Raw genomic sequence first — 206,576 nt, 5'->3', positions numbered from 1 at the left:
TATTTCTCAAAACCTTCCTTCTTTTGCTCTGATTTCATGTTCCTCAAATACCTCCACTTTTCAGTATTCCTGAAACACAAGCATATTGGTTTCTTTAAAAAAGAACCAGCTTGGGGGCTTTACCAAGATATAATTTACATACCATCAATTTATCCATGCATATTACTTCCTTGAAGTAAATATCACCATAAATTCTTCAACTTTAGTCTGTGTGAGATTAGGTAGAGGGGTGAGCATTGTTGATTTTGGTTAACTCCTAAGGACTAATCTGGCTGAAGATCCTGGATGGGAATACATTCGTTACAGTGGAATTCCTAAAATGTGTTCCTCAGATCCTGAGCAACTCAGGTTATTAATAGGTGTTTGGCCACCAAAGGATTCATGGTCAAAGAAGTTTGAAAAACAGGGTGTGAAACAAAGGTAAATTGTCTTCCATCTCCTTGACTGTTCAGAGCCCTTAATATGGTAATGTGCAATAAGATTGAGAAGAGTATATATATTGTGTTTAATTTTTTTTTTCCTGAGTGGTGGGATTCTGGTTGTTTTCATCTTCCTTGGACTTTTTGGTCTAAAAATTTTGGTTCAGAATCATCTATCATGTACATAGAATATTTAGAAATGCAACAAAAATTGAAATAAAATTCTGTATGCAGTTAGTATTTTAACTTGTGGAAAGGAGAGTGATAAAAAGACAACTCGGCAGTTACTAAACTAGATATGACCCAGTCTTCACCCAGAAAGAAGGTAGGAGGAAGATTGTCCTATATGCGTTTGCATTATAACAATGAGAAGCTTGGCAGAAAAAAAAGAAAAAAACTTCTTGAAAAAAGCAAGGTTTCCAACCTTCGTTCTAAATTACTCATATATGATATTTGTGGAACATAATTGAGCAGGATTTCTTTAAAACGTGTTATCTGAGGGAAATTCTCAGTAATGTCTCTTCCTTCCTCTCAGAGCTTTTCAACAAATCCAACAAGAATATTTCTCTGCTAGGATAGCATTAGAGGCTACTATCTGCATGAACCGGTTCTTCCTCAGTCAGTCACATTTGCTCAGTGAGTTCCATTCCTGTTAAAACAACACCTTGTAAGTCATATGGAAAGAAGCTGCGGACTGAACAAACATGCTGAGTAGTTTTACTAATGAAAATCAACATGGGAAAGTTAGCAAGTCTTTGTTTTTCTCATCCTTATCCTTTATCAATAAATAAACATGAGTTCTTGATATTCTTTCGCTAAGTGGAGAGTCCTTGATTTGGACCACATTCTGATCTAATGTTTAAGCGTAAAATTCAGTGCAAGGTTAGAGGATTAGAACATGGAGTAATGCCATTCGCACTAGAAATAAAAGACCAGTTAGTAGAAGCTCCTGGGATTCTTGCTGTCTCCTTACCAGTAAATTAGAACATTTAGACTTAAAGTAAGAAGAAATCAAGATGGATCACTAGAGAATAGTCATCTATTTTACTATTGATGTAATCTTTCATTTTCATACACTTTTCTACATAAAAGTAGGTTATGTCTTTGAATTGCAGATTCATGGTTTGAGAACTGATACTGAAAATCTTTTTTTTAATGTTTATTTTTGAGAGAGTGTGAGTGTGCGTGAGTGGGGGAGGGGCACAGAGAGGGGGCAACAGATTCTGAAGCAGGCTCCAGACTCTGAGCTTCAGCACAGAGTCAGATGCAGGACCTGAATTTACAAACAGTGAGATCATGACCTGAGCCAAAGTCTAACACTTAACCGACTAAGCCACCCAGACACCCCTGAAAATCCTTAAAAAGATAATTTTTTTTTAAGTAAGCTCTGTGCTCGACAAGGGGCTCAAACTCATGACCCCAAGATCAAGAGTCACATGTTTCACTGACTAAGCCAGGCCAGGAGCCTTAAAAGACAATTTTTAATGTAAAGTTTTCATGTAACGTCAGATTGTTCTTAAACGTTTGCTATTTATAATTTTGTAAACATTTGTCCATGTCATTATATATTTTTTGCAACATGTTAAGTTTGATGCATATTATTCTGTTATACAAGTATTTTCTAAAAACAAATCCCATATTATTGAATGAGGTTTGTGGTGTAGGAGTTAAGCATAAGTTTTGGATCGGGTAACTGAATTGGAATCACAACTCTCCTACTAACTTGTTATATGACCTTGGGAAGTTACTTAGTCTCTGAATTTTAGTTTCTTCACCCGTAAAATGAATAGTGCTTAACTCCTAAGATTGGGTCGAAGAGTAGGTGGAATCCAAGGCTTTTGACAAAACTAGCTTTTAGAAGGTGGCATCTATTAGCAGTGTGCAAGAGTGCTTGTTTCCCTGCACTGTCACCAACACAGGTGTTATCCAGGTTGACAATGCACTACCTCATTTGATTTAGTTTTTTAAAATAGACTAAACTGCCTCCATTACTATAATTAGAAACTTTATTGTGTTTTAATTAATATGCAGAATATTTTTAATATTAAAAAACTGATTTTTAAAATTCTATTTTAAAAGTATTTAACTTTATAATAAAAAAGTTTAATGCTTGATGCTTCTTTTTAGAAGATACTAGATTATACTTTGCTGCCTCAGTGTCTTCTTTCATAATATATCATCATGAATTGCTGCTCTGAAAACCTGACTGTATAACCTTAAGGGGAATCGGAACAATCTGTGTAGAAATAACCTACTCGATAATAATCGGAGGTGTTCTGTTGGGTCGTTTTCTGTGTCTTCCTACAAGTCCGAGCGATTGCACATAAGGACAAGCTGAGTTAGAGGAGGAATAATAACATCCATTGAAGAGTCCAGTGTACAAGAGAGTTTGGAGGAAGCATGATCCTGAAGAATTCTGTGGTCTGCTACCTAAAAGAGGTTTAGACACACTAGGTAAGTCACAAGAGAACTATAAAAACTAAATGATATTTTTCAAAATTAACTTTTGTTTTATTTCCACATCTTTCTGTAAAATAGTATTCTTACTGTGATGACAACATGGTAATACCGTGGAAGAAAGACCAACTTAAATCTATTAAAACTATACTTGACACAAGGTCAAGAAAGAACTACTACTAACCAACTGAAATATTATCTCCTTTTCTGTGTTTTCATTCTCAACAGATAAGTTCACCCTAGTAGAGGAAGTCCAGACTGACATGAGAGTGAAAATATTTGATAAAACCGTAAGTTCAACCTGAATTTTTTTTTGTCAAAGGAAACTATAGTTCATTTTTAAAAGTCTCTTTCTATCTTTAATTTGCTTCTTGTTAAAGTGAACTTTCCCTTAGTTTACTGGAGATGGGGAGGGCTGCCTTAGAGATTGACCAGCCACACCCCATCCCCTCTGCCAAGGACAAAGCAGGGACCTGTGTCTCAGGATTAGGGGAAATGGTTAAGAAGGAGAGGAAAAGAAAATTGCTTTTCCAGCTTCTCTAACTTCCCATGTAGCCTACAGAGAAAAGCAAGTATCCCTTGGGAGGAAATAACAAAAGTGCTAAACAGTAGATGGATGGATGAAGCCTGCATCCCTGTAATGTACTGGAACCCTTGCCTTTATAATGTCCCTTGCTCATGGTTCTCAGAAGGCCAAATGGATGTTTACTGCCCATTGGCCCTACCCTCCTGGGCTCCTCTACCTTTGAAGCTGTTCCTGGCTCAGTTCCTTTTCCTGCCAGAAATATCAGTCAGAAAAGAGGGTCTGGTAACACTGTAACAGTCCAGTTGCCTTGTTTCCTTTCCCAAGAGCACACTTGAGGTAGCTGCTTAGACCATAAGAGGTATTCATAAGAGGCCCTAAGAGTCACTTAATTGCCTGGGTGGCTCTGTGGGTTAAGTGTCTGATGCTTGATTTCGGCTCCAGTCATGATCTCACAGATCATAGGTTTGAGTCCCACAACAGGCTCTGTGCTGACAGTGTGGAGCCAGCTTAGCATTCTCTCTGTCCCTCTCTCTGCCCCTCCCCCACTCATGCACAAACACACCTACCCGCACTTTCTCTCAAAATAAATAAACTTAAAAAAAAGGTGAGAACATAGCACAGAAACCAAAATAATGAGTGCAGAAATCTTCTTGGAAAAAAAAAAAAAAGGTGAGAACTAATTGGAAGAAGTGTCAGGTAATAAGAGATAAGCAAACCTCTTCTTACAAGACCAGTCATCATTATATTATCTTTAAGGTGCCCCCACCTCAGCCAAAAAAAAAAAAAAAAAGGGTCCCATGAAATAAACATTCTAAGATTCTATCTTTTCATTAAGCATAGATTGGATTTCCTTACCAAATACAGTACTATGATTTGTCAGACTTTTGATTCTTAAAATACTTCATGACTGCCCTGTGTACTGCTTTCCCCTCTCTCAACAATAACCTCAACAAACATGGTAGGTATTGATGCCATATTTGCTTAATTATCTTCTCAGGAATCAGAGTATGATCTGATGAAAAGAACTTTTAAGAGTTTATATCAGTTTGATTGTCTGAAATTCCATACCAAGTTACTGCTTTCACATTGTGTGATCACGATTCTAATGTAAACAAAAAGGACATTGATGGTGAGCTGAAACTTAACACTAACACATTATATGCTTATAAGGAAAAGTCCTTGGGATTTCAACTGCCACATGAATTAGACCCTTTGGCATGTCTTATAATAATCTGACTTTATTTTTATTTCATTCATTGTGATAAAAGCACCCACCACACAAATGTGGTTAGACATTTCTTTAACTTTTCTTCATTGAAGGAGTTATGTAAATCTATTCACTGCAAAGATTTCCCTCACATACTGGAAGAGATACATCTCTTCATCATACCCAAGCTAGTCACATACTTCCCATGGATCATCCCTTCACCACCTCCTCTGCTTGGACATAATTATTGAAACATACCTGAAAGGGCATGGGACCTTTGATTTTGAAAAAGTTCTTCCTATGCAGCACACCAGCTGAAGGCCTTTGGGCAGCTCAGTCAGTTTTCCTGAGCCTATTCGCAGGGTTATTGTAAGATTCCTATGCATATGAGGCATGGGAAATTGTTTTAATGTATAAGGTGCCAGATAAATAAAGCAGTAGTTACTACATTTCTTTAACTTGTTACCATCCCCACTGCCTGCATACAAACATTTTCATTAGTACCCATTCTTCCCTCTCAGAAGCGTTAAATGTCCCATCTCAGAAGAAAATGTCTTAGAAGCCTAGTTTCTACATCCTTCTAAAAGAAGGTCCCTTTCTGTCTAATGCTAATTCCTCCCCTGGTGCTTACATATCCACTGCAGATTCCTTATGAATCTTTCTTAATTCTCTACCATCCCCTTTCTCCTGTGGCTTTAGCCTTTCCTCCTTTGATTTTCATCCTCTCAATTTAGAAGCACATTCATCTTCTTCCCATTACTTTCACATTAAATGTCTGTAAAAGACTGGTCTACTTCACACCCCAATCTCTTCTAAACACTGCTCTGTCAACTGCACCGAAGCTGCTTTGTTAACATAACCAGTGATATTTTAAATACCAAATTAATGGATTCCTTTGGGTTGTATTCCAGTAAAATTTCTATATCGGTTTTAAAATTGTTAACCACTCTTTCCTTCAAACTTTTTCTTCATTTACATTTTATGACCTCACTTTCACTTAATTCTTATACCTTTTTGTCCCCTGTTCAGTCTTTTTCCTAGGCATCTCATCTTTTCTGCTTCTAGAAGAGGCTTAGAGATATCTAGCTTCCCAAATTAAATAAATTCTTCCCCCATGGCTATTGGAATCATCTCAAAGATCCCTTGTGTTAGGCAAATTTGATGCTGTGGTAGTGATTTTGTGGTTAGGATAAATATATAATGAAAACTGGATCATGACTACTTATTTTCCATAGACTTCTAAAGTGTCTAAAGATGTAGATAATTTTTAGTAACAGCTTATATGAATTCAGTTTAAGCCTCATCTAAAGGTATGAAAAGCCACAATAGCAGAAATATAAATAACAAAAACTCCATTATTAAACATTTCCTGAATGCTAATTGTGTAATTGTCAAGTACCAGGGTCACTTGAACATCTTGTCCTCATCTGGTACTACTAGACCACAAGAATTTTCTCCCTCTCTCTCTAAGGCAGGTACCAGGTAGTAAGAACCACTCCTTATTTCTACTAAACTATGAGATTTTTCATCACACTGTGGGCTCCCTGCAGATAGAGATGATGTCTTAGTCATCTGTGTCCTCTCTGCCAAGCAGACCACTTGACATGTAAGTTCACAGTGAATGCTTATTGAGTTGATTTAGTTTGGGTGGGATAGACTGAACCAAATTAAAATGGCATGGAAGATGCTTCGGAAAGCAGTTCGGAAGTTCCTTAAAAAGTTAAACATAAATTACCATATGCCTTAACAATTCCACTTGTAAGTAGGTACCCAAGAAATGAAACATATTGATACCAAATGAAACATATCAATATGAACATGAATGTTCATAGCAGCATTATTCATAATAGTCTAAAAGTAGAAACATCCAAATGTCCATCAGTTGATAAAAAGAATGTGGTATGTGTATACACACACACACACACACACACACACACACACACACACACTGGAACATTATTCAGCCACAAAAGGAGTGAAGTACAAATATATGCTACAATATGGATGAACCTTGAACATGCTGAAAGAAGCCAGTCATAAAAGGCTACAAAACACTGTGTGATTCTATTTATTTTTAAAAAAAATTTTTTTTTCCAACGTTTTTATTTATTTTTGGGACAGAGAGAGACAGAGCATGAATGGGGGAGGGGCAGAAAGAGAGGGAGACACAGAATTGGAAACAGGCTCCAGGCTCCGAGCCATCAGCCCAGAGCCTGATGCGGGGCTCGAACTCACGGACCGCGAGATCGTGACCTGGCTGAAGTCAGACGCTTAACCGACTGCGCCACCCAGGCGCCCCAGTGTGTGATTCTATTTATAAGAAATACCCAGAATAGACAAATTAATAGAGACAGATTAGTGGTTGCCTAAAGATGAGAAGAGAGAGTTGAAGGGGGTGATAATAAAGGTGCATTGTTTATTTGGGTGTGATGAAAATGTTCTAAAATTGATTGAAGTGATATTTGTACAACTCTGAATATTTAAAAAATTTAATTATACACTTTAAATGGATTTTATGATATGTACATTACATCTCATTAAAAAAAGAACACTGAGGAAAGTTAAGGGAACCACAAATAAATCATAAATCTAGACTTTGGTTAATGTGGAAGAGACTTTTCATAAAATTACTCATTTTTTTGTTTTTTTTAAAAAAGGAAGGGGCATAGAAGTTGTGGGATACAGTTAGTCAAGAGCACTTTGAACATTCTCTCGCATTCTGCTGAGAAACAGAAATGTCTAAAACTCCATTTTTCTTCCCTAGCACCACTAGTGTAATTCAAAGGGAACTTTTTGAAACTTACTGAAAGATAGGCCAGGTTTCTGTTCCTCTGGGAATGTTTAGATAGATGATAGATGATAGAAAGATAGGTAGGTACATAGGTAGATAGATAGAGTGGTGATTGCACTTGCTGGGGGAAAAAACAAGTATAAAATAACTTGCCTTCTATAAATACAATTCAGAAAGAGTTATTTTTTGTGGATTATTGGACTGGGTGAGAACTTTGATAGCTCTTCTATTATAATACTTTCAACAACTGCAGCAGTTGATTCCGTTTTCCCTTGTCTCTTACTGTGTTTGAGGCAACATCTGTTGAAGTTCATCATTTAAGCTCCCATTTGCTCCCTAGCCATTTTTCAAGGGTCAATGATTTGGTTATTTCTAGGCAGGATTTTTTTTTTTTTTTTTTTTTTTTTTTTTTATGGCCAGATTGTTTCTTCTCTAAGAATGTATGCAAAGAAAAGTAAATGTGAAGGCACTGTAACTTACAGTCTGGGTACAGACTTACAGCCCCTGAAAACCTTGTACACTTTAATGTCATGTCAGTCATTTTAATGTCTGTGGAATTGCATTTGGAAAATGGGGGACATAACTGTCTACTTCTTGAGAGAGAGCTAATGATTAAATTCATGCTTTAAAGATATTTTGAATTAAAATATTGAAGATATTTGAATTAAAATATACTATAACTCATTCACACATTCAGAAATGAAGCTCTTTGAGCTTGTAGGAGGAAATACTGCGCTACTGATTTAGAACAGCACTGTCCAATAGAAATATAATGTGAGGTACAAATGTAAGCCAGATACGTAAAATTTTAATTTTTTTGTTCCTACATTTAAAAAGGAAAAAAACAGATGAAATTCATTTAAATAATATATTTATCTCAAAATATTTACCTCAGTATATTCAAAATACAATGTCAACATGTAGTTAACAAAACAATTATTGATATACATTATGTTCTTTTTTTTGTTCTAAATCTTTGAGATTTTATGGTGTGGTTTACACTTACAGTTGGTCTCAATTCAGATTGGCCATGTTTCAAGTGCTTAATAGCGACATTCATAGTGGCTACAAATTGGACAGATTTAATAAAATCTATAAATAATTTAATAGTAATTATTTTAAAATAATTTTAAAAAATTAAAATTAAATAAAAATTTAAAAAGTATTAAAAAATAATTTAATAATAAAAATTTAATAAAATCTATAAATCTATAAATATATTTAGAATTTAGAACTTTGATTCTGATTGTAGCAAGAGGATGAGTCATGGGAGAAAGTCAAATAGCAGTTTTGCTAAATAAAGGAAAATGGTTTCATAAGGAAAAAACAAAACCCTTTCCTATGTGAGATTATAATCTAAAGTAGGACTTTCTGTGTTCTTTTTGATTAGTCTTAAATTACTTTTACAAACCTATTTTCTTTGAAAAGTAATCTTAATTGGTAGAAGAAAGAAATGTATGTGGTAGTTAGGAATATTTTAGAGACTTTGTTCTGAATGGGACCTCTAAAAGAATCTGATTGGCTGGATCTTCTTAACTTCAGGAATTGAAAATATAAGAGGGTTTGTGAATTGTGCTTACATTTAATAACACCAATATTCAAAAACATAGTATAGCCTGTATCGTATATATTACTAATTAATATATATTATTAATATTTATATATAATTATAGAATATATCATTTTATATGATGCCATTATTGATTATAGTTTCATTTATCTATGTATCTAAATAGTAAATTTTAATTGCCTGCATTGAAAAGCTTTGAATTATAGAGCTATTCTAAAAAAGCCTGTAAACTGAGACCTCCTTGGGAAGAAAATCAGTATAGGAAAGAGTTTTCTTCTAGTCTCCCCTCCTGTGCTCCCACGTCCCTTGTCAAACAAAAGGATATTGAAAAGTCTATTTGGCCAAGTATTCCTTTTAATTTAAAATAATACTTACATTGGGAACTAATAGAAGTTTAGATGAAGCTACAGACATTTCTCAACAGGGATGTATTTTAACAGCATGAATTTTGACCCAGTGGATTATCAAATATTGTTATTTAGCAATGTTTAAAACAGGCTGGGTCACACAAATAAACTTAAATTGCAGTTTGCTACCTCTCAAGCTCTGTATGAAACTCTCCCTGCCCCCTTTTCAGCCACACTCCCTCTCCCCAGGCCTTCCTCTCAACCTCACAGATCTCTGGCACTAGTATCTGCAGAGGAAGGAGTGGGGATGAAGGCAAGTAGAGTAAAACAATGGGGAAGGGAAGAAGACAGAGTAGGCAGAGTACCTTGTGACCTTAAAATAACGAGCCGTGTTTTCCTGTGTGTCTGGTAAACTGTCTCTAAAGACAATTCCAAAAAAGAAGCTATAAAAATGTTTAGAATAAAGACAACATCCTTGGGCTAAAAGCCTGCCCTACCAAGTTTGCTACCATGAAGCTCATTACACTTTTGACTGTAACTGAAAAGCCGATTTTGGTGTTTGGAAGGTGAGGAATGGAAGTGAGGTGAGGTCAGTCTTACTACTTGAAAGCCATTGTTTATAATGCATTACAATTTTTTGAAAGAATTGACACAAGAAGTAGTGCTCCCCCTGCTCCCGTCTGTTATAAAAAATGATGAGGGCTTCTTTTTTGAGATAAAAAGAGGTTTGCAATTTTGTCGATTCAGGGTAAAACTCTGCTGTGTGCCTCAAAATTTTTCAATTTTTTTTTTTACATTGAAGTAACAACATAGTGAATGAGCAGAGTAAAAATTTCAATGCAAGTAAGATTTCTAAATAGCTGTGGTACACCAAATATTGCCTCCCAAAGATGTTCACATCCTACTACTCCCCACAACCTGTGAATATGTTACCTTATATGGCAAAAGAGACGTTGCAATTGTGATTAAGGATCTTGAGATGGGAAGATTATTCTGGATTATCTGGGTGTGCCCAATGTAACCACAAACATCCCTTTGAAAAGGAAGCTAGAAGGTCAAAATCAGAGAAAATGTGAGGAATAGAAGCAAATGTTGGAATGATGTAATTTGAAGATGGAAGAAGGGCTATGAGCCAAGAAATGCAGGGAGCTTCTAAAAACTGGGTAAGGAAAGGAAACAGAATCTCCTCTAGAGCCTTCACAAAGATTTTAGCCTCACACCTCTCAGACTTGTGACTTACAGAACTGTAAAAAGAATATATTTGTGTTGCTTTAAGCCACAAAGTTTGTGGTAATTTATTATAGCAGCAATACATGCAACATTTGCCTTTAATTTTGATCAGCTACAGTTTCTGTCCTCCCATTTATTTATCATAATTTCATTGCCAACAACAGGAACCTACTAATGATGTGAAGTCCATCATGGGGACAGCAAACCATACCTGCACATATAAAGGCATCTATACCAGCAAGTAAGGCTACCTATTTCCATTTATCAAATTGATTCATCTAATACATACTGAATAAAAGAGGGGCCAACATCAACAAAATTCTTGCCCAGTTGGAGCCTACATTCTAATGGAGGATACAGACAATAAATAAACAATGCAGTTTCATACAATGGTAACTTTTCTTGGTAAAAGCAAATACTGGCTGATTTTGGAAAAGTTTTTGGAAAGGTTAACCAACTGTCTCTGTGTAAACCCAACTGCCAAGTTCATGTATCCTTTACTACTGTAAGATGTTTTTCCTGAGGTATTCCAAGTAAAACCTGCAGGGGTTTCTTAAGACCTGGCATTTCATCTGTTCCATACCAGTTTTCTCAAATTTTGTGGGATAATCACTTTACAGCCTCTGTGCCTATGATCCACCTCTAGCCTTAATGCCATGTTCTGGCCAACATCCCAGAATAACCCACGACTATTGAGTCTCGAGTTGACTCCAGAATCTTTGTATGAGAGTATTTTAGGGATGGTAGTTTCATTAAAGTGTGGTTAGGAGACTTGTCTTAAAGCTCTGTTTGAATAGCAAGAACACTGCCTAGAGTAATGCTTGGGAGGTAAGTACCTGGTAGGTACTCAACAGGTATTTTTAAATAAATTAATGATTATTTTTATCATTGCCATAAAATCGTGATTGAGAAACTTAAGCCTACTGTTGGATGTTCAAAAAAAAAGGTTGGATAGTCAGCAAAACTAGATGAGCAGCACTCATCATAGCATTTTTCTTGATGTACTTTTCTTCTTTCTAGATATACCACATATCAAAGAAGCCCCACAACCAAACTTACTTTGGCTAAGAAGATTGGGATCTCACTGTGACAACATTTCCAGGAGAAGAAAGGGTTATGATACAGAGGAAATCTGGTTTCAGAACAATGGGGGAACTAATAATATAGAATACTGGTTAAAAGTATGGGTTCTGGAGTCAGACAAGTCTGAGTTTTAATCCTGCCTGCCACTTGTTAGCTGGGTAACCCTGGACTACCAGCCAGTTGCTCTAATTTGCAATTTCAGCAACTACAAAATAAGGAATGTAATGTCTTCCTCATAGCATATAGATGAAATGAACTAATAAGGTAAAGCATCTGCACAGTGCCTGCTGCCAAAGTGTTCAATAAATGCTAACAGTTAATATTATCAAACAGATGTTATTATATATTCCCAGATATTCTATAATGGAAATACAGAGATTTTAAGTTTTAATGGCATTTAAGATTACAGTATGGTTATAGTGTACTAAAGAATACTTTTTACGATGAGAACAAATTGCCACATGATTTACTTCCTATTTTTACTTTTGGTTTCCACTGATGAATTATTATACATTTCTGCAAATTTCAAGTATTACTGCCTAAGCCTTTTATTTATAAAAAGTATTAATTTATTTATTAATACATATATATATAATTTTGGATAATGCATAAATATGAACACCTACATCTTTAGTAGTGACTATTTTTAAAAATCTCATATCTCTTCTCCCACTTTGGTTTCTTTTATACCCCATTTCCTTGATAACCCATGTTAACAGCCTAATATGTATCCATCCATTTTCTAATTTATTTTGTTGGTTTGTTTTTTACTTTAGAGAGATAGAAAGAGAGAGAGAGAGCATCAGTGGGGGACAGGGGCAGAGGGAGAGAGAGAGAGAATCTTCAACAGGCTCCACAAACTGCAATGCCCAACACGGGGCTCAGTCCCACAACCCTTGGATGATAACCTGAGATGAAATCAAGAGTTGGACGCTCGACCAAGAGAACCAGCCAGGTGCTCCACTCTTCTTTTATAATTCTATGGAGACTTATTCGTAATATATTTATATACATATAAAAATACGGGGTTATTTTGATCATCAACTTTAAAAATGGGACCATATTCTCAAGCGTGTTACTTTTCTCACCCAACAATATCCAGAGGAAAGATCTTCAATTCATTTGAGTTTAATAGTACAATATTCCATAATTTAGATGTAACATTATCTATGTAGCATTTCCACAATTATTGAGCGTTCCTTTTGTTTCCATTTTTTGGCACTACAAATTAGGCTACAATAAACATCCTTATATGTCTTTATCTACTGATTTGTTTATTTCTTTGTGATAGATTCACAGGAGTAGGGAATGTACACTTTTAATTTTAATAGATGTTTGATACATCTTTTCCACTAGAAGCAAGAAATGTAAGAAAATTTTATGTCACTTTCACCAAAAATGTCACTTGTACATAACAGTTATGTAGCGATAAATAGGAAATCTTGAAAAAAAAAAAAAAAGAATAAACTTCTGGTAAGGAAGTTTCAAACAAAGATGCATTCCATTGGGATATGTCCTCCTTTTTAATTACTGTAATTGGGAAGTGAAGTTGAGTAGGAGCTGGGGGGAAGGGCAGGAGACTTTAAAAAGAAAGGATACTGAAATAGAAACCTCTCCCAAGTTTACTTTCATCAATAGGTGACTTTCCCCTCTATAAGTGTGCTGTTCTAAAACAGGATGTCTGAGAACCTGGTAATACACAATCATATGGCTGTTACACACTTTTTCTTGCAAGTTCATTGGCTTCTTACTCTTTTGGCTAAAAGTTTTATAGTGTGCAGCATACTGATTTTTACCACTTAAACATTTTTCACTAATTTGCTGTAGTAAGGAGTGGAGGAAGGGGAGAGAATTCCATGAACAAAGGCTGTCTTATGAAAGTACAGACATGTTATCAAGTCCTTCAGCAAGTGCAAGTGAAGTCTTAGCAGAGTTAATTGCTCAATTCACTAAGTTTACAGTGCATCTTTGTAGGGAGCAGAATAAAATACATGATTTACAAGTTGGAATGAAAAAAATCTTCATAAAACAAAGTTATCAGGCTTTTTCTGTTAATAGGAAGAATACTAAACAGAGACGAGCATGCATTTTAAATATTTTTTCATTAGTAATTTCTGTTAAGAAATAGGAGTTTTGTGCAAGGTAGATATAAAATCAGTAAGAAAGATTGACATACTTAATTTGTACATTTACTTCAAAAATATGATAGAAAGATGAAAATTGGCTAAAAAGAAACTGTTCGTAATGGTAAAAAGCTTATAACTGTATGACCTTTCTCCTGCAGAAGAACCAGAAAAGAGTCTGATTAATTCATGGCCAAGTGAGCTAATTTAAAAAAAACCAAAAAACACAAAGATGACATTTGAGACAAAGTAGATATAAAATTTTACATTATTTCTAGAATAAATCAAATTCCCCTACAAATATGTTTCATTAAACAAGAGAATATTGAGAAACTTAGGTAATGGGAATACCGTATTAAAGTTTCATTTTCTTCTTGAATCACAATTATTGTGCTTCAGATAACAGCATTCTGAAAAAAAAAATGTATATTTTTTTTACTGAGAAATTTGTCATTTTTAAAAAGCTGAAACAGTCTCAATTTTATTGTTTTTTTTTTAAATATAATTTTAACTCAAATTAAGTGGGTAATATGTTCCAAAAAGTTAATTTCTTCCTCAATTCCTAGAAAAAGTCAGGTAGGATATATAACATTCTTTTACAGGAACAGCTCTAGGTTTGGACAAGCTCTAGGCCTGGTCTTTATCAGGTTTTCACAGAACTGAAGAGAAGGGGGTGAAGGTACAGACCAGGCATATCTCCAGTGTGGGAGTGACCAAGAAGTACTGTATCTTTTCTTTTAAGTCTAAATCTTCAAAGAGAGCGATGATAGAGGGCAATTTAAGCTATTAAGCCAAAGAAATGCACACACCTCATACCTAACTGTCAAAGGGATGATTTCACAACTTGGTGGCATAACTGGAAGAAAAAAAGAAGCTTTGGAATTAGAATAAATGAACATATACTCAAACATTTGTACAAGATCTGCTGAAACTCCCAAGTGGTTCTTACCATAATTTGGAGAATTTTTTGACAAGGGTGCCCTGGAAATCCAAAGCTTATCTAGCAGCAACTCAAATTCAACACAAACCAGACAAAACCATCTTTCTCCCTAGTCTCCCTTCTGCTATTGACTCCTTTTCTAAATGACTGAGCTTGTTAGCTGTGTTCTATTTATATTTTGTATTCTATTCTATATTCATTTTTAGAGAAATCACAACAGGAAAACCCCACTGAATTTACTCTTTAAAAAAATTTTTTTTTAACGTTTATTTATTTTTGAGACAGAGACAGAGCATGAACGGGGGAGGGCCAGAGAGAGAGGGAGACACAGAATCTGAATCGGGCTCCAGGCTCTGAGCTGTCAGCACAGAGCCCGACACGGGGCTGGAACTCACAGAGCATGAGATCATGACCTGAGCCAAAGTCGGACGCTTAACCGACTGAGCCACCCAGGCGCCCCAAATTTACTCTTTAATAAATACTATGTAATATGACTTCTCCAGACCAGGGTTCCTTGTTTGTAAATGAGGAATCAAACCATATAGGTAGAAAGATGATAGACTCAGAAACCAGAGATGTCTGTTCATATCCCAACTCTGCCACTTACCATGTATGTTGTCCTGGGAAATTTTAACAACTCATCTGCATCAAAGACTCCTCATTCTTACATTCTTTGACTTAGTGATTTGATGATGTTTCCATATTTCCATCTCCTATTGAAGAAAATGAACTATTAGCTTTAAGAGAGCCATAGAATTAGTAGATATAGACTTCAGATTGCAGTTCTATTGCAGTTAAAAAATTACAGTTGGAGACTCCCAGAAAAGTGCTTCAATCCAGTTGACTCTACACAACCATGTTCTTGCCTGCCTGAGTGACCGCCTCTAGCCACCTGAGATGTCCTTCTCCCTTCATTCATTTGCACCCTAACCACACTTCAAAGCCCAACTCAATTCTCATTCTCTTACTGAAGCATCCATTTCCTTTTTTTAAAAAATTTTTAAATTTATATCCAAGTTAGTTAGCATATAGTGCAATAATGATTTCAGGAGTAGATAACAGTGATCCACCCCCTATGTATAACACCCAGTACTCATCCTAACAAGTGTCTTCTTTAATTTGGCATCCCTTTCTGAAACATCTTTTTTTCTGAAAATTTCAGTAAATATTGAATAATAATTGAACTTTCTAATTAAACAGTACTTAAGCCCATTATGTGTTTCCACCCTTAACAATGTATAATAATACACTATTTGTTTTACATACACAATATGCTTGAATTATTCATCCTCTTATTTACCTTCTTTAAATACTCATCAAAAATCTACCACATACTCTGTGATCTAGGACTTTATGTAATTTTTTTTGTTTGTTTTTTTTGTTGTTGTTGCTTTCTTTTTTTGTAAAATGGAAATGAAAATTCCTATCTTTCAAGGTTTTGGAAAATTAAATAAGTTAATGTTTATGTAAAGTGCCTGGCCTGTGTTATGGCATAAATATCTGTTTTTCTTTCTTTTGTAAACAGATATTTTCTGAAAATTAAAAAGGACAGCTTTACTTATTCTCAAAAATTAATGATACCCTATCAAGAAAGCAGGTTTTGGAGCACGTGGGTGGCTCAGTCGGTTAAGCATCCAACTTCAGCTCAGGTCATGATCACACAGCTCATGGGTTTGAGCCACACGTCAGGCTCTGTGCTGACAGCTCAGAGCCTGGAGCCTGCTTCGGATTCTGTGTCTCCCTCTCTCTCTGCTCCTCCCCTGCTCGCTCTCTCTCTCTCTCTCTCTCCCTCTCTCTCTCTCTCTCTCAAAATAAACATTAAAAAAAAAAAAAGAAAGAAAAGAAAAGAAAGAAAGTAGGTTTATTTCTTTGTCACAAGAAACATTGTAACTAGACCTGTCCTCTTTATTAGAGTATTTCAGTATCCACTTGGAGTTGTCACTTGAAAAAGTTTTCTATCTTTGCTAACATAATAGAATTCTATAATCAAATGCTTAGGATACTGGGATAAAAAACGTAAGGCAATTTCTTCTTTTTCCTCACCCCTGAAGGGTTGTTTCATACATTTGTAAGGCAGATAGACCCTTTTGTCACATTTTGTACTACATCCTGAGATCCCTTAGCCTTCTAAATATTTTTTTTTAATTGCATGCATTAAATTCTCTGATGGCTAATATTCCATTGTGTGCGTGTGTGTGTGTGTGTGTGTATACACACCCCACATCTTTATCGATTCATCAGTTGATGAACACTTGGGCTCTTTCCATGATTTGGTTATTGTTGATAGTGCTGCTATAAACACTGGGGTACATGAGCCCCTTCCAATAAGTATTTTTGTATAGTTTGGATAAAGACCTAGTAGAACAATTGCTGGGTCCTAGGGTAGTTTTATTTTTAACTTTTTGAGAAACCTCTACACTGTTTTCCAGAATGGCTGCACCAGTTTGCATTCCCACCAGCATTGCAAGAGGGTTCCCCTTTCTGTGCATCCTCACAAACATCTGTTGTTTCCCGAGTTGTTAATTTTTGGGCTGTTTGTTTAAGAACAGAGGATCAAAAAGCTGACTGGAAGCTCTGAGCATGAGGTCAGTTTATTGAGTATGAGCTTCTCTGTAGCAAAACTAATGGGTTGGTTTTGTTGGAGGTGCCCCACTGACCTATCTGTTGGAGAAATATGAACATTTTCAGGCTTATTCACTAGCCTAGTCAGAACACCCAGAGATCTGCTGATCCTTTGGCCAGCTTTCTGCAAGTGAAAGTGGGGAGAAAGCCCAAGGCTTAAATTCAGTTCAGAACTTCAACCTATTCTTACTGCCTATAACTGTATGGTGCAAAGAACCTCTATCTTCTACTTCCTTCAGGGAAAAGGACTCCCCGCCTCCACACCAGTGTTCTATCTGGTAGAAAACGTATGGTTGCTCCACTATGTGCAGCGCAAGAAAAATGCCTTGAGGGTCTTCCTGTTGTATTTTTATTGGAATAGTTTTACTGGGATATAATCCACATGTCATACAATTCACCCTCTAAAGTACATAATTCAATGTTTTCAATATATTCACAGAGTTGTGCAACTCACACCACATCAATTTTAGAACATTGTGATCACCTCATGAAGAAGCCCTGAGTCCCTAGCTGTCACCTGCCCACCCTTCCTATCATCCTCCACTGCCCCTGACCCTAGTCCTGAGCAACCACTAATCTACTTTATGTGTCTATGGATTTGCCAACTTGGGACATTTCATGTAAATGAATTCTTAGAATATGTGGTCTTTTCTGACTGGATTCTTTCACTTCCTGTAATGTTTTCAAGATTCATCCATGTTGTAGCATGTATCATACCCCCCCTTTTTTTTTTTGACCAAATAATATCTCATCATGTGGGTATACCATATTTTATTTATTCATTTGTCAATTGATGGTTTGGGGTTGTTTCTACTTTGGGGCTATTATAAATAATACTTCTATGAACAATTGTGTACAGGCTTTTGTATGGCCATGTTTTTATTTCTCTTGGGTATATGCCTAGGAGTAGAATTGCTGGTAACTCTGTGTTTAACCTTTTGAAGAACTGTTGGTCTGTTTTCCAAAGTAGCTGCACCATTTATATTACCACCAACAATGTATGAGTGCGTCAATTCTCCACAACCTAGACAACACTTGTTATTATCTGACTTATTATACCACTCTTGGAAGTGGTATCTCATTTTGTCTGATTTTAAAACATACTTTCAACTACTCCTCTTAATTTTTTTAATGTTTATTTATTTTTTAGAGAGAGTGTGAGTGAAGGAGGGGCAGAGAGAGGGAAACACAGAATCTGAAGCAGGCTCCAGGCTCTGAGCTGTCAGCACAGAATCTGCGGTGGGGCTTGAACCCGCGAACTACAAGATCATGACCTGAGCTGAAGTCGGTTGCTTAACTGACTGAGTCACCCAACTGCCCTTCCCACTCCTCCTGATTTTAATTCCACTTTATCCTCACTTCCAGAAGTACAAGTGGCCACTAATATATCATCTTTTAGAGGTTCTATAGTGTATATTGTTTTACCCTCTACCAATCACTTAGCAGTAGCATTTTGGTGTCTTTTATATCTAATAACTCTGGCCCATCAGTTTTCTAGCTTCTAAAATTTTGTGGTTTAAACATCTTCTTTCCCATTTTTTGGTTGCCTTAATATCCGCAAACAGTAATTCGCTTTATTTTAATGTCTTTGAGAGGGAAGAGTAGTTAATGCATATGATAAACTGGAAGTTTATTCAGTTCTATTTGCATTTTGGAGTTTTTTGTTTGTTTGCTTATTTTAAGGAGAACAAGGTTTATCAAAATGTTTCTTGTTTCTAAAAGACCTAATCAAGGCATAACCCACTTTTGAGAATAGATGAAAACCCAAGCATACTTGGATTATTTATAATGGTTCTTTTTTCTTGTGATCATTAAAAAGTTAAATGAGTTATACAAATACAAATAATTACTTGTATTAATTTTTTCACCTTTTAAATTAATCACTGATATACATTATTTTAAGCTTCGAACAAATGATGGCTATTAACTTCCTTTTTAAACCTTTAACAATAGTAATATTTATATTGTACGTAGTATATCCCAGACACTGTGCTAATAAGCATTGTTCACACATTATCTCACATAATTTTTCTAACAATTTTGTGAGGTAAGTACTTTCAAACTGCTATTACAGTGAAGGAAGCTGTGGCTTTCATATCTAGTGTAACATGCTAGGAGATGATGGGTGTAGGCATTTTTCTTTGCTTTTCTGATTCTGAGGCCTGGTGTCTTTATAATATGCTGTATTGTACTGGGGGAGACCTTTGCTTGTTCAATTTATAGACAGACCAGGTTGGTTAAGTCTGCCTTAACAAGAATTGTGGATCTGTGTGTTTAAACATTGTATTTGGGTCTGTGGGTATTACTAGTATGTATCTACATTTTAAATTAAACATATATAATTGATTAAGTTTTTCTTGCTTATAGGTTTTTGACTTTTAATCCAGGTCAAAGTACAGATAATTATAATCAACTAACATTAATTTAATGTGTGATGCTAAAATGCCAATTTCAGAAGTCAACTTAAATATGGCTTTCTGGTGTCAAAAAATTGTAGCACTAAGAGACTCCATGTTCCCGCCTTAATTTTGCCTGTATTTTGCCAAATGCAGGAGGAAAACAAAACAAAACAAAACCTTCTTACTTAAAAAAAATTAGTTTCTATTTTGAGTTGTTTTGTTCAATTCCTCATTACAATTTTGTTTGTTGGTTTGTTTGTTTTTGTGTCTGATAAGGATTGCAGATTGCTTTCTCAGGGTGGGTGTGACTGAAGAGATGATACACAATCTAACATTCTTTCCAGGTTAACTTGCTCTCTTTCTCCATCTCTCTTGCCTAGAGTGACTAACAGAGTTTACAAGATAATGGGAAACCTTATTACGAAGGCCTTGACGGGGGAATGGATTATGGGGCTATGAGCTTAGAAGTTCCAGGAATAGTGAGGAGGCCATTGTGCCTAATTGCAGAGGGCAAGGGGAAGGCAGCTCCTGGTAAAGCTGGAGAGGTTGGCAGGATGGCAGTGCAGGCCACGCCAAGAGTTCACAATACAGAGCTGATGAGTAGCCATGAGTCACCAAGGGCAGGGCCTTTCATGTGGCCAATGCTAGGCGCTACAGTGTACCTCACGGCCCCTACTGTTTTACCCTCAAGAAATCAAAACGGGGAGGTTTGGGTTTGAGTGTCTAGAAGTTTTGCAGGCTGTTTTAGAAGTCAAAGAATTACTGTTGAGTTATTTTACAGTGAGATGCCTATACCCCTGCCTGGACTGGCAGGGGTAGCTTCAACTTCATCTATGGACATGTGCATGGACATTATAAATCTCATGTGCCAAAAGCAGCCCCTATTCAGAGAGCTGTTCCTGAACATTTAATCCATCAGCACTAATGGCACTGAACTGGACAAACTCCTGCTCATGTGAGAACTAGTTCAACTGCTTTTCTTTGGTTTTCCAAGATATTAAAGTTCTCCAAACTGAAATGTCTCCTAGATAGCGTTTAAAGGCTCCGTATTTCATGTTTCAACTCTATGCACCTTTATAGGAATAGCTGCTGGAGATACATATGACACGATTCCTCCTCCAAGGAGCCTATGATCTAGTATGAAAGAAAGATGGAGACATCATTTTTCTGCCATTAAGCATGGTAGATTCCCCAGTGGAGACCTGATTCCATTTTTTTCTATGGTTGTCACGGGTGGATGTTGATGCTTTTTACCTGTGAAATGTTTGGATTGTGTTTGATGATGATGATGATGATGATGATGATAGTTATCATCATTATCAGGCATTATGCCAGATGCTTGACCCAAATTACATGTTATTTCAAAGTAGATGTCCTCCTCCCCCTTCCTTCATTTAGCAGCTGAGGAAACTAAGCTTTAGAGACTGAGTAAGCCCAAGGGAAAAGAGCTAGTGAGCGGAGTACCTATGATTTGCCCATCAGTGATTCTGGAGCCCTGCACTTTTTGTTTTTCTACACACCAACTCCTTGAAAACTGATTTCTATGATGTATATGTGGATTGATAACCACTTTACCACCAACTCTTTAAAGACATTTGCACTGGTTTTGTTTCCAGTGGTCAAATTAATCTCTAAAAGGTGGGCCCTTCAGAATGCCTAAGTGGCTCAGTCGGTTAAGCGTCCGACTTCAGCTCAGGTTATGATCTCACGATTTGTGAGTTTGAGCCCCGCCTCAGGCTCTGTACTGACAGCTCAGAGCCTGGAGCCTGCTGCGGATTCTGTGTCTCCCTCTCTCTCTGCCCCTCCCCCACTCACGCTGCCCCTCTCTCTCTCTCTCTCTCTCTAAAAAGTAAATAAACATTAAAAAATAAAATAAAACATGGACCCTTCTGTATTCATTTACCAAAACTTCACTGAGTATCTGCGAGTGAAGCACTGTGCTAATGGATCTACACAGATGACTATGACATTGCCCTTGACTGAAGAACTCAAAGTCCAGAAGGGAAACAAGGAATGCAGAGTGACAAATACTGTTAGTCATTTCAAAAAGCTCTCTTCCTGCTTCTCAGAGTCATGTCTCTCACAGTCCTCCACTAACTCTTCCCCTGTATCTGCTCCTTATGGTTCAGGCTTCTCTGGGGTCCCTCCCTTTGCAGGCCATCTGAGTGATCTCACTCATCCCCACAGCAATGCTCAGATTTCTTTCTTGAGCTTCATACCGATGTATCCACTTTAAACTAAGTATCTATCCATACTTGACTAGCCAATATCTAACCTAAACCTATGTATCCATAATAGAATTTTATGAATTTTTAATATTTCCCCACAAATGAGCTTCATGTCCTATGGCCTTTTCACAGTGAGTATTACCACGTCCATATTGTTAAACAAAATAGCAACCTTGGATTTACCTTAATCTCCTTCCTCCATGTCAACCCCCAAGAGTCATTATATTAATACTTCTACCACTTTAACACTTGTCCTTCTATCTCTGATGCTACTATATATAGCCTTAGTTCAGACTTTCATGGTCTCTAAATGCCACATTGCAATATTCATCTATTATTAGTTTTCCTAGCTTTAATCTCTACAAATGTAACATATCCATTGCTTCCAGGGTAATCTTCCTAAGATGAAAGTTTGGTCATGACATTCCTTGATTTAAACTTTTTATTTCCCATTGTTATAGACCTCAGTAGGGTATACCAAATCTGAAAACAGTTTGATTAAAGCACCTTCTCTCTTGCCAAGCCCTTTGTCACCCTTATTTCATCTTGCTCAAACACTTACATTTCCCCTAACATGGAATATTATTTCACACCACCATATTTAGGCTCAGGCTACTGGTCCATTTGTTGAAATGCCTGTCTGACCTCCCTCCTGTCCTTGTCATGGTTCACCTGGTAAACAGCTCAGCTTTCAGTACCTGGATCAAGATTCCTTTGAGCGGCATGGCCCTTTCTAGGGTGGAGGGATGAATAAATACATAATTCTAAAGAAGAGAAGGTAAGTCTGCTATGACAGATTTCAAAAATATCAAAGTTGAATTCAGAACAAGAAGTATTATCAGAAGTGAAGATTCATATTAATTAAATAAAGACAAGTGAGTCAATTTATGAAGACATAACAATCCTAAATATAACAAACCTAACAATTAACCTTCAAAATACATGAAGAAAAATGGATAGAATTGAAAGGATAAATACAAATCCATAATTCTAGTTGGAACATTTATCACTCTGCTTTCAGAAACTGATACAACAGGGAGAAAGTAGGACCAAGTAGGGATATAGAAGACCTAAATAACATTATACTCCAGCTGGACCTGACTCTGATTTTTGGAACGCTCCAGCCACTAACAGCAGAATACATATTCTTTTCAAGTGCACATGGAACATTCACCAGCATACACCTTATTCTGGACCATAAAATAAACCTAAACAAATTTAAAAGAACTGAAATCATACAAAGCATGTTTTCTGATCATAACAGAATTAAACTATAAATCATTTAAAGAAAGATACCTGGAAAATCCCCTAAATATTTGGGAGTAAGCAGCTCATGAGTTAAATAGAAACTAGAAAATATTTTGAACAAAATGAAAATGAAAATTCAACTTACCAAAATTTGTAGGACACAACTAAAGCAGTGCTTAAAGGGAAACTTATAGCATAACATGATTATATCAAAATAGAAAGGTCTCAATTTAGTGATATAAATTTCTACCTTAAAAAACTATAAAGGGCAAATTAAGCTCACAGTAAGTAGAAGGATACAGAGGAACTAGAACAAGTAAAATAATTCTGAAATAGAACAAAGTTTGAGGACTCACACTACTTGATATCAAGATTTACTATAAAGCTCTAGAAACAAAATAGTATAGTATTCACAAAAGAATAGAGTCATAGATTAATGGCATAGAATGGAGAGTCTAGAAATACACTCAGACATTTGTGGTTAATTGATTTTCGGCAAAGGTACAAAGCAAATTCAACGGAGAAAGGATGGTCTTTTCATCAAATGGTGCTGGAACGGTTGAGCATCCACATGCAAGAAAATAGCTCTCAACTTTCACATGACATGTTATACAAAACTTAAAATGGATTATTGAACTAAATAAAAAATCACAAGACTTTTAGAAGAAAACATAGAAAATAATCTTTGTGACCTTGTGTTAGGCACAGAAGTAATATTTATAAAAGAAGATACAACACAAAAGCAATATTTATAAAAGAAAGATATAAATGGCATCTTTTTTTCAAAATGAAAAGGTTTCCTCTGAAAAATACAATGTTAAGATAATGAAAGACAATCCACAGATTGGGAGAAGATATTTGCAAATCACATATTTGACAGGAGTATATAAAAGACTCCCAAGACTTAACAAAAAGAAACAACTCAATTAAAAAATGGGCAATTTTAACACTTTACCAAAGAAGAAAAGTGAATAGCAAAGAAACACATGAAAAGATTCTCAGCATTGTTAGTTATTAAGGAAATAAGTATTAAAATCACAACTATATATATATATAATATTTAAATATTTAAATAAATAGCATATATATATATATATATATATATATATATCTTAATGTTTATTTTGGGGGGGGAGAGAGAGAGCACACGCACAAGCAGGGAAGGGGTAGAGAGGGGAATAGAGGATCTGAAGCGGGCTCTGTGCTGACAGCAGCGAACCCAATGCAGGGCTCAAACTCATGAATCATGAGATCATAACCTGAGCCAAAGTCCAATGCTTAACCTACTGAGCCACCCAGGAGCCCCAGAAAACAAATTTTTTAAAACCTAATAATACTAAGTGCTAGGATATAGGGTAACAAGAACTCATGTATGTTGGTAATGGGAATGCAAAATGTCACAACCACAACAGGAAAAGCTTAGAAGTTCCCTATAAAATTAAGCATAGAATCCATAGAATCCACTAATCCCAGTCTCTAGTATTTACCTGAGAAATGAAAAACATGTTCACACAAAATATATGCATGCAAATAATAAATAGTTTAAGCTACACAGATGAACAACGTTATAGGGACTTTATCAGTTAAAACTGGAAACATTCCAAATAGTGAATAAACAAACTTTGGTATGTCCATACAGTGTCATACTATTCAGAAACAAAAAGGAACAGACTACTCATAAATGCAAATACATGCATGAATTAAATAAATCATGCCAAATGAAGCAAGATTCAAAAAACTATATACTGTGATTCCTTTACATGATGTTCTGGAAACATCAAAATAATAGAGACAGAAAACAGATCTGTGATTGCCTGGGGCTGTGGGGTAGGCGAAAGGACTTATTGCATTGGAGCCCAAAGGAACTTCTCGGGTACTGGAAATTAGGGTGTTTGGCGTGGTGATTATACGAAGGTATGCATGCATTTGTCAAAACTCCTAGGACTGTGCACTTAAAAAGGAATAACTTTTCCCTTCACACATTAAAATAGCCATTAAAAAACCAGAAAATATTAAGAGTTGACAAGGATATGGATAAATTAAAGCCCTCGTGCACTACTGGTGGGAACAGAAGATGCTGCAGCTGCTGTGGAAAATAATATAGAGGTTCCTCAAAACATTGAAAATAGAACTCTCATATCATCCAGTAATCCCACTTCTGGGTATATATATCCAAAAGAATTGAAAGCAGAATCTCAAGAAGATATTTGCATACCCATATTCATTGGAGCATTTCTCACAATAGCCAAGAGGTGGAAGCCACCCAAGTGCCCAACTACTGATGAATGTATAAAGAAAATACGGTATATTCATACAGTGAAATATTATTCAGCCTTTAAAAAGAAGGAAATCCTGTCATCTGACACAACATGGACAAACATTGGACGTTATGCTAAGTGAAATAAGCCGGTCATAAAAAGACAAATAATGAGTGATTCCATTTTTATGAGAAATCTCAAGTAGTTAAACTCCTAGAAACAGAAAGTAGAATTATGGTTGCCAGAGGCTGAGGAGAGGGGTAGATGTGGAGTTGTTCAGTGAGTATAGAATTTCAGTTTTGCAAGATGAAAAAAATTCTAGAGATCTGTTGCATGACAATGTGAATAAAGTCTACTGGAATGTATAGTTAATGGTTAAAATTAAAATTTTATGTTATATTGGGGTGCCTAGGTGACTCAGTCAGTTGAGTGTTCGACTTTGGCTCAGGTCATGATCTCTCTCTCCATGAGTTCGAGCCCCGCGTCGAGCTCTGTGCTGACAGCTCAGAGCCTGGAGCCTGCTTCGGATTCTGTGTGTGTGTGTCTTTCTCTCTGCACCTCCCCCGCTCACTCTCTCTCTCTCTCTCTCTCTCTCTCTCTCTCTCAAACATAAATAAACATCAAAAAAATTTAAATTTTTTTGTTATATTTTTATAACATAATTTTTTAAAATGGGGGTGAATCTTACTGTATATACATTATATCCTAACAAACCTAAAGAATTACCAAAAATGCTCATTTTAAAAATTCTTGTCCTTTGCATTGTAACTCTCTAACTCTTCATACCAAAAGATGAAGTCTGTGTTTCTACCTCTTGGATCTAGTCTTAGTTATGTGCTTTTGCTTGGTAATAAAATGTGGCATAAGTAATGATGTGTCTAGACCTCGTTAAAGGATAAATTGAGGCAAATTAAAAATTTTGAGTTTATTTGAGCAAAAATTTTTTTGAATCAGGCAGCACCAAATCAGAAGTGGTTAGGAATAACCTAGTGTCAGGAGTACTGGGGAGCCAGTTAGGCAGAAGCTTTTACAGAGAAGAGGAGGAAGCAAAGTAAGAACATTGTTGATTGGCTGTAGCTTAAGGCCTGCTTGGCTACGATTGGTTGTCCTTAGTGTTTTGATTTCATAATCTTCAGGCATTTACAGGCTTAGATTTTGGTTTACTTACATAGACCTACAGAGCTTTAGAACCACCTCAGTCTAACAGCTTCCTTGTTTAATTAATTTAACAGCCTCAAGAAAACTTGTATCCCTGACTACAGACAAATGAAGGAGGCCAGGTAGGATCAGAACTGTCTAGGTGAGCCTGAACTATTGACCTACAAAATCTTGAGCTATGTAAATATTTGTTGTTTTAAGCCACTAAGTCATGGGATGATTTATAAGACATCGTTAGCTACATATTCAAAGAGGTTTTCACAGTTGAAGTGATATTTGAATTGTTTTTTGAAGGATAAATAGGAATTTCTTTTTCTTTTTTCTTACTATTTTTATCTTTTATGAAGGTTTTTTTTTGGGGGGGGGTGGAAGGGGTGTCATGAAAAATACTCCCAGTCTATTCTGTCTGTGGCAAATTGGTCTCATAGTGGTTGTGAGGCATTCTGGTTAGTCTTTCCCCTAAGCCATTGAGAAAATAGCATAGGATCATCTGAAATGAAGTACAGAGTCCCTGCCTTAATGGAAAGATGCTTTGTGTACCAAGGAAAGAGCAGGAGAAACAAAAAGAGGCAGGAGAATTGGTGCCTCATGGGCTAAAGCAGTATTTTACTGCCAGTACCACCCTTTGGTATTTAGCCACACAATGCCTGATTTTGTTACTTTACTCTTCCTGTTTTGATGCATTGTTGTCCTGCTAGGATTGTGTAATTGTGAGGTTCAAAAGTAGAAACTACATCTTCTATATCTGTGTCTCTTCCTACAGTAATAAGCATAGTCCTTGTCATTTAGATGATAAAAGAAAAAAAAGATTTAGAGTAAATGGGGTTCGTGGAGGGTCAGGTATTTTCCATATTTTCCATAGCCATCAGCTCCCAGAATGGGTGTTGCCACTTTCATTGTGGTGTCCTGGCCTTCAGCCAGGACTTAATTGTTGATGACCCTTCCTTTTCTGCTAGCCACCGTTAAGTATAGCGGGTTCACAAAGAAGTTCATGAAAGCCCTTAAGAAGCCAGATGTGATGGGGCTGGAGGTTCAGTGCTTATACCCCTGCACAAGGCAGGATGGTAAGGCTACCTTGCAGGAAGCCAACACCAAAATCTGTTTGCTCACCTCCTGGACACTGAGCTACACTTGAATTCTGTTTCATCTTTGCCAATGGGAGTTTTAATGTTCATCTTATTGCCCTGGGTCAACTATCTCAAGGATTTCCCCCAATCTTCTTCATTTGTACATATATTCTCATTATTAAAAAAATATATTTTTCTTTTCCTTTTATTTTGGACAGAGAGAGAGAGAGAGAGCGTGCACAAGTGGAGGAGAGGGACAGAGAGAGGGAGAGAGAATCCCAAGCAGGCTCCACACTTAGTGCTGAGACAGACACAGGGCTCAACCCATGACCTTGGGAACATGACCTGAGCTGAAATCAAGAGTAAGAGGCTCAACTGAGCCACCCAGGTGTCCCTTTTAAAATGTTGAAATTATAGAAAATTATAAAGAGTAAAATAAAAATTATCAGTGTTTCAACAACCTAGAAAAAATAACATTTGTTCAGTGAGTATAACATTTTGGCATATATTTGTCATATACACTATAGCATATGGTTATATGGGTGCATGTGTGCCTATGTTCAATGAGTATAACGTTTTGGCATTTATTTGTCATATATATTGTATCGTGTAGGTATATGTGTGCACGTGTGCATATGTGTATACATTTCATATTGTTCAAACTTTGATTCCCAATCAACAAAAAACTACAACATCAAATTTTGTATACATCAAATATAATATACAACATCAAATGTTGATTCCCCATAAACAATATACTATATATATCTTTATACTATATACTATATATATCTTTATACTATATACTTTATACTATATATATATATACTACATATATATATAGTATATATTTACTATATATATATACTATATACTATATACTGTATATATCTTTATACTATATACTATATACTTTATACTATATATATCTTTTATTGTCAATAAGCTTCCACTATATTTTGACATTTGTCTATTTCATTGTGTACCATGACTTATATAAATAATCCATTTTTGTTGGCCGTTTATATTGTTTCCATGTTTTGATTATTATCAGCAGTGCTTCTATAATGCCTTTATAAGGGCACATGGATGGCTCAATCTGTTAAGTGTTCGACTTCAGCTCAGGTCATGATCTCATGGTTTGTGAGTTCAAGCCCCACATTGGATCCTCTGTCCTCTACCTCTCTGCCTCTACCCTGCTTGCACTTGGTCTCCCTCTCTCTCTCAAAAATAAATAAACTCTAGAAAAAATTTACAATGCCTTTAGACCTACATTTTGGGTAACGTCTTTGACTTTGGCTTGGGGTATATCATAAAAGTGGATTTTCTCAGCTAAAGGATATGCATATTTGTGATATTGACCTCTAGATGTGGGATACCAGTATATTAGTAACATTGTATGCTTTCCATACCTCTTCACATTTTTTGATTGTCAATTGATATTTTTATTAATCTGTTTCAAAGATTTTTAATGTTTTCTAAAGATGTTTTTCATATAGTAAGTGCAAAAACCAGAGAATAGAAAACAACAAACCAGCCAAATGCCTCGTTTGCTTATTTTGTTTCCTCGTTGCTGGTTTGCTTTTCTTTTTTGTTCTGCTTTAAGTAATGTCTGGAAAAATAAAATTAAACTGAGTGTGCTTGACTCATGAGGAAGCCCCTTTTCATTTCCCTGGAGCAAGGCTATGGAGTGCACAGAGGTCCTGATATTAGCTATTACTATTTTGGAAGCACAATGAGAAGTGACTACATCTCTCAGTGTTATCAGACTTTTCCCATTATCTGTCCAAGTTTCATTTCACATACTTTCCTAAGGTCTGAGTATACCATGTTGGTGTTTATGATATTTCCTATATTTCTATTTATCTACTTTTTTGCACGTTGTGGTCTAAAGATGAACTATGCAAAAAAAGAGTCATATATTAAACTTGCAAAAATTGGAAGCCAAGACCAGGATTCTAATACTCTCTGGGCTACCCACAGCTGAGCACATTACTTAGACTTTGTGGGAGGAAAGAGACATTAAAGAGACAACGACACGAATGTATGATTACCAGTTGTGATCACTACCATGGACAAAAAGACACAGTGTTATGAGAGAAGAATGGGGAAGACCTAATGTGGATTGAGCAGTTAAAGAACACTTTTCGGAGACTAAGGGGATAGCTAGGAGCTTGTCAGGCAAGGGTGGGAAGATGATTTCAACCTGTCCAGCTAAGCTGCTACGGGTGGAGAGCTGATCCAGCTGGCCCCCAACATCTTCAGGGAATGGAGATGCCATTATGATGGCCATAGCCAGCTTTCTAGAGAAGGGTTGTGGCTTGTCCAAATATGTGGTATTTCCTTAATACGTTATGTACTGGGGAGAGTCCTGTCCAGACGTGGAAGTGGCCTCTCCCTTCCCTTGGAAATTCTGGCATGCCATCCAGTTTTGCAACTTCCCAAAGTGTTGCCAGTCAGCTCTGCTGACCTATCGGCCCCACAGTGTGTGGTGAACCTTGTATTATTGTTCCTTGATTGGTTCTTCATGTTCTAATATCCACAGGGCAGAAAGTTGGAGCAGAGAATGTTTGGCCAGGTTTGTCCACAGTAATCTTCACTTTACACCTGGAATTTACATGCTAATGATTCAGATATCCCAGAGAGAAGTTGCTCAGCCTTTTGCCTAGCTATACAATCATAGGCTAGGGAAATTTAGCAGTTATTTATTAAATGGACTCAATACTCTGGATAGCACGAGAAAGGACTGCATGCAAGATGAGATTAAACTACATAGCTCTTTTTGCATAATGGAGCAACACTGCCTTTTCTAACATGAACAACATTTCTGGGTTACAGAGCACAGGATGAAACCGAGTCACCCATTCTGAAGAAAGGAAGGACAGAGAACTTGATTAACAATTCACGGGAAGAGTAGATCTTTCTGGAGAATGGGGGACGAATGAAAGTGAGGTGCTTTTCTGCATAACAGAGGGAAGCAGCTCAGAAAAGGAAGGTAGAAGCATCTTTGTCCCACACGAAGTAGCCAACAGGAGGGAATGTGAGCAATGACTTCCTTGTGTGGCCATCAAGCACAAACAAAGGAAGCTGTGGCTGAGGAGACAGGTGCCCTGGAATTTGTTTATTTCCAAGGCTTTCCAAGTCTGCTCCGTATGGCCCGGGGCCATAGGACCTCACAAAGTTTCAGCCACCACGTTCTCAAAATAGAGCACGTTTGTGACCCTCTCAGGTTCTGCAGTGACACAGACACAAAGCTAGCATCTGCTCTGAACAGCCCAGAGGAGAGGACCTGGGAACCTAGGAGGACATGCTGTCAGGGACAGCTTAGTCATTTGGACTTGCAAGCTGTTACAATTGGAGGGAAGTTAGTCACATCCAGTATAAACCCTTTATTTTACAGTTGAGGAAACTGAGGCCTACAGATGGGAAATGACTAGTCCAAGGCCTCACAGGAAGAACAGAGCTGGGAGTAGAGCTCAGAATCCCCCACTCCCAGCCTGGTTCCTTGCAAAACCAAACTCAAAGCCATTTCATAAGATGAGAGAATGGCTTTTGGGAGGAATCCCTTGGGACCAAAATCAGAGCCTGAAGGGAAAGACTAAGGAAATGAATATATTAACATTTAATGAAAGCCTTCGGTGAATAGGCATCATGCCAGCCTCATTTAATCCTCTCTAAAATCCCCAGGTTGGAGATATTAGTGCTGTTGTAACAGCTGTTGAAACTGACAATCAAAGAGATGAAGTAAACATGCGGTGGAGTAAGTATCTGAACCCAGGTCTGCTTGAAAACTGCCTGTGCAGTGTGCATGGGTGGCTCCGTTGATTAGGCTTCTGGCTCTTGATTTTGGCTCAGGTCGTGATGTCACGGTTTGTGGGTTCGAGCTTCACATCGGGCTCTGAGTTGAGAGCGTGGGGCCTGCTTAGAATTCTCTCTCTCTCTCTCTCTCTCTCTCTCTCTCTCTCTCTCTCTCTTTCTGTGCTCCTCCCCTGCTCTGTCAAAATAAATAAACCTAAAAAAAAAAAAAAAAAAAGCCTGCACTTTACTGCCCCAGCTGGAAACATCCATTGGTCCTGGAGTTGTCACTGATGTGGTAAAACCTGGGAGAGAAATGCGGCAAAGCCAGCAGCATCTCTGTTTTCCTATGGTGAGCAGTGAAAGCAGGAGCGGACGGGTCTTTCCTAGGGCATGAAGGCAGGGTGAACAAAAACAATGACACCCGGTTCTGAAGTCATAGTTTGTGTTATGGAGAAACTATCTTCTGGATAAATTTAGGATCTCTGATCTCATTTTAGATAGGGTTACTCCAAAAGCTCTTTTTCTTTTGGCCTATGTATTCTCTCTGCTCTTAGGAATGCTCTTTTGATCCCAAATCAAATCCCTTACATTTGGTTTTGACACCAGTTATTTTTAAGGTTTTGTATATAATTTGCTTCTGAAACACTGTTGGCCAAGAACCATGAAATCCGTTTCATTACCAAAATCCTTCTAGGCCAAGTTCTTTAAGAAATGAGATCACCTTCAGATGAATTGTTAGCAAAAATTAAAGCTATAGCCAGTAGCATGGATATGTTTGGGCTCTTGGCCAAGAAATAAACCATGTGTGTGAAAGAAAACAGGCTAACAATTCTGGACTCTGGTCTCCGTGGCTGCATTGCACATTGACCTCACCGGTAATTATCCAAATTAATTGCCTTTCGGGTTGTGTTCTCTCATCACGGAAACCTTCCTTTCCCAATTCAACCCATGTGGGTTAAAATGAGAAAACAAAAGCAAAAATTCCGCCCCACACCCAGAAGCCCCTTCTGTCAGGGATCCCAGGTGGACCCGGGAGAGCTGTTGGAGGCTGAGAAGGGCTGGTGATCATCGCATACCACACATAGGTGGAGGGCTGTTATTCTGTTTCCCGCCTAAGAGAGGATACCCCTATTGTTTCTGAAAACGCTGACCAGGACCCACACTTCCAACAAAAATTCCTCTATCCCCACAACAGCAGCAAAAGCAGCGGCAGAAGCAACAGCAATAGAGAAGTGTTTTGATGAATTGCAAGATGGATAGGGCTTTCAGTGCCCCCAGCCCTGCTGATACCAAACGCCTTTAAGATACAGACTTTCCCATCCTAATCTACAAAGGAAACAGGAAAAAGGAACTTAAAACTCCCTGTGCTCAGACAGAAATGAGACTGTTACAGCCTGCTTCTGTGCTGTTCCTTCTTGCCTCTGACTTGTAAACAGGACCCAGTAGAACATGCGAATGGAAAGTCACAAACCTCTTGGTGTCTGAAAGGATCCTTGGGACCTCATGCACATCTGCGGAAACTGGATGGAGAGATTTGGGGAAGCATGGACTCTTTAGCTGGCTTAGTTCTCTATGGAGTCAGCTTGCTCCTTTCTGGTAAGGTTTGGCTTTGTTGCCTTTTTTTAATTTAATTTTTAAGGTTTTTTTCTTTTTTCTTTCTTTAACAGTTAATGATTCTGGGCTTTCTCACCAGTATTTAGTTCTGGTTAACAAAGGGCAGCTGTGTTATAGGCACTGTTTCTCTAGGACTTTCCATTTAATAGATGTGAGGATTAAAATGCAATGTCTTTGTGGCTTGGAACTGAGTTTTTCGAGAGTTTCCCTTCCGCTTATTTGCCCCCTATGTTGCCACAGACCCTATGAGAACTGATCAGGTCACTTTATTTGTGGAGAATCACTTACTATGGCACATTATTTTACTCTTCCTCATTTGGGATTGTTACCTTATTAAAAAAAAAACAAACCCAGTTTTACCTGCTTCAAAAAAAATCTTGCATAATTTTTAAAAAATGAAATTCATGCAGACAATTATGGGGACCCACTTAAGGCAATGTACAGATTGTCATTTTTAAAGGAGAACAAAGATGCTTTTCTATAAAGATGTCATATCCACATCCTATTACAAATTTTTAAAAAATATTTATTTATTTTTGAGAGAGAGAGAGAGAGAGCACGCACGAGAGCATGCACTAGTAGGGGAGGGACAGAGGAGAGGGAGTCACAGAATCCGAATCAGGCTCCAGGGTCTGAGCTGTCAGTACAGAGCCCTATGTGGGCGCAAACCCTTGAACTACCAGATCATGACCTGAGCCAAAGCCAGATGCTTAACTGACTGAGCCACCCAGGGGCCCTAGCCACATCCTATTTTAGTTAAAGCAATCAAATTCTAGGCTTTTTGGGTTTTTATTAGACCTTGGGACATGGCTATATAATTATTTTCTGTTTCTTTAAAAAAAATACTTGGCATGTAGTAATTTATAAAGTCTTTATTGGCCCAGTGAAATGAAAGTTGGGGCACTTATCCAGATTACCGGGCACAGGAGAAGACCAAAGCCTGTTGGAGGGCTAAGGAATGGTTGGCTTGCATGTTTTTAGATCTGGTGTGTGTGTTGCCCAGATTCTCCACACAGTGGCATGCCTCTGATGCTTACCCACCCTGAGGGACGCTGTCTGAAAGTGGTATCCAAACATGAAGTACAAATCACAACTCTAATTGCCTTAGGTTTCTCCCTTTTAGTTTGAAAACATTCTAATTATTGTAATGAAGATAGAAATGATACTGGAAATGGAATTGGACAAACATACTGAATTGAATGTTGCAGACTATATTATATTATTAGAATTTGATCTGAACATACACATAAGTTTGTGCTACATTATTTTCATACTTTTCTATATGTTTGGAAATTATTAAATATTCAAAAAATTAATCCAACAAGAGAAAAGAATTGCATGTAACTTGTTTATAGCATTTCAGATCACTTTCAACATCCAGTTATATTGAGGATTTAATCATATTTTGAGACTAAGAACGTGTAATGTCAGTTGCTGAGATGCTTTCACTATTTATGTAGAAATTATATTAACATAGAAGTGTTAATTTCTCCTGTTATATGCACCTTTAAATGAAAGAATTATCATGATTCCATTTTTGTTTGGCTTTTTTTCTGTGTGACATACTTATGAGTAACATGAAATCTGGAACTAATTCTACACCAGGGATTCTAGTAACGCAAAGCCCAGGGTCTATCATTGGTCTGAGCTATTTTATAAGTTAAATCACCTACGTGTGCACACATGCCAACACACACACAGTTTTAATTCACTTTTTGCCCCTCAAAGTGACTGTGTCATGGCACTTTGTAGTCTAGGCTTAGAAGAGCTGTCATAAAATCAGACCAAAAAATTATGTGGTTGAAACAGTTGCTCCCTGTCTAGACCTTAGTTACCTGGAAACATAGCCCTGACTTCAACAGGGAGAGGCCCAAGGAGAGGGATTTCATCCTCCTATTGAAAAGGAAAGGTGACACTAGCAAGGTTGATTTCTGGGGTAGGTCTGTTGTATTGGAATCCTAAGTTCCCTTCCCAGTATAACTCTCCATGGACATGAACACACAAAGCTTGGTAATTGCGACAAGAATCCAGCATGATTATATCTACAAGCATAGGAGCCCATTCTTTGCACCAAACTCCCCTGGTAGACCATAGTAATGGAACAAGGGACTTATGGTTTATGGTTTTTTCTCTCTATTCCAATGGGTTGTTTCTGATTTTTTTTTTTTTTTGTAACAAATAAGACTGAAAAAATATGTCACATTTGCCTCAGTGAAGGTGGCTCTGGGTGGCAGATATCCATAAGAGGTTTGGAAGAGGTATATAATTTTCAGAAGACTTCCCCAACCTACCTAGATTCTGGTACATTCCCCTCCCCATTGAGAATCATGGCCAATTTCAGCTTACAAACAAGTTATAATAAACATACTAGCTTTTCCCCACTCTCCCGTCCTCACCAAACTAGGCTGTTCTCTCTAAAGAGTTGTGTATATAGCAATACAAAATACAACAAATTACTCTTTCTGCTTTATCATAGTATGTCCTATATGATCAACGCCGACCCACTGGGAAGTCTCTAGTAGTATGCCTTCATATCTCTTTGTTGTTTCCTTTGACATTTTAAGTAACAACCTGGGTTCACAGATAGTAGATGTCTTATCTGGAATGACAGTGGAAATTCGGTTATAAGGTCAGGGAAGTGGTCCCAGAGGGAACCTTCTCATTAGGGCTGGTCTTGGAAGGCTATATTAAGTGTGAGTAATCAAGGGTGGAGGTCTAGTAGCTGGGACCAGAGACACACCTGGGAATTATTCGCACAGGGAGGAGTTTTGCGCTCTTCACAGATGCTCCCTCCTAAGCATTGTCTCTGTTGGAAATGTCAGCATTTCCCTTTCAGCTCTATGCTGGGAGAGCTTCCTGCAAGAGCTCCAACTCTTCTAAGACATCCCTCCAGGAGGGAAGAACGCTTCCAAGGCCATTTCAGAGGACTATGCTATGTCCTCTGGGAGATTCATATGGGTGGGCTCCAAATTTTTCTGACGTTATCTATTTGACTACTCCTAAAAAGATAGGTATGTAATTGTGTAACCTGCTTATTCCCTGTAGATGGCTTATCAGTCAGAGCATAGAACCTGGATTCAAATGATTTCTCTAGGCTGTCAAGAGACAGCCCTTTAAAATAGACGAATGTGAAGTCTTGAGTTTGGTTTCAATAAATGGATGTATGTATGTTCAGTGTGAGAGAGACTTGGTTTGTTGAGTTTTCTTTTTTTTTAATTAAAAAAAATTTTTAAGTTAATTATTTTGAGACAGAGAAAGCGAGTGGGGGAGGGGCAGAGAGAGAGAGAGAGAGAGAGAGAGAGAGAGAGAGGCAGAGAGAGAATTCCAAGCAGGCTCTGCCCTGTCAGCACGGAGTCTGGTGTGGGGCTCAGACTCAAGTACCTTGATATCATCACTTAAGCTGATACTGAGTCAGATGCTTAACCAGCTGAGCCACCTAAGCGCCCCTGTTTATTCAAATTCCTAGTGAATAACACGTTTTGGTGATACGCAAAATTCATAGATGCCAACATGTGCTCTGCTTGCTGAAAAGGTAATTTATAAGCTGCAACAGTTCACTTTAGTAGATATATAAGGTCCAAATTAGAAATGGTAATCACTGTACTGCTCAAAGAATACCCATTAAACACTGAAGACATTGAGAAATTTGGCAGTAAACATAGTGGACAAGCAGGAAGGTAAGTGCTTTAGAAACCATTTTATATGGGACTATTTAGCCAGGGAAAAGAGACTAAGATCAGCATTTTTAAGGGTTTCCATGTACAAGACCCCATAGGTAGTGTATTTTGCCAGATCTAGGATAGAGGGGTGAAGAGAGTTAGGCTTTATTGATGGAAACCTTCTAAAAATTGGATCACCATCCCCATGAAGAGTGAACTCCCACACTGGAGAGTGTTCAGGCATAGGTTGGGTGGTATCTATCAGGAACATCAGAAGGATGTGGAGTCTGATGGTTACTATACTTGTCTTTCACATTTCTTCCATTTTACTATTTCTCTGTGAGTTCAGAAAAGCCACCAACACCTTTGAAACCAAACAGTGTGTTTCCCGAATTTCAACTCAATCCACATGACTTGTGAGAGAAAAAAGTGTACCTGCACATGTGCTATCTTGGCTCTTCCAAAGACACTCCTTTATGGGACTGAGGTGGATCTAATCAAGAAGGCAGGAGAAAGAGTTGAGTATGAATTGTGAAGCCACAGACCTGGGCTTAAGCTCAAATTGGATGACAGTGGGAAAGTTACTTGATTTCTCAAAGACACCATTTTCTCATCTCTTATGGATGAGAATACGTATTTCCCAGAGTAGTTATGAGGATCAAGTGTGATAATGCAAGAAGAGAGCTTAGCCGGTAAGAACTTTCTAAATAAATGAAGCTAGTGTAATAAAAAAGGGGAGTATTTCTCTGAGGACCTCTGTGCTAGTTCCAGACTGGTTTAATCTTTTCTAGCATGTAAGGGAGTCACTGCTCATGTAAGCAGTCTCTTTCTGAAATAACTCAACATAGGGTCACCTGGGTGGCTCAGTCGGTTAAGTGCCGACTTCAGCTCAGGTCATGATCTCGCAATTCTTGAGTTTGAGCCCCATGTTGGGCTCTGTGTTGACAGCTCAGAGCCTGGAACCTGCTTAGGATTCTGCGTCTCTCTCTCTCTCTCTCTCTCTCTCTGCCCCTTTCCTACTTGCTCTCTGTCTCTCTTTCTCTCTGTCTCTCTCAAAAATGAGTAAACATTAAAAAGTTTCTTTTTTAAAATAACTTAATTCCTCAAATTTTATGCTTGTCTCTCCCCACTTGGGCTACTATCTCAGTGCTTCCCTTCACCTACCCCTTCATCCCTGCTCTTGGCCCTTTTCCTTCCATCAGGCCCATATTTACAGTCTACACATTTTTTTCCCTCATGGCTCTTGTTCATGCTGTTCCATCCATTTGGGAATGACATCCTCCATGCCTTCTCTGCAAACAAAATTGAACTCAACTTGCCTGGGTCAGCTCTTCCTCATGATCTCCTTCCCTTAATTCTGAGTTCCCTTCTCATAGAGGCTGTGTCTTGAGCTTTGGGCACATAGATTTAGCTCCATTAGCCTTTAACATCTTTAACAACAGATAATACTTCTTTTTTATTCTTTATAGTGTGTTGCATTTAATGTTCACACATTTAATGTGTGTGAAACATAAAAATACACTCATGAAAGTGGCTTTAACTAGGCCTTTACCTTATACAAGGTATTGTTTGATTGTTGAATATTACCCAAAAGGTATGTATACTTTTTTCAATAGACATTTGAATTGTTGGCTGCCTTTTGTTTATTCATTTTTTCATTCCTTTACTCAGCTATCATTTCAGTCAATGAAGACCTATTGAGGATTTACTCACAAAGCCAAGTCCTGTACTGGATTCCAGGAATGCAAAAAAGGATGAGTCATTTTTCCCCCTTGCTAAATTCACAGTTTAGAAGGAAAGAAGAATATAGGCACATGAATTATATGATGATGTGATAAATGTTATCATAGGGATATATATAAAATCTAGCTTTTCAAGAGCTATAAAAACTGTTTTTGGCTCCACTAATAAAAAATGAAACTTTAAAATCTAAGTTATGCATAAATGTCTAAAAACATAGAATATCGACTTCATTAGTTGCTAAATTTAGTATAAATAAACTTAATAATATTTGAAATGAGTCTGTAGCTTAGATGTTCCTCACTTTGCAAGAACTCCCTAAATAGTTGTGACTATTGCCAATTATTGCCACTTGTAGTTAGGAATTGCTCGTTATCAAATGATTGGAAAACTAAGAAGATAAAAAAGAAAAGGGAAGAAAGAACTTCCCATTAGAGAGAGCAGGGGGTCTGAAATAGCAGGTAAAGGTCAAGAAAGTTGAGTAAGGCTGGAATGTAGGGTGGAAATGGAGAATTAAGTTTGGGGTCAGATCAGGAAGGGCCTTGTAGGGCATTTTAAGTAACTTGTACCTCATTCTGTACATGTTGAAATTTAGTATGGTGTTTGTTCTATCATAGTTGATGTCTATCTTGGAAAAATTACTGTGATAATAGTATGGAAGATGGGTTGACCTGGCAGAGCCTGTAGGCCTGAACTAGTGTGGCTTTTCAACACTCCAGGAAGAAAGGCCTGGATGGACAGGGGGGTTGAGAGTATTGAGGAGATGAAACTGTAAGGCTTGGTGATTGATTGCATTTGGGAGATTGAGAGAAATGGGGGAGAATAAGTATAGTTCCACTGTTCTGGTTTGGGTAGTGGTGCTGCCATTCACTGTGCTGGGAAACATGGCAGGAGGAACTGGTTGGAGATGGGCTGAGATGGAGCAAATAATGATTTTGTATGTGTTGATTTTGAAGTTCCATGTAAAGGGAAAATATTTAGCAAAATTTGGGTCTCTGAGTGTGAAGTTCAGATGAAGGAGACTGGGCAAGGGCTTGAGACAAACGCCCTTGATTCATGGGAAGTGAAGCCATGGGCATGGACGTATATGAAGATAAAGTGAAGGGACAAAAAGGAGAAAGTAGCAAGTGGGGGCAGCAATCAGGGAATTGGTAGGAAAAGCAAATCCAATTAGATTTCTTTCCTGGAATTTTAGAGAATTGGTGTTGTGGTAGCTAAGGAAGAAGAAAGTTTTAAAAAGAGGAGAGGAAGGGCGACTAGGTGGCTCAGTTAAGCATCTGATTTCAGCTCAGGTCATGATCTCATGGTTTGGGGGTTCAAGCCCCGCTTCAAGTGAGCCCTGCTTCTCTCTCTTGCTCTCTTTTTCTACTCCTTGCTCACTTGCGCTCTCTCTCAAAAAAAAAAGAGGGGCGCCTGGGTGGCTCAGTCGGTTAAGCGTCCGACTTCGGCTCAGGTCACGATCTCACAGTCCGTGAGTTCGAGCCCCGTGTCGGGCTCTGTGCTGACAGCTCAGAGCCTGGAGCCTTCTTCGGATTCTGTGTCTCCCCCTCTCTCTGAACCTCCCCCATTCATGCTCTGTCTCTCTCTGTCTCAAAAATAAATAAAAACATTAAAAAAAAAAGAGAGAGAGAGAGATAATAAAACAGTTGCTATTAAAAAAATAAAAAGAGGGGAGAAGGATTGGGGCAGCAGACTGACAGCGTCTGGGTTTGGCGTGGTGGCACCAGGTTACAGGTGTGTGGTTTCACAGGGAGCCAGCCGCACTCCTAACAGTGTGGACCAGGACTGGAAGGGATGTCAGAGGATCATTTGGCATCACTCCCAGCCTTCAGGAAAGGGAATGTCTAAAGTTGCCTCCCTTATTTCTGGAATTTCAAACTGATAACCCAATTCCCACCGGTCTGGCCAGACCATTCCTTAACTCACAGCACACGTGGGGAATGTTTTTTAGATTGAGCCATGCCTGCTTTCCTCTGCACCCTGCCCCCCACTCTTCTTGTCCCTTCGGGAATCAGACCGTCCTTCTCTTCATGTTCGTTTCCCCCGGCTGCAGGGGCAGGTGTGGGGATGTGGGTCTGCCAGATGGAAAGAGTCCTGACTCTTTTCAATACATCCGATGATGGGAGGGAGCGCATTCCTTCTGCCTGGTTGGTTCCCTGTCTAACATGGTATGGATGTGACAGGGAGCCTGTCAGGCAGCCAGATGAGGGACATTGTGGGCGGCTGCTGTTCACTTTCTGCTTGCCACAGCCCTTGCTCGGGGCTTGACCAGTGAGGTGTATGTGGTGGTCACACCCATCTGAGCAGATCTGTCAGCTTTCCCGCTTTTGTTAGAGGGTGATATCATGCTTCCTGGGGGGAGTGCTGGAAGACAATGCTCGGCCACTTTTCTCCAGATACAATAGGCGGAGTCAGGAAGGCAGTATTGACATTGCTGGGGCTGGGGAGGCACTCACTGCTCTGCGGCCGTCAGATGGTGAACCAGCTTAACCTTGGCACACAGGGCCTGGGTTGTGCAAGGCGTCTGGCTGCAGAGCCAAAGGGGACTCCGCCCTGGGGACAGGGCTGCTTTAGACATCTGGGAATCTGGGATGGGCTTCAAATTCTGATCCCTGTGTCAAAAACAACCACAAAACAATAATAGTACCAGATAACAAAAATGACTACCGTAGCTTGAATGTTTCTATGTGCCAAGTGTTTCATATGATTTTTAATAACTCATGACAACTGTGCACAATAGATATTATTCGTTTTTTTTTAAATAGATGGTGGAACTGAGGCTCCAAAAGTGACTTGCCCAAGGTTAAAACGTAGTAGACATCCATTAGTTTGGAATGCCTAGCATCCCTATGTGTTAAGAGCTGCTATGATTTCCCTCCATGTGACCCTGATGGGACTGCCAGTGACGGCAGAGTGCGCCATTCATCTGACCACAACCATTGGTTCAGATGGAGGATGCATGACCCAACAGGGCCAGGTAGACTCTGGCTTGGGGAATCGATGAGAAAACATTTTCTCTCTTTGGTGAGGACACTGGGCACCCAGAGCTACCAGCTGCCCTGGGTACTTGAAGGAAGCTAGTCTTTGGAAGGAGAGAATGAGGACAGTAGCACAGAGAACCTGGAACCATGACAGGCTCTCCATATTATCGGAGCGCTGAGTGCAGTGGTTTTTAGAAATCCACTCCTGTACCTTCCAAGTATGGGATCCAGTTACGTTTATTTGCTTCCACAATTTTGAGTTGGTTTCTGTCTTTTGAAAGTGAATCGTCCTGAGTGATGCCATGGTTTCAGTAGGAAGTGATAGAGGCAAGAGTTAAACTGAGAATGACCTGAAGCCCAGTTATGAGTTCTTTTAAACTCTTCACTGTGTGGTCTTCTAACTAGTGTTTCATGGTCACCGCAGGCTGGTTCCTGGAAAAGGAGGCTGATGACAGTACTTAGTCGTGTGGTTTTAGGAAAGATTTTAAAAGAAACATTACTTCAAAGTACTTAGTACAGTGTTGGTACATGACAAGCACTCAAAAAAATCAAACGCTGTTAATTGTTTGCTTATAAACAAAGCTGGAGACTCTTAGGTTGCTTTATGCTGGTCTTTGCAAGGCACATCTTCACCCTTGAGGGCAGGCAACCCGTATTCTATGCCAGATGGAGGTCTCTGCTTCACTTGGTGAAAGTCAGCATTAGTACCCTTCGTAGCTTGGCCTTGTCTCAGAGAAAGGAGTGAAAGGAGTGGTTTCTTGATTTTTTTTTTTTTTTTTTTGCTAAATATCTGGAGTGTCAGGTAGGAGAACTCCTTCCAGTGGATCTCCTAGGTAGCAAGACAGTTCTTCCAGCTTTTCTCCTGCCAGCTCCCGATTCCTTCTTTTCTCTTGTCTTGACTGAACAGAGGCTCTAGGATGATTTGTCATTTATAGGTCCCCACTGCACTGATCCCAAGCCTAATTCCTAGTTCTTGACAATTTACTGTGGAATTGTTAGTTCCAAATGGAAGTTGTCTCATTTTTGACTAAGCTCATTATCGGATTTTTGGACCCATCCTGGAGCGAGAGAGAGAGAGTATGTGTGTGTGGCAGCAGCTCTCCTCCCGTTTCACCACCATCTTTGCCCCAATTACTCCTGTTCTTACTCTGAATTCCTCTTTATGTCCAGTACCTCTCACATCCGGAAAGCACTTTCTTTTTTTTTTTTTTTTTTAATTTTTTTTTTCAACGTTTATTTATTTTTGGGACAGAGAGACAGAGCATGAACAGGGGAGGGGCAGAGAGAGAGGGAGACACAGAATCAGAAACAGGCTCCAGGCTCTGAGCCATCAGCCCAGAGCCTGACGCGGGGCTCGAACTCACGGACCGCGAGATCGTGACCTGGCTGAAGTCGGACGCTTAACCGACTGCGCCACCCAGGTGCCCCCGGAAAGCACTTTCTAATCAGTGGGGGTTGATTCAAACACCCACCTGCGTTACTACTCATTGCTACCACTTCAGATCCAAAGGGCACGGTGTCGTAGCCGTTGGTTGTGGTCGGCACTGTTTCAGAAACCAGTCTTTACCTGCTTCGCAAGGCTCTTGCGATTCTCAGTCCCTTGTGTCACATTAGAGGGGTATTTCAGCCATACCAGGCTCTGCAGTTTCTAAACATACACTCTTGAAGCCTCCGTGTGCCTTTGTGTATGTTGTGTCTTCTGCCCGGAATGCTCTCTTCCCATCCCCTTTTTCATGTGACTTATTCATGCTTCAAGGTTTATCTCAGGTCCCAGCTCTTCCGAGAAGTCTTCCTTAAACTTCTTGCGTGGGTTTGGGCCCTGCCTTCACCTGGGCTTCTACTAAAAACGTGGCCTGAAGTAAAGGCATATGCGTAGGTAGATTATTCGGGAAGTGATCTTGGGAGCAGGAGTGAGGGACTAGGGAAGCAGAACAGTACTAGGAAGTGTTATATGCTGGTCACTGCTATGGATGCCTGGTACCCCAGATATCCTGAGGAGCCTTATACAATGAGACTCAGAACTGTTTACCCACAAAGAAAAAGAGAGGCATTCATCCATTGCTATCCTCCTTCCTCTGTTCAGGGTTATGTAGATAAAAGAAACTAGTGGGTTACTGCTGGTATCTTGTACTGTTGTGCTGGAGAAAGTCCCAGGAAAGGAAAAGACATGTACTTGCCTGGGCACTGGGTGAGCTACTTTGACACCTGCCTAAAGTGGCTGCTGCAGGTGGAGTGGGGTGGATTTGCATTGGTGCCCAAGAAGTGTCACATACGGGCACCCCTATGCTTGCCTCTGTCCTCATACTTAGAACAGTAGATGACAATGAACAGTTCGTTTGTTGGTGTCACCCACTAGTGAGCTGTGGTTGGCATTTCAATATTCCCAGCACCAGACGTAGTATTGTGGCTGGCAGAGAAAGGCTTTATTTATTTGTATGTTTATTTTTGAGAGAGCACAAGTTGGGGAGGGGCAGAGAGAGGGGAACAGAGGATCCAAAGTGGGCTTTGTGCTGACAGCAGCAAGCTCAGTGTGGGACTTCGACTCATGAACTGTGATGTCATGACATAAGCCGAAGTCAGATGTTCAACCAACTGAGCCACCCAGGTGCCCCAAGAAATGCTTTAATAAATGGGTTTGCGTTGGATTAAATGTTCCAACCTAGTGCTTCCCTACGTGTGCTCTATATATTACTGCTGGCCTGAAAAAGATGATTGTATGTGCTTCCTGGAAGCATATTTTAAATTATCTATTTTTGTATCTAAGTGTAAATATATGTGTGTATATATCTATCATATCAATCAGGTGATTTAATGAATATTCTTAATATGAGGCTTAGAAAAAAATGAGCTAAAGAGAATGGTTAATAGAATAATTGTACAAGCAGCATGTATATTCAGCAAAGATCATGCCTGTGGTACATAAATTAATGCACTTTGGGAGATACTGCTCTAACTGAATTAGTTAGCTAATCCTCTTTAGAACTCTGTGTCCAAAAAGAAAATAGAAAAGTAATTTGGCATGTAATGAATACTATCCCAGTGAGATGAACCAAGTGAAAGAGTCTTACAGTGATCAGCCTGTGTCAAAGGATTATCTAAGACTCTAATCTTGCTTTTTCCAGTAAACCTGGAAAATGGGCATTTGTTATTAAATCATAGACAAGATCTAATTTACCCCTTGGACATAACTGGGGCATCCCTCAAAATAGGCCCACAAGTCAGCCGGCAGACCAGCAGGCATAGTGAGCCAGTAGAAGAACGGGTAAGTCCGTTATACTCACTCATTCAAGCTAACATTTACGGAGCCCTTTCTGTGTCCTGGGAATCTGCTAGGCATTGCAGTTAGAAAGATGACTAAGAGAGGCACATGACGTCAACTGGCTTGTGATATGCTCGGTGAAAAGTTCTGCTTTATGGGAGGCAGATGTTGGGAGCATGGAAAATGGAGGGAGTAATCCTGGAAGAGAACAGGGGTCTCATCATGCGGGTGACATCTGAGATGGATGGATAGGATTACACTTTGTGGAAAATCAGGAGTGGAAGTGAGAAGTAGAGCATTCCAGGCAGAGGAAAAAGCATGAAAATGGGGAATATGTTGTGTGGCAGTTTTATGTGGCTATGCTCCAGGGCCCACTGAAGGAGGTAGCAGGGGATAGAGCCAGGAAGATGAGTTGGGAAGACGGTAATTTGGTTTGAGTTAGGCTGAGTGGGCAGGGACAGACCAGAGAGACCCTTCCTGGAGTCATTAGGATGTAGAGTGAAGCTGTGTGAGGGAATGAGATTGTCCAAGAAGAGGACAGAAGACTGGTTCTGGGAACACCTGTATCAACGGGGTAAGTGGGTGGAGGAAAAGGAAACTGGAGGCATTCAATGAGAGAAGCCAAGGGAGGAGGGAGTTTTAGCTGCATCAAAAAGTGCAGAGGCAGGAATAGGGTGAAGGGAGGGACTAGAGATGTGGCACTTAGGTGCTGTGTGTTGCAAAGCATTCTTGGTGAATGGCGCTGGGCTGGGGTTGAGGAGTAAGTGGGAGGTGTAGAAGTGGGGTTGGTAAGCATAAATTCCTTTCTGGGAGATGTCCCTTATTCTGGAAGATTCCTTTTACCACGTGCCTTTCTGTAAGCTTGATGCGGCATGATCTGGTAGGAGGAGGCGTAAGGTCCTCTCTGCTAACACTGGCAGAGGATACACAGAGGTCTGGAGATAGGGAAAGAACTCTTACATGACAGATACTCTCTCTTGCCCCTGGATGTGGTCCCCAATTACCTGAATTAGGGAATTATTTTAGTTTCAAGAACATGATAACAGAGGTAGAAGTCTTTATGGCAGGCCACACACTAACTGTTACATAGAGTAACAGAATAGTGGAACTGTCAAAGTCTTAGAAGATTATCTGGTCCAGTATTTCTGAAGACGAACTCCTCAGAGAATTGTAGAATCCTTTATTTTTTGTCTTTTGAGTATCGTATGGAGCTAATGTTTGTTACCGTAAGAAATACCGGTTTGCTTCAACTTTCTCATTATACAGATGCCAGCACTGTGGTTCAGTACTTTGTTTAAACTCACTCAGTGCATTAGAGGCTAAGTTTCTTCACTTCAGTGGAGAATGTGGAAGGCAATCTATAAATTCGGGCAGAATCCATGTACCGTCAAATTGCCTATTCTGTTTAGGTTTGAGCCTCCAGATCATTCACTTATAAATTCCTTTCCTTCTCTTTTAAGTGCTTAATGGATACAGCTGCAAGGCCCCTGGCAGTGCTGGCTTGCTTTGTGCCTCCCAGCCCCCTTCCCCCTGTGTATCTCACACCCAGATTCAGCAGGGCTTTTCACACAAATAGTCTGCCAAGAGGTGTTGAACTGGAGCCAGAAACACACAACAGCTGCAGAAGGGTCAGCCACATGTAGAGGCCTGGGGTAATCTGCAGGCCTGGACACAGCCCTGACCACTGACGACTCCGGAGTCCATAAGCCATCAGCAAAGTGAGTAATACACTCATTCTGCCAGCTGCTTCTGGAATCAAACAAAAACTAGTGCTGTTGCCAGCCAGCAGGGAAAGAATCACCTTTGATTGCATCACTGTCTTCCCATTAAGGCTGGGGAGAGCCTGTGGTTCAGACTGACTTCTGTTAGAGAACCTCTCTTCCTCTCCTAGAGATCACTCTCTGATGGAACTCATGGTTTATCACCCCTGCCAAGCCCACATTTTCACCTTCCCCAGGTGGTTATGAGCACAGGCTCTGGGGCCAGATGGATCTTGGTTGGAGCCCTACCCAGGGTGAAAATGGTGTGACATTGAACAATTTATTTCACCTTCCTGTAGAATGGGGATCGTGTCACCCACACTGCAGAGTGGTAAGGATTCCATGATAAGTTGGTCAAATGCCTGGCAAGTGCAGGCTCATAAAAAAAAGCTCAATAAATATTAACTGTCATTATTATTTCTTATGTTTCCCTATGTTCCTAAGAGCACCCTGTTGCTAAGAACCTGTATAAATGTTATTCTATTCCATTCCATCCCATTTCAACATCTCCTTCCTTCCCAGCCTATTCTATTCTATGAATATTTCTTGACCTTCTACTCTGTGCCCCACCCTGGGTCAGCAGATGTAAAGATGAATAAAATAAAGTCCGTGCTGCTAAGGAGGTTGCTGTTGGGGTGTGAGTTGCCCGTGGACATTCAGTACATTCTCATCATTCCTAATAGTTCCGTTCTATAAATCATGGACACAGTGTTAGATCCCTGCAAGTCGCAACTTTTTTTGTCAACGAATCGATACATACCTAGTTTTGTGTGTGTTTCCATTTAAAGGAAAATCATTTAATGCATAGGACTGACTCATTAGCATGGGACTCGTGGTCAACAGCATGAACTGCAGCCCAAAAGGAGCTTATCTAACATGTGTTTTCTCCTGAGGTATATCGTAGCTTTCTCATGCTTAAGAACACTAAACAGCACTTCAACACTATGCCTGGGAGCTATCTTATTCTTTTTATCTTTTGGATTTGTCTTAAAAAAAATTTTTTTTTAATGTGAGTATAGTTGACACACCGTGTAACATTAGTTTTAGGCATACAACGTAGTGATTTATGTATGTTCACCACAAGTGTAGCAACCACCTGTCCTGTTATATTATGGTAACAATTGACTGTATTCCTTATGATGTGCCTTTTAGTTGTTTGGAGGCAATTTAAATGGTGAAACTGCCAACTAAAAGCACAAAAACGTGAAAAAATAGCACTACCTATACTGTGGAGAGGATACTGGTTTACAGTTGGGAACACGTGCATCTGAGGACTCGGGGTTTTTCTTGCTCTAATGTGCGTTCTAATGGCTGGGAAGGCATCATGAGTGCTGATTTTGAGGCAATAAATAAATTGTAGGCAAATTCAAGTATACGGAATCAACCAATAATGAGGATAGACCGTTGGTACAAATGACTCTACTCGGGCGGTAATGAGGTTTCCACAGATGTACAGGCAGGCACAGGAAAGAGAGAAGTGAGTTCATTCTGGGACACTCAGCTCCACTGATGGAAATCAGGCTTTCCGAGAGGCATTTCTGACCGAGCAGACAGTGGACATGGATGCCTGAAGAGATGACGGTATGGCTGCCAGATTGGGGCTCAGGGTGGAGGGGGTTCTGCCTCCAGTGCCGTACCACGTGGCCTGGATTTGACTGGATGCCCTTAAGCAGACTTCTTCTCACCCACATTCATGTCAAAGTGAGACCCAGCCCTCTGAGACACCAAACACATGAGGAAGGACCCACCTCTGTAGTGTTGGTGAATAATAGAGTTCCCAGTAGGTCGAAGGGGAGGATGATTTGTGTTGTACAGTGTGCAAAATGAATGAATTTCCCAAGTAGACATCTCTCTGTTTCTCTGGCAAAGTTCATCTCCAGTTCCCAGCTTCCTGATTTCTCCACCTCCCTCCCTTCCACCTGTCCTGTTCCAGGCTATTGCACTTCACCCCTGCGTGCACATAGCACTCAGCACACCAAAGGTCAGCTCCCTCTCCTGGCTCCCTCTCCTGTGGACTCTTTGCAGGAGGCCTGTATTACTGGGATGGCTTTGGGGAGTTTTTACTCCATGCTTCACTCCCCACTTATCCAAATAGTCACTCAGTAAAATATTTTTTCCATATTTTGGAATAGGCAAGAAAGAAGTACAAGGTCCTGGATGAGTTACCACTCCCTCGTGCTGCCAGTTTTTCCCAACAGAATATTTTTTCATCTTGGACACATGATCCGTGGTTTCTACAGTTAATTTGTTTTTATTATTTTTTATTTTAGAGAGAGGAAGCAAGTAAGGGAGGGGGGCAGTAGGAGAGAGAGAGATTGAAAATCTTAAGCAGGCTCCACATTTAGTGTAGAGCCCAACACGGGGCTCAATCCCAAGACCCTGGGATCATGACCTGAGCCAAAACCAAGAGTCAGACACTTAACCGATTGAGCCACCCAGGTGCCCCAGTTTCTACAGTTTTTAAAGAGCCTAGTCCAGGCCCTAGCCACACTAGATATTTGATAAGTGAATAGATTTCCATTAAACAGATGATTTGGGGAAAGGAGACACTTTTGTAATGTTTTCCTCCACAAAACTGATTGGTACTTTTAATTACTGTAATTTCCTTACATATTTCGCAGCAAGGTTTTATAACCCTCATCACAAGTGCTAAACACTTCTAATAATTTTCATCAAAATTGCCAATGATCCTATTTTTGAAACTTAAAACAATTGTGAATTTTATCTTAAAGAATAAGCAGAAGGAGCTGCTGAGAAAATTCTGGGGAGAAAAATGTAATTCTTGGCAGTAGCTCTATTATCTTTTTATTATTATTTTATTTTACTTTTTATTTTTTTATTATTATTTTAAATGTTTATATTAGAGAGAGCGAGCGAGCAAGCAAGCATGTGAGCAGAGGAGGGACAGAGAGAGAGAGAGAATTGCAAACAGGTTCCATGCTCAGTACTGAACCTGACATGGGCTCTATCCCACGACCATGAGATCGTGACCTGAGCCGAAATCAAGAATTGGATGCTCAACCGACTGAGCCACCCAGGTGCCCAGATAATGGCTCTGATAGCTCTCAAGGCAGCGTATAATACTCTAGCAACAGTGGAGTACCCTATAAGAGTATGGGGACACAGATTAACAGACTTAGAAAAGTCGGAACCAGACCTGAGTTTACATAAAATTTTATTATCTATAAAGGATATAAATCAGTGGAGAAAAGAATAACAGTTATGGGAAAATTAGTTTTCTGTTTTGAAAAAAGAACTGTTTAAAAAACCCATCTGTTACCACACACTGAAGTAAATGCCAAAGGGATTAAAGAGTAAATGTAAAAAATCAAGCCACCAAAAAAACATGGAAGCGAATATTTATTGATTTTTCATAGGGAGAAAGACTTCTTAGGCTTAAAAACAGTGAAAGAAACCACAAAAATAAAATTCAGTATATATAGCTACATAAATATTTAAACTGTTAATTTAATAAGCAAAATAAAAAGGCAAAGGAAAAATGAGAAAAATACTTGCAACAAATATGGCATATAGGAGACTAAAGTATTTGCATAAAAGATGCTCATTTGAAGCTGATAGAAAAAGGAAAACAACAGAAAAAGAAGAAATAATTCACAGAGGAGGAAATACAAATGGCTAATAGTCTTGTGAAAAAATTCACCCTCTGAATTAAAATCAAATCAAAATAAGAGACTATTTTTCTATATCAAACTGGCAAAGATTAAAAAGCAAGTGAGAATATTCAATAATACACATGAGATAAGTGTATATGAATATACACTGCACCTTTTTATTTTTTAAATTATTTTTTAAAGTTTATTTATTTATTTTGAGAGAGACAGAGACAGTGTGAGTGGAGGAGGGGGCGTAGACAGGATCCCAAGCAGACCCCATGCTGCCCTTGCAGAGCCTGATGCAGGGCTTGAACTCACGAAACTGGGAGATCATGACCAGAGCCAAAGTCAAGAGTCAGATGCTTAACTGACTGAGTCACCCAGGTGCCGCAACACTGTAGCTTTTTAGATAGAAATTTAGCACTGTAAACAAAATGTTACTGTAAGATTTTAAATGTAACAAGATTAAGTAAAAATTCAGGATATGAAACTGTTCTGTTTTAACCTAAGAAAAAGAAGTATGTATGTTGGTTTCTGCAGTTTCTCTTTGTATACCCTGGGCAAAAAACAAAGAATATACATCAAAATGTTAGCGAGAGTAAAAGCGTTTCTTTCTAATCATTTTGTCTTACTGTGTTTGGATAGGTGTTGAAAGACAGAGATTTCATAATAAGACATATCTTTTAAAAATGTATATGCTGACTGTTCTAAAAAGAACATCAAATGTAATACTTTCATAGTTGTAGAGATACTTTGTGATGATCAGTTTCATGCTTAAATTGCTATTTCCTAAAAGATAAATATAAAAGGACCCACATTTATCAGTACTGCCATCTATTCTGCATATAATGTTTATGACTATCAAGATATTTATTAATATGGGGCGCCTGGGTGGCTCAGTCGATTAAGCCTCCAACTTCAGCTCAGGTCACGATCTCGCGGTTCATGAGTACGAGCCCCGCGTCAGGCTCTGGGCTGATGGCTCAGAGCCTAGAGCCTGTTTCCGATTCTGTGTCTCCCTCTCTCTCTGCCACTCCCCCGTTCATGCTCTGTCTCTCTCTGTCTCAAAAATAAATAATAAAAAACGTTAAAAAATTAAAAAAAAAGATATTTATTAATATGGTGTAATTACAGAAAAAAAAAGATTCTAGGAACACTCTCTTCCTTGGATAATTTTATTGGGACATTCAGATGACCTATTGAAATAAGACCAGGAGAGATGCTGAGAAATGTTTCTCTCACAGAATTCAGTTGATTTTTGATGTTTGGGAATGAAAATACTATGCAAATTGGAACTCTGGGTAGTTACTTCAAAATACAGCATTTGTATACTTTAGCTTCCTTAAAATGTGTATTTTTCTACCGAAATAATTTGATTACAAAAACGATAACAAAAAGGGGCCCCTGGGTGGCTCAGTCGGTTGAGCATCCCACCTTTTATTTCTGCTTGGATCATGATCCCAGGGCTGTGGGATGGAGCCCCACATCAGGTTCCATGCTGAGCATACAGCCGGCTTAGAATTCTCTCTCTCTGTGTCTCTCTCTCTTTCCCTCTGCTCCTTTGCCCAGCTCATGCACGCTATCTCTCTAAAATAATAAAAATAGGGGCGCCTGGGTGGCGCAGTCGGTTAAGCGTCCGACTGCAGCCAGGTCACGATCTCGCGGTCCGTGAGTTCGAGCCCCGCGTCAGGCTCTGGGCTGATGGCTCAGAGCCTGGAGCCTGTTTCCGATTCTGTGTCTCCCTCTCTCTGCCCCTCCCCCGTTCATGCTCTGTCTCTCTCTGTCCCAAAAATAAATAAACGTTGAAAAAAAATTAATAAAATAATAAAAATAAATTTTAAAGATGGCAAAAATAGGAGGGCCTGGGTGGCTCAGTTGGTTAAGCATCCAACTTTGCTCAGGTCATGATCCCATGGTTCATGGGTTTAAGCCCCACATAGGGCTCTGTGCTGTCAGCTCAGAGCCTGGAGCCTGCTTTGGATTCTGTGTCTCCCCCTCTCTGCCCCTCCCCTGCTCACAGTCTGTCTCTCTCTGTCTCTTTCAAAAATAAATAAACATTAAAAATTTTTTTTAAAAAGTTAAAAAAAGACAAAAATAATACATGTTCCTGTTGAAAAATTTGGACACGCAGAGAAACATTTTAATACAAAAATTAGTTATATACTCTTTTAATGTGTAAGTATATTAAATACATTTTAATACATGAGTAACATAAAATAATAATAAAATATATAAATTATACAGAGGGAGCTCAAGAGAGAAAGAAAGATTAAGAGATAGATTGAGAAGCAGAGAAATAGCTAGGTTTGATTGTTTGGCTTTAAACATCTGTTAACTATTGTCTTGAAGCATAAACCCAGTTGTACAGGCTCCCTTTTAGGATGGGAACTGCAAGAGGGGAAAAAAACGGTCTCAACCACAGGATCATTGACCATAAGCCAGAAGGGCCATAGGAAGTGAAGTCACAGCACTAAGCCAGGTCTTCTGATGCTGCCATATAATAATCAAGTAAGACCTGAAACAAATCCTTTCCTCTTTTCCCTGGACCTCCTCTCATCACTTAGAACTTAACCCTGAGGGATGAAGTGAAGATTCAGAGAAGTGTGCTGGATGAGAGTAAATACCAGAAATGGGGTGAGAATGTCATATATGCATTATTTGTTAATTTAAAAAAGGTGTTGTTATTAATGAAGAAGAGAGTCTTGGCTTGTTTTCGGGTGATGAAACAGTTGAGAATGCCCGAGAACCCCTGGTGTCAAAGGGCATCTTTCAAAATGCCGTGTCCTTCTGGCTGTGTCTTTTGCCCTCCATCTCACCATCTTCATTGTAAACCTTAGGAGCCACAGTCAGCGGAGTTTGAGAAAGGTGAGGACGACAGCCCACCAGCGCCCTCTGCAGTCTTGCACCATGGCCTCCTTTGTGATTACAGTGGCCGTGTGACACATCCAAACCTGAAAGCCAGAGTCCTCAGTTTACTGCTGCCCTTTAGTATTTGTATCCATACTAATTACCTGAACGTGTTTGATCTGTCTACAAATCTCCCATTAGACTGTAAGCCAGTGGCTCTCATATTTGCTTCATGGAGCTCTGGGGTTCCAAAGGGACACCTGTGTGGCTTGCACAGCGGGTGAAGGTGAGGCCTGGGCTTGCTGGTCTTGGGCCCCATGCCCCTACTTTACCAACTTCAATCAGGGTAACCTTAATTTGGTTAACATATTACCTTCTATAAAATATTCCACTTGGTAGAAGGATGCCTTTGCTTCAACAAAACTCATCGAGGAACTGCTAACATAGTTATAAGATACGCTTTGGCAAAGACAGCCCTGAGCTGGGTGTGATAGACTTGTATCCCGTATGAGGAATTATTGGCTAAGCCAATACTGGTTAGAAGTACAGGTTTTGAAACTGAAATATGAAAGCTGATCTGTTTCTTCCATTTACTGTAGACCGGAAACCGGGTAATCACACCTGTATATAAAGGCTGATAAAGTGTTGATTGAAGGTTTGAAAGACTCTTCCAGAATAAAGGGGATATATATATATATTTTTTTTCTTAATGTTTATTTTTGAGAGAGAGACAGAACACGAGTCGGGGAGGGGCAGAGAGAGAGGGAGACACAGAATCCGAAGTAGGCTCCAGGCTCTGACCTGTCGGCACAGAGCCTGACATGGGGCTTGAACCCACAAACCACGAGATCATGACCTGAGCTGAAGTCAGACGCCGAACCAACTGAGCCATCCAGGTGCCTTGAGGGGGTATGTTTTAAGTCATGAGGTTGATAATGCTGACTTTTTTGTCAGTGCTATGGGAAGGATTGTTCACAAAAAAGCAGAGTTTGAGGTGAATGAACTGTTACTATATTGATACTAATATTTTGTATACTTGATTTAGAAGTGAACATCATCTCATTTATTCTGTGAGATTTACTGCCAACAAACCTGAAATTGCATAGGTCCTTGGGGGAATCTATTGCATATGTGCAAGTATTTCCTTCTAAGTTGACATTTGAGTGTTGATTCCTTTCAGACATTAAAAATTTGAAATTAGCCGCACAGACCTCAGCAATCAAGTTCTAATTTCAAGCACACACACTAGAGCAAAAATTTTGGCTTCTTTTGAATACATTTTACATTACACAGTCCAAGAACTAAAGTCCGTTTGATCTAGTTTTTAACTCCTTCAGAAACCAAACTTAGGAGTATCAAAAATTCTATTTGAAACCTAGGTCTTGGGGCGCCTGGGTGGCTCAGTCAGTTGGGCAACCGACTTTGGCTCAGGTCATGATCTCACGGTTCTTCTAGAGCCCCGCATCAGGCTCTGTGCTGACAGCTCAGAGCCTGGAGCCTGCTTCGGTTCTATGGGTCTTTCTCTCTCTGCCTCTCCTCACCACCCCTCTCAAAAAATAAATAAACATTAAAAAACTTAAAAGAAACCTAGGTCTTTGGCTGATTAGTCATATTTTAAAATTCTGATTTTAAAATCTAGGATTAAAGTCCAGGGATTGTGGACTTTAGTTCCTAGAGCACATGGTAAATCTTGTTTTCTAGGGGTGACCTTAGACTATAAATAATGTGTGTCATCCTTAATACGGAGTCAGACTTTGTCATTAAAGAAACCGCAGATTAAAACTGCATGCCCCCTACCGGAAGTGAAGTCCTTTACTACATGGGAAAAAGAGAAACAAGGGTGTGAGATAAGTTTTGTCGTAGTGCAGCATTATCGTGCTGGGTGGTGTTCAATATCTCACTCTGTGGACCCTGTTTTCTCTGGATGTAGGATAAAAAACTACCACAAACTGTAACTTTTGCCTCGGATTGGTCCTGCAGGGAGGATCACCCTCGGCGGGGGGGCGGGGCAGGTTGTGCCTATTTTGCAGGGAGAAGTCTCTCTTCTCTTCACTGGTCTCACCCATTTAGGGAATCCTAAGTCCTCACCGTTATCATCATCATCATTAGCAGCAGCAGCAACATCACTGTTTATTGACCATTGCTATTGGTGCACATTCTTAACACATCTTTCATAGAATTTACAAAAGATTTTTTCATATGATGAAATGCTAAAAGGTCAGTATCATCACCTCCACTTTACGGAGGACCAAGCAGAGGCATAGAAGGCTGAGTTATCTGTGTATAGTCCTGGGTTACATTAGTAATATGTGGCAGATCTGGGATTCAAACCCAGGATGGCTTGATTCCCTTGCTTCGAACTGCATAGTGCTTGGCTCTGCTGTTCAGCAAGGCTAACCTGCCTGACCTTTCACTGTGATTGATCTGTGTTTGATGCAGGGCACCTGGAGACTGAAATAGTTTAGACACAGCACCACAGTGAGAGCCATGACTAAATCCAAGGCTTAGGATGCACAACACAAGCCATTTCCCTCCCTTCCAATGAACTCATTTAAACGTGTTTATCTTTTTATGCTCTGTGTACAGTACTACTATCCAGAGATAGCCACTGTTCACATTTTCCAGATAAGACTGAATTTTGTATCCCTCCCTGTGGAATTCACATGCCCTCTACCAGGTTTCCCCTGTGAATTCCCAGGGTGCGTATGTTCTCATGGTTACCTCCCACACGGAACTGGGCTTCGGTTTTAATTTAATTTATGCACTCCTCCCTTGCTCTCTCCTGCTGCTACATTCTCTGTTCACCTTGGTGCCGGGCCAGATGTGCAGCTCAGCCTTTCATCTCAAAAATAAGAAAGGCAACAATTTTTCGACACACACAGAGCTACAGATATAAACAAAGAGACACATAGACGGATAGTACATTTCTGAGTATAATGCACTTGACCAATGAGTTCAAATAGAGATGTGGTAATGCAAACAGCTTCCCATGGAGTATCGGACATACCTGTTTCTTGAAGCCCTTCCACACCTATCGTAGTGACTCTTTCCTTTTGTGACACCCATTGGGATTATCTTAAATTTATGAATTAATTTAGGAAGAGTCATCTTTCCACTTAAGAACCCTGTACATTTCTCCAAGTCTTGAAATCTTTTGTATCTTTTGGTAAAATTTCATAGATGTTTTCATAAAGGTCCAATGCATTTCATGTTGGGCAATTAAGTGATACATTATTAATACACTTGTGATCTACTATACCATTCTTGCCTGCTGGGAATCCAGAGAATATTTACAGAAGATGAATCACTTAATAAAGTGCTGAACTGATTTGCTAATATTTTATTTGGGATTTTTTTGCTTTTCCATAAGTGAGATAAGGAGTAGTCTTCATTTTTCAGCTATTTATTTGAGGTTAGATAACAAGATTATTCTGCCTTAAAAGAATTGGTAGATTTCTATTTAAAAAAAAAAAAAAGTTTTTCAGGGCACCTGGGTGGCTCTGTTGGTTAAGCATCCAACTTCAACTCAGATTATGATCTCACCATTTGTGGGTTCGAGCCCCATGTTGGGCTCTGTGCTAACAGCTCAGAGCCTGGAACCTGCTTCAGATTCTGTGTCTCCCTCTGTCTCTACCCCTTCCCCACTCATGCTCTCTATCTCAAAACTAAATAAACATTAAAAAAACAACAACAAAAAATGTTTTTCTATTACACAAACTCTCTAGCAAAATCAGTTGGCCCTGTGATTTTTTTTTTTTTTTTGAGAGAGAAAGAGAAAGACAGCATGAATGAGGGAAGGGTGGTGGGGGAGAGAGAGAGAGAGAGAGAGAATCTTAAGTGGACTCCACACCCAGCTTGGATCCTGATGTGGGGCTTGATCCCACAATGCTGGGATCATGACCTGAGTTGAAATCAAGAGTTGGATGGTTGCTTAACCAACTGAACCATTCAGGTGCCCCAGCCCTGTGAATTTTTGATGAGATCATTCAGGCTTTGTATTTTCTTTTCAAACGTTTATTTATTTTTGGGACAGAGAGAGATAGAGCATGAACGGGGGAGGGGCAGAGAGAGAGGGAGACACAGAATCGGAAACAGGCTCCAGGCTCTGAGCCATCAGCCCAGAGCCCGACGCGGGGCTCGAACTCACGGACCGCGAGATCGTGACCTGGCCGAAGTCGGACGCTTAACCGACTGCGCCACCCAGGCGCCCCCAGGCTTTGTATTTTTTTAGCTTAACTTTAGGAATTTATATTTCCTAATAAAATCAATGAATATATTTTTTTCAAATTTATTAGTTGAGAATTATACATGGGATTTTCTTGCAATTTAAAGCATCTTTTCACCTATTTTACCTCTTGTTTTATTGCCAATTTTAGTTTCATAAATAGACTTCAGAGACTGGCTATTGTGAATTCTACCCACACCAAGAACTAGCTCTTGGAATTCTCATTTTTCTCTTTTTAAGTTTCTTAATATCTGTATTTAGCTTTATTTTTCTTTCTCCCTGCCTTTCTTGAGTCTTATTAGTTCTTTTTACAAAGGTTTCCTTAGGAGAATTCTCGATTTATTTATATTTAATAATAATAATAAGCCAAGTATTTAAGGCTATGTATTTGTCTGTGAAAGCAGTTTTGGACTCATTTGTGTGGTTTTGAAAGTAAGATTCTTATCTTATATTTTCTAGAAGTCTTGTCTTTTTAGTTCTCATCTTTTCTGAGAATTAGTAATTATTTAGAAGACTGCTTATGATTTTTAAGAGTTTGGTTGTCTTTCTTTGTTTAGTGATGGATTGTTAAACTTGATTTAATATGTTGTGTAAGGGATTATTGTGGTTTGGGAGTATTGCATGGGTTGTTTCTCTTTGACTTCACTGAATTGAGTGTGTGAGTGTGTGTGTGTGTGTGTGTGTGCATACATGTATGCATGGATTACAACAGGGCTGCTATTCCACTGTTTTGTACTGGTTCATTTGTACTGATTGTGAAAAGAGTGAAATAATTCTGTGCCATCTGGTAAATAATTGCTGCTTGCTCCTCCTGAATGCCCCCTGTCCTGCCACCTTGGCTGCCTAGATCCCTCTAGACTTTCCAACCACCCAGCAACTAGAGGGTTAATATCCGGCCTATCAGAGCCATTCAGAACCTTTTCTGGCACTCAGATCAGCATGCATTTTAATCTGGCTGGCCCAGGTTGTTAAATATTTTGAGTATTTAACTCGGAGCCAAACCAAATTTAAATGAGGCAAATCCAACTATATATACTTGGTCTCAAAGTATATAAAGGTGCAGATAATTTCACTTGGGCTTTCCCTTGCACTGAGCTCGGTCCCTGTTCTAGGTTTCTCATGCTCCAGTTGTGACCAGTGTGTGGAGGTGCATTCTTTTTGTGCTACCTGGTTCCCGAATACCAGCCAGCTCCTCCATCTGGTTCGCACTGAAGGCAGCGGTGATCTGATCCAGTGCTGGAGGAAAACCTGCATGTTACATTTGTGGACTAATGATGCACTTGCACATTCTCTTTTGGGGTTTTAAGGATTGTTAAGAGTAATTTTGGCTGTATAGTTTTACCTTTTACACACTGATCTTTTGAAATGTGTTGCTCCATCGGGTATATACTCAATTTTGGTACATATTCTTTGGATGATTGGGGAAAAAAAGAAGCTGAATTCTTTCATTTAAGGTATAGTTAGATATACCTGAAAGATACATGTATGTGTTTATGTACACATGTATATATGTATATATAATTTATAATAATTATCAAATTGCATGTTTCATTTTAATCTACTTCATCAGTGAAAATTTGAGAGAGATGTGATGCTATCTGCCAAAACCATTCTGCTTTCCTCCCACTCTTTTTGCTTTTATCTGTTTTTTTTTTCTTTATATATTTGATTCTTTATGATTTGGAGCACAACAATCTGTAACACTGTGCTTTCTTCATGGACTTGACTTTCCATCAACATAATATAATACACTTTGTTCCATTTCCATCTTGCATTCCACTTCGTCTGAAACTAATACAATTACCCTTGTTTTCTTTATTTTAAATTTATTTTCTTTTTTCTTTTCATTTCTTGATAAATTCTTTGTCCATCTCTTGCCTTTAAGCTTGTGTGATTTTCAGTGAGTCTCCTATAAGCATCATCTAGGAAGATTTAATTTTTTCTGAGAGTACTTGCTATAGGTGATTTTAAACATTTATATTTAAATCACAGGTAATGTGTTTAATCTTAATTTCTGAATACTGTTTTATGCTTCACTTTTTTACACTTCTCTGATGTTTCCTTTTAGTGTTTTTTTTCTATCCTTTGCTTATTTGGCTTTATTTTGTTGATATTTATCTTCTCTAGTCATTTTTAGTGTATATATCCTGTTTTTTATTTTATTAGTGGTTACCCTTAGTTTTTTCAGAAACATTCTTTAACCTATGCTCCTGTATTTATAACAGTAAATAGTGAACCATATCTGGATACTTGGGTACCAATGGGGAGCTCAGCACACTTAAACTTTCTCTGATTCTTCCTTTTCCCTTCTAAATCTTTGCTTGCTTAATATGGAATTTGAGATCCCAGTTACACATTTTCAATTTTAAGAGGTACTTATGATATTAAAAATTTTTTTTTTCTATTTATTTTTTTTAATTTAAATTCAAGTGAATTAACATACAGTGTAGTCTTGGTTCAGGAGTAAAAGCCAGTGATTCATCTTTTACATTAAAAAATATTTTAATAGTAAAAAGAAACATATTTTTCAGCCCAATTTTATTGGACTTTGGGGTTACTAAATGCTGATAAAAGGTTGATTGGCAGTCTTGGTTATCACTGTAGCTACAATTCCTCATTTGTTTTCTTGTCTTTAGTGGAAAGTGAGGAGAGTCCATACCAAAGGTGCTACTCAGATGACACCTTAAATCTGAGATCCTCCAAACTATGGAAGCAGCCCAGGTGTATATTAATAGATGAACGGATAAAGAAAGAGTGATGTGTTCACACACACACACACACACACACACACACACACACACCATGGAATATTATTCAGCCATAAAAAAACCCTGAAGTCTCGCCATTGGCAACAACATGGATAGGTCCAGAGAGTATAATGCTAAGTGAAATAAGCCAGTCAGAAGGACCAATACCATATGATTTCACTCGTGTGGAAGTTAAGAAACAAAACAAATGAGTTTAGGAAGAAAAAGAGGGGGATTGAGAGAGAGAGAGAATCCAAGAAATAGACTCTTAACTATAGAGAACAAACTGATGGTACCAGGGGGTGGGGGGTGGGTGGAGGTGTGGGTGAGATGGGGATTAAAGAGTATACTTAATATGGTTAAAAAAATAAAATAATTAAAACCAAAAAAAAATCTGAGATCTGGAGATCTATTTCTCTTTCATGATGTTGTTAATTAAATATGACTTCACATTTGGTGTATCTTTTTTTAAAGTTTATTTATTTATTTTGAGGGGGAGAGTGCACATGTGTGTGCAAGTAAGGGAGAGGCAGAGAGAAGGGGAAAGAGAGAGAATCCTAAGCAGACCTCGCACTGTCACCATGGAGCCTGACCTGGGGCTCAACCTCGTGAACTGTGAGATCAAGACCTGAGCTGAAATCAAGATTTGGATGCTTAACTGACTGAGCCACCCAGGCTCCCCTCCATTTGGTATATCTTAAAGTCCTCTCTATTCTTTAATTCAAAAAAACAGTTGTAGTGGGTTTGAATGTTCACTTATGGCAGTCTGCAGATCTGAACTTTATTTTGTGAGCTGTGAAAAATAATGGAAGACAAATTCCTATTACCACTGAAATTTGAGCTGAGTCTTGGAAAAGACTGGACTTGAACAGAAAAATGTAGGTAGGGGAAGGGAGTCCTTGGCAGAAGCAACAGCATCACCAGTGGCCAGGAAGGAAAGTCTGCAGAGTCTGGGGCTACAGAGACCAATGGCACTATAATTCTGCAGTAGTTCAAGTGAGAAACAATGAGGGCCTGAATGTGTGAGAAAAAGTAGAGCTGGAATGGATAGAATGTGATGATTGGCTATGAACAGTGAGGGGAAAGGCAGTTGTCAGTAACTCAAGAGTTTTCCGGCATCTGTGATTGGAAAGGTGAAAGCTTAAGAGATTATGAGAGAAGCTTAAAACAGGAGAAGATGCTGAGGTCCGCTGTAGTCATATTACACTCGAGATGCCTGTCTGGGTGTCCGCAGGCATTTTCATCACCTGTGTTTGTAGCTGGGAAGAGGTTACAGCCGGAGACCTAGTTTTGGAATAAGTGATAACTGAAGCCTTGGGAGTTGGTAAGCTCACTGTGAACATGGAAATGGGGTCTTCTGTAGCCCTGGTCAGGCCATAATCTCTGGGCTAAGGTCACGGCCACTTGCTGAGTTTTGGCAAGAAAGGTGAATGGGAAATTAGATGCAAGGGAAACCTGCTATTTTAGATTCATGGTGTTATTCATGGAGTGCTCCTGTACCTCTACTGGGATGACCAAGTACCAAGGCATATGGCTCCTAAAACAATGCATATGGTGAGCCTCCTGTGCCAAGCTCTCCATCAGGGAAAAGGAAGAGCTACGAAATTTCAATCTGTTCCAGATGGCTTACATTTAAGATCTCATGTAGTCACTCGTTTACTTGGCTTGTCTACGTCAGTTTCCTTGCCCATGATATGGAGATATAAATGACTAATTGATATGGTTGCTGGGAGAATTATGTAAAACAATGCATTTAAAGTTCTGAATGATAGTACGTACTTGATAAGCTGTAGCTATTATATTACTAACAACTCTAAGTAATTACTTGTGTGTACTTGACACACTGCTATTGAAACACCAAACTAGCAAATACTTGATGATACCAATTTGCAAATGGTGCTGCTTAAAGAAATATAGCAGCTCTAGGGAGGGGCCTGAGGGCCTGCTTCCAGGGTGGGAGAGGAGGTACAAAGCTGGGATCCAGTCTCGGGCCAAGCCACAGGAAGCATGGTTTTATCTGTTTTAGTTATCAGACATCAGCACAAAATTGCATTTACATAAAGGCCTTGACTGAAAAATGAGAGTTGTTTGAAATGAGTGTGGACTTGAAGGCACAGGGGAGGGAACACTTATTGAATCCAGGTAGAGAAATGGCAAAGGAGGACTGTCCACCAGAACTGTGGTTTCTGTAGATGGCTGAGCCCCGGCGTGGGGGGACAAACTCGTTCCTTCCACCCTCCTCTCTCCTTCTGGGGCTTCCTACTAGCTGCACCCAGTGGAACCCAGGTGGCCTCCATGGACCCAGAGCAGGGTGGAGAAGGTAGGAGCCAGGCTGGTGAGGGCCACACCCTGTCAAAACAGACCTGAGGAACAGCCTGGCCTTAGCAGGTGAGACTCTTACGCTATGACTTTTAAACTCGTGTTCTAAATTTGATTGAAAAATGCACCCAGCTTATCTATGCCCAGAGTATCCGACTTGAGTATTTAATGCAATTACTTCTCTGCCTTTCGTGTTTTTGGACTGCTTTCCCTCAAGTGACTGCACAGACAGGCTCTGTCTCCAGGCTGCCAGAAAAATCTAAGTACATCCCACATTGTCTAATTGGGAAGATAAAGGAATCCTTCTCCTAAACGGTTACAGTGATAAAATTCCCGGCAGCTGCTATAAATAGAATCACAGTCTGTCACACTGCCATACCTATTAGGTGCCACATCTGTGCCACCCATGAGACACAGCCCCTGCTCTGTGGCATCTAGGAGGCTTCCCAGGATATGTGAGAGCATAAGCCAGGGTATGTGTAGACTAAGCAAGAGTTAGCCAGTTGAGTGTGGGCATAGAAGCTCTGGAGGAGGGCAGTGAAGGCATGGAGTATAGCTCATGCAAAGAGAGTCCAAAGATGGGCCTTTAAGAAGAGTTGCCGACATGTTTGAAATGATGTCATTGTCACTGGAATAAATGGGCCTGGCAGGGGCCCAAAGTGATCCATTAACTGTGACACCCAGGGTTTCTCAAGAATCCTCTTTTAAGGAAGACACACAGACTAGCACCTCTTGAGTCATTCAGGCCTGCAGTTTGATAGGGGAAAAGCCAACATAAAGTTTAGTTGGTATTTCACCTAGCAAATGTGTCTGTAGTTTGGAAATACAAAGGATTTTAAGAAATATTAAAAAAAATTTTTTTTAGAGAATGAGGGAGAATGTGAGCTGGGAAGATGAGCAAAGGGAAAGAGAGAGAGAGAGAGAGAGAGAGAGAGAGAGAGAGAGAGAGAGAATCTTAAGCAGGCTTCATATTCAGTGCAGAGCCGGATGCAGGGTTCGATCCACAACCCTGGGATCATAACCTGAGCTGAAATCAAGAGTTGGATGCTCAACTGAGCCACCCAGGCGTCCCAGGATTTTTTTCTTTTTGATGGAGGGGAGAGAATAGGACCAGACAAGCTGCTTTGTTTGCAGAAGTAAGACTTCCACTTACAGAAGTAATTTATGTAAGGCCCAGAGGACAACAGATTCCAGAATTGCAATGAAGGAATTTCTAAATGAAACGATACAAGGCTAGAGGCCCCTGAGCCCTCTTCTACAATGAGGGGCTGCTGAGCCAGAGCATTTGATGCTTCCAAAGGCAGAGCCACTGTCCTGTTGAAGAGTAAAGAGAAGTGAGCTGTGCTAACAGCTCAGAGCCTGGAGCCTGCTTTGGATTCTGTGTCTCCTTCACTCTCTGCCCCTCCTCCGCTTACACTCTGTCTCTGTCTCTCTCTCTCTGAAAAATAAAGAAAAAACATTAAAAAAAAAACTAAAGACAATGAAGAAAATGTAAAAGTGAATTCTGAGACATACGGGGTGGGGGTAGGGAGCATTTGTTTAGGTGAGTGGTTTCCCTGAGGGGTCAGCTGGCGAAGGCCAGTGGAGCCAAGGCTTATGTTATCTCCAAATAGTCCCCGTGCTCCTCCAAGGCCACCACCTTGCCACCAAGCTGGTTGTGAAACTGCTTTTCTTGCATGTGAAGAGAATTGGTTTCCTGTTAAGGTCAGTTCTGTAAGAAAGGGGACAAGAATCAAAGTACTTTTGAAGGAAACAAAGGGAATCTTCATTAGCTCAGGATCGGCCTGTTTCCTGCCCATATGGGTTTGAAGTGTGTGGGAGGGCAGGCGCACCGCAGGACACAAAGCCATTAGCACTTCTTCCTTTTGTGGGTGGGTGCTTGCGCTCCAAGGGGACTTAGGAAGAAAAAAAAAAGAAAACAGAAACAGAAGACCTTTCCCTGAGACTAAGACAGACCCTAGTTTGATACAGATTCACGTGGTCAAACTGGCTTCGTGCCATGCTCATAGAAATAGTCCTTGACACAGAAGCCAATGATTCAGATGTTCTCCCATTTTACAGTTGAGTACAATGAGACAAAATTTCAATACCAGAGTTTTTAACTACTCCACTATCCTATTGATGCTGCCAGGCAATTGGTAATTCACAAAAGAGTCACCTGGGTTTAAGATGTATTACTTTCCATGACTGGAATTCTTCCATTTCAACTTAAATATATTGAGAGTATGAGCAGTCGGTCAAACATAGTGCTTGATGCTGGAGAGTTGAGGATGAACAAAACAGTTCTTTTCTTCAGGAAGCTCATGGAGACAGACAAGTCAGTTATTAATTAGAACCCTGCCACTAGATTGATTTATTGTATATGCTTTTCTATAAATAAAAATACTTATTTTAAATTATAAAAGAAATACAACATTAAGTATGTGAAAGAGTAAGCAAAAATTTACCTTCTTCCTCACCCCACTCTTCATTTCTAAGCCTAGCAATTTCATTACCCAGAGGTACCACTGTTACTACATTGGCGTATGGCTTCTAGTCTTTTCTCTGTAGTTTGGCAAAAATGGGATCATGGATGTTGTTTTGCGATGTCTTTACTTTTCTTTATTTTTTTATTATTTTTTTTACAACTTGTTTTCTTAATATATCAGGGACATAACTCCATGCAACTTACAATATTCTGTTACACATAAGGGCCATCATTAATTCAGCCATGTTCCTTTCATGAATTTTGTGTTGTTTCCAGTTTGTGGCCGTAGGCTGTGATGAATATCCTTGCCATGTCTTTGCGTATTTTTACTGGTCATTATGCACGATACATTTTGAGTATAATTTTAAAAATTAATATATAGTATAATTGACTTTGTGTGTGTTTAGCCCTATGAGTTTTTAAAAATTTTTTATATATCTTTTATTTTTTAATGTTTATTTTATTATTTTATTATTTTTATTTATTTTTGTATGAAATTTATTGTCAAATTGGTTTCCGTGCAACACCCAGTGCTCATCCCAACGGCTGCCCTCCTCAGTGTCCATCACCCACCTTCCACTCCCCCCACCCCTCATCAGCCCTCAGTTTGTTCTCAGTATTTAAGAGTCAGCCCTATGAGTTTTAATGTATGTATAGATTCGTGCAACTGCTATTACCACAATCAGAATACAGAACCATTCCATCACCCCAGAAATCTTATTGTACTGCCCCAGTGTACACATACCTCTCTCCCACTTCTATTCCCCTGCTCTAATCCCTTCTCTTCATCCTCAAAATGCTTTCCTTTTCCAGAATGTCATATAAATGCAATCATACAATATGTAGCTTTCTGATAGTACCTTATTTTACTTGGCTTAATGCCATGTTGTTGTAAGTTTCAAAAGTTTGTTCCTTACTGTTGTGGAGTAGTATTCTATTGTGTGGATGTACCACAGCTAGTTAATGCATTCATCTGTTGAAGGACATTTGGATATTTCTAGCTTTGAGTGATGGTAGATAAATAGAGCTGCTATCATCAACATTCATTGTATGACCATAAATTTTCGTTTCTCTAGGGTAAATACCTAGGAGTAGCATTGTTGGGTGATACGATAAATGTAAGTTTCACTTTATAAAAAAATGTTGAAACATTTTCCCCAGTGATTGGACCATCCATTTTACATTACCACCAGCCACGCATTCTAGCTAACACTCTGTATTACCAGGTTTTTTTGTTTGTTTTGTTTTTAGCCATTCTAATAGGTATGTAGTAGTATCTCATTGTGATTTGAATTACAATTTCCCTAATTCTGCATGCTTTTTTGCCATCCATATGTCTTCTTTGGTGTAGTGTCTCAAATCCTGTGCCCATTAAAACAAAAAAATGAGTTGTTTTCTTACTGATGAGTTTTGAAAGTTTTTTTAATGCATTCTGGATACAAGTTGTTTGTCAGATACGTGATTTGCAAATATCTTCTCCCAGCTGTAGTTTGTCTTCTTATTTTAACATTATCATTTATGGACCAAAGTTTAAAATTTTTGTAAAATCTAATTTGTCCATTTTTTCTTTATGGATCACACTTTTGGTGTCATAGCTAACAACTCATGACATAAGACCAACATCATGAAGATTTTTCTCCTGTGTCTTAAAATTTTCATATTTTTACATTTTATGCAATTTATTTTCAATCAGTTTTTGTTTTAAGGTTCGAGGTTTTAGTTCAGGGCTCAGTTATTTTGCATATTGATGCCCAATTGTTGCAACCCTATTTGTTGAAAAGACCAACCTCTTGTCTCTGAATTGTTGAAAGATACATTTTTGATGTGAAATGGTGTCATATGAGTAAAGTTTAATTGTTAATGGGTTTTGAGGCCCGTCTGCTTAAATTTGAATCTCAGTTTTACCACTAATTACCTGTGTGACAATGACCAAGTACTTAACCTTCCTCTGCCTTCATCTCCTTTTCTGGAAAACAAAGATATAGTACCTACTCCATAAGATTGCTATGATGATTATTATGAAGAATACACTTAAAGCAGGGCCTGTCATATAATAAATGATGAATGAGGGTTAGCTTTTGTGTAACTTTACAGTTATTGTAGATATTACAAACATGTCCTACAAATGCATTTCCAAGAAAATACAAAATATTGCAACCACTTTGTCTTCAACCTACAAATTGGCTATGTGTGTTTCTTCATCGGTGAATTGCCACTAATTTTACTTTTTATAAAATTTACTTATATATCATATATATTAACTCTTCAGGTTTTACATGTAACAATGTCTTTTTCTGTTAGAGTGTCGGAACTTTAAGTTTTACTCCCTAACCTCTGGGGAGCGGGTAGGCACTGGAGGTTGAATCAGCTAATAGTCAATGACTTTGGCAATCATGGATATGTGATGAACCCTCTATAAAAACCCAAAAGGACTGAGTTCAGAAAGCGTCTGGATCCTGAAGAGAGCATGGAAGCTCCTGGCCCTTTCTCCATACCTTTCCCTAGGTACCTCTTCATCTGGCTGTTGATTTATATCATCATGTCTTTTATCGTATCCTTTAATAAACTGGTAATTGTGTTTCTCTGAGTTCTGTGAGCCACTCTAGCAAATTAAAAGAACCTAAGGAGGTCCTGGGGACCTGTGATTTCTAGTAAGTCAGTCAGGAGTACAACAGCTGGCACCTCAAGTCCAAGGAGGAGGGTTTTGGAGCCTCCAGTCTGTAGCCCAATGGAGATGTGCAGATGACAGCCTGGACTTGTGACTACTCTCCCAAATGGGGAGGGGGATGGGTAGTGGGCAGTTTTACAGGACTGAGCCCTTACTCTGTGGAATCCGATGCTGTCTCCAGGTGCATAATGACAGAATTGGATTGAATCTCAGACACCTTGTTGGTGTCCAAGAATTGCTTGGTGTGGTATGTTGGGGAACCCCTCCCCCCACTTTGGAATTGGGTCCAGGAACCCAAAAAGGGTTGGTGTCAATAGACCTATAAATGGAATATAAATACCTTTCTTCACTAGTATTATAAGAAGTCAGGTGTACAAAGTTTATAAATTACCTAGCATTAGTACCTATTAAGTAGTGTGTGGTAAAGAGTGCTAGCTTTTGTCCCTGCGTGGTATAATCTGAGGCCTGCTGGTGAGGCTAACCCTCTTCCTTTGTTGGTCTTCTTGTAGAGACCGTCACGATCCTGGACTTTTTCCATTACAGACTCATTTCTTTGATTTGCTTTTCTAATAATTCTCAGTGGGTTGTCACTTTAGGCTCTTCTTGATTATTCTCTTTTTTGTGCAAGCAAATCAATCAAATTGGCTTCTCAATCGGGAGATGGAGATCAGGGCATGGGGGAGTTAAAGAGTTTTGTTTAATTCTGTCTTGGAAGATATAGCTATTTGGTTGTAGAAGTAGATACACCCACCTTTGGGCAGCATAAGGGTGGAAGGGAACTTGGCAGGTGATTGAATCTGGATGAGAGCCAGAGAGAAAAGGTGGTCTGGCACCAAATGTGGATTCCTCTCACACCAGACTCATTTCCTGGCACTGGATGAACATGGTCAAATTAGAGAGCACTCTTCTCTTGGGGTGAAGTGGACAGGAAAGATGGTAAGACAGCATTGTAAGGCGGGGGCGGGGGGCATTTGCGAGGTGATCAAATTTCATTTCCGGATATTCCTAATCTCTCTGTCCTGTATCCTTTCCAGATTTTTGGCTGCCTCTCCTCAGTGTCTTTCCTCCCTTGCCCCAGTTTCTACCAAGCTCCAGGATTTTCCAGGTACTATCCTGCCAGATTTGTAAACATTTCAAAATCCCTCACATCAAAGATGTGTCCATTGGGGCGCCTGGGTGGCGCAGTCGGTTAAGTGTCCAACTTCAGCCAGGTCACGATCTTGCGGTCCGTGAGTTCGAGCCCCGCGTCAAGCTCTGGGCTGGTGGCTCAGAGCCTGGAGCCTGTTTCTGATTCTGTGTCTCCCTCTCTCTCTGCCCCTCCCCCATTCATGCTGTGTCTCTCTCTGTCCCAAAAATAAATAAACGTTGAAAAAAAAAATTAAAAAAAAAAAAAAAAAAAGATGTGTCCATTTACACTGACAGCTACCCCCAGTGAGAGAAAGGGCGCTGGAGAGAAATCAGCACTTGCGGCCTGGCTTTTCTGCTGTCTTTGATGTGACCCTTGAACACTCTCTTTTCCTTGGGTCTCAGTTTACTCTGTATACATTGTGAGGCTTGAACCAGGGAATCTCAGAAGTCCCTTCCAGTTTAAACAAGCCTTGATTTGGTGGTATGATGCTTCCTCTACCACTGCCTTACAGAATAGAGTTTGCATTTAAGTGCACATATGTGCTTGATAATTAGTGAAGTCTCACTTTGCAGACGTTCTGCCTATTCCCTGAAAATAAGAAGTTTCCTGCCAACTGAATGATGCTCAACTTTAAACATTTTTTTTTCAATTTTTTTTTAACATTTATCTATTTTCAAGAGACAGAGAGAGACACAGTACGAGGGGGGAGGTGCAGAGAGAGAGGGAGACACAGAATCCGAAGCAGGCTCCAGGCTCTGAGCTGTCAGCATAGAGCTCAACATGGGGCTCCAATCCAACAGTGAGATTGTGACCTGAGCTGAAGTCGGATACTTAACTGACTGAGCCACCCAGGCACCCCCCCCACCTTTTTTTGACTAATGCTAACTAGAACATGTGTTATTTATCCTGGATAGAAAATTTCTGGTGTTCTAAGATGGGGAAAGGATGCCATTTCCTCCAGGAGACAGACAAGGACTCTATTTGGCTGCGAAGCAGGGATGGGAAACAGCCATGCCCTTTGGGTAAACTGGCTTGGCACAGCTCATGGGTGAGAACAGTTTGTTGTTCGACACAGCCTATTCACATCAGGAATGTCCTTGTCTAACTCCAAAGTCCCAATTACACAATAAAATAACTTCCTTTAGTTATTTCCAGTCTTGTGCATTTTGCTATCTTCTCGTTAATTATCCAATACCTTCTTTTTTTTTTTAATTTTTTTAACGTTTATTTATTTTTGAGACAGAGAGAGACAGAACATGAACAGGGGAGGGGCAGAGAGAGAGGGAGACACAGAATCTGAAGCAGGCTCCAGGCTCTGAGCTGGCAGCACAGAGCCCGACAATTTATCCAATACCTTCTTAAGGAAACTTGAGGATGAAGTTATTGCTCAGACAGTTACTACATACATAAAAAGATCATGGAGACCAAAAAGAGATTGAAGTGTTGGAAGTATGCCTGGGAATTGGATTTCTTCAGAGGAGACAAAAAGCAGAGAGGATACTGAAAATACTTTAACATAGACATCTAGAAATGGCCCTAGTAGTTCTTAGGATCCAATAAAAAGAAACTAATGCTAACTTTAGGGTAGACTTAAGAAAGAACATTCTAGAAGCGAGTCTTATTAAACACTTATTCATTCTTAAAACCCTGCTCCATAGTTTCCCTTTTGGGGAAAACTTTTCTGTCTTCTCATATCCCTTTTGCTTTGCCTGGGTAAGTGGAACTCTCCTTCTGGCCAAATGTCACTTCCTGAGGGAGCTTTGCCTGGTCCTCAAACCCTTCCTCTACTCCAGCCAAGTCTGATTAAGTTCACCATTATGCTATCCCATAGCACCTTGTAATTCTCTCTCACAGTATTTATCATGGTTCCAGTGTTATATTTATGTATGTGCTTAATTTCTCACATCTGTCTTTCACATTTGCCTGTAAACTACATGAGGATTGAGATTATCTGTTTTATTCATTGTTGGATCTCCAAGTACAGCACAAGGGAGGTGCTCGGTAAGTTTGTTTAGTGGATGGGTGGACAAAGAAATAATGAGAAGTTTTTAAACTATAGAGAATTTTCCTTTTTTGGACAGCATTAAAAAAATAAACAAACAACAGAAGTAAAGTAAAATCCAAATGATTCCACCAAATATCTTGGATAGTCTGTGGGTTGTCTCAGCTTCTTTGGCTGTTAGCTAATCCCCTTGATACCAGAAATGCTTTTGGCTAAGGTAGTACTCACTGACATTTTAAATATTTGGAAGTTTAAGATATCTACTGCTATTACAAAGGTGAGACATTCAAGAACACTTCAGAAAGGTTTTAAATGTAGTCAATATCAAACTTCCAGGAAATCATACAGATAGTTTTTCTGAAGACATGTTATCTTATTCCAAACACATATCAGTGAAACTACCAATACCACAATTTTAAGGTGATAAGCACAAGAAAATGACTTCAGTATGCAGTAATTTAACCTAGTTTGTACGCTTAGCCTGTCAGCAGGGAGCTGGGTTAATTAGAACTTCACCGTCTGCAGCAGTACTAACTTGAATGTGGGAAGAGAGGCTAATTAGAATAAGCATGTTTTGCTGCATTGGGATGTATTTGCATTGATAATCATATTTAATGTTTCATTTGATTGTAAGAGGAGAAGTAGTTAAAAGTGATGGCCTTGGAGGTTTTATGTTTTTATTTTAGCAAAACCATTTTTCTCCCAAATAAAAGCTTATGTGAAGGGTAAATGTAAAAAAACAGGTAAAAGTTAAAAGTCTCTTTGAGAGTGTGTATGTGTGTTAATTTCTCCTCCACCGGTCTCAGAAACTTCTGGAACATTTTAGAGAATGAGAACTCCTTGAAATACAGTTTGAAAAATAGCTCGGTCTCTACTTTCTAATTCATTAAAGTTCTGGGGAGCCTGGGTGGTTCAGTCTGTTGAGTGTCCGACTTCGGCTCAGGTCATGATCTCATAGTTCGTGAGTTCGAGCCCTGCGTTGGGCTCTGTGCTGACAGCTCTGAACCTGGAGCCTGCTTCACATTCTGTGTCTCCCTCTCTCTGCCCCTTCCCTGCTCATGCTCTATCTCTCTTTGTCTCTCAAAAAAATGAATAAGCGTTAAAAAAAATTTAAAAAAAAATTAAGTTCTATCATATGGATGTTGATTTAGGTCCATAATCCTTTTTATGACCATTTTTTTACTTTTTTGTTATTATTTTTAAATTTTAATTCCCAGTGTAGTCAGCATGCTGTGTTGTATTAGTTTCAGGCGTACAATATAGCTATTCAGCAATTCCACATATGACTCAGTGCTGTCATCAAGGTAAGTGTACTCTTGATTCCCTTCACCTATTTCATCCATGGTCCCACCCATCTCCCCTCTGGTAACCATCTGTTTGTTCCCTATAATGAAGAGCCTGTTTTTTGTTTTGTGTCTTTTTTCCCCCTTCAATCATTTGTTTCTTAAATTCCACACATGAGTGAAATTATAAGGTATTTGTCTTTCTCTGACTGGCTTTCTTCACTGAGCATTATACTCTCTAGTTGGATCCCTGTTGTTGCAAATGGCAAGATTTCACTCTTTTTGATGGCTGAGTAATATTCCATTTATATAGAGTAAAACCTTGGTTTGTGAGCATAATTCGTTCCAAAAACATGCCTGTAATCCAAAGCACTTGTATATCAAAGCAAATTCCATAACCCAAAAAAATATTCATATAAAAATGATTACAATACTGTAATATAATACAAAATAATAAAGCAAATACAAAATATGACAAAAAATAAGTTAACCTGCACTACCTTTGAAAACCTTCATGGCTGGTGTGAGGGAGACAAGAGAGAGGAGGGTTATTGTGTCGGAAGAATTTCACTATCACTAATGGAATCACTGCTGGCTCAATTGAATTTTTTTCTGCGTACAATGGGGGCCATTGTATACGCTCGCACAATGTTGACTACAGTAAAGAATTAATAAACTCTTGTCATATACTGCATTTAATGTAACTGGCAATAAGGCAGCAGAAGAAAGGGTCCGTATCTGCAGGCAGCCTGACCTAGAATGAAGCAAAGCATTCTTAAGCTTCCTCTTGTATGGAAAAGCAAAGGACTGTCCACAGGTGCTTAGAAATGACAAAAAATACACGAGATCCAGTTGTGGACACCTTCCAACATTTTGAAAAATCCCAAATTTCTGCCAAACACCGTGGCCTGAGATTGAGCATCTGAGCATGGGAGATGATCACCCATAAGCCCTCAGAGAGAGAGAGAGAGAATAACCATTGGCTCAGTTGTGATCATGTTATGTTTGGCATCATGTGCTATTCATATTGCAAAGCATCATTTGTTTATCAAATTAAAATTTATTAGAAATGTTTGCTCATCTTGCAGAACACTTACAGAGCAAGTTACTCACAATCCAAGGTTTTACTGTATACACCACATCTTCTTTGCCCATTCATCAGTCTATGGGCCCTTGGGCTGTTTCCGTAATTTGGCGGTTGTAGGTAATGCTGCTATAAACATCAGGGTGCCTATATTCCTTTGAATTAGTGTTTTTGTATTCTTAGGGTAAATACCCAGTAGTGCAACTACTAAATCATAGAGTAGTTCTTTTTAAAAATGTTTTGAGGAAACTCTGTATTATCTTCCACAGTGGCTGCACCAGTTTGTATTCCCAGCAACAGTGCACAAGTGTTTCTTTTTCCCACATTCTCATCAATACTTGTTATTTCTTGAGATTTTTATATTAGCCCCTCTGACAGGTGTGAGGAGATATCTCATTGTGGTTTTGATTTGTATTTCTCTGAGGATAGGTGATGTTGCACATCTTATCATGTGTCTGTTGGTCACCTGTATGTCTTTGGAGAAACATCTGTTCATGTCTTCTGCTCATTTTTTACTTGGATTATTATGATTTCTTGGTGTTGAGTTGTATAAATTCTTTATATGTTTTGGATACTAACTCTTTATCTGATAGGTCATTCGCAAATATCTTCTCCTATTCCATCTTTTAATTTTGTTAGTTGTTGGCTTTGCTGTGCAGAGCTTTTTTATTTTAGTGTAATCCTAGCAGTTTATTTTTGCTTTTGTTTCACTAGCGTCAGGAGACATATCTAAAAAGAGGCTGTTATGGCCAGTATCAGAAGAATTACTGCTTATGTTCTCTTACTGGATTTTTATGGTTTCAGGTCTCACATTCAGGTCCTTAATGCATTTTGAATTTATTTTTGTGTGTGGTATAAGAAAGTGGTCCAGTTTCATTCATGCACGTTGCTGTCCAGTTTTCCCAGCACCATTTGTTGAAGAGACTGTCAGACTGTCTTTTTCCCATGGCATATTCTTGCCTTCTTTGTTGAAGATTAATTGACCACATAATTGGGGTTTATTTCTGGGCTTTCTATTCTGTTCCATTGATCTATGCATCTATTTTTCTGTGACCGTTTTTAAATAAAAATACTTCTATTCCTTGGTTTTTGAGGTATTATTCAGAGCAATGTTGAATGAGAAAATCGAAGTGCAATTTTCAGTGTACCACATGCAATTTAATAAGCAAATGTTACTGTGAAAGATTAGATGATGGGCTGTATAGCACACCAAAAATACAATGAGCAAAATGACATTTTAGGATGTTGTTATGTCTCCACTGTGATGGATGATCATTTGTGAACTTGGCGGATGCCATGTCATGATGGAAGGTAAATAAGACACATTTTAGGCAAATATGGAGAAGTGTTTGCAAGGTCTTTGCTAAGGAAAAATAGTACCAATCCCCAGAATATAAAAGCTGTGTGAAATTCAACATGCAGACTTAGTTACAGCAAACTTAGCCTTGATGATAGAAGTGTAATGAACTAAGTACTAAATCTGAGCAGAGCCCTTCAGACTAGGCTCGTGGCAAAATAGCTCCACAGTGGTCCCCAGCAGGACTTAGAGAAGACCGTGCTGTGATGGAGGAAAAGATGTGAGGCACGGTTGCTGATATTGGTGTGAGCTCAGATGGGGGTCTGTCTTTTGGCCATTTTTCTGAGGAAAATATCCCTATTAGCAGATTCCTCTGTGGCACCAGCTATGAGACTGTAGTCACACCTTTCAGTGTCACTGGCTGAACTCTTTCAGGAAGCCACAGGCCACAGATGTACCCATTGCATTCGGGCCCCTGCTCCATTATTCTCTTTGAGAGGCAAAGTGTGGGGGGCGCCTGCGTGGCTCCGTTGGTTAAGTGTCTGACTTGGTTTTGGCTCAGGTCGTGATCTCACGGTTGGGTTCATAGGATTGAGCCCCACATCGGTCTCTGTGCTGACCGTGTGGAGTCTGCTTGGGATTCTCTCTCTCTCCCTCTCTCTCCCTCTGCCTCTGTCTCACTTGTTTGTGTGTGCGTGCATGCACACCCCGCCCCCTCAAAATAAATTAAAACCCCCCAAAAAGCAATAATTTGAAACAAAAAGAAAGGTTAAGTGTGGCTATTGTTCTTCTCTCTGTTCTTAAATTTTTTTAAACCCATGTTTTTCCCTCTGGCATTGTGGAATGACATCACATTTCCTATTAGTCCAAAAAAGAGAGAAAGAGAGAATGCATTATTTGGATGAAATCCAAGGAGATTTGGGGTAGATGTGGGGACCACTGATGAGAGACATATATATTTCTGTGGCTCTTGAATCCCTCCCAAATGTATCTTTTTAAGGCTAGAGGAATAACTTACTTTTTACATTTAATTTTTATGTGTAGGTATTATTCCAATGGTTCAAAAGCAGCATATATAAGTACATGGTGAGAAACCTCCCTCTTACCCTGTCCCCCAACTACCCCACTCTCCTCTAATGGATCCCTCTTGTTCTCAGTTTCATGTGTCACCTTCCAGAATTTCTTCAGGCATACACAGACAAGTACAAATATGTGCTCTTGTTTTGGGAAAACTAAAGATTTTTAAGATGCATCCCAGGAATCTGGTAGTTATTTCTTCTCATTTCCAAAGCTCATATACAAAATCCTTGTGATACTTTATTGTAAATGCCATAACAAAGGACAGAGAGCTCACTGGTGGGTGAGGGCTTCCTGTCCCTGGCATGCTGAGTAAGGGTAGGAAAGCATTGCCAAGTCTGGACGCTCGTAGTACACAATCTCCCTTTCTGTCACTCAAAGTAGAGGGAGAGAGCTGGGAGGAACAAAAGGGAAAAGAAACCAGATCCATACCCAGAAACAATCTACAGATGAAGTGTGGCTGTCTCTTCAAATCAACTGCTTTCTCTCTTATTTCCTAAAGTCATTAAATAAACCACAGCCAGTGCCAGTGCAGTTCAGTGAGTTCAGAGCAGATCCCTCCGTCTTGGCAAGCCACCCAACTGGTCCTAGAAATGGGGCTGGATTGAACTGGAGCTGAAAGAATTATAGTGTTTCCTTCCTCTGATGACTCTCTCGGGGGACATGCCTGGAATGAGTGAGCGCAGGAGATGAGGTGGTGTTCCCCCAGAGGCACAGCTGGATGTATGTGTGGAAGTGGGGGCTGTGCTCCAGTGTTACATTTAGAGGCTGTAATTCCACTGCTAGTTTTCCTAGCTTATCCTCTCTTACAACATTTTCCTTATCCCAACCACTGTCTCTTCTCTGGAGATCTTAAAGTTACCATTGAGGCTTGACGCAACATAGATGCTACAGGGTCAGGCTTGGAAACTCATTCTAGGTGAGGTTTTCTCCCTCAGTGCCATGTACTGAGTTAACATTTACATTAAGACTTCACTTTGGCATTCTTCCTAATTGATGAGATAAAAGTCTAAGTCCTAACTGAATTATTCTGAGAACATCACTGCATGCACCCAACATTGGCGGTTGCCATTAGAAAAAATTGTATGAGGACTTCGTGGCAGATGTAATGCTTACCATAGGCAGATGCTAAAAAAGTTCTCATAAATGGACACCAGTCAGCTCCCATTACTCTGCAATCATTGATAACCTCTCTGTGGCATTTTCTAAAAATCGTAGCATTTGCTTTTTAAACTCCATTAATTCTCAAAACAGCCTTTTACGTATGGGCAAGAAGGTCAGTTTAGACTCAGAAGAGTACTTTCACTTTTAACCTTACTATTCTAGAAGTGGGAATGGTGAACTTGAATCAGACAGATCTGGAATAAAATTTGCCCATCCATCCATCCATCCATCCACTCACCCACCCACTAATCCAGCAAATGCTTAGTAACCCTTTACATAAGGGACCTAGGCAGGGTATTCCTATATATGTCAATGTGAACAAAATGGCTTCAATCCTTGTATTCATGGAACTTACCATCTAAGAGAAGAGAAAGTAAATAAAATAGTCCCAGAGTGTGGTAACCATTATGCGGGAAACAAACAGGAGGCCGTTTAGAGGGTAACAGGATGAGAGTGTACAGATAGTGTAGATCAAGTAGGTAGGGAAGCCATCTGTGAGAAAGGTGTTTAGGAAGAGGCTCCAAGGGTGAGCAGAAGTTAGCCATGCAAGGAGCGGAGCCAGTTGCAGAGATCAGCATGTGCAAAGTCTTTGAGGTAGGAGAGGGCATAGTGTATCTAAGGAACTGAAAGATCTATGGGAGTTTGAATTCTAGCTAGGACTTCAGTAGCTGTGGAAGACAGAATTTCCACTCAATCCTTTGAGCCTTCATTTCCTCATATTGAAATGTCAGATAATGGTGCACACGTCACAGGGTTGTTGGGAGAATTTAATGGGTATTAAAGGAAATAACATGTAGTCTACTTGAATCGCTTGACATCTTCACAAAGGTCTCTGAGACCCCAGTTGGTCCTTGGCACCCAATGTGATTGACCTGTCCAGCCTCCTGATCATTGTATGTAGACTTGGGGACCAACCATCACGTGCACCAGAACATCCTCCATCCCTAGTTTTTCACACTCAGCGAGAGGAGAGAATGGGCACAGATTTCATTTGTTCATCTTAAAAACTTTGGACATCAAAAGAGAAGTAGGGGAGGGAAAGAAGAGGAGGGACAGAGAGTGAAAAGAAAGGATTTTATTTTCTAAAATGTGCTTCATTATTTATGGAATAACTATTAAAGACCAGATAGGATTTCTTAACTACATTTGGAGAGGGTTGAGGTTTGGACATAGGTGTTCAGAAAACAATAAAGAGAGCTGAAATAGTGGTCATTGTATGTAGCAGACACAGTACTTAGTAAGTTTTATACTTTATCTCCTTTAATCTTCACACGAATCCTGTAAGATGGGTCTTATTAGCCTTGTTTTAAAGATGAAGTGAATGAAGCTCAGATAGAAAGGTGGACTTCGCTCAGTTTCTGTCTTGTGGGACTTAATATGGAATTGGACAAGTCTTTGGTAACAACGAGAGTCTATAAAGTTAGCATGCTGTGTGTAGAGTTGATATATTTTTTAGAATGCTTTATTGTGGCAGTACCACACTATCATTAATTTTTTACTTTATTTAATTTGTTTTGAAAGGAAGAGCAGATACCCGTGTGAGCAGGGGAGGTGCAGAGGGAGAGAGAGAGAGAGAGAGAAAGACAGTCTTGAGCAGGCTCCACGTCTAGCATGGAACCTGATGTGGGGCTTGATCTAATGACCATGAGATCATGTCCTGAGATGAAATCAAGAGTTGACTGCTTAACTGGGCCACCCGGGTGCCCCTATCATTAATTTTTAATAATGATAATTATTAATTATCATTAATAATGACAATAATGCTATTATGAATTTATCTCAACTCAACGAGCATTTGCTGAATTCTTAACTAATGTCCCAGACGCTTTAGTGGGTGGAGATTTGTAACACACAGCTTTGTCTTGGGGATGGAGAATAACTGATAGTTCATTGTAGTTAGGGTGTGCAGTGGAGCAGGACTGGTGAGTAGTGTCTGAGTGATGGTCACAGTAAAGAGTTTTGGATCTTGTCCTATGGAAGAGTAGCATTAGAAAGACTGCTCCCTAGCTATTTTTGGACAGGGCTTTGTAAAAATCAGTTCATCTGTGGGGCCATGGTAATAACCTTCCTCATAGATTATGTGCTTTCTTTTTAGGAACAGTGGACAGTGCCATGGACCTGATCTTGATCAATTCCCTACCTCTCGTGTCTGATGCGGAAACATCCCTCACCTGCATTGCCACTGGATGGCGCCCCCATGAGCCCATCACCATAGGAAGGGACTTTGAAGCCTTAATGAACCAGCACCAGGATCCACTGGAAGTTACTCAAGATGTGACCAGAGAATGGGCTAAAAAAGTCGTTTGGAAGAGAGAAAAGGCTAGTGAAATCAATGGTGCATATTTCTGTGAAGGGCGAGTTCGAGGAGAAGCAATAAGGATACGGACCATGAAGATGCGCCAGCAAGGTAACATGCCCCTTAGTCGTGGGCAGGTGAGGTGTGCTGAGACTCACACACAACTTTTGTTTTGGCAGTTGCTCACTCAGAGACTGGGCATGAGCTGTGTGAGTGTGGAGCTTGAAGACCTTGTCTGCCTCGTTCCAGGCATTGCTTGTCTTTGATACATGTATAGCACTAGAGATAAAAGAGACTGGCCAGTCCACTTCTTGCACATTCAGCCCCTCCACTAGACACTGTGCCTAGGTCATGAGATGAACTATATTATATTTTGTACTAAGAGCTTCATGACCCTTATGGAGATCTGAACAGGTTACATGTATGTAATAGAAAATCACAGTTATGGAGACAACTAACTGTCCGTCCAAAATATTGGCCCTTTTGAGCTTTCTCATTGAGTTTTCATTTGATTCTTTGTTTTGCTTGCCCCTGAGTATTCTTAACAGAAGTGAATGTTTTCAGGGGAAAGTGTGGTAGAGATAAGAAATTTTAAGGGGAAGCATCTATCAATAACTCAGCTTCATTGGTGACTTAATGTATCAGTTTTCTGGTGCCACAGTAATGCTGTGTGTCACATGACCTCAAACCGCAGTGACATACAACAGCAAGCACATATAGCTTATGAGTGTAAGTCAGCGGGGCTGATAGGTGGCTCTGCCATTCTCGAGTGGGCTTTCCCACACATGGATGTTGGCTGCCTGTAGGCTTATTATGCTGGCGTTGGCTGAGCCAGCCTGGCTCTTTTCCATGTGTCTGTTATCCTTTTGCAGGCTAACCTATGTATATTCTCACAGAGATGGCACAAGAGCCAGCGAAGAAAGGGAAACACACAAGGCTTCTTGAAACCCAGTCTCAGTAGTATAATACTCTCACTTCTGTCTCATTTTTTATTGCCCAAAGAAAGTCAAACAGCTGAACTTAAAGTCAGAATGGATGGGCATCACACAACAAAATGGCAAAGATTATGGTGACAGGGAGGGATGAAGAACTGAGGCCCTTTTTGCAGGCGGTATACTGTTCTTGGAAAGAGACCATGATTTAATTTTGAAAGTTGAATAACCACACTTAGCTCACAGAACACCAGAGCTTTGAAGGGAGATGTCGAGGGCCTTTTGCAAAGGGCGCAGGGGGGGCTGGGGGCCAGGGGGGAAGGGGGGTCATGTATAACTCTTTGCTACCACTCCCCAAGGCAGTGATGTGATAGAGACTTTCTCCCAAGATACAAGTGGCTCTAAGCTAAATCTTTAGGCCGATCCTGATGGCAGTTGGAGGAGACAGTGTTGTGAACATTATTTAATGATTCTATTTTACCCCAGGGCTCCCAGGCCTGGCCAGGCAGGTAGACTTCTGGTATCTTGGTGCTGCCTGCTGGGAAGATGGTACAGAATTCCAGCAGAGATGACCTTTCCTTGTTCTGACTCAAATGATCTGGCCACTCAGTCATCAGCCCTTTTTACTGGGCTGGTCATACCTTTTAGTGAAGGAGTCCTTTCCAAATTGATGTCATCATAACCACAGGACTGTGGCCTGCGAATGTGTCATTTCATGAGATAATGACTGTGTGAACTCTTCGGGGTTTGATTTGTAATCATAAAACTGATCCAGATAAATAACACACTTCTACACATTTCTCTTATTGGCAGGTGGTTGTTGTTGTTGTTGTTGTTGTTTTGTTTTTTGTTTTTGTTTGTTTTTTTTTTTTATATAGGAGTCTGCATTATTTTAGACCAGTGTTTCTCAACACTGAATGTGCTTATAAATTTCCCATAGGTCTTGGTAAAATGCATACTCTGGTTCAGTAGGTCCTTGAGGAGAGTCCTGAGATCATACATGTCTAACAATGCCCCTGGTGATCAGGTGCCTCTGGGCTGTGGACCACACTTCCAGTAGCAAGGGAGGATAATTAGCCCCTAGCTGGGGTCCACCTGAAAACATTTCTTTGAATTTGCTAACATTGGTAATTAGAAGATTTGAAGGCAGCAAGCTCATTTTCAAGTCAAAAATGATAAAATTGCTATTCATGACAAATGAAGGAAAAGGTTTTCTTAGCAAAACTGCAATGTTCACCTTTAGATGACACAAGGGTGAGTGGGAAAAGTGCACAGCAGACATTCCCAGGAAGGCAGCTCTCCGCTGAGGGGAGAGAGTTTGAACAAAGGGATGTGAGGTGTGCCAAAGCTATCATGGCTAAAAAGTCAACTCTATTATTTTTTGCCTGTGTTATTCGGGATTTGACCTGTGTAAAGAGTTATGTCTCTTTGCTGATAATTCCCCATTCTGAATGAAGATAATCTGAGATTTGTCCCCAGTGGCTTCATAGGAATGAAATATGAAGTGCTGCTGTGCTCTTTCCGGGCTGGCTTGGGGCTGAACTTGACAGTGTAGAAAGAAGAACCTGTAGAGAGTATTAAATCAGAACGTTGGGAGTCAAAGACCAATGACTGTTCCAAACTGACATTCAAGGCCAGCACAGGTAAAGGAGAACTTAAATTCAGTTACATGAGGTAAAAGCAGACTTGATAATGTGGAGATGATGCCTTTTAGGCTCCTTTCCCCTGACTTTTAATTCCATTGCCACCATTTATCAGCTCTGTGGCCTTGGGCAAGTTACTTAGCACCTATTGGTCTCTTTTTTCATCATTTGTGTAACGAGCACACTAACAATACCTTCAAAACTGTATTCAGTTTTAAATAAGGTATCTACCAAAAGCCAGTTCCCACGAGTGCATTCATATTAAGATTTGATCGACACCACAGATGTGTTGCTAAAAGCTTGGGTGACATGAAACATTGTAGAATAAGTTACATAATAACAATAGCAGTTTGTAAATGTTGGGAATGGAATTTGAAGCCAAGTGATCCGACTGCAGAGCCTGTGTGGATGACCACCGCAAGACCCTCGGTATATCCCTCCCACTTACTGTGAACCGCCCTCCCCGATTCCGAACACTTGTTGGGAACAGAACAGTTCCAATGGAAACCCTGCAAAGCAGCCCAGGGCACAGTGAAGGTAGTTTGGGTGGGTTTGAGCTTGGCTGTGCAACTAAATGGTACCATGAAGGCAAGTTACTTCACTGAAATCATGTTTCCTCCTTTGAAAAATATCACCAGGATAGAGATTTTTCCCTGTACATTTGAGGATCAAATGAGAAGACCACCAACCTATCTGGCTCATTGTAAACGTTCAATAATTATCATAGTGTCCTGGAATAAGCAATAATTGAGACTATTTTCTACTCAGTTATGGAAAAAATTGAATACCATTCATTAACATAATCGGTATACAAAATTTATACAAAACAGAAAAATAGGTAGTACTTTCTTTCCTGCATTCATTTTTTTAATGTTTATTTATTTGTTTTTGAGAGAGAGAAAGAGGGTGTGTGCACAAGAGGGGGAGGGGCAGAGAGAAGGAGAGAAAGAGTCCCAAGCTGTGGGTTTGCGTCCCCACGATCTGTGAGATCATGACCTGAGCTGAAATCATGAGTCAGATGCCTAACTGTGACTGAGCCACCCAGGTGCCCCCTTTCCTACGTTGTAATAACAACATCTCAGGGTGGTGAAAGGATTCTGTATCTTTTACCGACCATCCAGTAGCTGAAATATGGTGTGAGGAAAGTGATATCCTTTATGTGAATCAGGAAAACCTCTACAACGGTGTCTTCATGGTACTATTAATTCCCTAGTAACACATAATGGGATCTCAGAGGTGTCTACCCAGGGACACAGCAGGATAGGATAAACATGTATCCCTGCTTGCTGCTGACTCGTGCATCTGGGGAGGAAGTGGAAAATCCATTTGAGATGTGCCAAAACATGCTTAATTTGGCTCGCACACTCCACATGGCCAAACTGTTTTTTATCAATGGCATCATGCAAAAAAAAAAAAAAAAAAAAAAATCAAAAGCAATTTGTTCAAACCTCCCTGGTGATTTCATTTGGGGGTCGGGAGGTATAAATGAAGTTTGAAATATTTTCACATGCAAGCGGCTGTCTCAGAGTTTTCCATCAGGAGGAAACACAGGTTATTTCCTTCCTATTTTCATTCGAGAAATAACTTTAAGAACATCAGACCTTCCAAACACAATTTGTGAAGTTGACAGAGAAGAGCCATTTGTATCTAAATAACACAAATGAATGTGTTAAAAGCCTAAAGAAAATAGGAACATTTGAAATCCGACCCATTCATTTATTCTTTCATTCCACGAGTATTCTTAGGTGTCTCTTTGTGTCACACATGGGAGGTACAGCGATGGTAGCATGTCCTGAGTGTTTACCCACCTGACATTCCCCCAGCAGCTTTATATACATTACTGTGTAATTAAGTCTTTACCAAACGTGTATCTGGTGCTGATTATTATGACCCTGTATTAATAGATGAGACCTTTGGCTATTGTAACTTAGATGCATTCACACACCTAGTATCCACTGTTGGACCTAGGAAGGATAACCCAGGCTGATCCCAGAAGCCAGGCCCTAACCAACGCCCTGTGCTGCCTTCCAGACGTGCCCTTGTGTCCAGGAGGGTTCAGTCTAACAGGGCAGCTGTGCTGTTGGGCCTGGAAGGGGAAAGTGCAGGGCATTTGGAGAACAGCCTTGGGGCACTTGCCCTGGGTCCCAGGGCGGGGAGTAAGGCCCCTGGAGAAAGGGACATCTACATGGAGACTGAAGAGGAGTGGGACTTGGTGAGACACAGGGAAAAGGCAGGAGCAGAGGAGGGAGGAAGCTCATAACTTGCCTGGGAGTGGTCACGTGGTCCACTGCAGCCTGAACATAGTTCACAATGGCTGCAGTTAAGAGCTAAGGCTGTGGGACTGGAATAAGAGGAGTGTGGAGAGCGGGTGTGGTTCAACAAGTGGGGGCGTCTTGAGATTGTGTCTCAACTTTAACTCTTACTGTCAGGAGGCCTGGAGTAAGGGACTAAGTCACTCTTAATGCCATCTCCCACATGGGTAGACACCGGATACAACATCTTCACAGCACTGTCGCAAAATTGCACAAAATAATAATGGACATGAAACTACCCTTAGTCTAACATGAACGGAGGTACCCAAAATTGAACTCAATTATTTTACATCCCTGAGAAGCCTCTTTGTTTATAACTGTTACTATCATCGATTCTCTTCTCCACCCCTTAAGGAAAAAGTGGATCATGTTCTTAGTTAAGTTCTGTTAGTTAATTAGCCCATCTAAATCATGTTACTCAAGTCATTTTTGAACCCAGGTCCTAGCAATCTCATTTTTAAATGAGGTAATAGGACTTCACAGCCTTTTGAGTGCTAACGTTATATAACCTAGGAGAGGCTTCCAGAGCTGAGTTACCTAGTTCAAACCCTGACTCTCCCATGAAATTGCTGTGTGATTTTAGACAAGTTACTTAGCCTCTCTGTACTTTAATTTCCTCATTTGTAAAATAAGGATAATTGTAGTAACTATCTGATAGAGGTATTATGAAAATTAACTATGTGTGAAGTGCTTAGAAAAAGTAGTGCCTGATAGTAGGCACTATTATTTATTTATTTTAAATCCAAGTTAGTTAACATATAGTGTAATAATGGTTTCAGGAGTAGAATTTAGTGATTCATCTCTTATATATAATACCCGGTGCTCATACCAACAAGTGCCCTCCTTAATGCCCATCACCCATTTAGCCCATCCCCCTACCCACCTCCCCTCCAGCAACCCTCTGTTTGTTCTTTTTAGTTAAGAGTCCCTTATGGTTTGCTTCCCTTTCTCTTTTTATCTTGTTTTTCCTCCCTTTCCCCTATGTTCATCTATTTTGTCTCTTAAGTTCCACGTATGAGTGAAATCATATATTTATCTTTCTCTGACTGACTTATTTCCCTTAGCATAATACATTGTAGTTTCATCCACAGTGTTGCAAATGGCAAGATTTCATTCTTTTTCATTGCCAAGTAGTATTCCAGTGTGTGTATATAAGGAAATGTAGTGCCTGGTAGTAGGCACTGTTGAAAGGTGCTTACGGCTTTCACGGTACAGTCAAGTCACATGACATTAGTCTGTGTGTACTGTGTGCAAGCTGGGCTCCTGCATCATCAGAGTACAGCATGGAAGGTTGTAGACCCCTTTATTAGTACCCGGCAGAGAACAATCAACCTCGAGCCAGGAATGCAGGACGTGGCAGGTTGGACAGCAGTGGAACTCTGCTATGATTGTTTCTACCTAAGGAAACAGGAGCTTAAAAGGCACAAGGTCTGTAATGATAAAAATCCACAGAGTGGGGATGGGGTGGGGAAGAAAAGCCCCATTGGAGTGGAGCCTCGGGGAATCTCTATTCCTTTTCAGAATACAATGCTGAGTGAGAAGTCTGGGGTTAGCTAAACAGTCTTCACACAAAGGGGCAGAAAATATAAACAAACCACTTAGAAAGGAACAACAGCATGAAATGGTCAGAAAAGATTCTCACAGGCGCCCAGGGTCATGTCTCAGAGAGCAGGAGCTGCTGCTGTTAGCATTGCTCATGGACGAATCTTGTCAGAGTGAGGGGGCGCCTGTCAAGTCCCCCTGCCAGTTCCTGCGTAGCTGATCCTTGTCAGTACCAGTGAGCAAGCTGCCACTCATGTCCATCCTGCACAGCTCAGCACGGCAGTGTTGCTGTTGGTTTATATTTGGGCAGGATACTGGCCTCTTCTAAGTACCCACGGGTTTGGCATCCATTATTTAATATTCCTAACAACCTTTCAAAGTAAATACTTTGGGGGCGCCTGGGTGGGTGGCTCAGTCGGTTAAGTGTCCAACTTCGGCTCAGGTCATGATCTCGTGGTTCACAAGTTTGAGCCCCACGTGGGGCTCTGTGCTGACAGCTCCAAGCCTGGAGCCTGCTTCAGATTATGTATCTCCATCTCTCTCTGCCCTTCCCCTGCTTGCACCCTGTCTCTGTCTCTCTCAAAAGTGGATAAACATTAAAAAATAAACAAAGTAAATACTTCTACTTCCAAATTACAGACAAGTAAGCAGAGATGTTCACAGGTTAAGTAACTTATTCAAAGGGTCTAGTAACTGGCAGAGGGTGGCTTCAAGCCCAGGACTGTCCTCTTCCAGAGCTCATGGTGCCCTTTGATCTATACCATTCTCCCTCTAAGTTTGCCCCATGTCACCGTGTCATTGCCTGCACCAAAGGCATTTATGTGGGTGTCCTGGCAGGGCATCAGGCCTGGGTCAGCAGGCACAGAGGAGAATGGGCAGCTGGACCAAAAGCTGAGACCTTCTGAGTATAGTTCAAGGCATCTTCTGCCCTCACAGGGTAGCTCTCCAAGCCCATGGTGTGCATAGTACTGAATCAGCCTCTCTCAAGCTACCTGTCTGAAAACCACAGAAGAGGCAGGAAGGAAGGCTGATTTACCCGGTGGTCCTCAGCAGGCTTGGTCCTCGGCTGAAACTCCATAGCTCTCAAAACCTTAGGGTATAGGGTGTTTTGCTATTGATTTCTAATTTATGTGCCTCCTGGTCAGAGAATTTGTTCTATAGGATATTGTGTCTTTTTATTTATAGAGATGTGCTTTGTGGTTTAATAAGGGAGGCAATATGCCTGAACGTATGCTCACATAGCTGGGTATGGGGATCCATGAATAGCCAACAGATCTTTAATTGTGTTATTCAGATTTTCTTTTTTTTTTTTTTTTTGTCTTTAGTAATTTTTGGTCTGTTTGTTGAATCGGCTTCTGAAGGTTTCTACTATGCTTGTGGATTTGTCAGTTTCTTTCATTCTGTCAGTTTCTGTTTCATGGATTTTGAAGCACTGTTGTTATAGATGCTTATACAAGTTCAGGATTGCTCTTTCATTTTTTTTAGAAGTTTATTTATTTATTTTGAGAGAGAGAGGGAGAGAGCATCCCAAGCAGGCTCTGTGCTGTCAGCGTGGAGCCCGACGTGGGGCTCGATCCCACAAACCATGAGATCATGACCTGAGCTGAAATAAGAGTAAGACATTGAACTGACTGAGCTACCCGGGTGCCTCCCATTTTTCAGTCATTATGTAAAGATCATATTTATCCCTAAAATTTTGTTTTGCCTTGAAAGTAAATGATGTTTTCCTGATATAAATATTGTAATACCAGCTTATTTCAAATAGTGTAAGTCTGGTGTCTATTTTTCTCACCCTTATTCTCAATTTTATGTGTCATTACATTTAATGTGTAGCTCATGAAAAAAATAGATATTTTAATTCATTCTGAGATTCTCTGGCTTTTGATGTATATTTGGCATAATCTATATTTTCTTTATGCTGTGATTTTTATTTGGACTTATTCCTCTCCTTTTAGGTCTTTTTATTTCCATTCTCTCCTGCCCTCCATGTTTAGGAAAGTTATAGATTCTTTTTATTTATTTATTTTTTATTTTAAAGTGAGAGAGAGAGAGATTGTACAAGCTGGGGAGAGAGGCAGAGGGAGAAAGAGAATCTTAAGCAGGTTCCACACTCAGTGTGGAGTCCCACATGGGGCTCAATCCCATGACCCTGGAATCGTGACCTAAACCAAAGTCAAGAGTCAGACACTCAACCAACTGAGCCAGGCAAGTGCCCCAGAAAGTTATATATTCTGATTATCTTCTCCTAGTGGTGATCCTTAAATTTTAAAAATTGGCTTAACTTGTATGTCAGTTATAGCTCAATAAAGCTGAAAATTTTAAAAATTGGCTTACCTTAATAGAGACTAAAATTAATCACACCTCCATTCCTGTAATTGTGGCTCTCTGTAGATTATGGTGTAAATTAAGGGAATTCAGAAACTGTTGTGGCTGGAAGAATGTTAGAACATGTTACTCACACGTCTTGTCCAATAAACCAAGAGACTCGGGCACTGTTATGTTCTAAGGCTGACACAAAGACAGATGTTTCCAAAATGGTTTTATAAGCCAAATATGCAGTAGCTTCCCCAGTGTCCTTCCAGTACTGCCCAGTCCCATAACTGTGTTAGTATATGTGTGTGTGTGTGTGTGTGTGTGTGTGTATATATTTATATAGTAATGTATATCTAATTATGCATTTATAATTATGTAACAAACATATAATTATATATATATGTATGTGTATGTGTGTGTATACTGGGTCCCATCATTGCCTTAGTGTTCAATATTCCATTATTTACACCATTAGTAATAAGTCCAGCATGATGCTAATTCCATTTGAGAAATGCTTAGGGCATTCTAAAGCAATTAGAATTATCTGGATCCCCACAATGGAAAAGGACCACCACCCAGAAGGGACAAGTCGTTTGGCAAATGTTTAACCATTTCTATTCCTCTCCACTCTGAGAAAACTTGGTAGGGATTGGAGAAGGATGGCTGATTCATCGTTTTAGTTTATGGTTAATCTCAGGTCTTAGTTTGATAACACATATTAATCAGCATAAAGTCCTTTTCTCCCCCAATAGTTGTATGGGAAAAAATGTGTATATATAGGTGGTGTGTACATTCTTACAGTTTTACAGAGAAAATGACTGTTACTTTCATCATATTCTTCAAAACCTTAGTGAAGTTTGAAACCCATTAGTTGTCATTGTCTTTTAGATCCTACACTTGAGCTGACTCCTGGCAAACGCTCGCCCTCATCTTCTGAATTCGTAGTTCAGTTGCTCCTGGAGAAAGTGTGTCCCCTCATCTCACTTGTTTGTTTTCTCTCTTTTAAAAGCTTCCTTCCTACCAGCTACTTTAACCATGACTGTGGACAGGGGAGATAACGTGAACATATCTTTCAAAAAGGTGTTGATTAGAGAAGAAGATGCAGTGATTTACAAAAATGGTGAGTATGTGTTTTGTTTCCTTCCAGCACCATGATGTGAGACATCAGATAACGCAAAATATGTTGTTGGATCATTACCCTGGTACAGTCTGGTGGGCAGATGTTTGAAGTAAAGCGCTATGATGCAAGCCCATTGAATTTTATTAAAGAAGCTCTAATAGGCAGTGTGGTTGGTTGCTTCATCAAGCAAAGTACAGATTCATATACATATATGAATGTACATACATTTTGTATTTATGAATGTGTAATATGGAATTGTGAATGTACAATAAAACCCATCATGATGTGATAAGTGAGGTCCCAAATCCAGCCATGTAAAATGTGAGCTTGTTTGATTGAGAGGTTAAGGAGATGACCAGGCTGAGACTGGGAAGCCAACTGGCAATGGTTCTGGGAGTCCAACTGTGCTGTACAAATCTGTCCAGGTCCAACTATGGGTTTGGCACCACCTGGTGGCAGTTGCCGGACCCAGGTGAAATATTGATGGGGACTATTCTGAGTCCTATGGATGGATGGGACTTCCAGATTGGTGTAGTGATTCTAGGTATTTATCTCCTGGTTACTTGGTTAGTTGGCAGGGGTACCTTTGCCCGTTCATCTCTCCCTGCAGAAGATAAGGACTTTAGCTTTACCTCTGTCTTCGTATGTTTGGTGGTAGATTGCGTAGACTAAACTGTCTGTTCTCTCACCGTACCTTTCTCACTTTTTGGGAGAGCATTGAATAGCTCAGCCTTTTCATTCTTCTCCTACATCCACTATGCTAGAGCACATTTTCTGTATCCAGTCAGGGAGAGCTGATGAAGTGGAGAGGCCAGATGGGGAGACAGGAGTGTCAGCGTGTGACCCACTGTTCTCCACCTTTCTCCCTTCACCAGGTTCCTTCATCCACTCAGTGCCCCGGCACGAAGTACCTGATATTTTAGAAGTGCATCTGCCTCATGCTCAGCCCCAGGATGCTGGAGTGTACTCAGCCAGGTACATAGGAGGAAACCTCTTCACCTCGGCCTTCACCAGGCTGATAGTCCGGAGTAAGTGATTGAGAGGCCACAGTCTGTGATGATTTGGTTTTTAGGATTTTTAGTTACAAGTAACAGAAGCTGACTCTGGCTACTTAAGCAAAAACCAGGGATTGGTTGAAAGTATATTAAGGACTCTTAAAAATTGGTAGAACAGCTGACAAGCAAGTTTCCAGAAAAGATAGGCCCCAGGGAGGATCTGGGGCCCAGCATTGGTGGGGGCAGATGGACTTTCTCTCTAGGATGCTACTCTTAGCCTAACTGTGCTTCAGCAATGTTTCTTTTACTTCCAAAGTTTGAATTCCCAGGGTAAAGAATCAGACTGGCCTAACATATGCTAGATGTCTACTGGCCTAGACCAATGAACTATAGTCAAGTGCGGAACCACTTATCACAGTGTGGGCCCTAGGAACTCCCACTTGAATAGCAGCATCATTCCATAGGAAGGGGGAATCACAGTGAGTTCGGCAGTCTCCCTGAAAGGTATCTGCTACGTGGGGAGGAAATGGGTCTTCTAGGTAGGTCTAATATGTAAACATTAAGTCTCCTATAAATCCCACACTTTCCAGATCATGTAACACTCAAATGGGATTTCTGTTTTCATGTTTGAAAAATGTGCATGAAGTAAAACTAGTAAAAGCTCCCCCACCCTCTTACAACTACCAAAGTGGGGAGTAACCATCCACCATTAGTTTTTATAAGAGATTGATTTATAGAGAGAAAAACTTGCCTTGAATTTTCCCGGCTCTGCCAAGCCTTCATGCTCTTAAATACCCAGGCCTAAGTATTTGGGCCACTCTGTCATTCTAATGATCGGAATCTCTAACTCATCAACAGTTTTGCTTTTGCTTTGCATTATATTCATTTATTCATTCGTTTGTTCAACAAATGTGTATTGATCATAACTCTGTGTCCAGCATTGTGTTGGTATGAAAATACAAGGATAATACGATGAATCCCTGTCCCCTCGGAATGGTAGTAGAAGTATGAAAAGTGTGGTTCATCTGGTTTGGTCAAGTGAAATCTGCTTTTATCCCACTGCTCTCATGGAGAGTCCAAATGGCAAAAGCACAGTTTATCTTCATTTCATTTAGATGTACCAGCAGTACTCAGAGTCTGAGGTATGTAGGCACATTTTCTAGCAATATCAGAAACATCAGATGTTGACATATGGTAAAAGACTTAACTTTCTTTTTCTTATGTTTTTAAAATTTATTTATTCTGAGAGAGAGAGTGAACGTGCAAGTGGGGGAGGGGAAGAGAGAGAGAGAGAAAGGTGGGGTGGGGCTGGCAGAATTCCAAGCAGGCTCCGTGGTTGTCAGTGCAGAGCCCAACCTGAGACTTGATCACAAACCTCAAAATCATGACCTGAGCCGAAAACCAGGAGTCGGACGCTTAATCGACTGAGTCACCCAGGTGCCCCTAACATTTTTTTTTAATGTGAAAACAAACACAACTTAATGTAGACTAGAATTTGAAACTCACCTGATTTTTAAAGATAAAGTGAAAGATTTCAAACACATTTTGATCTCTAGCTTATACCTTGAGATTGCTAGGAACACATGTTCATTCCTTTGCTGTTTTTAGGAGTATTTTGGTGGAAATATTTGAGAAGCATGGCTAATATCTAAAATCGTTCTAAGAAAGTTTGAATTAGGCTACAACCCATCCCATTTAAGAGTATTTTTCCCCAGTATGATTTATTTGATATTTTAAGAAATGATGTACAGGGGTGCCTCAGTCAGTTGAGCGTCCAACCTCAGCTCAGGTCATGATCTCACACTCCATGAGTTTGAGTCCTGTGTTGGGCTCTGTGCTCACAGCTCGGAGCCTGGAGCCTGCTTTGGATTCTGTGTCTTCCTCTCTCTCTGCCCCTCCCCTGCTCATGCTCTGTCTCTCTCTGTCTCAAAAATAAATAAAGACATGAAAAAAATTTAAAAAAAAAAAGAAAAGAAATGAGGTATAGCCAAAGGCATTTGTCCATTTCTCATAACTGTAGGGTGTCTCTCTAGGACGAATTGAAACCTAGGAATAATCAGTGCATAAAGACTTCATGTTAAAAATCACACTGGTTATATCTATAGGATTTCTCTCCAATATAAATTCTCTCTCTGATAAAAGATCTCTCACAACCATTGAGTTTATAGGATTTCTCTCTGTATGCATGAGTATTTGGTTTCCTGAAATATAAAACCTCAGGGTGTTTGAAGAAAATCATAGAAGCCTGATTGCATACTTGTTGCTCATCAACAAACTCTTTACCTGGCTTCTTCATCCCCAAGAGGTCACCCCAAGTCTTTCCCCAATCTTTATTCTTTCACCCTTGCCAGGATTAGGGGAGAAGCTGGGACAGGTCTATAGAGAAGTATATAGTTAGAGACATAGTTTAATATAAGAGGAAGCCCACTATCATCTCCATAGGCTGCCATCATTAGTTTTCAACATGTGCAGATAACGTGTGGTCTGGCTCTCAAGAAATCACTAATCGTGCAGAAGTATTTTTCCCTTTATATATTAAGGCATGTAAATATTAGCTTTTAGACATTTTTTAGCTTTATCTATTAAGTGGAAGTCTGTAAGAAAGGGTCTGGGTAGACAGTCTTCCTGCTTATTTCAGAGAAAATACTGATAACCAGGAGTTCTTGCCAAAGCAGTTATAAAGTTACATCAGCTGTAGGCACAGGTCCAAGCTTACCACCGTGAGACTAATATTCAGGGATAAAGACACTAGTTGCTTTCAGATGAGAAATTAAATTCCTGACCACAAAGGGTCATCCAAATCCCCCTGAGTTTTTTCCCTTACATCAGAAGGTGTCCTTGGATGTAATTAACCATCGAAAATCACCTGGTGCGATTTTCCATGAAAAAGAATCTAGAAGCATTTTACCATTCTTGTATTTTAGGTTCTGTGTGTCTTGCTTCACTTCTTGAATGTTCTTGAAAAACTAGGTGAATGCTACTAGCTTCTGCTTGCTTTTTTAGCTGACTCTTTGCTCTACGTACTTTAGACTGGAGGTTTTCACACTCTGGCATGCATTATCTGGAGGACTTGGTAAATATGGTTGCTAGACCACCTCCAGGGTTCTCATTCATTAGGTCATGGATGGGGAGTACGTTTGAGGTTGGCATCTCCAGCAGATTTCCAGGTACTGGAGAAGCTGTTGGTCAGGGATCACACTTTGAAAACCATTGCTCTATCTCTAACCATTCCCGCAGCTCTTGAACATGCCAGGCTTTCCACCCCTATCTTGCTTTTGCTCGGAACACACTCTGCAGCCTGTCTTCTTGGCTAATTACGTGGTTCTGCAGATTCAACTCACACATACCTCCTCTGGGAAGCCTTCCTGTGTATCCTCTTACATCCCCAAGACAGGATTAGATACTCCTTGTCTTTATTTTGATCCTTATTTCCTGTTTCCATGTCTGTTTTTCATATAAGACCATTAACTTTTAGAGAGCAAAGATTATCTTCATTTACCTGTGTCCACTAAAATGACTGACAGGTCGTGGGTGCCCAGTAAATGTTGGCTGAGTTAATGTGCTCTACTCACCAGAACCTTGTTTTCCTTGAAAGGATGTGAAGCTCAGAAGTGGGGACCTGAATGCAACCGCATCTGCACTGTTTGTATGAACAACGGTATCTGCCATGAGGATACAGGAGAATGCATTTGCCCACCTGGGTTTATGGGGAGGACATGTGAGAAGGGTAAGTCAAGAGTACTTGCTGAGTAAGTTGTAGATTTCAAAAGCCGTCATTGCTGGATTTAGAATTCGAACCCTGGACACAATTGGGAACAGAAACTGAATGGCTTGTGTTAGGCCATATGGTAACTTGGTGTGAATTGGAAAAAGGTATCCTTTCCTAGAGGTGCTTGATCGCCGGCCACTGAAAAGCTGTCCATGCCACAGCTGAGATTGGCTCATTTTCCATATTCACAAGTCTAGGAGAGACCCTTTAAAAGAAGACTCCTACATTCCAAGGGGTTGACTGTTTGACTGTGAGTCCTCTTTTCCTTCCCCTTCAAGCTTGTGAACTGCACACATTCGGCAGAACTTGTAAAGAAAGGTGTAGTGGACCGGAGGGATGCAAGTCGTATGTGTTCTGTCTCCCAGACCCCTACGGGTGTTCCTGTGCCACAGGGTGGCAGGGTCTGCAGTGCAATGAAGGTACGTACCAGTCACACCCCTGAACAGAGAAAGTTCTAGCAGGTATACCAAGGAGGTCCAGCTTGCTGGAAATAATAGTGTGGGATATACCCGGGCTGTCCAGTCAGCGGCCCAATGCTGGGCTACAGGGTTTTGAATCATGGATGTTTTCATCCGAAGTTAATTATGTTTTCATAATTAAGACTCTGGACTTTATAGAATGCACTTCTCATGCATATAACCTGGGGTTCTTATTGAAACACAGGTGCTGATTCCATAGGTCTGGACTGGCACCTGGCATCTCTGTTTCTAACAAGCTCCCAGATGGTGCTCATGCTGTTGGTTTTCAGACCACACTTGGAGTTGGAAGGCCATAGAGGATTTGTTTTTTTCAGCGGGATTATAAATATCAGGACTCTTAGGCCCGATCCAGACAGGATTTAGGATATGAAAATAGAAGAAGGTCTTTTCTTCTGTGGACCTTACTTAGGCAGTACTAACTTCACCTACTCAAAGAGTACCTCTGCCCTTTCTAAAATATACCTTCCTGTTCAGTGAGACTGAGTGGTATGTGTTTCACATCTTTCAAGTACGGTTTCACACGTCCTGTGATACAGTAGCTGGCCACGAACACTCAGTCAAGGTTGCCAGACCCTCTCTCATGAATGCTAATGTGGTGAATTCACCATAGCTCCAAGGGTTGTCAGTATTTACCTCACAAAATCAGCTGCCTCCACGTCTGCCATATTGAGAACTATGATGGAGTCCTGGTGATTTGGTAACAATGTTCTGGGGCAGAGTAGTTCAGTAGAAATAGAAGCAAGCCGCATATGTAACTGATAACTTTTTAGTAGTCCTCTTTAAAAAAAGTTAAAAGTAATAGTGGATATAATTTTTAGGATTTTACCTCACCCGATAAATAGCTTAGACAAAACTAGCCACCCACAGCCTTAGTTTTCTCCCTTCCCCTGTGGTAACGGTGGTTCTGGTGTCTTTGTCTGCAGCATGCCAGCCTGGTTATTATGGGCCAGACTGTAAGCTTACATGCAGGTGCAGCCACGGGGAGACGTGTGATCGGTTCCAAGGATGTCTCTGCTCTCCAGAACGCCAAGGGCTCCAGTGTGAGAAAGAAGGTAAAGCAAGGTAACACTGTAGTTCGGGCCATGTTCAGCATGTCTGAGCTGAGCTTTGCTGGTTATAATTCTTGCCCCAGCAGCCCACATTCCTCAAGCCACTTCTGTTTCCATCCAGAAGGTGGGAAGAATATACCCCGAGTCCTAAAGGACACCATTCTAGTTCTCTTATGCAAGCCCTCATGGTGGCCTTCGTTTCTCCTTCCACTAGGAGTAAACCATAGACACTTTGTGGCACACTCAGTGATGACTGGCTAGCTGAGGGCTCTGCCTACCTCTTGTCCCTTCTCTGGGACCAGTCTTTTCCCTGGATATGCACAACAGGGAAGAACTGCTTTGGAGGGATTTGGACGCAGGCTATTTTTGAAAAGCAAGATATAAAAAAGAAGGAAAAACAAAAAGATTACCCTCAAGATGAAATTTTAATAATTCTAGTTCAGAAATTACCCTAGAGCAAAACCTGACCCACAGACCAACTCCAGCCCGCTCTCTCTCTCTTTTTTTTTTAATGTTTATTTATTTATTTTGAGATATATAGAGAGAGAACCAGCGGGGAAGGGGCGGGGGGGGTGGGGTGGTCAGAGGATCCGAAGCAGGTTCTGTGCTGACAGCAGAGAGCTCGATGTGGGGCTTGAACTCATGAATTGTGTGATCATGACCTGAGCCAAAGTCAGCTGCTTAACCAACTGAACCACCCAGGTGCCCCCCAATCCACAATTCTTACAGCTTTATTGAAGCAGAATTTTTATACCATGAAGTTCATCCCTTTTAAATGTACAGTTCAATAATTTTTTTGGTATATTTAGGGTTGTGCAACCATCACCATAATCTAATTTTAGAATGTTTCTGCCATACCAAAAGAAACCTTGTACCTACTGGCTGTAACTCCCATTTTCTGCTCCTCCCAGCCCCTGGCAACCATTAATTTACTTTGTTTCTGTAGATGTACTTATTCTTGACATTTCATAAACTGTAAGTGGAATTATACATTATGTGGTCTTTTGTGGCTGGCTTTGTTCATTGACTATACTATTTTGAGGTTTAATTGTATTGTAGCATATATCAGTGCTTCATTCCTTTTTATTTCCCTACCATCTGTTGTTATAAAGAAAATTTTACTGGAACACAGCCACGCTGGTTCCTTTAGAACATAAAATGTATGGCTGCTTTCACACCACAGCAGAGTTGAGTAGTTAGTTACTAGAGAACTTTTAGCTTGCAAAGCTGAAAATATGTACTGTCTAGTCCTGTACAGAAAATGTTTGCCAACTCCTGCCCTAGAATATACTTTTTAAAATTAAAAGAAGCATATTTTTGCATATTTTCAAAATATTAATATTAATAGTATTAATACTAAATAATATTATTATTTACAAATAATAAACACATAGCACCTTTTCGATCCTATAAATGTCACTGTTACAGAAAGAAATCTACACTCAGAGCAAAACCAAGAGCTTCACAGCTTTTTCTCTGTTCGTTTTTAGAATCAGAACAGATATGGGAGGAAAATACCAACGACTGTTTTCCCAAAGGCTTTGGCTGAGCTTTCCATGTTCACTTCTTTCTGCCATGTTCGGACTCTACTGCAGAGTAGGAACCTGGGAGAGTCTAGGAAGGGACGGAAAGGTCTTGGGGCTGCCGGAGGATCGTGTTGAAAATAGGCAACTGAGAAGCTAAAGGATCTGGATTTTCAATTTTATGCCTGCTTTTCTGTTCTAAGTCTGATGTTGCAAAAGGCGTGAGAACCTCAGGCCCAGACCCTGCCCCCCTGGCTTTCAGAGAGCAGTCTCCTTCCCCCCAGTTCTGCTCTCCCTCCCCCTGCACCTCTGACAGCAGGAAGCACAAGGCAAAGATGAAGGAAAGACTTCACTGGATTAAAAGTATGGAAGCATTTTTGGGACACCTGGGTGGCTCAGTCGGTTAAGCATCTGACTCTTGGTTTCGGCTCAGGTCATGATCTCACGGTTCTCAAGGTTGAGCCCTGCATTGGGCTCCAGTCTGACAGTGTGGAGCTTGCTTGGGATTCTCTCTTTCCTTCTCTGTCAGCCTCTCCCCAGCTCTCTCTCTCTCTCTCTCTCTCTCTCTCAAAAATAAATACACTTTATAAAAAATTAACATAAAAAAATATCAAAGCACTTTTTAAAATTCCTACTCGAGTACCTTCTGATGCTGAAAAATCTGGTAGATTCTTTCTTTTTAATTTTTTTTTTAATATTTATTTTTTGAGAGAGAGAGACAAAGACAGAGAGAGCGCACGTGAGCGTGGGGGAGGGGCAGAGAGAGAGGGAGACACAGAATCTGAAGCAGGCTCCACGCTCTGAGCTGTCAGCACAGAGCCCGATGCAGGGCTCGAACCCACACACCGTGAGATCATGACCTGAGCTGAAGTCAGCCATTTAACTGACTGAGCCACACAGGTGCCCCCAAAATCTGGTAGATTCTAATCATAATCCCTTCAAGTCTACAGATATATCAAGGAATTACCTCTGCCGTTATTAGACTTCTTTCCCTCCTGCTCCATACCCTTTCCTCATCATAATCTGGGCCCGAGAAACAAGATATCAATATAAAATATCAATATTGTGTTTACTGTGGCCTCCCCCTGCCCCTCCATAAAACAGCATGTAAATCACTGATGCTCTGGGGGCACTTACATCATCCACATTCCTCACTAAGTGATGGACTGCTTTCTGCCTCATTTCACGTTTACTTACGAAGGGTCTGAGGTTCTCAAATACCTTACGATTGAGAATAAAATTGTTCTATTTCAGGATTATCCATTCTACTACATAGGTATTCGGCAAGGAGTCATGATACCCTTGTTGCTACCAGAGACCTTTTCTTTCAGTATTGGCAGCAACACTTTTGATTGGTTGTTGCCTAGAAACCAATCTGGGGCAATTATAGTCTACTTCGGGCATGTAAATGTAAATGTTTTTAATTGTCTGCTACTTGGAGATTCCCAATCAATGAGACATGTCTTGTATATCAGAACGGAGGATCAGCAAATAGGTGGGGTCATTGGCTGAGTCAATGAGAACCTAGTTTTGGGTTTTTTTTTCTTTGCCTTTGTTTTTGTTAACATTTTCTTAAAAAGTAAAAGGAGCTGAAAAGTAAGGCCAGGGGGATGTGGCCATGATAATCATTTTAATATAGAGACTGTCCATCCCAGATCCATGGAGGAGAGCAGGGCATTATGGCAGAGTGTGTACTCTGGATTCATACAGATCTGAGCTTGATTCTGGACTCAGAGCCTCAGTCTCCTCATCTGTAAAATGGGGACTACAAGAGCATACCCCCTAAAAGTGTATTATGTGATGATAAAATGATATAACATTTGCAGAGTTCTTACCTGGGGTGTAACTTGCTAAATGGTAGCTGCTTGTATTACTCTTGCTGCTGTGTTAAAGATTAGATGCCACAATGTTGTTTTCTTCATGCAGGCATGCCAAGGATGGTCCCAAAGATAGAGGATTTGCCGGATCACATAGAAGTAAACAGTGGTAAATTTAATCCCATCTGCAAGGCGTCTGGCTGGCCACTGCCTGCTAATGAAGAAATGACTCTCGTGAAGCCAGATGGAACGGTGCTCCATGTAAGAGTCATTCTTAACCTGTCTCCTGACACCACTAGATGCTTTCTATGCAGTAATCCCCTCACTAAAGGCTAGATTCCACACAGGGCTTGTGTCCTCCTAAGCCAGTGTACTGTTAGCTTTGACAAAATGCCATGTCTCTGGGGAGGTAGAGCAGATTCAACACAGCCTGGCCAGAGCTACAGTGCAAGGTTGGAAATAGACCACCACAGTCTATCCACCAAGGCTGGCACTCATCCTGCAGAACTTTCCAACTGTGTGTGTTGAGAAGTATGTGTCAGCCTGTGCAAGGCTCGGCCCCCCAAACTATCCCCATGTTCTAACTTCTCCTATCAGGAAGAATGAGGTGGTCTTGTGGCCACCAAAGTGTGTGGCAAGGTAGGTGTGGCCCCATGAATCAGCAGGAGATTCGTGTGTTACCCCCCAGTGCTATCAGGAAATGGTGCTTTGATGACTGGTCTACTTCTACAATGCTTTTGGGAGCAAAAATTAGAGTGTAAAAGAGGGGAGTTCAGCACAGTCCTTTTGACTCTAGATGAATCTGCTCCCACGTTTCCTGTTCAGAAACCATGATCCATGGAATCCCTTGGATCTGAGGACATTCCTTGGCCCTCCTACTACTTCACTCTGCCCTTGCTGGCGCTCAGCTCTGGTTAGTGTGCTGTCATAGCAGTTCTTCTCTGCTGGAAAGGACTAAACAACTTCTCCAATATGTTTGCCTCTTTTCTCCCAACAATCCCAAATGCAGCACAGACAGGACTTCCCCAAATTTCCCTGTGTCACAAGTGATCAGAAAGTTGATGTATTTTCTTATCCAAAGATTTTGAAGTGGTTACCTTTTTTTCTCTCAAAGATGATTGAACATCACCTTGACAATAGGGTAGATGTGAGTGACCTCTTGAGGGCAGGATAGGTAGAAAATGTGCCATTACTGGTGTTGACACATCAGATGTTCTTGATTCCACTCAAAGAATTCATTAGGTAGTGAAACAAACTGACAGCTTCATCAAATCTTGTTGGCCTTTTCACGAGTTATTGGAAGTAAGAGCTACCATCTAGTGAGGGTCAACCATACTGTATACAACATGTTGCTAAACATTACCTGTTCCCTTCTTGTAGAAGTGGAAATTGGCTGGGTGAAGTTGAGTAATTAAGAAATTGGTGAAAAGTGATAGAGCAGGGATGTGACTTGAGGTTCATTTGTCCTCAGAGCCCTGATTTTTCCCACAACACCACACTTGACAGCTCCTCAATCATTTTAGGAAGCCATTTTGTCCTCTCACCAGCCATCTCCGTATTAAACCGGGAAGGAACAAATGTTACCAGAAGCTGTTTAAAATAATTAGATTCCTAGCTTGTAAGTGTTTACCCCACACTCCCAAACATACAAACACAACAGCAGGATCTGAGAGGGCATCTATCCAATATAAACTTTCAGGGCTACTACAATAGCTTTGGAAATAAGCCAATGATTATACTAGCATTGCATTTGGTTTCTTAATCTCTCCTAGAAAACTTCTTATCAAACAATGAGGTGGGGTCAGTGTTATGGACCTTTCGTGTGTTTTGCCTCCCTAGAAGCTTTTATTTGTATTCATCCCTTCCAGCCAAAAGACTTCAACCATACGGGTCATCTGTCAGTGGCCACATTCACCATCCACCGGGTCCTCCCCCCTGACTCAGGGGTCTGGGTCTGCAGTGTGAACACAGTGGCTGGGATGGTGGAAAAGCCTTTCAACATTTCTGTTAAAGGTAAGCTCCATTTTATAGAAGTAGAGCTTGTATCCTTTATGTATCATTGGGTGCTGCTCCAAGATAGAAGTGTTATCTGAGCACTAAGATGACGTTAGGATATTTTCCAGGATAGGAAATCTTAACAACTTTTTATATGCATGAAAATGGAAGGGAGGAATTAAGTATATGACCTGTGGAGTCACACAGCCCTGGGTTTAATTTTTGTCCCTAGTAGCCAGACACCTGTCTATAGCCCTGAGCAATTGAATTTAACCTCCGTGAGCCTATCTTTATTTGAAAATAAAGCTTAGTTTATCTGTCTCTCAGGGTTACTGTGAAAATTTGTTAAATATGTAAAAACACTTGGAGTTGTGTCTGGAACAGCATGTCTTATAGTGTTAATATTTCATGAAAAGTTTGACTTCATTCTATTCACTATTGCACAGGATAATTTGGCAAATACTTTGAGGCTTACTCATTTATTATGAAATCCAGACTATGCTATATAATGAACATGAATGATTTCTTTCACATATTCAGCATTGTGAGTATTCTTCCTGCTCTGAATTAGTATTTCAAAATTCAAATTAATCTAAGTGGGTGCATGTACATTCTTGGCTTGAGCGGAAGAAGCAATGTGGAGGTAAATCCAAGTTAGCTTGGCTGGTATACATGGATACCACAAGGAATTTTAAGTGTCAGCTTCATTTTATTAAAACGTGTTTTAAAAACGTTTATTCATTTTTGAGAGAGAGCGACAGAGCATGAGTGGGGGGAGGGGCAGAGGGAGAGGGAGACACAGAATCTGAAGCAGGCTCCAGGCTCCGAGCTGTCAGCACAGAGCCCGATGCAGGGCTCGAACTCACAAACCACGAGATCATGACCTGAGACGAAGTCGGATGCTTATCTGACTGAGCCACCCAGGTGCCCCAGTATTTTTTTTTTAATGTTTATTTTTTATTAAAAAAATTTTTTTTTAAATGTTGATTTATTTTTGACAGAGAGAGAGACAGAGCATGAGTGGGGGAGGGTCAGAAAGAGAAAGACACAGAATCTGAAACAGGCTGCAGGCTCTGAGCTGTCAGCACAGAGCCTGACACAGGGCTCAAACTCACAAACCGCGAGACCATGACCTGAGCCAAAGTTGGATGCTTAAATACCTGGGCCATCCAGGCGCCCCTAAATTTGTCAGTTTCTTATGAACTCATTTAGACAAAAACAGCAAACAGCTCTCTGATATGTGTTGTAGAAAGAAAAGGCACCAAGCTAAGTGCCTCACATACCTCATCTTATTTAATTTTTATAAGAACTGTGGATGATAGATGTTGTTATGACCACTTCACCAGTCAGAAAACAAATTCAGAGGGGTTAGTTAACTTGTGTAAGGTAGCATGTCTCTTAAGAAGTAAATCTGAGTTTTGAACCTGGGTCTCCTGACTCCAAATACTCCACCATCTTTTCTAGACCATTTTATTTTCTGAGTCTGTTGTGTTAAAGATTAAGAAGCAAGATAACCAACGTTGACTTGTATTTGACCCATTTTGCTACTTGATTAGGAATCTTTGGGCTATCCCAGAGCTAATTCCCATAAATGAAATAAATGTAAATGCCCAGAATCTAATCTTTTTTTGAAAGACCAATAACAACATTAGCCTGAATACAGCCTTATACATTTGGATTCTGTACCCTGAGGATCCGTGTAAACTGCCAAAGAATCTTTAATATTTTTTGGGTTACTGGAAAACAGCCCTGATCTGTTTTATTAGTAGAACATTCACACGATCAAAATAATTTCTTATATCTTGCGTGTTCTTGAAAGGAAGGAAATGATATGCAGACAAGACAAATTACCTTATTTTTAAGCTTGTTGGAATGTTTGCTGCCCATGGAAAATAAATAAGTCAAAAATAAACCATGTTGCTAAGATTCAGAAGAGTCAGTAGTTCTCATTTTTATTTTTTGGTGGAAGTCACAGCACACAGCATCATTGCATAGAAGCATCTGTTTTTTTTTTTTTTTCTTTTTTTTTTTTTCTTTTTTTTTTTTCCCTCTTTTTTTTTTATTTTTATTTTTTTTTATTTATTTATTTTTTTCTGAAATTTATTGACAAATTGGTTTCCATACAACACCCAGTGCTCATCCCAAAAGGTGCCCTCCTCAATACCCATCACCCACCCTCTCCTCCCTCCCACCCCCCATCAACCCTCAGTTTGTTCTCAGTTTTTAACAGTCTCTTATGCTTTGGCTCTCTCCCATTCTAACCTCTTTTTTTTTTTTCCTTCCCCTCCCCCATGGGTTCCTGTTAAGTTTCTCAGGATCCACATAAGAGTGAAACCATATGGTATCTGTCTTTCTCTGTATGGCTTATTTCACTTAGCATCACACTCTCCAGTTCCATCCACGTTGCTACAAAAGGCCATATTTCATTTTTTCTCATTGCCACGTAATATTCCATTGTGTATATAAACCACAATTTCTTTATCCATTCATCAGTTGATGGACATTTAGGCTCTTTCCATAATTTGGCTATTGTTGAGAGTGCTGCTATGAACATTGGGGTACAAGTGGCCCTATGCATCAGTGCTCCTGTATCCCTTGGATAAATTCCTAGCAGTGCTATTGCTGGGTCATAGGGTAGGTCTATTTTTAATTTTCTGAGGAACCTCCACACTGCTTTCCAGAGCGGCTGCACCAATTTGCATTCCCACCAACAGTGCAAGAGGGTTCCCGTTTCTCCACATCCTCTCCAGCATCTATAGTCTCCTGATTTGTTCATTTTGGCCACTCTGACTGGCGTGAGGTGATACCTGAGTGTGGTTTTGATTTGTATTTCCCTGATAAGGAGCGACGCTGAACATCTTTTCATGTGCCTGTTGGCCATCCGGATGTCTTCTTGAGAGAAGTGTCTATTCATGTTTTCTGCCCATTTCTTCACTGGGTTATTTGTTTTTTGGGTGTGGAGTTTGGTGAGCTCTTTATAGATTTTGGATACTAGCCCTTTGTCCGATATGTCATTTGCGAATATCTTTTCCCATTCCGTTGGTTGCCTTTTAGTTTTGTTGGTTGTTTCCTTTGCTGTGCAGAAGCTTTTTATCTTCACAAGGTCCCAGTAATTCACTTTTGCTTTTAATTCCCTTGCCTTTGGGGATGTGTCGAGTAAGAGATTGCTACGGCTGAGGTCAGAGAGGTCTTTTCCTGCTTTCTCCTCTAAGGTTTTGATGGTTTCCTGTCTCACATTTAGGTCCTTTATCCATTTTGAGTTTATTTTTGTGAATGATGTGAGAAAGTGGTCTAGTTTCAACCTTCTGCATGTTGCTGTCCAGTTCTCCCAGCACCATTTGTTAAAGAGGCTGTCTTTTTTCCATTGGATGTTCTTTCCTGCTTTGTCAAAGATGAGTTGGCCATACGTTTGTGGGTCTAGTTCTGGGGTTTCTATTCTATTCCATTGGTCTATGTGTCTGTTTTTGTGCCAATACCATGCTGTCTTGATGATGACAGCTTTGTAGTAGAGGCTAAAGTCTGGGATTGTGATGCCTCCTGCTTTGGTCTTCTTCTTCAAAATTCCTTTGGCTATTCGGGGCCTTTTGTGGTTCCATATGAATTTTAGGATTGCTTGTTCTAGTTTCGAGAAGAATGCTGGTGCAATTTTGATTGGGATTGCATTGAATGTGTAGATAGCTTTGGGTAGTATTGACATTTTGACAATATTTATTTTTCCAATCCATGAGCAGGGAATGTCTTTCCATTTCTTTAAATCTTCTTCAATTTCCTTCATAAGCTTTCTATAGTTTTCAGCATACAGATCCTTTACATCTTTGGTTAGATTTATTCCTAGGTATTTTATGCTTCTTGGTGCAATTGTGAATGGGATCAGTTTCTTTATTTGTCTTTCTGTTGCTTCATTGTTAGTGTATAAGAATGCAACTGATTTCTGTACATTTATTTTGTATCCTGCAACTTTGCTGAATTCCTGTATCAGTTCTAGCAGACTTTTGGTGGAGTCTATCGGATTTTCCATGTATAATATCATGTCATCTGCAAAAAGCGAAAGCTTGACTTCATCTTTGCCAATTTGATGCCTTTGATTTCCTTTTGTTGTCTGATTGCTGATGCTAGAACTTCCAGCACTATGTTAAACAGCAGCGGTGAGAGTGGGCATCCTTGTCGTGTTCCTGATCTCAGGGAAAAAGCTCTCAGTGTTTCCCCATTGAGGATGATGTTAGCTGTGGGCTTTTCATAAATGGCTTTTATGATCTTTAAGTATGTTCCTTCTATCCCGACTTTCTCAAGGGTTTTTATTAAGAAAGGGTGCTGGATTTTGTCGAAGGCCTTTTCTGCATCGATTGACAAGATCATATGGTTCTTCTCTCTTTTTTTGTTAATGTGATGTATCACGTTGATTGATTTAGAAGCATCTGTTTTACTAGGTTACCGATGCCTCTTCATGTCATAATTACTGATATCCATAAAATGGAAATAGCCATTAGGTAATTTAATCAGTGTCTTTAATCATAGTTTATACATTAAAAAAAAAAAAAAAAAGATGCAAGGCTTTTTGCTACCAGAATACAAGTTGGTACAACCACTTTGGAAAACTGAAAATATATACTAATCATTCACATACCTATGACCTGGCAGTTCTCCTAGATACATGCTCAAAAGAAATGAGGGTGTATGTTCAAAAAGGCATCTTCAATAATGTTCAGAGCAGTTTTATTCATAATAGCCCCAAATTGAAATTAATGCAAACATCCATCAACATCATAAAGGTTACATAAATTGTAGTATATTCATATACAACGGTTTGCTAGGGTTGCCGTACAAAATTCCGCGGACTAGGTGGCTTAAACAATGGAAATTTGTTTTCTCAAGTGCTGGAGGCCAGGTGAGTGATTAAGGTTTCAGCAGAGCTGATTTTTCTCCTAAGGCCTCACTCCTTGGCTTATGAATGGCTCTCTTTTCCCTGTATTTTTCATATGGTCTTCCCTTTGTGTGTGTCCTGATTTAATCTTCTAAAGAGGACAACGGTTATATTGGATTAGGAACAGACCTAATGATGCCATTTTAACTTAATGACCTCTTTAAAGACCCTATCTTCAAATATATTCCAAGGTACTAGGGGTTAAGAATTCAATGTAGGATCTGTTTAAGTACATAACAGATATGCATACACATATGCATACACATAATAATTGTGTTTGGGGGAACACAATTCAGCTCATAACATCCTACAATGCAATATTAAATAGCAAAAAAAGTAATTCCTGCAATAATACATAGACATAATATTGAGCAACAAAAATATATGCTTTATGATTCCATTTATATAAAGTTAAAAAACAGACAAACCTAACTGATAATGACAGAAGCCAGGAAAAGAATTCCCTATTGACAGGGCAGGGGCACAAGAGTTCCCTTTCAGGGGGCGAGGAGGCGCTGGAAATGTACTGTGTTTCAGTCTGGGTCATGGTTACGTGGGTGTGTACCCAGGTAAAGTCCCTTGACCTAAACACACTTAAGATTTTTGCACTTAACATTATGCATATCTCAATAAAAATTATTAAATTTTTTAATGGTTATTTTTGAGACAGAGAGAGACAGAACATGAGCGGGGGAGGGTCAGAGAGAGGGAGACACAGAATCTGAAGCAGGCTCCAGGCTCCGAGCTGTCAGCACAGAGCCCAATGCGGGGCTCTAACTCACGGACTGTGAGATGTCCTGAGCCGAAGTCAAATGCTTAACTGACTGAGCCACCCAGGCGTTCCTCAATAAAAATTATTAAAAGACAAAAAATAAAATGATAAATTACTAAGAGGAAGCTTTGGGGCAGTTTGTTTCATGCTTGTAAAAGTATCCCTTTTATAAGATATTGGTATTAATAGCTATAATAAAATAAGCATTTGATGGTTTAAGCAAACAGGTGGTCTTATTTGATCATACAAGGGAAGCATGACTTAATGAATGAATTTACTCACAGCAGTGCCCTCTTCTCAGAAACTGCCCTAACCAAAAACACTGGCAGAATCTGAAAGATTCTACATACATAGCATACATTCTTGGGGAGGAAAAAAACAGGTGTGCATTTTTAAGAAGGATAGGTTAGTGGAGCTACAGAACTCACTAGAAATTCAATTGACAAACATTACGTAGCACCTGGTACACCTCCATGGTCTTTGTCCTTTCGGGGTTTAGAGTCCAGTGCAGTGTTTTACAACCTTTTTATCATTATCACCTCACCAAGGAGCCCCTTTAGAAATTTATTCCCAAACTCTCCTCCCAACACCATAAAATGTTAGTATCATGAATGTACTGCATATCTGTTTATGAACTTAGGCTCTTTCGAGGGTCACAAACCATTGTATTATCTGAGGCTTTTCCAGTCATGCAAGAACCAATTTTAACCACCTTGGGGTTGCTATTTCACCCCATTGAGAATACTTGGTCTTTGAGATGGGGAGATTATTCTGGATGGTCTGGGTGCACCTACTGTAATCACATGAGTCCTTAAAAGCAGAGAATTTTTCTTAGTTATAGTCAGAGATATCACAATGGTAAAAAGAGTTGAGGAGACATGATACTGTTGTCTTTGAAGATGGAGGAAGGAGCCACGAGTCAAGGAATGTAGGTGGTTTCTAGAAGTTGGAAAGAACAAGGAAACAGAGTCTCCCCTAGAGCTCCCTTACTGCCATGCTAACACCTTGATCCTAGTCCAGTGAGACCCGTGTCTGACTTCTGACCTCCAGAACTATAAGAATAAATTTGCATTGCTCTAAGCTCGAGAGAGAGAGAGAGAGAGAGAGAGAGAGAGACCATGCATAGTCTAATAGGGAAGACCAATGTCAAATGATCACACAAAATCTCTAAGAATAATAAATTCTGAAAATTGCAACAAAGGAAAAGTGTAAGTTGTGTGAAGGTGTATGACACACAAGCATAACTGGGGTTTGGGGATGGCCCCTGTGAAGAAGTCACATCAGAGCTAATTGCTGAATGATTAGTTAAGAGGTACCAGAGAGTAGTGGGAGGTCTGGAGCACTGCTGGCAGAACAACATGTACAAAGAACCTGAGACAGAAGGGAGCTTGGTACACTGTCAGTTGGATGAACTGAAAGGTCAATGGCACTGGAGGGTACTGGGTGAGGGCAAGAGGAGGCAGGGGCTCAATTGTGCAAGGCCTGGCAGGTCATGGTATGAATCTTAGATTTTACTCTAGACATGATGGGGATCTATAGTTAGGTCTTGAGCAGGGAAGTGAGCATACTTTAAGGAGTACTTTGTGGATAATGGTTTGGAGGGGCAAGAGGAAAGCCAGGAGACCACACCACTGGCAAATGCATTGAATCTGAACAGAGAACTCTAAGGGTGATATGGCAAATGCGGGGGAGTTCTCCGGCCTTGAGACCTCAACCACCAGCCTAGTGCCAGGTTCTTGATTTCATTGTGAGAAAATTCAAGAAGGAGTCAAAGTGGAGCAGAAGACGCTTTATTGCAAAGCACAAGTACACACTGAAAGGGGATGGGTGGGGTGCAGGTACAGTCAGATACAGGATCTGAGTCGCTTGGGTGGAGGTAGGGTTCTGCTTTTTTATGGGTAGTCATAACTAGGGGATGGTATGTTCTTGTAGGGTTGTGGGAATAGGCGGGGACTTCTAAAAACTCTGCATATTATTACACATTCTCCATGTCAGCTACTATATGCAGGCGCAGTCTGATTTTTCTCTTGTGGCTTCTCCACAGTCAAGAGGTACTAGGAGTACTCTAGTGCCCCCAATGCAGGAGTCATTCTTGGCAATTTGGAGGCTAACTGGGTCCGTGTACACGTGTGCCTTGAGCCTGAGCAACAATAGGATTCTTATGGCTGTGAGAAACCACAGAGCTATCACAGGGGTTACTCAGATGTCACATTCCGTCAGGTGTCAGTCTCAGTTCCCTGTCTTTTGTTCCTCCTGCGGTTACCCAGTGTTTCCCTATTGCACCTGCCTCAAGAGGGTTTTGTTGGAAATGTAAGGGCACTCTTCCTCTACCTCCACCAAAAAATGATAATCAAGCTCCAAAGTGTTCAGGACTAATCTGATTGTTGAAATTTTCTTTAGTTCTTCCAAAGCCCCTGAATGCCCCAAACGTGATTGACACTGGACATAATTTTGCTGTCATCAACATCAGCTCTGAGCCTTACTTTGGGGATGGACCAATCAAATCCAAGAAGCTCCTATACAAACCTGTTAATCATTATGAGGCTTGGCGGCATATTCAAGGTAAGGTGTGAACAGGAAAGACTCCAGCTAAAGAAGTGGCAGGGGTAGAAAAAAAATTCCTCAAATACAGAAATCCTCTCTCCCACTCCCATTCCTCTGCCCCTGGGTAGTGGCTATAGCAGAGGGTTCCACTTGAGAGTATTCAGGACAGAGTGCGTGGGTCCTGAGTTCTTGGGCTAACTTTCTGGAAATTGTGGTATACTGCAGGACACAGAACCAGGCTGTGTCCAGCGTTACTATTTATATCAGTATGTCTTTCCCACACTTCTCTGGCTCATCAATCCTCTGTTTAGCTACTCTATCTGGCTGGGTCATGGTGGAAGATACATGCTTGTGCCATGAATACGGTAATAGGAAAGTCCAGGGCCTGCTGGAAAGGCAGAGAGACTATAAAATCTGAGGGGTGATTGTTGCTGATGTGTTGAGTTGTTCATTCTTTTTCTCTTTTGAGACTTGCCCTGTCCTGCAGGCTCCCAACACACAGAGATTTTGAAAGGAATTTGGACCTGAAAAGTTTGGGCTGTGGCAGACTAAACTGGGGTTGGGGGTGCGGTATGTGGGCAAAGAGTTGCCCCTCCCCCAACTCCCTGAAGGAAAAAAAATCCCAAAATGTGATAAAATGTCAACAGTTCACAGAAACAGTTACATTTATTTTGAAACACCAATTGCAGTTCTTTTTGTTCCCTGATGTGGAAATCACAGGTTGTTTTTTTTTTTTAAAGCTGAACATTGTCAATTGGCTATGGTAGCACCAACTTGTTAGAGCTCTCACTACCACACTTGTCAACAACAGGCATCCTTTAGTATCATTATGCCTGTCAGTTCCTAAAAAGGGCCCTCCACATACTCTCTGTAGGTAATTGACGAAGTTTCAAGAAGGAGAACAAAAGGAGGTTTGAGCTTAATGCTAGCTGACCTGTGTTAAATTAAGTCATGGCATTGTTACTGAGCGCTTCATTCTATTCTAGACTCAGCCGAAATTCAGAATCCCAGTGACATAAGGCTGATTTGCTATGTTGCTGTTTACGATATCAATGGCTAGGTCTTATTAAAAATCAGCTTTTTTTTTTTTTTTCCAATATGGTGGTTCTAGTCCGTCATCACTTTCTACAAGTGGACATTCACAAAGAACTCTTATACACAGCCCAATTCTTTTTTCTTAACAACTGGGAGTTTATCCTACAATTAGGCAATAGTTTGCAATAGCTATGGAGGACAGAGGCTGGCTAAAGCTAATAGCTAAACATGCATAAACTATTTGTTTATGGGCTCTGTTTTCAAGTACTTCAGAGCCCTTCCTGTGCAAGTAGTATAACTATTACAAATCTGTTATCCGGTCTTTGTAAACAAACTCCCAAAGAATCTCTTCTGTTGAGAGCTGACTGCAATCACTATGTATTTAAAAACAGTGGCAATTAAATTATTTTATATTATTGTAATTGGGATTTTCCCTCCCTTAAATCTAATTGTTATTTCATATAGTTGAGGATTTGTGTGGTTTTACTCTACAAATGAAAAGACAAATGTGGAAGTGATTAACTGGCTCAGAGACCTACATGAAATGTATACATCGTCACCTGGAAACTTCCTCTAAAAAGCCTTTTTTCCCTTATGTTAGGAATGGCTTGCCTGTTTCACTTACACATTATTTCTGAGAACCAAACACTAGTTCACATCACAAAAACAACATTCCGATTTAAGCAAGGTATGAGAATGCCAACTTAAGTTTCCTGGACTTTCCCTCTTCTCAGTGACAAATGAGATTGTTACACTCAACTATTTGGAACCTCGCACAGAATACGAGCTCTGCGTGCAGCTGGTCCGGCGTGGAGAGGGCGGGGAAGGGCATCCGGGACCCGTGAGACGCTTCACCACTGCTTCTATCGGTCAGTGGAAGCAAATGGCATTTATTCCTGCGCTGGGTGGGAGCGGGGAGGAAGGGGAAAGAGGAAGGAAGACCAGGAAGGGTGGTGGTGGGCGAGTGGATGGGTGGGGGTGCAGGGGGAAGGAGTTTGCTTTTGAATGGGTGGGAAAGTGACAGGAAGGTTGACAGCTTGGAGCCAAATCGTTCTTTTATTTGGGCTGCACTCCTGGTCTATCTCCCTGGGGGAGGGTGTCTGCAGCAGTCCGGGACAGAGGAGGAAGCAGATGAGCCTTCAGGAAGGCAGGGACATCCCTTAGGAGTTGGGATTTACTTAGCAGCAACTGCTTGGTTCCTGAGTTTCACCAACAGCTTCCTGTTTCCATCTTCAGGGCCTAGGCCAGACTCTTGCCACATGTATACTTCAGAAATCCCAGTTGACTTATTTTTAAAACTAATTTCTAATGTTTCAAACTAATTCATGCCCGTAGCTGAAACGTCAAATAGAATGAAAGGCTGTTATCTAAAGATCAGACCCCTGTGTCACCTCCCCACCTCCGAGTGCTCCTCCCTATAGGCAGTCAGTTTCACCTCCTTAAGCTACTTCCTTTTTTTTTTTTTTTTTTTTTGAGAAAGACAGTGCGAGTGAAGGGCAGAGATAGAGGGAGAGAGAGAGAGAGAGAGAGAGAGAGAGAGAGAGAGAGAGAAGTGGGACTCATCCCAAGCGGGGCTCGTATTTACCCAAAGTGGGACTTGAGCTCACCTGATATGAGATTTGAACTCACCAACGGTGAGATCATGACCTGAGCGGAAGCCAGATGCTTAACACCTGAGCCACCCAGGTGCCCAAGCTATTTCTTATTATATATACCTCAGTGGTTCTCAAACATTAGTGTCCATAAGAATTACCTGGAGAGCCTGTCAAAACAGGTATCTGAGCCCCCCCCCCCCCCGAGTTTCCAATTCAGTAGGTTTGGGGTGGGAGTCAGGCTCAAGATTTTGCAGCTCTAAAAAGTTGGCGAGTTGTACTGGATTTTGCATATCCTCGGTCCATACGTTCTGAGTAATATAGTGATATTTTTTTGGTTGATCAATGTTAGTATCTGTTGGCCTTCTATTGTGGTGATTGAGAATCCTTTGAATCTGTGAAGTTTCCTTGATGCTAACCTAGGCTCCATCTTTCTGCTACCCAGGTACCACTGTCAGAAACAGTAAAGTTTGCCTTTCTAGTGGTCCTTGGGTATAAGCATTTGTTGCTGTCTCCTGGTCAGCGCTTTATAGTTTGTAGTTCACATATATTTAATTTATATTACCTTAAAGGATAAGAATCATCTTCCCCATTTTATTGAGTGGTTACTAAGTTGATCTTCAGACTTAACATCCTTTTACTTCTTTGGTTGTTGTTGTTGTTGTTGTTGTTGTTATTATTATTATTATTATTATTATTTTAGCTAGGAGCCCAAAGACACCATTTCTTTATCCCACTTGGTAAGTTTTCCTATTTTTAGTCCAGAAGGATCTGGATTAATGAGTGTGAAACACGAAAGAACATCTAAGTCTCCTGCAGGGGTGGTGCTTCCCTTAACAGAGACTGCCCAACTTCACTCACCCTACCTGTTTCACCTCACTAGCGCCACCCTTAGAAAACCAAAGGGAAACTCCAAAGCAACTCTGGTGCTTGTAGAAGCATTGTGCAAATGAGGAACGGTTTCCTGGGAACTCAGCAGATAGCAAATACCAAAAATCATACCAGAAACTATATAAAGTAGAAGATAAAGACATCAAAGGGGCTTCTGGCTGTGGTCAGGTTGCTGCTCGAAGGCAAATGGTAGTTAATTCTCTCTCTGCCAGTACTGATGAATCAAAGGGGAAGGTCATACATAATCTGACTCAGATGGAAAGTATTTATGGAACAGATCATAAAACACTTCACAGACCCACACTGGACTGTCTTCAGTGCTCAGAACATGTTCCAGCCAGGATGTATTTAGAAGTCTCTTGGAATATTTCAAAGGAGTTCTCAGGGGTAGGTGGGGAGGGAATTCTTGATGGTTCTTCTTTTCCCATCATTTGAATCTTGCTGATGTTTGGTTTTTAATTTATCTGGCAGTTGCACTATTTATAAGTGTGTTGACTAAATGGGGAAGGCCAGAAGGCCAGGAGAGGAGGGAAGAGATCCCACTCTGAACACATGGCACATACAGGGCAGGTAGGGAGGGGTGAAGGGTAAGTCATGTTCCCGAAGGAAAGGCAAAGGGAAGTTGGTCCCAGTTACTCCCCTGTATCAGGCGTAGGCTTAGAAGGTTTAGATGTATGTTCCAAGACATCAACCCTCTGTTCTGCTTTGTCGTTACAAGCTTGCCTAGCCCCTCTGGGCAGCTTCATGGACCTTAAACCTCAGAGATGAGCCAAAGGCGTTGACATCACCTCTTTGAGTTTGTAAAGGTTATAGGGAATAATAACTATGTAGAGTAATAAATGTATTCATGTTAAATAGTTATAATAATGATTTAATTTGCAAAGGCTATAGAGAGTAACTATTGCTTTAGCATAATGCCAAGTAAATTGTGGGACCTGACTGCTGGTTCTCCCTAGTATAACAGCAGTCAGACTGGCTGGTGGGAGTCACTGTCCTGATGTATGGAAATAGACCCTTCTTCTCACCAAGAAGAGTTAGAACAGTGTTTCTTAACCTTCTCTCCCTTTCCTTCCCCTCCCCCTCCTCCTTCTTCAATTATTGCCCCCTTTTTAGATATCTGTGTCCTTAAGACAAAATGTCTAAGCCATTGTAATGTATAAAATGTTCTCATATCCCAGGAACCAGTTTTTGCCCCCTTAGGGGCAATAATGTCCCCACTGAGAAATCACAAGTTAGAGGATCCCTATTCTGTGTTTTGCAAACACTTAATATCTGGAATTTAAAAATCAATTTACTATTATTAACTGAAAATACACAGATTCCTTCTGTGTTCGTTGACACAAGACAGGAAGAGAGGGAGGAAGGAAGAAAGAAGAGGGAGGGAGGGAGGGAGGGAGGGAGGAAGGAAGGAAGAAAGGAAGGAAGGAAGGAAAATAGGTTATATTAATAGAGTCCCTGACACCTTCCAAGCATTTTCACATCCATTATCCCGTTTACTCCTCCTGAGTCTGCAAGACTGCTTTTTTCATCCTGTGTTACATGTAAACTTGGAGAACTTACGAATTTTCCCAAGCCACAAAGCATTATCTGATTCATTTCAGAACGCATATTGTTTCCATTCAGGTACCTGTCTGGTAGCCCAGGGTCTTGGCAGGGGCAGCATGTGGTTGTAGCTGATACTTTGATGTGATCAGAGCAGGGCTGCTCCAGGCCCTGCCACCACAGCTATTATAATGTTTGAAATTCTTGCTAAGGAGAAGTAACCCTAAAATTGCTTTAAAATATGTTGCTCAAAAGCATGACAGAAACACTGAATAGTTACCTACTATCCCACAATCTTGGGAAATCTGTTTTAATTAAAAAAAAAATTTTTTTTAATGTTTGTTTATTTTTGAGAGAGAGAGAGAGAGAGGGAGGGAGGGAGGGGCAGAGAGAGAGGAAGACACAGAATTTGAAACAGGCTCCAGGCTCCAACTTAGCTACCATCTGTCAGCACAGAGGCCGACGTGGGGCTCAAGCTCACGAGCCGTGAGATCCTGACCTGAGCTGAAGTTAGACTCTCAGCCTACTGAGCCATCCAGGCGCCCCTCCACATTTTAAATTTTTATCACTTTCCTCCCTGTGCTTCACCATTTGTAGACATGACTTTTACCATGTTGCAGAGTTTTTTCTCAAGTATTATAAATACTTTATTGGCCTCCCATACTTTTCCCCATGATCTATTTTAATCCATTGGATGGCTATATCATAATTTATTAAAGCATTTTCCTATTTTGAGTATTTAGGACTGTTTGCTATTTAAATAATGCTATAATGAACATCTTCATGTACATAGGTTTTTCCCTTTCTTTGAATATTTCTTCAATATAAATCCCTGGTATGGTTAGGTTATAGGGCCAAAGCATATGGTCATTTCTAGGGCTATTGGAAAATATTCCCAAGTTGTTCTCTAAAGGTCTTCCTGTATTATAAGTATTCAAACTACAAATTAGAATTGTTACAAAGATTTGCAGTTTTGATAGAAAAAAAGTCTTGCATGGTTGCTAGCTTGTGTTTCTTTGATGGCTTGTGAAGTTGTATATTATTCTAGAAGCCAAGGTTGTTATGTAAAGCTGCCCTTTGGGGCTGTTTGTGCTTCACCCTATGTGAAAATCATGGTCTAGGGGCACCTGGCTGGTTCAGTCGGTAGAGCATGTGACTGTTGATCTTTGGGTTTTAAGTTTGAACCCCATGTTGGGTATAGAGCTTACTTGAAAATAAAATCTTTAAAAAAATCATAACTTTTCTGGTTTCTCCCAGGTCTCCCTCCTCCAAGAGGTCTTATTCTCCTACCAAAAAGTCAGACTACTCTAAATTTGACCTGGCAGCCAATATTTCCAACCTCAGAAGATGACTTTTATGTTGAAGTGGAGAGGAGGTCTGTGCAAATGAATAGTGACCAGCAGAATATCAAAGTCCCAGGCAACCTGACTTCAGTGCTACTTAACAATTTACACCCCAGGGAGCAGTACATAGTCCGAGCCAGAGTCAACACCAAGGCCCAGGGGGAATGGAGTGAAGATCTCATCGCTTGGACCCTTAGTGACAGTAAGTAACTCATGTGCCCCCAACCTTGCCTGAATGACATTGGGCTAACGCTACTTGGACTTAGCTACCATCAAGTCAAGACTGTTTGCTGGAAATCGTAAAAGGCAGTTAATTGTGAATGGAGGCTAATTAATACCCTGCCCCAGCATACCAAATCATTTGAATAACCTGTAATGCATAAGAAATCTCCATGTTTTTGGATTTGCAATAATTCAGGCAGGACTGTGCTAAAATTTACCTTTCCTTGGTATGGATTTATGTATTAAGTAAGTTAATAACATGAATAAGCTTTTCTAGGGTTTAATTTGTTACAGGACAGTTTTCAGGATTGTCCTCTTTCTTGGGGCGCCTGGGTGGCTCAGTCAGTTAAGTAACTGACTTTGGCTCAGGTCATGATTTCTCAGTTCATGAGTTCAACCCTCACATTGGGCTGTCTGCTGTCAGCACAGAGCCTGCTCCAGATCCTCTGTCTCTTTTTCTGATCCTCCCCAGCTTTGCTCTGTCTCTCTCTAGAAAACAAACAAACAAACAAACTAGGATTGTCCTATTTCTTTAGACACATAAATGCTTGTTACTTAGGTCTTTCCTAATCTTACAAACCAAATACTTGACTTGAAAAATATTCATAATAGATAATTCTTAGGGTTCCAAAGTATATTTGAGAGTAATAAAATCGCTTTTCTTTCAAAATATTCTGCAGCCCAGGATTTTCTGTATTTCAGATTGGTCATTTAAAATTAGTTAGGACTTCTTGGGTTTCCTGGTAGTATTGAAAATTTTCATCATTAGGCAAAGAGTTCTCTTTTGATTCATTGCATTAGAACTATATCTGTGTGTTTTGGAGTCCTTGGAAAGATTAAATATTTCTTGGCCACACCGACTGCCACTTATGTTAGGATCTTGTGGTCCCTTGCCAATACCCGATGTCTGAGGCTCTCTTCAGCTGTGTCCTCACTTCCTCCGTACCAGGTGTAGACACTGGCTCTGTTTCTCCAGCCACTGTCTTCTGTGAGTGACATGTGAAGTCAACTTCTTTGTCAGTGTTCAGGAATTCTTCATCAGTTTGTAAAAAATTCTGTGAAATTTAAAGTTACAACATAGTACAGAGAATAGTACTTCAAACACTTACATTCCTACCACCCAGAATTAACAACTGTTAATATTTTGTCATATTTACTTTCAGCCTTTTTGTTGATTTATGGAAGTAATAACACCATACAGACAGATCACAAGCCCCTTGGAGCATCATCCCTACTCTCATTCTATTCTCTGCTCCCCAGAGACAACCCAATTAGGAGTTTGCTGTGTATCTTTCCATTCAAGGTTGAATCAACTCAGTATGTTAATTTCATCCATAAGTGCACATATGCATGCAAAGCACTCTTCATCTTGCTCTTTGGAATAAACATCATTTCATCTTATCCATGTTCCTTTGTTTAGATCTGACATATCCCTTTTTAACTTCTGCATAATATTCTTTGTTATGACTGTTGTCTTATTTATCCATTCCCTTTGAGGTGGGCATTTAGGTTGTCTGTTTTCTTCCTTCCCAACTTCCTTCCTAACTTCCTTCCTTCCTTTTTTTTTTTTTTAACTGTCCCAAAGAAAAATGCAATGATCATCCTTTATGCATGTCTCCAGGTGCATAGGTGTGAGAGCTTTTCTAGGGAGTATGTCCAGAAGTAGAACTGAGGCTATTTTTCTCTGAAGTGGCTATTCGAAGTGGATGATGTCCAGGAATATGTGAGAGCACCATCTTCCCCACATCCAGTCCTGTATATATATCCTTTCTCTATAATACTTGATGTTGAAGACCTTTTTATTTTTCATAATCTCAAAGGTAAAAAATGGTACCCCTCTGTTAATTTCAATTTTCTTTTTCTGGGTAACTAGCAATGTTGAGCATCTTTTCATGGGCATTTGGATTTCCTCCTTTTTTTGATGTATTTGTTGATACACTTTGCCCATTTTCTATTGGTTGCCTTTTCTTACTGATTTGTAAAAAGCTGTTTATATAATTTGGATACTTATTCTTATTACACACATTGCAAATATTATTCTCATAATTTTTTTTTATTTTCACCTTGTCTGTGGTGACTTCTCCACAGATACTTTAAGTTTTGAAGTAATGAGACGACCTTTCAATATTTGCCTTTATGGTTTGTACTTTTGTTTCAGAATTATTCTCTATCCCAAGGTCATGAACATATTCTCTGTATTTTTTCTAGTAGTTCTAGTTGTTTTGTATATTTGGGTCTTTAAAATTTAGGGATGTTATTTTGGTGTGCTTTTAAAAAATGTTTTATTTTAGTTTTGAAAAAGAGAGAGAGGGAGGGAGGGAACAAGCAGGGGAAGGGCAGAAAGAGAGGGAGATATAGAATCCAAAGCAGGCTCCTGGCTCTGAGTTGTCAGCACAGAGCCTGACACGGGGCTGAAACCCACAAATGGTGAGATCATGACCTGAGCCAAAATCAGACATCTAACTGACTGAGCCACCCAGGTGCCCCTATTTTGGTGTATTTTAATCTTTTTAGTTTTAGTCTTATTTATTCACATATAGCAAGCTAATGGTCATAATGCCATACTTTGAGTAGTCACAGCCTAGCAATTTCATCTGGTCCAAGTGTAAGGGGTGGAATGAATTAAATTTGGCCTATGGCCCCAAACATATGTAAAAATAATACATGTGTGTAATTTTTTTTGCATACGTATATGCAGAGTACATCATTTGACACAACAATTACTTTGTAAGGAAATTAGAATAGGAATTGTCATCATGTTTAACAAATGAGGAACCTGAAGCAAAGGAAGGTAAGCAACTTGACCAAAGTTATTAAGCAAGTAAATCGTGGGGTTAGGACTCAAAATTGCATATTTTAATTCTATGTTTTGTTTGTTTTTACTAAACCAGGATACCCATTAGTCTCTTTGGAGGGGCAATGAACAATTGCAAAAAGAGATCGCTTCTTGGAGAAGTTCATTTTGCAGTCATATCCCACTTGTAAATTGTTTGGTTAGCTTTTCCTAAAGTGTTTTAAAATCGACTTTAGAACCTACCTGGTGAAACTGCAAAAATGTAGATGGCTGGATTCAGACTCCCTGCATCTAAATCACAGATCCACTAAGCTAGTTCAAAGGGTGACTTCTTTCAGGCATAATGTGGATAAATTGGTAGATGTAAATTTGTGCTTTTTAGTTGGCATTAAAATTAGCAGGTGTCTGCAAGGCACTGCTTCTTTTTGTGACAGGTTTAGATCTACCGCTGGTTTATCAAGTTGAATATTTTTTTGAGGCACCACTATATACAAGTTAATCATGTGTTAATAGTAGTCTGAAAATGGTAAGAATCCAAATATTCTGTCATCTCCTTATGGGAAGGAAGATTATTCTGTATTTTTGTAAAAATATACAAAATCTTGGTAGTGGAGGCAAAGGAAGTTAAGACATACTGTTGATGAATCAACTGTGGTTTGGGACATAGAAAATGACCATCAGATTTGGAAGGCCCAAAATCCAATATTTAATCCTCATAAATTGCCACAGTTACCAAAGGAGTATGATCAACATCATGGAAAGAGGAAATTTAGAATGCAGAAGAATCTCTGAGAATTTAGGATAGAAAGAATATACCTGAAGACATTTCTTGAAGGTTCTGTTTTGCTTCTAAGCAGTATATGGGGAAAGACAGTAATATATGGGGTGAAGTCGCCTGGGTCTTTTACTTACTTACTGGGACCAGTACAAGTCCTTTCATTTTCAAAGTCCATCTCTAAAACTGGATAATAAAAATCTCAGCACTACTCATAGCCACCTATGTGGTTATGAGGGTCAAGAGGGAACCTGCATATGGAAACACCTTGTCAACAGCCTCACAGATGGAAGGTATAATTGATATCAGGGGCAAGACCTTGGATTCCTTCTTCCCTGGGGTCATACAGAGTCACTCTATTGTATAGAGTCAGCGACTTACCTCTTGCAGGAGTCCTTTACCAGACAGCAGGTTGAGTGAAAATGTAGGGACAATTCTGTGCCTATCATCTTCACATCTGGAAAACCTCAGAACCTCTCTTTCTCATCCTCCCCCCGAGTAGAATGTGATCTCTATTTTCCCTAAATCCCAGTAGCATTTTGTCTGTTAAGTCCTTGACACATTTTCTTATGTATACACTGACTTGTTACTGCTCCATAAATACATTTAGGGCAAGGATAGGCTTTTTGGGAAAGTGGCTAAGATGATGGACTGTGGAGTCAGACTGCCAGGAGTTGAATCCTATTTCTTCTACACAATAGCTATATGACCTTGGTCAAGTCACTTTACCTCTCTGGGACTGAATTTTTATAAGATTTTTAGGAAGAGGAGATGAGTTATATATATAAATGTCACCTCTCATAATCTTTCTGTTCTCCCCAGCATCAAAAACAGTATAATATATGTTTGTGGGTAACAGAATTTGAAGTCTTATTTTAATGCAAGCATGAGCAAATATGTGATATATGTGTTGATGTTTTTCCTGGCTTATGCTATTTTGTCATGTCTTCTGGAGTCCACTTCCAATTGATTGGACTTACCATCTGAGAAAACATCTATTTGCCATTCATGTTTCTTAAAAAATTTATTTCTTGTTTAATTTACATCCAAGTTAGTTAGCATATGGTGCAACAGTGATTTCAGGAATAGATTCCTTAATGCCTCTTACCCATTTAGCCCATCCCCCTCCCCCAACCCCTCTGACAATCCTCTGTTTGTTCTCTATATTTAAGAGGATTTTATGTTTTGTCCCCCTCCCTCCCTGTTTTTATATTATTTTTGCTTCCCTTCCCTTATGTTCATTTGTTTTGTATCTTAAAGTCCTCATATGAGTGAAGTCATATGAATTTTGTCTTTCTCTAATTTCGCTTAGCATAATACTCTCCAGTTCCATCCACATATTTGCAAATGGCAAGATTTCATTCTTTTTGTTTGCCCAGTAATACTCCATTGTATGTATATACACCATCTCTTCTTTATCCATTCATCCATCAATGGACGTTTGGGCTCTTTGCATACATTTGCTATTGTTGATAGTGCTGCTGTAAACATTGGGGTGCATGTGCCCCTTTGAAACAGTATACCTGTACCCCTTGGATAAATACCTAGTAGTGCATTTGCTGGGTTGTAGGGTAGTTCTATTTTTAATTTTTTGAGGAACCTCCATACTGTTTTCCAGAGTGGCTGCACCAGCTTGCATTCCCACCAACAATGCAAAAGAGATCCTTTTTCTCCGCATCCTCGCCAACATCTGTTGTTGCCTGAGTTGTTAATGTTAGCCATTCTGACAGGTGTCAGGTGGTATCTCATTGTGATTTGTTTTTCCCTGATGATGAACGATGTTGAGCATTTTTTCATGTGTCGGTTGGCCATCTGGGTGTCTTTGGAGAAGTGTCTACTCATGTCTTTTGCCCATTTCTTCACTGGATTATTTGTTTTTTGGGTGTTGAGTTTGATCAGTTCTTTATAGATTTTGGATACTATCCCTTTATCTGATATGTCATTTGCAAATATCTTCTCCCATTCCGTCAGTTGCCTTTTAGTTTTGCTGATTGTTTCCTTTGCTGTGCAGAAGATTTTTATTTTGATGAGGTCCCAGTAGTTCATTTTTGCTTTTGCTTCCCTTGCCTCCAGAGACGTGTTGAATAAGAAGTTGCTGCAGGCAGGGTCAAAGAGGTTCTTTCCTGCTTTCTGCCATTCATGGTTTATGAACTGACATTAAGTATCTCTTAAGAACATAATAATCTAAATGATGATAGTGTATCCTAAGTGAATTAAATTTTTTTTTTAAATTTCTAGTTCTCCCTCCTCAACCAGAAAACATTAAGATTTCTAACATCACAGACTCCTCAGCCATGATCTCTTGGACAATCTTGGATGGCTATTCTATTTCTTCTATTATCATCCGTTACAAGGTTCAGGACAAGAATGAAGACCAGCACATCGATGTGAAGATCAAGAATGCCACCATTACCCAGTATCACCTCAAGGGCCTAGAGCCTGAAACAGCTTACCAGGTGGACATTTTTGCAGAGAACAACATAGGGTCAAGCAACCCAACCTTTTCTCACGAACTGATGACCCTTTCTAAATCTCAAGGTTGGTAGAGTGGACAGGTATTTACATAGGATTATTTCTGGAGATGATTGGGAAAACCCCATTATCTTAAGATATTTACCTGATATGTACGTCATGTGACATAATTCATTTGTCCAAATAGGCTTCACCATCTCTAGATAGGTTCTTAAAATGAAAATGCCCCTGGGAAGGAATCCTTGTTGATCTATTTTCTTTTGTTAAGCCTTAGACTAAATTATCACATCACACTCCCTATCCAGCAGTGGAAGCTCTGAAGAATATGAATTTGATTCCATGGAAAAAGAATGTGGAACCTGCTTAGTGGAGGCAGGCCTACGCTGGTGCTTCAGTGGGAGGCTCCAAGAACCAACACCATTCTTTCTCAAATGAACTCCTCTTTTAGCTTGGATGACACTATACTATTCTGAGGTGTTTTTTTTTTTTTCTTTCACTGTTTGGATCCAAGTTATAATGTCTCCACATCCACCACTAACCCCCACTCTAGTGAGAGTAAGCTCTTCGAGACAGATGGAGGTCCCTCAGAGTGCCAAGCACAGGATGCCCAGGGTTTGTGATTGATAACACCTGTTGAACATAGTTAAGTGAACAAAAGGGACTCAGGATGGGGATTGGGGGCTGCAGCTCCTGGAGCATCCTCCCTTTGAATTCTGTCTGCAACCGTACCTCCCAGCCCTCTGCCCTGTACCACAAGTGTGAGGGAACATAGAGTGATATTAGATGGAAATTTTGGAAGATTTATATAACCTGGACTAAGGTTTTTTTTTGTTTTTTTACAGAAAATCTTATAGTAGTAAAAACTTCTTGGTTTCGAGGGCTACCTAGGGCTTAAGAAATAAAATGAAACATGGATATTTTCAGTGCTGATTCTTTGGAATATTTTTGAAATGTTAAAGGAATTATGAGTCTACCAATTATAGAGAATTGGAGTTTTCAGATGACACTCTTAATAAATGCATTACTTTTATAATTTTTTGTGTTTTGGTAAAATGTGTACAGGTCCTAAATCCAAGCTCTACAAAAATACAAGCAAAAAAATAATAAAAAAAAAAAGACATAACAAAACAACAAAATTCTCACTATTCTATTCCAGACTTGTTTTTATGCACCCATGAGTAGAGAGAGAAGGAAGGAAAGAGATAATCACAAATGAATACTTGTAAGAAGATGGGGTGATGCTCTACATACTGTTTTTCGTAAAAATATATTGCATTTAATTTTATTTGAGTTTAAGGGAAAGAGATGGAAAGATTAGACCATAATCTTTAAGTTCATTTTGACCTGAGCCCTGAATTTAATGGTTTTTCTCTTCTGTCTCTCCCTCCTTCCCCTCCTCCTTTCCTTCATTCTCCCATTGGTATTCTCAGATTTTCTCTATCAGTTTTTTATATAAGAAAAAAAAAAAGCAAAATACCTTACAGACTCTAAACTCAGCATCTTAGAACAAGAGAGATTTTCTAGGTGGGAAAATTATTCAGGGGAACTTTAGCTACTTTCCCAAAGTCCTACATCTAGTTAGTCATTCTCACTATTGCTTGACAATGTGCAGTTGCTTGGGCCTTTACTTGGAAGTAAAAGTTGGATAAATGATGAGATTAATAATTAATAATTATATAATAATCAGCACTTTGTGTTTTTTGGTGTTTTTGTTGTTTGTTTTGTTGTTGCTTTTGTTTTTTTTTTTTTTTTAGGTCTTATAAAACGTCAGACTGTGAGTCATTCCTCTCCATTGAGTTTCAGAACATATGAATGAGTAGCCCAAGGTCCCATAGCAATTAGGTGGCAGAGTCAGGGCTACCATGACATTTCTGTTTCCCTGTGATGTCTACCATAGATGGTCTTGCCCTGTCTCTCCAAAACTAACCCTACTGCTTCTCCTGTGTTCTGCGCAGCACCAGCGGACCTTGGAGGCGGGAAAATGCTGCTTATAGCCATCCTTGGCTCGGCAGGAATGACCTGCCTGACGGTGCTGTTGGCCTTCCTGATCATGTTGCAATTGAAGAGGGCAAATGTCCAAAGGAGAATGGCCCAAGCTTTCCAAAACGTGGTAGTGTCTCATCTTCCTACTAACTAATAAGTACAAGTCTGCATGAATGCAGAACCTTCACTTGAAAGATGTGGACCAGGAAATTTACTTCTAAAGCCAGTATTTTCCTTAGCCAGGCCTCATCTTCTCTTTGACTTCCGTTATGAAGTGGAAGATAAACAGCAGGACTATATAATTTGTTATCCAACCTGGAATAATTATAAGAGTGAAAAGGTTGCTCTTAGTAATTATTCAGGAATCCAGGGCTAAAACAGGCCCTAACAAAGTGACCTGTATGGTCATCCTAATGATAAGTCACCAGGGAGACTAATCTTGCAGTATGAAGAACTGAACACTGTTGGTAAGGAAGGACATGAATGTAACTAGAACTTAATGTCATGGGTAATGATGTATTGTGCTAGACATTTCCTATTTCCAGTTCCCATTTTCGACTTTTAGTATCTCCCACAATCTTATTATCCCATATACATTGTGTCTGTAATATATGTTAATTGTATGTACATGTGTGTATCTCCATCCCTTTGTATCCTTCAGTCTGCAGTCATAGTTCATAATACCTGGCACTGCATCATTCTTTCGCCTAGACATTTTGATCAGTAACCAGAGTTTACAAAATCATACTTGACCAATATGTACCCTGTTTGATTCCTTTGGTTTTACTAGAGCCTGAATGTCTTTCTAGTGTGTGGTTTTAAGCTCTGTAAAATGAACTTGCACCCAGCTTTATCAATGCCATGTATAAAACATTGAGTACAGCTACACATTCTAGATAAGGTATACCTTCATGTCCACAGATCCCTGAGCTTCCCCTCTATGGAGGACAAGGGGAGCTTTGTTATCTGACTCCATGCGAGAGGTGGCTCAACTCAAGCTGCTCCTGGAGAGAAAGGGCCAGCAAGGGGGCCGGGAGCACTGGAGCTCCTATGATAATGGTGCCTTGTCATTATACATGCCAGCCTCTCAAAGTCAGGAGAAAAGGTGATGCTGTGTTGGGCTTTGCTGTAAGCCTCTGTCATCCTGGGGTCTGAATCTGCTCCAGAGTGGGCTCAAGAAGTTCTCAGGTTTAGGATAAGCCAGAGTGAGTGAGTTAGAGTCCAGAATAGACCAAGACTATGTAAGAAAAGCTCTCATGGAGGCATGGCCTCTTACTGTCCCAGATAGGATCTCTGTGTTCTTTTCCAAACCAGAACTAAGTACCTGCTTATTTCAAAGCTCAGTAGAAACTCATTGTGACTAACTCAGGGATGTGCCATCCTGTGGCATCCCTGCTCTAATTCTCCCCTGCCTTGCTGTCTGCAGACATTGCTAATTGATTGCAGAATACCTTCCCCCAATGCCTGGAAGTGTCCCATGAAGCTGTAGACAGTCTGTTAGATGAAACCTATTTCCATCTCCATCCCAGAATTAGTTTCTTGTTTCACTTGGTATGGATACAAACCAGGAGTATTTATGCATGTCAGAATTATGAAAAATCCTGACATAAAACCTTTAAAAAATTATTTCTCCAGAGGGAAGAGCCAGTTGTGCAGTTCAACTCAGGAACTTTGGCCCTGAACAGGAAGGCCAAAAACAACCCAGATCCTACAATTTATCCAGTGCTTGACTGGAATGACATCAAATTTCAAGATGTGATCGGGGAGGGTAACTTTGGCCAGGTTCTTAAGGCGCGCATCAAGAAGGACGGCTTACGGATGGATGCTGCCATCAAGAGAATGAAAGGTCAGTGCTTGGCCACATCAAGTCAGCATTTCACTCAGGCGGGGAGACAACTTGACTTCCTGTTGAATCTTTCCTCTATTCTCTTACATTATTTAAACAGAAAATTGGCATGGTTTCAGATATAGCTGTTCAGTGCAACTGCAGGTGATATTTCCTTTGAGGTCAGCTGGTGACAGGGTCAGGACATAAACATGAAGGCATGAGCTGTTTAAATGCCACTGTCTTGTTGTGATGTGTGAATACAGATTCCCTGTCACACACTGCAAATTGTGGGGGAGGACTATTGTTTCTCTTACTGCAGTGGTTCTCAAAATTGAGCATGCATCACAATCGTCTGAAAGCCTTGTTAGAAGCAGACTGTTGGGGTCCACCTTGGTTTCTGACTCAGTAAGTCTGGAGCAGGGCCAGAGGATTTGTATTTCTAATTAGATCACAGGTGATGCTGATGCTGAGGGTTTGGAGGCCACATTTTGCAAACCACTGTCTTCATGGATTATCTGCATCAAAATTCCTGGAGACGTTAGCAATGTATCTACTTGGCTTCTCCCACTGTTGGATCTACAGTATTTGAGTTTCTGGGGGACATGTGAGAATCTGTGTTCTCAACAAGCATGCTCCTTGCTTCTTCTGTACCCTCAAGTTTGAAAACCATTGATCTAAGGTCACAAGAATGAGGTATTTTCCAGTTGTCTTCATCTCAAGACTGCTTGGTGCCTACCCATCTAACAAGATGGCTAATACACATCTTCTGAGAAAGCTGAATGTCTAGCTCACTGTCTGTACTAGCTGTATTCTCTTCTGTGTGAAGTGGCAGGTAATGCACATGGCTTGATTGAGAAGCTGCATTGTGGCTTCTAGAGCATCTGGGCTTGGAAAGCTGTGTGTCAGAACAGGGAATGTAATTAACTACTTCTGTGGGTCACCTTCACCGTGTGGGCTCTCTAAGGCTGCTGCTGGGTTTTCCTTTCTGACAGCAGTATTGAGCGCAAGGGGGGAATTAACTTGTTCTTTGCAGCAGGTTGATAGAAAACAAATAAAATAAAACAAATAAAATACTGTCAATGCCTAGAGATAGTAGTATGTTTCAAATACACACGTACACATGTACACACACAATCTTGCTTAGCATCCAGAAATGTCTTTTCTGTTTTGATACTTTAGTTACAGGGAGTTTTGGGGAATAGTAAGGATAGTGTGAGAAAAAAGGATATAGAATTTCGTAAAATCAGAGCTTTTAAAGTCTGATCTGAGCCTGATGGTCCCATGCCCATGTGAAGAGGTAAAATAGCTTAATGGGGCACCAGGGCAGAAAATGTCTGCAGGGAGAATGATGCATCCAAAGGAAGACAGATACTGAAGTAGGGGACAAGGTCATTATAAAGAACTTCATTTTAAATATGCTTCCAAGGCATTAAACCTCGGGCTTCTTATGGTATGAACAGGGTATCTGATTTGGGATTGCCTACTAGCTAGTTTTGTGTGTACCCTTAGCCCATATGAAACATTCCTGTAATTTCCAAGCATGTTCAGGTAGGCACAGGGACACCAGCACCAACTGGCCCCCCCTTCCTCCCTTTCCTACCCAACATTATTTTTCAAAAAACCATAATAGCGCTCTGTCACCAATCAAGGCTGATCAGTTTGTGCATCAGCCAGAGAGAGCTTTCCCTTCAGCCTGGTTGGTACCTGGTGGTTCTTCCTCTGATCCAAGTGGTAACCGAGAGACAGGATGAAAAGAATAGAAACAGATGTAGTTCAGTTTCCTGACCATCAAGCAACTTCCATAGAAATGCCGTTGGATTTGAGGTGGTTTTTTTTTTTTGTTTGTTTTGTTTTGTTTTTTTAGCAGGACTGATTTGTGGGAAAGCAGGTTAAAAGTATTATGATAAAGGAAGGTGTGTACATTCCTGGTGTTGTTGTACTGAAACTTTGGTTCTGCTCCTCAGCATATGCGTTGCTGGACAGCAGCTTCAGCTAGAATAGCTGGAGTCTAAATAGAGGCTGCTCCATCTCTACCAAATCATCTCACTGGGCATTTGAGAGCTTAAACAAGAAAACTTGAGAACAGTGGTTCTCAACCAGGGGTGGTTTGCCCCTTGGGGGACGTTCAGCAATGTCTGGATACACTTTTGGTTGGGCCGCTGGTATCTGGGGGGGGGGGGGGGTTAGAGGCCAGAGATGCTGCTGAACATCCTACTATGCAGAGGACAGCCCCCCAACAACAGAGGTTTCCGCCCAAAGTATCAATGGTACCAAGTACTCTTCCTAGAGTAATGTCTGATTTCTATACAGTTTTCCAGACCTGATGGTGACTAAGTGCCTCTGAAGGTCCTGGGGAGTGGGAGGGGATAGTTGTTTCTAAAGAGGTCTAACAGCCAGGGATCACAACTCTTGACTTAATTCCCAGAATATGCCTCCAAAGATGACCACAGGGACTTCGCTGGGGAACTGGAGGTTCTCTGTAAACTTGGCCACCACCCAAACATCATCAATCTCTTGGGAGCGTGTGAACATCGTGGTAAGATGCTCTTTTCCTGTCTTTCCTGCCAGAATTTTTGTTTAAAACAGGCACATTCCATATTGAAATTAGTAAATATAACAATCTTAAGAATGCTACCCATTTTTTTTTTTTAAAGTTGCAGTTTCATTCTGAATGTCTGGTCCTATTTATAGATTGTAATGAGACTTGGGATCTTTTTTGGAGGTAGGTCCCAGGCTGGATCTTTTGCCTTTTGGTGTGGTTCACCCATTAGTGTTCAAAGGTACCCGTGGTTGCTGCACACTGCCATCCTTGCTGATTCAGGGATTCCCTCAGCTACTATTGCTAGGGTTTGGGGGAGCCTTCAGCATCAGGAAGAGTGAAGTGCATTGGCTCTTCTGAGTTGCCTATCTTATTTCCTCCAAACCCAAGACACTGATACTCTGAATGTTAAATCCATGAATGCCAACAACCTATTGTAATAGAAAAGCATTGGTAATGGCTAGGATGAAATAATAGTAATAAACTTATATCTGATAGAACTTCATTTTTTTTCCCCAAACAATTATGGGTACAATTATGGTGGAGCTCTACAACTATCCTATGTTGTACATACTCTTAAAGGTCAACTTATATTATTTAGATATAATTGAGCACTTCTATGGGTTTACTTCAACATCCTACCTGGGTTTATAATTCTGAATCTATGCTTAAATTTATGCTTAATTATTATTAATTCCTCATGGAAAAGTTTGATCCCACAAAAAAGCTCCACACAGTAATTATTTCCAAACTTGACAACCTCTTGTTGACTCTGAGGCACAAACACCAACAATAGAAGAGAGACTACTTCCTTTTCCTCAATTTATTAAACTAAAAATACTGGGGCTTCAAACAATATATCATTCTGTGATCCAATAGGGTGTAATTCTGAAAGCTAGATCATGTCCCTTAGGTTCAATAATGAAGTAATGACATTTATTTTCCAGCTATTTCCTGAAAACAGTGGTCAGCATGGGACAGCAGTAAATGAAAGTTTAAAAAAAGTAACCACCGCCAACAGAAAAATGTGTATCTTTTAAATTTTTGCTCTGTCATCACCTTAGCACATAACTGGTTGGCTCTTAAAATTTATAGTTCAGTGAGGAAGTGAGAAAGCATTGAGGCATATCTTGCCTTACAGTGCTACATGCTACAGTACTAGGCTTTTTTTTTTTTTTACACCAGAATTTCAATTTCTTAGAATTTCTCTGAAGTTAAAATTCATTCGACATTTTAAATGTAAAAAATGGTATACCAAAAATTTTACCCTTAAAAGACAGTAAAACCACTCTACTTTTCATTGACTCAAAAGATCAATGTTTTTGTGAAAGAAGATTAATTTTATCAAAAAAAAAAAAAGGAAAACAATTTGGGAATAGGCGAAGACAATGGACAATAATTTCTTCTAGTACCTATTGTTTTATTTGTCTAAGTTTGAGTTTTCTGATTTCTCTAAGCAAAATGCAGTCTCTGACCTCAGACTCTGCGAACCTAACGAGCAAGACAGTGATGTAGCGGGAGTTTTAGGGGAGCAGTAGAAGGAGGAGGCAGAGAGTTGCCTGGTACGGGTCCTTCTGCCATGGACACTTACTCTTTTTTTTCTTTTTTTTAAAATAACCTCAAGAAAAGTTAGAGACAGACTGAAATAACATGCCTGGCTCACGTTAGTTCTCCATCAATACTGAATAAAAAAATAACAGGTGATGCAGACTAGCTGTCCTAGATCTTCTGGAGGCAAATCTTACTGAGTAGGTGCGGGCCTTCAGGAAGCCTCCATGTTAGTCCACGTGTGGTAGGCGGGAGGGGGTGGGAAAGAGGGGACCCTGAGTTCGAGCATGGTGCCCTGTAAGCATGGCAGGAACGTGAAACTTCTCTCGGTCCTGTTGTCAGTGTTCTCAAGGTTGGTACCGCTAGATGTATTGCTTTTTTTTTTTCCTTGTTAATGTTTATTTATTTATTTTGAGAGAGAGCACAAGCAGAGGAGGAACAGAGAGAAGGAGAGAGAATCCCAAGCAGGCTCTGTGCTCATTGCGCAGAGCCTGACACAGGGCTCGAACTCATGAACCGTGAGAGCATGACCTGAGCCCAAATCAAGAATTGGACACTTAACTGACTGAGCCACCCGGGTGCCCCAACGTGTTGCTTTTAGATACTAAATTTTACAAGCCATTCCCGAGACCCTAGCACACCTTTGAAATCTCAGAGCTGTTGAGGGCCACTGAGAAGGTGGTGTCTCTCCCTTTCCCCACAGGCTACCTGTACCTGGCCATCGAATACGCTCCCCACGGAAACCTCCTGGACTTCCTGCGCAAGAGCCGAGTGCTGGAGACCGATCCCGCCTTTGCCATTGCCAACAGCACCGCCTCCACGCTGTCCTCCCAGCAGCTTCTCCATTTTGCAGCAGATGTGGCCCGTGGCATGGACTACTTGAGCCAGAAACAGGTGTGTGGTGAGGACCTTGCTTTGGACATCTTTCCTTTGAAATTCTCTCTGGACTCAGAGTTGAGCTAAATTTATACATTTTTCTAGTCAACTTCCCCCCTTTAATTCCTCTTATGATTGTCCTAATTTTAATCTCTTTGTTACTATTCTGTTTATATAAAAGTTAATGCCAGACACTGACAAGAACTGTATTTAGTGAATCTCAGCATGTGTATTTGATGACGAGGCTGAACTGATCTTAGCTTCATTTGGATCCAAATGATGCATGATAGCAGAGGACTTGGACTGCAGCAGGAAGATTTAATGACCTGGGTTTTTTTTTTTTTTTTCTTTTCTTTCTTTTTTTCTTCTTTTTTTTTTCCCCTGAAATGCTTCTCCCAAAACATGATGGGTCATTTGGCCAAATCCACTGAGGATATTAGAGAGGAACTTTAAGAGAATTGGATTCCTCTCTTCTCTATTTCCCAAAGGTCTGACCGCAGTGGCCTTGTGCCAGCAGAATGAAGTGAAAAAAGCAAACGATGTTTTTTTTTTCTTTAAATTTCAGTTTATCCACAGGGATCTGGCTGCCAGGAACATTTTAGTTGGTGAAAACTATGTAGCCAAAATAGCAGATTTTGGATTGTCCCGAGGTCAAGAAGTATATGTGAAGAAGACAATGGTAAGTTCGGAACACAGACACTGAGGACATCCTCCCCAGGACAACCTCCTTCTCCCGATGGCCCTTCTCTTGGATGCCATTGTTCTTTGGTGACTCAGGCATCTGGCTGGGTACCCCAGTAGGTAGTTCCCTGGCCAGGCAAACATCCTTTCTGAGGTTTGATTGCTAAAATGACTGAAGGCTCTGTATTTGCCACTGAAGAAGCCACTGTCACATGTGGCCAAGTGATTGAACATGCAAGCCTCATGGTACAGGGGTCAGTCTACATCCAGGCAGGACCCCTAAGTGTCTCACTCAGAAACCTCTGAGGAGCTCCCTCAAACCCCTTTCATATACAGCAAGCATAGGAGGGACAAAAAAGACATCTAACATACTTTCCAAATCTAAAGGAAAGAAATTAATAAGGTTCCTACCTCACAAAGAGGCTCTATAGAGAAATCCCTAACTTCTAAGGCCACAGAAGATTTCCCTCTTTGCCAAAAGTTCTCCACTCCCTCTTCAAGCCCACGTCGAATCCACATTCTGCTGATGACACCTCCTCTCCCAAACAGTAACATTTAATCTTCAAGTAAAGATCCCAGGAGAACCTCACCATGGAAGGAGAGAAGCTGGACTCAGCGTTCGTTGCCTATCATAGCTCCCTGGAAATGCCCCTTCCTTCCGGGGATGTGACAACAACATGGCGCCACCCTCTGCTTTCCCAGGGTGGGCTGGTACGTTCAGGGCCTTGGAGCTAACAAATCCTGCATCATCACATGTGTTTGGTGGCTCTACCCCAGTGGTATGGCTCCCCCTTTCCCAGGTCTGGTGGACATTACTCTGGCTAAGATTTCCTGGGAATCCTGCGGTTTTCACAAGGCCCCTTTGCTTTTGTGGGTAACAATTGCCTCGGCAAGTCTCAGGCTTCTGTAGTTACCCTCTTTTTTAGGTTCTTAAAAAAAAGTGCTTATTTTACTGACTGACAAGATAACAGAAACAATATTCAAGAATGTTTTGAAAAGGAAATGACCCACAGTTCACTACCTTAACACATTTTATTTTTCATTTTTTACTTCTTGCCTTGCACAAACATACATATTTTTATATAGCTACTATCACAGTGAACATAACTATTTTGGATCTTTCCAGTTCCCTTTCTGATAAGGGTTTGAGGTGGGGCCTCTTTGGCTCTTAGAGACCTCACACACATCCAGTGGGGTCTTGGATGCTTATCAACATCAACACCTTCCAGAAGCCTTGGGCGTCTCCCTGAGGGTTGACTCCCAGGCACACAATACTTTTTTTCTCTAAGCTTTTCTGAATTTGCCTCACTTGAAGCAGATGTTTCTCAGCAGAGGGGCGGGGCTTGTCTTAAAGAAGCAGGACCCACCACTCACCCATTTACTCCTTCTCCCCCTAGGCCACCTGAAGCTTGCTATCTCCCTCACAGAGAACCTTTCCTTGCTTCTCTTTGGTGTTTGGGGGCTGTGGTGCCCGGAGTGAGGGGGTGGAGGCACTGACATAATTTAGCCCCACAACCTACATATTTTATTTGGATGCTGTCCTCAGATGCCCGGGGAGAATGATGGTTTGCTTGGCATTTCATAAAGAGCAGTGATTTCTGCAGTCTTGGAGAGCTCAAGAGGAATGCTTAGGGGGGCAGAGCACTTAGATGGGTCAGAACGTAACTGTGTCTGCTGGAAGTGGCTGGGAGAAGTGTCCTGCAGCAGCATGGGGTCTGGGAGGAAAGACATTAGCCCTCAGGCACCGGAAAGGAGAGGGAATGGAGGGAAGCCAGCTCCCTGCAAGAGGGGTGCAGTGTGGCAAATTACCACCAGAGGGCAGAGTGGCTACTGTCTCTGGACTATTGTTTAAATCTGAGATTTTGCACTCCAGCTGCCCCTCTGAATCATCTGGGGAGCTTTCAAAAAATACTGATGCTGAGTCCTACTGCTTAAATACTATATATATACTTATATACTCTGATTCTGTTGTCCTGGGGTGGAGCTCCTACATCAGTTTGTGGTTGGTTGGTTGTTTTTTTTGTTTAAGTCCCCCAGGCAATGCTAATATTGGAAGTGTTGCAAGCTAACATACTAAGTGATTTGGGGCTTTATTACCATTGATAGATGCATCCCCTCTCATCAATGTCTTTATGACTATAGTGTTTCATGTCTGTGCTAGGTTTGGGGGTGACATAAATTGGGACAGCCTCCACCTTTAAGTAGCTCAGATGCATAATAAATAACAGTCATTAATAATGAAAAACAGTTGATAAGTGCTGACGGCAAAGAAAGCACAGAGGAGAAATGCACATGGGGACACAGAGGAAGCACACGGAACTGAGCCTGTGGGCAATCAAGAAGGGCTCCGTGGAGGAGGCTAACTCTTGTGTTTTACAAATGTTAAATAGATATGGGAGATATGAGAATGAATTGGAGGGTGCAGTACATGTAAAAGCCTAGAGACAAAGGAAGGTAGGAAACATTTGGGGGACAAGTAATTCAATATGGCTGGAGCATAATGCAAAAAAGAGGGAGAGTTAAAATTCAAGGTGGGAGGAGGAATCAAGGATAAGGTTTGTTTTTTTTTTTAAGTTTATTTTTTTTTTTTAATTTTTTTTTTAACGTTTTTATTTATTTTTGGGACAGAGAGAGACAGAGCATGAACGGGGGAGGGGCAGAGAGAGAGGGAGACACAGAATCGGAAACAGGCTCCAGGCTCCGAGCCATCAGCCCAGAGCCTGACGCGGGGCTCGAACTCACGGACCGCGAGATCGTGACCTGGCTGAAGTCGGACGCTTAACCGACTGCGCCATCCAGGCGCCCCTTTTAAGTTTATTTTTGAGAGAGAATGGGGCAGGGGTGGAGGGGAAAAGAGAGAGAAAGGAAGAGGATCTGAAGCAGGCTCTACACTGAGATCAGCGAGCCCTGTGTGGAGCCAGAACCCACAAGATCATGACCTGAGCTGAAGTCAGACTCTTAACCAATTGAGCCAACCACACGCCCCACAGGGATATAGTTTTATTGAAGATTTTTGAATTCCAGCTAAAAATTTTGGACTCAGCTAAGGAATTAAGATCTTGGGACAATAAGGACATTGAAGAACTTTTTAAAAAAGGAACCACGTGTTTGGATTTGCCATTTTGAGCCATTAATCTGGCTGTGGTGCAGAGAACTGATCCTTAGGGACTGAACCTCTAAAGCAAGAAGATCAATTAAGAGGTTGTCATCAGGTAACAGATGATGGTGGCCTGAACCCAGGTGGGAGAGCAGGAGTGACAGATGGAAATGGACAGACCCAAAAGAAATCAAACAAAAATAATAAAGTGCACATGGAAATTAGTAATTTGGAGGCATGAGGTCAGAAGCTAGCAGGTACATAAAAGCAAAGACAAGACAGAAAATGTCGATGACTCTTTCCATTCCTGTGGAGGGGCGGAAAAGGCTAGAATAACAGGTATGCCCGGAGGTGAGGTGGGCATGGAGTGAATATTGGGGAGCACAAGAGGTAGGTTTGCAAAGGGGTAGTTTTATAACTGAATCTTAAAGTACCAATCGGGACTTAGGGTCAGAACGGGCTTCAGAATATCTCCACTTCACAAAGACCTAGGAGACAGTGGCACCTTCAGGACTAGAGTTGGGGCCCAGGGCATGGCTGATCTCAAGATGATCTCAAGATGGGTCTGGGAGAATGCCTTCTCCTATTTCAGGGGAACTGAGAAGACCCCCAAATACTCTTGATGTTGTCTTACTTCCTGGCTTGCCGCAGCTGAAACGCTGCTGTTAGAGCTTGACAAATCTCTGGGGGAGAAGGCCCTCTCAGTAGGGCTTATATGATTCCTGGAGTGGGTTGATGGGAAGGGAGCCCAAAATCACAGCGAAACTAGGAATAAAACTTAGAAGCCAAACTTCCCAATGTCCAGTCATTTTCCCCAGGCTGGACTTAAAGAAATGGGGACAACTTTGGGGCACCTGGGTGGCTCAGTCAGTTGAGCATCTGACTTCAGCTCAGGTCATGATCTTGTGGTCTGTAGGTTTGAGCCCTGCATCCAGCTCTGTGCTGACAGCTTGGAGCCTAGAGCCTGCTTTGGATTCAGTCTCTCCCTCTCTCTGCCTCTCCCCCACCCACAGTCTGTTTCTGTCTCTCAAAAATGAATCAACGCAAAAAAAAAAAAAAAAGGGACAACCTGGGTGGAGTCAGCACTTGGCCCCCAAAGGGCAAGTGATTGCGTGTCATCCCATCTTCAAACCCAGTGTAAACTGCATTGATGGGAGGTTATATCCTCCTCCCCCACTAATGTGTATGCACAAAGTTCCCTTTGGTCGGAAAGGCTCTTCTCTCCCCGACCCACCTGAGGACACCTACACATACAGAACTGAGCTCACGTATCCCCTTGTCTGAAAGTCCTCCCTGTCTCTTCCAGGCGTGGTTGGCCACCTCATATCACCTGAGCCTTTCCCACACTACACTTTGATTCTCCGTTTCCCTGCTGCCTCTCTCCCTTTTCAAAGCTCTGAGTGCCTCTGAGAGCCACAAAGTGAATCAATGAAATGCCTACCAAAAAGGCACATGCCCATCCACACACATATACCCACACATGTTATTTTTCTTTATACAAAACAGTGGTAGTGACTCCTTGAGGTCAGCAGGGTTTATACTCCTTGCACATCTTTGGATTTGAGAACGCTCTTGTACATGGGACATACACAAACAGCAGCTCCTGACTGTGCTGTATCTTACGTGTGGGGAATCCCAAACACACTTCCTTGTGGGCTTGAGCGAACCACAGCTCCGGGCAAGCTGTGTGCCTGGGGAAGGGTCCCTGTTGTGCCTAAGTGGCATCTCACTTTGTTCTCTCCAGGGAAGGCTCCCGGTGCGCTGGATGGCAATCGAGTCGCTAAATTACAGTGTGTATACAACCAACAGTGATGTGTGAGTAAGCCTTTTATTGTTGAGGGATTTTTTTTTTTCTCCCAGAAAAATAAGCATCCGACAGAGTCTTAAAGCAAAGTAGGACTGTTATGTCCATCTGTGGAACAAAAATAGTCAGTAAGCCCGAGAAATAAATTTGGAGTCTATGAAATAAGCCTCAGAGTAGACAGTATTCAGGGTGTAATGTAAGATCCCTGGTAACAGGCTGTAGGTGTCCTTCTGCCCGTCAAGGAGAAGTGGTGAATTCTCCATCTCCAGAGGAGCAAGGGGCATATGGAGCATTCCTGCCGCTCCACTTCCCAGACTGACCTCAGCATACAGGACCCAGAACAGTGAGGGGCAGTTCACAATGGCTGCTGGGGGTCACATGTGGCTGGGGAAAAAGGCAGGCCAGATCAAGGGCCCATGTCTGCTCACAGCCAAGAGAGACAAGTCTCAGGCTGGTGGTGAAGGAAGGGCTGGGAGTGAAACTTAGGCCATTTCCGCTCCCCCCCACCCCCCCATTGACGGGAGGAAACACTGAGGCCCCGAGGCTTGAGATGACTTGTCCAGGGAGTTTAGCTTATGCCGGGGGAAGGGCAGGGGGCTGGCAAGCACTGCTTCCTCACTGCGTGCAAGGTGCCTTTTGTATGTTCTCTTCCATTGTCTCTGCATAATTTTGAGGCGGCAATTGGTGTTCCCACTTGCAGAAGACACGAAGAGGCCTCCAGAGGTTCAGTAACTTAAATCCAGGAGGAATTTAAGGTGATGACTCGTGTCCCAGGTGACACGAGTATCAGGCAGCTGAGCCTGGATTTAAGTCCAGTCTGTTGGCTTAGAATTGCACCTGCTTTCCCCAGTACCACCTCATGTTCTTCACCTAAAGTGAGTGGGCATTCTCACACCATTTCCCCGTTAGGATCCTTCCCTTGGCCTAAGAGGAGGTCAGCACAGGCCACGTACAAGACCCTGTCCTGGGGAGCACACATTTAACATTTCCTTTTCTGGCAAAGCATCAGTCACCCTGACTTTTGAGGCAGGAGATTGACGGGTCAACCGGTTTGTTGATTATTGGTTTCCCTACTGTGTCTCCTGCAGATGGTCCTATGGAGTGCTCCTATGGGAGATCGTTAGCTTAGGTGAGTATCTATGTTTATCTACTAGGCGAGACTCCAGGCAATGGGAGTGGACCCCTCCCATTCTCACTCACTGTGGGATCCCACAGGTGCCATCTTTCTGGGGCACCACTAGATGGGACTGGGACATAGAACTTGATGGGTTTCCATGTATGAGTGTGTTTAGTCCCATGTTTCTCTTTTTCAGAGCCCTGTGTCTAATGTCATATTTAGTACTAACAACCTGGTGGCTGTGAACTTCATCATAGGTTCTTTGTTTGTACAGAGATGTCACAGAACTGTTATAAGTTCACTTCTACAACTTTAAGATGATATGTTACACAGCTGTGAAAAGTCATTTTTGAAGACCATTTAATAGCATGTGAAAACATGCATGCCAAAACCCAGAAACTTCCTTACACGGTGATCCCATTTTATAAATGTTATACATGTTACACGTGAAAAACCTGGAAGGAGTCTGCAGGAGAGCACTACAAATATTGCTTGCTTGCTTCATGCGTTTTTGTATTTTCCAAGTTTTCTATATTAAATATGTATGTTTTAGAATTAAAATTGGGCAGTACCGATTATAGATAAAATCGGAATTGTATAAACCCGACCGAGAACTTCCAAATAGGACAAAGATACATCCCATTACTACAGTAGAGGACTCGTGTGCAGGTGAACTCAGGGAAGAGAAACAGTGTGGGAAACAAGGAGCCGCCTTCTGGATCTGTCTGCCGACAGAATGGCCACACTATCATGCAGTTTGGGGCTTATGTCCAGCTGTGATGTGTGGTGGGTTTGCTCAGACAGGAAGATCATGCTGATTTTGCGTCTTCTCTTGACATACCCTGTCTCTATCCCAGTCTCTGGGCTTGAGGGGCCTGGGACAGGAGACGCTGTGCTCCACCCCAGAGGGGATCAGGGCAACCCGGTGTCCTGTCTTGCAGGTGGCACTCCTTACTGCGGGATGACATGTGCAGAGCTGTACGAGAAGCTGCCCCAGGGCTACAGACTGGAGAAGCCTCTAAACTGTGATGACGAGGTGTAAGTCAGCCTGGGGCCATTTAAACAAATGTCTATTCAGGGGTGCCTGGGTGGCTCAGTCGGTTAAGCATCCAACTGTGGCTCAGGTCGTGATCTCATGGCTTGTGGGTTCGAGCCCTGCATCCAGATCTGTGCTGACAGCTCAGAGCCTGCTTCAGATTTTGTGTCTCCCTCTCTCTCTCTGCCCCTCCCCCGCTTGCACTCTGTCTCTTCCTCTCAAAAAGAAATAAACATTACAAAAAAAATTAAAAAGTCTACTTTGAGAGAGAGAGTGGAGGGGGTGCAGAGAGAGGGGGAGAGAGAATCCCAAGCAGGTTCCACACTGTTAGCGCAGAGCCTGACACGGGGCTTAATCTCACAAACTGAAACATGATAACCTGAGCTGAAATTGAGTCAGACACTTAACCAAATGAGCCACCCAGGCGCCCCGCACCTTAGGGCCATTTTATCTTAACCTTCCCCTGTGTGTTTCTTGGACAGACTAACACTAATGAAGAGGGTACCTGATTCATACACACATGCGTATATGTATACCTGTACATGCACACACATTGAGATCCTACATACTGCCCCCCCTCCAAAAAAGAAGGGGAGTTCCTTAAACTAATGCCATTCTGTAATGGGCAGGGAACTGAGAGCTTTCTAGGCACAGAAATCCAGGAGGAATTTAAGGTGATGATTATCAGGAAGGTTGAAATGAAAGGCAAAAAATGCAGAAAAGATCTGAAATCAATTCATGAGACTCTTCATGAGTAAATGCATGAAACCTTGAGAATAACTTTGGGGACAGAGATTTTAGGCTGTGATAGTAGGAAGTTTTTTTTTTTTTTTTTGGTCATAGAATCTTGCTTCTGCAAGGATTGTTTTCTAGGAGTAAGAATTATACCCAGGGGAAGAATGATTAGCTTTTGTGAAAACACCATTCTCAAAACTGAGTTAGCTGCTGCCTAACTGGCATGATGTGAAAGCACAAGGCTCTAGGTTCAGCAAAGAATTTATTGTCCAAACTGAGCCATTTCTAAGAAAAAGTGCTATTAATTATGGTACTGATACAAGAGGCCATAAACCTAGACCATGCTAGGTTGATAGCCTTCTGTGCACATAAGGTTCCCCTGAGGCATTTGTTCCCAGTGTGAAAATTTGAGCCCAGTCAGACATTGGTTCTGTAGCCCTGGGGCGAGGGGGGAGGGCACTGCCAGGAATCTGCATTTTAATAACGCAAGTGGTTCTGACCACATTTGGGAGAGTACTTAGACCAGTGCTTCCCAGACTGTGTTCATGCATGTGCAAGAGGTAAAGAAGTGATAGAAGGGGGAAGGAGTTCTGTGGTCACCTTGGGAAATTCCATGTTAAGTCAGGTTAAACAGGTTTTTTGTTTAAATGGCAAGACTTCTCAAGAGTTTGCTCTGCTAATCCCTAAGAGGGAGATGCAGTGTGGAAGTTGGCAAATTTATTAGAGTATGGAGCCATTTTTTTTTTAAATAACTAACATTTTGAGAGACACAGTATTCCAAGGGACATGCTGCCCTAGACACATGACTCAGTTCTTTCCAGATAATCAGAAGAGGTGAGACCAAGATCCTTCAGGAATGGTACTCAGGGGAGGCACTAGATTTGCTGGCAGAAGAAAGGGGGTCTTGAAGGAGGTGGGAGGCTGGATCGAAACTCAGTGCTGTACCCTGTGCTGCCAGTCAAGTGTAATGACCATGTGTTGAATGGCTACTTTCTCTGTTTTCCATACCCCACACCGGGCCATGCCCAGGACTGAAGCACAGTCAGAGTTAACTGGCTAACTCTTTGTTTCCAAAGGTATGATCTAATGAGACAGTGCTGGCGGGAGAAGCCTTATGAGAGGCCGTCATTTGCCCAGATATTGGTGTCCTTAAACAGGATGTTAGAAGAACGCAAGGTGAGCGTGGGGCTCAGGGCAGGCTCTTGAGTCAGAATTCCTCATGTGCCCTGTATGGTTAAAAAAAAATGGCTGATACAAGTCACCAAGTACTTCTGGGCATAGTCCTTGGTATTAGAGGGACATAAAAGATGTGGCCGCTAACTCTGAGCAAGTTACAATTTCAGAGGTGGTAAGATTTCTATAAAAGAGAGTCACATGTGGTAGAACAGATAGAATTAGCTTGTGAGCCTCATGAGTAATGTGGCCTGATCCTTCAATTTTATAGAAGAAATATACACAAAGAGGTGAAAGTGATATATCCAAGGACACACAGCCAGGAGTAGTGGAGCCTGGTGTCCAGTTTCTGTGGGGAGGGGCAGGAAGTCTATCAAAATGTCCAGCAGGTGGTCAGCTATACTGATTTGAGGTTGAAAAGGCAAGTCTAGGTTAAGGAAATGGATGGCAGGTTACCACAATGCAAGTGGTAATTAAACCAGAGATGGGGGGGGGGAGGGTGGTCACCCACAGGGATAGGGACAGAGAAAGTATCTATAGAGAATGGGACATCTCCGGAGGGACAGCAGAGAGTGGCCTGGAGAGAGAAACAGGGTGAAATCTTACCTGCTGAGGTCGAGGGATGCATTTCAGGAAGAAAGTTGTCAAATACAACATGGGAACTTAAGACAGAAAAATGTCCCCCAGGTACCTAGTCCTTGAACCATATGAAGGGAGCTGGGGGTGCCACGTGCCACGTAAGTGCCACGTGCAGAGGCAGTACCGGGGGAGCCTGTGTCTCTGACCCACTCTTGCTCTTGTAGACTTACGTGAACACCACGCTTTATGAGAAGTTTGCCTACGCAGGGATCGACTGCTCGGCTGAGGAGGCAGCCTAGGACCAAGCCCACCCGCCTGTATGTTCTGTCTCCCCTCCACTGGCATGACAGACCCTTGATTCCAAGCAAGTCAGCAAGACCGTGCCAAGAGAGGTGACCTAGAACATAAACATGTACATATATTGCTGTGTGTCTGGGACTTTACCACAAAAACCCGTGTGTGTGAATCTATAGTACACTTTGACTCTCATAGGACTGTATATACTGTTTCGAGTAAGAATGTGCTGAAATCAGAATGCCTGTTTGTGGTTTCATATGCAATAATATATTTTTCTAAAAATATGGACTTTACAGGAAGGTGTGTGAGTACAATTACTATAATGCATAACTCATTATCATCCTAGGTATTTTTGATATTTACCTTCATAGTGAATGCTATAAAATCTTTGGCTCTGTAGAAGAAAGATCTTGTTAGTAAACCTAACACTGGCCCTGATAGCCTGGGTAAGAAAAGTGGGGGAAATAGGTTAGTTCTATCAGGATAGAGGTTAACATCTAAAAGAGATCCTGCTGTCCATCTCTTAACTTTCTCCCTCGTGTATAGAAGCCATCCCACTTTCACTTGGTCATTTGTCAACTTCGTCATGTGTTTCCAGACCCCACCAGTCAATCCAGAATGCTAACACCTAAAAGTAAGCTTAAATCTCATTCCATACAAGTCTAAGAATCTTTAGAGAAGTACAAGTTTGATAAATTAATGAGATTTGGTTTTAGTTTCTCTGGTAACATGGGTTTGTGTGTTTTAAGAAACTGAAGTAGGAAGCCTGGAGTTCCACTTGGGAGACATGCGACATTTGTATCAACTGAACATCCCTACATGTATTGCACGTTGTAAAGTTTCAGTGTTGATCAGTTGTGAGTTTACAGTTTATACCGTAGGCACATGTTGCACTGAGGTCATACAGTAAGTGAATAAATGTCTTGCCTACCCACTTTTCGTCCGGGAATGTTTCTCATAGGTATTGACAAACATCTTTATTATACTTTAAAGTTATCCTCCTTGAACTTGTCAGTAAGATCCATGTAGAGCAGGTGGGTACTCGGCCAGACAGGGGCTCGCAAGCTCCCAGGATTGGAAACATCTAGAAGTGTTGTGTCTAGTTCATTTTCTTGCCAGGGCCATATACCTCCAACTGAGAACTTAAATGAAGAGCCCTTGATAATGAGTCCCAATAGTTTCTTTTGCTTTTTACCCAAATGCTGTAGAGATACTCCTAACAACTGCTAGCTTGAATGTATAGTATGTGGAAATGAACCACAACAAGGATGATCTGAAAATGTAAATAAGACCTTCACATTTTTCATATGGCTTTGGAACAAACGTTAAGGTTTTTTTCCCCCTATAATAGTTTGACCTTCTTAATTACGTATTACTTAAATTCATAGTATCCAAAATTTGAATTTATTTCATGTCAAGTACATGAAAAGAGACATGGCGAAGAAGTACTTGCGATAGTAAGAAAAAGATGTTCAGTGATAATTATTTGTAACTCAAAATGCCAAGGCAGCAAACCTGAAGTATGTTTGAGGGCCTGTCGTTGCAGGCACCTGAGGTCCTTCTGGCACTCAGGTCTCACTACTGATTACTCAGATGCACCTGTATCATCGGCAAAGAAACCTTTGTCATTTTGCAGCATTTTAGCAACATTAATATTGAAGGTTCATCCTTAAAGGTAATCAAACTGAGTTATGTCCTGTAGTTTCCACATCATCAAAAAGCAATTAAGCAAGGAGGAGCTAACTCCTCAAAGGAATTCAGACAATTCCGATATTAGGAACACAGGTTAGAGCATGGTACATTTGGGGGACCCACAGGACACTGCCTTAGAAAAAGGAGTGGTTATGAATTAAAATCAGGTAACATTACAGCAGTTAGAGTAAAAACACATAATGCATTAGCCAAAAGACCTAAATCTTTTTGTTAACAGACACTGAAAATTTACGTTTACTTTGTGAGGAAAACCTATTCTACATATATATGAGACCTAAAAAAAGTCTGTGTATTAGGTAAAGACGGTTTTAGGTATTGAGAGAGAAAAAGAAATGTATGCAACCTCAGACATGACCTTGATGGAAGTCACAGACTCATTGCTTCAACTTGACACCATTGTTACTATCAATGAAGAGGAACCGAAAATTCAAAACAAACCAACTTTAATTTACCCATTAACCATTCTCCCCTCAGCAATCATAACTTAAGAAATAAACTATGGAAATTTAGCCTTTAAAATGTAATAAATAAACCTCAACAGTGCTTTCCTTTCTCCTCTTTGAAGAAAAAGGTCAAGAAACTTCATGCCATCATAGACCAAACTCTACTGGCAGCAGCAGAGGCCAGAGGGGTCACTGACACAACAAGGCAGGGATTGCAGATCTTGTCAGACAAAATGATTACTTCCTTCCTTTCAGGTCTTCTTTTACCTTCCAGAGGACCAGTTCCATGCAGGCAGTTGCATTGTCAATTGAATTGTGACCTCCAAGTAGTACAGAATATAAAACAATGTGTTAGACAATGACTGTACCCATGATATCACCCACAGCTGTTCTCAAAACAAAGCCTGGAGTTAATGTTTATTAAAAATTAACACTGGTCACTTAGAAAAATGGTATTTTGTTTGCTTTGTAAATGCTGTACATAAGTGTAGATTAGCAAACATCTCCCTTTTCCTATGTAGCCTGTCCTCGCACGGTGACTGCTTTGCTGTGACTAGATAGCTCATGGGTGCTCTCTCTCTGGAAAGAAGGTCCAGAGGGAAGGTAACAAAGGGGCAGGTATTACAAAAAGAGATCCAGCTAGGAGTCAAAAACAGTCTGTGAGGAGAAGTAGAACTGTCTACACAAAGAATGACCTCAGATACAAGAGTACATGATTTAAAAGAGTGGATGAAATTTACCCAGAATATAAAGTCTATAGTTCTGATGAGGATAATAAATGTATGAGATTAAATGAGAAAAATCATACTAGCACTTCTGAAATAGTGGGTGTATTTTTCATTTGTGTTATTCTGAAAAAGTCTGAAAAAACAAAAAGTATCTGTATTTTTATATAAGCTATTTTTTAAGTGAAATATTTTCATGTGTAAGGCTTAAGATGGATTGCAATAGAACACATTTTATAATAGAATTTTGTAGGAGCTCTTTGAGATGTATTTTTAACAAAGCAGGTAAAGATCCACTTTGAGATTGTATTAGTGTCTCACAAAGAATGAAAGAAAAAGACCATAGGGGTACAATATGTATTTTGTACAATTCATGACATGATCAGAAGGGCTTCCTGTATCTTAGGTATCTTTAGAAACATAGCATTGTAACAAATTTTAACATGCTCAGAATTAATTTTCTTACACTTCTGTATTGTAAGAGGAAACTATATGGGCATGAAGGTGTTGAGTGACCTATTCCAAAGCATGCACTGCTCAACTGTGCATACAGCAATGCCACTAACAAGGGAGGTGGTAGCTACACTTGTACTTGAAATACACCCAACATTAGACAAGTTAATCATCAACAAACCCAGAAAATGTTCTGGGAGCAAGATACACTAATTGAGTAGAAGTCAAGTGCACATATAATGCATGTATTGAACTTGAGCTATACTTCTTCTAACAACACACCATTTACTCTGGGTGAGATAACCTGAACCCAGTGAATTTCATAACCTCATTTAATGAAAAGCCCATATGAAAAGGGGTACACAGCAAAATTTAGAATGGAATTCGATCTTCACACCAAAAGAAGTTTTATACATGAATTCAAAGGCCAGGCAATTTGCCCAACAATTATCTGGCCATCATTTTCTGTATAGCTGCTGTTTTGATGCCTGTGGAAGATCCAGGACTATACCTGGCAGTGGGCATTGGCTTTTTACAAGCTTTCACATAAGCAGGTACAAGTCTTTCCACTATAGGAGAGAATCCATGAATAAGAACCTACCTTAAGCATTTCAGAGGGCAGAACTTTTACCATCAATCACATGGTTTGTTTACTTAAGTCAGATGTAGGGCCCTGGTATTTATCATTAGCAAACAGGCTCTTACCATCATCCTGAATAATCCTCTGTAGGTAGTCAGCCACCAGACTCTTAAGGGATCTTTTGTGAGGCAAGCCTAGTCGATGAGGAAACAGAACTGTTGTGTCCACAACTGAAGTGTGAATTAACTGTCAAAAGAAAGAGAAAATCCTATCAGAGATTTTTCCCAATGAGTAACCATATAGATAGCAGCAACAATAATGGTAGCAGCAGAGTTATGCTACAAAAGCAAGTAACATGAAGCAGTTATGATGTAACAGTGACTAAGCATGCTACATGGAATATCCATTACAACTTGCAGAGTAACTCAATGAGGTAGACCTTTTGTCCCTTCTTTACAGTCAAGAAAACTGAAGCTCTGAGAGATTAAGAAGGGAGTTAGTAGAGAACCCAGAAATCAAATCTAAGACTTTGGGAACCACTTTCCTACTGTGAGAGCACCACCAGGGGGCAGCATGAGGGCAGAAAGGGTCCATCAAAGACTGGGGGGAGATGCAAAGCCATGCCCCTACCACCTTGGGACTCAGCTGAGGAGGGCACACCTCAACCTAGCACATGTCCTACCGCAGATTAGTGGTTTACTTGTCTGTGTCCGGGGAGGGGGCATGGACAAGGACTGTGTCCCGTCTAGTTCCAAATTTCCTGTGCTTATACATGTCAGATGGTGAATAAATTTTACAGAAGTTTCAGAAAGCAGAAAATAGGATAGATGAAGAGCAGTCAGACAACAGAGCCTAGAAACAGTTTGGATTCATTAGGAGAGTTGCATTTTTGAAAGGTGCATGCAAGAAGATTAGCCTCAAGAGTAATTTAAAGACCCACTGAAAACTGAGGAATTGGAAATTTAACATTCAGCATGCCTAGAAGCACTTAAATTCTCCTTTAATGTGTCAACTACCAACGAGACACCAGTTCCTGGCTGCAGAGTATTGAGTAAATAAAAGAAGGTTGTGGTGGAAACAGAGACAAACAGGAAAATCCAGGAGTTATCTGGACAGAAGAAACAGACTGAACACAATGAGGAATCATGACGGCTAGAAATTGTGTGGTCTGGGAGACAGGTGCAAATAGGATGGCTCCTGAACAGTTTGAGAGGGGAGGTCACTGAGGTGATGGAAGGTGAGGGAAGGACATCCCTGGAAAGAGCGTTCTTACAGAAAATTTATGTCCCCACCTCTCTTTCCACACAGCTTGGCAGGGTCTGAGTGGAAGCACATTCCAGTATTATCTGTCACATGCAGAGACAACAATGCTATTTGAGACAAATATCTATTCTTTGAATCCCAGCTTTACATAGAAAAAGGCTGACATTCACCTATGAAATGTAAATGGCCTTACTGGTATTCTTGCAGTAAAAAAGAACTAGCCCTTCTTTGCCTGAAGGTAAGTCCTAGGGTGGCTGAAAGTTCTAGAGTCTCCAAAGTTCTAGAGCTGTGCTGTGCCCTCTGATAAGCCACCAGCCACATGTGGCTATCTAAAAAATGCAAAAATCATTTTCTCAGTCACATTAGACATATTGTAAATGTTCAATAACCAAACGTGGCTACCATCTACCATAGTAGATAGTGAACATATAGAAAGGCCGATTGGATGCCAGTGTTCTAGAACAGGGGTGGCCACCAAACTCTGTCTTTAAGTGCCCAGTTGTGAATGTTTTCAGCTTGGAGACCACACAGTCTCTGCTACAACTATTTAGCAGTGCTACTGTAGCATGAAAGCAGCTACAGAAGATACAGAAGTGAATGGGAGCAGTGGGTCTAACAACATTATTTGTAAAAACTAGGTGGCCAGCATGGGCCATAGTGTTCTGACTCCTGTTCTAGAACACACAGCAAAGAACAGATAATTTTAACCTGAAGTATATTACAGGGGATATTTTCAAGTAGATCATGCCAAAAAAAATGAACATGACATTTGATTTTGAGCGTACCTATAAACCTACCTGACTTAATATGAAAAAGTGTCTCTAAGGATGTGAATAAAATAACCTGTTAGATAAACTTAGTCTTCCCCATTTGAGTATTAAAGACAATTATTAAAGAGGATGTTAAACAATGATTTTGGTTTTATCATAATGGACTTTCTGATCTGGATGAACCAAATGACTTTAGCTGTCTTATATTGTAGCTTCTGGTTTATAATAGTTGGACTATGTTATCAACATGGACAGCAGTTCTTTTCTTCTTAGTTAATGGGGCAAATCAACAATCACTGATAACAATGATAATGACTACCATCTTAACACATACTGTTTTGTAAAAGTATAAGCCTGTATTTCTTTACCTTAAGAGCATAAAGACTGTTTTCAAAGCTGTGTCCAATTAAGACAGTGTCAGCACTGAACAGGTTCAACAGGATGGCTTGGACATCACGGATTGAAGTTTTGATGTTCTTCAGGTCCTCTTCGACCACACCAGAAAACCTGCCCCAATAAGACACATAATGCATAGAAGAAAATAACTTACTGGATTTCATCAGGTATGGTTAGAACACATTACTGACCCAATGTGAGAAACATTCACTGAACAAAACAAAGATCTGACTTATGACCATCAGCTGCCCCTCCACTAGGTTATATTTGTAACCTAGTAAAATTTATAATACTGATTAATTTATGTAAGGCTGGGAAGGCGGGAGGCATTCCGAGTTCACAGGGTTCCTTTGAACGCTCCTCTTTGTAGAAGCTCAGTTTCGTCCATTACAATTTAGTTAAGTAACGTATCTCCCATTAAAGTAAGCCTAAAAAAGCTGCTGTGGAAAGCAATATGGAGGGTCCTCAAAAAATTAAAAGTAGAAATACCATATGATCCAATAATTCCACTACTGGTTATTTACCCAAAGAAACCAACAACACTAATTTAAAAAGCTATATACACCGCTATGTTTATTAAAGCATTATCTACAATAGCCAAGACATGGAAGTAATCTAAGTGTCCATTGATAGCTAAATGGATAAAGAAGATGTGATACTGCTCACCCTACACACAGGAATAGTATGCAGCATTAAAAAAGAATGAGAGCTTGCCATATGTGGCAACATGGATGGACCTAGAGGGTATTATGCTAAATGAAATGAGTCAGTCTGAGATTTCACTCACATGTGGAAACTAAAGAACAATCAAAAAGCAGAATTAGACCAAACTGATGGTTGCCAGAGGGAACGGGGATAGGAAGATGGGAAAAATGTCAAGAGGGGAATGGGAGAAACAGACTTGTAGTTATGGAATGACTAAGTCATGGGGATGAAAAGTATATCATAGGGAATAGAGTCAATAATATTGTAATAGCATTGTATGGTGATAGATGCTAGCTACACTTGTGAGCATAGTATCACGTACAGAGATGTTGAATCACATTTTACACCAGAAGCTAATGTAACACTGCATGTCAAATATACTCAAATAATAAAAATATAAAGCCTATAAATGAAATATGGGTAGCATAGGAGAGCAAATGGAGTCCTAGGTAGAGTCTAGATAACCTATGCTTGAATTAGTCTATGAATCTGCTATTTACTTCCTCCACAGATTCTCAGAAAATTACTTAACCTTCTGGGCTCAGTCTTATCTGTAGAGTCACTTACCAATCTTAATGGCTTATAAGGACCCAATGAAATACATAAAAATAAAAAATAAAAAAATAAAAAAACAAAAAACAAAAAAACCTACCCGAGTGGCTTTCATGAAGCATTTTCTAGATAACTGTCCAGAAACATGGCTACTGCTACGCTGTACTGCAATTTAGGAGAAAAGCAAATGATAAAAATACTGGGAAGGTATTTTGAACTTAAATTTTATATTGACATTATGGTCTCCTGTCAAAAACAAAACATACCTGGCTCCACTTTTATTTAATATAGTATTGGAAGTTTTAGAGCAATGAGGCAGGAAAAAATCAAAGGCATCCAAATTGGAAAGTAAAGTCAAACTGTCACTATTTGCAGATGACATCATGTTCTATAAAGAAAATATAAAGACTCAACAAAAAACTGATAGACTAAATGAGTTCAGTAAATTTCCCGGGTACAAAAATCAATATACAAAAATCTGCATTTTTTACACTAACAATGAAATTTCATAAATAAAATCCCATATATAAGCATCACAAAGAATAAAATACCTAGGAATAACTTTAATCAAGGAGGTAAAAGACCTGTACACTGAAAACTAAGACAGTGATGAAAGAAATTGAAGAGGACAACAGTATATGGAAAGGTATTCCATGCTCATGGATTGGAAGAATATTGTTCATATTTCCATATCACCCAAAGCAGTCTACAGATTCAATGCAATCCCTATCAAAATTCCAATGGCATTTTTCACAGAAATAGAACAATTTTAAAATTTTTATGGAACCACAAAAAATCCTGAATAGCTAAAGCAATCTTGAAAAAGAACAACAAAGTTAGAGGCAACGCACTTCCTGATTTCAAACAGTATTACAAAGTTAGAGTAATCAAAGCAGTTTAGTACTGATCAAGAGACAAAGGCAGAGATCAATGGAACAGAATAAAGCCCAGAAATAAACCCATGTACATACGGTTAAATAATACATAACAAAAAAGGAATGAATATCCAATGGAGAAAAGTTAGTTTCTTCAATAAATGGTGCTGAGAAAACTGGACAGCCACATGCAAAAGAATTAAAGTGCATTATTATCTTATACCATACTCAAAAATTAAAAAGTTATCAACTATAAGTCCAGCAACCACAAAACTCCTAGAAGAGAACAGGCAAAAAGCTCCATGACATTGGCTTCAGAATTTTTTTTTTTGGCTCTGACTCCAAAGCAATGGCAACAATAGCAAAAATAAACAAATGGGACTATATGAAACTAAAAGGCTTCTGCACAGTAGAAGATACCATCAACAAAATAACATACTGAATGGGAAAAGGTATTTGCACATCATTTATCCAGTAAGGAGTTAATAACTAACCAAGAAATAGATAGAATTCATACAACTCAACAAAAAATCCCAAACAATCCAATTAAAATTAGGCATAGGATCTGAATAGACATTTTTGCAAAGATATACAGATGGCCAATAGGCACATGAAAGGATGTTCAATATCACTAATCTTCAGGGAAATGCAAATCAAAACCACCATGAGATATTGCCTCAGACTTGTTAGAATGGCTATTATCAAAAAGATAACAGGTATTGGTGAAGATATGGAGAAAAAGGAACATTCATTCACTGTTGGTGGGAATATAAATTGTGTGGCCACTATGAAAAATATGGAGCATCCTCAAAAAATTAAAAATAGAACTACCATATGAGCAACTAATTACACTTATGGGTATTTATCTGAAGAATAAGAAAAGACGTACGTACTCCAATGTTTACTGCAGCATTATTTTCAATAGCCGAGATACGGAAACAACCTAAGTATTCATTGATGGATTAACTGATAAGATGATGTGGTATATGCAATGGGATACCACTTTGCTCTAAAAATGAATGAAATTGGGGCACCTGGGGGGCTCAGTCAGTTGAGCGTCCGACTTCGGCTTGGGTCATGATCTTGCAGTTGACAAGTTCAAGCCCCTCATTGGACTCTGTGCTGACAGCTCAGAACCTGGAGCCTGCTTCGGATTCTGTGTCTCCCTCTCTCTCTGCCCCTCCCCCACTCATGCTTTGTCTCTCAAGGATAAATAAATGTTTAAAAAAATTAAAAATTAAAATGAATGGAATCTTGCCATGTGTGACAACATGGATGAACCTAGATGGTATTAGGCTAAGTGAAATAAGTCAGAGAAAGACAAACACCATATGATTTCACTTATAAATGGACTCTTAAAGGCTAAACAAATGAACAAACAAAACTCATAGAGAACAGAATTGTGGTTTCCAGAGGGGAAAGTGGTAGGAAGTAGAAAAAACAGATTACGCAGATCAAGAGGTACACATTTCCACTTATAAAATAAATCAAAGGGATGTCATGCACAGCATTGGGACTACAATCATCAATACTGTGTTGTAAATTTCAAAGCTGCTAACAAAGTAAATCTTACAAGTTCTGACAAGAGTTTTAAACTCTGTATAGTGACAGATGGAAACTAGTCTTATTGTGGTGAACATTTCACATGTATACAAATGACAAATCATTATGTCGTACACCTCAAACTGATAAGGTGTGCTAATTATACTTTCAGAGTTAAAAAAAGAAAAAAGATACCTGACTCCATCATCAAGTCATCAAGCTTAGGGAATGTGATAATTAATCAAATATTTGGACTAAGAGGAAGTTATCAAGGGGTACTTGGGTTTATTTTAAAACCGTTTTTAAAAAATGCAAGGCATTGAATGCATTTGAAGTTGTTTTGAGACTCCATATTTACTTATAATGCAGACCCTTCAGTTACCATTTTGTCACTATGAATACCAATAACTACCCAAGTACTTCCTGACCTGTTCCAAAAAGCAGGTAGGAAAGATTCCATTAAGGCCATGGAAGAATAAGTACCAATAAAAGTATGATAACTGTAAGTATTTTACAATTCTGTTTGCCAATATACCCCAATACAGCTGGAAAAAAACAACAACAGTAAAATAGGGCTATTAGGATATGGCCAAAATGAGTAGGAAAAAAAAATCCAATGAGGTCAGGAGAAAGATTAGTATACAAAATATATTTTCTGATCATAACTTTTCCTGAGTTTTGTGCATACAACCATTTTTATGAACTGTGAGGGACTTTATATTAAAAAATGTTTATTAGAATTATCTATAAGTATTCTCAAAATTCATCATCAAAACAGCTTTTAACTTACATGACCACTTTGCTTGTGTTCTAAAATGATGGACATATACACATTATATGACACACATACTTTATATATAATATATATAAGATTTTTTACTATATACACTATTACAATTATATTATGTATACTATATAAATTCTATATAGTATATATATACCATATGATATATATACTCTGTGTATAGATAAGTCCTATTCGTTTAGATATCTAAACAAATCATATATATATACTCACACACATATAAATAAGTAATTTTAAGTAGTATTGGAGAATTTGTTAAAATTGAATAAATATAATCCCATCAATAATAAACACTTCTTATTCTAAAGTGAATTCAGATCAGTGCCTTCTATTTTATTTTTAAATATACAAATATGTCATTTTATATGGCTTATAAGCCTTAAGGAAACCTAAATTTAACTGATCAATCATATCACTGGTGTTTCATCTGAGGTTTATAAAAATTAAAGATGCATCTATATTGTATAATTTCAAGTTAGCATTGAGTTTGGGTCAGAAATAGGTCATACTTTAATAATAATGATTATTAGGAGAATCTGCCCTGAACTATTACTTTGCAAACCATATCAAAGCCATGTATACTCAGGGACATGTCTGTAAGATTGCAGATATTTTATCTAATGACAATTTTTACCTAATGGAAGAAGATAAAATGGTATTTTCAAAAGGAACTGATTAATGATTTAACAAACGAATGAATAAGAAAATCTATTCACTATTTGTGCTTCTCTCATCTCCTACCTACCACTCCAACATGTCAACATTCAACAGGGCTGAAGCTTTGTCTCTTATTTAGGGTTGTAACCTGGGATCTAACACAGTGTCTGTACAATTTTATCAAGTACTTAATAAAATATGAATATTCTTGAACAAATCAATGAATTAAAGGCAAATAGCATAACTCATGCTCTAACACTAAATGAATACAAGTACAAAGCTAAAATGCACATAAACAACATGTTGAATATTCTACAGTCTCAAAAACCAACCCTTTTATGTGGATCCTGAGAAACTTACCAGAAGACCATGGGGGAGGAGAAGGAAAAAAAAAAGTTAAAGAGGGAGGGAGCCAAACCATAAGAGACTCTTAAAAACTGAAAATAAACTGAGGGTTGAAGGGGGGTGGGAGAGGGGAAAGTGGGTGATGGGCATTGAGGAGGGCACCTTTTGGTATGAGTACTGGGTGTTGTATGGAAACCAATTTAGCAATAAATTTCATATTAAAAAAAAAAACCCTTTTATATGACCCGTACCTAGTGTTATAGTCAATTACTTCTTCATCTGGTTTCACAAATGTAGCATAGACCACCTGAAGGCTGGGATCAACCACCGTCACTTGAGTAAGTTCCAAGCCTTTGGCTGTGTAGCACTATCAAGGGGGAAATATTAAACTCATATATCATATTGAGTAAACATATTTTAACATCTAAGATATCTTAAAGGAGTATTTCTAACTAGAACATACAATTTAATCATATTATTCAGATTTACTAACAAAAGCCAGTCAGTGGATCTGACAGTCTTGTAAAAGATGTTCCAAGCTTTAATTTTTTTCCTTAATGTTAGTAATATTTCTGCTAAGAAAATAATTTCATTTTCTGGACTTAGCCTTTACAATTGCTTTCATTAGAGATCAGTGCTATCCAGGAGAGCCTTCTGTGATGATGAAATGTTCTACTGCTATGCTGTCTAATATGGCAGCTACTAGCCACAGGTGGCTACTTAGTATGCGAAATATGGCTAGTGTGACTGAGAACTTGAGTGTTATTATATTGGCTAATGCAGTTATAGATCTTGTTGAATGAAAAAAAGAAAAACTTTACCATAAATATCAATGTGGCACTGGAGAGGACAACATGCTAATAATTGATTTCAAAGCCTGAAGCAGCCTGAATTGTTTCCAGTTGAAGACCTAAGCTGGAAACTGAACAATGTCCTTCTCTATTTATTGTAATTCACTCTAAAATCCGCTCTCCAAATATAATAGAGGGAATAAAAACTTTATGTCTTGGTAGAGACAACCGTTCATGTGATGTTTGACACGTCCCACGTACATTCCCTTATTTTAGTGTATCTGATTCTTACTGTTACCGTGGAATGATTATTAACCCCATACTTGACAGAGTAAAACATCCATTATACCTGCTCCAGGGTGACAGGAGGGAAGCAGTGAAGCTTCCCAGGTCATACGATTCAGTTCTCTTTGTTCCCTACTTTCTCATATTGATTCTCAGATAAAGAAAAATCACCATAAATATTTTGCTGCCTCTATAAACAATAGTTTCTGAAAATTCATTCAAGTTTTTATGCTGATGCTGGGGATAACAGTATTATTTGTAACATTTTCCACCCGCACAATTTCAGCAATTTGAGCAGGAGAAGCACCACTGGTGATAGATTAAGAAAAACTAATAAATAAAAAGAGACCCACGGACCAGTTCCTGGCCTCATTTCTTACTAAGTACAGGAATTCCCCCAAGTCACCTCTCCTGCACTTCAGTTGCTTCTGAAGATCGGTGAATTACACGCAGAACTATGTGGCCTCAAAAGAAAGCCCAGCCAAGTGATGTTACACACACCGTGCCAAGTGCTCCACAAGGATTCGGTTGTAATTACTGCAGTAAGAGAGAAAACACGGACGTACCACCTCACAGTTCACAGCAAATACACCATGATTGCCGTCGGGGGGCGGGGACTTGACAAAAGTCTTCACAAAGCCCTCTAGGTTTTCCTTTTGGTCATGAACGTGAAGCTGAAATAAACATTGCCAAGTAAATTACCGGCTATTTCTGCAAGCACCGTTAAGCTCATAAAAATTTCACCAACTAAAAATTAGCTTAATTAACCCTTTCAAATTCTTTCACATCTCTGGAGGCAGCAAGTCTCGTTCTGAAACAAGCAGCGGTCTGGGTGACAAGCCCTACCTTGGCGACCTGACACCCGGCAGAGCCAAGGACACCTTCACAACAGCTGTACCGTGTTTCTGAGCCACCGAGGACTGCAAACCAATCAAAAAATAAAAATCAAATCAGGCAAACTTTATAAGGCAGAGTGGCTCACTCCCAGAGCATGTGTCTTATCTTACCCTCCAAGACCTGTAAGGACACTGTGCAAGTACTTGATGTTACTCCTCCCCGTAGTCATGTTTTTGGATATTCATAATGAACAGGAAAAACCAACTCCTGGAACAGAGTTCTTGTGGGTTGCACTTTGAAGGTGAATTACAGTTACCAATGTCCTGAACACCTTCCACCCCCTTACTTCTCTTATTTTGTCCTGATCCCTCAGCTCTCCTCTGGCATCACCCCCTTATTCTGCTTGGACTTAACCTCAAGTATGTTTTCAACATCTTCCCCACTCCCTGACCTTTTCTTCCCCACTCCCTGACCTTTTTACTCTGGCTGAGGGGCTCAAAGTACCAAATTCTCCCTTCCTATGTCTGAGTTGTTGATCTGATCCAAGAAACATCACCCAGTTATGTAGACTGAGACCATGACGCAGATGTCATCTCCAGCCTTGGCTGGACCTACCAAATCCTGATGCCCTCTTCTTCTGTATCTTTGCCCAAGTACTATGTACATTTTCACAGCTATAATCCCAAATCTTCCTATCTCTTACCCCAATCCCATAATCCAGCTCATCTGTTCCCATATCCACCTTAGCCCTTCTTCACTCTGGCCCAAGGTAATGTTCTCCCAACTGTTCCTATTACTTCCTTCTGTCTACAGTGGTTTATGCATCAGTTTTCCTATAAAATGGGCTAGAATAATCTCCTTAAAGCACACATATTCATTTTATCACTTTCCTCAAGTCATTCCCTTGTTTATTACTGATCAAATGCAAATTTCTCAGGCTGGTGCTGAAGGCTCATGCTTAATCAGTCTTACATTACTCATCCAATCTTGACATCCCACAGCTTTCTCTTACCTTCTCCTGTGATAAGTAAAGAAGGAAGAGAACCAGTATTAACAGAGCATCTGTTATAAGCCAGGACTTTGACATGTCAGCTCACTCAATTGCCACATAAAGCTCATTCTATGAAGGTGGAAACAAATGCTCAGAGAGCTTAAGTGACTTGCCCAAGGTCTCAGGGAAAGTTGATGTCAAAAGAGCCCCAAATCTCAGGTCTGCCAGTTCCAATGTCCTTGTTCTGTTCATTATGCTGTATGGTCTGGTTAGCCCTGATGGTCTATCTGCTACACTTACTCCTCTTCAGTACCTTCCCTTCTTTGTTCTACTCCCTCTGGAATTCATAGTCCCTCCACCTTCCAAAAATAAGCCCTCCATGCTCTCAACATTCAGGCCAAAGTTACCTGATTTATTATTTATCCATGTATTTATTCAGTCATTCAATCACACCCACTGTTCTCTTCTATTTTCTCCCGGCTTTATCTTCTTCATACTATTTATTACAATATCATTCACATTCATATCGATCTCTACATCAATAGTTCATCTGTCCACCCATCTCTCCAAATGTTTATTGACAGTCTGTATGTATTAGGTACTATGCTAAGTGCTGGGGAGAACATAGGGAGAAAAAAAAAGAATGGATGGTGGTCCTTCCAAAAGCTCACAGTCTTTTGGAGATGGCAGATAAACTAGTAGATCATTACAAAATGTAGTTAAGTGCTATGAAAGGAAGAGGCAGATAGAAGAAGGCAGACCTATTTCAGACAGTGGGGTTGAGAAAGGACCTTGTGGAGGTACTACTGAAGCAGAGACACAAAGGATAAAAAGGAAACAGCCATGGCAAAAGCAGAGAGAATAATGGGTAAGAAGGCTCTGGACAGGGGGTCAGTGTGGTGTGAAAGTAACAATGGACAGGGGAGAAAATGGGGGGCAGAGACTAAGTCAGGCAGGGTCAGCAAGGTAACCAAAGGGTTTTAATCAAAGCAGGGCAGAAACAGGACCAGATATGTGATGTAAAAAATTACTCTCGAGGGGCGCCTGGGTGGCATAGTCGGTTAAGCGTCCGACTTCAGCCAGGTCACGATCTCGCGGTCCGTGAGTTCGAGCCCCGCAGCAGGCTCTGGGCTGATGGCTCAGAGCCTGGAGCCTGTTTCCGATTCTGTGTCTCCCTCTCTCTCTCTGCCCCTCCCTCGTTCATGCTCTGTCTCTCTCTGTCCCAAAAATAAATAAACGTTGAAAAAAAAAAAAAAATTAAAAAAAAAAAAAAATTACTCTCGAGTTTCTGGGGTGAAAAATAGACTGGGGGGGTGCGTGGGTAGGAGAGAAAAGGGTACAGTACAAGCAGCGAGACTGGGCAGGACACTGCAGCAATTGGGGACCGAGATAGGGGTGATTTGGACCCAGACAGTGGCAGTAGAGGTAGAGAAGGGACAGGCTCAGACTACATTACTGAGGGATAATACCTAAGACATACACACTGCTAAGACAAAAAGGTGCGAAGACGAATGACAGCACCCAGGTTTTTGGTTTGAATAGGAAAAAAAACCAGCTGAGTGGATTGTAGCAAATTTATGGTGTTGCAGGCAAGATGGGGGCTGGTGGGGGAAGGAATCAACAGTTCATCTTCATTCAGGGCAGGGGCGGGGGTGGGGGCGGCAAGGAATGGAAGCTATTAACAAAGAAATGATTCTAATGCTGGCAGGTGCAAAGCAGGTGACATCAGGAGGCAGTTGACTGCTGTGAGGTCTTCCCGCACCCCCCTCACAGCCTGGGACTCCCCACACCAGTGGGCCACAAGGGTAGCGAGTGGTGGTCAGAAGTAGGTGCTTGTAATTCAAACTTCAGATTCGGTACAGTTTCTCTCGACTGGACTGCACCTGACAAATACAGTGAACTGAATACTTTATCGATATTTTCTCTGACAAGCACTGGCTTGTCAAATAAATAAAGCAGAACTACCAAATACTTGCCTTTCTGAGTCAGCACTCGGCCAAAGTGGTAGTAGCATTCTTCTACCCTACTGTGTTTGCCTGCGGGAGTCACACCATATATTTTCCCACAACGACAACAGATCTTCCTAGAAGCTGAAACAAAATATGAAATTATTCATGAATACTTGGGGAAAAAAGACAAATGAACCGAAATGCAGGGAATTAACTGCCTTTGCATTCTTGATCACGCATGGATTACATGCCCAGGGTTGACCGTGAGGTAACAGGGAACTTAGCAGGATTACCCAAAACAATACTTGTAGGTGACCGGCTCCCAGCACCAGGGGTGCCTGTCTTCCAACAGGCATCCTGTCTGCCTCCAGATTCAGCCTAATGCCAGATAATTGTGGTTTTAGAGCCATAATTTGACTGTAGCCAACTTGATTAATTATCTACTTTTAGTACATAGTAACTCCTGAAATAGGACATATGTCTTCCTTATTATCCCCTTTAAACATGGAGGGGCCTGCATGCTTATTAAGTCATTGAGAGTAGATCTGGGCTTTTCACTAGACCCATTTGTGAACATTGGTTTTCAGTGATAATCCTCAAATTGGTTCTGATGATGATGGCAACTCTTAGTTGCAGTCTATTATGAGCCTCTGAGGCAGGTACTGTGCCGAGCACTTCGCATGCATTCCTGTAACTGATTCTCACAAAGACCTAAGGGGGTAGCTGTATGATCCAGATTTGGGAAAACCAAGGCTGGAGGGAAAACCAACAACCAAATGCAGGTTTCCCTTCCTCCTTCAGAGCCTCTGTTCTTAACTGGGTCAAGCGTTGAAAAAAAAAAAAAAAGGTAACTCAAATGGCAAAGACAATAATGAGAAAAATTCTAAAGATACAAAAGATAAATATTTTCTAGTCATTGAAAAAAATATTTTTAAATGTTTATTTATTTTGAGAGAGCAAGTGAGAGAGCATGAGCAGGGGAGGAGCAGAGAGAGAGGGAGAGAGTGAATCCCAAGCAGGGTCTGCACTGTCAGTGAGGAGTCCGATGGAGGGCTCGATCCCATGAACCATGAAACTATAACCTGAGCTGAAACCAAGAGTCAGATGCTTAACTCACTGAGCCACCCAGGCACCCAGAAAAATATTTCTAAAATTCCATTTCCAACTCCAATGGACTTAAGGTTTGACAGCTGGGATATTAAATATTCTCTCTTTCTTCTTGGTGGAAGGAATGAATTTTAACTATGCCTAGTATTTAGAGAAAATGTAAAATAGTAACACTAATTGTAAATCTTTTTTATAAGAATTTCTAATTAAAGGACAGGAAGTATTCAAAACTGACACTGCATATGAATAGTTGGTAGGAGTAGGGACTCCAGAATCAGACTCCTTGGGTTCAAATCCTGGCTCTCCTACTTATTTTCAGAGTGACCTTTGACAAGTCATTTGACCTCTGTGGGCTTCTTTCCTCATTTGTGTGAATGAAGGTAATGCTAGTACTTACCTGAAATGATTGTTAATATTTAATAAATTAAGAAAATAAACTTCTAACACAATGGAAATGAAGTGGAAAGGGAAATAATCCTTTTAGTGTTCCAGCCTTAGCATGTAGCAAGGATCATTTTCAGTCCCATATACTTACTGTCATTTAGAAGAGCTTTGGTCATGCCTGGGTTTAGAAGAATACTTCCTGGTTTTTCAGGGCTGGGTTGTGGATAGTCATTTTCATGTAACTGTTCTTCCGTTAGAAGGTAGTCTTGCAGATGTCTGTAGAGAACAATTCCTGTGAGTGCTAAGAAAAAAAGAAGTGTGGTTCAATAAAATTTAAATAACATGTTTTAAGGTAGTGGTAAGGTTAGAGTCTACTAACCCTTTCAGATATGAAAAGCTCAAATGCTGATTAACATTAAGTAAGGAAGTAGTCTAAAAAAACTAAAGTCTTCATATCCTTTGACCTATAGATATGTAGATACTGATTGCTCTCTGCATCATCTGAGGTCCTATACTATGGCTAAGAGAAGGGGAAGTAAGAATCCCATCAGTAATAGCCAGTGCATATTAAGCATGCCAAAAACTATCGTCAGGACTTTGAACTTTATATTAACCCAGAAGCGAAAACCTATTGACCTCATTTTTACAGACAAAGAAAATGAGGCTCAGAGAAATGAGGGCACATGACCAAGGTTACACAACACAGTTAATACACAACTCAGGTCTTCTGACTCCAAATCATGCTTATTGATTCTTAATAAACACTGAGATAAGCAGAGTACAGAAGCTTACAAGCAGGAAACATGGTAACTCTCACAAGGGCAAAATGCTCAAGTTCAAGGATCTCTTTCCAACATCACTAACCCTAACCCCTCACATGAATGGATTCCTAACATTTCTCCTAAGGTGTTATTTAAAATTCTGGCAGAATTTGCTACACTATCTTTGGCAAACCCTTTTGTACAAAAAAGAATTCTTCTGTGTGAGAAATATTAGGAGATTCTAGAAGTACCTGCTTTGTTTCAGACAAGTACTTAGAGGACAAGACAGGTGCTACCATCTGGTTTTATTCAAAATACGACCAAAATCAAGTAACACTTTTTCTTTAGCTTTTTGATCCTGGGAGTTTGTTACAAATGCAGACTTGGAGGCTGTTCCCAGACATCCTGAATCAGAATCCGCACTTGAACAAGATTTCCAGGTCATTCCATGCATGTTAAATTTGAGAAGCACTACTCTCACTGACTGGATAGGTATTAAGTATCCCCTCCCGCCACTCTTCAAAAAGGAGGCTGAGAATTCAAATACTGCCTAAGTAGAGCCCATTTTTTCATCTATTTATACTAATTTTTAAAAAGGCTATTAAATATTCAGTCTGCAGATGATCCTTCATAAACACAAGTTTATTTATTCATTCATTTTCATGTCCATTCTCTGAAAGAGAGAACGAGTGGGGAGGGGCAGAGAGAGAGGGAGACACAGATCTGAAGCAGGCTCCAGGCTCTGAGTTGTCAGCACAGAGCCTGATGCAGGACTTGAACTCACAAACTGTGAGATCATGACCTGAGCTGAAATTGGACGCTTAACTGACTGAGCCACCCAGGCGCCCCAACACAATAGTTTACTAATTGCATCACACCACATTTACTTCTCCTTTAAGGTAACAAGGTCAAGAGTCTGTCAACATTGCACCAAACTTACCACTTTTCTTTTCATTCTTTTTCAATCCAGTTGTTTTATCGTTGTTATTGCTTCCAGGGACACCTAAAACATACAAGAACTCTTCTTCTGAGACAATGAATTATTTTTGTCTGCTTTATAAAAAAGTATAAAACATGAGAAAGGTCCACAGCACAGTGAAGTCTTTATTTTTACCTTAAAATAGGCACCCAACATGGGAGACCAAACTACTTCATAACCAATGCTAAGTTGGGAAAAATGGTAATTTATGAAATAATTAGATCAGGACTTCGTATTTTCTAAAGCTACTATATTCTGTGTATTGGTTAGAGTATGTCTAAATATGAGTCAATGAGTTTTACATCATTACTGACTATAACTCTCACAATTTGCAAACCATTTCCATTTCATTGCAAATATCCAAATGTGTACTTAGACTTCTATGTTCAGTATCTTTATGCTGTATTTAATACGAAGAGAAGGGGGGGAGTGAGAATACCATGAAAATACTAAAACAAGAGACCCTGTATATTTTATTTTCTTATTATTTCAATTTTTATTTTATTAGGTTTTTTGTTCTACTTCCAGAGTAGTTAGCATAGTGTTTTATTAGTTTCAGGTGTACAATATAGTGATTCAACAATTCCATACATCACCCAGTGCTCACTGAGATAAGTGTATTCTTAATCCCCCTCACCAGTTTATCCCATCCCCCACTCTCTTCCCCTCTGGTATCCATCAGTTTGTTCTCTATAGTTAAGAGTCTGTTTTTTGATTTGTCTTTTTTTTCCTTTGTTCTTTTTTTCCATTTTTCTTTTAATGTTTATTCTTGAGAGGGAGAGAGAGGGAGAGAGAGAGAGAGAGAAGAGAACATGAGCGGGGGAGGGGCAAAGAGAGAGGGAGACACAGAACCTGAAGCAGGCTCCAGGCTCTGAGCTGTCAGCACAGAGATGAACTGCAAGATCATGACCTAAGCAGAAGTTGGATGCTTAACCGACTAAGCCACCCAGGTGTCTATCATTCGTTGTTTCTTAATTTACCCATGAGTGAGATCATATGGTGTCTTTCTTTGACTTACTGTGCTTGGCATTATATACTCTAGATCCATCTTTGTTGCAAATGGCAAGCAAGATTTCATTCTTTTATATGGCTGAGAAATATTCCATTGTGTGTATATGTATGTGTATATATATGTATACACACACCTCTATCTATATACATCTTCTTTATCCATCATCTACTGATGGACACTTGGGCTGCCTCCATAATTTGGCTGTTGTAAATAATGCTGCAATAAACACAGGTGTGCATACAGCCTTCTGAATTAGTGTTTTCATATTCTTTGGGTAAATAAATACCCAGTAGTGGGATTACTACGTCACATGGTAGTTCTATTTTTAAGTTTTTGAGGACCCTCCACACTGCTGTCCACAGAGGCTGTACCAGTTCACACACCACATCCTCACCAACACTTGTTTCTTGTGTTGTTGATTGTAACCACTCTGTCAGGTGTGAGGTGATCTCATTGTCGTTTTGATTTTATTTCCCTGAAGATGAGTGATGTTGAACATCTTTTCATGCGTTTATTGGCCATCTATAGGTCTCCTTTCAAGAAATGTCTGTTCTTGAGACCTTGTATATTGTAACACAGGTATTCAAGTCTATTTCAAGTGCTGTACATAAAAAAATGCCATAGGGGCGCCTGGGTGGCTCATTTAGTTGAACATCTGACTCTTGATTCTGGCTCAGGTCATGATCCCAGGGTTATGGGATCAAGCCCTGTGTCAGGCTCCACACTGAGTGTGGAACATGCTTATGATTCTCTCTCTCCCCCTCTGCCTCTCTCCCCTGCTCATGTTCTTTACTATAAAATTTAACATTAAAAAAATGGTTTAAATGCTATAAATTATCAAGTTTTTATATTCTTGAAATTAAAATAGCATTTCTAAGCATGACACAAAACCCAGAAACCAAAAGCAAGACATTAATTACACTTTTATTTATTTATATATATATATATTTTTAAATGTTTATTTATTTTTGACAGAGAGAGAGAGAGAGAGAGAGAGAGAGAGAGAGAGACAAAGCATGAGCAGGGGAAGGGCAGAGAGAGGAAACACAGAATCCAAAGCAGGTTCCAGGTTCTGAGCTGTCAGCACAGAGGATGATGTGGGGCTCAAACCCACAAATCGGAGATCATGACCTGAGCCGAAGTCAGATGCTTAAACGACTGAGCCATGCAGGTGCCCCTAACTGCACTTCTAAAATAGCTTCTAGGGGTACCTACGTGGCTCAGATGGTTAAACGTCTGACCCTTGATTTGCCTTTGGACATGATCTCGCGGTTCATGGGATAGAGCCCTGCACCAGGATTCTGTCTTCCTCTATCTGCTCCTCCCCTGCTTGCATGCACGTGCACACGTGCTCTCTCTCTCTCAAAACAAACATTAAAAAAGAGAAAAAAGTAAAAGTGAAAAGCTTTTATTATTACAAACTTCACAAATAAGGCTGAAGTACCAGTGAGTGACAAACTGAGGAAAACATTTGAAGCCCATTAAAAGGGGATATGCGAAAGGTTGTTGCAGATGAATAGGCTGATAATAAAAGGGGACAGAAAGATGCAAAAAGGCAATTTAAATTGAGATAGATAAAAGGAAGATCTTCAACCTTATAATAATAATAAAAAGCTAAAATAATTTCATTTCTGGTCTATACTTTCACACTCCAGAACGGGATAAATGAGGAACTTTTCCAAGGTGTGAGGAAAAAGCTTATACTCCTACCCTATTAGTGGGGAATGTAAACAGCAAATGTTTTCTGGAGGCAGTTAGCAATATTTACCCATTTTAAACATGCAGACCTTTTCTGCTAGCTACTCTGTGCACAGGGATTTATGTTAAGGATACATAGGCTCTAGTATGAGGAAATGTTTGAGTTCACACTCCATTAATCACAGAACATAAGGTAGAAAAAACATGTAAGCCACTTAGATACTCAGTGCGTGTGTTTCTTCTGTATTCTACACTCTACACAATGGAGTATCAGTACTACAGGTCAGTACAACAGAGTATCATGTAGTCATTAAAATGTACGATACAGATCTGGATGCTAACACACATTCTAGATCAACTGATGAAAGATTTCTAGGATACTTTATTCAGTGAAAAAAGTTAGAGCATACATCAAATGACTGCATTCATCTCAATTATTAAAATTACATATATTTCTGTAGTCATTATGGAAGGGTCTATAACAAAAATTTGGAATAAAGTTGTCTTTGGCTGTTTTGTTTTTTTTAATGTTTTTCTGTATTATTTGAATCCATGCTATGTATTCTCGAATACCCCCAAGGAAACAAAATTGGGGGTAGGATTACCCCCAAGCAAACAAAACTGGCTCTTGAGGAATAAAGAAAAAAAAACCACAGATATTACAATGGTATGTGGCTTTCCAAAACTCAGCCTTACCCAACAAAATATTATTCCTTAAGTACTTAATACTACTGGAGGTTGGGGGTGGGCGTGGTAGAAAAAACAATGTCTAAAAAAGATCTTAGGGGGGCAGTAATAAAAAAAGAAGAGCTGAGAAATACTATTTCACATGGAATGAGTTACTTTTATAACTAGAAACCAAATTTAATTATCTCCATGATAACTGCTCTCAAGGAGTTATATTCATATGTCTAATTTCAAATCTAATTTATTTTCAACCAAAAATCCCCCTTGCATGTTCTACTCAAGAGAATATTTTTAAACTATGTTTCATTGAATACCTAAAAACGACCCTGCTAATGAAAAAAAAAAAAAACATGTTTAATGTCAGGTGTTGATCACAAGTTTTTATCTTATCACTTGATTAATTATAAAGAAATTACCTTGATCTCTCAGTTTCTTAAGAGTATTTATCGCTATGTTCACATACATATTTCTACTGCCACAGCGTTCATAAATGGCCTTTTCTTCTATTTTAGCCTAGACCATGAAGTGAATAATAAAAGATATTAAATCTCAAGATGATGGATAATAAATGTCGTTTACAATATAATGGAATAAATATGGCAAAATATAACTCAAGGGATGGGGAAAAAATGGCACAAATAAAAAGCAACTTATTTTACATTTTTCTGTTCATGGCTTTTGAGAGGAAAGAAAAAAAATTATCCCATGAATCAAATCGAGGAACTAGATACTTCTCTTCACAAACTAAAACCACAGTATCTCAGAGTACAAAAAGCTTACAGTGCATATTCATTTGATTCTCAAAGCAAGCCCCTAATGTATCAAAGGTGCTTATTATTATTCTCGTTTGAGGTAACAAAGGCTCAAGGTGGCTAAATACTTTGCTTAAGATCACACAGCAAAGGAAAGACATAATCCTCTTTTCAGTATCTTTAGTTTATAGGTTACTTTTCTAAAACCATTAAGTAATCACTATTTAAGTTAATTTGAGAGACAGAGAGAGATAGAGAAACAGAAATAGAGAGAGAGGAGAGGGAGAAGGGGGGAGGGGGAGAGAGAGGATAAAGAGGACAGAGAGGAGAGAGAGGATCCCAAGCAGGCTCCATGGCCAGCGCAGAGTCTGATGCAGGTCTCAATCTCATCAACTGTGAGATCATGACCCGAGCTGAAATCAAGAGTGAGACACCCAGGTGCCCCAGTAATCAATATTTTTATGCTAGGATTCATGAAAATCCTAAAGGTCAGTAAAAGAAAACAAATGGATAAAAAATGACAGAAACCAGTAAGGGTAATATAATGAATACATTGTATTAATGCTTTATCGGGCACCTAGTATGTGCAGGTTTGGTAGAATAGTCATTAAATGTTTTCTCAGTCTTCATTGTGAATCAGTGAGAATGGGTGCCATCATGACTAACCTGTATGCGGCTCAAGAAAAAGTAGATAACTTACTGTTGCAGAGCTAGTAAATGAATCCAGGAGTGACCAAACGCCAAAGCCAAGATTCTTCTTACTACACTAAACTTCACAGAGAGAAAGCCATGGGGGGTTGGGGAGAGGAGAGAAGAAAAGCAAATTGAAATAATAAAGGATAACATGTCTCTGTAACAGGCTGCTTTTTTTGTCTGTCTTTGCGTTGCCATTATTCTTCAACCAGTATAGAATCCTGGAGGAGACAGACTTCCGGAATGGCTGAACAAGAACGTTCGTGAACTCACCTTCCCATAAAAATAATTAAAATGCAGACAAAACAACTAAAGTAACCATTTCAAAACTCTGAAAATTAACCAAAGCCACAGAACAAACTGAGAATTACCTAAGAGAAACTACTGAACCTCGGTAAGACAATGGAGTCTATACCATTTTAGCTTGAGGGTTTTCCCATTACCCACTTCCCACCTGCCAGCTTAATGCCATAGTGATAAAAAGTTGGCAGCCTCGTAGCCAACAGAGAGGACGGACTTCTTTTACAGCTACACTAAAAACATCATCCCCAGAACACAGACAATATTTTGTCTGAATAAGCAGCTCCCTGGAAAATCTACTCTCAAGGTGTTGTGGGTATTTGAGTCAGAACTCAGCTCATGGTGCAGGCGGGGGGACCCTATTGCCTGGGTGCTACTAAAACAATAGCAACTGGGTGGCAAGATGACAGCCACCTAAGGTTATGATTTCTTGTTGGGCAAACAGGAACCTGGCCAGGAATTTTAATTTTTTAATGTTTTTAACGTTTATTTTTTTGACAGAGAGAGAGAGAGCAGGGGAAGGGCAGAGAGACGGGGAGACCCAGAATCCAAATCAGGCTCCAGGCTCTGAGCTGTCAGCACAGAGCCTGCAATGTGGGGCTCGAACTTACCAACTGTGAGATCATGACCTGAGCTGAAGTCAGAAGCTCAACTAAGCCACCCAGGGGCCCCAAACCTGGCCAGGAATCTAAAAAACATTTTGGAGACCTAGGTGACCACAAAAAAATTTGAAAGGTCCTGACATATTTCTGGAGCTTAAAAGGTGGCCCAGGAAAGACCTGGGAAAAGATAAGGCCCTACTCACTCACTAGTGGCTGTTCTTGAAGCCCTGGAACAAGGACGTAAAAGCTAAGGCTGGCTGTCAACTTAAGTTTTAAGGCACTTCTTCTCACATAGATTCCCCCTGGCAAAGGGAGGAAGACATACAGACAAGGCATTTAAGAAAAATTTCTAACCAGTCATTGGCTAACAAGTAGATTATGCTGACAGAGGGTGATCCTTTTGAAGGAGGCCTTAAAATAAAAATTAAAGGCAAGAACTTAAAAAACAATGCTACTAGAGAACTTAGTGGCCGTACATTGAAAGGAATACAGAATCTACAAAATTAGTTCAGTAAAGTCACTAAACAAATAAGTAGCAACAAGAAAAACCAAAACCTAGCAACAAAACAAAAATGTACCTGAAATCAGTTATTATTTAATCATACAGTTTGTAACAAAAAAATTATGAGTTATGTAAAGAAACAAAAAAGTGTACCTCATACAGAATAAAAACCAGCCAAGAGAAAATGTCCCTGAGAAAGTCCACATTTTGGACTTTAAGTACAAAGACTTTGTAAATATGTTTTAAAAATGAAAGAAACTATGTTTAAAGAAGCAAAGAAAATGGGGTCTTACCACATGGACAACATGAATAAAGAGAAATTTTAAAAATAAAAAGTTTTAGGAATTCTGGAGCTGAAAAGTGTAAAAATTTTTATCAGTACTCTAGGGGGTCCACAACAGATACACTAGATGGTTATTTGAATTCACATGAGAATTAATATTGGTAAATATAAATTTATAGGAAAATATCGAAGAATATATGTGTTCGTATGTAATCATTTTCTCCTGTTTTAACAATGGCATAGAGCAGTAATTACAAAATTGTGTTGATAGGCTTATATAATGTTATAATCCATATAATAATAATGATATAAAGAAGGGGGTAGGAAACATATACTGGAACAAAATTTTTATAGGCTATTGAAATGAAGGTAGTTTTAATCTGAATTAGATTGTTTTAAATTAAAATGGTAAGTGTAATCCTAAAGGCAAAAAGTAAGACAGTAACTAAAAAAATATAGCCAAAGAAATGACATGGGAATTTAAATGATACACTAGAAAATATCTATATTACACAAAAGAAAGCACTAATTATAGAGAAAATAAAAAGACACAAGACATATAGAAAACAAATAGCAAAACACATGATGTAAATCCTCTTATTGGTCAGTACTTATTAAATGTTAATTGATTAAATACTCCAACTGAGGGAAGAGACTGGAAGAATCATGAAAAATATGTAACTCTACACTGTATACAAGGTAGACACTTTAGATCTGCACCCTACACGGGGCTCAAACTTACAACCCCAAGATCAAGAGTTGCATGCTCTACCAACTGAGCCAGCCAGGCACCTCTAGATAGACACTTTAGAGTCAAAGACCAAACAGGTTGAAAGTAAAGGAGAAAAAAAGATGTACTTTGTAAATAGTAAAATATATGTGAAGTGGCTATGCTAGTATCAGACAAAGTAGATTTTTAAAACAAAGTTGTTACTAGAGACAAAGACATAATGATAAGAGCCAATCCATCAGGGAGACATAACAATTATTAACAAATATGCATTTAATAACAGAGCAGCAAAATACAGAAAGCAGCAGCTGACAGAACTCAAGTGACAAATAACAATTCAACATTAAGAATGGATACCTAAAGTTTCTCTCTTCTCCAACCATCTAAGATGCTGAAAGGAAAGAATGTCAAGGAGAGGAAGGTGGCCTGGTGCCGCTGTTGTGAAGAAGCAGGAGGCCAAGAATTTAGTCAATCCCATTTGAGAAAAGGCCCAAGAATTTTGGCATCAGACGGGACATTCAGCCTAAAAGGGACTCACCCACTTTGTCAAATGGCCTTGCTACATCTAGCTGCAGCAGCAAAGGGTTATTCTCTAGGAATGTTTAAAAGTGCCACCTGTGATTAACCAGTTCACCCAGGGCTTGGACCACCAAACAGCTACTCAACTGCTTAAACTGGCCCACAAATACAAACTAGAGATAAAGCAAGAGAAGAAGCAGAGATTGTTGGCCCAGGCTGAGAAGAAAGCTGCTGGCAAAGGTGATGTCCCCACTAAGAGGCTGCCCATCCTGTGAGCTGGGGTTAATACTGTTACCACCTTAGTGGAGACAAAGAAGGCTCAGCTGGTAGTGATTGCACATGATGTGGATCCCATTGAGCTGGTTGTCTTCCTGCCTGACATATGTCCTAAGATGGGGGTTCCCTAGTGCATTATCAAGGGGAAGGCCAGGCTGGGTTGTCTGGTTCACAGGAAGACTTGTACCACTGTCACCTTCACACAGGTTAAGTCAGAAGACAAAGGAGGTCTGGCTAAGCAGGTGGAAGCCATCAGGACCAATTGAAAAGACAGGTATGATGAGATCCACCCCCACTGGGGAGGCAATGTCCTGGGTCCAAAGTCTGGCTTGCATTGCCAAGTTGGAAAAGGCAAAGGTTAAACAAATGGCCACCCAACTGGCTAAATGGATGCTGAATTTTCTGTACATAAAGCAATAAAAAGTTCTCTTTCAGCCAGTGTCAAAATTTAAAAAAAAAAAAAAAGAATGGAGACCTCTATACCATACTTCAATAATGGAAACAAGTCAAATGGTGAAGAAAATAAAATATTTCAACAACACTATGAATCAACTATACCTCGAAGACATCTATAGAACACTCTATGCAACAATAGCAGAATATGTAATGCCTCTCAAGCAGATACAGAACATTTTCCAGAACAGATCATGTGTTAGGCCATAAAATAATGCTCAATAAATTTAAAAGGATTTAAATCACAGAAAGTATGTTCTCTGATCATAATGGTATTAGATTTTAAGTCAACAACAGGAAATTTGGGAAATTCACAAATGTGTGGAAATTACACAGTGGGGCAAAGAAGAAATAACAAACTAGATTTAAAAATTGAGATACATTTAAGTGGAAACACAACATACCAAACCTTTTGATTAGAGAATAATTCCTATTGTAAATAGCTTTACTAAAAATAAAATGGAAATTAAAAACTTTGCCTTCCATCTTAAGAAACTGTAATTTTAATAGTAAACCAAACCCAAAGAAAGCAGGAAAGAAATGATAATGAGTAGAAATAAATGAAATGAAGAATTTTCTAAAATGGAGATAACTAAAAAAGCAAAAGTTGGTTCTTTGAAAAGGTCGACAACATTGACAAAACTTTGGCTAGGCTAAGAAAAAAGAAATAAGACTCAAATTACTAAAATCAGTAATGGAAGAGAAGGCATCACCACACAATTCACAGAAATAAAAAGAATGATAAAGAAATACTATGAACAAATATATACCAATGTATTATAAAATTTAGATGACATGTGAAATTTTAGAAAGATAAAACCTCATGAAATTGACTCAAGAGTAGACCTAGGAGATGAATTGGTAATTAAAAAAATATCCACAAGCCCAGACCTCATTGATGAATTCCCCTAAACATTTAAAGAAGATTAAAAAAAAAAAAAGAATAGTAACCATTCATAAGATCTTCCAAAAATTAAAAAAGGGAACATTTTACATCTCATTCTATTAGGCCAATATAACCCTGAGACTCCAAAAAAAGAGTAAGTTACTACAAGCAAAGAAAGCTACAATGTCCATCACTAGAATAAAGAAAATGTGGTACCACAAGTAATAAAGTATTATTCAGCTGCCAAAAAGAATGAAATTCTGATATGTGCTACAACATGAATGAACTATGGAAACATTACACTAAGTCAATGAAGCCAGAAACAAAAGGACAAATATTGCATGACTCTACTTAGATGAGGTACCTGTAGTAAGCAAATTCACAGAGACAGAAATTAAAATAGAGGTTACCTGGGGCTGAGGGGGGGAGAGAAGAATGAAAAGTTATTCATTACCTTAATAGGTACAGAGTTTCTATCTGGGATGAAGAAAAGCTCTGGAAATGGATAGTAGTGATGGTTAAACAACATTGTGAAGGTACTTAGTAACACTGAATTGTGCACCCAAAATGGTTAAAATGAGAAATTTTATGTCATGCATATTTTATCACAATGAATATAACAGTAATGGGGTACCCGGGTGGCTTAGTTGCTTGAGCATCCAAGTCTTGGTTTCAGCTCAGGTCATAATCCCAGGGTTGTGGGATGGAGCCCCATGTTGGGCTTCATGCTGAGAAAAGTAATATTAAAAAAAAAAAAAATTACAGACTCGTGTCTGTAGACCTAATTAACGTTGACACAAAAATTCTAGCACACTGAGTCCAGCAACATAAAAAGACTATACACCGTGACCAAGGGTGTTTATCCAAGAAATGCATGAGTTTAAGATTAATAAAAAAACAAACCTACAACAATGTAATATACTACATTAATTGAATATAGACAAAAACTATATGACATCAAGAAATAAGAAAAAAGTATTTAAGAAAAGTCAAGATGATAAGACACTTAAACTAGGAATAGAAGGAAACTTCCTCAACTCGATAAAGGACATGTAAAAAAAAACAACAACAACTAAAAAACCACCTACAGTAACCACTGTACTTAATGGAGAAAGAATGAAAGCTTTCCTCTTAGGGAAAGGAACAAGACAAGGATGCCCCCTCTTACCACCTCCACGCAATATTCTACTGGACATTTATGCTACAGAAATCAAGCAAGAAAATGAAATAAAATATATACAGATTGGAAAGGAAAGAGTAAGACTGTGTCTATCTGCAGTTGATATCATCTTCTTTGAAGAAAATCCCAAGGAATTCACTGAAAACTATTAGAGTTAATAAATAGGGGCGTGCCTGGGTGGCTCAGTCAGTTAAGTGTCTGGCTCTTGACTTTGGCTCAAGTCATGATCAAGGTTTTTGAGTTCAAGCCCCTCATTGGGCTCTGCGCTGTGTGTAGCCTGTTTGGGATGCGCGCGTGCTCTCTCTCTCTCTCTCTCTCGCTCTCTCTCTCTCTCTCTCTCCCACTCTGTCCCTTTCCCACTTGTGCATGCTCTCTTTCTCTCTCTGTCTCAAATAAATAAACTTAAAAAAATTAATAGGCATATAAGGGTTCAAGACACAAGATAAAAAGTTTTCATTGTATTTTTGTACACTGGCTATGAATAATCTGAAAATTACAAAAATAATTCCATTTATAATACTGTTAAATTTATTCCTAGATACTGTATTAACAAAAAAGTTAAAGACTTATACTCTGAAAATTACAAAACACTGTTGAAAGGAATTAAAAGATAAAAAAACCCCACAAGACATTCCATGTTCATGGTTCACAAGACTTAATATTGTTAAATGACAATCCTCCACAAATTGATCTAGAGATTCAAAGCAACTGCTATCAAAATTATAATCCAGTATTTCTGTAGGAAATACAAGCTGAACCTAAAAGTTATATGGAAATTCCAGGGACCCAAAACAGTTTAAAAAATTTAACAAATATGGAGGAGTCACGTTTCCAACTTCAATACTTACTACAAAGCAATAGTAATTAAGATTGTGTAATACTGGTATAGGATAGAAATAGAGATCAATGTAATAAAATGAGTCCAGAATTTATGTTAATTTATATCTAGTATTTATGATCAACTGATTTTTGACAAAGGTGACAAGACAATTAAATGGCGAAAAATAATCTTTTCAACAAATGGTGCTGTGACAATTGGATGTCCACATTCAAATGAATGTTTGGACCCCCTGCCTCATACCTTATGTAAAAGTCATTTAAAAAAGTGAATCCTATGCCTAAATGTAGTAACTAAAACTGTAAAATTCTGAGAAAAAATAAAGTAGTAATAAATCTTTGTGTTCTTTGTTTCTTAGATAGGATACCAAAATCACATGTGACAAAGAAAAACAGATGAATTGGAATATATCAAAATGAAGAACTTTTTGTAATGCAAATGATCCAGTCAAGAAAGTAAGAATACAACTCAAAGAAAAAATATTTGTAAATACTGTATCTACTAAGACACTTGTATCCAAAATATATATAGAACTCTCAAAACTTGATAAAAAGACAACTAAAAATATATGCAAAGGAACTGAACATATGTGTACAGACATATCCAAGAAGACATACAAATGGCCAAAAAGCACAGAAAAATATGTTCAACATCATTAGGCATTAGGTAAATCAAAGTCACAATCAGATACCATTTCATGCCCAATAAGTTGGCTCCACAAAATACAGGTAACAAGCACTAGCATGGATGTGAAGAGACTAGAACTGTTCACATCACTGATGGGCATATACAACAGTGTAGCTACTCTGGAAAATGGTTTGGTATTCCCTCAAAAAGTTAAATATAGAATTGTCATTCAACCCAATTATATGCTCAAGAGAAACATCATCATCTGTTGACACAAAATCTTACAATGTCCATTTATGTACAAATGTTCATTAACAACCAATAAATGGAAATAGCCCAAATGTCCATCAACTGATGAACAGATGTGTATATCCATAAACCAGTCTTATTTGGCAAGAGGAAATTAAGTAATGATGCATACTACAGTACGGATGACCCTTGAAAACAGTATTCTAAGTGAAAACATTAAGCTGGTCACAACAAAATCCCTTATTATCAGAGTCCTCATTCTAGAAATGTCCAGAAGAGCAAATTACAGAGAAGGTAAGTGAGTGGCTGCCCAAGGCTAGGAGAGATATGGAGGGCTAGGGGAGTGACAGATGAACGGTAACAGATGATCTCTTTGGGGTGATGGAATTGTGTTAAGATTAATTGTAGTGATTGCACAAGTGGTTGATTTGAGTATATATACTCAAAGTCACTCCAGTGTACACATAAAATGGATGAATTAATAGGGTATGTGAAGTATATCTCAGTGAAACTGTTAATAAAGAGAATCTTCTGAGTCCTTCCTCGCTCTTAATACAAGAATCTGTTATGATGACAACTTGACTTATATCCCCAATGTTTCTAGCAAATGGCAGTTCACTACTCTCTAAGAAACAGCAATTTTATGGGCAGAGGTGTCAGTTATAAAGATCTTCCTCACAATTGGGTAAGATTTGCCTCTCGTTGCTTTCACCATGGTCCTTTCATAACCTCCCAGAGAAGTGGGAATTAGCCTCAACCAAGCCCAAATCTAGTGTTCAGATGTGTGTTTGTCTAACAGTATTTAAAATATTAAAAATTTTAATATTTAAAATATTAAAATACTTTAACATAAAAAGTCTTCGAGGACTAGAAATCTGTAAATATTGACCTTGAATTACCAAACTGCAATTATCAGATGGAGCTGAGTAGTGTTTTTCCCCTTTAGATTGCACTTATTGTGTGTATGAGCCATAGTTCCCTGACTCCTTATTACTCCCGGAGTCCACAAAGGCTTTTGAAGATATGCATGGGGACAGGAGCTATGGTTATTGCTCCTGATTTGTAAGGTTTCATTTTGGGAAAAAAAAGGCTTTGAGTAGATTTGCAAAGACAAGTGCCTCCAAGAGACCAGATCTGGCCCATAAATGAGCATAAATAGTGGTATGTAATAGGGAGTAGTGGGGACTATGGCTCACTTGACAGTATATGCTTCATATAAAGGAGGGGAGACACTGCTCAGATTAATATACTATTGGCCTTGACAAGTGGGCGCCTGAGTGGCTCAGTCGGTTAAGCACCAACTTAGGCTCAGGTCAGGATCTCAGGATTCATGAGTTCAAGGTCCACTTCAGGGGAACCCTGCTTCTCTCTCTCACCCTCTCTCTCTGCCCCTTGTGGGATTCTCTCTCTTCCTGTCTTTCTGCCCCTCACTCACTTGAGCCCCCCCCCCCCATAAATAAAAAATTAAAATTAAAAAAAAAAGAAAATTATAGGACTAAGACAGTTTTTGTCACTAGAGTAACCAGGGTACTCTTTACAACTTAAGGATAGCAAAAAGATCCTCTAGGAACCAGTCCCACAGCCTGGTTTCGAAAAAGGGGAAGAGAAAAAGAATAAAGTTGTTTCTTGAGGTTTTTTTTTTTTTCAATATAATACTTTTGAAGTGTGTGTCTTCAGATATACTGACCTTGTTAACAGCCTCATCCTCTGTTTTATAAACTGTCAAATACTTCTCAACGAAGAGGTTGACATAGCGTTGTCTTACTTCCTCAGGGACTTTGACAGAGGATTCTGATGTGACTAAAGCCCGCTTCCGATGAGCCACTTTGTATTTCGGCATCTTGTTAAACAGAGTTGTTGATTAGTGAAAAGAAAAACACATGTTTCTGTTTAAAATTCCTACTATGTGTAGGAAACAAGTACAACTATCTCAGGTAAGTTCTCTATCAATTAAATTCAAAACTAATTTAAAGTTATAAATTCATTAAAAGTAAAGTAAATAGGAAGGCGCCTGGGTGACTCAGTCTCATGGTTCCTGAGATCAAGTCCTGCATCCGGATCTGCACAGTGAGGAGCCTGCTTGGGATTCTCTCACTCCCTCACTTTGTCCGTCTCCTGCTTGCACACATGTGCTCTCTCTCTCTCTCAAAAAGAAACATTTAAAAAATAGAATAAATATAAGGCATAATGTTACCTACACTCACAAAAGGGAGCCATGAGGATGCGGAACCAGTGAAGCTACCTGTGAGTACCCCATTCTAGCTGACCCAATTACTCAAATCATCTCTCTACTCTCCACAGCCAGAATCTTAGAGCTCTGGTGTGCTCTTCTCAGCAAATAGGAACGTTTGTCATGTACCATTCTTAAGAAGAATTTATGTCCCAACGTCAGTTACCATTTCACAAAGAAAAATGCTCAGATTAAATAAAAGTTATCAAAGATTTATACATACTCAATATTGTCAGTAATATCCCAGCTATAAATAATGTTAGCATTCCTTTAGAAGAACTTATTGATACTTTGAGAACTGTACAATCAGTCAATCTGTCTCACTTTTGGGGGGGGGGCGGTAAAAAAAAGTTACACTTTCCTGTAGTTGTTCCCTTGAAGCACAAAGATGTTTTAGGAGGGAGAAATCCTTAAAAGTGACAGGTAGTTTTCTGCTGAAGAATACTTAGTAAACAGAAAAAAAAGTAATTGCCACAAATAGGAGAAAAATTACTAAGGAGGGACTGCCATCAATGATGGCATAATTTATGAAAGGTCCACCTGCCTCTCTCTCTCTCTCTTTCACATACACACACATATACACCCCTCACTGGATGTCTCTTGAAAGGTATATTTCAACGTGAAACTTTCCTTTGAAAAAAAGTTGAGGAGTCTTAATCAGAGCCACTGAAGTTTTACGTCTAAAATATGCCTAATATTTCCAGGAACAGGATAAACAACATAGCTCAATGTGGACACACAGACACAAATCCCATCATAAAATGACAATAACTATCTGACAGTAACCAGAAAAAGCTGAAATTTCTCTCTGGTGTCTGCCATGTATCTGAAGGAGAGATCTCCAGGAAAAAAATATATATATATTTTGTTAATATAAAATATATTTTTATATAAAAATATTTTTATATAAAATATAATTATATATATATATATTCAATCTCCCAGGACCTCTATATGTAGATAGGTAAGTTGATTATTAGCACTACAATTCTGGCCTTCAGACCTAGTTTATAATACCTTTACAGGAAAAGCAGCAACACTTTTCACAGGAATGTGTGATCTGCTTGGTTTTGCATTTGGCTTTTCCTTTGATAGAAATACATCCTGATGAAGCTTGTTTGATGTAAGTGAATTTTCTGAGATGTTTCAATGACAAAAAAAAAAAAAGAAAAAGAAAGAAAGAAAAAAAAAGGTAAGAGTTAATGACATTAGCCTCAGATGATTAGAGTTTAATTATCAATTCAAGGTTTCATAATACTTCCTTTACAGACTCTATTTTTTTTCTTGAAACAAAATGTAAACACAAAAAATTCCCAATAGCTAACCCCAGTATCATCTATAAGAACAAATTTAGATAATTTATAAAGCAATTCACTTTATGTAGAAATGCTTATAAGGTATTACCATCTATAGCTTAGCATTTAGGGACAAACAGCATACATTATACAAATATCATGCTAATCATATTTTTCACATAAAGTTCCACGTGAATGACTCAGCTATAATTGGTAATATATGGATTTCATAGGAAATGCTTTTTAAAATAAGGTAAAATCCCATTTCTTGACTAAGTGATTTTCTCATACCTCCTGAGACTCTCCTTTGGGTCTGAGAGACTGGACATGCAAATGTAGTTTTCTTTTGTTCTGAAGTGGCAGCAACAAAAGCCTGCCCACTCTTTATGTCAGCCGTGATCTGTGCTGCCTGTTGCTGGGCACGAAGGATGCCAGGGCGACTCATCAGTGGTGCCACTGGCTCCCTGAATGGGCTAAGGATGTCTTTACTGGTTGGAACCTATACAGCATCAACACAAAACGGAAGACTGATTTTAAGAAGTTTTAAAAAGACTGATCATTTCACTATCGCTTTTTGCACAAAGGCTTGTGGAATGGACTACATTTGTAATACCCCATGTGATTCAACACACACATAAGTGGAGTATCCCCAGAAATATGCAGAGATAAAACTGAACCTTTGAAGCATTTAATTTAGTAAAACTTTTGTGAACTGAGAGACATTAATTCTCATATGAAAATGACACTTCACTTTGTATGAAGGTAAAAGTGTTAATCAAACTGCTAACAAGACATATCTGACCAAAGTGACTAGAATTTGAAGTTAAGGAAAGAATTCTTTAGGTAACCAGGCTAAAGTATCAGGTGACTCATAAAGGGAGAAACAGCAGGCTAGCATCAGACTTCTCTACAGCAACATTCATTACAATAAGAGAATGAAGGCGCGCCTGGGTGGCTCAGTCAGTTAAGTGTCTGACTTTGGCTCAGGTCATGATCTCACAGTTCTTAAGTTCGAGCCCTGCATCCTGCTCTGCACTGACAGCTCAGAGCCTGGAACCTGCTTCAGATTCTGTGTCTCTCTCTCTCTCTCTGCCCCTCTCTCTGCTCACGCTCTTTCTCAAAATAAGCATTAAAAAAAAAATAAAAAAAGAAGAGAATGGAACACCAGAATGTTTAGCTTGATTAGTAACAAATGTCCTATAAAATGTCCTACATTTGTAGGAAATGTCCTACAAAACAAGGAAATAAAATTTCACCCAGATTGACAAGGTTTTTAAAAATATTTAATACCCATTTTTGGTCAAGGTTTGTGGGAAGGGAACTCTGAGACACCACATAGGAATGTACACTGTCACAATCCTTCTGGAAGGCACTATGGCGATATACTTTTAAAATGTTAAAACTATCTTCCTTTGTCCTGTTGCTTACTATTTGTGAGAATTTATTTTAAGGGGGGGGGAAATCACTGATAAAACCAACCAATACTTAAATAGAAGAATGGGGGGGGAGTTACATAGCAAAGTAAAATGAAAACTATAAACACTGTATCATTTGCCAATAAAGGAAAATAATGTTTCCAAAAATTTTTTCCTAAGAGAAGGGGAAAGAAATGATTTTCATAAGTACTTATATATCTGACCCTTGGATACTCAATATCACCATTTCACAGATAAAGAAAATAAAGCTCTGATAAATTAAATAACTTGCCCAAGGACATCCAACGTCAACAAAGAACTAGAATCCAAGTTCTTATTTGTGACTTGGGAGCATAAACTCTTTTGATGTCATGCAGAACATTCTGTTGTCAGTGTCTACCAAGTGTAAATAATACAGAGAATTGAGCAGAGAAATCAAGCTTGTTAAATGGCACTTTTTAACACAGAAGTGTTAAAGGAGTACTACTCACACCAGTGCCTTTTAACTTCTTTACATGCCAGCATTTACCATGTTACAAGAGATTTACACGATTTTGAGAATCTACAGTCGATTCCCCTTATTCACCACACTTCTGTTCTATAGAGTCCCACAAACAATGAGTTAGTGAATACTGAACCGTTGCTCCTAGGGCATATACAGAGTCAGGTTCAGGTGAGTCTTTGATCACACTTTTGCCAACCAATCAATAACCTAACCTTGCTTTCTGTGTGTTTCTGTTTAAAGACACCTTAGTTAGTACATATTGCTGGTTCATGAACATTGAATTCGTAGTCAATAGCACTGTAACTTATGCCTATAAAAAGCTTATGTAACACATCTCTGTAAGGCAGACTTCTTGCTCTTAGGAACACTGGATGACCCTATATTTGGGGGCCATTTTAAATAGCAAAATCACCAACAAACAACACAAACATGCAAAGAACGTGGCACTAAATAGATTGAGAAAAGGACATATGTTAACAGTATGAGAGCCAAAACAAGAAGGCAGTATTGCCTTGTTCAGCCTTAGCTGGGAATGTGTGTGGGAGGTAATTTTTTTGCCATGACACAGGCCTACAAAGGTCCCCCAAAACACGAGTCATGATTTTAAGGTTACAAATTAACTTCAGTGAAGAGGAGAATTTGCAAATGCAGAATCTGGAAATACTGAAGATCAACCATAGTAATTTTGGTTAGAAGTCTATGCGATAACAACATCCCTGCTTTTCATGAAAATGTTAGATAATGGGGGAAGAAGTGAATAATGTGGAAAACGCTTACAGAGATCAAGTTACTGAGTGTACACTTGTGCCCCCAGGTGGCTAACAAGACACTAAGTATTGGAATATGCTTAAGGCTCAAAATGGCAAGGCATGCATTTTATAAAATAACGTGCCCCATAAGACAGGAGCTAAGGAACTCACATTGAACTTGGCAATGTGTGCAATTCTCTTTTTGGGTCCAGAAAGGTTTTGATAATACAATTTATCTAATCCCGTTTGCTTTCCTGAAGCCTAGTGGGAAAAAGATAAGAATTACCCAATTTCAGCAGACTACAGGCATATTTAGCACTTTTCCTGAAGAGCCACAGGAATCCAAGCTATAAAATACCAGCCAACTTATTAAGCAATAATTCACACAAAACGTAACTTGAATAATTTGACATGCATACACGACTACAGAGGATTCCTCTAAGCTGGGAAATCAACTGTAACCATGTAATACCGTGGCTTCTGCAGGCTGTCGAGTCTACACGACACTATAGCCAGCCAATTGTCAAGGTTTTCACCTTGTTGTTCTAATAGATTATTAGCCCCAAGTATTAGAGCGTATATATTAGATACGCCCGTTATATAATTTCTATTTCTACAGAGGGCAGAATAGAGTATGCGTTTAAGGGAAATGCCTTCAAATTTAGGAAAAGGATTTAAAAAAAAACGGACTGACCTGTTTAGTAGTCTCTCCCTTACAAGCTTCACTTTCTGTGAACTCTGTGAAAATTCGAAGGCATTCCTTCCTAGTGTCACCGGAATGAGAGGGAGTGTCCTCCTCAGTAGGTTCCTTACCAAAATCAAATTCGACTACCTTGCGGTCCTCAAAAGTAGTGAGGTCCCGACTATTGTCTGGTCTTTCCAACACTTCGCCTTCTGCACGCTCACCTGCAGAAGAGACCTGGGGCCGGCTTGAATACCAACCTTCAGTTTCTTCATTGTGAGGATTGCCAATTGTTTTTACATATTTTTTGTGATGTGGATAACTTTCATTATGCATTCTGTTCTGTTTTTCTTTGTCACTGAGAGGTGCATGAGGTATGCTTTCTCCGGAAATACAGACATAGTTTTTCCCACCACCACAGCTTCTCATCTTAGGGAGGTGGTTTTTAGCACGATTCAGGTTTACGTTACTTTTAATATCTAGTGAGCTATGCGTGAGCGATTCTGGTGGTTCTGATTTGTTACCGTCATCATCTACTTGTGTGGTTAGTTGGGTTTTATCGATTTTTTCCTCTTCTGTGCCAGTAATTTGAAGACTCCTCTCCTCTGGGGACATTATAGGTACCCTTTCATCCATATTCTGATATTTGAAGCCTCTCAATGGTTTAGGTTTCTTAGAAGTAGGCATGATTGGAGGTACATCTATTACAAGGTCATCTTCATCAGATTCTTGAAGGTTTATTGTAATTCTTATTGGTGAAACATGAGGCCTTTGGCTCTCCTGGGACATGTGGCGATTCTCATCCACAGATTTTTTCAAGTGGCAGACTTGCTGTTCGTCAGGCTCAGCCTGTGTCGCTTTCGATGCCCCAAGCAGCTCTGCAGAATAATTCAGCAAGGGATCATATTCAAGATCAGTTGCTGGACATTTGTGGTCCAGTACATACTTTCTGGCCTGACTCTCTTCATTCTTTGATGGCTCGTGCCACTCTTCCTTTGGAAGCGGGCGATTTTCAAGAAAATCTTGCCTCATATTTGTATTCCTGAAGGAGGTCATGTGACTTTGCGATGGCTCTTCATGTGTTAAAGCAAGCTTGGAGAGGCTCTTCTGCTTTTGTTCAACCTTAGTCTTGACGGTTTCAATTTCTTTGCTGAGCCTTTCCAGTTCTTCCATGGTTGTGCCTAGTTTTGTCAATGCAAGAGAAGTTTTGTTTTATCTTTAAAAATCACTTCAGATGAAATGCAGACTCCAGAATATCCTGGACAAGGAGTTTACTATCAAAAGGACATTAGCTCTTCCAAACCCAGCCATCTACTAACTGATCGGTTCCTAGAAGCAGAAGAAGTCAAGAACTAGCTCTGTTTAAGTCTTTGAAATGTCGAGCTCATCTCCATGACTGATTAAAGTACATTCGTGCCTTATTACTAAAGTGCCCCACCGATGTGGGGCCAGGTTTATACATAATTGTTAAACTCTGTCAAACATGATATAGTTTGGATATAGCCTATTGAGATTATTTACCAACCAATGACAATTTGGAACCAGTTCAAATACCCGAATGCCACTTACACCGAATTGTACATCGTTTCATACACCAATATATCTTCTCTAAGAAAACATTATTTAAAGCACTAGTCTTTCCTTAATTCAGTGGGCTTCAAAATTTTCATTAAGGTCCCTGGTAGTCTACTGATTGTCTCAAACATAAACTGCCCCCTTCCCTTGCCCACCAACATAAAAAATCTTAAAAAAAAAATCAATCAATAAAACAAAACTCTAGAGCAGCTGGATTCACACTCCTGAGAAAAAACCAGGATAGTAACAAGAGAAAAGGCTCACAGTAACAGCTGTTCCCAATACCTGGCAGCTCCTTTCTGACTTTTAACTAAGGAAATCAAAAGTTTCTTCCCTCTTTTCAAGATACATTTTCCTATATAATTTCTGGGATAATTTATACACTTCTCTCTTCTCTCAAACAAGAGATTTCAGATAGAACATGTGGTCCAACTTTTAACCTGTGAATTTATTTTCGATAATCCATATGTTTTGATAACACACATGCTGCTTTTTTACACAAGGAGCTCTCTCCTGGCTCAACAACCTCTTTTCCTGTTACATTAACACTGCTGAAATGTACAAGAATGGGTTACAAAGGTGAATGACATTTGGGGGGAGGAAGGAGAAGGCCAAGAGCAAGCCCCAAAACGAGAACTATCCTAGGATCCAAACATAAACGCCTGGATCTAATTTCTCTTTAAATAAATGCGGACAGGGGTCTAAACTCAGGATAACCAGCCGGAACTGCATTCTGGCATCAGCTGGGTTTCATTTGGTTGCCTTGATTGAGGAAGGACTGTTTAAGCAGTGAAAAAAAAATCTGTTTATACTTTCTCTCCATCTCACAAGTTAAAAAAAACAAAAAACTTTTTTCCCCCACCAGAAGCTATATTTGGAGGGTTAATTTTGAAGTTTGAAGGCACACTTAAGAACCTTTGGTCAGGCTACAGGTGCCTGAGAAAATCTCCTTTGGATTATAAACACTTCTTGCTGCAACCAGGGTCCCACCGCACCTCTTTTCACCAGAGCATAGTAAACCCCTTAGAGTAATTCCATGATGGGTATGGGTGACACAAGTCCACGCACATCCATCTTACAGCCAGCAAACCTGTGCATGCCTTTCTAGGATCCAGCGCGGCGGGAGCAGGCATCTCCTGGTGGGTAGCAGGGAGACCACAGCCCAGCGAGCGCCGCTCGCCCCGCCTCCCTGATCACGTGACGTGGGCAGGGAAACCCATGTAGAAGGGGGCGTGTGCGCGGGGCTCTCAGTCACTGCACCCCATGTGCCCTGTCCTTTGGACCCAGGAAAGAGGGGCTCTTGAGACAACCAGCCCACTCCATCTTCCCGAACATTACTGCCCCTCCACGCCCAGGTTTCAGGAATCACGGGACCACCCAAAAGGCCTGAGAAAAACTCTCCCATTTAGGATCCCCATAGCACCATTACTGTTCAACATATCTCAAAACATACTTTTCACGGGAGGGATAAAGAAAAAGGGAATAGAGGTTGGCACTTAAGGCTCCTGATCCTGGGTGTGATGCTAGGGAGATTTTGCTCTTGGAGACTCGGGGACAACTTGGTTCTTCTCCTAAAGCAAGAGCTTTTCTCTTTTAACATCCACCCTTAAGGAATTGCCCTTAAGTAGCCAGTAGGAAAATAGATCAAAGTACCTCTTTGTGGGCTGGGGAAGAGGCAGATTATGGGCATCAGAGAAAGGAAATAAGAGTCGAGACAGAATGCTTGGGAGACAGAGATTAAAAAGCAATTTTTCATGACCTTTCAGGGCAAACAGAGATCTAGAGAACCTGCTGAGGAAATGTACGTTTGGTTAGTAGAGGACAAATGAGGCACCCCCACCCCCAACACAGAGACAGACACACGTACACACCAGCCCGGGCTTACTTCTTGCTTCTCTCTCTCTCCTTACTTCTAGACCAAGCAAGAGGCCAGAGGTGGATACTAGTAAGGTTACCTGATATGCTTCATACCCCACCCCCACTATAACTTGACTGAACTTTACAATGGTATCTGCAGTGGTCTCCACAAGCTATGCCAATTGAGGATGAGAAACCAATTTTTAAAAATATGGTTTACATCTCTTTTGGCCATTTAAACCATAGTAATGCAATATTGATTAATTCTCTAATACTTTTGAGTCCTGGAGAGAAGTTGGGTCATTAAAATGCGACTTACATCTATTTCTATCAAGGAAATTTTCAAGGGTGGGTGAAGAAAAGAGGTGGGAGTGAATGGTAGTCAACCCCTCACTCCCACCTGACATTTTTTTCCATAAGCCCTTTCTCACCCCTGGATTCAACATGGCTCCCATGGCTCCTCCACACCTGGAGGACTTTCAAGCAGCTGCAACCATCTGCCTCACTCATTTCCCATTGCATTTCCTGATGTCTGAACTGACAATACAAATGCTGGCACTGACCCCCGGGATGGTCCTAAGGGCACGGAAAATGGCAAAAGGACCCGGCAAAGGGTAGCATGGGCTACTGCTCAAGGCCACCCCTGAGTCACGATCTGTACACTCTCTGAGCCTACCTGAGATGAGCTGCCTTGCCACGTCTTTTCGCGCAGGGGTAGGTCTTATATAGTCCCAAGCTACTCAAAGGCGGAGCTTCCTAGCTTTCCCAACCAATGGTAAGACTCGGGCTGGAGTCAAGGGAGAAAACAGGGAGTGAGCAAATGACTGAGAATCCACAGTAGGGGAAGTGGCAGGTGAGTGGAAAGAGTGTGTCTATCCTCCATGGGGAAGGTTCATAGAGGCATAAGCTAGGGGTGGGGAGAACAATTTTCCAAAAACTTAAAGGACCCTCAGTTAAGGAGCCTTCCACCATATTTTTGTGGGGCTGACCTTGCTCCTAAATAGCGTCCTTTGGTTTTTGTTATATTTGACTGTTAGCCTTCACGGATCACAGAGAGAACCATGCTTTGGAAGAACATCTTAGTTTTGCCCCTCTCCCTCAGGTGATCTTAGACAAGGCATCTGACTTACCTGAGTTTTCATTTGTTGATCTGTGAAATAAATGTGCTTTTCATAGGGTAATAGAATTCAGTGTGATATAATATACCAAACTGCCTAACATAAAGTAGGTGAGAATTTAGGAAGGCAATGAAACCTAAGTTCTCCCCCAACCCCCAGCTCTACACACATCCACAAAAGACCAGATGCATGTTCCTAAAATCTTTCATGTTGAAACTAATTCCTCAAAGTGAAACAATATCCATATTCCATGGGTCTTCTTTGTAAACTGAAATACTCCTGGGATGGAGAGCCTCCTAAGTCACTGAGAAGTTGACGACTTTTAAACAAGAATGCTAGGAGGCTCTAGTACTAATTTAGTTTCATTTCTTGATAGGGTACAACTGTTTCACCAGTAAAACACAAACAGGTGTGTTCTTTTTGCTTTGGGGTGGGGCGTAGGTAATTGTGATTACCCTGAAAGTCCTCAGAATACAGATAAGATAAATATCTAAATGTCTTCATTTTAAAGAGAACCACCCTAAAGTGAATACTTTTCATAAGTCACTGTCCAGGATTATTTTTACTGGATGAGTTTTCCACACCTTAATTTATTTTCTTGTATTTTTTCCATTATAAAACTTTTATGGCTGAGATAATTTTATTGAATACGTCCTCCTTTTCAGACATCAGAAAATTTAAATTCCTCAGCAGAGTTTCCAAGTCATGACCTTAATGAGAGTCCCAAAGAAATTGCTTTCTGACTTAATGTCTAATCAATCTGTGGGAGTTTCTTCACTTGGGTCCTCACTCTGAATTAAATCTGACTCATCATTCATGCCTGTATCATCTGAGGCTGTGGAAATCATGTCCGTTGTTCTAGATTTTGACAATGTGTCTTCTTTTTTCAATTCTGAAGATGTAGTACCCCAAAATGTGCTGCTGTCAGCACTCTTAGAAAAAGATGTGTCTGATACACCTTCTGACGGGTGGAAGTAAGACAGAGTTGCCAGCTCTGGGTTGACGGAGTATTCGGTTAGAACTGGACTTTTATAACTGAAAAAGAAAACAGGTATCAAGAATTGTTCCTAATTACATACATTTGCAGCTCAACTCAATTCAGAAAGGCATCACAAAAATTGAAACAATATGGAATTGGAATTCTGTCCAATTATTTGATATAATGCCATATAAATAAGTAAAAAATGTTAGACCCTAAGTAGATGTGCTGTTGAGAACAGAGGTCATAGTTCTTTTGTTCCCAAGCTAGAAAAAAGAATGCATATCTAAATTCTGTATATCCTTTTCGATTGACTAGTGTTATTTTTATCTCTAGATGACTAAAATACTAGGGAAAAATTCTCCCTGAGAGACAACCCCATACTCCTTTCTGAATAGAGGAAATGGAGCCTAACCTCATATCTTACAGATAAATTTGGGAGCTGCATTTCCTAACAGCCTACTAAAGAAAGGAGGGTGTGAGCTTCATATCACACCTGTTACAAAGACTCCAGAGGTCTGCAGACTTACCTCATTGTCTTCACCTTGTACAGCAAGGCACTGCTGATGGCCAAGATGATGACAAAAAGGAAGAGGGTCATCAGGGAGATGCCCAGCATTAATTTTAACTTGATTTCCTGTAGCTGTGTCATGTTATCTTCATTTATGGCATTCAAATCAGAGTCTGAGAAGAAAGAAAGAAAAGGCAATGGGAAAGAGTAACCGAGTCCAGCATGTTTCCTGGAGAAGTAAGGATATCAGAGCAACTGCAGAAAAGCGTTCGCCATCCAGAGTAGTCACTACTCACGCCCACTACTCATATACGATGCAGAGAAGACTGTAGGCTCCATCCTATGGCTAAGTGCCCTTCACTTTTTTTTAAACCTTCACTAGAGTCCTGGAAGACCTGTTATTAGCTCCATTTTACAGGATCACAGAAGTTTATGAATTTGCCCATGGCACCTAGCTATTAAGTGGCAAAATCTGGTTTCAAACCCACATTACCAGGTGCTAAAATGTGTATACAGGAATCTCCCTCCCTGACTAATAAAAACCACTGGAAACATGACTATTGAAAATATGATGGACTCACACAACAGGGGTTAGTCCTTCAGCAGAGAAAGATAGAATTTTACTGTTGGGAACTACATTGATTTTTCTCTGATGCCAAAAGGATGGTGTACTGAGGTTTAAGAAATGAATTTGCCATTTTATTACTGAGATCAAACCTAATGTATATGATGTTAAAAAAAGAAATGAAAACTTACTGCTTTCTAAAATAAGTTATGTGATAAAAATCATGTCCAGACCCAGAGCTATCAAAGATATCAAATCTATTGATGAAAATATAACTTTACTGCCAAATTTTATATTTTCCTGAATTTATGCCTCACTTAATAGCCATTTATTTAATGCGACTTTAAATGACCATGTTGTTATTTCTCTCTTCTCCCAGCTTTCTCCCACCCAAAACTTACAAAGGTTTTCATTATTTGTTAGGTAATGGTGTTTTGGATAAGCAGTGACAAGCTCCCACATCTGTATTCTCTCATTCTGTTAATTGTCAGAGTACTATCTTAGACCAAGTAGAGTGAAATGTACAACTATCATTGATTATCTTGACTTCAAGGCAGATTACTTTGGGAATAATCAAACAAATGATGTTGAAATGGGCTGTGCTCCTGAATTGCTTTGCTACTCCTTAAAAGGTTTTTTATAAAGAAGTGTACTTGTAGTACATTTTGTTTTTTGAGGTGATGGTCAAAACTAGAGAAGGGTTTGGAATTCTCAACCACTGGACATTATGACAAAGCTAATTACAAGTATGGACAGGTTTTCTCTCTCAGCCTCAGTTCTCTTGTCTGTGAAATGGCGATAATACCAACTTCATGGAGTTGCTGTGAAAACTGACATAATGTATGTAAAGCACCTGGCATGTAATAGGTACTAAATACATGACAGAAAATAAATCATGCCCAATCTAATTAGTTGGAAAGACAAAGTATTTCTAAGGTAATGCAGCCTTTGTCATTTCTATATACAATTTTTCTAAACAAAGAATTCTCTTCATTCTCTTTAAACACTGCAAGGCGAACGGCTGTATTTATTACAAATAATCCAATGCAGAAGAGAGTTGTCAGGACTTAGATGTATTACCAGGTGCAATTTTTCCCCAGTAGTTTATTTGTAGGACAGAGGTTTTGGGGGTAAATTAATGTATTGCCTTATTGTGACATTTTCTATTGAAATCAGTTCTTTTACTCATATAAATACGACTAATCCATTAATGAAAACTGCAAGACTGCATTCAGCAGCAGGAATTTTCTCATTCCTTGCTGGTGGGAATACAAAACAGTATAGCCACTTTGGAATTCAGTTTGGTAATTTCCTACAAAGCTAAACAGTTTTACCATACAATTCAGCAATCACGGTTGTTGGTATTGACCCAAATGAGCTGAAAACCTATGTCCACACAAAGACCTACATATGAATGTTTATAGCAGCTTTATTCATTATTGCCAAAAATTGGAAGTAATCAAGATGTCCTTTAGTAGGTGAAAGGATAAATATATTGGTACAATTTATTGTACATTGTCCAATTGTGTGGACAATGAAATGTTAAATAGTGATGAAAAGAAATGAACCATCAAGCCACAAAAATACATGGAGGAATTTTAAATGCATATTAACAAGTGCAAAAAGCGTTGTGAAAGTCAATATACTATAGTTACCAACTATAGAACATTCTGGAAAAGGCAAAAATATGGAGATGGTGAAAAGAGCAGTTGGTAGCCGGGGATTAGTGACAGAGGGGATGGATTGGTGCAGCACAGGGGATTTTTAGGGCAGTGTAACTACTCTGTATGATTGTAATGGTGGACACATGACATCATGCATCTGTCAAAACCCACAGAACTGTACAACACAAAGTGTGGACCCTAATGTAAACTATGGACTTCAGCTAATAGTAATGTATCAACATTGGCTTGTAAATTATAAAATGTACTAAACCAATGCAAGTTGATAATGATAGGAAAAACTGAGTAGAGGAAATATAGGAGAAATCTGTACTTTCTGCTCATTTTTTTTTCTGTAAGCCCCAAATTGCTCTGAACTTAGAGTCTATCAATTAAAAAAAAAAAAAACTGTGTTCTATATATGATTCACTTGCCTACTCCCCCATTTGGTTTATCTGTTTTAGGAATAGAAGTTATAAAACGGGAAAATAAAAATAGCCCTCTCCAACATGGTACCTGGAGAATAATGCTTAGGGACAATTGCTTCTCTAAAACAGCAACTGTCCTCTCTGATATAGTGTTAGCCACCGTGCTACCCTTTCACATACACTTCACATTACTGGGGAAAACACTATTGCCACACAGTGAAGTCACACACTAAAATGTGTGCTGGCATCGATGCATCCATTTAATTGAAGTGTTTTGTGCTTACGTGGAATTGGGTGAAATAATTGATCTTTTTCCTCAAGCTCCTCAGCTGTTGGTGTTGCATTTAAAGCTGTTAAAACAATAAATTGGCGTTAAGGTAAACAAAATTAACTTCCTAAAATTACTGTGCGTGAGTTTAATATGTAGAATTTATTCTCATTATTCATGACACTTATGTTCCATAAAGTCATGTGAACACTGAATTAGTGAATACTAAACTGCTGCCCCTAGGGGAAATACAAGGTTAGGTTGCTGTGAACCTCTGGTCACATTTTCATCAACCAACCAATACATAACCTTGTTTTCTCTGTGTTTCTGTTTAATGATATTTTATTTAATATATATTGTTGATTCATTAACAGTGAATTCATGATTAACAGCATCATAAATATGCCTGTTATCTGACACATATTTTCTCCATAAGGTATATCACAGCCTTCTTGTGCTTAGGAATACTAACCAGTATCTTAACACTACACTTAGGGGCCATTTTAATTAGCAAAACCAACAACAAAATGCACAAACATGCAAAACACGCAGCACTAAGTAAACCACCAAAAGGACACTTAATTACAGTGTAAAAGCTAAAAAAAAGGAAGGCAGAGCGTTGCCTTCCTTGTTTTACCTCAGTTGGGAACATTGAGTGTCAGGCAATTAAAATTTTTGCTGCTCTGGGCATGTCCACAAGTGACCACAAAAGTAATTTTGGGGGTTACAAATACTCTTTAGATGTAGGTAAATTCACAAATACAAAATCTGCAAATAATGAGGATCAACTGTGTATGTATATATTTCATGTCTACAATATATGTGTATGCCATATGTGTATGCATACATGTGTATGCCATATGTGTATGTATATATTTCATGTCACATACAATATATGTGTATGCCACATGAATTAAATTTACTCATGTGTGCATCTACATATGATACATACATTTATACATGCATATATATCAATGCACATTACATTTATTCATGTATGCCTATATGCTTTTGACATATGCAATACATATTACATATGCATTTTGACAGATGCTTGCATATATTTTGATATATACTTTGCATTTATTCACACATTTCCAAGTGCTAATGGGCAAATTGCTTCAAACACAGAGAGGGACTATATTGAGCAAGAGCCTTACTTAAAATTTTTAATCATAAATAAATTGAATGACAAGGCTGCAATATTTATAGGAGAATAAACATTTAGGAGAGGGAATCAGAAAATGCAGGACACGGTCAACTTTGTGGTTTTGATTTGCATTTGCTATTATGTATGATAATGGCAGCAAAATGTTGACTTATTAATTCTTAATTAATTCTAATATTAATCCTTAATATTAGAACTGACTCATTAGAACAAAATTACACTGGTCTTGGTTTTCTTGCATAAGACTTTAGAAAACCAAAACATTTTCTCAGCTACCTAACGACTATCAGTTTACCTTTAGCTAACATTGTCCAAAATGCAGGCTCATTTGGACGGTTGGTTCGTCCTGTTTAAAAAACAAAATAGAACAGGATAACTAGGTAAGGTGAGTTCGCTTTAGTAAATTTAGGATAGAACATTTATTCACTTTTCTGTTGGTCATGTAACAGTTATACTTTGAGCTCCTACCATGTTCCAGACCCTGTGGTCGGCACTAAAGTTACAAAAGTGACAAGACATGGACCTTATGCTGAAGGAACACACCCTCAGTTTGGGAGACAGACAAAAATCACTATTCATTATGTTGCAGGATAACGGGGGCTTCAATAGAAACACACAAGTGGTGTGCACATAGAAACCAGCTGCAAAGGCCGGAAACTCTTCGAAAGGGAGAGGATGCTCCAATGTAGTCTTAGAGGACTAGAAATTGTTTGCTAGGCAAACAAGGGAAGAGTAAGGTTATTTCACTGTGAACAAAGTCAGAGTCGTGAGCAGATTTGGTGAGTTCTAAGAGCCTCAGGTAGTCTGAAGTGAAGAATGTGGGTGGGAAATGGGACCACAGAAGAAACTTGAACCTTTCCCAGGGGTCAGATTGTTTCAGATTTAAACGCCTGGTTTAGTAATTAGAACATGATCCCAAACCTAGTAGTAAATTACTAAAGATATTTAAGAAAGGGTATCACTAGGATGATTTTCTAGTTCTAAATATATAAAAAAGATGACTAAGTTGTTTGTTTTAGTAGTGTTAGAGATGCAAACTAATTCACAACAGTCATGTGAGAAACATACTTGGATTGCATGAACTGGAGAAAATAGGGTTTCATGTAACGACAGGTCCATTGTCTTCAATTAGACCACTTGTTCAAGACCTTAGAGGAGAGCCATCCTGGGGGTTATGTTTTCACAAACATTTCATAAGGAACAATATTATCAGCAGGAGAGATAAATGATGATTTTGATTTTGAAACCTCTCACTACCAACCGCCCCCCACACCCCACCAATAATTTTGGGAAACACTAATAATTGACTCTAATTAGAAATAAATTTATTCCTCAAGCAGATAGACACTTGTACATTATTATTTTTAAAATAATATTAAAATGTATTAAATATATTTATATGTTGAATATAAATATAAGTGTAATACATTTTGTTAAAATAGATTTTATTTTAAAAAGAGCTCACACCCTCTCCCTTCATCAGGTAAACCTAAAAATGGACTCAGACTTCCATTGTTTCAAAGATTTTCAAGTGAATTTAAATTGCAGCTGTGTAAGTTCTTTATAGCACGCTATTACTTTATGAGACATCCAGAGTAATGAGACTTAAATTAAATCATATAATGATATGCTCCAGGTATGACTAATGTGTAGAAACTTTAATACTTCGATATTGTTTTTGAGGGGGTTCAGTAGCATGTTCTTCACTGGTGGCTTTCCCAGGAAATGACGTAGTTGTTTCATTGAGGAGTTTATCTAGGAAAAGGGATAATAAATTATCAGCACATACAAATATTGACAACGTCTGTGATTAGGCATATTTTTTAAGCTAAAAAATGGAACATAGAAGAAAAAGAGAAAGATGTTGACATTTTCCTGAGATATCATAAAGGAGGGGAAAGACGAAGGCATTGAAGAATAAAGTTTTGGGAAAATGGGTTGCCCGAGAGGGGATTAATACGCCTATAATTTGTGGGAAAGAGGAAAAGCTAGTACTGTGGGGCCAGAAGCTTCTTTTAGAGGTAAAAGAGGTAAATACCAGATGGTATTCTGAGCAGAACTTGAAGTGATACTATCAGCCCAGAACAGCTTGGTTGCTGGTCAGTGTCAGGACGTGGAAGAGGAAGGTACATCAGTATCCTTGTAAATGGGAAGCGTTCCCTTTACTATTCAAAATAAAATCAAGGGTTTTCAGGCCTGATTTACTATGTATTTCAGTCTATAATGTGCCCCTCTTCTGGAGGAATGTCAGTAAGAGTGTATTTGGCAACAATTGTGACCCGAGACGTTTTCCACCCCTCCCCACCTCCCATGGTGGCCATTTCAGTCAATTTTGTTTAATGCAGGCGCTAATGAAGTTCCACACGAAGTACAGGCAATCTCGCTATAGAAAAAGTTCTACATAGAGACAGAGTTAATTCGGACTGAGGCTACCAACAGCACCATGACAGGTACCTTGTTGGCAAGAAAGCTATGGAAAAGAGAATCTGTTTCCAGACTTGACATGATTCAGGCAGGACTCCAACAAAATTGGTAAGTAATCCCCGAGGTCTGCTATAGAACCCTCATACTCTATTTTGGCAAAAAATCATGTGGATTGCCCCCTTGCCCTCACAGTTCTAGTTCCAATTGTTAGTCAAAAATTTTCTGCAGAGTTCCAACTCCTTGAGGGGCTTGCTCCTCTAGAATGTCCCTACCATGTTAGCATATCTCCTTCTGTCAGATCCCCATTTTAAATGGCAACAATTTCTTATCCCTATCCAACTTTCTTTGACAATACTCTGGAGACCTGAATTGTGGGAATAGCAATTAGGTTTTGCAATTTCTTTCATGGGTCCTATGGTCCTCAAAAATCCATCTCTTAAGGAATTTGAGCTACTTGGTCTAAGACCTGCCTTTCTGTCTCTTGTCCCAAACAACTTAAGATGATGTTTGGTGTATACAAACAAAAGTGAGTGATTTGTTTAATTAACACATGCCCTTGTGTTTAATTGTGCCCATGTGTTTAATTAACACATGCCCTTGAAATGTCCCTAATTTATTTCCCAAGGTTTGGAATTGTTCAAAATATTCCATTATTATCAAATAGCTTTTATTAACAATTAGGTATTACTGAGTCTGGCTTTTCCCAATATTAAAGTTGCCAGAGCCAGACACATTCTCTCTTCTCTATTTAATTTTATCCTCTTTTCCTTGTCTTCTGTTTTATGCTTGGGGGTTTTATAGATTTGAGCTGCCAACACTTCATGGTGAAAGATATGTATATCTTTAAACATATACATATAGATATGTATATGTACTTTGGAGACTGTTAATGGCCTCCAAACTCACATGCTGGCAACAGCTTTATTTAGCAAATTCATTATGCTTGGTGGAAAGACACAAAAAAGAAATAAGAACATTTGAAGTTGGAGGTATAAGCAGAAAGGAGTAAAAATGTGGGCTTAAGAACGACATACAGTTTTATAGAGCTATACATTTAGTCATTTATCTTTCCATGAAAACCAAAAACATGAGGCTAAGAAATGCAAGAACCTCCTTGACTTCTAACTTTATTAGTGCAAGGGGTATGGAGTCTCCTTATTTTGGAGGTAGGATTCTCTGACACTAGCTCCACTAAGACCTTTTTCCTACTTGATACTCTCTAGAGCTATTTTGAAATCTTGCTTTAAGGGCTCTTCCTATTTGCAGTGGTGGTTTTCACTACTTTCAGTACTTACAGTTTCTTAGAGCAAATTGCAAATCGGTTGTTGCTCTCACAGATATTTCAGACTGGCTGCCATTTACATTTTGCGTTGTGAACACATCTAAAAACACAAGATCAAATATTTTCAGCAACTAGCTAAGTTACTTCTTGTTCCTTTAAATTTTTCCTCATCTGATTTTTTTTTCTTAAAACAAAGGTACTAATTCCAAGAAAAGAATAATAAAGTATTTGAGATATTCTTCATCTACAAATTGAGGAAATGGGGCATGGTTTAAAAATAAAATTCATGGGGGAAAAAGCCAAATTGGTATCCTGATATTAAATAACATTTCAAGGAGAAATTATTGAGGAAATTATAACAAGTGCTAAAGTAGATTTGTAGGTGTATATTATTATCACTGTATTGATATAATCAAAAGCCAAGTAAGAAGCATTAGTTTGCCCCTGAACCTTCTGTTAGATTATAGAATAGCTTAAACAGCATATATTTCAGTAACAATAACAATCACAGTCTCCCATACATGTTCACATTTACATATGTACATAAAGAATCTTGCTCTTAAAAGTTGTCAGTGGGGTTGGTTATAATTCAAAACCAATGGATATATCCACCCAGAGTAAGAGTAGATTGGATCAAGATGGCTGACTGAATCATTGACATATGAATATATATACATGTCTCTTTTTTCCAAAATCTCATGAAATGACAGAAAATCTTATATGTACATGAATACATATGTGTGTTTAGTACATACACATCTATTCATTCGTCATACCACTCAGGCTTACACTCATGCTTACACATACACACACATGCACACACACACACACACAGTCCCATTAATGTATCATGATTTTTGAGGAATTTCTGAGCTAGATCTATGGAAAAATGTAGCAAAAGGAAGCAAAAGCCCAACATGTATGTTGTAAGTTATGAAAGTATAGAAACTAAGACACAGTGGTATTTTTACAGGGAAAGACAGATCAAAGAAACAATAAAAAAGGTTGCAACTGACCCAAGTTCAAATGAGAGTATATATTAAATGGGTTTCACATAAGTAGGGAATTGGTGTTCAATATTGGGCAATCCTCCTTGAAAAACACAAAGTTTCATGCCTATTTTATGCCATATACAAAGATAACTGATTTAAGAACTAAAAGTTAAAGACAAAAATATGAAATCATTTGAAAAAATAGGAAAATAATTTATCTTGGATTGAATAAGACCTATCTAACCAAAACACAAATTTTTTAAAAAAATAATCAACATTGATTTCATAAAATTAAAATTTTTATCTGTGATTAAGATACCTAAACAGGTTTTAAAGATAAGCAATAGCCTGGGGGGAAAATACCTGTTAACTATTACTATAGCAAAAATAATTTGCTAAACATAAAAGAGCCCCTACAAATACATGAAAATACAACCTGATAGAAAAATGGGCCATGGATATGAATAGGCAAATCATAGAAGTAGGAATAAAAATATCCCAAAAATACAGAGAAAAATGCTCAACTTCATAAGTAATCAGAATGCAAATGAAAATAGTCATGGAAAATTCTCATTTATATTCACAAAATATGGTTAACAATTTTCATTGTAGGTAAGATTGTGGAGCATTCTTGGAGGCTATAAATTGGTAGATGCTTTTTGGCAGTGTCTGGGTGGCTCAGTCGGTTAAGCGTCCGACTTCAGCTCATGTCATGATCTCACAGTTTGTGAGTTCGAGCCCCACCTCGGGCTCTCTGCTGACAGCTCAGAGCCTGGAGCCTGCTTTGGATTCTGTGTCTCCCTATCTGTCTGCTCCTCCCCTGTTCACTCTCTCTCTTTCTCTCTCTCTGTGAAAAATAAAAATAAAACATTAACAAATAAATAAATAAATTGGTAGATGCTTTTTGGAGGGCAATTTGGTGGTATCTATCAATATTTTTAAAGATTCATTTTTTTATTCAGCAATGTCCAGTACTCGGTATCTATCTAAAGGGAGATACACTTAAGCATATATGAGAAGAATGTCCAAGGGAAAAACTGCACATAATCTAATTCTTTAAAAAAGATAGTGGCTCAATTATGGGACATCATTTTCTGGAGTACTAGGTATCCACCTAGTGGATAGATGTGAAACGAGCTCGAGGTGTTAAATGAGAAAAGTAAATCTTGACACATTTTTGGTAAGATTTCATTTATGTTTTGTATGTATTTGTGTGTGTAAGAATGATTTTTTTCTTTAATCAAAGTCATCATCAGGCCTTGATTTATACCCTCTGGTTCATTCCAGAGGTACATCCTGAAAGGGGAATGGTTGAACCATGTGCACACCATAGTGGCGGTCTGATCCTGGACAGATTAGATCCCACTCCTCCTGACTCTGCTTTTGGTAGCTATGAAACCTGGCAATTGACCTCTCTGAGCATCAGGTGTTTTTTGCACCTACAAAAGACAGATATTGATTCATCAAAGAGAAAATAGAAATACAACTTACGCATTATTGTGATCAAAGTACTTGAGTGTATATATTTGTACATGTATATATATGTCTATATCTTGATTGTATTTCTATTTTTAATTTGATTAATGTTAATAAGAATCCCAAGATAATTAGATTTAGTCTTAATTTTTTTATTTTTCATTTTTAAAAAGTTTATTTATTTTGAGAGGGAGCAGGGGAGGGACAGAGAGAGAGAGAATCCCAAGCAGGCTCCATGCTGTTAGCAGAGCCCCACATGGGGCTCGAACCCACAAAGCTCAAGATCATGATCTGAGCTGAGAGCAAGAGTTGGACGGTTAATCGACTGAGCCACCCAGGCACCCCTGTTTTTATTCTTAACAAGAGTTTCTTAGGAACTTTTCACTTTTTAGAATGGTGGACCTTACAAGGAGATGGAAAGAAAGCCCATATGAGTAATGATGAATAAACTGAAGTTTGATGGACCTTCCAAACATCTTAAAGTCATCTTGACATGAATTGAATTTTGCCCCCCCTCCAAAAGTCTGAACCCCCAGCACCTCAGAATGAAACCTAATTCAAAATAGGGTTGTTGAAGATAAAATTAATCAAGATGAAGTCAGCTTCTTAGTCTGGCCACCTTGGACAGGGCTGGGCAGGGTAAGGTGGGGTAGGGTAGGGTAGGGCAGGGAAAAAAAGATGGAGTCACCCTGGAGTAGGTTGGGATCCTCATCTGATATGGTGTCCTTACAAGAAGATGGAAATGGACAGAGAGACAGAGCAAGAGTGCCATGTGAAGATGGAGGCAGAGATGGGAATTCGTGACAAGCTGAGGAATGCCTGAGGCTACCAGAAGCTGGAAGAGGCAAGGAACGATCCTTCCCTAGAGGCTTTGGGGAGAGTATAGCATGACCAAAACTTTGGTTTTGGATTTCTCGCTTCCAGAACTGTGAGAGAATAAATTTCTGTTGCTCTGAGCTACCCAGTCTGTGGTACTTTGTTTTAGCAGCCCTAGAAAATGGATACACACCTCCAAAGAAAGTTTGGTTAACAAAAAACCATACAATTAGATCAATTGCAAATCACGAGAATGCCACGTGCCCTCTGTTAATTACAGACCATTATTGAAAGAATCCTGTTAAACTTCATAGTGTCTCATGAAAACAAAGTGATAGAAAATAAAAATTTCATTTTACACATGGAAACATTTAGAAGGTAAATAGGAATTTAAGATGTAGGAAATAAAATGATAGAGTTTTAAAAAGAGTTAAAATAAATCAAACCAGAATAACTAGCTTTTGCATATGTATTTCTATAAACTTTAAAGACTTACATTGTTTTATATCTTTATAATAATTGCCATTCTTCTCATTAGCAGGAGTATCCACCTTATTTTCCGGTGGCTCATTTTCTGGTGGGTCCTTATTTTCCGGTGGTTTATATTCTGGAGGTTCCTTATTTTCTAGCGGTTCCTTATTTTCTGGTGGTTCCTTGTTTTCCAGCGGTTCCTTATTTTCCATCAGTTCCTTGTTTTCCATCAGTTCCTTATTTTCCGGTGGTTCCTTATTTTCCAGTGCCTGTTTACCTTGTTTTTCAGGTAGCATCATTTCCGATAACATCATGTCCCCAGACTCTGTAAAAAGCATGATCAGAAATATGTTGAGTTCTTTTACTACTTTCCCCTTTTCAGCTACATTTTTTCACAAAGGATTTGAGGCCGAGATTTAGAATGTACATTATGCCATATTTCCAATGGTAAACTTTACATCGACCTCTAGAAAACTGTCACATACCAATTTTCTAGGGTAATGGGTCATCTTATCTGCTATTTCTGTAAAATCTTTAAATACTTACTCTCACCATCATTATGGGAAGTCATATTGGGGAGCTGTGAGGAAAAAACCCCAGATACAAAAATATACAATATAAAATTCATTGGGAAAATGATATGATTTATCCAGTTATCTACTGCATCTCCTCAGGGTTTCCTTTTCTGTTGCCCAGCAGATCCGACAACTAGCTAGGTCATTATGATGTCACTGCCAAGTGGAGGTCAGAATGTCGGGTAGGAGTTTCCAAAAGCTTTGTGACTCAATCTGACATCTATTTTATCTTTGGTACTCTGGTGGTTTCTAGTTTTTTAAAAAGAAACCATTATCAGACTTTCTTTGAAAATTAAGAAATATATTTTCATGAAATAATGTGAATTGTTAGTCCCTGGATTTTAAAGAACCATGAATATTGTTGCTAACAAAATGAGAACATGCTTTGGTTTTCAGAGCATTACAATATTATGTGTTCTTTTGGATAGCTGCAGCAAAGTATCTGTTAAAAACCAATTAGAGATACCAAGATTCAAGCCATATGCCCTGCCAGTTCTGGTTCATGGACTACCTTAACTATAACTCTTTAGGAAAAGTGTTTTGAAACTCATCTTTTATATATATGTATATATATATATATATATATATATGTGTGTGTGTGTGTGTATATATATATATATATATATATATATATATAAGACCTGTATCCTTCATGAAATATAAAATATTTGTTTTCCTTAAAACATTTTTATCAATGAAACCCACCTTTACCTCACATACTGATTGAAAAAAGAATCTAGGACCTGGGGAAGATGGCTGCATAGGAGGATGCTGGGCTCACCACGTCCTGCTGATCACTTAGATTCCACCTACACCTGCCTAAATAACCTAGAAAACCGCCAGAAGACTAGCAGAACTGAGTCTCTGGAGCCAAGCGCAGACGAGAGGCCCTCGGAAGAGGGTAGGAAGGGCAGAGAGGCGGTGCGCACTCCACAGACTGGCGGGAGGGAGCCGGGGCGGAGGGGCGGCCCACCGGTGAAGCAGAGCCCCCGAGTCTGGCTTGCAAAAGTGGAAGGGCCGGATGGAGTGTGTTCTGACAGCAAGCGCGACTTAGCATCTGGGAGGTCATAAGTTAACAGCTCTGCTCGGAAAGCGGGAAGGCTGGAGAACAAAGGGAGCGAGAGTTGCTGAGCCCCCAGATGACAGAGCTCAGTTTGTTGGGGAACAAAGGTGCTCACCAGCGCCATATCCCTTGCCCATCCCCCAGCCAAAATCCCAAAGGGAACCAGTTCCTGCCAGGGAACTTGCTTGCACCACGCAACCCCCCAAAGCTGTGCTTCTGCGGATCCATCCCTCCAGCGGCAGGTCTGACTCCCTCCTGGTGCCACAGGGACCTCCTGAAGCGGACCTCTGAAGGATAAGTGAGCTGAGCCTGCCCCTCCCACCCCTGTGCACCTTGCTGATCCACCCTAGCTAATACGCCAGATCTACACCCTAGCTAATACACCACAAGCCTGGCAGTGTGCAAGTAGCCCAGACGAGCCACGCCACCCCACAGTGAACCCCGCCCCTAGGAGAGGGGAAGAGAAGGCACACACCAGTCTGACTGTGGCCCCAGTGGTGGGCTGGGGGCAGATATCAGGTCTGACTGCGGTCCCGCCCACCAACGCAAGTTATTCAAGACAGCACAGGGGAAGTGCCCCGCAGTCCCGCACCACTCCAGGGACTATCCAAAATGACGAAACAGAAGAATTCCCCTCAAAAAAACGTCCAGGAAATAACAACAGCTAATGAACTGATCAAAAATGATTTAAAGAATATAACAGAAAGTGAATTTAGAATAATAGTCATAAAATTAATCGCTGGGCTTGAAAACAGTATAAAGGACAGCAGAGAATCTATTGCTACAGAGATCAAGGGACCAAGGAATAGCCAGGAAGAGCTAAAAAATGCTATTAATGACCTGCAAAATAAAATGGAGACAACCAAGGCTAGGATTGAAGAGGCAGAGGAGAGAATAGGTGAACTAGAAGATAAAATTATGGAAAAAGAAGAAGCTGAGAAAAAGAGAGATAATAAAATCCAGGAGTATGAGGGGGAAAATTAGAGAACTAAGTGATTCACTAAAGAGAAATAATCTACGCATAATTGGTATTCCAGAGGAGGAAGAGAGAGGGAAAGGTGCTGAAGGGGTACTTGAAGAAATCATAGCTGAGAACTTCCCTGATCTGGGGAAGGAAAAAAGCATTGAAATCCAAGAGGCACAGAGAACTCCCTTCAGACGTAACTTGAATCGATCTTCTGCATGACATATCATAGTGAAACTGGCAAAATACAAGGATAAAGAGAAAATTCTGAAAGCAGCTAGAGATAAACATGCTCTAACATATAAAGGGAGACCTATAAGACTTATGACTGATCTCTCTACTGAAACTTGGCAGGCCAGAAAGGAATGGCAGGAGATCTTCAATGTGATGAACAGAAAAAATATGCAGCCAAGAATCCTTTATCCAGCAAGTCTGTCATTTAGAATAGAAGGAGAGATAAAGGTCTTCCCAAACAAACAAAAACTGAAGGAATTCATCACCATTAAACCAGCCCTACAAGAGATCCTAAGGGGGATCCTGTGAGACAACGTACCAGAGACATCCCTACAAGCATGAAACCTACAGACATCACAATGACTCTAAACCCATATCTTTCAATAATAACGCTGAATGTAAGTGGACTAAGTGCTCCAACCAAAAGACATAGGGTATCAGAATGGATTAAAAAAAAACACATCTATTTGCTGTCTACAAGAAACTCATTTTAGACCTGAGGACACCTTCAGATTGAAAGTGAGGGCATGGAGAACTATTTATCATGCTACTGGAAGTCAAAAGAAAGCTGGAGTAGCTATACTTATATCAGACAAACTAGACTTTAAATTAAAGGCTGTAACAAGAGATGAAGAAGGGTGTTATATAATAATTAACAGGGTCTATCCATCAGGAAGAGCTAACAATTATAAATGTCTATGCGCCGAATACGGGAACCCCCAAATATATAAAACAATTAATCACAAACATAAGCAACCTTATTGATAAGAATGTGGTAATTGCAGGGGACTTTAACACTCCACTTACAGAAATGGATAGATCATCTAGACACACGGTCAGTAAAGAAACAAGGGCCCTGAATGATACATTGGATCAGATGGACTTGACAGATATATTTAGAACTCTGCATCCCAAAGCAACAGAATATACTTTCTATTCGAGTGTACATGGAACATTCTCCAAGATAGATCACATACTGGGTCACAAAACAGCCCTTCATAAGTATGCAAGAATTGAAATCCTACCATGCATACTTTCAGACCACAATGCGATGAAGCTTGAAATCAACCACAGGAAAAAGTCTGGCAAACCTCCAAAAGCATGGAGGTTAAAGAACACCCTACTAAATAAAGAATGAGTGGGTAAACCTCAATTAGAGAAGAAATTAAAAAATATATGGAAACAAATGAAAATGAAAATACAATACAAATGCTTTGGGATGCAGTGAAGGCAGTCCTGAGGAAAATACATTGCAATCCAGGCCTATCTCAAGAAACAAGAAAAATCCCAAATACAAAATCTAACAGCACACCTAAAGGAATAGAAGCAGAGCAGCAAAGGCAGCCTAACCCAGCAGAAGAGAAATAATAAAGATCAGAGTAGAAATAAACAATATAGAATCTAAAAAAACTGTAGAGCAGATCAACAAAACCAAGAGTTGTTTTTTTGAAAAAATAAACAAAATTGATAAACCTCTAGCCAGGCTTCTCAAAAAGAAAAGGGAGATGACCCAAATAGATAAAATCATGAATGAAAATGGGATTATTACAACCAATCCCTCAGAGATACAAGCAGTTATCAGGGAATACTATGAAAAATTATATGCCAACAAACTGGACAACCTGGAAGAAATGGACAAATTCATAAACACCCACACGCTTCCAAAACTCAATCAGGAGGAAATAGAAAGCTTGAACAGACCCATAACCAGCAAAGAAATGGAATCAGTCATCAAAAATCTCCCAACAAATAAGAGTCCAGGACCAGATGGCTTCCCAGGGGAGTTCTACCAGACGTTTAAAGCAGAGATAATACCTATCCTTCTCAAGCTATTCCAAGAAATAGAAAGGGAAGGAAAATTTCCAGACTTATTCTAGGAAGCCAGTATTACTTTGATCCCTAAACCAGACAGAGACCCATTAAAAAAAGAGAACTACAGGCCAATATCCCTGATGAATATGGATTCAAAAATTCTCAATAAGATACTAGCAAATCGAATTCAACAGCATATAAAAAGAATTATTTACCATGATCAAGTGGGATTCATTCCTGGAATGCAGGGCTGGTTCAACATTCACAAATCAATCAACGTGATACATCACATTAATAAAAGAAAAGATAAGAACCATATGATCCTGTCAATTGATGCAGAAAAGGCCTTTGACAAAATTCAGCAACGTTTCTTAATAAAAACCCTCAAGAAAGTCGGGATAGAAGGAACATACTTAAAGATCATAAAAGCCATTTATGAAAAGCCCACAGCTAACATCATCCTCAATGGGGAAACACTGAGAGCTTTTTCCGTGAGATCAGGAACACGACAGGGATGTCCACTCTCACCACTGTTGTTTAACATAGTGTTGGAAGTTCTAGCATCAGCAATCAGACGACAAAAGGAAATCAAAGGCATCAAAATTGGCAAAGATGAAGTTAAGCTTTCACTTTTTGCAGATGACATGATATTATACATGGAATACCTGACAGACTCCACCAAAAGTCTGCTAGAAGTGATACATGAATTCAACAAAGTTGCAGGATACAAAATCAATGCACAGAAATCAGTTGCATTCTTATACACTAACAATGAAGCAACAGAAAGACAAATAAAGAAACTGATCCCATTCACAATTGCACCAAGAAGCATAAAATACCTAGGAATAAATCTAACCAAAGATGTAAAAGATCTGTATGCTGAAAACTATAGAAAGCTTATGAAGGAAATTGAAGAAGATATAAAGAAATGGAAAAACATTCCGTGCTCATGGATTGGGAGAATAAATATTGTCAAAATGTCAATACTACCCAAAGCTATCTACACATTCAATGCAATCCCAATCAAAATTGCACCAGCATTCTTCTCGAAACTAGAACAAGCAATCCTAAAATTCATATGGAACCACAAAAGGCCCCGAATAGCCAAAGGAATTTTGAAGAAGAAGACCAAAGCAGGAGGCATCACAATCCCAGACTTTAGCCTCTACTACAAAGCTTTAATCATCAAGACAGCATGGTATTGGCACAAAAACAGACACAGAGACCAATGGAATAGAATAGAAACCCCAGAACTACACCCACAAACGTATGGCCAACTAATCTTTGACAAAGCAGGAGAGAACATCCAATGGAAAAAAGACAGTCTCTTTAACAAATGGTGTTGGGGGAACTGGACATGCAGAAGATTGAAACTAGACCACTTTCTCACACCATTCACAAAAATAAACTCAAAATGGATAAAGGACCTGAATGTGAGACAGGAAACCATCAAAACCCTAGAGGAGAAAGCAGGAAAAGACCTCTCTGACCTCAGTCGTAGCAATTTCTTACTTGACACATCCCCAAAGGCAAGGGAATTAAAAGCAAAAATGAACTATTGGGACCTTATGAAGATAAAAATCTTCTGCAGAGCAAAGGAAACAACCAACAAAACTAAAAGGCAACCAATGGAATGGGAAAAGATATTTGCAAATGACATATCAGACAAAGGGCTAGTATCCAAAATCTATAAAGAGTTCACCAAACTCCACACCCGAAAAACAAATAACCCAGTGAAGAAATGGGCAGAAAACATGAATAGACACTTCTCTAAAGAAGACATCCGGATGGCCAACAGGCACATGAAAAGATGCTCAACGTTGCTCCTCATCAGGGAAATACAAATCAAAACCACACTCAGGTATCACCTCACACCAGTCAGAGTGGCCAAAATGAACAAATCAGGAGACTATAGATGCTGGAGAGGATGTGGAGAAACGGGAACCCTCTTGCACTGTTGGTGGGAATGCAAATTGGTGCAGCCACTCTGGAAAACAGTGTGGAGGTTCCTCAGAAAATTAAAAATAGACCTACCCTATGACCCAGCAATAGCACTGCTAGGAATTTACCCAAGGGACACAGGAGTACTGATGCATAGGGGCACTTGTACCCCAATGTTTATAGCTGCACTCTCAACAACAGCCAAATTATGGAAAGAGCCTACATGTCCATCAACTGATGAATGGATAAAGAAATTGTGGTTTATATACACAATGGAGTACTACATGGCAATGAGAAAGAATGAAATATGGCCCTTTGTAGCAACGTGGATGGAACTGGAGAGTGTGATGCTAAGTGAAATAAGCCATACAGAGAAAGACAGATCCCATATGTTTTCACTCTTATGTGGATCCTGAGAAATTTAACAGAAACCCATGGGGGAGGGGAAGGAAAAAAAAAGAGGTTAGAATGGGAGAGAGCCAAAGCATAAGAGACTGTTAAAAACTGAGAACAAACTGAGGGTTGACGGGGGGTGGGAGGGAGGGGAGGGTGGGTGATGGGTATTGAGGAGGGCACCTTTTGGGATGAGCACTGGGTGTTGTATGGAAGCCAATTTGACAATAAATTCCATATATTGAAAAAAAAGAAAAAATAATCTAATATTTAGGTAGTCAGAAAAGGGCTTAATTATGTTGTTATACTTATATTAACAAAATTAATAATATTATCCATATTTTTCTCATATAATAGCTTATATAATAAGAAATAGAAGCCTAAATCAAATGGACAGTATCAACAATATTGTTCTTCGTGATATTAAAGGATCACTTAACTCCTCCTCTCTCAATTTTAATTATTATTGATAGATAGCCTCTCGGCATTAGAGAATATTGCTAATTAAAATTACAGAAGCATCAGGAAAAAACTAAACAAATTTGAAAAGACTTGAAAGTTTTTTCAGCAAAATGAAGGCTCACAAATTAATTCCAACCTGGTGTCTCTACTGGGCATACCTGACAAACTAGAGGGGCACCTGACTAGGAATGTAATTGCCTAAGTGGATGAAGGGAAGCAGAGAGGACTTACCCTGAAAGAAAAGATGGTCAAGATCAAAGTTGGTCCTGTTTACAGCACTGTTTTCTTTAGGCTCTCTGGCCCATTCTTCTGAGCAATGGGAGGGGGAGAAGAGATGTGCATAAAGGGCTCGAAGGCCTCTGCAGTTCTTTACTTTGGTATCTAACAAGGTGCAAACATAGAAAAGGAGACACAGCTGAAGTCAGCATGCACCAGGTTGCTGTAGACCATCACAGTTTTGCATGATGGAGCCCAGCCGTGATGAAACTCAGGAGACAGAGGTTCCCGGGGTTGGGGGAGAGATGGCATCCAGTGGAATTACCAGTTGTAGCTGGTGTGGCAGAGAGAAGGAACCAGCTGGAGAAACATGTTGACTATGGTATGCCCAGAGTATGACACACTGCATGGCACATCAAGTGCTTGAAAATGAGTTCAGGAATCACTTACCTGCCACAAGTCAACGAAGCATTTCCTAATGACACAAACAAAATTGTGTTTTTGTCATCTATCTTTCTCTCTTCTAAATCCTCGTGCATTCCCAGGACGGTTATGTTTTTTTTTCTGATGTGACAAACCCTCTCTACAGGTAGTGGAACTGGCAGAGTGCAGCTATGGCAGATTTTTTAAAAACAATGTGTTTGGTGAAACTAAGTTAAAAAACAAATTCCAATTGTCCTTTGTCCCATGACCAGTACTCTTTTTACAACATATTACTAGGTGTTACAGGTTGAGACACGCCTCCTCCCCCGCATTCATATGTTGAAGTCCTAACCCCCTAGTACCTTGGAATGTGACCATGCTTGGAGATGGGGTCACCATCTATGTGATCCATTAAGAGGAAGTCATACTGAAGGAGTGTGGGCTTCTAATGCGATATGACTGGAATGCTCATAATAAAGGGAGAGCTGGACACAGACACATGCAAGGAGAATGCCATGTGAAGTAGAAGGCAGAGATTAGGTGATGCAGTAGAAATCAAGGAATGCCGAAGATTGTCAGGAAACCACCCAAAGCTAGGAGAGAAGCGTGGAACAGATTCTTCCTCCCAGCCCTCAGAAGGAATCAGTCCTGCCAGCACTCTGATCTTAGACTTCGAGACTTGAGGACTTGTAGTCAACACATTTTTGGTGTTAAAGCTGCTCAGTGTGCCCTGTTACGTCAACCCTAGCACATTAATACTAGATAAACTCCTTTGGGTTCTTGGGAAGATATTAGGAAATCTAAAACTGAATATGCCCTCTTTGGATGTCATCCTCATTTTAGGCTGTAGTTAACCTTTCCACAAATGTAAATACTCTATTACCCAAAATAGAGCATTTTCCTAAAACAAAACAAAACAAAATAAAACAAAACCCCGCGAGTGTACATCGACTTTTAAAGGTTGCCCTGAAAAGGAACCATTTCTAATACCAAGAATGTCATTAGATATAATTCATAACCTCTGATTATGTTCTAGTTCCTAAATGTTTTCGTGTTTGTTGACTATGTCTAGATTACAAGCTCCTCTTCTATTTTGGTGTTTTCTCCTACAAGAGCACTGAACCCTGAGTAAGAGGACATATGTTTGGGTCTTAGCTCCATCCCTTCCTACCTGTGTGATCCTGGACAAGTCAGCTCCTTCTGACCCTGAATTTGCTCATCTGGAAAATGGGTAAATTAAATATTGCACCAAGTAGATATTTGAGTCATTTACTGGGTTGAATTTTATTCCTGAATGTATTTACTTCAAAAATTTCTATACAGATCATTTTTCTTCATGCCTAAAAGGATTAGAGGTGGTAATATTTTCATATATCCAGTTTTTTTTAAATTTTTTTTCAACGTTTATTTATTTTTGGGACAGAGAGAGACAGAGCATGAATG

General features: G+C 39.7%; 3 protein-coding genes, 1 long non-coding RNA gene and 1 pseudogene across 7 annotated transcripts; 3 read left to right on the top strand and 2 right to left on the bottom strand.

Moving 5' to 3' along the window:
* The first annotated feature begins 2,620 nt into the window (after nt 1–2,620).
* LOC125150652 (uncharacterized) lies at nt 2,621–14,064 on the top strand. Of its 2 annotated transcripts, XR_007146420.1 has the most exons (4): nt 2,621–2,873; nt 3,105–3,166; nt 10,712–10,788; nt 11,568–14,064. It is a non-coding gene; the product is annotated as an uncharacterized LOC125150652 (long non-coding RNA). The 2 variants fall into 2 exon arrangements; XR_007146421.1 differs by lacking the exon at nt 10,712–10,788.
* Nucleotides 14,065–31,415: 17,351 nt separating this feature from the next.
* Nucleotides 31,416–140,681, top strand: TEK (TEK receptor tyrosine kinase). 3 transcript variants are annotated; one of them, XM_047830122.1, is made up of 24 exons: nt 31,416–31,433; nt 32,667–33,067; nt 78,503–78,814; nt 88,455–88,565; nt 89,441–89,593; nt 93,156–93,287; nt 93,608–93,748; nt 94,732–94,860; nt 98,307–98,458; nt 100,066–100,210; nt 108,286–108,447; nt 110,199–110,333; nt 114,747–115,034; nt 120,862–121,161; nt 123,051–123,202; nt 124,714–124,924; nt 127,332–127,442; nt 129,697–129,887; nt 130,435–130,548; nt 135,392–135,462; nt 136,540–136,580; nt 137,510–137,606; nt 139,416–139,515; nt 140,316–140,681. In XM_047830122.1, exons 2-24 carry the CDS (start codon nt 33,016–33,018, stop codon nt 140,388–140,390), a joined length of 3,375 nt encoding a protein of 1,124 aa, XP_047686078.1. In that variant the 5' UTR covers nt 31,416–31,433; nt 32,667–33,015; the 3' UTR covers nt 140,391–140,681. The 3 variants fall into 3 exon arrangements, with proteins under 3 accessions (XP_047686078.1, XP_047686076.1, XP_047686079.1); XM_047830120.1 differs by having other exon boundaries at nt 123,051–123,205; XM_047830123.1 differs by lacking the exon at nt 110,199–110,333 and having other exon boundaries at nt 123,051–123,205.
* A 1,846-nt stretch (nt 140,682–142,527) lies between these two features.
* On the bottom strand, nt 142,528–181,029 carry LOC125150337 (putative exonuclease GOR). Its single transcript, XM_047830124.1, has 15 exons — nt 179,472–181,029; nt 178,949–179,038; nt 176,400–176,607; nt 175,831–175,949; nt 174,271–174,423; nt 164,110–164,206; nt 160,258–160,320; nt 158,708–158,857; nt 157,093–157,206; nt 154,135–154,208; nt 153,855–153,962; nt 152,464–152,579; nt 146,704–146,842; nt 144,428–144,548; nt 142,528–142,864 (listed from the first exon to the last, which is right to left on the bottom strand). The coding sequence occupies exons 1-15, from the start codon at nt 180,630–180,632 to the stop codon at nt 142,782–142,784; spliced, it is 2,796 nt and encodes a 931-aa protein (XP_047686080.1). The 5' UTR covers nt 180,633–181,029; the 3' UTR covers nt 142,528–142,781.
* Nucleotides 167,929–169,000, top strand: LOC125150339 (60S ribosomal protein L7a-like; annotated as a pseudogene).
* Nucleotides 181,030–184,579: 3,550 nt separating the features above from the next.
* Nucleotides 184,580–197,754, bottom strand: EQTN (equatorin). The gene is made up of 8 exons (XM_047830125.1): nt 197,597–197,754; nt 197,076–197,375; nt 193,309–193,395; nt 191,255–191,344; nt 189,885–189,935; nt 188,438–188,503; nt 185,519–185,672; nt 184,580–185,044 (listed from the first exon to the last, which is right to left on the bottom strand). The coding sequence occupies exons 1-8, from the start codon at nt 197,676–197,678 to the stop codon at nt 184,765–184,767; spliced, it is 1,110 nt and encodes a 369-aa protein (XP_047686081.1). The 5' UTR covers nt 197,679–197,754; the 3' UTR covers nt 184,580–184,764.
* Nucleotides 197,755–206,576: the final 8,822 nt, after the last annotated feature.

The sequence above is a fragment of the Prionailurus viverrinus genome, chromosome D4 (assembly GCF_022837055.1).
Source record: "Prionailurus viverrinus isolate Anna chromosome D4, UM_Priviv_1.0, whole genome shotgun sequence".
In the NCBI taxonomy this organism is placed as follows: Eukaryota; Metazoa; Chordata; class Mammalia; order Carnivora; family Felidae; genus Prionailurus; species Prionailurus viverrinus.
Note: the sequence above shows the minus strand (reverse complement) of the source record. Positions and strands in the feature narration are given on the sequence as shown.

Coding starts and splice junctions, on each gene's coding strand:
- TEK (XM_047830120.1), top strand. CDS start 33,016: ATGGACTCTTTAGCTGGCTTAGTTCTCTATGGAGTCAGCTTGCTCCTT. Junction 100,211..108,285: donor TTTCAACATTTCTGTTAAAG/GTAAGCTCCATT, acceptor AATTTTCTTTAG/TTCTTCCAAAGCCCCTGAAT. Junction 135,463..136,539: donor TATACAACCAACAGTGATGT/GTGAGTAAGCCT, acceptor TGTCTCCTGCAG/ATGGTCCTATGGAGTGCTCC.
- LOC125150337 (XM_047830124.1), bottom strand. CDS start 180,632: ATGGAAGAACTGGAAAGGCTCAGCAAAGAAATTGAAACCGTCAAGACT. Junction 179,039..179,471: donor AGGGAGAGACTACTAAACAG/GTCAGTCCGTTT, acceptor TTTTCCCACTAG/GCTTCAGGAAAGCAAACGGG. Junction 152,580..153,854: donor TTGCTGTGAACTGTGAGGTG/GTACGTCCGTGT, acceptor CCCCCTTGATAG/TGCTACACAGCCAAAGGCTT.
- EQTN (XM_047830125.1), bottom strand. CDS start 197,678: ATGAATTTTATATTGTATATTTTTGTATCTGGGGTTTTTTCCTCACAG. Junction 197,376..197,596: donor TTCCCATAATGATGGTGAGA/GTAAGTATTTAA, acceptor TGCTTTTTACAG/AGTCTGGGGACATGATGTTA. Junction 189,936..191,254: donor CCCTCAAAAACAATATCGAA/GTATTAAAGTTT, acceptor TTTTTTAAACAG/GACGAACCAACCGTCCAAAT.